This window comes from Capricornis sumatraensis, chromosome 9 (genome assembly GCF_032405125.1).
Source record: "Capricornis sumatraensis isolate serow.1 chromosome 9, serow.2, whole genome shotgun sequence".
Taxonomy (NCBI): domain Eukaryota; kingdom Metazoa; phylum Chordata; class Mammalia; order Artiodactyla; family Bovidae; genus Capricornis; species Capricornis sumatraensis.
Window position 1 is genome coordinate 17,437,571 of NC_091077.1, and position 260,175 is coordinate 17,697,745.

The 260,175-nt window shown below is 43.5% G+C and overlaps 3 protein-coding genes and 2 non-coding genes across 7 annotated transcripts; all 5 read right to left on the reverse strand.

Annotated features, from left to right (window-relative positions):
• Nucleotides 1–9,386: 9,386 nt before the first annotated feature.
• On the reverse strand, nt 9,387–44,313 carry LOC138086185 (putative adhesion G protein-coupled receptor E4P). The gene is made up of 16 exons (XM_068980995.1): nt 44,283–44,313; nt 40,806–40,856; nt 39,542–39,658; nt 34,751–34,903; nt 32,279–32,319; nt 29,325–29,460; nt 27,757–27,864; nt 22,308–22,492; nt 21,570–21,737; nt 19,329–19,523; nt 16,412–16,647; nt 14,747–14,813; nt 14,088–14,179; nt 13,064–13,244; nt 10,339–10,434; nt 9,387–9,419 (listed from the first exon to the last, which is right to left on the reverse strand). Exons 1-16 carry the CDS (start codon nt 44,311–44,313, stop codon nt 9,387–9,389), a joined length of 1,890 nt encoding a protein of 629 aa, XP_068837096.1.
• Nucleotides 43,161–43,225, reverse strand: LOC138086700 (U7 small nuclear RNA). The gene has a single exon (XR_011145409.1). It is a non-coding gene; the product is annotated as a U7 small nuclear RNA (small nuclear RNA).
• Nucleotides 44,314–65,848: 21,535 nt separating the features above from the next.
• Nucleotides 65,849–185,777, reverse strand: ADGRE1 (adhesion G protein-coupled receptor E1). Its single transcript, XM_068980996.1, has 21 exons — nt 185,690–185,777; nt 145,112–145,258; nt 131,479–131,634; nt 131,236–131,355; nt 105,546–105,692; nt 102,312–102,461; nt 100,687–100,827; nt 100,455–100,601; nt 96,600–96,688; nt 94,947–95,030; nt 88,628–88,805; nt 87,429–87,548; nt 83,303–83,502; nt 82,472–82,642; nt 79,661–79,855; nt 75,600–75,835; nt 73,103–73,169; nt 72,336–72,427; nt 71,107–71,275; nt 70,887–70,991; nt 65,849–65,976 (listed from the first exon to the last, which is right to left on the reverse strand). Exons 1-21 carry the CDS (start codon nt 185,775–185,777, stop codon nt 65,971–65,973), a joined length of 2,808 nt encoding a protein of 935 aa, XP_068837097.1. The 3' UTR covers nt 65,849–65,970.
• Nucleotides 185,778–188,928: 3,151 nt separating this feature from the next.
• VAV1 (vav guanine nucleotide exchange factor 1) lies at nt 188,929–254,102 on the reverse strand. Of its 3 annotated transcripts, XM_068979647.1 has the most exons (27): nt 253,899–254,102; nt 223,930–224,046; nt 223,371–223,429; nt 223,191–223,256; nt 222,925–223,033; nt 222,738–222,833; nt 221,141–221,209; nt 220,853–220,956; nt 219,850–219,949; nt 219,005–219,100; nt 218,721–218,789; nt 218,363–218,449; nt 218,178–218,263; nt 217,423–217,555; nt 216,510–216,619; nt 215,530–215,631; nt 215,185–215,282; nt 215,069–215,091; nt 214,685–214,730; nt 211,893–212,029; nt 211,493–211,558; nt 207,497–207,528; nt 200,943–201,059; nt 197,626–197,713; nt 192,909–193,023; nt 190,761–190,912; nt 188,929–189,082 (listed from the first exon to the last, which is right to left on the reverse strand). In XM_068979647.1, exons 1-27 carry the CDS (start codon nt 254,100–254,102, stop codon nt 189,029–189,031), a joined length of 2,535 nt encoding a protein of 844 aa, XP_068835748.1. In that variant the 3' UTR covers nt 188,929–189,028. The 3 variants fall into 3 exon arrangements, with proteins under 3 accessions (XP_068835748.1, XP_068835750.1, XP_068835749.1); XM_068979649.1 differs by lacking the exon at nt 222,738–222,833; XM_068979648.1 differs by lacking the exon at nt 211,493–211,558.
• On the reverse strand, nt 203,292–203,364 carry TRNAG-UCC (transfer RNA glycine (anticodon UCC)). Its single transcript has one exon. It is a non-coding gene; the product is annotated as a tRNA-Gly (tRNA).
• Nucleotides 254,103–260,175: the final 6,073 nt, after the last annotated feature.

Below are 260,175 nucleotides of genomic sequence, written 5' to 3' on the forward strand. Positions count from 1 at the left end.
CCACTGCAGACAACCTCTATGAGGAGACTCAGGATGAGAAAGCACAAATAAGCCGAGGTGCCTTTCAAAGGAATGATTTCAGTGAGTCCAGACTCTTGCAGCTTCCCATACATAGAAAAGTGCTTCATTTCTTAACTTGAGATATCTGGTTTTCTTTAATTAACAGTAACCTTTTGATTTTCCAAGGCTTCTCTGATAGCTCAGTTGGTTAAAAATCCCCCTGCAATGTAGGAGACCCCAGTTCGATTCCTGGGTCAGGAAAATCCGCTGGAGAAGGGATAGGCTATTCACTCCAGTATTCTTGGGTTTCCCTTGTGGCTCAGCTGGTAAAGAATCTGCCTGCAGTGTGGGAGACCTGGGTTTGATCCCTGGGTTGGGAAGATCCCTTGGAGAAGAGAAAAGCTACCCACTCCAGTATTCTGGCCTGGAGAATTCCATGGACTATATTGGACACGACTGAGTGACTTTCACTTTAAGTCACTTTTGATGTTCCAACTACCTGGTTTTTATTGCAAAAACTCCTGTGTTTCTTGGGTCCTGCCCTTGCCTCTTTGGAGCAGTCTCTCAAAGTTATTTGAGATTTTCCACCAAACAAAACTTAACTCTCAACTTTAATTTTTTAAAAAATTTGTATTTATTTTTGGTTGCACTGGGTCTTCATTCTTCATGAGTTTTCTCTAGTTGAAGCAAGCAGGGGCTACCCTCTAGTTGCCGTGCACAGGCTTCTCAAAGCAGTGGTTTCTTTTGCTGCAGAGCATAGGTTCTAGGCACCCATGCTCAGTAGTTGTGGTGCACAAGCTTAGTTGCCCTGAAATCTTCCTGGATCTGGGATCAAACCCATGTCCCCTGCACTGGCAGGCAGATTCTTAACCACCGGGCCACCAGGGAAGCCCGACTCTCAACTTTTAGGCTGGACATTTTGTTTAATTCAACATCATTGACCTGAATTTATATATCCTATGTCCCTGTATTTATAAATTACACTTATCGCAATATCCCCTGGATAGATTCCTATCAAGGAAGTTTTTAAATGAAAGGGTTATGAAATGATTAAATTTGGAGAGTTAATGCCAAATTGTCCTCCTGAAAAATATTTTGTTTTATGCAAGTTCCATCTATGTAAATTTGAAATTTCACAATATAAAAAAAATCACTCTATGTGTACACATTTTGAAACTATGTGAATTTCCCTAAATTTTAACTTTTCACGGAAGAGAAAGTGTGAAAGTGTTTAGTCTCTCAGTTGTGTCCAACTCTTTGTGACCCCATGGACTGTAGCCCACCAGGCTCCTCTATCCATGGGATTCTCCAGGCAACAATATTGGAGTGGCTTGCCGGCATGAGGAACTCCGCCCATGGCAAAAGTCGTGAGGAAGGAGGCTCGGCATTACCCAAAGGCGAGATCGAGCCTCAGGAGACCCCCTGTTCCCGAGCATCTACCCTCAAAACCAGAGTCTGTTTTATGCTCTCACCTACACCTCTGACTTTACGGGGGGCTCTCTTCCATCACCATTTCTCTCGGAGAAGGAGTTAACTTGCAGCTCCAGTTAATAAAAATTCCTGGGGGTGACAAATGTTTCAACTTACAAACTCCTCTGAAGGTTCTCTAGCCTGCCTGAGCAGGTTTGTCTGGCCACATGTGATTGTTTACAGCCTCCCAACCGTGAGAGGCACGAGATGCTTTAAACTTTCTATATACAGACTCTTCTGAAAAGTTAGAAAATTATTAGTATAGTACAGTGGGTTGGTTAGGAATTATATTGGTGAAGGGTTTGTCATTTGTTGTACCAATAATCACTGCTAATTTCCTGCCCTGGGTGTGACAAGGGTGTCTCAGGTCAAACTTCTCTGCTGGCAAACTAGCTTGTGTGACAGGATTATCCATACTCCTGCCAAGCACATGATTGTTTACTACCTCTCAACCATAAACAGCACAGAGAGTTTGGAGTATTTTGAAAGTCTTAATTAGCATAGGGCTTTTCTCATTGTTGAGTCAATGATTGCCGCCAGGCCTCCATATCCTTAGGCACCTGGGAATATATTAATCAATGTATTTGGAATATACAAAAGGAAATATAGTAGTTTTTGATGTTAGCAATACTAGACTTTTTGAGTTAATGAATTTTCTCTTTTGTTATAGATCACTGTACTTTGTTATAAATCACTGTGTCCTTGCTATGTAAAAATGTAACTTTATCTTAAGACTAAATAGATCTTAAGGGGAATACTGGGGAAGGGTTTTCATTTGTTGAGCCAACATTTGCTGCTAAATCTCCATATTCTTTGCCCTTATAACGAATATAACTAGCATATAGGAAAAATAAGTATTAACCTTTAAGATTAAACATGTTAAACTTTAGGCTAAGTAAATTCCTTCCTTGATTGTAACCCACTACACCCTCACCCTATAGGAATGCAACTTTATTTGGAGGGTGGTGCCTAGTTTAAGAAAAAATCACCCCTGGAAAAAAATAAGTTTTCTGGTTGACTGACTGTTATCAGAAAGGGCCATAAAATGTCAGCAGGCCTCATGGCCAGAAGATGATGTAAAACCCATAAGACCTTTGTATAATTTTATATGAAGCACCTGATTTTGACAAGGGTCAGGTCTGCTGACCCCCATGTGACTCTGTATTCATCCCTATGTATAACAAAAAGTATATAAGCAAACCTGAAAAATAAAGAAATCATATCAGTTTCTGGAAAGACTGATGCCCCCGTGTCGTTCTTTCCCCTTCTGGCTGAATTCCCATCTGGTACGTGGGTACTCACCAAGCCTGCTAATTTTGCCTGGGCTTCTAAGATCAGACTGGGGAGGCCTCAGTGCCTCCTCTCCTTCGGGAGAATGGAAAGACATCTGTGGCCTACGTAGGTGGTGATTGGTATTCCACGTAAACCAAGTTATTCAGCCTCTTTTTCTCGACTAATTTTCCTACTACACTATCCGTTTCTAATCTCTCTCTATCTGTAATTAAATAAGTTTTTTCCCAGGATGCCTACTCCGTCTCCCCTTCGAATTACCCTGGATCCACAGAGGCTGGACCCCGGCACCAGGGGATCTTCCTGACCCAGGGATCTAACCAGCATCTCTTATGTCTTCTGCTTTGTAGGCAGATTCTTTATCCACTGAGCCATAGGAGAAGCCAGCTTTTCAAGAGAAATCACATAATTTCAAAGCTGGGAGAGGAAGTGATTTGTACACTCTGGTTATATTGCTACCATATGGAGGAGATATTCGAGCCCCCTAAACAGAAAAGGGACACAGTCTTTTGTCTATGACCTGAAAAACGCACACAAAATCTCTTCAAATGAATTATGGTGACTCTTGGCTGCTATTTTAACATTTACTGTTATTACAATCTTTGTTTATTTTTTAAATTATTTTAAAATTGTGTTTATGTAAAAGTATTGTATTGTATTGTATTGTATTGTATTTCTCAGTAAAGCTTTAATTTTTTTTACCTTTTTATTTGGCATAGGAGTTTAACCAATTAACAACGTTGCAATAGTTTCAGGCGAACAGCAAAGGGACTCAGCCATACATGTACATGTATCCACTCTCTCCCAAACTTCCCTCCCATCCAAGCTGACACATAACACTGAGCAGAGTTCTGTGTGCTATACAGTAGGTCCTTATTGGTCATTCATTTAAAATATAGCAGTATGTACGGGCAACCATGGTCTTCCCTGGTGGCTCAGCAGTAAAGAATCTGCCTGCAATGCAGGAACCACAGGAGACACAGGTTCAATCCCTGGGTGGGGAAGATCCCTTGGAGGAGGGCATGGCAAACCACTCTGGTATTCTTGCCTGGAGAATTCCTATGGACAGAGGAGCTTGGTGGACTACAATTCATAGGGTAGCAAAGAGTTGGACACGACTGAGAAGACTTAGCACGCATGGGCAACCATAAGTTCAAGCTGGTTTTAGAAAAGGCAGAGGAATCAGAAATCAAATTACCAACATTTGCTGGATCATCAAAAAAGCAAGAGAGTTCCAGAAAAACATCTATTTTTGCTCTATTGACTGTGCCAAAGCCTTTGACTGTGTGGATCACAATAAACTGTGGAAAATTCTGAAAGAGATGGGAATATCAGACCACCTGACCTGCCTCTTGAGAAACCTATATGCAGGTCAGGAAGCAACAGTGAGAATTGGGCATGGAACAACAGACTGGTTCCAAATAGGAAAAGGAGTATGTCAAGGCTGTATATTGTCACCCTGCTTATTTAACTTCTATGCAGAGTACATCATGAGAAACGCTGGGTTGGAAGAAGCACAAGCTGGAATCAATATTACCAGGAGAAATATCAATAACCTCAGATATGCAGATGACAACACCCTTATGGCAGAAAGTGAAGAGGAACTAAAAAGCTTCTTGATGAAAGTGAAAGAGGAGAGTGAAAAAGTTGGCTTAAAGCTCAACATTCAGAAAACGAAGATCATGGCATCTGGTCCCATCACTTCATGGGAAATAGATGGGGAAACAGTGGAAATAGTGTTAGACTTTATTTTGGGGGGCTCCAAAATCACTGCAGATGGTGATTGCAGCCATGAAATTAAAAGACACTTACTCCTTGGAAGTAAAGTTATGACCAGCCTAGATAGCATATTGAAAAGCAGAGATATTACTTTGCCAACAAAGGTCCATCTAGCCAAGGCTATGGTTTTTCCAGTGGTCATGTGTGGATGTGAGTTGGACCATGAAGAAAGCTGAGCACCGTAGAATTGATGCTTTTGAACTGTGGTGTTGGAGAAGACTCTTGAGAGTCCCTTGGACTGCAAGGAGATCCAACCAGTCCATTCTGAGGGAGATCAACCCTGGGATTTCTTTGGAAGGAATGATGCTGAAGCTGAAACTCCAGTACTTTGGCTACCTCAACTTTACAGTATGTCCCACACTTTCTTCTTTAATGAATCATAATTGTACTGTCATTACAATTTAAAATTGTTTTGGAAACATTGTCTGGTCACAAAGTTATCCATGCACTTAATAATTCTAATGCTGAAACACACACCTAAAACCCAACATGTTTGGAAACGAATTTAGAAACGGTAGAACAAAATAAATCAAACCAAATTACTGATGTGATATGCCACACTGTTTTAGTTTGGGAGCAGTTATACCAGGACATGGAGACTGTAGAGAAAAGGAGGTATAGAAGGTGAGGCTCAGAAAAGGAACGAGACCGGCACTTTACAGGAACAGATCACCTTTGATGAGGTGAGAAGGGGCAGCAGTCAGGTTAGTGAGCTGCTGCACTAACCCAAGAAAAGAGTCAGTATGTATAAGCATGTATGTGGAAATCTACTGTCTTAAAGGGGCCTGTCTTCTCCAAGGTTGTTCAGAGTAGTTATCTCTTAAACAGCTGGGGCGAGGAATTTTGGAGATTGGCCAGAGGCTGCACCGGGTGGGAGCTGGGCGTAATCAACCTTAATGTCCATTTTGTCTTGGGGTGAGAGAGTTCTTTGTTTTGCATAGAATAGTGGGGAGGACCTGGAGGGGAATTTTAACTCCAGGCTATTTTGAGCCCTGTAACTTTCCTTCAGAGATGAAACTAAGAAAACAAAATTATATTTAATGAGAGAATAGGGTCAGTTCAAAAAAGTCTTTGGGCGAAGAAAACGGAAAAGTGCTGGTGTTCTGACTGCAAAATTCTTCCCGAAGACAATTCACCCCTAAGTGGGACTGGTGGTGGTGTCCCATTTTTGCACTGCCAAGCATGCAACCCTCTTTTCATACTAATTCATATGAGAAGTATTGAATTATGCAGGTGTCCCGAGATGCAAAATCTTGGGGAGCGTAAAATGCAACGGAGAAGCCAGAGGAGAATCTGTAAGCTGGATCCAGATGTTAGTCAGTCATAGGCAAGTTGGTAATGTCTAGCAGAGGAAAATCCACATATTTCTCTCATCATTAAAAAGGATTTCTTAACCATTTGATTGCACCTGACACACAATACTGGATTCTGGATCTAAGAATTCTCCCAGGTGTCCCTTTCTTTCTATGGAGAGAGAAACCAAGATGAGGAAATCAGTCCGGACTCATTTTCACAGGAAAGGTCAACAGTGGCATTGGTCCCATCCATACATGACCACGAGGGGACGCAGTCCACACGCAGCTCAGTTGTCTGTTTTGAACCAAGAAACACTAACAAGGTGAGGCCCAGGCGGTGGCTGGATAGACGCAGAGTCTGTTTTGCAAAAGAATTCCGATGACTTCTCCAGTTTCTCCTATTTGGGGGAAACAATGTGAAGAAAAAGCTGAAGGGAAATGAACACCTCAGAAATTAACTAAAACTTCTAAGCGTGCTTGGAACTGATAAACTAGAACTGCCCCACGGTTCAAAGCTCAGTAAATCCAAAGCTGCTGCTGTTGCTGCTGCTGCTGCTGCTAAGTCGCTTCAGTCGTGTCCGACTCTGTGCGACCCCATAGAGGGCAACCCACCAGGCTCCCCCGTCCCTGGGATTCTCCAGGCAAGAACACTGGAGTGGGTTGCCATTTCCTTCTCCAAGGCATGAAAGTGAAAAGTGAAAGTGAAGTCCCTCAGTCGTGTCCGACTCTTAGCGACCCCAAGGACTGCAGCCTACCAGGCTCTTCCGACCATGGGATTTTCCAGTCAAGAGTACTGGAATGAGGTGCCATTAATGTTGCCTGATGTATCAGTAAACAAAGGATGGTACAGCCACCCACAAAGGTGCACCCTGAGGGGACTCAGGATGAGAAAGAATGGGATACGGAGGTAAATAGCTAAGATGCTTATCAAAGGAATTATTTCAAAGAGCCTAGGCTCTTGTGGGTTTCCCAGGTGGTACTAGTGGGAAAGAACCCATCTGCAAAGCAGGAGACTTAAGAGACTTGAGTTCCATCCCTGGGTCGGGAAGATCCTCTGTTCCTGGGTCGGGAAGATTCTCTATTCCTGGGTCGGGAAGATCCAGGAGGTCATGGCAACCCACTCCAGTAGTCTTGCCTGGAGGGCTACAGTCCATAGGGTCGCATAGAGTGGGAAATGACTGAGGGCTTAGAGCACACACGCAGACTCGCATTTTCCTGTACATAGGAAAGCACTAAATTCCTTAACTTAAGATGTCCCTTAAGTTAATTTCCCTTAATTAACAGTAATCTTTTGCTGTTCTGACTACCTGATCTTTGTTGTAAACTCTTATATAACCTGACTCCTCCCTTGCCTCTTTGGAGCAGTCCCTCAGAGCTCTTCTTGAAGTCCTCGGAAAGTCTGACAAACAAAACATAATTCCCAACTTTTAGGTTGTGTGGTTTTTTTTTTTACTCAACATCCCATAACACCATCTATGATGGGGTTTAAAAAATTAATTTCTTCACAAACATTAAGTGTTTGGGGCTCAGATGTAAAGAATCTGCCTGCAATGCAGGAAACTTGGGCTTAGCCCCTTGGTCAGAAAGTTCCACTGGAGAAGAGAATGGCAACCACTCAGGTATTCTTGCATGAAGAATTCCATGGACAGAGGAGCTTGGTGGACTACAGTCCATGGGGTCACAAGTAGTCAGACATGACTGAACAACTAACACACACTGTGTGCCAGGTAGCATTTGAAGCACCTAACCTACAAGATATCATTTAATTCTCATGATGAGACAGATATTATTATCATTCCCATTTTACAGATGAAGAAACTGAGGTTCAGAGATATCAAGTGGCTTGTGCAAGGTCACACAGCCTGGAGATGGTAGAATCTGGATCTGAATCCAGACACTTGGGCCCTATGTAAACCCAATAGTGATGGATCACTTAAACGCTACAGAGGATTAATGGAGGTTGCAAGCTTGGTTAGGTTGATTAGGTACTAATTTATTTATTGTTGGCTCCACCACACAGCATGCAGGATCTTAGTTCCAGACCAGGTATCTAATCCATGCCCCCTGCAGTGGAAGTGCAGAGTCCTAACCACTGGACAACCAGGAATGTCTGATTATGTGCTTTTTAGAATGTAACAAAGATAGGGATTATGAGACTCTCCTAGGGGTCCAGTGGTTAAGACTTTGCCTTTCAATGCAGAGGGTGTGGGTTCGATCCTTGGCTGGGGAGTTAAGATCCCATATACTTCGGGGCCAAAAAACCAAAACATAAAACAAACAATATTGTAACACATTCAGGAAAGACTTTAAAAATGTTGTTGTTGTTTAGTCGCTAAATTGCATCTGACTCTTTGAGACTCCATGGATTGTAGCACGTCAGCCTCCTCTATCCATGGGATTTCCCGGGCAAGAATGTGGACTTTAAAAATAATCCACGTTAAAAAAAATAAGGGATTATGATTATTATTCTGGACTCATATATAGTTAGTTGAAATGTCACCTCCTCATTTCTTCCCTAACCATTCATTCCATAATAGTCTTTCCCTCACTACTTATCACTATATTCTAATTCTCTGCATACTCTGTCTCATTGTATGATATTTGTCTTGCCCCTAAAGGTATTTTGGTCAATCTCTACTCTCTATAGATTTCATTGTTTTGGTCACTATTGTTTCCCTTCTGCCTAGGGCAATGCCCGGCCAGTGGAAATTGCTCACTGGATTTGAGAGTCTTAATTTCTTGTTTTGTTGCTATTGTCCAGTTGCTAAATTGTGTCTGACTCTTTGCAATCCCATGGATTGCAGCATGCCAGGCTCCCCTGTCCTTCACTATCTCCCAGAGTTTGCTCAAACTCGTATCCATTGAGTCGGTGATACCATCTAACCATCTCATCTTCTGCTGCTCCCTTCTCCTCCTGCCTTCAGTCTTTCCCGGCATTAGGGTCTTAGCATTAGGAAATTTTAATTCCCTAATCACAGACTGACTCCATGCCCTCAGCAGTGAAAGCAGAGAGCCCTAATCACTGGACCACCAGAAGATTCCCCCAGGGGTCATTTTTAAAAAATTAGATATATTCATCAAGTTTTTGCTTCCCTAGTGGCTCAGACAGTAAAGAATCTGCCTGCAATGAGGGAGACCCAGGTTGATCCCTGGGTCTGGAAGATTCCCTGGAGAAGGAAATGGTAACCCACTCCAGTATTCTTGCCTGGAGAATTCCAGGGACAGAGGATCTTGCTGGGCTACAGTCCATGGGGTCACGAATAGTCGGACAGGACTGAGGACTCAAGTGCCAGAGTCTTAGGGAGGTTCATTGTGCTGTGTGCTAAGTCACTTCAGTTGTATTCGACTTTGTGGGACTCTGTGAAGTGTACCCACCAGGCTCCTCCAGCCATGGGGTTCTCTAGGCAAGAATACTGGAGTGGGTTGCCACCTCCTCCTACAGGAGATCTTCCCGACCCAAGGATTAAACCTGCATCTCTTACGTCTTCTGTATTGGCAGGCAGGTTCTTTACCACTAGTGCCACTTGGGAAGGGAGGTTCATTACGGCCACATTATTTAAAAATAAGCTCTTCCACAGAGCTTCCCTAGCTGCAGTGTAGGTTTAATCACTGTATTGGGAAGATCGCCTGGAGGAGGACACGGCAACCCACTCCAGTATTCTTGCCTGAAAAATTCCACAGATGGAGGAGCCTGGCAGGCTATAGTCCACTGGGTCACAAAGAACTGGACACAACTGAGCCACTAGAGAACAACAAGACTCTTTCAGCCTGGTGCATTCCTGATTGCTTTCTAAATTTTTCTCCTTTTAATTTTCTTTTTAAACTTTTAATATAATTTTTAAAGGTTAATTTCCATTTGAAGTTATTACAAAATATTGGCTATATTCCCTGTGTTGTACAATAGATCTCTGAGCCCATCTTATACCCAATCGTTAATACCTCCCATGTCCCCACTCCTATACAGGGCCTCTCTTCAAGTCCAACCATGAGTTTGTCCTCTATATCTGTGAGTCCTTTGCTCTATATTTTTCCTATAGCATATATCATTTTGTAGCACGCTGTATAATCGACTTTTGGTATTTACTGTCTGACTATTCCCTATTGAAATATCAGGTCTGTGAAGGTGAGGATTTCCCCCCAATATCTAAAACAGTGACTGCACAAACTAGGAACTCAGTTAATTTTTGTTAAAAGAGTGTTGTTGAATACATGTAATATTTCTGTTAAATATCATTGGGTATTTGTTAACGGACTGAAGAGAAAGAAAGAAAGGAAAGAAGGAAGAAAGATAGGAAAAGGGAAGAAAGGAAAAAAGAGGGAGAGGAAGAAAAAGGGAAAAAAGAGATTTTCTGGGTGTGGTCTCAAAATCCAGAAACTTCCACAGCTTAATACAGGAATCTAATGTAATCTCTCTTTTTTTCAGATCAAACAACCAGGAAGTTCTTAGTAGCAGGAGATACTGAGTTCAGACAAGTACATGGCATTGCAGAAGAGCCCATCTTACCATTTTGGTCTGAGTAGCAGAGCGAAATACCTCAGAGCTTTCAGTTTCAACCCCTTTCCGCACCCCACTAAACCATTTCTTGAATTCCATCTGCACCTAAGGAATATAGAGGCTTGTGTTACATCCAAAGCTTGGTTTGGGAGAAAAGACCCTAAAACAGGAAATTATAGGTATAGAGACATATTCTCTGCCACCCTTATACTGATTCTTGGTATAATATTGCCGTGTTCATGCTGATTCATTTAATTTAGATTGGATTTGCTTGGTTAAAGAGGCATTTATTAAATGAAAGCCACCATAAGGGTTCTATATGGGATAATGATAATGATGATGTTGATGGTGGTGAGGTGATGGTGAAAATGCTGATGATGTTGGTATGATGGTGACCATATGGAGGTGGTGGTGATCTGATAGTAATAATGATGGAAAGGATTATGGTTGTGACGGTGACGATGACAAAGAAGGTAATGGTGATGTGATGATTACCATGATGAAGGCCATTATTTATTGAACACTAGCAACGTTTAATGTACTTTATAGGCAATGTATCAGTTAATACGTTAACCAATGCAATGTAACATTCAGAAGAACCAAGAGAAGAAAGATACTTCTCTTACCCCCAATTAAATGTGAAGAGAGTGAGACTCTTGGAAGTAAATTTACTTGCCTAAGACCACATAGCCAGCGTGCAAAACCTTGTCACTTTTACTCAGAGCTCTGACACTAGGCCACCCATGGTGATTCCATGAATTGCCTTCCTTTAACCACATTATCATATTTTTAAAAAGACATCTAAATTCTTGATACTGAACATTAGTTTGCATTAAGTTCTATTTTGCTTCTTCTGTGTGTGACGAGCACCAAGCATCAGGGCACTAGAAGGTGAAAGAGAAATTTGTAAAGTGTTAAGATGGTCTTTTCACCACCAGCATCTTAACTGCTGGTAGTTCTACTCAACAGCAAAGGGGGAAAAGCCAGGAAAGTTGTTTTCAGTCTTTACCCTAAAAAGAGTGAAATTATAATGACCCTCACTGAGAACATGTGTGCCACAAACTGCTAAGACATTTGTTTTATGTTATCTCATTTAATTCTCAATCCAGCGAGGCAGGTATTGCCATATTTGCAGATGAGAAAAACCAAGGCTCGGAGAGAGTAAGCAACCCTTCCAGAGTCACACAGCAACCCAATTAGTGGAAATACCAGGATTAGAGCTGGTCTTTCTGGGTTTGTGGTAATATAAAATTATGCCAATAAACCAGCACTTTTCCATGCAGTGCACCTGGCTAGGAGGATTATTCATCCTCTCTCTGACAAATTCAGGTACAGCCATGGGGTTTGCTTTGGCCGATGAAAGAGAGTTGAACTGTGCTTTGCCATAATCTCCTTTCCCTTTGCCATGAACACACCAATGTTCTACTAATAAATAAGGGCTGCCCCTTCAGCCTCCATCACAGAGTGAAGACGATACATATCAAACCACAGCTATGTAGCATGAGCAAGATATAAGCCTTTGTCATTATAAGCCACTGAAATCAGAGGGGGATGAGCTAACTATTACTACAGCAGAATCTCCCATATCCAGACTGATATGTGTTCTGCTATGAATTAAAGTGTGTCCCCTGAAAATTCGTATATGAAAGGCCTAACTTTCCCCAATGTAATTGTATCTGGAGGTATGACCTTGATGGAAGTGATTAAGGTTAAATGTGGTCATAAGCTCCCAGGTGGTGCTAGCGGTATAGAACCTGCTTGCCAATGCAGGAGTCACAAGAGACACAGGTTCAATCCCTGGGTCAGGAAGATCCCCTGGGGGCAGGGCATGGCAACCCACTCCAATATTTTTGCCTGGAGAATCCCATGGACAGAGGAGCCTGGTGGGCTACAGTCCATGAGGTCGCGGAGAGTTGGATACGACTGAACCAACTTAGCATGCATGAGGTCATAAGCACTGAGTCCCTGTTCGATAGGATTAACAACATCCTTATAAGAAGAGACCTGTAAACTCTCATTCTCACTCCCATGTGAAGACACTTTCAGAAAATGACCATCTACCAAGAAGAGTCCTGTTCAGAACCCAAACACACTGGCATCCTGATATTAGGCAACTGGTCTCCTGAGTTGTGAGAAGATAAATTTCTATTGACCAGATCACGCTGTCTATGGTATTTTTTATGGCAGTCACCAGCAGACAAATGCATGCAACTTTCTTATACTTTTAAAATTATTCCAAAATAAAAAGTTTACTTAAAAAGAAGTTATTAATAACTAGACTAACAGTCTTTTTTTCCATATGGCAGGTCCAGATTGGAATGATGAATGGATGAGACTCAGAGCACATGGTTTACCCAAGAAGCACCTAAACCCTCTTCCTAGAATCAAGGCAACTCAAAAATAATAAATATACAAGGTCAGAGCAAAGATCCCCTGGAGAAGGGAACAGCTACCCATTCCAGGGCTTCCCTGGTGGCTCAGATCGTAAAGAATCCGCCTGCAATGTGGGAGACCTGAGTTTGATTCCTGGGTTGGGATGATCCCCTGGAGAAGGGAATGGCTACCCGCTCCAGTATTCTGGCCTGGAGAATCCCATAGACTACCGTCCATGGGGTTGCGAAGAGTCAGTCACGACTAAGCGACTTTCATAAGGTCAGAGAAGGGCAAGGATATGAACAACAATTCAACAAGACTTTCAGATTAAGCTGGTGAGACACAAAATGATTTGCCTTACCTGGCGATTAAGAAGACAGTGTACCACAAAAAGCAAAGTCCCCTGCAGGACATTGATGATGGTGAACATGTAGGCAATGATCGATCCAATGGTCTCCCCAACTTCTTCAACCAAGAAAAAACCAAGACCCCAAGAACATCCCAGGATAAACAGCTGAGAGATGGCTTTAAATGTCATGACTCTGAAAAAGGAAAAAACAGTAATACCTCTCATTTATCACTACATGGTGTGCATGGCACTAAAGGCTTTAAGCAGGTTCTTTACCACTAGTACCACCTCGGAAGCCCGCTCATGTATTACCTTAGTTAAACCTCATGAATAGCTCATGTGGCGAAGTGTCTTCCTTGAAGTCATGCAACTTGAAGAAGGTAGAACCTAATTCATTTTTTCTTTTGAAATTAAATGTAGTTTTTAAAATTTATTTTTAATTGGAGGATAAGTGCTTTACAACATTGTATTGGTTTCTGCCATACATCAACGTGAATCAGCCATAGGGATGCCCCCTCCCTCTTCAACTTTCCTCAGACCTCGCACCCCATCCTACCCCTCTAGGTTGTCACAGGGTACCAGATTTGAGCTCCTTCCATCATATAGCAAATTCCCACTGGCTGTCTATTTTACATATGGTAATGTATCTGTTTCAATGCTACTTTCTCTATTCATCCCACTCTCTCCTTCCTCTGCTGAGTCCACAAGTCTGTTCTCTGTGTCTGCATCTCCATGAACCTAGACCCTTTTGTACAGAGTGAAGTAAGTCAGAAAGAGAAAAACAAATATCTCGTATTAATGCATGCATGCAATCTAAGAAGATGGTACTGATGAACCTTTCTGCACAGCAGCAATGGAAAACCTAATGTTTATGACCTCTGAGAATAATGCTTTTTTCTCACTCTTGAAAATTATTCCTCTGCAAAGTCTTTTACCTGGAAGTTTTGTACCCTATTTTTGTATGGGTGGTCCCAGAAAATGTGGTCTTATAGGAAAAAAATCGATGGGTACCACTAATTCTGGTGTGCATTCTTACCTGGTGTTCTGAATGGTGGAAACTTCTTTATTAAGGGAGGCAAGTTTGCTTCTCAAAATCCACAGAACTTGGAAGTAGAACACCAAGTTTATCTGTTGAAACAGAATGGAGAATTGACTTGGAACTGTCTTTTGAAGCTATGTCATGCAACCCAACTTGAGGTAGACCTAAGAATCTGTTCCCAAAAGATATAGACTTTATAAGGGTGGTGATGTGCACATAGGCTCTGGTCTTTTATACAACACAGACTATAGAACCCATAACATCTGATGGTTGATTAGCATGACTATATAATTTATCATTCAAGCCAGGACACTTTAAAAATGAAAGAATGCTATTCACATCTCTACCAGGATGACGGACGTAATCAGGAATTTCTTGGCAAACAGAAAAATGTTCTATGCAGAGTGAATATTTTCTAAAGGTGTGTCAAATGAACAAATAATGGATTTTTAAAAGACTTCCCAGCAGAGGGTTATGTTATATCAGAGGAACCAGGGAGCTGGGGGAAGCTGAGGAAAGACATCTGAAGACAATATTTCCAGCAAGAAGCGTTGATCACATTAGGCTGTATTTCCTTATCGCATCTCATTTCCACTTTAACAGATAAGAAACACACTCTGTGTTTGGCCAGTAAATATCACTGGTCAGTCACTTACCAAGACAATGAGTGCTACTGGCCCCATGAAGCTCCAGATGAACCCTTTATCAAGTTTGAGCCAGCAGCTGTTGAGAGAAAGATAAGCATTAGCTGCTGATTTCTTAGGAGAAAGAAAAGGACTTGAATTCGGGCTGCTGTAGCAATATCTGAGCAGTGTCCATACCTGTTTGGTTCAGATCTGAATCTTAGGTGGAATTAAACATGGGTCCTCATCTCTTGCAAACTGCATGCTTTGAACCTCAGTTTCCCAAGTGTAAAGTGGGGCCAACTGAAGTGTTGAAAAGATTAAGTAATTACTGTGACTATATACCAAGTCTTGAAGTCAGATAGTATTATCAGTCCTCTGACTTTGCTTTTCTCCTTCAATATTGTGTTAGTTATTCTGGGTCATTTGCCACTCCCTATAAACATCAGAACTGGATTGTCAATATCCACAAAATAATTTTTAGTTGGGAATACATTTAATCTATAGATCAAGTTGGAAAAAACTGACTTCTTGACAATATTGGGTCTTCCTGTCCATGAACATGGACTATCACTTAATTTATTTGAATTTTCTTTGATTTCTTTTATCAAGGTTTTCATCATATAGATCTCATAGTAAAGATTAAATGAGATAATGTGCATACATTTTTAAATTTTAATTTCCTGACAGAATTAAAGATCAATGAATGTAGCTAATAATGTGTTCTAATACCATGTGAAAGTGAAAAGTGAAAGTCTTATCTGCATCTTTGCAAGCCCATGGACTATAGAGTCCATGGAATTCTTCAGGCCAGAATACTGGCGTGGGTAGCCATTCCCTTGTCCAGCAAATCTTTCTGGCCCAGGAATCGAACCAGGGTCTCCTGCATTGCAGGTAGATTCTTTACAAGCTGAGCTACCAGGGAATTCCAATAAATGTATTCTAATAATGTGCTGTGCTTAGTTGCTCAGTCATGATTGACTCTTTGCAACCCCATGGACTGTAGCCCACCAGACTCCTTTGTCCATGAAATTCTCCAAGTAAGAATACTGCAGTGGGTTGCCATGTCCTCCTCCAGGGGATCTTCCCAACCCAGGGACTGAACCCAGGTCTCCCACATTGAAGGTAGATTCTAATAATAATTATTGCTAAAATAAGAGAGTAAAAGTAGTAATTTTCAGCTACAAAAACTATCAACATGAATAATCAAGCAGATTTCATGTACCTAGCACTCTAATGCCCAATACTTTGTATTCTGTCATAGCTTATATTTGCAAAGATACTATAATTTATCAATATAATTTATTCTGAAAGAGGACATGGCAATATGAAACTGGTAAAAGTAAGCAATTACCAATACTAAGTAGGCAGAAAATCTCCCATACTTGATTCTATTCCAAGGGTTACAACTATGGCCCACAGGCCAAATCTGGTCCACTCTTTGTTATTGTAAATAAAGTTTTATTTAAACACAATTACATCCATTAATTTACAAATTGTCTATAACACTACAGGGGCAATGTTGAATAATTTCCAAAAAGACCATATGGCTTGCAAAACAATAATAGTTACCATCTGTTTTTTCTCTCTCTTTTTTTTTTAAATAGAAAGTTTGCTAGCCCCTCTCTACCCCACTGTTTCAGATTTTGTATTGGTAATGGACACCACTTCCACCATGAATGCACTCATCATGCTTACTGAGTATACGTTCCATAATTCTTGTGTCCTACTGTTGCTGATACAGCCACAATCAGAGCTGGGACCCCATAGCCTACAGGGTACATGAACCTCTTCTTGAATCTGCCTGCAGTGGTGTAGTTGGCCACCTTGAGGTTCCTGACAGTGAGGAAGAGGTGCAGCCCTTCGAGGAACATCCAGGTGAAGGCGGCCAAGTAGAGGTAATGCAGTACACCGGCGACGACCTTGCACAGCACCTGGAAGGGAGAGTAGAGTTAGGAACATGGAGCTGATGTGGTCTGTACATGATTATATCCTTGTCTGTGTGCATGCCAAGTTGCTTCAGTCATGTCCAACTCTTTGCGACCCCACGGACTGTAGCCCATCAGGCTCCTCTGTCCATGGGATTCTCTGGGCAAGAATACTGGAGTGGGTTGCCATGCCCTCCTCCAGGGGGTCTTCCTCACCCAGGGATCGAACCTGCGTCTCTTATGTCTCTTGCATTGGCAGGCAGGTTCTTTACCACTAGCACCACCTGGGAAGTCAAATTATATCCTTAACACTTATTATTTCCTGCATGCTAGCCTGGAATTTCAATTCTTAATTTTGCTTAGGGGCAACACATCTTCTAGGGACCCTCACCCACCATTGAAATCTGCCTATCTTGTGCATGGGGCAAGCCAGAAGTGCCAAGAAATGAATGTCATGTCATGGGTGAAAAGTGAAAGTGTTAGTCACTCAGTCATGTCCAGCTCTTTGTGACCTCATTGACTGTAGTCTGCAAGGCTCCTCAGTCCATGGAATTCTCCAGGCAAGAATACTGGGTTGGTAGCCATGCTCTTCTCCAGGAGATCTTTCCAACCCAAGGATTGAACCTGGGTCTGCTCTATTGCAGGCAGATTCTTTACAATCTGAGCCACTGTGGGAGCAGCACTCAAATCCATAATAGACAAGAGTTAGCAAATTAATACTCCATCAACCTTGCCCTTTGGGGGGATGGGATGGTTAATTTTATGTTTCAGCCTGACTGGGCTAGGGCATGTCTAGATAACTGATAAGACATTATTTCTGGGCATGTCTGTGAGGATGTTTCTGGAAGAGATTAGCATCGGAATCAATAGACTAAGTAACAAAGATGGCCCTCACCAATGAGGATTGGCATCATCCAATTTGTCAAGGTTATGAATAGAACAGAAGGTTGGAGAAAGGGAGAACTTGCTCTCTCTGCTTGAACTGGGACATCCATCTTCCCTAGCTCTCAGATATCAAAGGTCATGGTTCCAGTAAATTTTATTTATGAACTGTATGGCAGAAACCAGCAAAGTCATATTCAACAAAATGTGAAGCCTCCATCCACCCTCAGTTTGTCACTAGGAAGTGACTTACCAAGCAGAGACTACATTTCCCAGCACTCCTTGCAGTTAGTTTGACCATGTGACTGGATTCTAGCCAATGGGATTTGAGAGGTCCATATAAACCCCTCTCCTAGGACTCCACCACACTCTTTCTCTTTCCACTTGGTCAAAATGGAAAGAATCTTGGGATGACCTTGGAAGCTGTGTATGGAAGATGAGAGAGCCTCCCATGGCCTGAGGTTGAAGAAGAGATACCCTTTACACCTGTTCCACTCACCCTCTACTGACTTACAGGGGAAAATGAACTACTGTTGTGATAAACCACTGCTATTTTATAGTTTCTTTGTTGCAGTAGCTATTGTAACCCTAACTAACACCATCAGTCTGACACTCAAAACATTTTGTTAAATAACCCCTCAGAAATTATGGTCATTGGCACAGCACCGAGTGCTGTTTGAGTGTCAGACTGATGGTGTTAGTTGGGGTTACAATAGCTACTGCAACAAATAAACTATAAAATAGCAGTGGTTTATCACAAGAGTAGTTCATTTTCTCCTGTGGGTCAGTAGAGCTATCCAAAAGTCTACAAGCAATAAATGCTGGAGAGGGTGTGGAGAAAGGGAACCCTCTTACACTGTTGGTGGGAATGCAAACTAGTACGGCCGCTATGGAGAACAGTGTGGAGATTCCTTTAAAAACTGGAAATAGAACTGCCTTATGACCCAGCAATCCCACTGCTGGGCATACACACCAAGGAAACCAGAACTGAAAGAGACACGTGTACCCCAATGTTCACTGCAGCACTGTTTATAATAGCCAGGACATGGAAGCAACCTAGATGTCCATCAGCAGATGAATGGATAAGAACGCTGTGGTACGAATACACAATGGAGTATTACTCAGCCATTAAAAAGAATACATTTGAATCAGTTCTAATGGGGCGGATTAAGCTGGAGCCTATTATACAGAGTGAAGTAAGCCAGAAAGAAAAACACCAATACAGTATACTAATGCATATATACGGAATTTAGAAAGATGGTAATGATAACCCTGTATGTGAGACAGCAAAAAGAGACACAGAAGTATAGAACAGTCTTCTGGACTCTGTGGGAGAAGGCGAGGGTGGGATGATTTGGGAGAACGGCATCGAAACATGTATAATATCATATGTGAAACAGATCGCCAGTCCAGGTTCGATGCATGATACAGGGTGCTCAGGGCTGGTGCACTGGGATGACCCAGAGGGATGGTATAGGGACGGAAGTGGGAGGGGGGTTCAGGATGGGGAACACGTGTACACCCATGGCGGATTCACATCAATGTATGGCAAAACCAATACAATATTGTAAAGTAATTAGCCTCCAATTAAAATAAATAAATTTATATTTTAAAAAAGAAGAATAAAAATTTTAAAAAGAAATTATGGGTGATGTTCAAAATTACACAGAGAGATGAAATGGGAGCTCTTGCTTTTTACCCTACACAATCATTGGTGTTTATTGTCATTCATCCCATCTTTCCTTCAAACTAAGTGGCTAGATTGGATTAGGACCATGAAATAAATAATATGTTAATTCACCTACCTCAGGTTCCGTTTGATCAATCCCCACGAGGAAGAGGAGGTGGGCCAGGAAGAGGCAGATGGAGAGCTGCAGGTGGAGGGAGGTGCTGGTGTTCTGGATGGATCGACACAGGAGGAAGGTGAGGGCCGCCAGGAAGAGGCAGAGCAGAGAGAGGCTCAGCCCCACATAGGTGATCATGGTCAGCACAGGATCCTCCTAGAAGACACCAAAGGAGGAATCTATTATTCCAGCTCTACTGGTATGTTCCTGATGGAGCATCAGGTGGGCTTTCCAGTTCAGCTCCCAAAGAAATGACTTAATCTCTCTGAGACTTGGTGATTCCCTCTTCAAAATACAGGCAGTTATAGCATTTATCACACAGAGCTAGCCCAGCATTGAAAAATAGAAACAGATGAACCATGTATTAAAATTTTCTAGTACCCATAGTTTTGAAAATGTCAAAAGAAACAAGTCAAATTGATTTAACAGTACATGTTCAAAATATTGGGCTTCCCTGGTTGTGTTAGTCGTAAAGAACCTGCCTGCCAATTCAGGAGATGTAACAGGCAGGTTCAATCGCTGGGTCAGGAAGATCCCCTGGAGACAGGCATGGCAACCCACTCAAGTATTCTTGCCTGGAGAATCTCATGGTCAGAGGAGCCTGGTGGACTATAGTTCACAGGCTACACTCACAAAGAATCGGATACGACTGAAGCAATTTAGCACTCATGTACACATTTTCAAAATACTATCATTTCAATGTGTTGAATGTCGTATAATTAATATAATGATATAACAAAAATATAACCAGTTCAAATTACATTCAGTGTAAAAATTATTAATGAATTAGTTGGTACTCTTTTTCCTCCATATTCAGTCTTTGAAATCCAGTGTGTACTTAACACTTACTGAGAATCTCAATCAAATGCTATATTTTAAAGAGTGAAAGTAAAGCATGGTCCTACCCAAAAGCAAAGTTGTATTTAGTGGGAAAATATTTTATACTATTTCTTAATTTAAATACATTCAAATGGAATAGAATTTGTTTCTTCAGTCACACTAGTCACATTTTACGTGTTCGATAACCACGTGTTGTGATCCTATTGGACAAGACGGCAATCAAATATAATCTCATGAAGGCTGTTTTGTTCTCTGTAATATCCACAATGCCTGGAATGGCATCAGACACATAGTAGTTTACTCAAATTCATGCCCATTGAGTTGGTTAGATAGCATCACTGATTATAAATGGACATAAATTTGAGCAAACTCCAGGAGATAGTGGAGGACAGAGGAATCTGATGTGCTGTAGTCCATAGGGTCTCAAAGAGTCAGACACAACTTAGTGACTCAACAACAACAACAAAGATACTTATATATAAGTTTGTTAAATTAACAAAATGAGGTTATGCATTTACATAAGAAATATGGTGTTATCTTCCAGTCAATGCTCAATAAATGGGAGTTTAAAATAAATGGGGAAACAAGTTAGGTAAATTTCTTTAAATCTGAGTTATCTGAGATATGGTTGGGACCTGGGAAGTTTAGAGGGCTATGCTTTTACATGGGTGATGGTCAGTTGCCTTTGTTCTGGTGTGCTTTGGTGATGGGGGTTAGCTCTACTCCTCCAGAGTAACAAGTCTCCATGGATCTTTCCACCATAGGGGCTGACAACTGACTTTTCAATGATTGAGGGCTTTCTCTGCTAGCTTGAGCACACTCTGCCCATGCCCATGGACATGTCAAGAGGATGAATACACCCTGGATGTTGTTGTTGTTGTTGTTCAGTCACTAAGTCTTGTCTGACTCTTTGCAACCCCATAGACTGCAGCACGCCAAGCTCTTCTGTCCTCTGCTATCTCCTGGAATTTGCTCAAATTCATATCCATTGAGTCGATGATGTAGCTTTCAAGAAATGACTGAAGGGAGGTGGTGCATAAATAACCCAGCTTTCTCGCCATTCAGTTAGGATGACTCTGAGGTGTGTCTTCTACCCTGACTCCAAAAATCTCCCAGAGGGAAGTAAGCCCAGTTACTCATAGTGGTACCTGGCATCTGGCTTCTCTAATTGGCTTCTGTCTCTTTCCCATTTCATTTCCCAGTCCCTTACTGGTGCTTCCTGGAATTACCTCTCAAGTAATCTACTTCTGCTTGACTCCTTATCTCAGAGTTTTTGTTTTTGTTTTTGTTTTTTTCCCTGAGACTCCGAGAGTATTCCTGGACACAATCAAGTTCACTGTAAGGGACCATAAATCATTGTACCTTGGGAGCAAGAGCCACGAGGACAGCAAAGCTGGAAAGGTGGGAGCACTTGCATTGGGTGTGAGAATCGTTGCTGCCCAAATGAGAGCAGCCCTCCGTCGACCAGCCACCCCCATCCTTTGATCCTTTCCAGTAGACACAGAAATATTTTCTCCTCCCACCACCTGGCTGGAAAGAGAAGAGCATGAAAGTGGATCTTCTGGTTTTTATCATTTCAGCTTTATAGGTTAATTGAGGTGCACTGGGTTGGAAACTGGATTGGAAAAATTCTGAAACCCTTGTGGGGAAGTGTTGCATACCCCGCTTTCACTGTGGGTGAAAAATAAATGCTCTTCATTTATTCTGCCCTTCTCTGGTTATCTCTGGGACTGACTGTTATGCACTGTTTTCCCCAGGTTGTTTGTCATTGATAAGACCAATGAGAGAAACGGATGAGAGGGAGAAGAGGCAGCTCTGGTATTTCTTCTGTACTGCTTTTCTGCTGCAAATTGCCTCCATCTCCAATGGGCAATCTTCCTGTGTACCTGCAACCTTCACTGAGCAATGCTCATCCTTCCAGTGCTTTTTTCCCCCATTGCCTTTTTATGCTTAAGTGTGATACTAGCTGTCCCACATTTGTCATTTCTGAGTGCCTCAACATTTGTTAGTTCTCTTAACTCTGAGTGATCAGAGTTGAATTCAGTTTCCTGCCTGGACTGATAATTCACCTGTTCAAGGTAAAGCCGAGATTTTGCTCACCTGAGTATGTTGGAAGGTCAGGAACACAGGTTTAGATAGATGAACTTTTTCCTTCACACCAATGGAGCCACTTATCACTTGAGAGTTCAGGTTGACTTCTTTTATCCCTCTTCTATCACTGAAAAAGGATCCATTTATAACACTCCCAAGAGATCGATAAGTGATAAGCGCCACTGCACTCCTATCTGAGAAAATGGAAGAAAAGTCACGTTTTCTAGGGTATCTAGAGGTTGGGGAATTGGTACATTAGTGTTCTGTGTGAGGGTTGTAAGGGTTATATAAAGTCAAAATTGCACTTGGAAGTCTTTTCCATTGCCCAATCAATACATTACATGTGGCTTAGGGATTATTATTCTGTATATGTAATATATAGTCTAGTGTATCACACATTATAAGGGATATATGTGCAAAATATTCTATTGATGTGTTGTAAAATATTTATGTATGAACATTAGGCATCAAAAGGAGAATCATAAGGCAAGATGTTTGTCTCCAGAAGGTGAAACTCAGGTGTGCATGTGTGTGTGTGTGTGCTCACACAAGTGCCTGTGTGCGTTCAGTCACGTCCAACTCTCTGTGACCCCATGGACTGTAACCTGCCAGGCTCCTCTGTCCATGGGATTCTCCAGGCAAGAATACTGGAGTGAGTTACCATTTTCTTCTCCAGGGGATCTTTCCAACCCAGGGATCAAACCCCCATCTCTTACATCTCCTGCATTGGCAGGCAGGTTCTTCACCACTAGCACCACCTGGGAAGCCTGGAACTCATGTGGGATGAAGAAATCAAATGTTTCTGAATAGATGATGACTCCCTCATATGCATTCCTGTACTCTGTTGATGGTGGCCAAGGGATGGAGGCAACCTAGATGTCCATCAACAAAGGAATGGATGGAGAAGATGTGGTGTGTATGTACAGTGGAATACTACTCAACTTTAAAATGAAATGAAGTTGGGACATGGATGGACCTAGAGACTGTCATACAAAGTGAAGTGAGCCAGAAAGAGAAAACAAATATTGTATATTAACACACATATGTGGAATCCAGAAAAAATGGTACAGATGACAGAGACAGAGACAGAGACACAGACCTAGACAACAAATGTATAGACACCAAATGGGGAAGTGGGGCGCTGGATGAACAGGAGATTGGGATTGACATATATCGCTGTTGTGTGTGTGCTCAGTTGCTCAGTCTTGTCCAACTCTTTGCAGCCCTATGAACTGTAGCCCACCAGGCTCCTCTGTCCATGGAATTTTCCTAGCAAGAACACTGGAGGGGGTTGCCATTTCCTACTCCAGGGTATCTTCCCAACCCAGGGACTGAACCACACCTCTTGCATCTCCTGCACTGGTGGGTGAATTCTTAACCACTGCAGCACCTGGGAAGCCCCATACACTATCAACACTATAAAATGCATAACTAATGGTGCCAGGAGCCAGCACGAGGAGTCCCGCCCATGGCAAAGGTCATGAGGTTAAGGGGCCCGACAGGCAAAGGTGAGTCGGGCCTTAAGCGAGCCTCCCTGGATCTGCTCGTGCATCTGCCCCAAAACCAGAGTCTGCCTGCCTTACTGCATTATGCTTTCACCTACTCTTCTGACATTAACAGAGGCTATCCCCAACCACCTTTCTCTGGAAAATTAACTTAGAGCTCCAGATAATAGTCTCCTGCATATAAAAGGAGTGTCTCAGGTCAAACCTCTCTGCTGGCAGACTAGCTTGTGTGACAGGATTATCCACACTCTTGCTACTACGTACATGATTGTTTACAACCTCTCAACCATAAACAGCACAGAGAGTTTGGAGTATTTTCAAAGTCTTAGTTAGCATAGGGTTTTTCTAAAGACAAAAATCATGTTGGTGAAGGGTTTCATTGTGGAGTTAATGATTGCCTCCAGGCCTCCATATCCTTAGGCACCTGGGAGTATGTTAATCAATGTAACTGGAATGTAGAAAAAGAAATATAGTAGTTTTGATGTTAGCAATACTAGGCTTTTGAGTTAATGAATTTTCTCTTTTGTTATAGATCACTGTACTCCTCTTTCTTTGTTATAAATCATTGTGTCCTTGCTATGTAAAAATGTAACTTTGTCACTGTCTTAAGACTAAATAGATCTTAAGGGAAAACAAGTTTTCTGATCGATTAACCTTTATCAATAGAAAGAAAGGTGGAGCCATAAAATGTTAATTGGTCTCCAGACCAGAAGATATTGTGAACAAAGGTAAGACCCTTGTAAGAACAAAGATATGCTGAGGACACTGTCTTTAGATAAGGGTCGGAGGAGCTGACCCTGTGTGACTCTGTTTCTTGCATTTATCTCTATGTATAACTAAAAGTATAAAAGTGGACCTGGAAAATAAAGAAACGGACCAGTTCCTGGAAAGACTGGTTTCCCCCGTGTGGTCTTTTCTCATTCTCTTCTTTTCTGGCTGAATTCCCATCTGGAGTGTGGAGGCTTGTCAAGCCTACTAATTTTGCCCTGGCTTATAAGACCCATGTGAGAGGGAGCCCAAGGCGGGGCACCCTCTGCTATTTAAGCGGGCACCAGTGGCCTACATAGGTGGTGCAAACTCCTTGTCTCGGAGTTTTATTGGTTTTCCATGTAAACCAAGTTATTCAGCCTCTTTTCTCCACTAATACTTCCTACTACACTATCCTTTTCTAATCTCTCTTTATATCTGTAATTAAATAAGTTCTTTCCTAGGACGCCGACTCTGTCCCCGCTTCCAATTCCCTGGATCCACCGGGACTGGACCCTGGCAAATGGGAACCTATTGTATAACTAGGGAACTCTGCTCAATGCTATGTGCTGACCTAAATGGGGAGGAAATCCAAAAAAGAGGGGATATGTGTATACACATGTCGGAGTCACTCTGCTGTATGGTAGAAACTAACACAACATTATAAAGCAACTATACTCCAACAAAAATTAATTTTAAAAATATTCCAAATAATTCCCATCTTCCATCTCAAGCTGACTTTTGGGTATCAAATTTAATGGAAAGGTAGACAGGATGGCCCATTCTATTTAATTCATTCTCTCATCCTTCCTTCACTCCCTCCTCCTACCTCTCTTTCTCAGCCTCTCTCTCTCTCTTTTTCTCTTTCTCTCTCTCTGTCTCCCTCCCACCCTCTTCCCTTTCCATTTTCATGCTAGAAGAATTTAAGTCATAGAAGTTAAATGCATAGTATGACACAGTTTCCTAAACTGCAATCATTCTCTGGTGGTCCAGTGGATAAGAATCACCTGCTAATGCAGAGGAAATGGGTTTAATCCCTAGTCCTGGAAGATCCTACATGCCGCAGAGCAACTAAGTCACAACTACTGAGCCTGTGCTCTAGAGCCTGTGAATCACAACTACTGAAGCCCATGCATCCCGTGGAAGCTGGATGCATGAGAAAGTCACCACAATGAGAAACACTGAGCACTGCAACTAGAGAAAGCCCACAAGCAGTAACCAAGACCCAGCACAACCGAAAATAAATAAAAAATAAAATTTTTAAAAGGAGTGGATGGTTGAAAAAAATAATAAAAATCAACTCATTTTTAGATGTTTTCCCCCTCTCCCTTCTCTCTTCTGTAGCTCACAGTAAACAGTGAAGATTAACCAGTAGCCAGGAATTTTATGGAAGAATCATAGGAACAAGTACTTCACTCTCTCCAGGTAACTGGGTCTTTCTCTTTGAAATACTTTTCATGCATGCATTCATTCATTCACTTGTCACATGTTTACTGAGCATCTACTGTGTACTGGACAGTGTTCCAGGCATTGCAACACAGCAAGGAACAAAATGGGCAGAGTCCCTGCCATCAGGGAGATGATGTCGTGGGAGAGATAGACAACAAACAAAAAAATAAATTAGAAAGGGTTTAGTGTGGATGTGATGCAGAGACTTAAATAAAATGATAGAATAAAGCAGGGGTGTCAAATTATGGCCTGGGGGTCAAATCCAGCCTACCATCTGTTTTTGTAAATAAAGTTTTATTGGCACACAGCCATGTCCCTTCATTTACATATCACCTATGGCTCCTTTCATACTACAATGTCAAGAGCTGAGTAGATAAAACAAAAATCATCTGGCCCCCAAACCAGAAATATTTGTCCTCTTGTGTTCTTACAGAAAAAGTTTGCCAACTTGTAGGCTAGCAGAATAGAGAGAGTATAAAATGCTTCTCAAGGGAAAGAGTGTTTGAGACAACTCATGGGCCACCATCAAGAGTGAGCTTCTCTGAGGAAACACTTCTACACTACATTAGGTGGGAATGTAAATTGGTGCATCCACTATGGAAAATGGTGTGGCAGTTCCTCAAAAAACCAATATACAATCCAACAGTCCCACTCTTGGGCATATTTCTTGCTAAAGCTATAATTCAAAAAGGTACATGTACCCCTGTGTTCATAGCAGCAGTGTTCACAATAATCAAAGCATGGAAACAGCCAAAATGTCCTTCAACAGAGGAACAGGTAAAGAAGATGTGGTATGTATATACAATGGAATATTACTCGGCCAAAAAAAGAATGAAATGATGCCATATGCAGTAACAAGGATGGACCTAGAGATTATCATACTAAGTGAAGTGAATGAGAAAGAGAGACAGATATGCCATATGATATCACTTACATGTGGAATCTAAAATATGGCACAAACTAACCTATCAACAAAATGGAAACAGACTCACAGACAGGGAGAACAGGCTTGAGCTTGCCATGGGGAGTCAGATGGGGGAGGGAAGGACTGGGAGTGTGGGATGAGCGAGGAGACATAAACTGTTATATAGAGGACAGGCAAACGACAAGGTTCTACTGTTATAACACAGGGAGCTATAGTCTATATCCTGCGATAAACCATAATGGAAAAGAATATTTTAAAAAGAAAGAGAAATGTATTATCTGAGTCACTTCACTAGATAGCAGAGACTGGCATGACATTGTAAATCAACTACAAAAGTGAAACTCACTCAGTTGTGTCTGACTCTTTGCAACCCCATGGACTATATAGTCCATGGAATTCTCCAGGCCAGACTACTGGAGTGGATAGCCTTTCCCTTCTCCAGGGGATCTTCCCAACCCAGGGATCGAACCCAGGTCTCCCACATTGCAGGTAGATTCTTTACAGCTGAGCCACCAGGGACTTCACTTAAAAAATAAAGTTTTTTTTTAAAGAGTAAGCTTTTTGGATCAGCACATGAAACTGAGCGTGCACAAGCCCATCCCTTTTAAGGAGCTAAGTCAAGGAATCCCTGTTTGAACCTCCGTGTGTATCACAAAGTCCATACAAACTGTGTCCTCAAAATTGCCTGGTTAGTGGTCAAGGCACTAACTAATTCTACCAGAAGAGTCTTCTTACCTTGAATGCTTTGGAAGCTTGGCTCCATCACCTAGAAATGAGATAACAGTGCCTAGAAGTTATAGGTCAAGAGTATAGGTCATCTTAGACACAGTACCTCTTGTGGTTCCTTTGAAAGCATTTGGGCAGTCGATATCCATCGTGTTGTTTCCAGCTTCTAGAACAGTCTTCTCACTTGTCTCATTGCACTTCTTGGTTTCATAAACTGGAAACATTAGGAAAGTGAGTCCTGCTTTGCTCAGTTCTCATGCCTAAAAAACTTGCTAACAACTCCCTTCTTTGACAGATCTGTTACTAGTCATTTTATTTACTGCATGCAAGGTAGACCATTTGGTCCTCCCCTAACATTTCTGCCTGGTGGAGATGAAGTGTCGAAAGTATAGGCAACACCTATAGGTCACACAACTCAAGGGAAGAGAGAAGACTGTTATGCTTCCCAGAGCTGGCACTAAACTAGGCAAGCTCAGCCTTTACCACAGAATATTTAAAGGGAAAAGTTTTCTTTAAACAATGTGTAATGGGGCGCCTGGGGAAAGGAGAACTAATATTTTTAAGCAAGGGAAGCTAAGCATTTAAAAGTTTTCCAAGAAATAGAGTTTTCATTTAAAAAAACAAACTAGAAATAGAGCTACTATATGATCCAGGAATTCTACTCCTGGGCGTTGATCCAGAAAAAACAAACACTCTAATTTGAAAAGATTCATTCACCCCAGTGTTCACAGCAGGACTATGCACAATAGCCAAGACATGGTAGCAACCTAAGTGCCCATCAACAGATGATTGACTTAGGAAAATATGGTACATATTGAAATATTACTCAGCCATTAAAAAGAATGAAATATTGCCATTTGCTGCAACATGGATGGACCTAGAGAATATAATATTTAATAATGTCATAGAAAGACAAATACAATAGATAACACTTACATGTGGAATCTAAAAAAATAATACAAATGAGTGTAAGTACAGAATAGAAACAGATTCACAGACACAGAAAACAAATGTATGGTTACCAAAGGGGAGAGGCAGTGGGGAGGGATAAAATAGGACTATGGGATTAACAGGTACAAACTACAATTATATAAAATAGATAAGCAACAGAGATTTACTGAATAGCACATGAAATTATACCCAATATCTCATTATAATCTACAATGGAATGTAATCTGCAAAAGTACTGAATCACTATGCTATATATGCATGTGGGCATGCTGTCAATTCAGTCATGTCTGACTCTTTGCAATCCCATTGACTGAAGCCAGCCTCCTCTGTTCATGGGATTCTCCAGGCAGTAATACTGGAGTGGGTTGCCATGCCCTCCTCGAGGGAATCTACCTGACTCAGGAGTTGAGCCCACATCTGTTATGTCGCCCGCATTGGCAGGTGGGTTCTTTACCACTAGTGCCACCTGGGAAGCTCTCCTATGCTATACACCTGAAACTAACACAATAATATAAATCAACTATAATTCAATTTTTAAATTTTTAACAGGAAAAAATAAAACTTTTCCAAAGGAATACTTACCTGGGAGCGATCTTCTGCATTTGGGAAAAATCACTTAAGAGAACTCTGTTCATGATATGTGAACATATTAACACAAGGTCTGATGAAAGATGACTTTCATAAAATTTTCTGGTCTTAAAACTAATGCTTAATGTTTCTTACCTATGTCAAGTACAGAATCTTCATGTTTTCCTGGAGAAACAAAACTCTGATTCCATATGGTCAATTCTACATGTTGAAGTAGTTGGGTCACCTGTTTTGCAATGTAGTTTTTGCTTCCATTGTTCCTCAGAGTTTCCTTTCAAAGAAATAAAAGTAATTAGGTAGATGGTTATTGAAATTTTGAAAAGCAGGAATATACATAAGTATGGTTGACAGTATGGTACTGGCACAAAGACAGAAATATAGATCAATGGAACAAAATAGAAAGCCCAGAGATAAATCCACACACCTATGGACACCTTATCTTTGACAAAGGAGGCAAGAATATACAATAAATTAAAGACAATCTCTTTAACAAGTGGTGCTGGGAAAACTGGTCAACCACTTGTAAAAGAATGAAACTAGAACACTTTCTAACACCATACACAAAAATAAACTCAAAATGGATTAAAGATCTAAATGTAAGACCAGAAACTATAAAACTCCTAGAGGAGAACATAGGCAAAACACTCTCCGACATAAATCACAACAGGATCCTCTATGACCCACCTCCCAGAATACTGGAAATAAAAGCAAAAATAAACAAATGGAATCTAATTAAAATTAAAAGCTTCTGCACAACAAAGGAAACCATAAGCAAGGTGAAAAGACAGCCTTCAGAATGGGAGAAAATAATAGCAAATGAAGCAACTGACAAACAACTAATCTCAAAAATATACAAGCAACTCTTGCAGCTCAATACCAGAAAAATAAATGACCCAATCAAAAAATGGGCCAAAGAACTAAATAGACATTTCTCCAAAGAAGACATACAGATGGCGAACAAACACATGAAAAGATGCTCAACATCAGTCATTAACAGAGAAATGCAAATCAAAACCACAATGAAGTACCATTTCATGCCAGTCAGAATGGCTGTGATCCAAAAGTCTACAAGCAATAAATGCTGGAGAGGCTGTGGCGAAAAGGGAACTCTCTTACACTGTTGGTGGGAATGCAAACTAGTACAGCCACTTTGGAGAACAGTGTGGAGATTCCTTACAAAAACTGGAAATAGAACTGCCTTCAGTTCAGTTCAGTTCAGTCACTCAGTCGTGTCCGACTCTTTGCAACCCCATGAATCGCAGCATGCCAGGCCTCCCTGTCCATCACCATCTCCCGGAGTTCACTCAGACTCACGTCCATCGAGTCTGTGATGCCATCCAGCCATCTCATCCTCTGTCATCCCCTTCTCCTCCTGCCCGCAATCCCTCCCAGCATCAGGGTCTTTTCCAATGAGTCAACTCTTCCCATGAGGTGGCCAAAGTACTGGAGCTTCAGCTTTAGTTAGCATCATTCCTTCCAAAGAAATCCCAGTACTGATCTCCTTCAGAATGGACTGGTTGGATCTCCTTGCAGTCCAAGGGACTCTCAAGAGTCTTCTCCAACACCACACTTCAAAAGCATCAATTCTTTGGTGCTCAGCCTTCTTCACAGTCCAACTCTCACGACCCAGCAATCCCACTGCTGGGCATACACACCAAGGAAACCAGAACTGAAAGAGACACGTGTACCCCAATGTTCATTGCAGCACTGTTTATAATAGCCAGGACATGGAAGCAACCTAGATGTCCATCAGCAGATGAATGGATAAGAAAGCTGTGGTACATATACGCAATGGAGTATTACTCAGCCATTAAAAAGAATACATTTGAATCAGTTCTAATGAGGTAGATGAATCTGGAGCTGATTATACAGAGTGAAGTAAGCCAGAAAGAAAAACACCAATACAGTATACTAATGCATATATATGGAATTTAGAAAGATGGTAACGATAACCCTGTATGTGAGACAGCAAAAGAGACACAGATGTATAGAACAGTCTTTTGGACTCTGTGGGAGAGGGAGAGGGTGGGATGATTTGGGAGAATGGCATTGAAACATGTATAATATCATATAAGAAATGAATTGCCGGTCTAGGTTGGATGCAGGATACAGGATGCTTGGGGCTGGTGCACTGGGATGACCCAGAGGGGTGGTATGGGGAGGGAGGTGGGAGGGGGGTTCAGGATTGGGAACACATATACACTCGTGGCAGATTCATGTCTATGTATGGTAAAACCAATGCAATATTGTAAAGTAATTACAATAAATAAATTTAAATTTAAAAAAGTGTGGTTGAGTGAGCCAGCCTCTTGATGAGAGTGAAGGAGAAGAGTGAAAAAGCTGGCTTAAAACTCATCATTAAAACAAACTAAGATCATGTCCTCCTGTCCCATCACTTAATGTCAAACAGAAGGGCAAGTGACAGATTTCCTCTTCTTGTGCTCTACAATCACCGCTGATGGTCACTGCAGCCATGAAATTAGAAGACGATTGCATCTTGGCAGGAAAGCTATGACAAACCTAGGCAGTATGTTAAAAAGCAAAGACATCACTTTGCTGACAAATATCCATGTAGTCAAGACTACGTATGGTCTTTCCAGTAGTCATGCACAGATGTGAAAGCTGGACCATAAAGAAGGCATAGCACCAAAGATTTGATATCTTCGAACCGTGTTACTGGAGAAAATTCTTGAGAGTCCTTTGGACAGCAAGGAGATCAAACCAGTCAATCTTAAAGGAAGTCAACCCTGAATATTCATTGGAAGACCACCTGATGCAAAGAGCCAACTCATTGGAAAAGACTCTGATACTGGGGAAGATTGAAGGCAAAAGAAGAAGAGGCAACAGAGTATGAGATGGTTAGATAACATCACTGACTCAACAAACATGAATTTGAGAGAACTCCAGGAGTTAGTGAAGGACAGGAGAGCCTGGCATGCTGCAGTCCACGGAGCTGCAAAGAGTCAGACATGACCTGGCGACTGAACAATAACAACAACTAAAGTCACAGAGAGCCATGGTAGTATTTGAGCAGGAGGAAGGTATGGTAAGACTGATTGTTTTTCAAACCTAGGCTGCACCTTACTTACCCAAATGTCCCCTGGTACTTGTGTCTCATTATTGGCATCCTCTGAGAAAGAAAAGTAACAGTCAAATGAAATATGGGGAATAACACACTCTAACATAGATCTTTCTTCCAATCACATTCAAGTTGAGTGTTTCCTTCTGCACTCAAATAGCATCCTAATTTCATTCTAAGAATTCCCAAATCTCTTCCAAGGTAGAATTTTCAAAGGGAATTAGGATGGGGTTTCTCATTCAAAAATTCAGTCAGTGGTGTTTATGGAGCATCTACTAAAAGTAATTAGCCTCCAATTAAAATAAATGAATTTAAATTAAAAGAAAAAGAAGGAGGCTAAATCTTATAAACTTAGGTGAATAAAGAGACAGATGCTAAGATCTTTCACTGTTAATGGGAATGTGAATTGATATAGCCACTATGGAGAACAGTATGGGAGGTTCTTTAAAAAGCTAAAAATAAAACTACCATATGACCCACCAATCCCACCCTTGAGCACAGATCCTAAGAAAACCATAATTCAAAAAGACACAAGTACCCCAATGTTCACTGCAGCTGTATTTATAATAGCTAGAACATAGAAGCAACCTAGATGTCCATTGACAGATGAATGGATAAAAAAAGTTGTGGTACATATACACAATGGAATATTACTCAGCCGTAAAAAGGAATGCCTTTGAGTCAGTTCTGATGAGGTGGATGAACCTAGAACCTATTATACAGAGTGAAGTGAGTCAGAAAGAGAAAGATAATATTGTATTCTAATGCATACATATGGAATCTAGAAAAATGGTACTGAAGAATTTATTTACAAGACAATGATGGAGAAACAGACATAGAGAACAGACATGGGGAACGGGGAGGAGAGGGTGAGATGGATGGGAAGGGTAACATGGGAACTTACATTACCATATGTAAAATAGATAGCCAACAGGAATTTAATGTATGGCTCAGGAAAGTCAAACAGGGGCTTTGTATCAACCTAGAGGGGTAGGATGGGGAGGAAGATGGGAGGGAGGTTCAAAAGGGAGGGGATATATATATACCTATGGCTGATTTATGTTGAGATTTGACAGAAAACAACACAATTCTATAAAGCAATTATCCTTCAATTAAAACAAAATAAATTTTTTAAAAACCTCAAATAAAAATCTGCTAAAAATCAAAGACAAAGAGAAAAAGAGATTATATTCAAATGAAAACCAATTAGACTGATAGCTAACATCTCATCAGAAACAGTGGAATCTAGAAAACAATAATTTCTTTAAAGTGAACAAAAATAAGAATTAAGATAAAATCCATTTTCAGATTAAATATAAAATTTAAATATTAAATAATAATAAATAAGTAGAAGAAACAAAACAAACCAACAAAAAGAATGAAATTGGGTCATTGGTAGAGACATGGGTGGACCTAGAGTCTGTCATACAGAGTAAGGTAAGTCAGAAAGAGAAAAACAAATACTGTATATTAACACATTTAGGCGGAATCTAGAAAAATTTATGGATGAGTCTGTTTTCACGGCAGAAATAGAGAACAGACATGTGAACACTGAAGGGGTAGAGGGAGTGAGATGAACTGGGAGACTGGGGCTGACCTAAATACACTATCGTGTGTAAAACCAATAGCCGGTGGGAACATGCAGTACAGTGTAGGGAGCTCAGCTCAGTGCTCTGCGATAACCTGGATTGGTGGAATGGAGGTGGGTGTGAGGAAGGAGATATGTGTATAGACAGAGCTGAGTCACTTCATTGTACAGCAGATACTAACACACCATTGTAAAGCAACTATACTCCAGTTTTTTAAAAAGAGAGACAAAATATGTTCCCTTGTGGAGTCCGAAGCCTATGGCAAAGTTGCCAAGCAAATAATTGAGTGATTATGAGTCCAGCATATTAATACATAGGATGAGACACTTTGGCAGTATACAGAAAAAGACCATGTTTGGGGTGTGGGAAACCCTTCCCAAAGAAACACGTGTTAACTGAGATAATAACAATCAGTTGTTGTCTACCTAGCATTGTATTTTAAGGGACACTGACCACCTGATGTGAAATGCTGACTCATTGGAAAAGACCCTTATGCCGGGAAAGATTGAAGGCAGGAGGAGAAGGGGATGACAGAGGAGGAGATGGTTGGATGGCATCACTGACTCAATGGACATAAGTTTGAGCAAACTCAGGGATATAGTGAAGGACAGGGAAGTCTGGTGTTCTGCAGTCCATGGGGTCGCAAAGAGTCGGACATGACTGAACAACAACAACAAAGGTATCTACTTGGAGATGGTGACTGTTGCCATGGGCTTGAGTGAAATCTCCCAGGAAATGGTTACCAAGGATAACAACGGATTGAAGGGTGAGGGCCAGGACAGATCTCTACCCTGTTACCCTAGCCTGAAATTGGTGAAACTCTCAAGGGATCTTCTCCTGTCTCCTTTTTCATGGTGGAGTATTTGATTACTGGAGTACTTGGAGATTCTCACCATAACATTCTGCATAATTAATTGTAAATATACTAGCCACCCAGTTGAAGAGAGGATAATGTGGGACACAGCTGCAGTAGTAATTTCCAATTCCATTTCTGCAATATGCTTTCTGCTTGCACTTTGCCAGCCCTCTTGCACACTCATCAATATCTGTGAATCAAGAGAAAATATCATTAGAAAATATCACTTTTTATTCTCATAAAACCATATTGTTTTCCCTTGCCCATGAGATCTCTACTACCCAACATCACTTATAAATATACCCAGAACATCCGTCCTTGGTTAAGATGATTCAGTATAGAGATGACAATTCTCCTGAAGTTACTTTATAAAGCTAAAGTAATTTCTAGGATGCACTGTTGAGTGGAATAAAGTTCAGAAGGCCTTCTCTGATGTCCTATCAAAAGGATCAAGATCACAGAAGACAAGGAAGGATTAAGAATCTGCCACAGATTAGATGAGGCAGGACTGAGATGACTAAATGCAATGTGAGACCCTGAAATGGCTCTTAGAACAGAAAAAAAAGGGGGTGGATTTTAGGGGGAGAACTGGTAAAACTTGTATAAAGTCTCTCGTCTAGTTGATATTATTGTACTATTATTCACCCTCTGATTTTGCTCACTGTATGATGGTTGTCATATCATTAGCTGACCTTAGCGAACTGAGTAAAAGCTCTACAGAATTCATTGAACTGTTTTGCAGTTTTTCTTTAAGTCTCAAACTGTTTCAAAATAAAACATCTAAAAAAAACACATCCAATATTTTATGATTCCAAGATAGAATGTAGAATGGTGGGTACCAGGGGCGAGGGGAAGAGAAGAGGGAAGTTAATGTTTAACTGGGAAATAGTTTCAGTTCTGCAAGATGAAAAACGTTCTGGAGATGAAAGGCAGCAATGGTTGCACAACAGTGTGAATTTACTAAGTAACAGTGAAGTACAATAACAAAATAGTCAATGAATAACAGTGAATAACAGTAACTGATTAAAATGGTAAATTGCGTTATACATATTTTACTATAATTGAAAAAAACAATTTAAACAAATAAATAAATACATTATCATATGATTCCACTTATAGGAGGGCCCTAAAGGAGTCAATAAATGTCGGTATAGTAAGGCTATGGTTTTTCCAGTAGTCATGTATGGATGTGCAAGTTGGACTGGGTGAAGAAAGCTGAGCGCCGAAGAATTGATGCTTTTGAACTGTGGTGTTGGAGAACACTCCTGAGAGTCCCTTGGACTGCAAGCAGATCCAACCAGTCCATTCTAAAGATCAGTCCTGGGTGTTCTTTGGAAGGAACGATGCTAAAGATGAAACTCCAGTACTTTGGCCACCTCATGCAAAGAGTTGACTCATTGGAAAAGACTCTGATGCTGGGAGGGATTGGGGGCAGGAGGAGAAGGGGACGACAGAGGATGAGATGGCTGAATGGCATCACGGACTCAATGGACGTGAGTTTGAGTGAACTCCAGGAGATGGTGATGAACAAGGAGCCTGGCATGCTGCAATTCATGGGATCGCAAAGAGTCGGACACGACTGAGCGACTGAACTGAACTGAACTGAAAGGAGTCAAATTAACAGAGATAGAAGGTAGGATGGTGGTTGCCAAGGGCTGGGGAGGAGTAGGAATGGGAATTTAGCATTTAATGGGTACAAAGTTTCCATTTGAGATGATGTAAAAGTTCTGTGGTTGGATGGTAGAGATGGTAGAGCTGGTAGAGCTTCCCAAGAGGCTCAGTGGTAAAGAATCTGCCTGCCTATGCAGGAGACAGGAGACGTGGGTTTGATCCCTGGATCAGGAAGATCCCCTGGAGGAAGAAATGGCAACACACTCTAATACTCTTGCCTGGGAAATCCCATGAACAGAAGAGCCTGGTGGGCTACAGTCCATGGGGTCTCAAAGAGTTGGACACAACTGAGCAACACGGTAAACTGTAATTTATACATTTGCCACAGTAAAATGAAGTTAAAAAGGAATAAATACATCTTAAATAGTCTACTATTTTCTGTTTCACCTCATGAATTGACATGACAGTGCCATCAAACAGTTAACCAGTTCCAGCAATTAGGATTCAGGAGTGGTATTTCCCTTGGCATTTAGATTGACCTTTAGAATTTGTAGAAATGAAAAAGAGATTTGGCCAGAGCTGATGAGAGCAGTGAAAAGTGAAACTGAAAAGCTAAGTTGGAACCACATCACGAAAGATGCTGAGTGATGAGAGAGTTTATTCATTTGTTCCTTTGGGGAACACTTATTTGTTGGGCATCTGCCATGTGATATTGTTCTTTTTCCTATGTATTGAGTGATAAACAAAAGAAATTCTCCCTGCCCTTGTGAAATCCTCAGAAACTGCCCCCCGCCCAAAAAAAAATCACCAGTGCTTGAGACTTTAAGAGTCCAGGGTCCTGAGAACTCCACTTTTCTCTGAAGAAAAACCAAGCCAATATCAGGGCTCACTAAGCCAGCATTGGAGAATTTTGAGCATTACTTTCATGTGAGATGAGTGCAATTGTGCAGGAATTTGAGCATTCTTTGGCATTGACTTTCTTTGGGATTGGAATGAAAACTGACCTTTTCCAATCCTGTGGCCACTGCTGAGTTTTCCAAATTTGCTGGCATATTGAGTGCAGCACTTTCACAGCATCATCTTTCAGGATTTGAAACAGCTCAACTGGAGTTCCATCACCTCCACTAGCTTTGTTCATAGTGATGCTTTCCAAGGCCCATCTGACTTCACTTTCCAAGATGTCTGGCTCTAGATTAGTGATCACATCATCATGATTATCTGGGTCATGAAGATCTTTATGTACAGTTCTTCCGTGTATTCTTGCCACCTCTTCTTAATATCTTCTGCTTCTGTTAGGTCCACACCATTTCTGTCCTTTATCGAGCCCATCTTTGCATGAAATGTTCCCTTGGTATCTCTAATTTTCCTGGAGAGATCTCTGGTCTTTCCCATTCTGTTGATTTCCTCTATTTCTTTGCATTGATCGCTGAAGAAGGCTTTCTTATCTCTTCTTGCTATTCTTTGGAACTCTGCATTCAGATGCTTATATCTTTGCTTTCCTCCTTTGCTTTTTGCTTCTCTTCTTTTCACAGCTATTTGGAAGTCCTCCCCAGACAGCCATTTTGCTTTTTTGCATTTCTTTTCATGGGGAAGGTCTTGATCCCTGTCTCCTGTACAATGTCACGAACCTCATTCCATAGTTCATCAGGCACTCTATCTATCAGATCTAGTCCCTTAAATCTATTTCTCACTTCCACTGTATAATCATAAGGGATTTGAACTACCACACAATTGCACTCATCCCACATGCTAGTAAAGTAATGCTCAAAATTCTCCAAGCCAGACTTCAGCAATATGTGAACCGTGAACTCCCTGATGTTCAAGCTGGTTTTAGAAAAGGTAGAGGAACCAGAGATCAAATTGCCAACATCCGCTGGATCATCGAAAAAGCAAGAGAGTTCCAGAAAAACATCTATTTCTGCTTTATTGACTATGCCAAAGCCTTTGACTGTGTGGATCACAATAAACTGTGGAAAATTCTGAAAGAGATGGGGATACCAGACCACCTGACCTGCCTCTTGAGAAATCTGTATGCAGGTCAGGAAGCAACAGTTAGAACTGGACATGGAGCAACAGACTGGTTCCAAATAGGAAAAGCAGTACGTCAAGGCTGTATATTGTCACCCTGCTTATTTAACTTATATGCCGAGTACATCATGAGAAACGCTGGACTGGAAGAAACACAAGCTGGAATCAAGATTGCCGGGAGAAATATCAATAACCTCAGATATGCAGATGACACCACCCTTATGGCAGAAAGTGAAGAGGAGCTAAAAAGCCTCTTGATGAAAGTGAAAGAGGAGAGTGAAAAAGTTGGCTTAAAGCTCAACATTCAGAAAATGAAGATCATGGCATCTGGTCCCAAAACTTCATGGGAAATAGATGGGGAAACAGTGGAAACAGTGTCAGACTTTATTTTCTGGGGCTCCAAAATCACTGCAGATGGTGACTGCAGCCATGAAATTAAAGGACGCTTATTCCTTGAAAGAAAAGTTCTGACCAACCTAGATAGTATATTCAAAAGCAGAGACATAACTTTGCCGACTAAGGTCCGTCTAGTCAAGGCTATGGTTTTTCCTGTGGTCATGTATGGATGTGAGAGTTGGACTGTGAAGAAGGCTGAGCACCGAAAATTTGATGCTTTTGAACTGTGGTGTTGGAGAAGACTCTTGAGAGTCCCTTAGACTGCAAGGAGATCCAACCAGTCCATTCTGAAGGAGATCAGTCCTGGGATTTCTTTGGAAGGAATGATGCTAAAGCTGAAACTCCAGTACTTTGGCCATCTCATGAGAAGAGTTGACTCATTGAAAAGACCCTGATGCTGGGAGGGATTGGGGGCAGGAGGAGAAGGGGATGACCGAGGATGAGATGGCTGGATGGCATCATGGACTCAATGGACGTGAGTCTGAGTGAACTCTGGGAGATGGTGATGAACAAGGAGGCCTGGCATGCTGTGATTCACGGAGTCGCGAAGAGTCAGACACAACTGAGCGACTGAACTGAACTGAACTGTACTGAAGCCAGCATTAGGATGCACGTGAAAAGAAGGCAAGGACTGGGGACTTCTATAGGGATATTGAGGCAGTGCTGATATTTTCTATTTTGTAATATCATTGTACCATTGCAGTACCAGCACCAGTAGGTTACACAGTATTTGAGACTAAGAGGGTTGCTCCTGGTCCCTTTCAAACGCCAAGATGAATGCGGGCTTCTTTACCTTCACATTTCTGAACGGACTTCAAGAACCACCTCTGAGACACAGACTGAAATCCATCTTTGCAAACACAGGTGCCACGGAGGCAGTTAGCATTTTCTGGGCACGGAGGACAGGAAACTGCAAGGAACATAGAATCCATTCATTTGCTTGCTCATTCATTTCATTCAAGAAATATTCATTGAGCACCTATGAAGTACCACATGCTGCAGTCTCAAGAACCTCCTCTTGGGAATAGCTTACTGTCATCCTTTTGGAAGCCATCCTACTGCTGAGCATAGATGCTCAGCACGCCCCACCCACTCCCCACCTCTGCCACCAATACCACTTTTGCTCGTCAGTAGAACTTCCATGTTTCAGCACCTGTGTTTCCTTACTGAGGGCTCTCTCTGGCCACTAGCATCCTTTTTGCACAGCACATGCTGGTTTTCAAGGTCTTCTTCCCCAAGGACTAGTTTCCTCAAACAGTGATGGACTGACTGAGTCAGTGGATTAAAAATAAACCAGCTTCTCATTCTAGATATGAATCAGCTAACCAGAATAGTTAACACCAACAACAAAAAAACTGTAACAATAAAGCTGTTTTTGGCTACATGTTTTGGGGGCTAGTCAGAGGAGCCTGATAGGCTACAGTCCACGGGGTCGCAAAGAGTCAGACACGACTGAGCAACTTCACTATTGGGGGCTGGTGGTGCTGGAGAAGACTCTTGAGATTCTCTTGAGGAGATCAAACAAGTTGATCCTTAAGGAAATCCACCCTGAATATTGAGTGGAAGAGCTGATGCTGAAGCTGAAGCTCCAATCCGGTGGCCACCTGATGTGAAGAGCTGAGTTATTAGAAACGATCTTGATGCTGGGAAAGATTGAGGGCAGGAGGAGAAGGTGTTGAGAGAGGATGAGATGGTTGTATGGCATCACTGACTCAATGCACATGAGTTTGAGCAACTTCTGGGAGATGGTGAAGGACAGGGAGGCCTGGTGTGCTGCAGTCCATGGGGTTGCAGAGTCAAACATGATTTAGTGACTGAAAAACAACAACTGAGGGCTGGAAAAAGGAAACACAAGGAGGATAACCAACAAGCAAATAGTGTAGAAAAGTGAGGTTCATGTATGCAACTACAAGAACAAATCAAGGTGTCTCTTTTCTCATTGAAGTATGAAGTATTTGCAATGATAGTGAAGGACAAAGAAGCCTGGTGCTCTGCGGTCCATAGGATCTCCAAGAGTAGGATATGACTGAGCAACTGAACAGTAGCAACACACTCACCTCCAGCCTCCTTTGCTTCCAATCCTGACGGAGCCAGGAGGATGCTGAGACCTAGAAGAAGGAGGGCAGAGATAAAGCAGATGGGAGATGCCCTGAGGCTCTGCTTGGCTGAAGCCTGAGTGAGTCGGCATCTTTGTCTCCTCTTGTCAAGTCATACTTGTGCTAGCTTCACTGTAGATTCTTCTAGATTGGCTGTAAACACTAATGTCACAGAAGGGCATCATACAGTACTGATTACAGCTATCAGAGACTCTACACCCAAGTCCAGTGTGTGTGGGGGACGACGGGAGTTCCCACAACAATAAGCAATCCTCTGACACCAGCTGGGTATCCTATAATTAAACTCAGTTCTTTCTTTTTCTCTCCCCCCACCTCTTTTTTAGATTTTTTCCCTCATATAGATCATTACAGAGTATTGAGAAGAGTTTCCTGTGCTATAAAATAGGTCCTTGTGCTATGCTAAGTTGCTTCAGTTGTGTCCAACTCTTTGTGACCCTATGGACCCACCCTGCTTCTCTGTCCATGGGACTCTCCAGGCAAGAATACTGGAGTGGGTTGCCATGGCCTTCTCCAAGGATTTTCCCCACCCAGGGATCAAACCCACATCGCTTATGTCTCCTGCATTGCCAGGTGGATTCTTTACCTCTAATGCTACCTGGGAAGCCTAAAATAGGTCCTTATTAGTTATCTACTTTTTATTTTTGTAATGCAGCATGGCACCTGGGATCCCAAAGATCAGACCTGTGCTCCCTGCAGTGGAAATGCAGAGCCCTAACCACTGGAATGGGGAATTCCTCTATCTATTTTATATAGAGTAGTGTGTATATGTCAATCCCAACCTCTGAATTTGTCCCTCTCAACTCAATTCTGGCACTAACTCCCCAGAAAGAGTACCAGGTATCCCAGGTTAAGGGCTCAGTCCCAAAGACTTCAGATGCCCATCACAATTCCAAGTTGTCCCCTGGGCTTCTGACCAACTGGCTATGGATTGGATATTCCAATAACTCCCTCTTTGGATTCAATTAATTTGCTAGAGCAGCTCACAGAACTCAGAGAAACCATTTGCTTACTGGATTACCAGTTTATTGTAGAAGGATATTGGGCATCCCAGGTGGCACTAGTGGTAAAGAACCTGCCTGCCAATGCAGGAGACATAAGAGACACGGGTTTCCCTGGGGTGGAAAGATTCCTGGAAGGGCAAGGAAACCCACTCCAGTATTCTTGCCTGGAGAATCCCGTGGACCGAAGTGTCTGGTGGGTTACGGTCCATGGGGTCACAGTCGGACATGACTGAAATGACTTGGCATGCACACATAGAAGAATATATCTCAGAAAGAGCCAAATGGAAGATATACACTGGGCAAGGTATGAAGAAGGGAGTGGGGATTCCGTGCCCTCTCGGCACCACTTTCCTCAAATCTCCATGTGTTCACCAACCCAGAAGCTCTCAGAATCCCATCATTTTGGGGCTTTTGTAGACACTTCATTGAGCATCCCAGGTGGCTCAGTGGTCAAGAATCTACCTGCCAATGCACAGGACATAGGGTCGATCTCTGGCCCAGGAAGATCCCGCATGCCATGGGGCAACTAAGCCAGTTCGCCACAACTACTGAAGCCCGTGCACCCTAGAGCCAGTACTCTACAACAAGAGAAGCCCCTGCAATGAGAAGCCTGTGCACCATAACTAGAAAGTAGTCTGCAAGCAGTAATGAAGATCCAGCATAGCCAAAAAAAACACAAAAAACAAACAAAAAAAACCCCTCAAGCCTCTGCATTTTCCTTGTGAATGCATTTTTGACACATAAAGAAGAAATATGACCATAGGACAGGGGTCAGCCAACTATGGCCTTGGGCCAAATGCAGACCTCTGCCTGGTTTTGTGCAGCCCATGAGCTAAGAATTGTTTTTGCTGCTACTGCTAAGTCACTTCAGTCGTGTCTGACTCTGTGCGACCCCATAGATGGCAGCCCACCAGGCTCTCCCGTCCCTGGGATTCTCCAGGCAAGAATACTGAAGTGGGTTGCCATTTTCTTCTCCAATGCATGAAAGTGAAAATTGAATGTGAAGTCGCTCAGTTGTGTCCGACTCCTAGTGACCCCATGGACTGCCGCCTACTAGGCTCCTCCATCCATGGGATTTTCCAGGCAAGAGTACTGGAGTGGGTTGCCAAGTTTTTAGTTGTTTTTAAATTTTTTTTTTAATCAAGGAGAATATATTGCATGCATGGAATGCGAACATTACCTGAAATTCACATTCCTATGTCTATAAATCAAGCTTTATTGGAACACGACAGTGCCCATCAGTTCACAAAAGGTCGGTGGCTGCTCTTATTTATTTATTTACTTTTTTTTTGTAGGGGGATTTCCAGTGCAGTTTTATGAAAACCCCACTAGACAAATTCCAAAAGACCTGTCCCACTCTGTGGCTGCTTTTATAAAGCAACAAGGAGTTGAGGCATTAAGACAGAGATCAAAATGGCCCCCAAAGCTGGGAATAGTGATTACCTGGATCTTTACAGGAAGAAAAAATATGTTCACTTCTGGCATAAAGTAATGGCCATCACGTGCTTGCCTCTAAGAACTGCTTACAAACTGCCTAGCCTTAAACTGTGTCTGATTCCTCCAATGGTATTTTTTATTATCTTGAAGTCCCTAAATCTCAGAGCAGACAGGGGGGTAGGTTCCAGTTACTACAATATGCTAAGCAATGATCCTCCAAGTTCGGACCCACATAGTGGTCAGTCGGCATGTCAGATGCTTGCCATGCCCCCTACGCCTACCCAGGGAGGGGTTGCACAGTAAGCAGATAACTTACTGTATCCTTCTGTAAAAGGATGTTTTTCTGCAGCCCGTGAAGGGCGTCAAGAAGCACGGGAGGAGGACTGGAGGACACATAATCCAGCTTCCTTGCCCTTCTAAGGCACATTACATACTGAAAGGATACCCAGCAGGACTGGAGTGCCAGTTACCCACAGTGCTAACCCCTCACCGCCACTCTTCTCTCTTCCCTCTTTGGCTTCCCTTCCCAAAGGCTCCTAAAGCGTTCCTGGGATTCCTTCCCAAACGTGTGTTTGTGCTCAGTCACTTCAGTTGTGTCCGACTCTTTGGGACCCTATGGACCATAGCCCACCAGGATCCTCTGTCCATGAGATTCTTCAGGCAAGAATACTAGAGTGGGTTGCCATGCCCTTCTCCAGGGGATCTTCCCCACTGAGGGATCGAACCCACATCTCTTATGTCTCCTGCATTGGCAGGCATGTTCTTTACCACTAGCCCCATCTGGGAAGCCTAAATTAACTGAACCCAAGTTTTTGTCCCAGTTCTGCTTTGGAGGAGAGCAATTAAGAGACTTGGTATCAGAGTTTGGAGTAGGACACACACACAGGAATTTCTGGAGAAAGTGCCAAATTCTGGAAAGCAACCAAAGCTGGGGTATGCAGGGTACTGGAGGGTGGGGAGAATTCTTTTTTCTACTCACCAGAGAGTAGCAACAGGCACCTGCTTCCCATAGAAGTTGAGGTTCCAGGAATGACAACCTTAGAAGCACTCCCAAGCAGGATCTGACAAGGATTCCTGGGATAAAGAAGCCCCATGAGGATTTATTTTGGATGGCCACAAAATTTAGAAGGTAGGTGGTTGATGTTTATCAAAACCCCTTCATTTCTACCTATCTTTTGACTCAACAACTCCAATTCTGGGAAATAAGCAAGGTTCTGCACAGATGATTATAGCATAATGCCTCCTAGGAGCAAGGTTAGTAGTAGCTGTAGTCATCACTCAGTACTGTTTGACTCTTTGCCACCCTATGGACTGTAGCCCTCCAGGCTTCTCTGTCCATGGGATTCTCCAAGCAAGAACACTGGAGTGGGTTGCCATGCCTTCCTTCAGAAGATCTTCCCAACCCAGGGGTCAAATCTGCATTTCTTAAGTCTCTTGCACTAGCAGGGAGGTTCTTTACCACTAATGCCACTTGCGAAGCCCAAACCCCCTTGTCGCCTAGGTCTAAACTTGGAATACAAATGAATAAGGCCACTTGGGGATCTGGAGGGAGTAATTAGAACTCTGGAGATCTGGAGACCATGGACTTTACCTCAAGACATGCTGTATGTTGGCATCTGCCAGGAGTTATACTTTGTTACTTCCTGATCCTTTCTCTTCTCTCAACATTCATTTCCCTTTTTGATTTATATTTCTCTTCCCTTCCAAAAGCCTACTGTAAGATTAACTATAGAAACTCTCAATGTAGAGAAATCCAGTCTCAGTTCAGTTCAGTCGCTCAGTCGTGTCCGACTCTTTGTGACCCCATGAATTGCAGCACGCCAGGCCTCCCTGTCCATCACCAACTCCCGGAGCTCACTCAGAGTCGCATCCGTTGAGTCAATGATGCCATCCGAAACCCAGTCTAGTTAGTGGTTATTCTTTTTTTTTTTTTTTAAAGACTCTTTTGAAACCAGTTTAACTGAAGTGAATATCTTGTGTGAAAAGGGTGATAATATTTTTCAGAAAAGCTGAGATGTCTAGCGATGTTGATTTTTTTTTTAACCACTTTACTGAGGGATGGTCATCATGTAAAAAGCATGCAAAAATACATATTTTATGTATATAACTTGATAAGTTTAAAAATAAACATATACATATGAAATTATCACTACCATCAAGGACATAAACGTATCCATCATATCTGAAAATATCCTCCTGCCCTCTTTATGATTTGAGTGTGTGTGTGTGTGTGTGTGAATAACACTTAACATAAGATCTACCCTCTTAGAAAAATTAAGTTTAGAAAATTTTAAGTATAAAACACAGTATCATTAGCTATAGACACTAAGCTGTATAACACATCACTGGAGTTTTTCATCTTGTGTAACTAAAACTTTATACCCTATGAACTTCCCCTCCCATCTTCCTCCCTCCCCAGCCCCTAGAAAACATCATTCTAGTCTCTGCTTCTATGCATTTGACTACCGTAGTTCCTACATCTAAGTGAGATCATATTGTATTTGTTCTTTGGGTCTGATATATTTTGCATATCTAGCAACACTGATTTAGAGAGCATTTTTTTGTTTGTTTTTAAACAAGACCCATTATAAAAAATACATTTTACTTCACAGAGATAGAGAGAAAAATGAACCAAGTTTCACAAAGAGTATTTGCTTCAGACTCTGTTCATTGAAACTTTTTCATTTTAGTTCTCCTTAAGCCCCTCAACACACAATTCATGATTTCTTTTGACTATTTGAAAACATTTTAGTATGTTCTATACATACTAAACTGAAATGGGAAAATAAATATGAAACAATGTCTCTAGAGCATCTTTCAAGAGATAAAGCATGGCAGAAACCAATACAATATTGTAAAGCAATTATTCTCCAATTAAAAATAAATAAATTTTAAAATAAATTCAAATTAAAAAATAAAACAACAGGATATATAACGAGCTACCCTTTAACATCTTTCCAGAGCCAGTGTATTTTTTTAAGACCCAAGATCACAAACAAAGCACTTTGTATTTTCCGTGGAAAAACACAAAACCAGTTCCTCCTTACCCACAAGATGAAAATCCTCGCTGGTCTCCCAGTCTGGCAGCTTCTCCGAGCTAACAACAACCAAAACAGGAAGTACATCTCTTCTTATCTTGAGCTTTAGTTTCTCAAGAAGTCTTGTGGCTGGATGAGATGGCTGCAGGCATTGGTAGTGAGATGGTAACATGCAAGAAGGGTAGAGCCCCCACAAATGGAGGAAATAGGCTGCAAAAGTCAGACATTTTTTATTTCTCTTAAGCAGCTGAAATGCAAAAAGGCAAAATGATTGTCTGAGGAGGCCTTACAAATAGCTGAGAAAAGAAAAGAAGCTAAAGGCAAAGGAGAAAGGAAAGATATACCCATTTAAATGCAGAGTTCCAAAGAATAGCAAGGAGAGATAAGAAAACCTTCCTCAGTGATCAGTGCAAAGAAATAGAGGAAAATAATATAATGGAAAAGACTAGAGATCTCTTCAAGAAAATTAGAGATATCAAGGGAACATTTCTTGCAAAGATGGGCACAATAAAGGACCGCAATGGTATGGACCTAACAGAAGCAGAAGATATTAAGAGGAGGTGGCAATAATACACAAAAGAACAATACAAAAAAGATCCTCATGACCTAGATAACCACAATGGTGTGGTTACTCACGTAGAGCCAGACATCCTATAATGCGAAGTCAAGTGGACCTTAGGAAGCATCACTATGGACAAAGATAGTGGAGGTAATGGAATTCCAGTTGAGCTATTTCAAATCCTAAAAGATGATGCTATGAAAGTGCTGCACTCAATATGCCAGCAAATCTGGAAAACTCAGCAGTAGCCACAGGACTGGAAAAGGTCAGTTTTCATTCCAATCCCAAAGAAAGGCAATGCCAAAGAATGTTCAACTACCACACAATTGTGCTCATCTCACACACTAGCAAACTAATGCTCAAAATTCTTCAAGCCAGGCTTCAACAGTACATAAGCTGTGAATTTCCAGATGTTCAAGCTGGATTTAGAAAAGGCAGAGGAACCAGAGATCAAATTGCCAACATCTACTGGATCATCAAAAAAGCAAGAGAATACCAGAAACACATCTACTTCTGCTTTATTGATTACTTCAAAGCCTTTGACTGTGTAGATCACAACAAACTGTGGAAAATTCTTCAAGAGATGGGAATACCAGACCACCTAACTTGCCTATTGAGAAATACTGGACATGGAATAACAGACTGGTTCCAAATTGGAAAAGGAGTACGTCAAGGCTATATATTGTCACCCTGCTTATTTAACTTATATGCAGAGTACATCAAGCAAAATAATAGGCTGGGTGAAGCACAAGCTGGAATCAAGATTGCCAGGAGAAATATCAATAACCTCAGATACACAGATGACACTATCTTGATGGCAGAAAGTGAAAAAGAACTAGAGAGCCTCTTGATCTAAGTGAAAGAGGAGAGTGAAAAAGCTGGTTTAAAAATTAACATTCAAAAAATGAAGATCATGGCATCTGGTCCCATCCCTTCATGGCATATAGATGGGGAAACAATGGAAACAGTGACAGACTTTATTTTCTTGATCTCCAAAATCACTGCAGATGGTGACTACAGCCATAAAATTAAAAGACACTTGCTCCTTGGAAGAAAATCTATGACAGACCTAGACAGCATATTAAAAAGCAGAGACATTACTTTGCTGACAAAGGTCCATCTAGCCAAAGCTATGGTTTTTCCAGTAGTCATGTATGGACGTTTGAGTTGGACTATAAGGAAAGCTGAGCACTAAAGAATTGATGCTTTTGAACTGTGGTATTGGACAAAACTCTTGAGAGTCCCTTGGATTGCAAGGAGATCAAACCAGTCCATCCTAAAGGAAATCAGTCCTGAATATTCACTGGAAGGACTGATGCTAAAGCTGAAACTCTAATACTTTGGCCAGCTGATGTGAAGAACTGACTCCTTGAAAAAGACCCTGATGCTGGGAAAGATTGAAGGCAGAGAAGGGGACAACAGAGGATAAGATAGTTGGATGGCATCACCGACTTGATGGACATGAGTTTGAGCAAGCTCCAGGAGTTGATGATGGACAAGGAGGCCTGGCATGCTGCAGGCTATTGGGTCTCAAAGAGTCAGACATGACTGAGTGACTGAACTGAATTGAACTAAGCAGCAGGAGGACAAGTATCAGATTTTTTCCCCTTCTCTATACAAAATTGAAAGGTTTCTTTTAAAATTCTGTGTTGCCATGACAACACCTGGTTACACCTAAGCTTAACTTTTCTCAAACCTTGAGCTAACCAATGCATTTTTCTTATGGAAATGTTTTTCTTAAGCTATGTAGATGAATTACGTATTTACCTTAGACTGTCTTTCTTCAAGTTGGTTCTGCCTAAGACTCAGAACTGACTTGACAAATCAGTATGTTTTATTCAACAAACCAGTATGTTTTACTCATGTAAATGTTCTCTTAAGCTATATTAATGAGACTATGTATATGCTTGGAAATCTGCCTTTCTTCAAGATTCATGTCAATCATTTTATCACCCGAGATGCCTCACCTTGTGCCAATGTTATCTCAAAATGCATGTTGTGTGTGAGGGGTCTGGTGCCCCTCTCTGAGTTATGAGACATTTCCTTTCTCTAATTAGCAGCCTGCTTGTAGGTATATAGCTTCCTGCTAAAGACTAGCAGGGGGGCACTCATGCCCCATTCTGATGTCTATGTCAGGAGCTTTCTCTATCTCTTTTATACTTTAATAAAACTTTATTACACCAAAGCTCCAAGTGATCAAGCCTCGTCACTGGCCCTGAATTGAATTTCTTTCCTCCGGAGGCCAAGAATCCCAACATTTTTCACAGCTCCATAACAGCCTTTCAGTAAGAACACTTGGCTAATGGGTCCATTAGTTCTCTTTTCATCCAAGTAATTTAAATAGTACATTACCAGGATGGACCATACTTCAGAAAATGAATTTAGAAACAATGATGGTGGCCAAGGGGGAAAACCAGGTAATGGCAAGTGGTCCCAATCTCCGTCTATGCCCAGAAAATGGGTGCAACTTTGAGAAGGCACCTTTAATGAGAGGGTTGAAGTCCAGAGTGTGGAAGAGTGTGATAAACTTTATGTTACCCAGTTCCCTATTATCCTTTCATTTCTCAGCTTACCACTTCTGCAAAGTGACTACCCATAACTCTGGTCTTAAAGATAGGGTCACCCAACACGTTATTGTTGTTGTTTAGTCACTAGGTTGTGACACCATGGACTGTAGACACCAGGCTCCTCTGTCCATAGGATTCTCCAGGCATGAATACTGGAGTGAGTTGCCATTTTCTCCTCCAGGGCATCTTCCTGACCCAGGAATCAAACCTATGGCTCCTGCTGCATGTCCTGCATTGCAGGTGGATTCTTCTACCGTTGAGCCACTGGGGAAGCCCCTTCACCCAGTGTAATTAAGTTCAGCCACTTGACTAGTAAAATTCATGACCGGTCCCGTTAATATGGTGTCCTGAAATTGTCTTCTCATTCATATTTAAAGAGTCTTGGTATGATCCACCACAAACATTGCAAATATCTCCTAGTTTGACAAGTTCAAATATACATTTAGTGATTGATGTCTTGCCTTGGTTTTATTATAGTTTTGAAACATATCCCTGTTGACCTTGAAAATAAAACAGCCAATTAACGTCACATTGTAAATGTGTCAATAAAAATTTTTCTTAAATAAAGAAAAAAATAAAACAGCCGGTTATTTTACCAGAAAAATTAGTTTATTTGGAAATAGCAGAGAATTGCAATATGGGACAAGAATGCTATTGCAAAAACTCTATGTCAGTCCAGAGAAACAAAGGAGAGGACCTGCTGTTTTAGAGGGGAAAAGCAGTTGGGAAGGGTTATTGTAAACAAAGTGTCCACTGGAGGAATCTGGGAGTTGAAAGTGTAATGGCTTTTCATTGGCTGACCTGTGACAATCTCTCATTGGCTGGGCTGTCACCAAGCAAGACGAAAACCTTTCTTTCTCCCATTGGCTAATAAAGCAGTAGTCTTCGTGTTGAAAATGCAAAGTAGCTCTCTTTCTGTTTGAGGTCTGCAAATGGCAGTGAATGATAAGGCATGACAGCGCCCCTTTCCGGCTTTCCCAACTCCATCTTAAATAAGGTTTGCTTTATTCAGCTTCACATCCTTGTAGTGAGTATCTTTCAGTTTCCCGTTTCTTGTTATAAATCATTTAGAGTCAATGCAGTAAAATATTCAAATAATACCTAGATATGGCTGCATAGGTAGGCTGGCAGTCAACCCTCCTGGTAGTATTCAAAATATTTGCTTCATGTGATACTCAAAAAATGTTTCTTTTGAAATAATACAGCCTTGTAAATCAACCATACTTCAATAAAAATTTTAAAATTACAGTTATTAAAACTTGGAAAAAAGTGTATTTTGCATGGCAACTTAAAGAAGGTTTAGATCTATCTTTGTCAGCTGAGGTGAAGTGGAAAGTGCCTAATATTAAAGTGAAATGCCTGAATCCAAGAGAAGTCCATGAAATTCTGAGCATTCTGTGTGCTCGAAGTTCAGTTTGCAAGTGAGAGATTATTTGCATGAATAGATGCAAGAATTACCCATCTTTGTGTGTAGTCCAACCATGCTGGCTCCACATTTAGCCATGTAACTGACTTTGGCCAGTGGAATAGCAAGTTAACAGGACGCAAGCAGAGATTTGAAAAATGCTCACATATTGGGGCTTTCCCTCTCCTGATGCACTTGAAACCCTAAGATCACCATGTAAATGAGCTCAAGTTAACCTGCTAGAGAATGAGAGGCCATATGGAAGAGAACCAAGGCTGTCTAGTCAATAATTCCTCACCCTGATTGCCAACTTGCCAGATGTAGCAGTGGGCTGTTTGATCATCCAGCAAACAGCTGACCCACCAACTGACCAAAACTGTACGACAGAACCAGCCAGGACCAGCCAGGTAGACTCAGTTCAGTTCAGTCGCTCAGTCGTGTCTGACTCTTTGCGACCCCATGAATCGCAGCATGCCAGCCACCCTGTCCATCACCAACTCCCAGAGTTCACTCAGACTCACGTCCATTGAGTCCGTGAGGCCAACCAGCCATCTCATCCTCGGTCGTCCCCTTCTCCTCCTGCCCCCAATCCCTCCCAGCATCAGAGTCTTTTCCAATGAGTCAACTCTTCGCATGAGGTAGCCAAAGTACTGGAGCTTCAGCTTTAGCATCATCCCTTTCAAAGAAATCCCAGGGCTGATTTCCTTCAGAATGGACTGGTTGGATCTCCTTGCAGTCCAAGGGACCCTCAAGAGTCTTCTCCAACACCACAGTTCAAAAGCATCAATTCTTCGGCGCTCAGCCTTCTTCATAGTCCAACTCTCACATCCATACATGACCACAGGAAAAACCACAGCCTTGACTAGACAGACCTTAGTCGGCAAAGTAATGTCTCTGCTTTTTAATATACTATCTAGGTTGGTCAGAACTTTTCTTCCAAGGAGTAAGCGTCTTTTAATTTCATGGCTGCAATCACCATCCCCAGTGATTTTGGAGCCCCCCAAAATAAAGTCTGACACTGTTTCTACTGTTTCCCCATCTATTTCCCATGAAAATCTTCCCATGAAGAACTTCATTTTCTGAATGTTGAGCTTTAAGCCAACTTTTTCACTCTCCTCTTTCACTTTCATCAAGAGGCTTTTTAGTTCCTCTTCACTTTCTGCCATAAGGGTGGTGTCATCTGCATATTTGAGGTTATTGATATTTCTCCCAGCAATCTCAATTCCAGCTTGTGCTTCTTCCAGTCCAGCGTTTCTCATGATGTACTCAGCATATAAGTTAAATAAGCAGGGTGACAATATACAGCCTTGACGTACTCCTTTTCCTATTTGGAACCAGTCTGTTGTTCCATGTCCAGTTCTAACTGTTGCTTCCTGACCTGCATACAGATTTCTCAAGAGGCAGGTTAGGTGGTCTGGTATTCCCATCTCTTTCAGAATTTTCCACAGTTTATTGTGATCCACACAGTCAAAGGCTTTGGCATAGTCAATAAAGCAGAAATAGATGTTTTTCTGGAACTCTCTTGCTTTTTCCATGATCCAGCAGATGTTGGCAATTTGATCTCTGGTTCCTCTGCCTTTTCTAAAACCAGCTTGAACATCAGGGAGTTCACGGTTCACGTATTGCTGAAGTCTGGCTTGGAGAATTTTGAGTATTACTTTACTAGCATGTGAGATGAGTGCAATTGTGTGGTAGTTTGAGCATTCTTTTGCATTGCCTTTCTTTGAAATTGGAATGAAAACTGACCTTTTCCAATCCTGTGGCCACTGCTGAGTTTTCCAAATTTGCTGGCATATTGAGTGCAGCACTTTCACAGCATCATCTTTCAGGATTTGAAACAGCTCAACTGGAATTTCATCACCTCCACTAGCTTTGTTCGTAGTGATGCTTTCTAAGGCCCACTTGACTTCACATTCCAAGATGTCTGGCTCTAGATTAGTGATCACATCATCATGATTATCTGGGTCATGAAGATCTTTTTTGTGCCGTTCTTCCATGTATTCTTGCCACTTCTTCTTAATATCTTCTGCTTCTGTTAGGTCCATACCATTTCTGTCCTTTATCGAGCCCATCTTTGCATGAAATGTTCCCTTTGTGTCTCTAACTTTCTTGAAGAGATCTCTAGTCTTTCCCATTCTGTTGATTTCCTCTATTTCTTTGCATTGATCGCTGAAGAAGGCTTTCTTATCTCTTCTTGCTATTCTTTGGAACTCTGCATTCAGATGCTTATATCTTCGCTTTCCTCCTTTGCTTTTCGCCTCTCTTCTTTTCACAGCTATTTGTAAGGCCTCCCAAGACAGCCATTTTGCCAGGTAGACTAGACCAGAAGAAATCACTTGCCAACCCACAAAATCATGAACAGAATAATACAGTTGTTATTTTAAGGAAATGAAATTTGGGGACTGTTTGCTGCACAGTGAAGTCTAACTGATACACTTCACAAAGTGGACTGGAAGGAGTTCTTTCCACACATGTTGCCAGGCATCATACCATGTGACTTCATCTCCCATCCTTTAGAATTGGACCATGGTTTGGTCCATGGGCATCAATCACCTGTGATGTATCCCAAGCAGAGAAGTCTATCTTAAAGCAGTTCTCTCTATTGGATGTTGATTGATCAATCTATCCAAGTTGTGTCTCTCTTGGAGAGTTTGAATCCAAAGCCCCCTAGAGAGAGATCCAGGCAGACAATGCAGTGTCCCATAAACCAATGAACAAATTGAAAAACAACAAAAGCAGAGATCATCAGACAGGAGAATCTGCTAATGACCTCCTTCTTTAATCTCTCCTTCAGATATCTCACCCTTCCTTGGTCAAGCAGTAGCCTGTCACACATCACAGGATTCCAGTTCTTTCCTTCACCAACCGAGGGAGCAAATGTTCCATCTAAGGAACAGTTCAATATGGTATGGCCAACCCCTCAAGCTTTAATAAACATGAGACCACTCAATTTGAATGATTGTGAAAGAATCTGCTCTCCATCCTACCATCCTTTTAGATGCTGCTCTGTGTACTTGGAGTTGCCCTGTATGGATCATATAATCAGGCTCTTCTTGTGCTCTCTCTTCCAGTTGGGTTTGTAAGAGAAAGAACAAGATAAATATCAGTGGTAACCACTTGAAAAATTCCGACAAATGGTCATATAGTCAAAGCTATGTTTTTTCCAGTAGTCGTGTACAAATATGAGAGTCGGACCGTAAAGAAGGCTAGGTGCCAAAGAATTGATGCTTTCTAACTGCGGTGCTAGAAAAGACTCTTGAAGTCCCTGGGACAGCAAGATCAAACCAGTCAGTCCTAAAGGAAATCAACTCTGAATATTCATTGGAAGGACTGATGCTGAAGCTGGAGCTCCAATCCTTTGGCCACCTGATGTGAAGAGTCAACACATTGGAAAAGACCCTGATGCTGGGAAAGATTGAAGGCAGGAGGAGGAGGGGTGACAGAGGATGAGATGATTAGATGGCATCACCGACTCGATGGACATGAGTTTGAGCAAACTCCAGGAGATAGTGAAGGATAGGGAAGCTTGGTGTGCTACAGTCCATGGGGTTGCAAAGAGTCAGACACAACTGAGCGACTGAACAACAACAAAGCCACTTGAAGGAGGGAAGAAGGATTTAAAAAAGAGAGATGGGGATATTTACTTTCCCAACTCCTTCTTCCTGGCAGGGACTGCACATCTGGACAGTGGTTGGATTCTTCTGTCTCAGGCTAGAGCCCTTTCCAGTTTGCTACACGTGCCCCATCCAGACGCTCGCTTAAGCCAAGAAGTTATAAGAACTGCACCTCCCCCCTGCTATTGTACTTCTGGGTGCCCCACTCTCCTTTGATTCTTTTAAACCTGTTGTAGTATTGTGGGTTTTTAAAAATCATTTAATTAAGTTATTTCTTTTCTCTTTTTGGCTGCACTTGATCCTTGTTGCTATGCACAAGCTTTCTCTGGTTGCAGTGTGCAGGCTTCTCATTGAGGTGGCTTCTCTTATTGCAGAGCACAGGCCCTAGAGCACAGGCTCAGTAGCTGCGGTGCCTGGGGTTAATTGCCCCCTGGCACGTGAAATCTTCCCAGACCAGGGATAAAACCCGTGTCCCCTGCATTGGCAGGAGGATTCTTAACCACTGGATCACCAGGGAAGTCTGATATTGTGTTTTTCAATAAGAAATATGTATTTGGTCTTCATCCTATTTCTGGGACAGAGCTTCTGAAAACCTTGGAACTTCTTGAGTGATGAGGGCAATGGGAACTTCTTTTATTACCATATCTTGTCTTTGATTCCTAAAACCACATTACAGCCATAGAGGTGAATATTATTGTTGTTGTTCAGTCACTCAGTCATGTCTGACTCTTTGCGACCCCATGGACTATAGCACACCAAGCTTCCCTATCCTTCACTATCTCCTGGAGTTTACTCAAACTCATGTCCATCGAGTCGGTGATGCCATCTAACCATCTCATCCTCTGTCACCCCCTCCTCCTCCTGCCTTCAATCTTTCCCAGCATCAGGGTCTTTTCCAATGTGTTGACTCTTCACATCAGGTGGCCAAAGGATTGGAGCTTCAGCTTGAGCATGTCTATCCAATGAATATTCAGGGTTGATTTACTTTAGGATTGACTGCTTTGATCTCCTTGCTGTTCGAGGAGCTCTCAAGAGTTTTCTTCTACACCACAGGTCAGAAGCATCAGTTCTTCAGTGCTCAGCTTTCTTTATGGTCCAACTCTCACATCCATACATGACTACTGGAAAAACCATAGCTTTCACTAGATGGACCTTTGTTGGCAAAGTAATGTCTCTGCTTTTTAATATACTGTCTAGAGGTGAATATGAATTATTCATAACAAGCTCCTTTCTACCACAACTGCGTTTATGTTTATGAGGTGACTTTGGGAAAGTACCTAATGGTTGGGGCTGGTTACCAGTGGAACCAACCACATGATGAAAGGTAGGAACTTTCAGTCCCATCCTCCTGATTTCCAGGGAAGGGAAAGGGGCTCAAGGTCAAAGCAGTCACCAATGGCAATAATTTAATCAGTCACTCCAATGTAATGTCCCATGCTCATGCTCAGTCATGTCTGACTCTTTGCCACTCCATTGGACTGTGGTTCAACAGGCTCCTCTGTCCTTGGAATTTCCCAGGCAAGAATACTGGAGTGGGTTGCCATTTCCTCCTCCAAGAGATCTTCTTGACCCAAGGATTGAACCCGCGTCTCCTGTGTCTCCTGCATTGCAGGCAGGTTTTTTACCTGCTGAGCCATCAGGGAATCCTGTCTAATGAGCCTCTAATAAAAACTCAAAAGGTTGGGATTCAGAGAGCTTCTGGGTTGGCGAACATGGAGATTTGGGAAGAGGGAACAGAAATAATGTGTGCTTCCCTAGCACCTTGTCCTGTGCATCTCTTCCATTTGACAGATCTTGAGCTATACCTTTGATAATAAATCAGTAATCTAGTAAGTAAAATGTTTGCTGAATTTTGTGAGCCATTCTAGCAAACTCATGGAACTCATGGAGGGGGTCGTGGGAACCTCTGATCTATAATCACTTGGACAGAAGCACAGGTGACAACCTGGACTTGTGCTGGCATCTGAAATTGGGAGTTGCAGGAGGGGGCAGTCTTGTGGGACCAAGCCCTGAACTTATAATGCTACCTCTGGGTAGACAGTAACACAATTGGGTTGAATTGTTGGACTACCAGCTGGTGTCAGAGAATGGTTTTGTGAAAACCACACACATTGGAACTAGGTTCAGAACTGCTTTTATCTGCCCACACTATGAAGTCTCTTCATTAAGTCTTCATTAAGTCTCTGTTTAATTCACTTGACTGGTCCAGCTGCTTCTCACCAGGTCACTAACTAATACACACCCTGGCACTCTAGCATGTCTACCATTCTACCAAGAAGCTAAACTTTTCATTTTTTAAGATAGTCTTTTAAAAATCTTGGGCTCTGCTGGGTCTGTGTTGCTGACTTTCTCTAGTTGTGGCAAGTAGGGACTATTCTCCAGTTGCAGTACCTAAGCTTCTCATCGTGGTGGCTTCGTTTGTTGTGGAGAATGGGCTCTGGAACCTGGGCTCAGTAATTGTGGCACATGGGCTTAGTTGTCCCATGGCATGTGGGATCTTAGTTCCTGCACCAGGGATCCAACCTGAGTCCCGCTGCATTGGCAGGCAGATTCTTAGCCACTGGACTACCAGGGAAGTCCTGAAGCTAAACCTTTCTAATCCATGTCATGAAAGAGGAAGCTACATTTCAAGAAAAGAAGGAAACATTCTCCTTTGACCAACACATGAACCTAAAGCACAAAACATAAATGCCACTTCCTCCATTGCCCATCATCTACAAACAAGTGTTTCTCACCAAACTACACACACTTTGAAATGGTGGGTTTTGGTGCAGGAATTGGTTGAAAATATGATGAAAGTGCAGGACACAAGAATAAAGTAAAGCCCAGTATCTCTGCCCTATTAGAATGAATAGTCAGGGTTGATCCTTTAGGATTGACTGGTTTGTTCTCCTTGCCGTCCAAGGGACTCTCAAAAGTCTTCTCCAACCCCACAGTTCGAAAGCATCGATTCTTCAGTGCTCAGCCTTCTTGATGGTCCAACTCTCACATCTATGCATGACTACTGGAAAAACCATAGCTTTGACTATATGGTCCTTTGTCGGCAAAGTGATGTCTCTGTTTTTTAATATGCTCTCTAAGTTTGTAATTGCTTTCCTTTCAAGGATCCAGCATCTTTTAATTTTAAGCTTGGAACATAAGATGGTTAAAATCGTTATACCATGTGATTTGCCCATTTTGGTTAAAATCATATGATGATTTGCACATGACCCCACATGGTTGCACATTTTGACTCTTTTATAAGACACTGAATTATATACATTATAGAATGGGTTAAATGGTAAATTTTATGTTATGTGACTTTTATCTCTTAAAAATTTAAGACTAAATTAATTTCTGGTCCCATACAGATTTAAACAAGGAATCTGGTTGACCTGTTTGGATTTTGGCAAAATCATATCCCTTATTCATGAATTTTGATGGGTGTTATTTTTCATAAATTCCAGAATGAATTTTATGAAAACATTGGCTTTTGTTTTCTGTGGTATTCGTGTAGTTATTTGGGATTCCCTTGTAGCTCAGCTGGTAAAGAATTCGCCTGCAATGCAGGGGACCCCAGTTTGATTCCTGGGTCATGAAGATCCACTGGAAAAGGGATATGCAACCCACTCCAGTATTCTTGGGCTTCCCTGGTGGCTCAGCTGGTAGATAATCCACTTGCAACATGGGAGACCTGGGTTTGATCCCTGGGTTGGAAAGATGCCCTGGAGAAGGGAAAGGCTACTTACTCTGGTATTCTGCCCTGGAAAATTCCATGGACTGTATTGTCTATGGGTCGCAAAGAGTCTGACATGACTGAGCAACTTTCACTTTGTGTAGTTGTTAAAACGTGCAAAATGCTGGTGGGGAGAACAAATTATTGTAGTTTGTGCCCTTAAAATGTGAATATTAATTCCAAAAATTGCATAACTGAAGCCTTCTACATCTTTTTGACTGCACCTCATGGCTTGTGGGATCTTAATTCCCCCTCCAGGGATTAAACCTAGGCCCACAGCAGTGGAAGCACTGAGTCCTGACTTCTGCACCACCAGGCAATTCCTTTCTACATTTTCTTTTTAAAGACATTTAGAAATTGCATGTTGAGCTAATGAGAAAATATCAGAACAGACGAGAGGTAAGAAATTGTCATTGAAAAGCCTCGGTATACCAGATCATGGAGCTCTGATCTCCACTCAAGGGACAGAAACCCTTGCACGGTGATCTGTAGGGAAGGAGCTAAGAAAACAAATACCCTGACCTCACTCTCCTCTGTTTTTATGATATTCTGTTGGTGTTTCCCATCGGCCAAAATCAGCTGAAAGCCAGAGGCCAAGAAAGTCCACAGTTATACTCCAGATGTGTTGTCCTTCCAGGCAGAGCACTGAATGGCTTTGGAGGGGTCAACAGGCAACATCCAGCCCACTTAGATATTCATTCACATATTTATTGGGTCTCCTTTGCCATTAGAAATTATGTTCTTGGGAAAAAAAGTCAATGTACTTCTTGCTTATTATCATATCTAGGGAATAGATACTTAGTAAATATTTATAGGATGAATAAATGACACTGCAAATTTCTAAAACTTAATTTTTTTTTTGCAACACTGCACTGCATGGGTGAGACCTTAGTTCCCCTACCAGAGATCCAACCTCACCCCCTGCAATGGAAGCTTGGAGTCATAATCACTAGACCACCAGGGAAGTTTCCTATTTTTTTTTTAAACTGAACTATATATGTCCATCGACCTAGATGTCCATCGAAAGATGAGTGGATAAAGAAGTTGTGGTATATATATACAATGGAATATCACTCAACCATAAAGAAGAATGCATTTCAGTCCGTTTTAATGAGGTGGATGAACCTAAAGACTATTATACAGAGTGAAGTAAGTTGGGAAGTGAAAAACAAATATCATATATTAATATATATATATATGGAATCTGGAAGAAAGTGCTGATGAACCCATTTACAAACAAATAGAAATGCAGACATAGAGGACGGACTTATGGACACAGCAGGGGAAGGAGAGGTCAGGAGAAATTGAGAAAGTAGCATTGACATACATACACTATCACGTGTAACATAGGTCACTAGTGGGAAGCTGCTGTGTAATACAGGGAGCCCAGCCTTGCACTCTGTGATGACCTAGAGGGGTGGAAATGGGGGGTGGGGGCAGAGAGCGCTCAAGAGAGAGGGGATGTGTGTGTGTATATATATATATATATATATATATATATAATTTTTTTATTTTAAAATTTTTATTGGAGTATAATTGATTTACATTGTGTTAGCAAAGAGCATCAGTTATACATACACATATGTCCAGTCTTTTTTAGATTCTTTTCCCATATAGGTCATCACAGAGAATCAAGTAGAGCTCCCTGTGCTGTACAGAAGGTCCTACTGAGTTAGTTATTTCACTTGTTGTAGTGTCTATATGTCAATCCGATCTCCCAGTTTAGCCCTCTCACCCTCTTACCCCCTAGTAACCATATGTTTGTTTGCTATGTCTGTAACTCTATTTTTATTTTATAGATAAATTCATTTGTACCCTTTTTTAAGATTCCACATAGAAGTGATATCATATGATATTTGTCTTTCTGTGCCTGAATTACTTCACTCGGTATGACAGTCTCTAGATCCATCCATATTGCTTCAAGTAATATTCCATTGTATGTGTATATAAAATTATGACTGATTTGCATTGAGGTAAGGCAGAGACCACACAACACTGCAAAACAATTATCCTCCAACTAAAACAATAAAATATAGTTGATTTGCAGTGTTTCCTTGGAGAAGGCAATGGCACCCCACTCCAGTACTCTTGCCTGGGAAATCCCATGGACGGAGGAGCCTGGTAGGCTGCAGTCCATGGGGTCGCCAAGAGTTGAACACGACTGAGCGACTTCACTTTCACTTTTCAGTTTCATGCATTGGAGAAGGAAATGGCAACCCACTCCAGTGTTCTTGCCTGGAGAATCCCAGGGACGGGGGAGCCTGGTGGGCTGCCGTCTATGGGGTCGCACAGAGTCAGACACGACTGAAGTGACTTAGCAGCAACTTAGCAGCACAGTATTTCCTTAGTTTCAGAGGGCTTCCCTGGTGGCTGAGATGGTTAAGAATCTGCCTGCAATGCAGGAGACCCAGGTTTGATCCCAGGATGGGAAGATCCCCTGGAGGAGGGCATGCCAACCCACTCCAGTATTCTTGCCTGGAGAATCCCCATGGACAGAGGAGCCTGGAGGGCTACAGTCCATAGGGTCGCAAAGCGTCAGACACAACTGAAGTGACTTCGCATGCACACATGTTAGTTTCCGATATACAGCAAAGTATGAAATTTTTAAACATCTCCAAGCCTCCTGTTTTCCCAGCTATCTAAAAGATCTTCTTGCCTTTTTTCCTGGTATATGGTCTGAACCAGAAATGGAATTTCCATACTCCTATATAATGGTTAAGATACACCCTTCTAAAGCTTCCAAAACACCTACCTGAGTGAACTGATAGATATGGAGCTTTGGAGAAGTTGCCACTGAAAAGACAAGAGAGACGTCAGAAGGGTAGAGAGTATGTGTGTCCAGAAGAACTCGGACACGACTGAACTGAACTGAAAAGACCTATGTGGCCCCTTAAGTTAAGGATAGGCTGGAGATGGTGCTGCGGTGCTCATGAGTGTAGGTAACTCTGTGCCTACGTGCAGCAGCTCTGGAGCCCAGGAGACAATGGAGGCCCCCGCAATGGGTACAGAACTGCTTCTTACAGCCCAGGTCAAGCTGCATCTCAGTGTTCTGTTGACTTGACCTGGCCGTGGGTAGAGATTGCTGTGCTGAGCAGGGAAAGATACCCTGGAGAGGCGTATGAAGGATTTTCAAGATCAAAGCAGAGAAAAGAATGGGAGAAACACACCCTGCTGCTGCTGCTAAGTCAAGTCAGTCGTGTCTGTCTCTGTACGACCCCATAGACAGCAGCCCACCAGGCTCCTCTGTCCCTGGGATTCTCCGGGCAAGAATACTGGAGTGGGTTGTCATTGCCTTCTCTGGAAAATCGCCCTGAGCAGATATCAAATAATATTTCAGCAACACCCTCAAACTCCTGAGGAGGAATTTTTTCTGAGAACTAAGAAAGAGGAAGGAAGACAGTCTGAGATCCTGTGGTTCAAACCTAGATATGGAAACTGAGCCAACCCATATTTGTAACCAAGGCAGGTGAAGCTTGAGAGTTTCAAATTACGTGAAAACTGGGTGATTTTTATCAATGTTGGGCATGATTCACTAAGTAAGTTTTCAGAAGATGGAATATTGATTATAAAGAAGTGAGATGCATGTGTGCTAAGTCACTTCAGTCGTGTGCAACTCTTTGTGACCTTATGGACTGTAGCTCACCAGGCTCTTCGGTCCATGGGATTCTCCAGGCAAGAATACTGGAGTGGGTTTCCGTTCCCTCCTCCAGGAGATCTTCCCGACCCAAAGATGGAACTCACGTCTCTTCTGTCTCCTGCATTGGCAAGTAGTTTCCTTACCACTAGCGCCGCCTGGGGGTAAAAATAGCAAATAGCATTGGATGCTGTACCTTCAGTTCAGTTCCGTTCCGTTCAGTCGCTCAGCCATGTCCGACTCTTTGCGACCCCAAGATCGCAGCACGCCAGGCCTCCCTGTCCATCACCATCTCCCAGAGTTCACTCAAACTCACGTCCACTGAGTCGGCGATGCCATCCAGCCATCTCATTCTCTGTCGTCCCCTTTTCCTCCTGCCCCCAATCCCTCCCAGCATCAGAGTCTTTTCCAATGAGTCAACTCTTCTCATGAGGTGGCCAAAGTACTGGAGTTTCAGCTTTAGCATCATTCCTTCCAAAGTACACCCAGGGCTGATCTCAGAAGTGCAAAAGAGAAGACATGCACCCTCCCAAGAAAAGCACTAGAAATGTCTCCTTCTGCTGCTTTTCCTATTTTTTAAAAGATGAAAACTCTTTATCAAAAATGTATTTGGAAGTATAAAAGCCCTGCAGTCTAAGCACATATTTAATATCTTGTAGCAACCTTTAAACTGGTAGTTGTTCAGTCATGTCTGAATCTTTGCATGTCCAACTCTTTGAGTCACCAGGGACTGTAACCCGCCAGGCTCCTCCCTCCATGGGATTCTCCAGGCAAGAACACTGGAGCGGGTAGCCATTCCCTTCTCCAGGGGATCTTCCCAACCCAGGAATCAAACCTAGGTCTCCTGCATTGGCAGGTGGATTCTTTACTGTCTGAATCAAGTATAGTCAAAGCTATGGTTTTTCCAGTAGTCATGGATGGATGTGAGAGTTGGACCATAAAGAAGGTTGAGCACCAAAGAATTGATGCTTTTGAACTATGGCACTGGAGAAGACTTTTGAGAGCCCCTGGTACACAAGGAAATAAATACAGTCAATCCTAAGGGAAATCAACTTTGAATATTCATTGGAAAGACTGATGCTGAAGCTACAGCTCCAAGACTTTGGCCAGCCATCACATTGGGAAGGACCTTGATGCTGGGAAAAATTGAGGGCAGGAGGAGAAGGAGGCGATGGAGGATGAGATGGCTGGACAGCATCATTGACTCAATGGACAAGAATTTGAGCAAACTCTGGGAAATAGTGAAGGACAGGGAAGCCTGGAGTGCCGCAGTCCATGGGGTTGCAGAGTTAGACATGACTGAGTGACTGAACAACAATAAAATAACCTATAATGGAAAATAATCTGAAAAAGAATATATATATATATATTTGAATTAATTTGATGTATACCTGAAATTAACACATTTTTAAAACTTTTTATTTTGTATTGGGATATAGCCAATTAATAATGTTCTGATAGTTTCAGGTGAATAGTGAAGGGGCTCAGCCATACATTTATTTACAAGTATACATCCCCCAAATTGTCCTCCCACCTAGGTGGCCACATACCATTGAGCAGAGTTCCATGTAACACATTTTAAATCAACTATGCTTCAAGTAAAAAAAAAACACACACATTGCATTCTAGTCTCAATAAAGCCAAATGGAAAATGGTACTGATGAACCTGTTTGCAGGGCAGGAATGAAGACACCCTCGTAGAGAACAGGCTTGTGGGCACAGGTGGGGAGGAGACGGTGAGATGAACTGAGAGAGGAGCACTGACATATATACGCTGCCATGTGTAAAATAGATAGCTAGGGGGAAGCTACTGAAGAGCACAGGGAGCTCCGCTCAGAGCTCTGTGATGACCTAGAAGGGCCGGATGGGGGGAGGTGGGAGGGTGGCTCAAGAGGGAGGCGATATACATCGAGCTGATTCACAATGTTGTACAGCAGAAATCAACACAACATTGTAAAGAAGTTATACTCCAATTAAAAATTAATGTAGAAGATCATTTAAAAAGTCAAATGGTATGGTAAACAATCTCTAAGATCTTTTATTTTTTATTGTTTTTTTAATTGCTAATTTTTAATTTTTTTAATTTTTATTTTTACTTTATTTTGCTTTACAATACTGTATTGGTTTTGCCATACATTGACATGAATCAGCCACGGGTGTACATGAGTTCCCAATCCTGGAAAGGTTTTATCAGAATGTCTGAGAAGTTTGGAACATCATTTGAAATAAACATCTTTTTAGTGCAGTTCAGAATCTCATTAGAATGAGCTCCAAACACATATCTAAATGCTCATACAAGTTCTTCTGTTTGCTGGTCATGAGGATGGGCAGAGTCGTTATTATTGTTGGTGTGTCTCCCTGACCCCCTTTTGGGTCAGTTGTCTGCCTCCTTCTCCTGAAAATGCTGTCGTGTCTGACTCTTTGAGATCCCATGGACTGTAGCCCAGGCTCCTCTGTCCGTGGGATTCTCCAAGCAAGGATACTGGAGTGGGTTGCCATTCCCTTCTCCCGGGGATTTCCCGACCAGGGATCAAAAATGTCTCCAGCATTGCAGGCATTCCCATTCTAGCTATGGGATTCTTTACCGTCTGAGCCACCAGCCCTGCAACGCTCTGCTAGAAATTGGTCCCCATGAAGCAGGAGCTGTTAAACATCGTCCCATCACAGTGGGGGCAGCACACAGCCAGTAACTGACTGACAGAGATTTTTTTTAAAATGGCTGGTTCCCTTGTGTCGAAATGGGATGAGGCTGAGATACAATTCATGGATCAGGCTGAAAGTAAGTTCCAGTCAAGACTGTAAGCTTGCCTGGCTCCTTCTATTCCTCATCTTGTTTCCTTCACTTTTTCTTTCTTTTCAGACCATTCTGTCGATAAATCATGAGCACCAAAATCACCCCTCCCACGTTCTGCTTTTAGGGAACCTGATTTAAGTCAATTGTTATTTTATAAATAGTAGTGTTCAGTGGAAAACAGTGTGGAGAGTCCTTAAAAAAAAATTAAAAACGGAGTGATCGTATGATCCAGCAATCCTACTCCCAGACATATATATATCTGAGAAAGATGAAAAGTCTAATTTGAAAAGGTACATGCCCTAATGTTCATAGCAGCACTGTTCACAAAATAGCCAAGATATGGAAACAATCTAAATGTCCATGGACAGAGAAATGGATAAAGAAGATGTGGTAAGTATATACAATGGAATATTATTGGCCATTAAAAAGAATGAAATAATGCCATTTGCAGCAACATGGATGGACCTAGAAGTTGCGCTACTAAGTGAAGTAAGTCAGACAGAGAAGGAGAAATATCATATGACATCCCTTATATATGGAATCTAAAAAGCAATGATACAAATTGACTTACGTTCAAAACAGAAAGGGAGTCACAGACTTAGAGAATGAACTAATGGTTACCAGGGGGAAGTATGTGATGGACATGTACACACTGCTATATTTAAAATGGATAACCAACAAGGACCTACTGTGTAGCACAGAGAACTCTGCTCACTGTTATGTTGCAGCCTGGATGGGAGGGGAGTCTGGGGGAGAATGGTTACATAAATGTGTATGGCTGAGTCCCTTTGCTGTTCACCTGAAACTACCACAACATTGTTTGTTAATCGGCTATACCCCAGTACCGGGGTGGGGGGGGGCGGCGGACGTTTAAAAAAGAGCTGCAGGTTTCTTCGTTGAAAAGCAAGCCAGCCAGTCAGAAACCAAATCATTTATTGAGGGCTACTCTGTGTGTGAAGCATGTGATAGAAGCTGGAGAGGCATGCTTAAAGCCACACATCAATGGACTGAGGACAAATCAAAGTGGTAGCCAGAAGTTCTTGGTCCTGCCATCGCACTGCGATCTGTTGTCTCCACAAAACTCTGAAAAGTCAGAGTTGCAGAACATGGAAGGTAAAATGGTAAGCTGGAACAGAAGCTCTTCTTTTCTCACCAGGACAGGAAGCCATGGGAAGACCACCCCACCCAATCATCCATAATCCAAATTGTCCAGAGAGTTCTAGGGCTGGCGAGATACTGCATTTCCACATTAAGCTGAGAAGAGATTTCAGAGAAGGCTTCTGCAGGCACCTGCTTTCCTGAGATGTTATTCCATTGTGTATTTGAAAGCAAGAAGGGACTTCAACCCTGTGAGAGAAATCAGAATTAGAATCAATGGCAGGATTAGTACAGTTTGAACTCAGGGATCATATGTGTGTGGGCACACGTCTTAGAAATACAGGCAGAGATAAATACGGCAACAAAGACTAGAAGGATAAACATTAAAAATTTAACAATATTACCTCCAGGCACTGTTGACAAACTCAAAAGCTATTCTCAGCCTCTTGACTATTGATATTCCCATTCTAGAAGCTAGAAAGCAGAATACTTGCTTTGTCAAATTCCTCTGTAACTATGAGTGTTCATGTGATACAGTTCTGACCAATTAGGTGAAAGGGAAATCCACTAAGGGGCTTCTGGAAAAACTTTTGTTTCTTGTTAAAGTGGGTTGAAAGGTGAGTTTGCCACTCTGTCCCATCATTCTTCTTCCTGCCTTGAACATGCTCATGATGACTAGAGCTATGGCAGCCACCTTGCAACCATGAAAATAACTGATGAAAAGTCAGTATGTTATTGGTGAGATGGAAAACTAGGAAGAGCTTAGATCCTTAGCAACCTTCTAAGCAACAGAAGCAATACCAGCAACACCTAATTCTGAGCTTCTATTCTTGCAATAAAAAGAATTTCCTATTTATTTAAGCCACTGGATCTTAGTTACTTGTTCTTGGAATATGTCACAGGGGGGAAAATTAATAAGACATTCTGGTAGGAGATGAAAGACCACAAAAGATAAATGCAATAAATAAGGAAATTGTAGTGTTAGAAAGTAGAAAGTACAAAAAAGAAAATCAAGATAAGGGGGTGGGAGAAGCATGAATACCTGGGTGGGTGAATAGGAAGCTGCACAAAATAGAGTTATCAGAGGAAAGTCTATTGAAAAGAAGTGACTGGAACAAAGATTTGAAGGAAGTGAGAGAGTTGTCTATGTGGGTGTTGGGACAAAAACATTCATGGCATTCAAGAACATTCAGTTCAAGACTCCAAAGTAGGAAGTGAGCCTGGCATGTCTGAAGAATCTTGAGCAGGCCAGTGTGGGTGGAGCAAAGTGAAATGAGGGGTCTATTAATAGATGACAAGGACAGGAAGGAAAAGAGAATCAGATCAGACAAGGCCGTGTGGGCCACAGGGAGGACTTTGGCTTTGACTCTGAATGAGGTGGGAGCCATGGAGTGTTGTAGGTAGAGACGGGAAGATATCTGACTTGGGTGTTCACAAGCACCCTCCGGTTGCTACAAGGAGAACTGACCAAAGATAGTGAAGTTGCTCAGCTGTGTCCGACTCTTTGTGACCCCGTGGACTATAGCCCACCAGGCTCCTCCGTCCATGGGATTCTCCAGACAAGAATACTGGAGTGGGTTGCCATTTCCTTCTCCAGGGGATCTTCCCGACCCAGGGATCGAACTCAGGTCTCCCGCATCGCAGGCAGACGCTTTAACCTCTGAGCCACCAGGGAAGACCAAAGATAAGGCAGGGAAAAGATTAGAGAGGCAGCGAGGCAGACCTCTTTTGAGTTTATTTCCATCATCCTGGATAGAGACAACAAGACTTGGACCACAGTAGAAGGAACGAAGGGAAAGAGAAGCATGCAGATTCTAGTTCTATTTTGAGGAAGAGTCATCAGGATTTCTGATGGAGCAGAGATGAGGGAAGGGGAGAGGAAAAGAAGAGTCAAGCAGAGTCAACGTTAATTTCACAACTTCACTCTTGAACAATAGAAAAATAGAGGACCCTCTGTGGAAATGAGAGGTAGGGGAATCTGATGATGTAACATATTCCAAATGAGATGCTCATTTGGGACAGGTTACCTCTGAAACATCTATTAGATATCTAAGTAGGCATTTGGTAGGTGGTAGGTTATATGAGTGTAGAATTCAGGAGACAAGGGTGGACTGCACATTATTTAAATTTGGGGCGTCGTTGCTAATAGATGGTGGCATAGCCATGAGACTGGATGAGATCCATTGTGTAGAAGACAACGTGCACTTCGACGGAAAATGATGTGCTGTCAGGGGATACGTTCTCTGGGTTATCTGGCCCGGATCTATAGTGGAACTACTTTACAGTTTTATCAGTTTTAAACAACTGACAGTGATGGGAAATAATTTCATGGAAAAAATAGTTTGCCTCTACTTGTGTGTTCATTAGATATTATTGAGATTCTATATGTATTATAATTAATATATTAAAACAAATACATTTATGAATTTTATGTGTTATGTAATATAAATGATTCTATATAACTTCTGAATATTTACATTATATGTACATTATATATATTAAAGAATATGAATAATTACATATAATGTCTATATATTTAAATTTTTATGTACAATTTATATATAAATTTATATTTATATAGTACATAATTTGAAATGCATATATTATGCAACATGAATAATTACATATATAAAGTCTGTGTATACAATTATATGCATAATTTATATATTACACATAAAATTTTTATATACTATATGTATTTATTGGAGAAGTAAATGGCAACCCACTCCAGTACTCTTACCTGGAAACTGTATATTTGTACTTATATGTATATGTATGCTTATATGTATTTATACTTATGCATTTATACTTATATATGTATACTTATATGTATATTTATACATATATATGTTTATATTTATTAATATATAGTTGGGCTTCCCTTGTGGCTCAGTGGTAAAGAATCTGCATGCCAGTGGAGGAGACATGGCTTCAATGCCTGGGTTGGGAAGATCCCCTGGAGCAGAAAATGGCAACCTACTCCAGTATTCCTACCTGGGAAACCCCATGGACAGAGGAGCTTGGCAGACTATAGTCCATGGAGTCACAAAGAGTGGGACATGTCTTAGCGACTAAACAACAATAACAAATATAAAATTTATATATTATAATATGAATGATTAGATATAGTGTTTATTTATTTACAATTATGTGTATAGTTACATGATATAAAATTATGTTATATTATATATAGTACATTTATTTACCAGTGAGGAAACCAGGCAGATGTTATAACTGGTTCAAAAGACAACACAAAGAGCATACATATATATACATTAAAAGTATAGTAATATTATGCATTATGTATACATTGTGAACATTGTATACATTATATGAGTGCTATGCATTATGTATCAGAGAAGGCAATGGCACCCCACTCCAGTACTCTTGCCTGGAAAACCCCATGGACGGAGAAGCCTGGTAGGCTCCAGTCCATGGGGTCGCTAAGAGTTGGGCACGACTGAGTGATTTCACTTTCACTTTTCACTTTCACGCATTGGAGAAGGAAATGCAACCCACTCCAGTGTTCTTGCCTGGAGCATCCCAGGGACAGAGGAGCCTAGTGGGCTGCTGTCTATGGGGTCGCACAGAGTCGGACACGACTGAAGTGACTTAGCAGCAGCAGCAGCAGCATGCATTATGTATACATTGTATACATTATATGTATGATGTAATACACAGACATGTCTGTTCTTTACATTCTCTTGTCAGCCAGTTACAACATCTGCTCATTCCTTCAATGATTAATAAGCAGAATAAAATCCTTAACATATGCTTATTTCATATCCATGAGTCATGATTTTATCTTTTTTAGTTTGCACAGCTACTGAAGTGCAGAGCTGGGATTTATTTATTTATTTATTTAAAAATATAAATTTATTTATTTTAATTGGAGGCTAATTACTTTACAATATTGTATTGGTTTTGCCATACATCAACATGAATCTGCCACGGGTGTACACATGTTCCCCATCCTGAACCCCCCTCCCTCCTCCCTCCCCGTACCATCCCTCTGGGTCATCCCAATGCACCAGCCCCAAGTATCCTGTATCATGCATCAAACCTGCACTGGTGATTTGTTTCATATATGATATTATACATGTTTCAGTGTCATTCTCCCAAATCATCCCACCCTCTCCCTCTCCCATAGAGTCCAAAAGACTGTTCTATACATCTGTGTCTCTTTTGCTGTCTCGCATACAGGGTTATCATTACCATCTTTCTAAATTCTATATATATGAGTTAGTATACTGTATTGGTGTTTTTCTTTCTGGCTTACTTCACTCTGTATAATAGGCTCCAGTTTCATCCACCTCATTAGAACCGATTCAAATGTATACTCCATTGTGTATATGTACCACAGCTTTCTTATCCATTCATCTGCTGATGGACATCTAGGTTGCTTCCATGTCCTGGCTATTATAAACAGTGCAGAGCTAGGACTTAAACCCAGGCAGCCTAGCTCCCCAACCCCCACCTTTAAATACCACAGTTTATCAAATGAGTTAATACACATGAACATCAAAGCAATGGTTTTTCCAGTAGTCATGTACAGATACAAGAGTTGGACCATAAAGAAGGCTGAGCACCAAAAAATTGATGCTTTTGAATTGTGGTGGTGATGGTTTAGTTGCTCAGTCATATGTGACTCTTGCAACCCCATGGACTGCAACCAGGCTTCTCTGTCCATGGAACCCTTGAGGCAAAAACACCGGAGTGGGTTGCCATTTCCTTCTCTGCCTTTGAACTGTACTGCTGGAGAAAACTCTTAACAGTCCCTTGGACAGCAAGGAGATTAAACCAGTTAATCCTAAAGGAAACCAATCCTGACTATTCATTGGAAGGACTGATGCTGAAGCTGAAGCACCAGTACTTTGGCCAGCTGATGGGAAGAGTCAACTCACTCCCTGATGCTAGGAAAGATTGAGGGCAGGAGAAGGGGACAACAGAAGATGAGATGGTTGGATGGTTATCACCAACTCAATGAACATGAGTTTGAGCAAACTCTGGGAGACAGTGAAGGACAGGAAAGTCTGGTGTGTTGCAGTCCATGGGGTCACAAAGAGCTGGACACAACTGAATGACCAAACAACAAATGCTTAGCTTATAGCACATAACACTCAGTCTGACCAGAACATGCAGACAACACACAGTCTCACTGTTTTGGAAGTGGAGGGAACTGATGACAGTACGATCCCTGAGGTCTGGGTCTCAGAGCTGGGTTTGGTCTTCCTGGCCATGCATCTTCTATATTCTTCCCGTACCTGAAGGTGGATACACACCATGGGGAGATGAATCACGCTTAGATACAGGGGGAGTGTCCGTGGCAGGGATAAGCTCCCTGGAAGGAGCGGGGCTGGGAGGGCAGCAGGTACGCACCTGGCGGCTGAGCAGACAATGAATGAGGAAGATGAAGGCCCCCTGCAAGCTGTTGATGATGGTGAACAGATAAGCCATGATATTGGCCACGGGTCCAATTTGGAAAATGCCCAACACCCAGGAGCACCCCAAGATGAAGATTTGGGCAAAGGCTTTGAAGGTCAGTAACCTGGAGGGGAAGATTTGCAGAGGATATAGTTCTGGCTGTCACCCTCATGGGCCACCCTGCTCCCAGGTATAGTCTGAGGCTGCCACCACATGACCCGTGACCTGGGTGAGAATCAGTGTGGAACACAGGTTCTAAGCCTAGAGGTAGGGAAGTCTAATCCTACAGCCACTGAAAAGGCAACTGGCCTACAGGTACACATGGTCACAAAGATGTGTGGACACATGTATTTAATGCAATATTGTCTATGGTAATAAAAGGCTAGACATAAAGTAGCCAAGCCATGGAAGCAACCTGAACGGTCATCAGCAGTGGATGCATAAGGAAGATGCGGTGCATATAGACAGTGGAATATTACACAGCCATAAAGAAGGATGAGATAATGCCATTTGCAGCAACATGGATGGACCTAGAGAAGATCACACCAAGTGAAGTAAGTCAGACAGGGAGAGACAGATACCATATGATATCACTTATGTGGGGAATTTGAAATATGGCACGAATGAAGCTATCTACAAAACAAACAGACTCACAGACACGGAGAACAGACTTGTGGTTACCAAGCAGGAGGGGGTATGGAGCGGGGTGAAATGAGAGTTTGGAGTTGGTGTGTGTGTTCAGTCACTCAGTGGGCTCCGACTCTGTGATCCCATGGACTGTAGCCTGCCAGGCTCCTCTGTCTATGGAATTCTCCAGGCAAGAATATTGGAGTGCTCTTCTCTGGGGGATCTTCCCAACCCAGGGATCAAATTCAGGTCTTCCACATTGCAGGTGGATTCTTTATCATCTGAGCCACCAGATCATTTAAATAAACTGTGTTCCATCCTTACACTGAAACACTCTATCTTTAAAAAAAGGTATTGTCAACAGATTTTGGTATTGGAAACACTCGTTCCTCCTAGCAATGGTGCTAAGGCATGCTTCACATGCCTTCCTGATCTAGACACTATGCTATATTCCATTTGGAGTGCAGGACCAGGCTTACAAAAGGTACTCAAGTGAATATTTGGGGAAAGAAGGAAAGGGGACTAGAAGATGAGGGGAAAGGAAGGCTGGACTGTACCTGGTGTCTTTGAGTGTGGAGACTTCCGAATTGACGCTAGAAAGCTTCTGCCTCAGGATACATAGTGTCCAAGTCAGGAGGATGGAATTGACCTACAGAGCCAAGCAGAAGGGATGGAAAGGCTGGATATATAAATGGATGATGGCCAGACCATTTATGAAAAGGGAACTTTGACCTATAGTCTGCAGTAACCACTCCAGGAAGCCAAACAATAACTCCTTCAGCAACCCACCCCAGATGATCAGGACTTGATTGATACTTGACAGCCTCCCTCATGTCTGCCTCTGCTTCCAACTTAGGACCAAAAAGAAAAAGCCAGTATATAACCCTAACCGATCCCCTAGGATGCCCTGCATTTAGTCAGCCTACCTGTAGAGTCCTTGTGTCAAGAAGCCTTCCCTTTTTCCCTCTATAGAGCTTTCCCACTCATCTGCCTGTTTTTGAGTCTCTGACAAAAGCAAGTGACTTGACAAATGAAAGTGGCTGACTCCCTTACCATAAGTGTTCGTGTTCAGCCGCGTCCAACTCTTTGCAACCCCATGGACTGTAGCTTGCCAGGCTTCTCTGTCCATAGGATTCTCCAGGCAAGAATGCTGGAGTGGGTTGCCATGCCCTCCTCCATGGGATCTTCCCAACCCAGGGATTGAACCCGCTTTCCTTACATCTCCTGCACTGGTAGGCGGGTTCTTTACCACGAAGTGCACCTGGGAAGCCCTGGGTCTCTTTGATCCTCCTCCAAAAAACACCAAACCAAGCAATCAGCTTACCACTATAATTGTGCACACTGGCCCCAGGAAGCTCCAGATGAACCCTGTTTCTGTATTCAGCCAGCAGCTATGAAGAAAAACAGGAGTCAGTCATTGTATCAAAGTCCTACTGCTAAAACGACTCACACCCTGCCAGATATATGCTTATGGAAGAGTATTGGAGAATGAGGTTGAAGTGAAAATTTTCGTGATGGACCAGGTCACATTTCAGTTTTCTTCTTTCAGACCTTCTTCCTCAGTGAACATTCCTGAAATGTTCTCTTCACACCTGGGATAGAGATCATTTCTCAGTTCATAACCTTTGTATTCCCTCTCTCCAGAACTCTCCACGGTACACTTTGTCATTCAATTCTCAGCTCGAATATCACCTCCTCTGAAAAGTCACACTGTGTCTGGTCCTTCCCTAGCAGAATTAGCTGCTTTTTTTTTTCCATAACATCTATCAGTATCAGAAATTATCTTGCTCAGTTGTTTGTTTAAATTGTCTATCTTTCCCTACTAGACTATGAGCTGCAGGAGAATTTGGACTTTGAATTTTTTGTTTATCTCTGAATACCCAGCACTCAGTGCAAAGCCTGGCATGGATGAGGCATTCTGTAATTATTTGTTAATAGAAAAGAAGTGAGAAATGGAGTGTTTCCTGACATATCAGTAAACAAGGATGTCATAGCCATCAGCGATTCCAGCCCTCCAAAAGTGAATTTCTGAGCCTGGAGGGCGATCAGGAAAAACAATACCTGCTATCAGGCAGCCATAAACCACTCCCCTCGGTGAGCACTGAGGACCTAGGGGTGGGGATGTGAAAAACCAGGATACTGGCCCCAGATAGCTGGGATGCAAATGAAAAGAATGATTTTAGTGAGCCCAGACTTTGTTGACAAATGTCCATTAGTCAGTTATGGTTTTTCCAGTAGTCACATATGATCTAAGAGTTGGACCATAAAGAAGGCTGAGCACTGAAGAATTAATGATTTTGTACTGTGGTACTGGAGAGTGAGAGTCCCTTGGACTGCAAGGAGATCAAACCAGTCAATCCTAAAGGAAATCAATCCTGAATAACCATCGGAAGGACTGATGTTGAAGCTGAAGCACCAATACTTTGGCCACCTGATAAGAAGAGCTGACTTATTGGAAAAGACCCTGATGCTGGGAAAGATTGAGGGCAGGAGGAGAAGGGGGCAACAGAGGAGGAGATGGTTGGCTGGCATCACTGATTTAATGGACATGAGTTTGAGTAAATTCCAGGAAATAGTGAAGAACAGGGAAACCTGGCATGCTGCAGTCCATGGGGTCACAAAGAGCTGGACACGACTGAGCGACTAAACAACTATAACTACTATCTTTTCACATAGAATCTTTGATAAACCTACCTCACTTTAAAACAGACCCATGGCAGAATATTTCTAAGCCATAAAAAGGGACGAATTTGGGTCAGTTGTAGTGAGGTGGATGTACCTAGAGCCTGTTATACAGAGCAAAGTAAGTCAGAAAGAGAAAAACAAATATCATATATTAATGCATAGAAAATGGTACTGATGAAAGTATTTGCAGAGAAGGAATGAAGATGCAGGTGTAGAGAACGGATTTATGAACACAGAGGAGGAAGGAGAGGGTGGGATGAATTGAGAAAGTAGCATTGAGATATACACACTATCATGTGTGACATAGATAGCGAGTGCATGCACACCCAGTTGCTTCAGTCATGTCTCACTCTTTGCAACACTATGGACTGTAGTCTTCCAGGCTCCTATTGTCCATGGGGTTGTTAGTGAGAAGCCACTGGGTAATACAGGGAGCCCAGCTTGGTGCTCTGTGACAACCTAGAGAGACTGGGGTGGTAGAGGGGAGGGAAGCTCACAAGGGAGGGGACATATACATAATTATGATTGATTCACATTGTTGTATGGCAGAAACCAACACAACATTGTAAAGCAATTTTCCTCCCATTAAAAACTAAATGAAAAAAAAGAGACCATGGCAAAAGAATAGTGGCAACAATAACATGTATAATGCTTTACACTGTGCCAGGCACTATCTAAATATTTTGCAGATACTAACTCATTTAACACTCACAATTACACTATAATATAGGCATTGTCATCAGCTTGCATATAATAGATGAGGAAATGAGAGCATACAGAATTTAAGTAACTTGCCCAAGGCAGCATAGCTAGACAGTGGTGTGGCCAGGATCCAGACCCAAGCAAGTTGGCTCTAGAGTCCAGAAACTGAAAACTTCACAGTCAAGTTTACTGTTTACATTGCCACTACCTACTGATACTATAGTGCAAACAATGGCTTCCGGATTTGTGCAGTGCACAACCTGTGCTATTGCCCATGGCAGCCCTGAGACCTACAGCCCATAAAGTAAGAGCTCAATAAATGGTAGCCATGACTACTGCTCCTGTTATTGCTCTTTTGTGTGTTCATTTAATTATCACCATGGAATAGTTAATAATAGCAATAATTTTCAGGGAAAGAGAAGAATGTCACTTACCGATTATACATCCCATAACCATGCGGTTGTAAGCCAGCAGAGACAGCCACCACCAGCCCTGGGAGCCCATAGCCAAAGGCACAGAGATACAGCATCTTGATGTTTCGAGAACTGAAGTAATTCACCACTTTCAGGTTCCTGACCATAAGGAAGAGCACCACAGCCTCCACCAGCATCCAGAAGAAGCACGCAAGGAAAAGGTAATGCAGAAAGCCTGCGATGAGGGCGCAGCCCATCTGCAGAGGAGAATCAGGCACCTTCAGTCTCCCTTACTCCAGGGAGTATGTTCAGAGGAAGAGGGCAGAGAAGTGGCTCCTCTGTCACTGTTGTTCTTGCTTAGAGTATGCATTATTTATTTAGAATGTGTATCTATACATTCCATATGGCTTCCCAAGTGGCTCAGTGATAAAGAATCTGCAGACCCGTGGGTTCGATCCCTGGGTTGGGAAGATCCCCTGGAGGAGGGGATGGCAACACACTCTTGTATTCTTGCCTTGAGAATCCCATGGACAGAGGAACCTGGTGGGCTACAGTCCATGGGGTTACAAAAAGTCAGACATGACTGAGCATGCACACCACACACCACATACACACACAAACACACATACACATTCCATGACAGAATTCTGTCCATCTCAAAAGGCAAAAGCAGCTGTGGTTAGTTTTCATGGGCTGGGTAATTTCATAGGCTAACAAGTAGGAAGATTATTTCAACTATATATTTGGGGGAAGGAGCAGGGTTTTCCAGGAATTGGGCCACTGCCCACTTTTTGGTCTTTGATGGTGGGCCTGGGTGCCCATGGGTGGTCATTTAGCATCTTAATGTATTGCAGTAGTGTATAATGAGGCTCAAGGTCTACTGCAAGTTGAATCTTCTGCCATCTTGGACCTAGTTGGCTCTAATCAGTTTACATTGTATCCTCAACAGCTATGTCATTCTTTCAGGGTTGTGTCCAGCCTCCTTCCCTGATTCATGTTGATGTATGGCAGAAGCCAGCACAGAATCTTAAAGCAATTATCTTCCGATAAAATTAAAAAAAAAACATAAAGGGGCTACTTTGACTGGACTTCCCCAAATACAGCCTCTTCATTCAGTCCACAAATATTTATAGATATATTCTTCACTACAGGTAGTTCCATCCCTTTAGTAGGGACACCAATCATTCTGGTTTCCCTAGAAATGAGTTTTCTCAGGATGTACAACTTCCAGCGCTAAAACTGGGAGAGTCTGAGAGAAAAACAGATAGATGACCACCCTACTTTAGGGAATGTTTGAAGATACAGGGATGGGGGGAGGAGAAGGGAGCCACAAACTACAGCCATGGATGGGTTGCAGGTTTTGTCATTAACATTTCATTGACACACATCCTTCCCCATTTATGTATTCTCTATGGCTGCTTTCAGCGGGTAAAGAACCCGTGTGCCAGTGCCAGGAGATGGGTGGGGAGAGGTTCAGTCTCTGGGTCAGAGAGAGCCCCTGGAGAAGGAAATGGCAACCCACTCCAGTATTCTTGCCCCATAGATAGAGGAGCCTAACGGGGTACAGTCCAAGGGGTTGCAAAGAGTCAGACACGACTGAGTGACTAAACAAAAACATGGCTGTTTTCATGTTAAAATGGCAGAGTTTCCTGCATTGAACCTGGGCTGGTGACTCGATTCATATATGATATTATACATGATTCAATGACATTCTCCCAAATCATCCCACCCTCTCCCTCTCCCTCTGAGTCCAAAAGACCATTCTATACGTCTGTGTCTCTTTTGCTGTCTCGCATACAGGGTTATCGTTACCATCTTTCTAAATTCCATATATATGCGTTAGTATACTGTATTGGTGTTTTTCTTTCTGGCTTACTTCACTCTGTATAATCGGCTCCAGTTTCATCCACCTATTAGAACTGATTCAAATGTATTCTTTTTAATGGCTGAGTAATACTCCATTGTGTATATGTACCATAGCTTTCTTATCCATTCATCTGCTGATGGACATCTAGGTTGCTTCCATGTCCTGGCTATTGTAAACAGTGCTGTGATGAACATTGGGGTACACGTGTCTCTTTCAATTCTGGTTTCCTTGCTGTGTATGCCCAGCAGCACTGGATGCTTGGGGCTGGTGCACTGGGACAACCCAGAGGGATGGTACGGGGAGGGAGGAGGGAGGGGGGTTCAGGATGGGGAACACGTGTATATCTGTGGCAGATACATGTTGATGTATGGCAAAACCAATACAATATTGTAAAGTAATTAAGTCCAATTAAAAAAATAAATTTATATTAAATAAAATAAAAGCAGAGTTGAGTAGTTGCCAACGGAGACCACGGTATCTGAAAAATTAAAAATATTTTTATCTGCTTCTTTACAGGAAAATTTTGTTCACCCTTGGTCCCATGATGAGAGGTGGGGAGTGCTACTAGCCTTTGGTTCCCAAGGGGTCTAGGAAGTGAAACATCCCATAGTGAGAGGGTAGTTCTGCTTCAAGAATGATCATCGTACCTGAAATGTCAGTAGTGTTTCCTTTGGAAATACCCCAAAAACCTACTGTTTCGGACACGGTTATTGGAGCTTAATTGGCCAAAAGTTCTTGTTCTCATGGGGCACGCAATCTTGTGGAAGAGGTAATACACAATAAGTTAAACAACAACAACAAAAAATCAGTATGGTTTCAAATATTAATAGGTGCTGGGGAAAGATGCAGAATAGAGTGATTAAAAAGTAAAATTTCTCACCTATGGATGCAACTAGAGATGATCACACTAAGTGAAGTAAGTCAGAAAGAGAAAACAATTACCATATGACATCATTTATATGTGGAATCTAAACTATGATACAAACGAACACAGACATAGAGAACAGACTCATTGTTGCCAAGCCGCGGGGAGGGAGAGGGATGGACTGGGAGTCTGGGGTTGTTAGATGCAAACTATTAAATTTAGAATGGATAGACACAAGGTCCTACCGTACAGCACAGAGAACTACGCTGAACATCCTGTGATAAACCATAATGGAAAAGAATGTTAAGAAAGAATGTACATATGTATATAAATGAGTCACTTTGTTGTATAGCAGAGATTGCCACAACACTGTAAATCAACTATATTTCAGTTTTTAAACAAAGAATTTCTCAACTGTAGAAGGCAATGGCACCCCACTCCAGTACTCTTGCCTGGAAAATCCCATGGATGGAGGAGCCTGGTAGGCTATAGTCCATGGGGTCACGAAGAGTCAGACATGACTGAGCGACTTCACTTTCTCATTTCACCTTCATTCACTGGAGAAGGAAATGGCAACCCACTCCAGTGTTCTTGGCTGGAGAATCCCAGGGACAGGGGAGCCTGGTGGGCTGCCGTCTGTGGGGTTGCACAGAGTCGGACACGACTGAAGCGCCTTAGCAGCAGCAGCAGCAGCAGCAGCATTACTAATATTTATAACACTGCTACTGCTGTGCTGTGTACGGTTATGTCTGACTCTCTGTAACCTCAGAGGAGCCCACCAGGCTCCTCTGTCCATGGGATTCTCCAGGCAGGAATGAAATGGGTAACCATTTCTCCCTCCAGGGATCTTCCTAATCCAGGGATTGAACCTGGGTCTCCTGTGACTCCTGTACTGGCAGGGGGATTCTTTACTAACTGAGCCACCTGGGAAGTCCCTATTTGTAACACTATTGCCTCGTTATTTTCTGCAATGGGTAGATGAGGGAGACTGTCTTGTGCACTGTAAGATGTTTAGCAGCATCCCCTCCCAAAGGTGACTACTAACAGCATCTCCATATATTGCCAAGTGTCCCCTGAGGGCACAGAATCAGCCCGGGTAAGAACCAAAGGCTTAAAGAGTAGGAAGAGAGACCACCCCCATACACAACATGATCAGGAAAATCATTCAAAACTGAGACCTATCATAAGAAGGCATCAACTAGAAGCTGGCGGATGAGTACGGGAAGAGGGGAAAGCACGTGCAAAGGTCCTGAGGTGGAAACTAGCTTTGAGGGAGTTAGGTGAGGATGAGCAGAAGCAGATGGGGAGATGATGGGGATGGATGGGGACAAAGCCGGAGGGATACGAGACCTGGTTGTCGGTCTTGTCTGCACCAGTGAGAAACAGTATCTTGGCCAAGAAGAGGCATATGCAGAGGTGCAGGTGGATGTAGGTGTTCTGGTTTCGGAGGGTACGACACAGAAGGAAGGTGATGATGGCCACGGCAAGACACACCAGTGAGATGATCGTGCCCACATGACTAATGAGGTACAGGGTGAACTCCATCTGTCAGAAAAGAGATACACTGTTGGCCTCAGAGAATGACCAGTTATAACCCCCAGGCAGGAAAAAGAACTCTCCAGACTCTTGGCTTGGGTATATAGAGCTTGGAAGCTTTTTCTCCCTCGGGCGCTCGGTGGTGTGAACTAGATATTGCTCATCATCACCCTTCGGCGTCCATCAGCACCCATTCTCATCCCTCTCCTATGTCTTATTCCTATAGGGTAAGACATCTGCAAACTGCATTTCCCATAACCTCTTGGGGCTAAGGTCCTGAACATCATTTAGGTTCTCCAGTGAGATGCACACATGAAGGTTTTAAAAGGCAGGATGGAGGCAGATACCAGTTTTCTGCAGACAGGAGTGAGCTATGGCTGGACTCCACATTCCGACTATCCGATCTTTAATTTCATGGATGTGGGGTGAAATGCCAAAGGTAATTTATGACCTCTGGGTTTCAGCTGCAGAGGGGGTGATCTTGAAGCCAAATTCAAGTGGCAGAACCCCTTACTTCAAGTCCTCCATCCCTTCCAAGATTTCTGTGAGCATCTAAGCCCCTGTATTAAATACTTTCCTGCTTGACATACCTTGAGAGGTTCCTGTTACCTGCACTGAAACAAGACTGATAATAGGTGTTCCAAGATGCTCCAACTTCCAGGAGTGGAGGTGACAAGTTGAGTCCTTCCCTATGCCATTATTTGTAATTAATTTTATTGGGGTGCTTTCTGTGTGTTAAAGATATGCCAGGCACCAGCTTCTCTATGATGTTGTGATGTAGTGGTTAAGGCTACAATTCTGCCAGTTTCTGGCTGTTTAAGCTTGGGCAAGATACTTAACTGCTCCGTGCCCATTTCCTCCTCTGTTAAAATGAGGATACTAACAGTAATGATCATGTGGAATAATTCCAAGAGGATTCAATGAAAATGCTTAAAGTACTTACAACAGTGCAGAAAACATGCATAAATGTTCATTTTCATCATCATTTTTCTCTTTTTCCCTAATTAAATGCTGATGCTTTTAATTTTTTGTTTTTGTCTTTTGGCCACACCTTGTGGTATCTCAGTTCCTAGGCCAGAGATGGAACCCAGGACATGGAAGTGAAAGTGGTGAGTCCTAATCACTGGACTGCCAGGGAACTCCTGAGTCATCATTTTTCTCTTGTTCTCATTTTTAAGATGAAAAAATTTGGCTTAGCTCAGAGAGGCTGAGTGATATGCCAATGGAAACACAGCTCTGAAGTGATTGAGATGGGACCTGAAACTAAGCTATTCTTGCTCTGGATCGAATTTTCTTAAGTCTTAAGCCTAACATTCCTCTAAGTAGCAATTTAGGACCTGCTTGGCAGAGAACTGAACTTGGGATCCTGCTATAGGCAAGGATACCCATCACAGCACTAAGGAGCCTGTCTTTCCTCTCTACCAAATCTAACTTCTCACCAAGTCTTATTTCATGTTCCACCTCCTCCCGGACTTAACCCCAGTTCTCAGTGACACAACTCTCAGTTTCTGTAACACAAATTCTTGCACCATTTACAGGCAGACCTCAGAGACAGTGCAGGTTCAATTCCAGACCACCGTAATAAAGCAAATATTGGTAATAAAATGAGTCACATGAATTTTTATCTCCCAGTGCATATAAAAGTTATATTTACATGCCATCATACTCACCATACACATTTAAAGTGTATAGTAGCATATGTCTGGAAAATGTAGATACCTTTATTAAAAAATACTTTATTGCTAAAAGATGCTACCATCATCTGAGCCTTCAGTGAGTCATAATCTTTTCGCTGGTGGAAGGTTTGAGATATTGCGAGAATGACCAAAATGTGACACAAAGACATGAAGTGAGCAAATGCTGTTGGGAAAGCAGTGTTAACAGACTTGCTCAATGCACACAGGGTTGCCACAAACCTTCAATTTGTTTTCTCTTTTTTTTGAAAAAAAAAAAAAGTGATATCTACAAAGTGAAATAAAATGAAGTATGCCTATAGACGATTTTGTAGAAAAAGACCTCTGGACTGAGACCATCCTGGGTTTGAATCCCATCTCTACTAATTACTGGCTTCATGACTAAACAGACTATTGAAGTCCAGCCTCCTGTCCTGAAAAGTGCATCTAAAAACAGCTAAAGAGTCAGGCACATAGTGTGTGTTAAGGCGCTTCAGTCGTGTCTGACACTTTTCGACCCCATGGACTATATCCTGCCAGGCTCCTCTGTCCATGGGATTCTCCAGGCAAGAATACTGGAATGAGTTGCCATATCCTTCTCCAGGGGATCTTCCCAATCCAGGGGTCAAACCCACATCACTTTATATCTCCTGCATTGGCAGGTGGGTTCTTTACCACTAGTGCCACCTGGGAAGCCCAGGTGCTCTGTAAGTGGGGTTTCTGGTTATTATTGTGCCTGCACCTGTTTAGGGTCAGTTCTCACTTCATATATAAGTGTCATAGCTTCGCAACCAGACCATGAATTCTCTAAGGGCAGAGATACGGCACACACCCCTTCTGTCCCCATGACTCCCTCCCACAATGCCCAATTCCATGAGAGGCACACAATGAATGTTAATCAGTATTTTCCCATTGGATTTGAGGACCCAGACTACAGAGCGCCATTACTGACCGTGACCTCCCCAGAAGCCATGATGACGGCCAAGTTCACCATTCGATTACAGCCACAGACAGTATGTGTCTTGGAAGCTTCAAGGAGCACACAGCCTGATGGTGTCCATCTGCCTCCCTCCACATCCGGTCTCCAGGAAACGCAGATAGCACTCTCAAAATCCTGCTTTGGCTGAAAATTCAGAGCCTTTAGTTGCCTGAGAATCCATCTTGAATGGATTCAACCTGACCAGCCTCAAGAAGATGTGGGCACGTTCTCTACAGAATGGAGAAAAATGCTGATATTTCAACATGCAGTGATAAAAAGAAATGTCTTGGGTGCCAGACCTGTATCCATTATTAACTTGGTTATAATTAATATAAATAAAGTTCATGTAAATGTTCCTGCATCAGTGTTACTTAATCTAACCTCAACCTTTCCCATTGATGAATGGAAAAATGCCACATTGAAATAGAAGAGCTCATTTTTCTAGCAGTGGATTTTGGGAAGTGGTTGAGTTATCCGAAACTGTGGACACTTGCTGCTTAATGTTGTCACTAAGTCATGTCTGACTCTTTGCGAATCCATGGACTGTAGCCCACCAGGCTCCCCTGTCCATGGGATTTTTCCGGGAAAGAATACTGGAGTGGGTTGACATTTCCTTCTCCAGGGGAATGTTCCAACCCAGGGATCAAACCCACATCTCCTGCGTTAGCAGGTAGCTTCTTCATCACTGAGCCACCAGGGAAGCTCTGCTTAATGGGTCCCTGTCAAAAAATGAGAGTTTAGCCAATAGAGGATGTGGAGTTCCCAGTAGATAGCTGGGGGCCCAGTGAAAACCCTGTCACCAACCTTGATGTTCTCCAGAGTGTAGATGACTGGTTTAGAGAACCCGTCTTTCTTCCCTCCTGTTATGATGCCCCCAACAACGCGAGAATTCATCTTCAGCTTCTTCTTAGAGCTGGCCCAGGGGATCTGAAGATCTTGCAAGAAGCGCTCATCCAAAATAGACTCCATGCCCGCAAAGGAAACGAAAGCCACCGCGTTGATCCCTGAAATTTCCCCCAAATTAAAAAAAAGCCAATCATTTGCTTAGTAGCTATTACAGATGACCCAACTCATCCACACATACACACATACTTTAATATCTCACATATTTCTGCACCTTCACTGGCCTTCTCTGAGGACTGAAACACCAGTGGACTTCCAGATAGTTAACTCTCATCAGAAACTTTAAAAAAAATCTGAGACTTCCCTGGTGGTCCAATGGTTAAGAATCTACCTCGCAGTGTAGGGGACTCAGGTTTGATCCCTGGTCAAGGAACTAAGATCCCACAAGCCGCAGGAGTCCAAGCACCAGAAGTAGAGAGACCATGTGCCACAACAGAGCCTCAACACAGCCAAATAAATAAATTAACTTGAAAAAAAATCCTGAGGTGGTATTACCTAAAAAAAAAAAAAACCTTGGCTACATTTAAAAATTAATTTGAATTTGTGCTGTTTTTAAGGGACGATTCAACTCAGCAGTGGGAAATAAGTTTCCCTTCTCATATTTATGGTTATTGTTGTTCAGTCTCTTTCGTGGGCTTCCCCTTTCATTGTTGGTGGTCTGTGTCCTAGCCTGTTCCTGGGCCATCCAGACAGCATATAGATCATGGGAGTGATGAACAATGACCTACAAGCCAATCTGGCCATCATTGCTTTTTTTTTTTAATTAAAAAAATGTTTTAGGCTGTGCCGGTCTTTGTGGCTGCAAGCAGGCTTTATCTAGCTGCAGGGAGTAGGGATACTCTCCACTTGCAAGGCAAGGGCTTCTCATTGTGGTGGCTTCTCTTGTTGTAGAGCATGGGCTCTAGGGCATGCAGGCTGCAGTAGCCCCAGTGAATGGGCTCAGTAGTGGTGGCACACAGGCTTCATTTCCCTGTGGCATGTACGATCTTCTCTGACCTAGGATCAAACCCACGTCTCCTGCATTGGTAGGTGGATTCTTAACCAATGGACCTTAAGGGTAGTCCCCATTGCCTGTTTTTTGGTGTGTGTGTGTGAATAAAAATTTCACTGCAACACAGTCTCACCCATTAATTTACATATGGCCTAGGAATGCTTTTGCGCACCCTGAGGACACAGTTGCAAGAGTTGCAACAGATCCTATCGCGCTCAACGCCTTGAACATTTACTAACCACGGTTTACAGGAAGCATTTGCTAATTCCTGATACAGATTAGCACTGTATGTTAGAAATTTAGTATGAGTCACATGTGTAATTTGAAATTTTCCAGTAACCACATTTCAGAACAGTAAAAAAAAAAAGGTGGGGGGATTATTTAAGTTATATATTAACTCACTACCTGCAAAATATTTTCATTTCAACATGTAGTCATTCTAAAAATTATTAATAAGATATTTTAATTCCTTCATCTTTTGGCACCAAGACATTGAAATCCAGTTTGTATATTACACTCACAGTCTAACCACACTTAAAGCTCTCAATAACAAAATGTGACCAATGGCTGCTGACTAGACAGGAAACATCTTGTCACTCCCATATTGTAAGATTATTTTTAAATTAATTTTTTGTTGAGATATAGTTGATGTACAATGTTGTGTTAGTTTCTGCTGTGTACCAATGTAAATCAGCCATTGTCATTCAGTCTCTAAGCCGTGTCTGACTCTTTGCCACCCCATGGACTGTAGCACAACAAGCTTCCCTATCCCTCACTATCTCCTGGAGTTTGCTCAAACTCCTGTCCATTGAGTCAGTGATGCCATCCTACCATCTCATCCTTTGTCACCCCCTTCTCCTCCTACCCTCAGTCTTTCCCAGCATCAGGGTCTTTTGCATAGACCTGCCATACATATACAAATATCTACACTCTTCCAGACTCTACTCCCAGAGATTATTTAATGTCTGACTTCCCTAGAAGATGGTAAACTCCCTGAGGGCATGGGCTATTTCTGCCTCTATCACTATTTTATTTTCAATAAATACTTGCAACCCCGTGGACTGTAGTCCACCAGGCTCCTCCGTCCATGGGTCTCTCCAGGCAAGAATACTGGAGTGGGTTGCCATTTCCTTCTCCAGGGGATCTTCCCAACCCAGGGATCGAACCTAGGTCTCCCATATTAGAGGCAGACGCTTTAACCTCTGAGCCACGAGGGAATATAAATATTTGCTCAAAATAATAAAAAATTAAAGTTAAAAAATAAAGGCACCCCAATGTTCATTGCAGCAATATTTACAAGAGCCAAAGCATGGAAGCAATCTTTTTTTGTTGTTTGGGTTTTCTTTTTTTTTTTAACTTTTTAAAAAATTTATTTATTTTAATGGGAGGCTAATTACTTTACAATATTGTAGTGGTTTTGCCATACATTGACATGAATCAGCCATGGGTTTACATGTGCTCCCCATTCTGAACCCCCCTCCCCTTTCCCTCCCAATCCCATCCCATCCCTCTGGGTCATCCCAGTGCACCAGCCCTGAGCACCCTGTCTCATGCATCGAACCTGGACTGGTGATCTGTTTCACCTATGATAATGTACATGTTTCAATGTTATTCTCTCAGATCATCCCACCCTTGCCTCCTCCCACAGAGTCCAAAAGACTGTTCTATACATCTGTGTCTCTTTTGCTGTCTTGCATATAGGGTTATTGTTAACATCTTTCTGAATTCCATATATATGTGTTAGTATACTGTATTGGTGTTTTTCTTTCTTGCTTACTTCACTCTGTATAATTGGCTCCAGATTCATCCACCTCATTAGAACTGATTCAAATGTATTCTTTTTAATGGCTGAGTAATATTCCATTGTGTATATGTACCACAGCTTTCTTATCCATTCGTCTGCTGATGGATATCTAGGTTGCTTCCATGTCCTGGCTATTATAAACAGTGCTGTGATGAACACTGGGGTACACGTGTCTCTTTCAATTCTGGTTTCTTCAGTGTGTGGCATAGAAGTAATCTAAATATCCATGGACAGATGAATGGATAAAGAAGATATGGTACATATAAACAATGGAATACTACTCGGCCATAAAAAAGAATGAAATAATGCCATTTGCATTAACATGGATGGAGCTGGAGATTATCAAACAACGTAAGTCAGACAGAGGAAATAAACCATAGGATGTCACTTATATGCAGAATTTAAAAAAAACTGATCCAAATGAATTTATTTACAAAACTGAAACAGACTTGCAGACGTAGAGAATGAATTTATGGTAACTGCGTGGATCGGGATGGGGAGAGTCTGGGGAAAGGATACGAAGGGGGAGTCTGGGATTGATAGGAACACACTGCTCTATTTGAAACAGATAACCAACAAAATATTGTTTTTGTTGTGCTCAGTCGAGTCTGACCTGACTCTTTGCTACCCCGTGGACTATAGCCCACCAGGCTCCTCTGTCCATGGGATTTCCCAGGCAAGAATACTGGAGTGGGTCACCACTTTCTCTTCCAGAGTATCTTCCTGGCCCAGGGATTGAACCCACATCTCTTGCATCTCCTGCGCTAACAGGCAGAGTCTACCACTAGTGCCACCTGGGAAGCCCAACCAATAAGGGCTTGCTATAAAAATTTTGTTTAATTTTAAAAAGGTCTAAAAAGCAGTCAATCCATGGGGAGGGTGGGAGGGAGGCTCAGGAGGGAAGGGATATATGAATACATATTGCTGATTCTGGAGAAGAAAATGGCAATCCACTCCAGTATTCTTGCCTGGGAAATCCCACGGATAAAGGAACCTGGTGGACTATACAGTACATGACGTCGCCAAGGGTCGGACATGACTAAGTGACTGAGCACACATATAGCTGATTCACTTTGTTGTACAGCAGAAATGAACACAACGTTGTAAAGCAAGTACACTCCAATTAAAAAACATTAAAAATTAAATTTTTCTAAAAAGCAATCAATCCATTAGTATTTGTTGCTTGAATGCACCATTACCCTCCTCTTTGTTTCTCAGGAATGGGTTTGTACCTGTGGATTCCGATTCTTCGATTGTGGAACACCAAATCTTCATTTCATCCCCTTTTGCTTTCAACTTAAATGTCTCGTTCTCTTTAGTGCATTCTTTGTCAATCACTTTGCTCTCGATATCTAAAAGGGAGAAAGGGAGAAGTGGCAGGAGCTCACCCAGAAAGTGGGATCTGAATTTGGTTTCTGGCCAAGAAACGAATGCATCTCTAGTTGTAAGCGAGGGAAAGAACAGAAAGAATGATGGGTCATGGGAAAGACCTTGAGGCCCTTGATTGGCAGGCAGATGGAGGCACCAAACAAATTTGAAACCCAGTTGGAACTCTAGGAGTAAGGGTTCACATCTCAGGAGATGCTTCAGGGAAAAATGACCTTGAAGTGAATGAGGATGGAAGATAACAGAGTCATGAGCCTCTGACTATGTCAAAGTTAGACTGGTTTTCCAAAACCAAAGGAAATCGGGAGGGTCTGGAGCAAGCCCAGCAGGGTGGAAAAGGGCTCAGGTTCTGCAGTCACAAACTAGGGGCCCAGCTCTACCACCCACCTGCTGTGTAAACTTGACCAGTGACTTAACCTCTCTGAGCCTCAGATTTCTTACCTGTAACATGGCAATAATTACAGGGCTTTTCATGAAAACAAGATAGGTAATGGAACCAGAGGTGTCCTTTAAAAATATAAGCTAGATGACACTGTGTTTATTCTCAAACTTTTCAATCCCACTCCCTCCCATTATCTCAAGTAAAATTGTGACTCCCTACTATGTGTTCAGTCACCTCCAACTCTTTGGGACCTCTTGGACTGTAGCCTGCCAGGCTCCTCCAACCATGGGATTTCCCAGGCAAGAATACTGAAGTGGATTGCCATTTCCTCCTCCAGGGGTTCTTCCTGACCTGGGGATCGAACCCAGGTGTCCCGCATTTCCTGCATTGCAAGCAGATTCTTTACCACTAAGATATCAGGGAAGCCTCCATTTGTCTACAAAATCTGCCTCTCTCTTTTCTGATCCCTTCTCCTACAGATTTTCCTGTGTTCCACTCTTCTTTAGGGCTTCCCAAGTGGTTCAGTGGTAAAGAATCCACCTGCCAATGCAGGAGACACAAGTTGGATGTGGTATATGAGAAAGCCATGGGGAATCACAATGTCAAAGTCACTCACCTAAGTCAGCCCCCGGATGTGACCTTGACACCAAAGGTATATCCTACCTAAATGTTTCGTCTGAATAGTCTGACTGACATTTGCTGAGGGTTTCAGAAAAGCTGCCAACGTGGTGCTTTGCACGCTCTCCAGCAAGACTGTGGCCAGCGTAGAGGTCTCTTCTTTGGTGAAGTTGGACCACTTGGATGTGTTTTCAATCACAGAGGCAAATTTCTTAGCTGTATTCTGCAAGGAAAGGTATGTGTTTGCTCTTTCTCTCATCAGTGAAACAGCAGTTGTCCCCCGTCTCTCACCATGAGAATGGGTTGACAGTCTGGGATGATGAAGAATTTGAAAGGCCATTCACTAGGGACTTCCCTGGTGGCCAGTGGTTAAGACGCCTCCATACAGTGCAGGTGGCGTGGGTTCCATCCCTGGTTGGGAAGCTAAGATTCCACATGTCCCACATCCCACACATCCCTGGTTGAGGAGTTAAGATCCTACACATCATCCTACATTCTTTTTTGTTTTTTGGCCAAAAAAAAAAAAAAACAAAAAAAAACCCCCAAACATAAGCAATATTGTAACGGATTCAATAAAGACTTTAAAAAAAATCTTAAAAGAAAAAGAAAAGACATTTCCTCAGCCTCTTTTTCCTGATTCAGGAAGCCCTACTGGGGATGCAACTTGGCGTGCAGTAAGTCAGCACTTGTTGCCTTATAAATGACATGTACCCTTTTGACTCAGCAATTTCCCTTCCGGGAATTCCCTCCTTCAAGAAATACTTTAAAATTGTGCAAGAATCTTGTGTAATGATGTTCATCTCAGCATGGTTTTTGATAGCAAAAATCTGGAAAGCCTGAATGTCCAAGCAATTGGTTAAATAAAACATGCTAAAATCAAATCATGGTGATTTTGCAAAGCCCTGTCTGCCCAGCAGGTCCACTATCCTTTGGAGGCGCTAGGCTTGGGTAAACTGTAAGAGGGCCAACCTGGATCTGGGAATTGCGATCACAGCTAAGGGGACCAAGCTCTAAAATTCTATAAAGGAGTTCATGAGCTGGAATATTACCCTTAGGTACCTCAGTAACCCTATAAATCACCTAGTCTCCTCACCTCCTAGTGTTGGGGTACCCACTGCCAGCCTGCTTCCTTAGGCCAACTTACCTATGAACACCAGCACCCTCAACATAGCATTTTTGTACCGCTTGGGATTCCTCTGGCTTGGGGTGAGAAATAATTGGGAAGAGCTGAGATACGAGCCCTAGGTGTTTGTTCAGTTTTTAAACAATAAATAAAATAAAATAAAATCATGGGATAGTGTGAAAGTGTTAGTCACTCAGTCATATCTGATTCTTTGTGACCCCATGGACTGTAGCCCACCAGGCGTCTCTGTCCATGGGATTTTCCAGGCAAGAATACTGGAGTGGGTAGCCATGCCTTTCTCCAGGGGATCTTCCATATACAGGGGAAGCTCCATATGCAGTTGCTAATAAAAGAATGATATAGCATACCCATATATATTAACAAGCAGAAAGGTTCATGAGCTATTTTTAAGTAAAGCAAAGTACAGAATCACATTTCTTGTTTTTTATCTGGTTTTGACATTTTCTCATTATATGAGATGTTACCACCGGGGAAATTTGGAAGTTTGCAAAGGATTCTGTCTATTTTTGCAACTTCCTGTGAGTCTACAATTATATTTCCTCTTAAAAAATTTTTATTTTATATTGGAGTATCATTGAGATCAGCCCTGGGATTTCTTTGGAGGGAATGATGCTGAAGCTGAAACTCCAGTACTTTCACCATCTCAGGTGAAGAGTTGACTCATTGGAAAAGACTCTGATGCTGGGAGGGATTGGGGGCAGGAGGAGAAGGGGATGACAGAGGATGAGATGGCTGGATGGCATCACTGACTCGATGGACGTGAGTTTGAGCGAACTCCGGGAGTTGGTGATGGACAGGGAGGCCTGGCGTGCTGCAATTCATGGGGTCGCAAAGAGTCGGACATGACTGAGCGACTGAACTGAACTGAACTGATCATTGATGAATAATATTGTGTTAGTTTCAGATGTACAGTAAAGTGATTCAGTGATACATGTACAAGTATCTATTCTTTTTCAAATTCTTCTCCCATTTAGGTTATTACAGAATATTGAGCAGAGTTTCCTGTGTTCTACAGGGAAAAGCCAGAAACTCTGGCTGTCTATTTTAAGCATAGCATTATGTACATGTCAATTCCAAACCCCCAATCTATATCTCTCCCCACCTATCCCCCCATAACCATAAGTTAGTTCTCTAAGTCTATAAATCTGTTACAGAACCATGTGTTATATTATCTCATTTTGCTTTTAAAACAGCAAGCATTTTAATTTAAACTTTCATATTTATGGTATTTATGTTTCTGGCACTAACTGAGATTTTAAAATAAATATAATTAATACTTATTGTGAACCAAGTATTGGTTATATAAATATTATTTAATTATATATGTTATATATTATTTTTATTTTATAAAATAATACATATTTATTATATACATTATTTATTTAATAATATATTATTTAATAAATGTTATATATTATATAAAATATATATGAATATTCATATACAAATATATATTATTTTAATATTATTTAATTTCTAATTAAATTAATTATATTTAACTTATATTATATACAGTATATATTATATTATATATAGTATGAAGTGAAGTGAAGTGAAATTGCTCAGTCGTGTCCGACTCTTTGCGACCCCATGGACTGTAGCCTACTAGGCTCCTCCATCCGTGGGATTTTCTAGGCAAGAGTACTGGAGTGGATTGCCGTTTCCTTCTCCAGGAGATCTTCCCAACCCAGGAATTGAACCCAGGTCTCCCGCATTGCAGGCAGACACTTTACCATCTGAGCCATATATTGCATTATATCATAATTTATATATTATATTATATATTATTATATATTTATATAGTATATAAATTGTATATAATATATAATTATATATATAAATAATATATAGTTTTTATATAGCATATGTAAATATTATATAATAATATATAATATATTCTATATAATCATATATAATATATAATAAAATATAATATATAACACACATATAATATGTATTTTATATTTATATTTTATATTTATTATATTTATATATTATATATTATTATATATTTCATATTTATATTCTATATATTCTATATATTCTATTATATATAATATATTTTATATACAATTTATATATTATATATTATTATATAATTATATTTATATTTTATATATTTTATATATTATACATCTTATATAAGATATATATGATATATACTATAAGATATATATTTATATATAAGATATCTTATATATCTTATATAATATAACATAATTTTAATATACATTATAATATAATATTTAATGTATAATATTATACAATATATATTATATATCATATTATATATGATATATAAACATAATATATATAATTTATATGTAGCATATATATTAAATTATGTATTATTATATATGATATATTTTATATATAATCTTATGTATTACTTAATTTTATGATAATATTATATATTATTTAATTATTACATATATTATTTAAATATTATATATTGTTTGAATAATATTATATATTGTTTGAATAATATTATATATTATTTAATTTTATGATAACTATGAAATAGAGGCTACTGTTAATACCACTTTGGATAGGAAAACATGAGTACATATCTTATAGGTAGCAGGACAAAGATTTGAACCTTGGGGATCTGACATCAGAGTTTGGATTCTTAATCACTGTTATAAACCACTCAGTAGGTACTCAATAAATGCTTCAATGTGTGTGTGTGTGTGTGTCTGTGCGCGCGTGCGGTGTGGATCTGTTTTCCATGTATTCACAAAGTAAAAAAAGATATGGAAAGATACACATCTAAAGGTTAACATTTGGTTCTGTCTAAGGAACAGAGTTAAGGAAAGAATAGCAATAATTATATTAATATTAATGCTGATACTATTTCTTCAATTGTTGATTATCAATAAGTTGACTATAAAATGTGACCCCAACAAAAAAAAATCAGAAAATAATTCACAACCTAAGAAATGAAGGGAAGAAATTTATTGAATCCAGTCCAATGGTGAAGGAAATTAACAGAAATCTTAGCAGGGAAACCAATTTCTATCTACCCAAATTTGATGATGAGAAGATGAAAAACTTCAGTAAAAACTGAGTCAGAGTGAAACTTGAGAGATGTTTGTCTGGGAAAAATAGAATGTACTGAGTTTTGTAACCATATCCCAAATGAAAGGTATGAATTTGGGGGTCCCTCTCCACTGAGGCAGCAGAAGAATCTCAACTAGAATCATCCTGAAAAAGTGTGATTCTCAATTCTGTAGCAGATGAAATAACATCAAAACTCCTTTTGACATTAAATGTATTCATCTTAGCTAGGAAGTTTATTTTATATCTTCAGAAAAGAAAAAAATGGCAGGCAGGCTAAAACTCCATAATAGTGAAACATGTGTGTTAATTTTAGGACATCTTTTAATCTTTTGGTTTAATGTGGAAATCTGTTCCTTAATGGTTGGAACAATTTGGTGTATTAGAGAAGGAAACCAACCAGATGATTTCATGCCAAAAAGCAATTAGACTTGTGATTTTTATCTGAACAATTTAAGATAATAATTTTAAGATTGACATAATGCATTGCACATTTTAAAAACCTGAATTATTATACTCATATGTGTGGTTGATTGGATTTATAAATCCTTTAAGAGCATAGTGAGGGCTTCTCAGGTGGTGCTAGTGGTAAAGAACCCGCCTGCCAACGCAGAAGACGTAAGAGATGCGGGTTCGATCAGGAAGATCCCCTGGAGGAGGAGATGGTAACCCATTCCAGTATTCTTGCCTGGGGAATTCCATGGACAGGGGAATCTGGCGGGCTATACTCCAAATGGTTGCAAAGAGTTGGACATGACTGAAGCGACTTGGCACACATGGCATGTAAGGGTATAGTAACCTTGCCTTAGGTTTGTAAATCTTCACTCAGTACTTAAAATTTGGTGAGAAATGAGACTATATGTAAACATGGTAGAAAATGTTTGCAGGAATTTAAATAAGTTTGTTGAAAGGGCTCATTGTTTATACAAATTTAATCTAAAAACTCCATGAATGAATATATAATTCATGAATAAATGTTATACTAATTAATTTAAAATTCACCAGAATACAAATGAAAGTGTTATTCTTATTTTCATTTAGATTTATCAATGAAATAACAACAACCATTAGTTGCAACTTAAAGACTTAACAGAAATTAATGTTTAATATCTGCAAATGTAGAGAACTATATTCAGTATCCTATGATAACTCCATAATGGAAAAGAATATTTTTTAAAATGTATATATGTGTGTAACTGAATCACTTTGCTGTATGACAGAAATTAACACAACACTGTAAACCAACTGTATATCAACAAAAAGATCTAAATAAAATCTGCAACTACAATGATCTAGTCATTCCACTTCTAGGTATTTACCCTGGAGAAATGAAAATTCAGATTCACACAAACACACACACGCACACACACAAATGTTTATCGTAGCTCTATTGACAATCACCAAAAGTTGAAGTGGGGGTGGAGGAATGAAGAGATCTTGGTCAGGTGGAAACAATTAAAATATCCTTCAAAGACGAGTGGATAAACCTGCTGTGGTCCACCCAGAAAAAGGGATACTACTCAGCCACAAAAAGGAGTGAAGCATTAACACATGCTACAAAGTGGATGAAACTTGAAAACACAGTGCTTACTGAGAGAAGCTAGACTCTAAAGGCCACTTATTGTGTGATTCCGTTTACAAAACATTCTTGAAAAGGTAAAACTAAAATGACAGAGAACAGATCAGGAATTCACAGGAGCTAATGGTGAAGGGATTGAATACATGGCTATAAAGGGGAAACCCAAGGAACTTCTTCAGTGGTCCAGTGGTTAAGACTCTGCACTTCCACTGCCAGGGGTTGCAGGTTTGATCCTTGGTTGGGGAACTAGGATCCCACATGCCATGCAACCAAAAAAAATTTTTTTTTAATTTTTTAAGTAAAAAAAAAAAAGGAAAACCATGGAAGTTGTTGGGGGAGAGGGATGGAACAGTTCTATTGTCTAATTGTGGGTGGTAATTACACAAACCTACTCAGGTAATAAACCCCATAAAACTGTACAGAAAAAAGGCAATTTTTCTGCATGTTAATTTTTCAAACCTTACAGCTGGAGTAGATTAAATGTTGACTCACAACCCTTTTATGCTAAAGAGGATGTTCTACACCCAAGGTATCCCCCAAGATGTTCAAAACTCAAAACACAATTGCAAAGACTTCAGTGTTACCTTCAGAGAGACGACGGTGGTTTTGTTTTTACAGACATTGTCCAGAACGCTGAGGGTGTCATTCATCAGCGCACAAAAGGAAACCTGTATCCAAGCAGGAAGAGCATCTGTGAGCATTGAACAAGCATGAAATGCACAACCTGGGCCCTTGAGCCCTCCACATGGGGGTGGTCTTGAATTCCTGGGTGTTACAAGGCTATAGTATTCTCAGGAAAATAAAAACTCACCCTCAATCAGAATTGGAATCACAGCACCTTTCTCTCCCATAAGTAAGAAAAGAAACCATCAACCAACAGCAAAACTATTGAGTGGGGTAAAAAGACAGAAGTTCCAATATTTTAGCCACCTGATGTGAACAGCCGACTCATTGGAAAAGACCCTGATGATGGGAAAGATTGAAGGCAGGAGGTGAAGGGGGTGACAGAGGATGAGATGGTTGGATGTCATTATTGACTCAATGGACATGAGTTTGAACAAACTCCAGGAGATAGTAAAGAAGTGAAGAAGTGCAGAACCTGTGTGCTGCAGTTCATGGAGTCACAGAGTCTGACACGACTGAGTGACTGAACAACAAGAACAAAAACAGACAGAAAATGTGTGGAAAAAAACCAGTGGTCCAATTGAAATATAATTCAGCTATGAAAAGGACTGAAGCACTGATATTCCCTACAACGTGGTTGGGCCTTGAGAGCATGATGCAGTGAGAGAAGCCAGACACAGAAGACCACATAGTATGTGATTTCATTTATATGAAATATCCAGAATGAACAAGTCTATAGAGATAGAAATTAGATCACGGTTTTTGGGGGGTTGAGGACAGGAGGGAAGACAGAGTAACTGCTAATGGGCATATAGGGTTTATTTTGGTGGTGATGAAAAGCTTTGGAGATAGAAGTGGTGTTTCACACCACTGTGAGTGTACTAAATGCCTCTGAATTGTATGCTTTAAAATGATAAATTTTATGTGTATTTCACAATTAAAAAAAAAACAGCTGTGGTCTGAAGTACACCGGAATTCCAAAGCTAATTTATAAGTTTATATTTAATATAGTGATATCAATTTCTGAAAATGCTTCTGGAATCTTTGCTCACTAGAATGACTTCATTAGAAAATCAAGATATCCAGATTCCTCTTTGCCCGGCTTGGAGGCTGTGTATCATCCATTCCACATCAGACAGATGCAGCAATATACCTCACAAAAAGTGAGACTCCAACATTCTTACTTGTTTGAGTAAATGAATTCCCAAGTTTTAGAAAGGCAAATGTCCTTCCTTTCCAGCTTTACTTGAAGCTAGGTATAAGCAAAAGTGATACAGGTCATATGCTTAAATGGAAGGACTGTGCCTTTCACTTGCTCTTCTCCCCTGCCCACCAACTGGAATGCAGATTTGATGGCAGGAGCTGCAGCAGCCATTTTGGGCCACAATAAGGGAGTCTTGTGTTGATGATGGAAGAGCCATCATCCATGGTATTATGGAGCCATCATATCAGATCTCAGCAGCTTACATTCAGATTGCTACAAAGAGAGAAATACACATCTATCTGGTCTAGGCCATGATAATTTTTGTCTTAGTAAAAGCTGCAGGACAACATCCTACCTAAGTGCCTTCTGGGAAAAACCTCGAAAACTAGGAACCTTCAAAAATACTTACATATTTAGGCTCCACTGCTGCTCCCACATGGCATAACTGGTCCTGCATGTTGTTGCCTATCACATCATCTTTACACTTGAAGGGAATCCCTCCTAAGAAAACAAAAGCAACCAAATCAAACTTCACCCCAACAAGTCTGCGTTCATCATCCCCTGCATGAAATCCATCCATTGCCATGTTATACAATACAACCGTGAAAATGAACAAACTATAGCTACACACTACAGCAGTGATTCTGAGAAGCATGATAGCAAGTGAAGAAAGCAAGTCAGAAAAGACTATACATAATACACCATTTTTATAAAGCTCCAAAGCAAACCATACTAAACAAGGAATGTTTAGAGGGGGAATATTTTAAGTTCAGGAATTACAGAGTTCCAAGTGGGCCTCTCTTTAGAGGACTCAGGGATATGCATTGGCATTGATGATGTTCTAGTTCTTATGTTGCTAAGGACTTAAGATATACTCATTTTATTATTATATCCCTTTGCCTTCATATAAGTTATCTATACTTTTACAACATCAAATAGTCCATAACTTTAAAATTTTTAAACCTTTCAAAGTTCCCTGTGGTTCTCAGCAAAAAGACTACAAAATTCTTTACATGGCACACAAGTCCTGTAGAAGCTGACTTATGCCCACATCCTCAGATGAAGTAAATGCCATTTCCCATGCCCTCCTCACTTTGCATTAGGCTCAGGGCCTTTGCACATGCTATCATTTGGAGCACCATGATCTCTGCTCTTCATCTAAATAATCCACACTCTTCCTTCAAATTTCTGTTTAAATGGCACTTCACAGAGCATATTAAATATCCCACTACACAATGCACAACAAAGTGCACTGCAATTTTTCAATTATCACACTCATTGTGGTTATTAAATAATAATGCATGTGCTCCCTTCCCTAGACTATAAGCTCTATGAGGGTAGCTATCATGTCTGTCATCAGTTCAGTTCAGTCACTCAGTCGAGTCTGACTCTTTGCGACCCCATGAATTGTAGCACGCCAGGCCTCCCTGTCCATCACCAACTCCCAGAGTTCACTCAGACTCACATCCATTGAGTCAGTGATGCCATCCAGCCATCTCATCCTCTGTTGTCCCCTTCTCCTCCTTCCCCCAATCCCTCCCAGCATCAGGGTCTTTTCCAATGAGTCAACTCTTTGCATGAAGTGGCCAAAGTACTGGAGTTTCAGCTTTAGCATCATTCTTTCCAAAGAACACTTAGGACTGATCTCCTTTAGAATGGACTGGTTGGATCTCCTTGTAGTTCAAGGGACTCTCAAGAGTCTTCTCCAACACCACAGTTCAAAAGCATCAATCTTCAGTGCTCAGCTTTCTTCACAGTCCAACTCTCACATCCATACATGACCACTGGAAAAACCATAGCCTTGACTAGACGGACCTTTTTTGGCAAAGTAGTGCCTCTGCTTTTGAATATGCTATCTAGGTTGGTCAGAACTTTTCTTCCAAGGAGTAAGCATCTTTTAATTTCATGGCTGCAGTTACCATCTGCAGTGATTTTGGAGCCCCAAAAAATAAAGTCTGACACTGTTTCCACAGTTTCCCCATCTATTTCCCATGAAGTGATGGGACCAGATGCCATGATCTTCGTTTTCTGAATGTTGAGCTTTAAGCCAACATTTTCACTCTCCTCTTTCACTTTCATCAAAGGCTTTTTAGTTCCTCTTCACTTTCTGCCATAAGGGTGGTGTCATCTGCATATCTGAGGTTATTGATATTTCTCCCAGCAGTCTTGATTCCAGCTTGAGCTTCTTCCAGCCCAGCGTTTCTTGTGATGTACTCTGCATATAAGTTAAATAAGCAGGGTGACAATATACAGCCTTGACATAGTCCTTTTCCTATTTGGAACTTCCAAGTCCACTTCTAACTGTTGCTTCCTGACCTGCATACAGGTTTCTCAAGAGGCAGGTCAGGTGGTCTGGTATGCCTGTCTCTTTCAGAATTTACCACAGTTTATTGTGATCCACACAGTCAAAGGCTTTGGCATAGTCAATAAACCAGAAGTAGATGTTTTTCTGGAACTCTCTTGCTTTTTCAATGATTCAGCGGATGTTGGCAATTTGATCTCTGGTTCCTCTGCCTTTTCTAAATCCAGCTTGAACATCTGGAAGTTCACAGTTCACTATTGCTAAAGCCTGGCTTGGAGAATTTTGAGCATTACTTTACTAGCATGTGAGATGAGTGCAATTGTGCGCTAGTTTGAGCATTCTTTGTCATTGCCTTTCTTTGGGATTGGAATGAAAATTCACCTTTTCCAGTCCGGTGGCCACTGCTGAGTTTTCCAAACTTGCTGGCATATTGAGTGCAGCACTTTCACAGCATCATCTTTCAGGGTTTGAAATAGCTCCACTGGAATTTCATCACCTCCACTAGCTTTGTTTGTAGTAATGCTTTCTAAGGCCCACTTCACTTCACATTCCAGGATGTCTGGCTCTAGATTAGTGATCACACCATCATGATTATCTTGGTCTTGAAGATCTTTTTTGTACAGTTCTTCTGTGTATTCTTGCTACCTCTTCTTAATATCTTCTGCTTCTGTTAGGTCCAGACTATTTCTGTCCTTTATTGAGCCCATCTTTGCATGAAATGTTCCATGTTCCCTTGGTATCTCTAATTTTCTTGAAGAGATCTCTAGTCTTTCCCATTCTGTTGTTTTCCTCTATTTCTTTGCACTGATTGCTGAGGAAGACTTTCTTGTCTCTTCTTGCTATTCTTTGGAACTCTGCATTCAGTTGCTTATATATTTCCTTTTCTCCTTTGCTTTTCGCTTCTCTTCTTTTCACAGCTATTTGTAAGGCCTCCCCAGGCAGCCATTTTGCTTTTTTTGCATTTCTTTTCCATGGGGATGGTCTTGATCCCTGTCTCCTGTACAATGTCATGAACCTCATTCCATAGTTCATCAGGCACTCTGTCTCTCAGATCTAGGCCTTTAAATCTATTTCTCACTTCCACTGTATAATCATAAGGGATTTGATCTAGGTCATACCTGAATGGTCTAGTGGTTTTCCCTACTTTCTTCAATTTCAGCCTGAATTTGGCAATAAGGAGTTCATGATCTGAGCCACAGTCATCTCCTGGTCTTGTTTTTGTTGACTGTATAAAGCTTCTCCATCTTTGGCTGCAAAGAATATAATCAATCTGATTTCAGTGTTGACCATCTGGGGATATCCATGTGTAGAGTCTTCTCTTGTGTTGTTGGAAGAGGGTGTTTGCTATGACCAGTGCGTTCTCTTGGCAAAACTCTATTAGTCTTTGCCCTGCTTCATTCCGTATTCCAAGGTCAAATTTGCCTGTTACTCCAGGTGTTTCTTGACTTCCTACTTTTGCATTCCAGTCCCCTATACTGAAAAGGACATGTTTTTTTGGTGTTAGTTCTAAAAGGTCTTGTAGAGCTTCATAGAATTATTCAACTTCAGCTTCTTCAGCATTACTGGCTGGGGCATAGACTTGGATTACTGTGATATTGAATAGTTTGCCTTGGAAAAGAACAGAGATCATTCTGTCATTTTTGAGATTGCATCCAAGTACTGCATTTTGGACTCTTTTGTTGACCATGATGGCTACTCCACTTCTTCTAAAGGATTCTTTCCTGCAGTAGTAGATATTAAATCCTCAGGACCTAGTGCAGGGGACTGTTGAATTCATTAATTAGCAGTTGCTCCAAAAATACTTTATCAAATGAGTGATTAATGAATGAACAAGTGAACAGAAAATAAGAGAATATGTAGATAAAGTAAAAAAAATAGGAAAATCCAGAGAATGAGAAAAAGTGAAAATTCTACAAAGCAAGACACAGATTCCATTGCCAAGACATGTAAGGAGATTATTACTTTGGCAGCTGAAGTTGCCATGTTTCCAGGAGCCTTCTGGATTGGGATGAAAACCTACAATGCAGCCACAGCTGTAGGAGCCCAGGGTGTTGGTGCAGACAGAATTTGGGCCACATCGTGAGGGATCCTGAAGGCACTCGTCGATATCTGCAAAAAACTCAAAGATATCAAACAGTGCAGAGGAGTAAGGATATAGTTCTTTCCAAGGAGGTCCAGCAAACTCCCTACTCACCTATGCAGTCTGCCTTTTGATCTTTGGGGTTGAGTTGTCCATTGCTTGGTGCAAAGCCAGGGTGGCAGGCACAAAAATAGCTCCCAGGGGTGTTGGTGCATGTCCCATTGAAAAGGCACCTGTCAAGGCACTCGTCAACATCTGTGGAGTAGAGACCAGACATGATGCAGGATGGGTCACCAAGCCAATGAAAATCACGCTTCCCCTTTCAAAGCAGAGGGTGCACATGTGCTCTGTTGCTTCCGTCGTGTTCAACTCTTTGTGACCCTGTGGACTATAGCCCACCAGGCTCCTCTGTCCATGGGATTCTCTAGGGGAGAATGCTGGAGTGGGTTGCCATGTTTTCCTCCAGGGGATCTATCGCACCCAGGGATGGAATGCACATCGCCTGCACCTCCTGCACTGCAGGCAGATTCTTTATCACTGAGCCACCAGGGAAGCCCCTCAAAGCAAAGAGTTCTTGCTAAAACATAACAGCCCAACCAGGGACTACATTTCCCAGAATCCTCTGCAGCTAGATGGGATCAAGTGACTAGCTTTCACTTATAGAATGTGAAGGAGTATGATGTGTAACTTCTGAGCCAAGGGGTTAAGAAGTTGCTGTACCTTTTCTCTTTTTCCCCACTACTGACTGTAACCAGAAATTTCTTTTTAAAATCTTCTGGCCACGCCCACATGGCTTAAGTGGTACCTTAGTCCCCTGACCAAGGATGGAACTTGCACCCCTTACATTGAGAGCACAGAGTCTTAACCACTGGGCCACCAGGGAAGTTCCTGGAACCAGGAATTCTAATGTCTTAAGGGATAGACGAACCAAGAGATACAAAGAGACTGGTTCCCTATATCACTCCATGGAGGAAAGTTGCCCCTCGGCCAAGTATATCTGTATTGGATTGGTGTGAGAGTAAGAAATCTCTATTTTGTTGATCTAGTGGTTCTCAACTGAGGGACCTTGGGCAATGTCTGGAGAAATTTTTAGTGGTCACTTGGATCCAATGGGTAGAGACCAAAAACCCTGCCAAATATCCTATAATGCACAGGTTAGCAGCCCCGACACACAACAAAGAGCTATCCAGCTCCTAAAGTCAATAGTACCAAAGTTGAGGAACCCTGGCCATATAACCAATGTCCCTCTGAGAGTTTCTGAGCCAGCTGCAGTGCTCTGAGGAAGCCCAAGGAGCCATGAGGAAAAGTCCATAAGGAAAACTGAAGGGCCAGCTGAACTCCCAGCCAGAGGCCATTGCCAACTACCAGGCATGTAAGCAAGGTTATTTTGGACCTGCCAACCATGGTAGGGCCCCCCAAAAACCGTATGGTCAACCCACAGAATCATGGGCAAAGACAAGTGACTGGACACTTCCCTAGTGGTCCAGTAGTTAAGAATCTATCTTCCAAAACAGGGGACATGGGTTCAATCCTTGGTTGGGGAACTAAGTTTTCAAATGCCACGGAGCAACTAAGCCTGCAAGCCCCAACAAAAGATCCCATGTACCACGACAAGACCCAAAGTACCCAAATAAATAAATACTTTTTTAAAAAGAACAAATGACTGTTTTGATAAGTCACCATGTTTCAGGGTAGTTTGACACCCACTGAGAAGTCCCCAAAATGGCTGGAAGAGTTACCTGCACACTTGAAAGCCTCAGGCTTTTCAGGGCTCCACACTCCAGGTGAAAAGAACCCTGGCAAGCAGGAGCAACTGTATTTTCCTGGGATGTTGGTGCAGACAGAATTGGGACCACAAAGAGTTGAGTTCCTGGAACATTCGTCCACATCTAAGCGGAAAATCAAAATGCAGAAGAATGATGAGAGTACAGTAGCAGTTCACAGCCCCATCACTGGCTAAAGCCAATGGGTTTCCCTGACTCCTTCAGGCTCACCTTCTTAAATTCTTTTGTGTCACTATGAAAAGAAAGCATTTAGAGACGTGTGTGTGACCCATGCAAATCTTCTGATAAGGATCCCCCACAGCTCAGGACAAAATCCACACTCCTCATTAGAACATGTAAGACCCTGAGAGTCTGTTCTCATCTGAGCTCATCTTTTCCTTTCTTTTTTTTTTCCTGTTTTTTTTTTTTTTTTTATGTGGACCAAGTCTTCCCTAGTGAGTCAGTGGTAAAGAATCTGCCTGCCAAAGCAGGACACATGAGTTCGATCCTTCGATCCAGAAGATTCCCTGGAGAAGGAAATGGCAACCCAGTCCTGTATTCTTGCCTGCATAATCCCATGGACAGGGAAGTCTACAGTCCATGGGGTCGCAAAAGAATCAGACATGACTTAGCGACCAAACATTATTTTAAAGTTTTTACTGAATTTGTTACAATTTTGCTTCTGTTTTATGTTTTGGGATTTTGGCTGTGAGGCAAGTGGTATCTTAACTCCCCAGCCAGGGGCCAAACCTTTTCTCACTGCATTGGAAGGTGAAGTCTTAGCCACTGGACTGCCAGGGACGTCTCTCATATTTTGCTTCTAATGCCTTCATAATTCATGATTCAAATTCGTCAATTACCTGTCGGTTCAGGAGGCTCATTCTCTCTCACCTGTGTTCCCTCAGCCTCAAATTCATCATTCCCCTCTTTTGTTAATGAATTTCAATTCCTTTCCAAGGAATCACTATATCCAAGTGGAGGGGTAGAGAGCATGGATGTCATGAGTTCAAAGCCTGGCTCTGATCCTTATAATCTGTGTGTTACTGGATATTATGGAGTGAATTATGTCTCTCCAAAATTCACAAGTTGAAGCCCTCCCCTCCCCCAGTGGGATGGCATTTGGATGTGGAAAACAATTAGCTTTAGATAAGATCTTGAGTGTGGAGCTCTCGTGATGGGATTAATGCCCTAAAAAGAAGAGGAAGAGGAACTTTCCTGATGGTCCAGTGGTTAAGAATCTGCCCTGCAATGCAGGGGATGGAGGTTCAATGCCTGGTCAGGGAGTTAATATCCAACGTGCCATGGAGCAACTGAGCCCTCACACCACAACTACTGAGCATGTGTACCACAACTAATGACTCCATGCACCACAAGGAAGACTATGAGTGCCACAATTAAGACACAACACAGCCAAATAAATATGATGCAACCATGTGTAAAAAAGAAATACATGTTATGCTTTTGAAAAAAAGAGGTAAAACACAAGAGCTCTTTCTCTCTCTCTGCTGTGTGGGGACACAGCAAGAATGCAGCTGTGTACAAGACAGGAAGAGAGCTCTCTCCAGAACCCTACCATGTTGATACTTAATCTTGGACCTCCAGCATCCAAAACTATGGGATAATAAATCTCTGTTGGTGAAGCCCCCACCCTCGATCTATGGTACCTTGTTATGGCAGTCTGAGCTAATACACTGGATAAGAAAATTCATCTCTCTTTGTCTCTGTTTCCTCATCTTTGAAATGAAAGCAATAATAGAATCCACCCAATTTAGTTCAGAGGAAATAAGATGATGAGATCAAACCAGTCAATCTTAAAGGAAATCAACCCTCAATATTCATTGGAAGGACTGATGCTGAAACTGAAGCTCCAACACTTTGGCCACCTGATGTGAAGGGCCACCTAATCAGAAAAGATCCTGATGCTAGGAAAGATTGAGGGCAGAAGAAGGGGACAATAGAGGACGAGATGGTTGGATGGCATCACCGACTCAATGGACATGAGTTTGAGCAAACTATGGGACATAGTGAAAAACAGGGAAGTCTGGCATGCTGCAGTCCTCGAAGAGACAGACATGACTTAGTGACTGAACAACAATAAGTATCTTTAAATACTCAGAATGGAATCTGGGACAGAGTAAATATTATAGATGTATTCACTAGCTAACATAAAAAATGCACTGCAAACGTGTTGCGCTTTCTTTATGGCAGGCAATGAGGAAAATCTTTATAGGCATCCACTTCATGAAAGCTCACAGCAGCCCTATGAATTGCAAACTAATATTCCCATTTTTCAGAGGAGAAAACTGAGGCTTCAAAACTGTGAAAAATCACATATCTTGTGAAAAGCACAACTGTGATTTAAACCCACGTTCTGTCTGGCTCTGGTGTTTTTACATGACAGCTTTCCAAGCTGTCTTGAGTCTCAGAGACTGGGAATTTGAGGATTAAGTTGATATCTGTCCTGCACAAGCCCATCCTGACATGCTAGTGTTTGCAACCTGATTCAGAGGCAAAAGGGCATGGTGGTTGGGTATGAAGTCACACTGGGAAGAGCTGAATCTTAACTCTCTTATTTCCTTTCTATTTGACCTTGGTGATTCCATCACAATGGAGGCTGTTCCTCATCTGTAAGATGGGTATAAAATACCATTGTACCATCAGTTTGTTGGGAGGACTGAACGAACACATGTTTGGAAGAGCTTAGTGTCTTGGCTGGGATCCTGCCTCCAGACCACTGCACCTACTGTTTCCTCTTCCTAGAACACCCTTCCCCAGACACCCAGGATCTCACTCCCTCGGGTCTTATATCAAAAATCAACTTCTCAGCATGACCTCTCCCTACCACTCTATTAAAACTACAGCATCACCCTCATGTATTCCCCATTCACCTTTCCTTGAACTATTCCTGACACACAAGATTTTCCTGCATGCATTTTGTTGTTACCTTCCTCTCCCCACATTTTAAGATAAGTTCCAGGAGAACAAGTAATTTTTACCTGTGTTACTCACTGCTGTATCCTTCATCGCTAGAATTATGCTTGGCATATACTAGGTGCTCAAGAAGTATTTGTAGAATGAATGCATGAATGAATGATTGACTATTGGCTTCAGCTCTACAGACAAGGGCTTTGGACTCAGCTGAGACCCACTTCAACTTCTTCCCCACCACTTCTGTCTTTGCAAACAGATTGGACTTGATTCTTCACTTACCTTCACATGTCTCTCTTGGTCCCTGGAAATTCTTCTTTCCACTTCTGGATTCATATCCTGTGTTGCAGACACAAGAGTAGCTTCCAAGACTGTTGTGGCAAGTCGAATGCTCTGGGCAGCTTCTGGGATTGGCACATTCATCCACATCTGGTGAGTAGAAATCAAAGCCATGTCAAAGAAGAAGAAATGGTAAAGATGGGACACTACAAACAGGAGATTATCTCCACTTGACCTTCCCCAATATCCAGACTTTCCCCTTCTTCCTAACCTCACTTTAAGTTAGGCACGGCCATGAGAATACATTCTGACCAATTGTATGCACACAAAAGGTAACAAATAGTTTCAAACCATAATGATCATAGATTGTAGAAATGGCTGTCATGTTCTACTCCTCCCTATGTCCAACCTTGGCATGAGGCTTGTGCCATACAATGTGACATTGCCACTCATCTCTCTAACGTGTGGAGTTTGATTCTGCAGCCCTTCACTCTACCTGGCTCTATGACTAGCACTAGCCAATAGATACAGCAGAAGCAACGTGGTGGCACTTCCAAACAGACCTCAAGAAACCTATTTCTGCTCATTCTTTGGGTCCCTTGCCTTTGTCACATGAACAAACTCCAGGATAGTAAGAAAAAGACAAAGTGAAAGAGACACAGATCATCCTAGATGAGCTGCAGATATATGAGGCCGCCCAGCCAAGATCATCAAAGCTGACACACAGCTGACCACAAACACATGAACTAGCCCAGTGGAGACCTAAAGAACTGACCAGAGCAGAGCTCAACCTAAACTTCCAACATGTGGAGTTAAGAAATGAACAAATGGTGGTAGTTTTAGCCACTAACTTCTGGGGTCATTTGTTACTCAGCAATAGCTAACTGCTACAAACAGATCAGAAGTGTCAGAGATTATTTCAAAATATCTCTAACTCCAAGCCAAGGGAATATGTTGAGGGCTTGATCATTCTATGCCTTACTTATGGACTCACCCTCCCTTCAGATAATTAATAATGCTGCAGCAAGCAGACTCAGGAATTGAAGCCCATATCTCTTGGTGACAGTATTCTGGTTGCAGTGTGCAGAATAGATTTGAGAAAGCAACACTAGAAAAATGGAGAGACTAGTGAGGAGGCCACTGTAATAACGATGGAACTTAAACCAAGGATGGAAAAGAGTGGAGAGATTCAAGACATATTTAGCAGGTAGATTGCCCAAAACACAATGACTGATTTAATATGGAAGGGAAAGGAATATCAAGAATAACTCTCAGATCTTCATTCAAATACCTTTCAAGAAAAAATTCTGAATTTTGGATCTGAGCTTTCCCCAGGACAGAATTTATCTCAGTGCTAATGACACATGGGACCAGATTATTTTTGGTTGTGGGGAGGCTGTGATGTGCATTGGAGGATGCTTAACAGGATCTCTGGTCTCTACCCAGAGACTGACCAGTTGATTAACACAAACTACCCACCAACATCACCAGAACGGAAAACCAAAACTATCTACAGATACTGTCATATCTCCCACCAGTTAAGTGTAAATCAGGCTAGAGCTTGAGCCATGAAGTATTCTCAAGTATTGCCTGAGCCACAGCTTAACTCATAGATGGCACTCAACAGGAGTTCAAATTCAGCTTCTTCCACTTCATAGCTGTGTATCCTTGGATAAATGACTTTACCTCTCTGAGCCTCAAGTGGATCATTAGGAGCATAATCTTTACCTCACAGGAACATCAAATAAAATTCTTAATTAACTGAGTAGCTAAAAAAGAAGATCAAGTTCTCTATACTTTCACAGATGGGGTTTTTAGAGGTGAATCCAAAATGACAGCTGTAGCGGTAGCTTCCCAAAGAGTTGGTGCACTCAGAATGCTCTGGGCAGACCCCATGTGAGAGGCATTCATTAATGTCTGAGAAACAGTGGAGGAGAGTGAGCACACCAAAGATTAGGTGTCTAAGTTTAGCACACCATGTACTCAACTCAATAGGAGTTGTCTACCAAAGACCCAAGCCTGAGTCTGAGTGCATTACCTGTGCAGGTAAAATGACCTGACTTTCCAGGGATCCAATTATTTCCAGTGGGAGAAGAGAAACCAGTCAAACAGCTGCACTCATACCTTCCTGGCAGGTTTCTACAGATTGAGTTAGGACCACAAGTTGGGGCCCTTTGAGAACATTCGTCTATATCTGAAGAGAAAGAGAGACAGAGTTACAAATTTTCTTCATCTTGGGAAATAGTTTGTATTTTCCAAAGATAGTTGAAACAGTGTCTTTCATTCCTAATGCCATTAATTCAATGTCCTTTCTTTGATACTCCTTCCATCAACCAATGAGACTTATATTTCTTACCCTTGAATCTGAGCATGCGTGTGACTGTGGTGGTGGTGACACTAGGTCATAAAAATACCATGCCAAGTCATCACAATATCACACACTTCCACCTGGTTCTCTTGAGATGCCCATGCTTGACTCAGCTGCCATACTGTGAGGAAGCTCAACTAGCCATGCTCTCATGGAGAAGAACTTAGACCTCCAGCTTACAACTCTGGCAGAGCTGCCAACCAACAGCCAGCACCACCTTCACCTTGTGAATGAGCCCCTTTCAACGTGGATCCTCTAGCCCTCAGTTGAGCCAACACAACTGTCACTGCATGGAAGAATGTCAAGCCATCAGCAGCAAACTCAGCCCAAATACATGATTGTATTTTGTTTCTTGTCTGATTCTCTCACCATAATAAGAAGTTCCAGTAGAATAAATGTTTTTTTTTTTCTGTATTGTCACAGTTTCCTCCATCCCTAGAATAATGCTTGGCATACAGTAGGTGCTGAACAAGTGTTTGTTGAATGAATGCATGAATGGATGAATTGGCTTCAGTTCTGTAGACAAGACTGTGAACTCAGCTGAGAGCTACCTCAACTTTTAACTCTTCATCCAACACTACTGTCTTTCCAAACAAATTGGATTAGATTCCCCAGAAACCCCTGTACTTACCTTGACATGACTCCCCTGGTCCCTGGAAATTCTTCTTTCCACTTCTGGATATATATCCTGAGTTGCAGACACAAGAGTAGTTTCCAAGACTGTTGTGGCAAGTCGAATGCTCTGGGCAACTTCTGGGATTGGCACATTCGTCCACATCTGGTGAGTAGAAATGAAAACCCAGATCAAGGCAGAGGAAGAAGCAAGGATAGGGGACTGCAAACAGGAGATTCACTCCACCTGTGTGCCACCTGATGCTCCCAAATACCCAGACTTTCCCTTCTCGGAAACTTCCCTTGCAGTGAGGCATGACGTGAGAATAAACTGTGGACAACTGTATGCACACACAAAACGGTGGCAAATACTTTCAAGCCATAATGATCATTGATTGCAGAAATGGGTGTCATCATTTTCTCCTCCCTGTGTCCACACCTTGGGATGAGGTTCGTGCTACACAATGCAACCTTGTCACTCTTCTCTTTAAGATGTGGGGTTTGGTTCACCACCTCTTCACTCCCTCTGGTTCTGTGACTTGCTTTGAACCAATAAGTACAGCAGAAGTAAAGTGGTGCCACTTCCAAACTTACACCTCAAGGAGTCTATTTGCTTCTGCTTCTACACTGGGCCCCTTGCCTCTACATTATGAACAAAGCCCAGGCTAACAACAAAAGAGACAAAGTAGAAGAGAGATGGGACATCCCAGATGAGTCCCAGACATGTGAGAGCCCAGCCAAGATCAGCAAAGCTGACACACAACTGACCACAAACACAGGAACAAGCCCAGTCGACACTTAAAGAAGTGACCAGCGGAGCCCAACTCAAACTGCCAACACATGGTCAAGACACAAAGAAATGGTGCTTGTTTCAGCCACTAACCTCTGGGATGATTTATTACTCAGCAATAGCTAACTGCTACAAATAGACCAGAAACATCAGAGATGACATCACATATCTCCATCAAAATCAGGTAGAAAATCAAAATCTCTACCTCATAGCATCATCAAATGAAGTTCTTAATTAATTGAATAGCTAAAGAAGATCAGATTCTCCACACATTCACTGACTGAGGATGTTAGAGCTGAATTCAACTTGGCAGCTGCAATGGTAGCTTAACAGTTGGTGTACTCAGAATGCTCTGGGACGACCCCACTGGAAAGGCACTCATTAACCTCTGAGGAGCAGTGGAGAAGAGTGAGCATATAAAGATTAGGTGTCTAAGGTAAGAACACATATGTATGCATGCGTGTTAAGTCACTTCAGTCGTGTCTGAATCCCTGTGACCGTATGGGCTGTAGCCCACCAGGCTACTCTGTCCGTGGGATTCTCCAGGCAAGAATACTGGAGTGGGTCGCCATGCCTTTCTCAAGGGGATCTTCCTGACCCAGGGATCAAACATGTGTCTCCTGCATTTGTAGGCCAGTTCTTTAGCACCTGGGAAGACCCCAGGAAACGTAAGCACCCAACACAATTGCAGCTGTATACAAAAGACCCATGTCTGAGAGCCTGAGCACATTACCTGTACAGGTGAAATGACCTGGCTTTCCAGGGATCCAATTATTTCCAGAGACAGAGTTACAAATTTTCTTCATCTTGGGAAATAGTTTGTATTTTCCGAAGATAGTTGAAACAATGTCTTTCATTCCTAATGTCATTCATTCAATGTCCTTTCTTTGATACTCCTCCATCAGCCAATGAGATTTATATTTCCTCCCCTTGAATCTGAGCATGCATGTGACTGTGGTGGTGGTGACACTAGGTCATAAAAATACCATGCCAAGTCATCACAATATCACACACTTCCACCTGGTTCTCTTGAGATGCCCATGCTTGACTCAGCTGCCATAGTGTTTGGAAGCTCAACTAGCCATGAAAATAAACAGCTCTCATTGAGAAGGCAATGGAAACCCACTCTAGTACTCTTTCTTGGAAAATGCCATGGACAGAGGAACCTGGGTGGTGCAGTCCATGGGGTCACACAGAGTCAGACATGACTGAAGTGACTTAGCAGCATGGAGAAGAACTTAGACCTCCAGCTTACAACTCTGGCAGAGCTCCCAGCCAACAGCCAGCACCTCCTTCAACTTGTGAGTGAGCCCCTTTCAACGTGGATCCTCTAGCCCTCAGTTGAGCCAAAACAACTGTCACTGCATGGAAGAACGTCAAGCCATCAGCAGCAAACTCAGCCCAAATACATGATTGTATTTTGTTTGTTGTCTGATTCTCTCACCATGATAAGAAGTTCCAGTAGGATAAATATTTTTTTCTGTGTTATCACAGTATCCTCCATCCCTAGAATAATGCTTGGCATACAGTAGGTGCTGAAGATGTGTTTGTTGAATCATTGGGGTACACGTGTCTCTTTCAATTCTGGTTTCCTCGGTGTGTATGCCTAGCAGTGGGATTGCTGGGTCATAAGGCAGCTCTATTTGCAATTTTTAAAGGAATCTCCACACGTTCTCCATAGTGGCTGTACTAGTTTGCATTCCCACCAACAGTGTAAGAGGTTTCCCTTTTCTCCACACCCTTTCCAGCATTTATTGCTTGCAGACTTTTGGATCGCAGACATTCTGACTGGTGTGAAGTGGTACCTCATTATGGTTTGGATTTGTTTTTCTCTAGTAATGAGTGATGTTGAGCATCTTTTCATGTGCTTGTTAGCCATCCGTATGTCTTCTTTGGAGAAATGTCTATTAGGTTCTTTGGCCCATTTTTTGATTGGGTCGTTTATTTTTCTGGAATTGAGCTGCATATGTTGCTTGTATATTTTTGAGATTAGTTGTTTGTCAGTTGCTTCATTTGCTATTATTTTCTCCCATTCAGAAGGCTGTCTTTTCACCTTGCTTATATTTTCCTTTGTTGTGCAGAAGCTTTTAATTTTAATTAGATCCCATTTGTTTATTTTTGCTTTTATTTCCAGAATTCTGGGGGATGGATCATAGAGGATCCTGCTGTGATTTATGTCGGAGAGTGTTTTGCCTATGTTCTCCTCCAGGAGTTTTATAGTTTCTGGTCTTACATTTAGATCTTTAATCCATTTTGAGTTTATTTTTGTGTGTGGTATTAAAAAGTGATCTAGTTTCATTCTTTTACAAGTTGTTGACCAGTTTTCCCAGCACCACTTGTTAAAGAGATTGTCTTTACTCCATTGTATATTCTTGCCTCCTTTGTCGAAGATAAGGTGTCCATGGGTGTGTGGATATATCTCTGGGCTTTCTATTTTGTTCCATTGATCTATATTTCTGTCTTTGTGCCAGTTCCATACAGTCCTGATGACTGTGGCTTTGCAGTAGAGACTGAAGTCAGGCAAGTTGATTCCTCCAGTTCCGTTCTTCTTTCTCGAGATTGCTTTGGCTATTCGAGGTTTTTGTATTTCCATAGAAATTGTGAAATTATTTGTTCTAGCTCTGTGAAAAATACCGCTGGTAGCTTGATAGGGATTGCATTGAATCTGTAGATTGCTTTACATAGTATACTCATTTTCACTATATTGATTCTTCCAATCCATGAACACGGTATATTTCTCCATCTATTAGTGTCCTCTTTGATTTCTTTCAGCACTGTTTTATAGTTTTCGATATATAGGTCTTTAGTTTCTTTAGGTAGATATATTCCTAAGTATTTTATTCTTTTCGTTGCAATGGTGAATGGAATTGTTTCTTTAATTTCTTTTTCTACTTTCTCATTATTAGTGTATAGGAATGCAAGGGATTTCTGTGTGTTGATTTTATATCCTGCAACTTTAGCTCTAGTAATAGTAATTTTCGGGTGGAGTCTTTAGGGTTTTCTATGTAGAGGATCATGTCATCTGCAAACAGTGAGAGTTTGACTTCTTCTTTTCCAATTTGGATTCCTTTTATTTCTTTTTCTGCTCTGATTGCTGTGGCCAAAACTTCCAGAACTATGTTGAATAGTAGCGGTGAAAGTGGACACCCTTGTCTTGTTCCTGACTTTAGGGGAAATGCTTTCAAGTTTTCACCATTGAGGATAATGTTTGCTGTGGGTTTGTCATATATGGCTTTTATTATGTTGAGGTATGTTCCCTCTATTCCTGCTTTCTGAAGAGTTTTTATCATAAATGGATGTTGAATTTTGTCAAAGACCTTCTCTGCATCTATTGAGATAATCATATGGCTTTTATTTTTCAGTTTGTTAATGTGGTGAATTACATTGATTGATTTGCAGATATTGAAGAATCCTTGCATCCCTGGGATAAAGCCCACTTGGTCATGGTGTATGAGCTTTTTAATGTGTTGTTGGATCCTGATTGCTAGAATTTTGTTGAGGATTTTTGCATCTATGTTCATCAGTGATATTGGCCTGTAGTTTTCTTTTTTTGTGGCGTCTTTGTCAGGTTTTGGTATTAGGGTGATGGTGGCCTCATAGAATGAGTTTGGAAGTTTACCTTCCTCTGCAATTTTCTGGAAGAGTTTGAGTAGGATAGGTATTAGCTCTTCACTACATTTTTGGTAGAATTCAGCTGTGAAGCCATCTGGACCTGGGCTTTTGTTTGCTGGAAGATTACTGATTACAGTTTCAATTTCCGTGCTTGTTATGGGTCTGTTAAGATTTTCTATTTCTTCCTGGTTCAGTTTTGGAAAGTTGTAATTTTCTAAGAATTTGTCCATTTCTTCCACGTTGTCCATTTTATTGGCATATAATTGCTGATAGTAGTCTCTTATGATCCTTTGTATTTCTGTGTTGTCTGTTGTGATCTCTCCATTTTCATTTCTAATTTTATTGATTTGATTTTTCTCTGTTTCTTGATGAGTCTGGCTAATGATTTGTCAATTTATTTATTCTTTCAAAGAACCAGCTTTTGGCTTTGTTGACTTTTGCTATGGTCTCTGTTGTTTCTTTTGCATTTATTTCTGCCCTAATTTTTAAGATTTCTTTCCTTCTACTAACTCTGGGGTTCTTCATTTCTTCTTTTTCTAGTTGCTTTAGGTATAGACTTAGGTTATTTATTTGACTTTCTCTTGTTTCTTGAGGTATGCTTGTATTGCTATGAACTTTCCTCTTAGCACTGCTTTTATAGTGTCCCATAGGTTTGGGGTTGTTGTGTTTTCATTTTCATTAGTTTCTAGGCATCTTTTGATTTCTTTCTTGATTTCTTCTGAGATTTGTTGGTTATTCAGAAGTGTGTTGTTTAGCCTCCATATGTTGGAATTTTTAATAGCTTTTCTCCGGTAATTGAGATCTAATCTTAATGCATTATGGTCAGAAAAGATGCTTGGAATGATTTCGGTTTTTTTGAATTTATCAAGGTTAGATTTATGGCCCAGGATGTGATCTATTGTGGAGAAGTTTCCGTGAGCACTTGAGAAAAAGGTGAACTTCTCAATAGTTCTTTTCTATATAGTAGGTGCTCAAGAAGTGTTTGCTGAATGAATGCATGAATGGATGAATTGGCTTCAGCTCTGCAAACAAGACTTTGAACTTAGCTGAGACCTACCTCAACGTCTAACTCTTCCTCCACCACTGCTGTCTTTCCAAAAAGGATGGACTTGATTCTCCAGAAGACCCCTGCACCTACCTTGACATATCTCCTCGGGTCCCTGGAAATTCTTCTTTCCACTTCTGGATATATATCCTGAGTTGCAGACACAAGAGTAGTTTCCAAGACTGTTGTGGCAAGTTGAATGCTCTGGGCAACTTCTGGGATTGGCACATTCGTCCACATCTGGTGAGTAGAAATGAAAATCCAGATCAAGACAGAGGAAGAAGCTAGGACAGGGGACTGCAAACAGGAGATTCACTCCACCTGTTTGCCACCTGATGTTCCCAAATACCTAGACTTTCCCTTCTTCAAAACTTCCCTTGCAGTGAGACATGACGTAAGAATAAATTCTAGCGACTGTATGCACACACAAAACGGTGGCAAATACTTTCAAGACATAATGATCATTGATTGCAGAAATGGCTGTCATCGTTTACTCCTCATTCTGTCGACACCTTGGGATGAGGTTCGTGCTACACCATGAGACCTTGTCACTCTTCTCTTTAAGATGTGGTGTTTGGCTCACCACCTCTTCACTCTCTCTGGTTCTGTGACTTGCTTTGAACCAATGAGTACAGCAGAAGTAAAGTGGTGCCACTTCCAAACTTACACCTCAAGAAGCCTATTTGCTTCTGCTTCTACACTGGGCCCCTTGCCTCTACCACATGAACAAACCCCAGGCTGACAACAAAAAAAGACAAAGCAGAAGAGAGATGGAACATCCCAAAGGAGTCCCAGATATGTGAGAGAGCCCAGCCAAGATCAGCAAAGCTGACACACAACTGACCACAAACACAGGAACAAGCCCACTCGACACTTAAAGAAGTGACCAGCGGAGCCCAACTCAAAGTGCCAACACATGGTCAAGACACAAAGAAATGGTGCTTGTTTCAGCCACTAACCTCTGGGATGATTTATTACTCAGCAATAGCTAACTGCTACAAATAGACCAGAAACATCAGAGATGATGTCACATATCTCCATCAAAATCAGGTAGAAAATCAAAATCTCTACCTCATAGCATCACCAAATGAAGTTCTTAATTAATTGAATAGCTAAAGAAGATCAGATTCTTCACACATTCACTGACTGAGGATGTTAGAGCTGAATTCAACTTGGCAGCTGCAATGGTAGCTTAACAGCTGGTTCACTCAGAATGCTCTGGGAAGACCCCACTGGAAAGGCATTCATTAACCTCTGAGGAGCAGTGGAGAAGAGTGAGCAGATAGAGATTAGGTGTCTAAGGTACGAACACATATGTGTGCTGCATGCTAAGTCACTTCAGTCGTGTCTGAGTATCTGAGACCCTATGCCCTGTAGCCCACCAGACTCCTCTGTCCATGGGATTCTCCAGGCAAGAATACTGGAGTGGGTTGCCATGCCCTCCTCAAGGGGATCTTTCTGACCCAGGGATCAAACCTGTGTCTCCTGCATTTGTAGACCGGTTCTTTCGCACCTGGGAAACCCCAGAAAACGTATGCACCCAAAATAATCGGAGCTATCCACAAAAGCCCCATGTCTGAGAGCCTGATCACATTACCTGTACAGGTGAAATGACCTGGCTTTCCAGGGATCCAATTATTTCCAGAAAACAGAGTTACAAATTTTCTTCGTCTTGGGAAATAGTTTGTATTTTCCGAAGATAGTTGAAACAATGTCTTTCATTCCTAATGCCCTTAATTCAATGTCCTTTCTTTGATACTCGTTCCTTCAACCAATGAAGTTTATATTTCCTCCCCTTGAATCTGAGCATGCATGTGACTGTGGTGGTGGTGACACTAGGTCATAAAAATACCATGCCAGGTCATCACAGTATCACACACTTCCACCTGGTTCTCTTGAGATGCCCATGCTTGACTCAGCTGCCATACTGTGAAGAAGCTCAACTAGCCATGCAAAAAAACAGCTGTCATGGAGAAGATCTTAGACCAGCAGCTTACAACTCTGGCAGAGCTCCCAGCCAACAGCCAGCATCACTTTCACCTTGTGAGTGAGCCCCTTACAAAGTGGATCCTGAGCCAACACAACTGTCACTGCTTGGAAGAACGTCAAGCCATCAGCAGTAAACTCAGCCCAAATACATGATTGCATTTTGTTTGTTGTCTGATTCTCTCACCATGATAAGAAGTTCTAGTAGAATAAATTTTTTTGTGTGTTATTAAAGTATCCTCCATCCCTAGAATAATGCTTGGCATACAGTAGGTGCTCAACAAGTGTTTGTTGAATGAATGCATGAATGGATGAATTGGCTTCAGTTCTGTAGACAAGATATTGAACTCAGCTGATATCTACCTCAACTTCTAGCTCTTTGTCCAGCACTGCTGTCTTTCCAAACAGATTGGACTTGATTCCACAGAAGACCCATGCACCTACCTTGACATGTCTCCCCTGGTCCCTGGAAATTCTTCTTTCCACTTCTGGATATATATCCTGAGTTGCAGACACAAGAGTAGTTTCCAAGACTGTTGTGGCAAGTCGAATGCTCTGGGCAACTTCTGGGATTGGCACATTCGTCCACATCTGGTGAGTAGAAATGAAAACCCAGATCAAGGCAGAGGAAGAAGCAAGGACAGGGGACTGCAAACAGGAGATTCACTCCACCTGTGTGCCACCTGATGCTCCCAAATACCTAGACTTTCCCCGTCTCCAAAACTTCCCTTGCAGTGAGGCATGACGTGAGAATTCACTGTGGACAACTGTATGCACACACAAAACGGTGGCAAATAGTTTCCAGCCATAATGATCATTGATTGCAGCAATGGCTGTCATCGTCTTCTCCTCCCTGTGTACATCTGGGGATGAGGTTTGTGCTACACAATGCGACCTTGTCACTCTTCTCTTTAAGATGTGGGCTTTGAAGCCGTGGTACATATACACAATGGAGTATTAATCAGCCGTTAAAAAGAATACATTTGAATCAGTTTTGATGAGATGGATGAAGCTGGAGCCAATTATACAGAGTGAACTAAGCCAGAAAAAAAAAAAAAACACCAATACAGTATACTAACCTATATGTATGGAATTTAGAAAGATGGCAATGATGACCCTGTATGCAAGACAGCAAAAAAGACACAGATGTGTATAGTGGACTTTTGGACTCAGAGAGAGAGAGAGAGGGTGAGATGATTTGGGAGAATGGCATTGAAACATGTATAATATCATGTAAGAATCGAATCGCCAGTCTATGTCCGATGCAGGATACAGCATGCTTGGGGCTGGTACACGGGGATGACCCAGAGAGATGTTATGGGGAGGGAGGTGGGAGGGGGGTTCATGTTTGGGAACGCATGTACACCCATGGTGGATTCATGTCAATGTATGGCAAAACCAATACAGAATTGTAAAGTAAAATAAAGTAAAAATAAAAATTAAAAATAAAAAGATGTGGGGTTTGGTTGACCACCTCTTCACTCTCTCTGGTTCTGTGACTTGCTTTGAACCAATAAGTACAGCAGAAGTAAAGTGGTGCCACTTCCAAACTTACACCTCAAGAAGCCTATTTGCTTCTGCTTCTACACTGGGCCCCTTGCCTCTACCACATGAACAAACTCCAGGCTAACAACAAAAAAGACAAAGCAGAAGAGAGATGGAACATCCCAAAGGAGTCCCAGATATGTGAGAGAGCCCAGCCAAGATCAGCAAAGCTGACACACAACTGACCACAAACACAGGAACAAGCCCAGTGGACACTTAAAGAAGTGACCAGCGGAGCCCAACTCAAACTGCCAACACATGGTCAAGACACAAAGAAATGGTGTTTGTTTCAGCCACTAACCTCTGGGATGATTTATTACTCAGCAATAGCTAACTGCTACAAATAGACCAGAAACATCAGAGATGACGTCACATATCTCCATCAAAATCAGGTAGAAAATCAAAATCTCTACCTCATAGCATCATCAAATGAAGTTCTTAATTAATTGAATAGCTAAAGAAGATCAGATTCTCCACACATTCACTGACTGAGGATGTTAGAGCTGAATTCAACTTGGCAGCTGCAATGGTAGCTAACAGGTGGTGCACTCAGAATGCTCTGGGAAGACCCCACTGGAAAGGCATTCATTAACCTCTGAGGAGCAGTGGAGAAGAGTGAGCAGATAGAGATTAGGTGTCTAAGGTAAGAACACATATGTGTGCATGCATGCTAAGTCACTTCGGTTGTGTCTGAATCTCTGTGACCCTAGGGGCTGTAGCTCACCAGGCTCCTCTGTCCATGGGATTCTCCAGGCAAGAACACTGGAGTGGGTTACCATGCCCTCCCCAAAGGGATCTTCCTGACCCAGGGATCAAACCTGTGTCTCCCGCATTTGTAGGCCCGTTCTTTAGCACCTGGGAAACCCCCTGAAACGTATGCACCCAACATAATTGGAGCTGTCTACAAAAGACCCATGTCTGAGAGCCTGAGCACATTACCTATACAGGTGAAATGACCTGGCTTTCCAGGGATCCAATTATTTCCAGACAGAGTTGCAAATTTTCTTCATCTTGGGAAATAATTTGTATTTTCCAAAGATGGTTTAAACAATGTTTTTCATTCCTAGTGCGTTTAATTCAATGTCCTTTCTTTGATACTCCTTCCATCAACCAATGAGACTTATATTTCCTCCCGTTGAATCTGAGCATGCATGTGACTGTGGTGATGGTGACACTAGGTCATAAAAATACCATGCCAAGTCATCACAATATCACACACTTCCACCTGGTTCTCTTGAGATGCCCACGCTTGACTCAGCTGCCATAGTGTTTGGACGCTCAACTAACCATGAAAATAAACAGCTCTCATTGAGAATGCAATGGAAACCCACTCTAGTACTCTTGCTTGGAAAATGCCATGGACAGAGAAACTTGGGTGGCTGCAGTCATGGGGTCGCACAAAGTCGGTCATGACTGAAGTGAACTAGCAGCATGCAGAAGAACATAGACCTCCAGCTTACAACTCTGGCAGAGCTGCCAGCCAACAGCCAGCACCACTTTCACCTTTTGAGTGAGCCCCTTTCAATGTGGATCCAGTACCCTCAGTTGAGCCAACACAACTGTCACTGCATGGAAGAATGTCAAGCCATCAGCAGCAAACTCAGTCAGATAGCACACAGCCCAAATACATGACTGTATTTTGTTTGTTGTCTGATTCTCTCACCATGATAAGAAGTTCCAGTAGAATAAATGTTTTTTTCTGTGTTATCACAGTATCCTCCATCCCTAGAATAATGCTTGGCATACAGTAGGTGCTCAAGAAGTGTTTGTTGAATCAATTGCTATTGGCTTCAGCTTTGTATATGAGGGCTTTGAACTCACCTAAGACCCACCTCAACTTCTCCCCACCATTTCTGTCTTTTCAAACACCTTGGACTGGATTCCCCAGAAGACCCCTGCAAATACCTTCACACATCTCTCCTCGCCCCTGGAAACTTTTCCTTCCACTTCTGGATTGAAAACCCGGGTTGCAGACACAAGAGTAGCTTCCAAGGCTGTTGTGGCAAGTCGAATGCTCTGGGCAACTTCTGGGATTGGCACATTCATCCACATCTGGTTAGTAGAAATGAAAACCCGGGTCAAGGTAGAAGAAGCAGTGAGAACAGAACACTGCAAACAGGAGATTCATCCCACCTGTTCTCCACCAGATGCCCCCTGCACCCCACAATATCCAGATTTTCTCATCCTTTTCAGGTTCCATTGGAATTAGGCATGACATGAGAATAAATTCTGGCCAATTGTATGCAAGCAAAAGGCTGGCATTTGTTTCAAACTGTAATGATTATAGATTGCAGAAATGGGTGTCATCTTTTACTCCTCCCTGTGTCCGCACTTTGGGATAAAGTCTGTGCTACACAGTGTGACCTTGTCACTCCTCTCTTTAAGATGTGCAGTTTGGTTGACCAGTCCTTGACTCTAGCTGGCTCTATAACTTGCACTGTCCAATTGAAATGGCAGAAGCAATGCGGTGCCACTTCCAGACTTAGACCTCAAGAAACCTATTTGCTTCTGCTCATACATTGGGCCCCTTGCCTCTGCCATTTGAACAAACCTCAGGCTAATAAGAAAAAGACAAAGGGAAAGAGAAATGGATCATCCCAGATGAGTCCCAGATATGTGAGACGGCCCAGCCATGATTGGCAAAGCTGACACACAGCTGACCACAAACACATGAAAAGCCCAGGGGAGATCAGAAGAACTGAGCAGCAGAGTCTAACCTAAGGTGCCAACACATGGAATCAAGAGATTAAAAATTGCAGTTGTTTCAGCCAGTAACTTTTGGGGTGATTTGTTACTTAGCGATAGCTAACTGCTTCAAATAGATCAGAAATGTCAGAGATGACTTCAAATATCTCTAACTTCAAGATGAGGTACCCAAGAGCCATCCTCACTATAAATAAATAATAGTGTTGCTTAGATTCAGGAAACTGGAGGCCTTAACTCCTGGTGAGAGTGTTACATACTGGCTGCAGTGTAAATGATAGATTTGAGGGAGCACCATTAGAAACAGTGAGAAGACTGCTGCAATTATGTTGGAACTTAAACCAAGGATGGAAAAGACTGGAGAGATTTGAGACACATTTAGCAGGTAGATTTCCCAATGACCTGATGAGTCAATAAATATGGACTGGGGGCAAGGATCAAGAATAACTCTCAGGTCTTCGTGCAAATACCTTTCAGGGAAAAGTTCTAACATTTGGGTCTGAGATCTCCCTGGGAAGGAGTGTCTCTATCTCAGTACTATTTACATTTGGGATCAAGCATTCTTGCTTGCGGGAAGGTTATTCTGTGCATTGGAGGAGGTTTAGCAGGATCTCTGGTCTCTACCCACCAGTTGACTGTTACACATCCAATCCAGCGCCACCATCAGTTTGGACAAAAGTGTCTCCAGACATTGTCAATACCACCCTCGCCCCCAGCAGGGCACAAATATTTTTGCCTGTGTTACTCACTGCAGTATCCTCCATCCCTCCAATAGTTCATTTCTTTCTTTTTTTTTTTTTAGGGTCTCATTTTTTTTTTAACTTTATTTTACTTTACAATACTGTATTGGTTTTGCCATACATTGACATGAATGCACCACGGGTGTACATGCGTTCCCAACATGAACCCCCCTCCCACCTCCCTCCCCATAACATCTCTCTGGGTCATCTCCGTGCACCAGCCCCAATTATGCTGTATCCTGCATCGGACATAGACTGGCGATTCATTTCTTACATGATAGTATACATGTTTAAATGCCATTCTCCCAAATCATCCCACCCTCTCCCTCTCCCTCTGAGTCCAAAGTCTGCTCTACACCTCTGTGTCTCTTTTGCGGTCTTGCATACAGGGTCATCATTGCCATCTTTCCAAATTCCATATATATGTGTTAGTATGCTGTATTGGTGTTTTTCTTTCTGGCTTACTTCACTCTGGATAATCGGCTCCAGTTTCATCCATCTCATTAGAACTGATTCAAATGAATTCTTTTTAATGACTGAGTAATACTCCATTGTGTATATATACCACAGCTTTCTTATCCATTCATCTGCTGATGGACATCTAGGTTATTTCCACGTACCTGGCTATTATAAACGTGCTGCGATGAACATTGGGGTACATGTGTCTCTTTCAATTCTGGTTTCCTCGGTGTGTATGCCCAGCAGTGGGGTTGCTGGGTCATAAGGCAGTTGTATTTGCAATTTTTTAAGGAATCTCCACACTGTTCTCCATAGTGGCTGTACTAGTTTGCATTCCCACCAACAGTGTAGGAAGGTTCCCTTTTCTCCACACCCTCTCCAGCATTTATTGCTTGCAGACTTTTGGATCGCAGCCATTCTGATTGGTGTGAAGTGGTACCTCATTGTGGTTTGGATTTGTTTTTCTCTAATAATGAGTGATGTTGAGCATCTTTTCATGTGTTTGTTAGCCATCTGTATGTCTTCTTTGGAGAAATGTCTATTTAGTTCTTTGGCCCATTTTTTGATTGGGTCGTTTATTTTTCTGGAGTTGAGCTGCATATGTTGCTTGTATATTTTTGAGATTAGTTGTTTGTCAGTTGCTTCACTTGCTATTATTTTCTCCCATTCAGAAGGCTGTCTTTTCACCTTGCTTATATTTTCCTTTGTTGTGCAGAAGCTTTTAATTTTAATTAGATCCCATTTGTTTATTTTTGCTTTTATTTCCAGAATTCTGGGAGGTGGATCATAGAGGATCCTGCTGTGATTTATGTCAGAGAGTGTTTTGCCTATGTTCTCCTCTAGGAGTTTTACAGTTTCTGGTCTTCTGTTTAGATCTTTAATCCATTTTGAGTTTATTTTGGTTTGTGGTTTAGAAAGTGATCTAGTTTCATTCTTTTACAAGTGGTTCACCAGTTTTCCCAGCACCACTTGTTAAAGAGCTTGTCTTTACTCCATTGTATATTCTTGCCTCCTTTGTCAAAGATAAGGTGTCCATAGGTGTCTCTGGGCTTTCTATTTTGTTCCATTGATCTATATGTCTGTCTTTTTGCCAGTACCATACTGTCTTGATGACTGTGGCTTTGCAGAAGAGCCTGAAGTCAGGCAAGTAGATTTCTCCAGGTCCAATCTTTTTTCTCAGGATTGCTTTGGCTATTCGAGGTTTTTTGTATTTCCATACAAATTGTGAAATTTTTTGTTCTAGCTCTGTGAAAAATACCGCTGGTAGCTTGATAGGGATTGCATTGAATCTGTAGATTGCTTTACGTAGTATACTCATGTTCATCTTATTGATTCTTCTGATCCATGAATACGATATATTTCTCCATCTATTAGTGTCCTCTTTGATTTCTTTCAGCACTGTTTTATAGTTTTCGATATATAGGTCTTTAGATTCTTTAGGTAGATATATTCCTAAGTATTTTATTCTTTTCGTTGCAATGATGAGTGGAATTGTTTCCTTAATTTCTTTTTCTACTTTCTCATTTTTAGTGTATAGGAATGCAAGGGATTTCTGTGTGTTGATTTTATATCCTGCAACTTTACTATATTCATTGATTAGCTCTAATAATTTTCTGGTGGAGTCTTTAGGGTTTTCTGTGTAGAGGATCTTGTCATCTGCAAACAGTGAGAGTTTTACTTCTTCTTTTCCAATTTGGATGCCGTTTATTCCTTTTTCTGCTCTGATTGCTGTGGCCAAAACTTACAGAACTATGTTGAATAGTAGTGGTGAAAGTGGGCACCCTTGTCTTGTTCCTGACTTTAGGGGAAATGCTTTCAAGTTTTCACCATTGAGGATAATGTTTGCTGTGGGTTTGTCACATATAGATTTTATTATGTTGAGGTATGTTCCTTCTATTCCTGCTTTCTGGAGAGTTTTTATCATAAATGGATGTTAAATTTTGTCAAAGGCCTTCTCTGCATCTATTGAGATAATCATATGGCTTTTATTTTTCAGTTTGTTAATGTGGTGAATTACATTGATTGATTTGTGGATATTAAAGAATCCTTGCATCCCTGGGATAAAGCCCACTTGGTCATGGTGTATGAGCTTTTTAATGTGCTGTTGGATTCTGTTTGCTAGAATTTTGTTGAGGATTTTTGCATCTATGTTCATCAGTGATATTGGCCTGTAGTTTTCTTTTTTTGTAGTATCTTTGTCAGGTTTTGGTATTAGGGTGATGGTGGCCTCATAGAATGAGTTTGGAAGTTTACCTTCCTCTGCAATTTTCTGGAAGAGTTTGAGTAGGATAGGTGTTAGCTCTTCTCTACATTTTTGGTAGAATTCAGCTGTGAAGCCGTCTGGACCTGGGCTTTTGTTTGCTGGAAGATTTCTGATTACAGTTTCAATTTCCGTGTTTGTGATGGGTCTGTTAAGATTTTCTATTTCTTCCTGGTTCAGTTTTGGAAAGTTGTAATTTTCTAAGAATTTGTCCATTTCTTCCACGTTGTCCATTTATTGGCATATAATTGCTGATAGTAGTCTCTTATGATCCTTTGTATTTCTGTGTCGTCTGTTGTGATCTCTCCATTTTCATTTCTAATTTTATTGATTTGATTTTTCTCCCTTTGTTTCCTAATGAGTCTGGCTAATGGTTTGTCAATTTTATTTATCCTTTCAAAGAACCAGCTTTTGGCTTTGTTGATTTTTGCTATGGTCTCTGTTGTTTCTTTTGCATTTATTTCTGCCCTAATTTTTAAGATCTCTTTCCTTCTCCTAACTCGAGTTCTCCATTTCTTTCTTTTCTAGTTGCTTTAGGTGTAGAGTTAGGTTATTTATTTGACTTTTTTCTTGTTTCTTGAGGTATGCCTGTATTGCTACGAACTTTCCTCTAAGCACTGCTTTTATAGTGTCCCACAGGTTTTGGGTTGCTGTGTTTTCATTTTCATTAGTTTCTATGCATATTTTGATTTCGTCTGTGATTTGTTGGTTATTCAGAAGTATGTTGTTTAGCCTCCATATGTTGGGATTTTTAATAGTTTTTCTCCTGTAATTGAGATCTAATCTTAATGCATTATGGTCAGAAAAGATGCCTGCAATGATTTCGGTTTTTTAAAATTTATCAAGGTTAGATTTATGGCCCAGGATGTGATCTATCCTGGAGAAGGTTCCGTGAGCACTTGAGAAAAAGGTGAAATTCTCAATAGTTCTTTTCTATATAGCAGGGGCTCAAGAAGTGTTTGCTGAATGAATGCATGAATGGATGAATTGGCTTCAGCTCTGCAAACAAGACTTTGAACTCAGCTGAGACCTACCTCAACTTCAAACTTTTTGTCCAGCACTGCTGTCTTTCCAAAAAGAATGGACTTGATTCTCCAGAAGACCCCTGCACCTACCTTGACATATCTCCTCGGGTCGCTGGAAACTCTTCTTTCCACTTCTGGATATATATCCTGAGTTGCAGACACAAGAGTAGTTTCCAAGACTGTTGTGGCAAGTCGAATGCTCTGGGCAACTTCTGGGATTGGCACATTCGTCCACATCTGGTGATTAGACATGAAAACCCAGATCAAGGCAGAGGAAAAAGCAAGGACAGGGGACTGCAAACAGGAGATTCACTCCACCTGTTTGCCACCTGATGCTCCCAAATACCTAGACTTTCCCCTTCTCCAAAACTTCCCTTGCAGTGAGGCAAACATGAGAATAAATTCTGGCAAACTGTATGCACACACAAAATGATGGCAAATACTTTCAAGCCATAATGATCATTGATTGCTGAAATGGCTGTCATCATTTACTCCTCTCTGTGTCCACACCTTGGGATGAGGTTCGTGCTACATAATGCGACCTTGTCACTCTTCTCTTTAAGATGTGGTGTTTGGTTCACAACTTCTTCACTCTCTCTGGTTCTGTGACTTGCTTTGAACCAATAAGTACAGCAGAAGTAAAGTGGTGCCACTTCCAAACTTAGACCTCAAGGAGTCTATTTGTTTCTGCTTATACACTGGGTCCCTTTCCTCTACCACATGAACAAACCCCAGGGCAACAACAAGAAAGGCAAAGTAGAAGAGAGATGGATCATCCCAGATGAGTCCCAGATATGTGAGAGAGCCCAGCCAAGACCAGCAAAGCTGACACAAAACTGACCACAAACACAGGAACAAGCCCAGTCGACACTTAAAGAACTGACCAGCGGAGCCCAACTCAAAGTGCCAACTCATGGTCAAGACACAAGGAAATGGTGTTAGTTTTAGCCACTAACCTCTTGGATGATTTATTACTCAGCAATAGCTAACTGCTACAAATAGACCAGAAACATCAGAGATGACGTCACATAATTCCATCAAAATAAGGTAGAAAATCAAAATCTATACCTCATAGCATCATCAAATGAAGTTCTTAATTAACTGAATAGCTAAAGAAGATCACATTCTCCACAATTCACTGACTGAGGATGTTAGAGCTGAATTTAACTTGGCAGCTGCAATGGTAGCTTAACAGTTGGTGCACTCAGAATGCTTTGGGAAGACCCCACTGAAGAGGCATTCATTAACATCTGAGGAGCAGTGGAGAAGAGTGAGCAGATAAAGATTAGGTGTCTAAGGTGAGAACACATATGTATGCATGCGTGCTAAGTCACTTCAGTCGTGTCTGAATCTCTGTGACCCTATGGGCTGTAGCTCACCAGGCTCCTCTGTCCGTGGGATTTTCCAGGCAAGAATACTGGAGTCGGTTGCCATGCCCTCCTCAAGGGGATCTTTCTGACCCAGGGATCAAACCTGTGTCTCCTGCATTTGTAGGCTGGTTCTTTAGCACCTGGGACACCCCCAGAAAACGTATGCACCCAACATAATTGGAGCTGTCCACAAAAGCCCCATGCCTGAGAGCCTGAGCACATTACCTGTACAGGTGAAATGACCTGGCTTTCCAGGGATCCAATTATTTCCAGAAAACAGAGTTACAAATTTTCTTCATCTTGGGAAATAGTTTGTATTTTCCAAAGATAGTTGAAGCAATATTTTTCATTCCTAATGCCCTTAATTCAATGTCCTTTCTTTGATACTCCTTCCATCAACCAATGAGGTTTATATTTCCTCCCCTTGAATCTAAGCATGTGTGTGACTGTGGTGGTGGTGACACTAGGTCATAAAAATACCATGCCACATCATCACAATATCACACACTTCCACCTGGTTCTCTTGAGATGCCCATGCTTGACTCAGCTGCCATAGTGTTTGGAAGCTCAACTAGCCATGCAAAAAAACAGCTCTCATGGAGAAGATCTTAGACCACCAGCTTACAACTCTGGCAGAGCTGCCAGCCAACAGCCAGTACCACCTTCACCTTGTGAGTGAGCCCCTTTCAAAGTGGATCCTGTAGCTTCAGTTGAGCCAACACAACTGTCACTGCTTGGAAGAATGTCAAGCCATTAGCAGCAAACTCAGCCCAAATACATGATTGCATTTTGTTTGTTGTCTAATTCTCTCACCATGATAAGAAGTTCTAGTAGAATAAATGTTTTTTTGTGTTATCACAGTATTCTCCATCCCTAGAATAATGCTTGGCGTACAGTAGGTGCTCAACAAGTGTTTGTTGAATGAATGCATGAGTGGATGAATTGGCTTCAGTTCTGTAGACAAGATATTGAACTCAGCTGAGATCTACTTCAACTTCTAACTCTTCATCCAGCACTGCTGTCTTTCCAAACAGATTGGACTTGATTCCCCAGAAGTCCCATGCACCTACCTTGACATGTCTCCCCTGATCCCTGGAAATTCTTCTTTCCACTTCTGGATATATATCCTGAGTTGCAAGCACAAGAGTAGTTTCCAAGACTGTTGTGGCAAGTCGAATGCTCTGGGCAACTTCTGGGATTGGCACATTCATCCACATCTGGTGAGTAGAAATGAAAACCCAGATCAATGCAGAGGAAGAAGCAAGGACAGGGGACTGCAAACAGGAGATTCACTCCACCTGTTTGCCAACTGATGCTCCCAAATACCCAGACTTTCCCCTTCTCCAAACTTCCCTTGCAGTGAGGCATGACTTGAGAATAAACTGTGGACAACTGTATGCACACACAAAACGGTGGCAAATGGTTTCTAGCCATAATGATCACTGATTGCTGAAATGGCTGTCATCATTTACTCCTCTCTGTGTCCACACCTTGGGATGAGGTTCGTGCTACACAATGTGACTTTGTCACTCTTCTCTTTAAGATGTGGGGTTTGGTTCACCACCTCTTCACTCTCTCTGGTTCTGTGACTTGCTTTGAACCAATAAGTACAGCAGAAGTAAAGTGGTGCCACTTCCAAACTTAGACCTCAAGAAGTCTATTTATTTCTGCTTCTACACTGGGCCCCTTGCCTCTACCACACGAACAAACTAAACCCCAGGCTAACAAAAAAAAGACAAAGCAGAACAGAGATGATCATTCAGATGAGTCCCAGATATGTGAGACAGCTCAGCCAAGACCAGTAAAGCTGACACAAAACTGACCACAAACACAGGAACAATCCCAGTGGACACTTAAAGAACTGACCAGCAGAGCCTCACTCAAGTGCCAACACATGATCAAGACACAAAGAAATGGTGTTTGTTTCAGCCACTAACTTCTGGGATGATGTATTACTCAGCAATAGCTAACTGCTACAAATAGACCAGAAACATCAGAGATGACGTCACAAATCTCCAATCAAAATCAGGTAGAAAATCAAAATCTCTACCTCATAGCATCATCAAATGAAGTTCTTAATTAACTGAATAGCTAAGGAAGATCAGATTCTCCACACATTCACTGACTGAGGATGTTAGAGCTGAATTTAACTTGGCAGCTGCAATGGTAGCTTAACAGTTGGTGCACTCAGAATGCTATGGGAAGACCCCACTGGAGAGGCGTTCATTAACATCTGAGGAGTAGTGGAGAAGAGTGAGCAGATAGAGATTAGGTGTCTAAGGTAAGAACACATATGTGTGCATGCGTGCTAAGTCACTTCAGTTGTGTCTGAATCTCTTTGACCCTATGGGCTGTAGCGCACCAGGCTCCTCTGTCCGTGGGATTCTCCAGGCAAGAATACTGGAATGGGTTGCCATGCCCTTCTCAAGGGGATCTTTCTGACCCAGGGATCAAACCTGTGTCTCCTGCATTTGTATGCTGGTTCTTTAGCACCTGGGAAGCCCCCAGGAAACGTATGCACCCAACACAATCAGAGCTGTCCACAAAAGCCCCATGCCTGAAAGCCTGAGCACATTACCTGCACAGGTGAAATGACCAAGCTTTCCAGGGATCCAATTATTTCCAGGCTGAGTTACAAATGTTCTTTATCTTGGGAAATAGTTTGTATTTTCCAAAGATAGTTGAAACAATGTCTTTCATTCCTAATGCCCTTAATTCAATGTCCTTTCTTTGATACTCCTTCCATCAACCAATGAGGTTTATATTTCCTCCCCTTGAATCTGAGCATGCTTGTGACTGTGGTGGTGGTGACACTAGGTCATAAAAATACCATGCCACATCATCACAATATCACACACTTCCACCTGGTTCTCTTGAGATGCCCATGCTTGACTCAGCTGCCATACTGTGAGGAAGCTCAACTAGCCATGCTCTCATGGAGAAGAACTTAGACCTCCAGCTTACAACTCTGGCAGAGCTGCCAGCCAACAGAAGCACCACCTTCACCTTGTGAATGAGCCCCTTTCAACGTGGATCCTATAACCTCTGTTGAGCCAACACAACTGTCACTGCATGGTAGAATGTCAAGCCATCATCACCAAACTCAGCCCAAATACATTACTGTATTTTGTTTGTTGTCTGATTCACTCACCATGATAAGAAGTTCCAGTAGAATAAATGTTTTTTTCTGTGTTATCACAGTATCCTCCATCCCTAGAATAATGCTTGGCATACAGTAGGTGCTCAAGAAGTGTTTGTTGAATGAATGCATGAATGAATCAATTGCTATTGGCTTCAGCTTTGAATAGAGGGCTTTGTACTCAGCTAAGACCCACCTCAACTTCTCCTCACCACTTCTTACTTTTCAAACACATTGGACTTGATTCCCTGAAGACCCCTGCAAATACCTTCACACATCTCTCCTTGCCCAGGGAAACTTTTCCTTCCACTTCTGGATTGAAAACCCAGGTTGCAGACACAAGAGTAGCTTCCAAGACTGTTGTGGCAAGTCGAATGCTCTGGGCAGCTTCTGGGATTGGCACATTCATCCACATCTGGTGAGTAGAAATGAAAGCCCGGGTCAAGGTAGAAGAAGCAGTGAGAACAGAACACTGCAAACAAGAGATTCATCCCACCTGTTCTACACCAGATGTTCCCCCCACCAATATCCAGAGTTTCTCAATCTTTCTAAGTTCCCTTGCCCTTAGGCATGACATGAGAATAAATTCTGGCCAATTGTATGCAAGCAAAAGGCTGGCATTTGTTTCAAACTGTAATGATTATAGATTGCAGAAATGGGTGTCATCTTTTACTCCTCCCTGTGTCCGCACTTTGGGATAAAGTCTGTGCTACACAGTGTGACCTTGTCACTCCTCTCCTTAAGACGTGCAGTTTGGTTGACCAGTCCTTGACTCTAGCTGGCTCTATAACTTGCACTGTCCAATTGAAATGGCAGAAGCAATGCGGTGCCACTTCCAGACTTAGACCTCAAGAAACCTATTTGCTTCTGCTCATACATTGGGCCCCTTGCCTCTGCCATTTGAACAAACCTCAGGCTAATAAGAAAAAGACAAAGGGAAAGAGAAATGGATCATCCCAGATGAGTCCCAGATATGTGAGACGGCCCAGCCATGATTGGCAAAGCTGTCACACAGCTGACCACAAACACATGAAAAGCCCAGGGGAGACCAGAAGAACTGAGCAGCATAGTCTAACCTAAGGTGCCAAAACATGGAAAAAAGAGATTAAAAATTGTGGTTGTTTCAGCCAGTAACTTTGGGGGTGATTTGTTACTCAGTGATAGCTAACTGCTTCAAATAGATCAGAAATGTCAGAGATGACTTCAAATGTCTCTAACTTCAAGATGAGGTACCCAAGATCCATCCTCACTATAAATAAATAATAGTGTTGTGCAGACTCAGGAAATTGGAGGCCTTAACTCCTGGTGAGAGTGTTATATACTGGCTGCAGTGTAAATGATAGATTTGAAGGAGCACCATTAGGAACAATGAGAAGACTGCTGCAATAATGTTGGACCTAAACCAAGGATGGAAAAGAGTGGAAAGATTCAAGACACATTTAGCAGGTAGATTGCCCAATGACATGATGAATCATTTAATATGGAAACGGAGCAAGGATCAAGAATAACTCACAGGTTCATGCAAATACCTTTCAGGGAAAAGTTCTAACATTTGGGTCTGAGATCTCCCTGGGAAGGAGTGTCTCTATCTCAGTACTATTTACACTTGGGATCAAGCATTCTTGCTTGCGGGAAGGTTATTCTGTGCATTGGAGGATGTTTAGCAGGATCTCTGGTCTCTACCCACCAGTTGACAGTTACACATCCAACACAGCACCACCACCAGTTTGGACAAAAGTGTCTCCAGACATTGTCAATACCACCCTCGCCCCCAGCAGGGCAAAAATCAGGCTAGGGACTGAGTCCTCCAGTGCTCTCTAATACTGCTTGACCCACTGCTAAACTCATAGTACACCCTCAACAAGAGTTCAAACCCATGTTTTTCTACTTACTAGCTGTGTATCCTTGAGCTAGTCACTTACCTTTCTGGGCCTTATTTGGATCATTCCTAAAGTGGAGATCAAAGTCTCTAGCTCATAGGATCATCAACTAAAGTGCTTAATTAAGGGAGTAGCAAAAAGAAATCAGGTTCTCTGTACATTCACAGGTGTAGTTTCCAGAGCTGAATCCAACTTTGCAGCTGCAACGGTAGCTTCCCAAAGAGTTGGTGCACTCAGAATGCTCTGGGCAGACCCCATGGGAGAGGCATTCATTAATGTCTGAGGAGTAGTGGAGGAGAGTGAGCAGACCAAAGATTAGGTGTCCAAGTTTAGCACACTATGTACTCAACTCAATAGGAGTAGTCTACAAAAGACCCAAGCCTGAGAATCTGAGCTCATTACCTGTACAGGCGAAATGACCTGGCTTTCCAGAGGTCCAGTTATTTCCAGTGGGAGAAGAGAAACCAGTCAAACAGCTGCACTCATACCTTCCTGGAAGGTTTCTGCAGATTGAGTTAGGACCACAAAGTGGGGGCCTTTGAGAACATTCATTTATATCTGGAGAGAAAGAGTCAAAGTTACAAATTTTTTCAAATACAACTAGGATGTTCCAAAGATGGTTGAAACAATGTCTTCTCTTCCATATGCCCTTCATTCAATGTTTCTTCTTGGGTACGTCTTCCCAAGATATTGAGCAGGCTCTATATCTCCTCCTCTTCAATCTGAGCATCTCTGTGACTATGCAGTGGTGACACTAGCTCATAAAAGTATTGTGCTAAGTCATAAAACTATCACACATCTTCACTTTGTTCTTTTGGCATGCTCGTGTTTGACTCAGCCACCATACTGTGAGGAAGCTCAAAGAGCCATGATAAAACAGCTCATGTGGTGGCCTTCTTTGTCTCTTTCCACAGCCTTTGTTTTAAAGTCTATTTTATCGGAGATGAGTATTGCTATTCCTTCTTTCTTTTGGTCTCTATTTGCGTGGAATATCTTTTTCCAGCCCTTCACTTTCAGTCTGTATGTGTCCGTTGTTTTGAGGTGGGTCTCTTGTAGGCAGCATACATAATGATCAAAGGATCAATCCAAGAAGAAGATATAACAATTATAAATATATATGCACCCAACATAGGAGCACCACAATATGTAAGACAAATGCTAACAAGCATGAAAGGGGAAATTAACAATAACACAATAATAGTGGGAGACTTTAATACCCCACTCACACCTATGGACAGATCAATTAAACAGAAAATTAACAAAGAAACGCAAACTTTAAGTGATACAATAGACCAGTTAGACCTAATTGATATCTATAGGACATTTCACCCCAAAACAATGATTTTCACTTTTTCTCAAGTGCTCACGGAACCTTTTCCAGGATAGATCACATCCTGGGCCATAAATTTAACCTTGATGAATTCAAAAAAACCGAAATCATTCCAAGCATCTTTTCTGACCATAATGCATTAAGATTAGATCTCAATTACAGGAGAAAAACTATTTAAAATCCCAACATATGGAGGCTAAACAACACACATCTGAATAACCAACAAATCACAGACGAAATCAAAATATGCATAGAAACGAATGAAAATGAAAACACAACAACCGAAAACCTATGGGACACTATAAAAGCAGTGCTTAGAGGAAAGTTCGTAGCAATACAGGCATACCTCAAGAAACAAGAAAAAAGTCAAATAAATAACCTAACTCTACACCTAAAGCAACTAGAAAAGGAAGAAATGAAGAACCCCAGAGTTAGTAGAAGGAAAGAAATCTTAAAAATTAGGGCAGAAATAAATGCAAAAGAAACAACAGAGACCATAGCAAAAATCAACAAAGCCAAAAGCTGGTTCTTTGAAAGGATAAATAAAATTGACAAACCATTAGCCAGACTCATCAAGAAGCAAAGAGAGAAAAATCAAATCAATAAAATTAGAAATGAAAATGGAGAGATCACAACAGACGACACAGAAATACAAAGGATCATAAGAGACTACTACCAGCAATTATATGCCAATAAATGGACAACGTGGAAGAAATGGACAAATTCTTAGAAAAGTACAACTTTCCAAAACTGAACCAGGAAGAAATAGAAAATCTTAACAGACCCATCACAAGCATAGAAATTGAAACTGTAATCAGAAATCTTCCAGCAAACAAAAGCCCAGGTCCAGACGGCTTCACAGCTGAATTCTACCAAAAATGTAGAGAAGAGCTAACACCTATCCTACTCAAACTCTTCCAGAAAATTGCAGAGGAAGGTAAACTTCCAAACTCATTCTATGAGGCCACCATCACCCTAATACCAAAACCTGACAAAGATACTACAAAAAAAAAAAAAAACTACAGGCCAATCTCACTGATGAACATAGATGCAAAAATCCTCAACAAAATTCTAGCAATCAGGATCCAACAACACATTAAAAAGCTCATACACCATGACCAAGTGGGCATTATCCCAGGGATGCAAGGATTCTTCAATATCCACAAATCAATCAATGTAATTCACCACATTAACAAATTGAAAAATAAAAGCCATATGATTATCTCAATAGATGCAGAGAAGGCCTTTGACAAAATTCAACATCCATTTATGATAAAAACTCTCCAGAAACTAGGAATAGAAGGAACATACCTCAACATAATAAAAGCTATATATGACAAACCCACAGCAAACATTATCCTCAATGGTGAAAAATTGAAAGCATTTCCCCTAAAGTCAGGAACAAGACAAGGGTGTCCACTTTCACCGCTACTATTCAACATAGTTCTGGAAGTTTTGGCCACAGCAATCAGAGCAGAAAAAGGAATAAACGGCATCCAAATTGGAAAAGAAGAAGTAAAACTCTCACTGTTTGCAGATGATATGATCCTCTAAATAGAAAATCCTAAAGACTCCACCAGAAAATTACTAGATCTAATCAATGAATATAGTAAAGTTGCAGGATACAAAATCAACACACAGAAATCCCTTGCATTCCTATACTCTAATAATGAGAAAGTAGAAAAAGAAATTAAACAAACAATTCATTCACCATTGCAACGAAAAGAATAAAATACTTAGGAATATACCTACCTAAAGAAACTAAAGACCTATATATCAAAAACTATAAAACACTGATGAAAGAAATCAAAGAGGACACTAATAGATGGAAAAATATACCATGTTCATGGATCGGATGAATCAATATAGTGAAAATTAGTATACTACCCAAAGTAATCTACAGATTCAGTGCAACCCCTATCAAGGTACCAGCGGTATTTTTCACAGAACTTGAACAAATAATTTCAAGATTTGTATGGAAATACAAAAAACCTCGAATAGCCAAAGCAATCTTGAGAAAGAAGAATGGAACTGGAGGAATCAACTTGCCTGACTTCAGGCTCTACTGCAAAGCCACAGTCATCAAGACAGTATGATACTGGCACAAAGACAGAAATATAGATCAATGGAACAAAATAGAAAGCCCAGAGATAAATCCACACACCTATGGACACCTTATCTTTGACAAAGGAGGCAAGAATATACAATGCAGTAAAGACAAGCTCTTTAACAAGTGGTGCTGGTAAAACTGGTCAACCACTTGTAAAAGAATGAAACTAGATCACTTTCTAAACCACAAACCAAAATAAACTCAAAATGGATTAAAGATCTAAACAGAAGACCAGAAACTGTAAAACTCCTAGAGGAGAACATAGGCAAAACACTCTCTGACATAAATCACAGCAGGATCCTCTATGATCCACCTCCCAGAATACTGGAAATAAAAGCAAAAATAAACAAATGGGATCTAATTAAAATTAAAAGCTTCTGCACAACAAAGGAAACTATAAGCAAGGTGAAAAGACAGCCTTCTGAATGGGAGAAAACAATAGCAAATGAAGCAACTGACAAACAACTAATCTCAAAAATATACAAGCAACTTATGCAGCTCAACTCCAGAAAAATAAACGACCCAATCAAAAAATGGCCAAAGAACTAAATACGCATTTCTCCAAGGAAGAGATACGGATGGCTAACAAACACATGAAAAGATGCTCAACATCACTCATTATCAGAGAAATGCAAATCAAAACCACAATGAGGTGCCATTTCACACCAGTCAGAATGTCTGCGATCCAAAAGTCTGCAAGCAATAAATGCTGGAGAGGGTGTGGAGAAAAGGGAACCCTCTTACACTGTTGGTGGGAATGCAGACTAGTACAGCCACTATGGAGAACAGTGTGGAGATTCCTTTAAAAATTGCAAATAGAGCTGCCTTATGACCCAGCAATACCACTGCTGGGCATACACACCGAGGAAACCAGAATTGAAAGAGACACAAGTACCCCAATGTTCATTGCAACACTGTTTATAATAGCCAGGACATGGAAACAACCTAGATGTCCCCCAGCAGATGAATGGATAAGAAAGCTGTGGTACATATACACAATGGAGTATTACTCAGCCATTAAAAAGAATACATTTGAAATAGTTCTAATGAGATGGATGAAACTGGAGCCAATTATACAGAGTGAAGTAAGCCAGAAAGAAAAACACCAATACAGTACACTGACACATATATACAGAATTTAGAAAGATGGTAATGATGACCCTGTATGCGAGACAGCAAAAGAGACACAGATGTATAGAACGGACTTTTGGACTCTGAGGGAGAGGGAGAGGGTGGGATGATTTGGGAGAATGGCATTGAAACACGTATACTATCATGTAAGAAATGAAGTGCCAGTCTATGTTCGATACAGGATACAGGGTGCTTGGTGCTGGTGCATGGGGATGATCCAGAGAGATGATATGGGGTGGGAGGTGGGAGGGGGATTCAGGATTGGGAGCTTGTATAAACCTGTGGTGGATTCATGTCAATATATGGCAAAACCAATACAGTATTGTAAAGTAAAATAAATAAATAAATAAATAAAATTAATTCTCCATGAAAGAAAAAAAAAAAACAGCTCATGTGGAGAAGAACTAAGACCTCAAGCCCACAGCTTCATTCTGCACCAGCTTCACCTTGTGAGTGAGCAACCCTTTAAAGTGGATCTTCTACCCCAAGATGAACCAGCTCAACTGACACTTTGTGGAACAAAGTCAAGTCATCCTCACCAAAGTCAGCCCAAATAGCGGATGTATGCACGTATGTTGCTTATCATCTGGTTCTCCCCACCCTCAAAAAGGAGTTTCAGGAGAACAAATATTTTTGCCTGTGTTACTCACTACAGTATCCTCTATTCCTCGAATAGTTCTTTTCTATATAGCAGGTGCTCAAGAAGTGTTTGTTGAATGAATGCATGAGGGATGAATTGGGCTTCAGCTCTGCAAACAAGACTTTGAACTTAGCTGAGACCTACCTCAACTTCTAACTCTTCCTCCAGCACTGCTGTCTTTCCAAACAGATTGGACTTGACTCCCCAGAAGACCCCTGCACCTACCTTGACATATCTCCCCTGGTCCCTGGAAACTCGTCTTTCCACTTCTGGTTATATATCCTGAGTTGCAGACACAAGAGTAGTTTCCAAGACTGTTGTGGCAAGTCGAATGCTCTGGGCAACTTCTGGGATTGATGCACTCGTCCACATCTGGTGAGTAGAAATGAAAACCCAGATCAAGGCAGAGGAAGAAGCAAGGACAGGGGACTGCAAACAGGAGATTCACTCCACCTGTTTGCCACCTGATGCTCCCAAATACCTAGACTTTTCCCTTCTCCAAAACTTCCCTTGGAGTGAGACATGACTTGAGAATAAACTGTGGACAACTGTATGCACACACAAAACGGTGGCAAATAGTTTCAAGCCATAATGATCACTGATTGCAGAAATGGTTGTCATCGTTTACTCCTCCCTCTGTCCACATCTTGGGATGAGGCTCATGCTACACAATGCAACCTTGTCACTCTTCTCTTTAAGATGTGGGGTTTGGTTCACCACCTTTTCACACTGTTTGGTTCTGTGACTTGCTTTGAACCACTAAGTACAGCAGAAGTAAAGTGGTGCCACTTCCAATCTTAGACCTCAAGAAGCCTATTTGTTTCTGCTTATACACTGGGCCCCTTGCCTCTATCATATGAACAAACCGCAGGCTAACAACAAAAAAGACAAAGCAGAAGAGAGATGGATCATCCCAGATGAGTCCCAGACATGTGAGAGAGCCCAGCCAAGATCAGCAAAGCTGACACACAACTGACCACAAACACAGGAACAAGCCCAGTCGACACTTAAAGAACTGACCAGCGGAGCCCAACTCAAAGTGCCAACACATGGTGAAGAGACAACGAAATGGTGTTTGTCTCAGCCCCTAACCTCTTGGATGATTTATTACTCAGCAATAGCTAACTGCTACAAATAGACCAGAAACATCAGAGATGACTTCAAATATCTCCAATCAAAATCAGGTAGGAAATCATCATCTCTACCTCATAGCATCATCAAATGAAGTTCTTAATTAACTGAATAGCTAAAGAAGACCAGATTCTCCACACATTCACTGACTGAGGATGTTAGAGCTGAATTGAACTTGGCAGCTGCAATGGTAGCTTAGCAGTTGGTGCACTCAGAATGTTCTGGGAAGACCCCACAGGAAAGGTGTTCATTAACACCTGAGGAGCAGCAGAGAAGAGTGAGCAGATAAAGATTAGGTGTCTAAGGTGAGAACACATATGTGTACATGCATGCTAAGTCACATCAGTCTTGTCTGAGTCTCTGTGACCCTATGCGCTGTAGCCCACCAGGCTCCTCTGTCCATGGGATTCTCCAGGCAAGAATACTGGAGTGGGTTGCCATGCCCCTCCTCAAGGGGATCTTCCTGACCAAGGGATCAAACCTGTGTCTCCTGCATTTGTATGCTGGCTCTTTAGCACCTGGGAAGCCCCCAGGAAACATATGTACCCAACACAATTGGAGCTGTTCACAAAAGATCCATGCCTGAGAGCCTGAGCACATTACCTGTACAGGTGAAATGACCTGGCTTTCCAGGAATCCAATTATTTCCAGAGTCACAGTTACAAATTTTCTTATCTTGGGAAATAGTTTGTATTTTCCAAAGATAGTTGAAACAATGTCTTTCGTTCCTAATGCCCTTAATTTAGTGTCCTTTCTTTGATACTCCTTCCATCAACCAATGAGGTTTATATTTCCTCCCCTTGAATCTGAGCATGTGTGTGACTGTGGTGGTGGTGACACTAGGTCATAAAAATACCATGCCAAGTCATCACAATATCACACACTTCCACCTGGTTCTCTTGAGATGCCCATGCTTGACTCAGCTGCCATACTGTGCGGAAGCTCAACTAGCCATTAAAAAAAAAAAAAACAGCTCTCATGTGGAAGAACTTAGACCTCCAGATTACAACTCTGGCAGAGCTGACAGCCAACAGCAGCACCACCTTCACCTTGTGAATGAGCCCCTTTCAACGTGGATCCTCTAGCCCCCAGTTGAGCCAACACAACTGTCACTGCATGGAAGAATGTCAAGCCATCAGCAGCAAACTCAGCCCAAATACATGATTATATTTTGTTTGTTGTCTAATTCTGTCACCATGATAAGATGTTCCAGTAGAATAAATGATTTTGTCTGTGTTATCACAGTATCCTCCATCCCTAGAATAATGCTTGGCATATAGTAGGTGCTCAAGAAGTGTTTGTTGAATGAATGCATGAATGAATCAATTGCTATTGGCTTCAGTTTTGCATATGAGGGCTTTGAACTCACCTAAGACCCACCTCAACTTCTCCCCACCACTCCTGTCTTTTCAAATACACTGGACTTGATTCCCCAGAAGACCCCTGTAAATACCTTCACACATCTCTCCTGGACCCTGGAAACTTTTCCTTCCACTTCTGGATTGAAAACCTGGGTTGCAGACACAAGAGTAGCTTCCAACACTGTTGTGGCAAGTCGAATGCTCTGGGCAACTTCTGGGATTGGCACATTCGTCCACATCTGGTGAGTAGAAATTAAAACCCATGTCAAAGAAGGAGAAGCAGCAAAGATGGGACACTACAATCACGAGATTGTCTCCACCTGACCTGCCCCAATATCCAGACTTTCCCCTTCTCCCTAACCTCCCTTGATGTTAGGCATGGCCATGAGAATACATTCAGGCCAACTTTATGCACACAAAAGAGTGACAAATAGTTTCAAATAATAATGATCATTGATAGCAGATCATTGTCATCCTTTAATTCTCCCTGTGTCCACTATTTTGGATGAGGTTTGTGCTACACAGTGTTACCTTGCTACTCTGCTCTTTCAGATGTGGGGTTTGGGTCCCCAGCCCTTGACTCTATGACTTGCATTGAGCCAGTCAATACAGGGCAAGCAACATGGTGCTACTTCAGAACTTAGATATGGAGAAATCTATGTCCTTCTACTCCTACATTGGGCCCCTTGCCTGTGCCATATGAACAACTCCAGGCTAATAAAAAAAAAAAGACAAGATGGAAGAGAGATGAATCATCCCAGATGAGCTCCAGGTATGTGAGACAGCCCAGCCAAGATAAGAGAAGCTGACACACAGCTGCCCAGAAACACATATAGACCAGCCCAGTGGAAACCGAAAGAACTGACCAGCAGAGCCGAACCTAAACTGCCAACACATGGAATCCAGAGAGCTAAATAAATGGTTGTTGTTTTAGTCACTAACTTTCAGGGTGATTTTGTTACTCAGCAATAGCTAACTGCTACAAATAGATTGCAAAAGTCATAGATGACTGTAAATATCTCCAACTCCAAGCAAAGAGGATATGATAAGAGCTTAGCCACTCCATGCATTGCTTGATGGAGTCACCCTCCCTTTAAATATATAATAGTGCTGCAGCAGACTCGGGAATATGGAGCCCTTATCTCTTCATGAGAATATTCTGGCTGCAGTGTGGAGGATAAATTTGATGGAGTAACACTAGAAAAATGGAGAGACTAGTGAGGTGGTTACAGTACTAATGATGGTACATAAACCAAGGAGAGAGAAAAGTGGAGAGATTTAAGACACATTTAGCAGGTAGAATGCAGAGAAGGCAACAGCAACCCACTCCAGTACTCTTGCCTGGAAAACCCCATGAATGGAGGAGGCTGGTAGGCTGCAGTCCATGGGGTCGCAAAGTCGGACACGACTGAGCGACTTCACTTTCACTTTTCCCTTTCATGCATTGGAGAAGGAAATGGCAACCCACTCCAGTGTTCTTGCCTGGAGAATCCCAGGGACAGGGGAGCCTGGTGGGCTGCTGTCTATGGGGTCGCACAGAGTCAGACACGACTGAAGTGACTTAGCAGTAGCAGCAATTGCCCAATGACATAATGACAGATTTAATATGAAAGGGAAAGGAGAATCAAGAATAATTCTCAGTTGAGACTTCCATGCTGATCCAGTTGTTAAGACTCAGCACTTCCAATGCAAGGGGCACGGGTTCAGTCCCTGGTGTGGAAACTAGGACCCTCCATGCCATGTGGAGCAGCCAAAAAGTATTTTTAAAAAAAGAAAGAAAGAAAGAAAGAAAGAAAAAGAACTTTCAGGTCTTCATTTAAATATCTTTTAGGAAAAAGTTTTGATGTTTGGTTCTGAGCTTTCCCCAGGACTACTGATATTTAGGACCAGATTATTATTGGTTGTAGGGAGGCTGCTCTGTGCATTGGAGGATGTTTAGCAGGATCTCTGTTCTCTACCCACCAGATGACAGTAACACCAACCACCCCATCACCACCACCAGTTTGAACAACCAAAAATATCTCCAGATGTTGTTAATATCTCCCCTCAGGAGTGGAAAGGTGTGAATCATGCTAATGATAGAGCTCCCTGTTACTCTCAAGTCCTGCCTGATTCACTGCTTAACTCATTGTAGACACTCAAGAGTGAAGAGTGAAGTGAAAGTTGCTCAGTCATGCCTGACTCTTTGTGACCCCATAGACTGTCCATGGAATTCTCCAGGCCGGAATACTGGAGTGGGTAGCCTTTCTCTTCTCTGGGGTATCTTCCCAATCCAGGGATCAAATCCAGGTCTCCCGCATTGCAGGCAGATTCTTTACCAACTGAGCCATCAAGAAAGACCAGGAGACACTCAATGGGAGTTCAGATCCACATTCTTCTACTTAATAGCTGTGTATCTCTGGGCAAGGGACTTTACCTCTCTGAGCCTCAGTTGGATCATTCCTAAAATGAGGATCATAACCCTTACTTCATAGGATCATCAAACAAAGCTCTCCGTTAATTGAGAAGGTAAAAAAGATCAGATTCTCTATACTTTCACAGATGGAGTTTTTAAAGGTGAATCCAACTTTGCAGCTGCAACAGTAGCTTCCCAAAGAGTTGATGCACTCAGAATACTCTTGGCAGACCCCAAGGGAGAGGCATTCATTAAAGTCTGAAGAGCAGTGGAGGAGAGTGAGCAGACAAAACGTTAGTTGTCTAAAGTTAGAATACACGTTCCTAACAGTAGGAGCTGTCCACCAAAGACCCATGTCTGAGCCCTTTACCTCTACAGGTGAAACGGCCTCGCTTTCCTGAGATCCAGTTATTTCCAGTGGGAGAAGAGAAACCAGTCATACAGCTGCACCTATATCTCCCAGGCAGATTTCTGCAGATTGAGTTAGGGCCACATGGTGTGGGCCTTTGAGAGCATTCATCTATATCTGGAGAGAAAAAGAGTCAGAGTTACAAATCTTCTTCAAATACAGTTTGTATTTTCCAAAGATGGTTGAAACAATGCTTTCTATTTCGTATACCCTTAATTTAATACCCTTTTTTGGTACTCCTTCTGTCAAGCAGTGGGGTCTATATCTCCTCTACTTGAATCTGAGCATACTTGTGACTATGGTGGTAGTGACACTGTCATTAAAATTACCACGATAAGTCATCAAAATATCACACACTTCCACACCTTCTCTTGAGATGCTCATGCTTGACTCAATTGCCGTACTGTGAGGAAGCTCAATAAGCCATGAAAAAAACAGCTCTCATGGAGAAGAGCTAAGACCTCCAGCTCACAGCCCTGGCAGAGCAACCAGCCAACAGCCATCACCAGCTTGCCAGCCTTGTGGGTGAGCCTCTTTCAAAATGAATCCTCTAGCTCCCAGTTGAGCCACTTCAACTGACACTATGTGGAACAAAGTCAAGCCATTGTCAGTGAACTCAGCCCGAGTAGAAGATTCATTCAGGAGCAAAATAAATGATCATTGGTGTTTTAATGCACAAAGTTTGCTGCTACCCAGAAGTAGATAACCAGAACATTTTGCAAACGCATTATACACATTTACTCATTAAAGTGCCAATAGAATTCTGCAGTCTTGGTACCATGGGGTGAAAAGGAAAAAAAAAAAAGAAAGTGAAAGTCACTCAGCCATCTCCAACTCTTTGTGACCCCCTGGAGCCTGCCAGACTCCTCTGTCCATGGAATTCTCCAGGCACTTCTACTGGAGTGGGTCGCTGTTCTCTTCTCCAGAGGATCTTCCTGACCCTGGGATTGAACCCAGGTCTCCCACATTGCAGGCAGATTCCTCACCATCTGAGGGGTGGTCCTCCCCTAATTTCCTTCACCCTTGCTCTGCCAGATCACCCTAAATAAATACTTTCTATGTATTTATCAAGCAGATAGTAACATTTATTCCAGCCTTAAGTAATGAAACACTAGAACCACCTAATTGTCTATCAACTGCAGGGTGAGTAAGTCTAGAGCTGACATAAGGAATAAGGTAGCACATTCCTTCATTTGACAAGGAACTATAAAATATTCACAATGTATTAGGTACCACAGGTCAAAGACAGAGTATATAAGATTCTTATGGAGTATCCACCATTTTCTAGATGGGAAATGTTGCTTCCATCCTTTATCTAAAAACAAGAGCCCAACAAGTCTACTATGTTTACTGAATAACCCATAAACTGTAGCCCAAAGATTTTTTTAAAAAACATTTGTGCAGATGACCAATACACATGAAAAAATACTCAACATTGCTAATTATTTGAGACATGCAAACCAAAACTACAATGAGGTACCACCTCACACTGGTCAGAATGTCCATCATTAAAAATTCTACAAATAATAAATGCTGGAGAGAGTGTGGATAAAGGGGACACTTACACACTGTTGATGGGAGAGTAAATTGGTGCAGCCACTATGGAGAACAGTATGGCAGTTCCCTAAAAAACTAAGAACAGAATTGCTTATGATCCAGCAATTCCACTCCTGGGCGTATACCAGGACAAAAATATAATTCAAAAAGACACATATACCTCAATATTCATAGCAGCAGTATTTATGATAGCCAAGACATGGAAGTAACCTAAATTTTCATTGACAAAGGAATGGATAAAGAAAGTGTGGTATGTATATACAATGGAATATTACTCAGCCATAAAAAAGAATAAATAATACCATTTGTAGCAACATGGATGAACCTAGAGATTATTATACCATGTGAAGTAAGTCAGACAGAAAAAGGCAAATACCATATGACATCACTTATATGTGGAATCTAAAATATGACACAAATGAATTTATTTACAAAACAGAAATAGGCTCACAGATATACAGAACAGACTTGTGGTTGCCAAGGGTGGGGATGGGTAGATTGGGAGTTTGGGATTAGCAGATGCAAAGTATTATATATAGGATGGATAAACAAGGTCCTACTGAATAACACAGGGAATGATATTCAATATCCTATAGTAAACCATAGTGGAAAAGAATACATATCTATCTATATATATATAATGCCTGAAACTAACATAATATTTTAAATCAACTATATTTCAATAATAACTAATTTTTTAAGAAAAGGATGTTTGGAGCTCCCTGAGAACTATAATAATGGAAATAAATTATTAAATGGAAATCTTGTTCAGAGCTCAATAAACTATAGCCCATGAATCAAATCTGGACTGTCACTTGTTTGTATAAATAAAGTTTTATTAGAACACACTTCCACTCATTCATTTATGTATCATTGATGGCTGCTTTTGCATTAAACTGGAGTATTGAGTACTTAAGAGAGAGATCATACAAACTGCAGTCTCCAAAACATTTACTATCTGGCCCCTTACAGAAATAGATTGCAGACCCTTGCAAATTATGTCAGAGGCATAGTCAGACCTTTACTGTCAAGAGGAGAGTTTGGGTCTAAATATAAGGAATATAGACCAAAAATTTAGCTCATTCTAGAAATTATTTTAGTTTCTATTATTTCTATTAATAGTAGCTCTTGGGACTGTACATGTGCCTAGCACACTGCATACATTACTGCATTTAATCTTCTCAAATATCCTTTAAGGTAGGTACTCTTATACATTCATTTTACAGATGGAAAGATTGAAGCTTAGAGAGATTAAATACATTTCCCAACATCTCACATCTGGAGTGTGACAAATAGGTAAGTGGTTGAGAGACTGCCATTAGACTCAAAAAGACCTGGCTTTGAATTCCAGTTCAATTGTTCAATGACCCTAAACAAATCATTTTAGCTCCCCAAGCCTCAGTTTTCTCATCTGTACAATGGAGATCATCACAGTGCCTATACTATGTGAAAATGCACATAAAGACCTTCACACAGGGCCTGGTATTCAATACATATTAAAAATTATTTGCATGGAGAGGTGACAGGAAGAAAATCAGTGTTTATTTTTGTATATTGACATACAGCATAATTTTCTTTTTGTTTTTATGAGAATTTTTTTGCCAGGTCTTAGTTGCAGCATGCGGAATCTAGTTCCCTGACCACGGATCGAACCCCAGTCCCCCTGCATTGGGAGCATGGTGTCTTGGCTGGACCACCAGGAAGTTCCTTTTTTTATATTCTAACACTTGTCTCTAAAATCATTAGAGTTTTTAGTGACCAGGAATTATTTTTATAATAGAAAGAAATTAAGAAAGAAAGAGAAAGAGATGGGGAAGGAAGGAAGAAGGAGAGGCAGAGGAAGGAAGGAAGGAAGGAAGGAAGAAAACAATGCTTTTACCTACCTACATCTGCTGCCCAGCCAGCTTCTATCTGATTTTACTACCAAATTCTGGGGAGGAGGGGGTGGGGTTTGATGGGGCATGAACTCACCTTTGCATTCCACTCCTGGGCCCTTAAATGTCTTCAATCCATTGCTGGACAGGAAACCTCTTTTGCAAGCACAGTAGTAACTTGTTGAAGTGTTGGTGCAGGTTGCATACGCCGGACACAAGGTGGTATCTATACACCCATTCACATCTAGGCAACGGAGAAGAAGGACTTTGGGTTAGAGCCCCGAGTGGAGCTGCAAGGGAGAGGAGGAAGGTTGATCCCTGGCTTGGAAAAATCTCCTGGAGAGGGGAATGGCTACCCACTCCAGTATTCTTGCCTGGAGAATCCCGTGGACAGAGGTGCCTGGCGGGCTACAGTCCATGGGGTCACAAAGAGTCAGACATAACGGAGCGACTAACACAAACACACACACAGAGAACAGTACGGAGATTTTTTTAAATTAATGTATCTATTTTAATTGGAGGCTAATTACTTTACAATATTGTGGTGGTTTTTTGCCATACATTGACATTTGTGTACATGTGTCCCCCATCCCAAACCCCCCTGCCACCTCCCTGCCCTTCCCATCCCTCTGGGTTGTCCCAGTGCACTGACTTTGAGTGCCCCGTTTCATGCATCGAACTTGGAGTAGTCATCTGTTTCACATATGGTAATATACATGTTTCAGTGCTATCCTTTCAAATCATCTCACCCTCACCTTCTCCCACAGAGTCCAAAAGTCTGTTCTTTACATCTGTGTCTCTTTTGCTGTCTCACATATAGGGTCGTTGTTACCATCTTTCTAAATTCCATATATATATGTTAATATACTGTATTGGTGTTTTTCTTTCTGACTTACTTCACTCTGTACAATAGGTTCCAGTTTCATCCACCTCATTAGAACTGATTCAAATGCATTCTTTTTAATGGCTGAGTAATAGTCTGTTGTGTATATGTCCCACAACTTCCTTATCCATTCATCTGCCAATGGATATCTAGGTTGCTTCCATGTCCCAGCTACTGTAAACAGTGCTGTGATGAACATTGGGGTACACGAGTCTCTTTTAGTTCTGGTTTCCTCAGTGTGTATGCCCAGCAGTGGGATTGCTGGGTTGTATGGTAGTTATATTTCCAGTTTTTTAAGGAATCTCCACACTGTTCTCCATAGTGGCTGTACTAGTCTGCATTCCCACCAACAGTGTGAGGGTTCCCTTTTCTCCACCCCCTCTCCAGCATTTATTGCTTGTAGACTTTTGGATCACAGCCGTTCTGACCAGTGTGAGATGGTACCTCACTGTGATTTTGATTTGTGTTTCTCTGATAATGAGTGATGTTGAGCATCCTTTCATGTGTTTGTTAACCATCTGTATGTCTTCTTTGGAGAAATGTCTGTTTAGTTCTTTGGCCCATTTTTTGATTGGCTCATTTATTTTTCTGGAATTGAGCTGCATGAGCTGTTTGTACATTTTTGACATTAATTCTTTGTCAATTGTTTCATTTGCTATTTTTTTCTCCCATTCTAAAGGCTGTCTTTTCACCTTGCTTATAGTTTTCTTCATTGTGCAAAAGCTTTTAAGTTTAATTAGGTCCTATTTGTTTATTTTTGCTTTTATTTCCATTACTCTGGGAGGTGGGTCATAGAGGATCCTGCTGTGATTTATGTCAGAGAGTGTTTTGCCTATCTTTTCCTCTAGGAGTTTTATAGTTTCTGGTCTTGCCTTTAGATCTTTAATCCATTTTGAGTTTATTTTTGTGTATGGTGTTAGAAAGTGTTCTAGTTTCATTCTTTTACACGTGGTTGACCAGTTTTCCCAGCACCACTTGTGAAAGAAATTGTCTTTTCTCCATTGTATATTTTTGTCTCCTTTGTCAAAGATAAGGTGTCCATAGATGCATAGATTTATCTCTGGGCTTTCTATTTTGTTCCACTGATCTATATTTCTGTCTTTGTGCCAGTACCATACTATCTTGATGACTATAGCTTTGTAGTAGAGCCTGAAGAAACTAGGAATAAAATGACCATATGACCCAGTAATCCCACTACTGAGCATATACCCTGAGAAAACCATAATTCAAATAGACACATGTATCCCAGTGTTCATTGCAGCACTATTTACAATAGCCAGGACATGGAAGCAACCTGAATGTCCAATTGACAGATGAATGGATAAAGAAGTTGTGGTACATTTATATGATGGAATACAACTCAGCCATAAAAAGGAACAAATTTGAGTCTGTTGTAGTAAAGTGGATGAAACTAGAGCCTGTTTTACAGAGTGAAGTAAGTATGAAAGAGAAAAACAATATCATATATTAAAGCTTGTGTATGGAATCTAGAAAAATGGTACTGATGAACCTATTTATGGGCAGGAATGGAGACGCAAACACAGAGAACAGACTTGTGGACCCAGCAGGGGAAGGAGAGGGCGGGACAAACTGAGACGGTAGCATTGACATAGGTATTATCATGTGTAAAATAGACAGCCAGTGGGAAACTGCTGTCTAGCACAGGGGGCTCAGCTCAGTGCTCTGTGGTGTCCTAGATGGGTGGGACAGGGGGCGGGGGCCCCAAGAGGGAGGGGATACATGTATACTTACAGCTGATTCACTTCACTGTCCAGCAGAAATCACCATTGTAAAGTCATTAGTCATTGATTTTAAAAACTATGAAAATTATGGCTTTTCATTACTAAGGTCTTGACAGCCAGACTCTCTGACACCTACAACATGCTTTGTCTATTTCCCTTCCCTGCATAATGCCTCGGGTTCTCTCTTTCTACTCAATTCCAGCTTCCTCTTTCATCTGCAGAGGCAAAACTTCTCTTTGCAGATTTCCGGTGTATTACCACTTGTGATCTCTCAACTCTGAGTTTCCTATTACTTTCCTCTAGCTCTACCTCTCATAACTCAAATCCATCCCAAACCAGAGTAGCAACACAGTCAGTCCTGTGTGACCGGGCACCTGTCAGCCTTCTTGGCTCATCTTTGACCTGGTCCCACTAGCCACGTTCACCTTTGCTCTGTTCTCCAAATTTTCTCTGGTCTGCAGGTCTTGCCAGAATCATGTGAGCCAATTCCTTACAATAAATCTTTACACATATTTATATGTGGGCTTCCCAGGTGGCTCAGACGGTAAAGAATCTACCTGCCAATGCAAGAGACCTGGGTTCAATCCCTGGTTGGGAAGATCCCATAGAGGAGCGCATGGCAACCTACTCCAGTATTCTTGCCTGGAGAATCCCATGGACAGAGAAGCCTGGTGGGCTACAGTCCATGGGGTCTCAAAGAATCAGACATGATTGAGTGACTTTCACTTTCACTTTTATTATCTCTGCTCCTTGCTGTTAAAAAACATACTCCCTTCTGAAATGCTCTGTATCTGGAAATTCTTTTCCAACATGCGCTCGGACTGCCGTGACAGTTGCCACGGGCGTGAGCCCTAGAACCAAGATTCAGACCCAGGAAAGGCGATTCCACAGCCCATCTCGTGACAACTCCACATAGAGTTGAGTCCTCACTTTGGTGGTAGTAGTGGTAAAGAACCCATCTGCCAATTCAGGAGAGGTGAAAGATGCAGGTTGAATCCCTGGGTGGGGAAGATCTCATGGAGGAAGGCCTGGCAACCCACTCCAGTATTCTTGCCTGAGAATCCCATGGACAGAAGAGCCTGGTGGGCATGAAGAGTCAGACATGCCTAAAGCGACTTAACACACACACATTACACTATACATATTAATCAGGTAACAAAACCAAGAGACAGAGGCACTTGCCCAAGGTCTAATTGCCTTCAAGCTGGGGGAGTCTCTTACCAACATTCGACGACGACCGCCTTGGCCGCTCATCTGCAAGAAAAGAGAAGTCAGTAGATTTTTTGAGAGCTGGCCATGCCCCATTGTCTCAAAGCAAGCTCCTTGTTTTCCTGGACACCAGTGATCACGGTGGTGAGTTGCGAAAGTGGGAGTGGAGAGGTAAAGAGGAAAACCCAGGCTCTTCCTGAGGATTTACCTTCATCAGGGAGGTGGAAGGAACTCCTCATGAATTCTTCACCCCTTGCCAGGTAACAAAGGGTGGATACCAGTGTTCATGGCAGCACTATTCATAATAGCCAGACATGGAAGTAACCCCCGTCCATCCACAGATGAATGGATAAAGATGTGGTGCATATGTGCCATGGAATATCACTCAGCCAAAAACAAGAATGAAACAGTGCCATCTACAGCAACGGAGATTATCATACTAAGTGAAGTAAATCAGAGAAAGACAACTATCATATGACATGGCTTATATGTGGAATCTTTAAGTATATGATACAGACAAACTTATTTACAAAACAGAAATCGACCCACAGACACAGAAAACAAATTTATGGTTGCCAAGGTGGAAAGGGGGTTGGGTAGGGATAAACGAGGACTTTGGGATTAGCTAATGCACACCATTGTATATAAAATAGACAACAAAGACCTATTATGCAGCACAGGGGACTATATTCAATGGCTTGTAATAACCTATAATGGAAAAGAATATGAAAAGGTATATATATATATATATATATATATATAGATATATATATATATATATATATCTCACTTTGCTGGACACCTGAAACTAACACAACATTGTAAATTAACTATACTTCGATTTTAAATCAGTTTTTAAAAAAGGGTACATGTGTGCTAAGTCACTTCAGTCATGTCCAACTCCGTGCGACCCTATGGACTGTAGCCCTCCAGGCTCATCTGTCTATGACGTTGTCCAGGTAAGAATACTGGAGTGGGTTGACATGCCCTCCTCCAGGGCATCTTCCCCACCCAGGGATCCAACCTGTGTCTGTTATGTCTCCTTACTATTCTGGATTGGCAGGCAGGTTCTTTACCACTAGCACTACCTGGGAAGCACTTAAAAAGGGGGTGGGGGAATTCACTGGTGTCCAGTGGTTAAAACTCTGCTTCCATCGCAGGAGCCACAGGTTTAACCCCTGGTGGGGGAACTAAGATCAAACATGCTGTGCAGTGCAGTTAAAAAAAAAAAAAGCTTAAAAAAATGGGTAGGGGGGCTAACAGCCATTCTTGATACCGCCCCCTTTCACTTGACCTAATTGGCGTCCCATCTCACACTGTCTCTCTGGCCTAGAAGAACTGCTTGACACACGTGGGAGTGTAACAGCCTCTGGTGTAATTTATACTCCAGAGCTCCTGGCAGGATCAGGCTGTGACTGAAACTTTCCTGAAACACCTTCTGAATGACTTGTTCCTGCCCCTGCTCCAATCCCTGCTCCTCTTCCTCCCCTACAAGTGTCTCCTGGGAGTCCTCCCTTAGTAAGTTACTCACAAGCATCCTCATCTCTTACTCTGTTTCTTTGGAAACTAACCAAAAGCAGGTGCTGGTCCTGAAAGGGACGACAGAGGATGAGATGGTTGGACGGCATCACCAACTCATTGGACATGAGTTTGAGCAAGCTCCTGGAGATGGTGACGGACAGGGAAGCCTGGCGTGCTGCCGTCCACAGGGGTCACAAAGAGTCGGACACGACTGAGCAACTCAGCTGAACTTTGTTTCCTTTTTTATTGTAGTTGATTTGCAATGTTGTATTAGCTTCTGGGATATAGCAAAATGATTCGTATCTATACAGATATGTATGTATATATATTCTTTTTCATTATATATTATTTCAAGATACTGAATAATATACTTCCTTGTGCCATACAATAGGACCTTGTTGCTTATTTGTTTTATATATAGTGCTGTGTATCTGTTGTTTCATTTGCTTTCATCTTTTGCTAAGAAGATAATAATTACTTATGGTAAAAAAAACTCAAACAGTGCAGAAATATACAAAATTAAAAGTGAAGATCTCCCTGTGCTCCGTTTTATACCAAGGGATCACCACTGTCAAAAAGAGGGACTACTTCTAGGTTAGGTCCTGTTCACAAACTCAGTCATGTAAATATGTTAAATATAAATAAATGTATACATTCACACAATTTTCTTCATGTGAATGGTGTCATGCAGTATACGGTCCAATACAGTAGATGGTTGTTTATACTGAAATCTGTTAAAATTAAGTAAAATGGAGCATTAATTCTTCAGTTACACTAGCCACACCCCAAGTTCTCAGGAGCCCCACTGACTAGTGACTACTGTAGATCTAGAACGTGTTCATTGAAAGTTCTTTTCCACCACTCTGTTTTGCTTATAACTTTTTTTTCCATGTTACAGTAAGTCTTGCAAGCCAAGAGCAGCAAAATTTGCCAAGTGTTGAAGGTGGGCAATATGTACATGAGAGTTTGTTATACTATTTTTCCTACCTTTGAATGTTTATTTCTATAATTTAAAAAAAAAAATTAAGAAAATAATGTTTGGAGCAACTTGCCAAGTCAGTTCACATGACTGAACTCATGCTTTCCAACAGCTGCATAGTATTGCATTAAAATGGGCTCTAACTGTGCCAGAGATAGCTCAGTAGCCCAAGATCAAACAAAAACTCCACATTTTCCTTTCTGTGGTATAAAATTGACAGTAGAAGGCAACTACCCAGCCATGGATTGTGTTTCCCAGCTCACCTTGCATCCAGGCATGGTCATGTGACCCCGGGTGGAAGTGACAAGTGTCACTGCCAAGCCTGAGTTTTAATAATGTGCCTTCTCCACTATCTGCAGAGACTCCAAGGCACTAGTGTGGCTGAGTCACAAACAGAAAGCATCTGGGTTCCTGAATCACTTCATGTAAGAAAACCACCCACTAGCAAGAGATATCCTCACTGCACTCTTGAACAAACAAGAATTAAATTTCTTTTTCTTGAGCCACTGACTGGAGTGTATTTGTTGCATTAGCTTGGGGTACTCTAACAAATGCAACAAGTTTTCTAGCCAGGTCTCAGGGGTAAATATACATTAGTTTACTCCAGTGTTGTTACCATGCTTTACCAATGGACAAAACAACTCATTCAGAGTCCATACTTCACAGCTGCAAGATCCCACAGGCTTCCTCTGGGACAACACCCACACATCATCTTGGTAGGACCAAGAGTAGGGTGAGGAAATTTGAAAGATTAACTCTTCCTACGATATAGACTGAGTTTCCCAAACAATGCTGAACCAGAAAACTGAGACACTGACAACATTAAGAAATGACAATGTTTCTCTTCCTAAATACAGCAGGAGCTTGTGTGGAAGATGAGAATACTTAACAAAACATCCAGAAATGCATTTCTTTTCACATTGAGTTGTAGTTTGATTAAACTCCATACCCATGCCCATGGCACCACCATTTATGAAGCCAGATGATTGACAAAGTTACCCCTTTGGGTTTAAGCTTCACAACATTCCTGTGGGATAGGAACCCTTGTTACCTGTATTTTGCAGCTGAGGAAACTGAAGATCAGAGAGGTTGTGTGACTTGCCTGAGGTCACACAGCAATTTTAAGGTACAAGGGAAAGAGCTCAGGTGGGAACTGGGAGACGGGATGTTATCCCTTTCTTAGTGACTAACTAGCTCGTGGCAAGTGTCCAGCGGTGGTGCAGCCTCCTGGGACAGAAGCATCTCCTCCCCACCACATTGGGCATATGGAGTCTGTTTGTCCAACTTACGCCTTGTCATTGATCCCAGTGAGGGTAGTGTGAGCATTCCCCAGGTGTATATACCACAACACCCTGTGAAGAAAGAAAAACACCATGATGCATCAAGAAGTTCTTTGGACTCAACCTGAAAAATTACTCCTGGAGTGGTCTTATAGAAGCAGGGCTTTTTAAAATATTTATTAATTTATTTGGCTACGCCAGGTCTTAGCTGCATTACAGGGGTTCTTTGATCTTCACTGTGGCTGGCAAACTCTTTAGTTGTGCCAGGATCTAGTTCACTGATCAGGGATCCAACCTAGGTCCCCTGCATTGGTAGCTCAAAGTCTTAGCCACTGGACCACCAGGGAAGTTCCTACAAACAGATCTGATGAGCCTCAGTGAAAGCCCCAGCTGAGTGACAAGCATGAGTTATTATCTAGTCTTCACAGCAACCATTCCTGCTTTTCGGCACTTCATCTTTGTTTCTCACTTTGTTTGTATTATCTTCACTTCCTTTTCAATTAAGGAGAGTTCCAGCTGATTTTCAAAAACATACTTTTTTTTTTTCTGGGCTTTGAAATGGAGCAAGACCTTACAGTTCTTGTGCCTCCCCCCAACCTCCATGTCCTCTGCCTGCCTTTTATCTGCGGAAAATTTGAGTTAAAGAATCAGTTTAATCCGAGAAACGAGAACAGGCAGAAACAAAGGAGAGCAAATAATGATTAATGCAGTCATTAAGCATAGTCAGGGACTTTCAGTTCCTTCTCAAGGGCTACAGACAATTTTCTGAGCCACAGCTTGTGAGCTGTCTTATTCTGAAAGCCCCACCAGGTGGAGAAGTTAACAGCATGAAGGCCAGACAGTACCCACGGCATAAGCTGCCACAATTCTGAGAACTGGCCTCAAAGAGATGGCAATAAACCCATCCTGGAACTGAAGATTGGCTGTACCTAAAACAACCAAGGTGACACTGGTTAGACCACTGATGACCAAATTGAAGATGACTGTCAACGACGACCGCGCTGTTTCTGCGTGTAGCCTCCTCCTTCTGTCCATGAAAACTCTTGTCCCACTGGCTGCCAGTGTAGGGGAGCTGGCCTTTGGGCAGATATCTGCCCTCCCTCCTCAGCTGCCAACATTGAAATAAAGCAAATTTTCCGCCAACCTGGCCTTTTTGCTGGCTTTTGAGCAGTGAGCAGCTGGGCTCACCACCTTTCAGTAACAGGCTGTAAAACTCAAGTTTATGAACCAATGAAATCAGAGTTATAAGGCAAAATAGAAAACCGAGACCAACACAATGAAAGTCCACCTTCTAAGTTCTCAGGTTCCAGCCTGTATCTGCCTCAGGGAGATTTATCCTTACACTTCCAGTTTATTTCATGCTGGAGAAGGAGCCTCTACAACTTGTTCGCAAAGAAATTTCAATGCTTTAAAACTATAATCACATGTTTCAGTGGTTGTAATTACTTAAACACAATTACTAACTTATAGCTTGGGTTTCTCTCCGTTCAAGTTTTTTTTCTGTTTCTAAAACATACATGTAAACAAGCATTCTCAAAGAAAATAACCTCTCCCTTAAAAAGGCAAACCTTGGCTCTTGTGAAGAGATGAAAAGAATCTTGCTCTTTTACATATAGAACACATACAGTTATGCATATAATATATAAATAAGTATATAGTATATCCATAGAGCTGCCATGTGTTAAGTGTTAGTTGCTCAGTCATGTCTGACTCTTTGTGACCCCATGGACTATAGCCCACTAGGCTCCTCTGTCCATGGGATTCTCCAGGGAAGAATACTGGAGTGAGTAGCCATTCCCTTCTCCAGGGGATCTTCCCTACCCAGGCATCAAACCCAGGTCTCCTGCATTGCAGGCAGACTATTCACGATTTGAGCCACCAGGGAAGTTCATAGTATATCCATAGTATTAAATTGGATGGGAGGGTAAGACGATTCTTAATTTTATTTTGGCCAAGCCGCTCGACACAGGGGAATCATAGTTCCCCAACGAGAGATAACACCAGGGCCCTCTGCAGTGGAAGCACAGAGTCTTAACCACTGGACCATCAGGGAAGTCCACAATTCTTGTTTTTTTTTTTAATGTCTAAAAGTCAGTTCAGCTACTCCAGCATTAAGCTCTTCTCTGTCACCATCATGACCACCACCATAATCGCATCATCTTCATCGTCACCACCGCCACCACCATAGCTTTGCCATCATCATCATCTTCAGCATCGTCATTGTCACCACCACCACCATCACGATCACCACCGTCATTGTCACCACTCTTTGCATATTAAGGGCAGAACTGGAGTGCTAATGGCCAGCACTAATGCTGACACGTCAAAGAAGCAAGTCTGCATTTTAGCACTTGAGGTCCACGAGTGACCTGCTCCTTCTAATGCAGCCTGCCAGTCAGCAAGTCCCAAGGAACCTAACTCCTACCTTTCTTTTGTTTTTTTTTTTGAAAGTCACTCAGTCGTGTCCTACTCTTTGCGTCGCCATGGACTATAAAGTCTGTGGAATTCTCCAGGCCAGAATACTGGAATGGGTAGCCTTTCCCTTCCTCAGGGGATCTTCCCAACCCAGGAATTGAACCCAGGTCTTCTGCATTGCAGGTGGATTCTTTACCAACCTAGCTATCAGGAAGCCTTATCTCTAACTGAAATTCTCTTGCTTTTTAATTATTTTAGAGGCAACAAAGCATCATGTTTAAGCATATCAGCTCTAGAGTCAAAATGCTTGGGTTTAAAAATTTGTTGTAAGAGTACTTCCCTGGTCATCCAGCGATTAGGACACCGAGTTTCCAATATAGGGGACTCAGATTCAATCAGGGAAGTAGATCCCATGTGCTGAAACCAAAAAAGATTCTACATGCCACAACTGAGACATGGCGTAGCCTAATACATAAATAAATATTTCTGTAAAAAAAAATCAAACCCAGAAAAAGCTGACATCTAAAGAAAAATAACAAGGTTGACTCCATCTCGCTGTTCTTCAGAAATAGCTTCCCTGACGTCCCCCATCATATAATCCCTAGTCACACTCTATGGCAATTCTTCCCTAGCAATTGTCACTCCCTGAAATGCTTTTGTTTATTTGTTATTTGGAGCAGCAGAGTTTAGAAAAAAAATTGCAGACTCCGCAACCAGGTTGTTAGTGTTAGTTGCTGGGTTGTGTCTAACTCTTTGCATCCCCATAGACTGTAGCCAACCAGGCTCTTCTGTCCAAGGAATTCTCCAGGCAAGAATACTGGAGGGGGTAGCCATTCCCTTCTCCAGGGGGTTGTCCCAGCCCAGGGACTGAACTCGCATCTCTCACATTGCAGGCAGATTCTTTACCATCTGAGTCACCAGGCTGCCCAGTTTTAAATCCTGGCTGTAACCCCTTACAAGCTAAGTGGGCTTGAGCAAGTTATTTCATCTCCTTTGCCTCATTTTTCTCCTTTGTAAAATGGGATTTTTCAAGATCTGATATCAGAGGAATTTAGTGAAGGTTGAATGCAGTCCATTTGAGGAACTTAGAAGGTTGCTATTACCATCAGAGGTTTCCTTTCTTCCTGCCTCCTCTCACCGGTACGTCAGCTTCTCAAGGGCAGGAACCTTGTCTGTTCATTCACGGCTCTATCTCTGGTGCCTAAAACAGCACCTGGCACATAGTAGGTGCTTAGGAAATACATGCCAAATGAAGGACTGTAACAAAACTCTTCCTTGATGGCTGAATTCCCTGGGCTGACTTTTTAGTCAAAGTTTCCCCAATGAAGTTGTACAGCATCCGGCCTAGAATCATGATGTCCTGGCTGGACAGTCGAGGTCCCCCCTCCTCCTCACAGTCTGTTTCCCCCAGGCCTCCTATTCCACCTCACACTCACCCCAAAAGAGGAGAAAACTGAGGCTCCACATCGTGCAGGTCCTGCCATTCAAAGAAGAGTACTTTTCCTCTGTTCCCAGGCTTTTCAACAACTGAGGGCGTGGAGAGAAGGGGAGGGCAGAGCGAGAATTGCTCAAGGCAGCCGGAGCATCACGCCCTTTTCTGCTGAGTTGCCTCTACTCAGAAAGGACACTCTGACAAGCCTCGAAGTCTCCTTTCTCCACAATGAAGATAAGATCATCTGGCTAGTGTGTCACCGTGTGGGTCTGTCTCCCCCTCTCTCTTTTCTTCCCACTCACTGTTTCCTTACCCCTACCAAGCTCTATCTCCCATCTCTCATCACCTCATTTTATTGCATGCCTGCTAAGTTGCTTCAGTCCTGTCCAGCTCTTTGTGACCCCATGGACTGTAGCCCTACAGGCTCCTCTTACTGTGGGATTCTCCACGCAAGAATACCAGAGTGGGTTGCTGTGCCCTCAACCAGGGGATCTTCCTGACCCAGGGATTGAACCCGCATCTCTCATGTCTCCTGCATTGGCAGGCAGGTTCTTTAGCCACTGAGGAAAGCCCATTTATTTTATTGTACCCAGTAATAAATAAGCTACCACTACCTAACCTCAAGGAAGCAAGCCCCAAACTCAAGGGTCCCCTCTCAACCTGCCCCATACAAACATCATAGCCATCGATCATCAGACACTGTGTGAAACATGTTTCCAATAAAATTTAATTTCATCATCATTCAATGTCATATAGTAAGGATTCTTACCCCTGCCTATTTCACCAAAAAAAAAAAAAAAGTACAATTAGAATGGAGACCAAGGGCTTCCCTGGTGGCTCAATGATTAAGAATCCACCTGCCAATGCAGGAAACATGGGTTCCACCTTTAGTCTGGGAAGATCCCATGTGCCGAGAAGCAACTAAGTCCGTCCACCGTAACTACTGAGCCGGTGCCCTAGAGTCCAGAAGCTGCAGCTACTGTAGTCCAAGCGCCTTACAGCCCTTGCTCCACAACAAGAGAAGCCAGCACAATGAGAAGCCTGTGCACCACAACTAGAGATCAGCCCCTGCCTTCCACAACTAGGGGAAAGCCTGTTCAGCAGCAAAGAGGCAGCACAGCCCCAAATAAATAAATGAAATTACTTTTAAAAAATGGAAACCAAGGCTTGGAGAGGAGACATGACTTGTCCAAGATTACCTGGACCCAAGATTTGAATCCAGGATCCTCTGACTCCAAGGTCTAGAGTTTTCACCATTTTACTTGCTTTCATTTCCCTGCAATATCTGGTCACTGGACAGTGATACTCATATCCCATTCCTAGCACCATCCCCAACCCAGCACACACACACACACACACACACACTCGCTGTCTCATAAATATGGTGATCTAGGAATGTCTTAGTTAGGGTCCCCCAGATTTAGACACTGAGACAAGGATTCTAGTGAAAACATTGGGTTGGCCAAAAAGTTCTTTTGGGGTTTTCCATATATTATAGTTCATCAGAGAGGTGACCCCAGAAAACTCCAGCTGGGGATGGGGGAAGTGAGAGAGGGAAGGGAAAGAACACACAGTGGATGTTCTCAAGCAAGTTATCTAGTAGAAACTAAAATTTAAGGTGGCTGGGGACGTCTGGAAGGCAGCTTAGAGCACACTTCAGAGTTATCCCAACCGAGGGGTGAAGGAGTTGGGGTATTTCTCCACCAGCTACTGCAAGTCACTGATTAAGGCTGTGTCAGCCCCAGACTTGGGCTTCCCAGGTGGCTGAGCAATTAAGAATCCACCTGCCAATGCATGAGATGCAGGAGACTCCGGTTCAATCCCTGGATTGGGAAGATCCCCAGGAGGAGGAAATGGCAACTCCACTCCAGTATTCTTGCCTGAGGAATCCCATGGAGCGAGGAGCCTGGTAGGCTATAGTCCATGGGGTCACAAAGAGTCAGACACAACCAAGCAGATGAGCGCACACACGCACACACACAGAACCCAAGACCTGGCCTCCAAGCAGATAGAATGGGCTCCAGTTCATAACATACCAACCCTACTGGTAACAAAATGCAGTGACTGGCGGATGTTAGTCTAGCATGACTTGAAGATCGTCACAGGTGTGGGCAGGCTCCCAAAACATCTGCTCTAAGCTAAAACTTAGGTGCAAAGACCACACCTGTGTTTTTGGAATGAAAGTTCCACTTTTTTTTAAATATAAATTTATTTATTATAATTGGAGGCTAATTACTTTACAATATTGTATTGGTTTTGCCATACATCAACATGAATCCACCACAGGTGTACGCGTGTTCCCCATCCTGAACCCCTCTCCCACCTCCCTCCCTGTACCATCCCTCTGGGTCATCCCAGTGCACCAGCCCCAAGCATCCTGTATCATGCATCGACCCTGATCTGGCGATTCATTTCACATATGATAATATACATGTTTCAGTGCCATTCTCCCAAATCATCCCACCCTCGCCCTCTCCCACAGGGTCCAAAAGACTGTTCTATACATCTGTGTCTCACTGTCTCGCATACAGGGTTATCATTACCGTCTTTCTAAATTCCATATATATGCGTTAGTATACTGTATTGGTGTTCTTCTTTCTGGCTTACTTCACTCTGTATAATAGGGTCCAGTTTCATCCACCTCGTTAGAACTGATTCAAATGTATTCTTTTTAATGGCTGAGTAACATTCTATTGTGTATATCTCAAAAATATACAAGCCACTCCTGCAGCTCAATTCCAGAAAAATAAACGACCCAATCAAAAAATGGGCCAAAGAACTAAACAGACATTTCTCCAAAGAAGACATACAGATGGCTAACAAACACATGAAAAGATGCTCAACATCACTCATTATCAGAGAAATGCAAATCAAAACCACAATGAGGTACCATTTCACACCAGTCAGAATGGATGCTATCCAAAAGTCTACAAGCAATAAATGCTGGAGAAGGTGTGGAGAAAAGGGAACCCTCTTACACTGTTGGTGGGAATGCAAACTAGTACAGCCGCTATGGAGAACAGTGTGGAGATTCCTTAAAAACTGGAAATAGACCTGTCTTATGGCTGGATCATCGAAAAAGCAGGAGAGTTCCAGAAAAATATCTATTTCTGCTTTATTGACTATGCCAAAGCCTTTGACTGTGTGGATCACAATAAACTGTGGAAAATTCTGAAAGAGATGGGAATACCAGACCACCTGACCTGCTTCTTGAGAAACCTATATGCAGGTCAGAAACCAACAGTTAGAACTGGACATGGAACAACAGACTGGTTCCAAATAGGAAAAGGAGTACGTCAAGGCTGTATATTGTCATCCTGCTTATTTAACTTCTATGCAGAGTACATCATGAGAAACACTGGGCTGGAAGAAGCACAAGCTGGAATCAAGATTGCCGGGAGAAAGATCAATAACCTCAGATATGCAGATGACACCACCCTTATGGCAGAAAGTGAAGAGGAACTAAAAAGCCTCTTGATGACAGTGAAAGAGGAGAGTTGGCTTAAAGCTCAACATTCAGAAAATGAAGATCATGGCATCTGGTCCCATCACTTCATGAGAAATAGATGGGGAAACAGTGGAAACAGTGTCAGACTTTATTTTGGGGGGCTCCAAAATCACTGCAGATGGTGACTGCAGCCATGAAATTAAAAGACGCTTACTTCTTGGAAGGAAAGTTATGACCAACCGAGATAGCATATTCAAAAGCAGAGACATTACTTTGCCAACAAAGGTCCGTCTAGTCAAGGCTATGGTTTTTCCAGTGATCATGCATGGATGTGAGAGTTGGACTATGAAGAAGGCTGAGCGCTGAAGAACTGATGCTTTTGAACTGTGGTGTTGGAGAAGACTCTTGAGAGTCCCTTGGACTGAAAGGAGATCCAACCAGTCCATTCTGAAGGAGATCAGCCCTGGGATTTCTTTGGCAGGACTAATGCTAAAGCTGAAACTCCAGTACTTTGGCCACCTCATGAGAAGAGTTGACTCATTGGAAAAGACTCTGATGCTGGGAGGGATTGGGGGCAGGAGGAGAAGGGGACAACAGAGGATGAGATGGCTGGATGGCATCACTGACTCGATGGATGTGAGTCTGAGTGAACTCCGGGAGTTGGTGATGGACAGGGAGGCCTGGCATGCTGTGATTCATGGGGTCGCAAAGAGTCGGACCCGACTGAGTGACTGAACTGAACTGACGACCCAGCAATCCCACTGCTGGGCATACACACTGAGGAAACCAGAATTGAAAGAGACACATGTGCCCCAATGTTCACCACAGCATTGTTTATAATAGCCACTTTTATTTTTTAAACAGTTTTAATCCCATGGATGGAGGAACCTGGTAGGCTGCAGTCCCTGGGGTCGCTAAGAGTCAGACACGGCTGAGCAACTTCACTTTCACTGTTCACTTTCACACATTGAAGAAGGAAATGGCAACCCACTCCAGTGTTCTTGCCTGGAGAATCCCAGGGACAGGGGAGCCTGGTGGGCTGCCGTCTATGGGGTCCCACAGAGTTGGACACGACTGAAGCAACTTAGCAGCAGCAGCAGTCCTAGATTTATTTGTAGAACCAATGGTTTCTAAAAAATGTTACTTTATTGCTTTTTTTTCTTTCATATTTTGGCAACATCATGAGAAATATGGGATTTTAGCTCACCCACCAGTAAACCTCTGCACCCTGCATTGAAAGTGTGGTCTTTTTTTTGTCCTACTTTTTTGTTTATTTTTTTCTCTCATTCATTTTTCTAAAACTTTTTTATTTTGTATTGGAGTGGTGGTTCAGACAGTAAAGAATCTGCCTGCAATGCAGGATACCTGGGTTCGATCCCTGATTTGGGAAGAGCCCATGGAGGAGGGCATGGCAGCCCATTCCACTATTCTTGCATGGAGAATCCCCATGGACAGAGGAGCCTGGTGGGCTATAGTCCATGGGGTCACAAACAGTCAGACATGACTGAGCGATTAAGCATAGCACATAGCCAATTAACAAACTATGCTGTAATAGTTTCAGGTGAATGGCAAAGGTACTCAGCCATACATATACATGTACCCATTCTCCCCCAAGCTCCCCTCCCATCCAGGCTGCCACATAACATTGAACAGAGTTGCCTGTGCTCAGTACGTCCTTATCAGTTATCGATTTTAAATACAACAGTGTGTGGAAATGCAGTCTTTACCACTGGCCCACCTGGAAAGTCCCCCTGCTTGTTTTTATATTCTCATTTCTGCTCTGTGCAACCAAAATATCCACCTTGGAGTTACAATGACTGAAGCAGATTCATCAGTGGTTCTGACCATTCATCAAGAGACCCTACATGGTGAGGCTGCAGTTACAAGCCTGCAAAGCCCACTGAGAAGAAGGGTAAGCAGAGCTGTGTCATGTTTAAGAGAAGCGCCACAGGGTCGCAAAGAGTTGGACACGACTGAAGCGACTTAGCATGCATGCATGCATTGGAGAAGGAAATGGCAACCCACTCCAGTATTCTTGCCTGGAGAATCTCAGGGATGGAGGAGCCTGGTGGACTGCCGTCAATGGGGTTGCACAGAGTCAGACATGACTGATGTGACTTAGCAGCAGCAGCAGCAGAAGAAGATAAACACAAGATTCTGGCATCAAATTGTTGGAGGTTCAGATATTGTCTGCACGACTTTCTGGTTATGTGTGATCCTGGGCAAGTTCTTCTTTTTTATTATTTTTATTGAAAAATAGTTGATTTACAATTTGTTTTATTTCAGGTGTGTAGTAAAATGATTCATAAATACATATATTCCTTTTCAACATTCTCTTCCATTTTAGGTTATTACAAGATATTGAGCATAGTTCCCTGTGCTATAGAGTAGGTCCTTGTTGGTTACCTATTTTATATATAGTAGTGTGTATATTTTGACCCTGAACTCCTAATTTAACCCTTTTCCCTTCTCCCCTTTGGTGACCATAACTTTGCTGTTTATGTTGATGAGTCTGTTGCTGTTTTGTAAATATATTCATCTGTATGATCTTTTAGATTCTACCTATGAGTGACATCATATAACATTTGTCTTTCTCTGATTTATTGTATTAAATATTTCACTTAGTATGATAATCTAAGGCGCCAAGACCAGCTCGACAAGCAGGGTTTCTGAAAGCGTGATATGGCAAGAGAATGAGAAACGAGACACAGAATTCAGAGAAAAGCAAGGATCAGGGGACGAAGGTGCCGAAACTGAATCCAAGCCAGCTTTCTTATACTTTCAGCCATGAATGAAAGAATAAGCGGTGAATTAAACTCTAACTCGTGTGGCCTTCAGGGCCAAAGAACAAAATGATCATTAGCCACTGAGTAATTAGGAAACAGTAATCAATAACTAATCAGTAACTAAGACTAATATTCATATCTATAGATTTTACACCAGATACGTAAAACACGTGACTCTGAGACGCCAGTTGAGAAACAGTCTGGGGTCAGTTTTCTGACCCCAGAACCATATCTTGTTTTCAAGATTATGAACTGCTTCCTCTGGACTTGTCCCAAGAGTCTCATGCCTGATAGCATCCAGTTTATCATTATAAATTTCTCTTGCTGCCCTTGCCAAGGGCTGCTTTTCTTTTACTCTTCCTGTCTCCTATACTAAGTTCCATCCATGTTGCTGCACAAGGCATTTCATCCTTTTATGGCTGAGTGATATTCCACTGTGGGCTTCTCAGGTGGGGCTAGTGGTAAAGAACCCACCTGCCTATGCAGGAGATGCAAGAGACGTGGATTTGATTCCTGGGTGGGGAAGAGCCCCTTGAGAAGACTGACCACCCTCTCCTGTATTCACAGGCTTCCCTAGCGGTTCATCCGGTAAACAGTCTGCCTGTAATGTGGAAGACCTGGGTTCGATCCCTTGGTTGGGAAGATTCCCTGGAGGAGGGCATGGCAACCCACTCCAATATTCTTGCCTGGAGAATCCCATGGACAGAGGAGTCTGGTGGGCTACAGTCCATGGCGTTGCAAAGAGCTGGCCACAACTAAAGTGACTTAGCATACACACACACAATAGTCCAGTGTATAAACATATCACATCTTCTCTATCTATTCACCCATTAATGGACATTTAGGTTGCTTCCATGACTTGGCTACTGTAAATAGTGCTGCTATGAACATTGGGGTGCGTGTATCTTTTGAATTGTGCTTTTCTCAGATAAATGCCCAGGGATGGCATTGCAGGATCATAGGCTAACTCTATTTTTTTTTCATTTTTTTAAGGAAACTTTCTACTGTTCTCCATAGTAGCTATATCATTTACATTCCCACCAACAATGTAGGAGGGGTTCCCTTTTCTCCATGCCCTCTCCAGCATTTAATTTCTCTCTGCCTCAACATTACCATCTATAAAATGGGCTTGATAATAGTAGGCTCTATCTCTTGGGGTTGAAGTGAGCATCAGAAGAGTGGCTGTGACATTCTTAGAAGAGAGCCTGGCACACAGGGAAAGCTCCAAGGCTTGGCTGTTAGTCAAATTCTTTGATGTTCTTCCCTTCAAGAGAGGGAACCTAATCCTTCCCTTCTTGGGTATGAGCTGGACAGAGTGACTTGCTTCTAAAGATCAGAAAAAGGAAAGATGTGACGTTGTGTGGTGTCTGAGGCATCTGAGATTGTAAGAGTCGTGGTGGTTTCTCCTCTTTCTTTCCAGGATAATTCACTGGGTGGGGTTGAGGGGAAGCTAGTTTATCATGTTGTGGGGACACTCAAGTAGCACTTCAGGGGGGAGCTAAGCCCGCAAGAGGGGGAGCTAAGATTCAAACCAATAACTTGACAATGATCTCCTGAGAAGACCTGATCCAACTCTATCCAGTTAAGGCACCTTTAGACTCCCAACCCTCAGAAACTGCAAAGAAAATAAAAATGTGTTGTTTTAAGGCTGTTACATTTGGAGAGCAACTTGTTACATAGCAAAAGCTAACTGATACACTTAGAAGCAATAGTCCTTGTCAGTTTTTTTTTTTAAAGAATAATCATTACATCACAGGGTTTAAAGTGTAATGTGATAAAACCCTAAATCCTTCCGAACCAAAAAAGAAAAAAAATGCTCAACACTATCCGTTATCATTGACATTATTATTATCCCGCTGTGCTATGTGGTCTCAGTTACTCATCAAAGGTGTGGTACCCGTAATGACTGAATTGGAAGAGTCAGCAATTTCATTTCAGGCAGGACTTTCCAGTACGTGTGAGCTAGTTTAGACCTTCCCTGTAGGGCAATAGAAGACATTTCAGCAAGAGAGTAACGGTCACGCTGGTATCTTACAACACTCACGCTGTGTAGCATGGGTGTCAGGCAGGATGTGGTCATGGGTGGGGAGATGGGGAGAAGAAAAGGGTAATGACCTGGACTAGGGCAAGGGCTGTGGAGACGGAGAGGAACAGCAGAATGAGGGGAATGTCTGGATGTGGGCAGGGAGTCTGGGACCAATGGAGGAATTGACCTTTGGAGATTGGACTAAAGAATCAGAAGGTTTTTCAATCAAGCACAGATTCCCCAGGGGTGATGGGGGTGGGATGAGGTGGTGTATGGGTTTCCTGCTGCACCAAAACAAATCGCCACAAACTTAGTGGCTTGGGACAACACAAATCTATTACATTACAGGTCTGGAGGTCAGAATCCCAAATGAGTCTTAGAGGGCCTGAAATCAAGGTGTCGGGGGGGCTGCGTTCCTTTCGGAGGTTCTAAGGAAGAGTCCATTCTCTGTCTTTTCCAGCTGCTGGAGGTGGTCCATATTCCTTGGTTCAAAGCCCCTTCCTCCACCTTCAAAGCCAGTAGTGCAGTATCTTCTAAATCTCTCTCTCTCTCCCGCTATTACACACATTCACTCCATGGCTGGATGGATTGATAGACAGCTAGATTAACAAACAATAGATAAATAGACAGACAATAGGTGATGGATAGATAAATGATAGATGGGCAATAAGTAGGTAGATTTCTCTGTCTTCATCCTCTCTCTCTTCATCTCCCTCTCTCTCTGACCTTCCTTCCTTCCCACTTAAAAGGACTTTGTGAGTATGTTAGACCTACTCAGATAATCCAGAATAACCTCCTGGTTTAGGATCCTTAACTTCATCACACCTGCAGAGTCCTTTTTGATGTATAAAGTCATATATTCACCATTTCTGGGGACTATGATCAACCTGTCTGAGGTTGGAAGGGAGGCTTATTATTCTACCAGCCACAGAGAGGGTCTGGGGTCCTGGTGAGTGATTGAAGATTGAAGGTGCCAGTCATCCTTCAAACACTAAAGAGGTGACCAAGGCTATGAAATCTGGATGACAGAGATCCTCTAGGGACGAGTGGGGGCGTAAGGAGAGAAGAAAGGGAAGGAAATGTCCAACTCTACTCAAGCGACTTGCGGAAGACTAACCTTTGTGACTTTCCTGGCAAAGAGGAAATTGAAAGGACATTCATGACTCAAGAAGTCAGTTTGGAGAGGCCCCAGAGACGTCACTCAACTGTACTCTTAAAGAGAGTGTGGGGTGAGGGGTGGCTCCAGGCAGCCCTGCCTGACTAAGCTATGTTCCTCCTGCACCCTAAATCCTCCCTGTTAACCTCAGGACGAAGTGCAGGCTCGTTAGTTCAGCACTCAAGACCCTGCCTAATACACCCAGTGAGAGTCTCAGTCACTCAGTTGTGTCTGACTATTTGCATGGACTATAGCCCACCAGGCTCCTCTGTCCACGGAATTTTCCAGGTAGGAATACTGGAGTGGGTAGCCTTTCCCTTCTCCAGGGGCTTTCCCAACCCGGGGACTGAACCCAGGTCTCCTGCACTGAAGGCAGATTCTTTACCATCTGAGCCACCATATATACCATCTGAGAAGCCATATATACCCAGAGCAAACCATAATTCAAAAAGATACATGCACCCCAGTGTTCACAGCAGCACTGTTCACAGCAGCCAAGACACAGAAGCAACCTGCATGTTCATCAACAGAGGACCGGAGAGAGAAGACGGGATACTTATACACAGTGAAATGTTACTCCACTAAAAAACAAGAACAAAATAATACCATTCGCAGCAACACGGATGGACCTAGAGATTGTCACACTGAGTGAGACAGAGAAGAGCAAATATCACCTGGTATCGCTTATATGTGGAATCTGAAAAAAAAAATGGTACAAATAAACTTATTTACAAAACAGAAACAGAGTCATAAGGGAAAAGGTAGGTGGGAGATAATTTGGAAGATTGGGAGTGACATACACACACGACTCCATATAAAATAGATAACTAATAAGCACCTACTGTATAGCACAGGGAATCCTGCTCAACACTCTGTAATGACCTATATGGGGAAAGAATTTTAAAGAGTGGATATGTGTATGTTTAACTGATTCACTTTGCTGTATAGCAGAAACTAATATAACTTTGTAAATTAACAATACTCCAATAAAATTATAACAAAAAAATAATATGCAAAAATAAACTCAAAATGGATTAAAGACCTAAATGTAAGACCAGAAACTATAAAACTCTTAGGGGAAAACAAGCACAACACTCTATGACATAAATCCTCTATGACCTCCTTCCTAGAGTAATGGAAATAAAAATGAAAATAAACAGGTGGGATCTAATTAAACTTAAAAGCTTTTGCACAGCAAAAGGAAACCATAAACAAGGCAAAAAGACAAACTTCAGAATGGGAGAAAATAACAGCAAATGAAATAACTTATAAAAGATTAATTTCCAAAATATACAAGCAGCTCATGCAACTGAATACCAGAAAAACAAACAACCCAATCAAAAAGTGGGCAGAAGACCTAAACAGACATTTCTACAAAGAAGACACACAAATGGCTAACAAACACATGAAAAAATGCCCAACATCGCTCAGTTCAGTTCAGTTCAGTCGCTCAGTCATGTCCAACTCTTTGCGACCCCATGAATCGCAGCATGCCAGGCCTCCCTGTCCATCACCAACTCCCGGAGTTCACTCAGACTCACATCCATCGAGTCAGTGATGCCATCCAGCCATCTCATCCTCTGTTGTCCCCTTCTCCTCCTGCCCTCAATCCCTCCCAGCATCAGAGTCTCTTCCAATGAGTCAACTCTTCTCATGAGGTGGCCAAAGTACTGGAGTTTCAGCTTTAGCATTAGTCCTTCCAAAGAAATCCCAGGGCTGATCTCCTTCAGAATGGACTGGTTGGATCGCTTTCAGTCCAAGGGACTCTCAAAAGTCTTCTCCAACACCACAGTTCAAAAGCATCAATTCTTCGGCGCTCAGCTTTCTTCACAGTCCAACTCTCACATCCATACATGACCACTGGAAAAACCATAGCCTTGACTAGACGGACCTTAGTCGGCAAAATAATGTCTCTGCTTTTGAATATGCTATCTAGGTTGGTCAGAACTTTTCTTCCAAGGAGTAAGCATCTTTTAATTTCATGGCTACAATCACCATCTGCAGTGATTTTCGAGCCCCCCAAAATAAAGTCTGACACTGTTTCCACTGTTTCCCCATCTATTTGCCATGAAGTGATGGGACTGGATGCCATGATCTTCGTGTTCTGAATGTTGAGCTTTAAGCCAACTTTTTCACTCTCCTCTTTTACTTTCATCAAGGGGCTTTTTAGTTCCTCTTCACTTTCTGCCATAAGGGTTGTGTCATCTACATATCTGAGGTTATTGATATTTCTCCCGGCAATCTCAATTCCAGCTTGTGGTTCTTCCAGTCCAGCATTTCTCATGATGTACTCTGCATAGAAGTTAAATAAGCAGGGTTACAACATCGCTCATTATTAGAGAAATGCAAATTAAGACTACAATGAGATATCATCTCATGCTGGTCAGAATGGCCATCATCAAAAACTCTACAAACAAGGCTGGAGAGGGTTTGGAGAAAACGGAACCCTCTTGCGCTGTTGCTGGGAATGTAAATGGATACAGCTGCTATGGAATATGGAGTATGGATATTCCTTAAGAAGCTAGGAATACAACTACCATATGACCCAACAGTCCCACTACTGAGCACATACCTTGAGGAAACCATAATTGAAAAAGACACATGGACCCCAGTGTTTACTGCAGCACTATTTATGATAACTGGAACATGGAACTAACCTGGATGTCAATCAACAGACAAATGGATAAAAAAGCTGTGGTACATATATACAATGGAATATTACTCAGCCATATAAAGGAACACATTTAAGTCAGTTCTGATGAGATAGATGAACCTAGAGCCTTTCGCACAGAGTGGAGTAAGTCAGAAAGAGAAAAACAAATATTGTATACTAGTGCATATACATGAAACCTAGAAAGATGGCACTGCTAGGGAACAGACTGTGCACACAGGGGCAGGAAGGAGAGGGTGTGACGAATGAACAGAGCAGCATGGAAACATATATACTAACATATGTAAAACAGATAGCCAGTGGGAATTTGGTGTATGACTCAGGGAACTCAAACCAGGACTCTGCAACAACCTCGAGGGGTGGGATGGGATGGAAGCGGGAGGGAGGAAGGGGGCATATGTATACCTCTGGCTGATTCATGTTGATGTATATCAGAAACCAACACAATATCATAGGCAATTATTCTTCAATTAAAAATAAGTAAATTTTTAAAAATTAAAAGAAGAACAATGCAAACACACACACACAAAAAGACCCTGACTAGCCTTATACTGGTCCGCCTCTGGCCTCATTGCTCCCTCATCCCTCTAAAGCTCCAGTCATCCTAAACTAACCCAAGTCTCCTGTAACAGACACTGTTGGTGGCCTTGTCCAGCCACCTTTAGCTGCTGGAGCACCCATCCCCCAGTTTCAGTTTCTGTGGGTGTTGCCTGCTAACAGCTCACAGCTTCCCCTTCTGCAGACAACTGCTCTTCAGTTCAATGCCTGCACAAACCCTCAGACCCAACCCATGGCCAATAACCGATGGTCATGAAGGTCGAAATCTCACCCCAAGGTGAAGTCAACTCAGGGGTGTTATTCAGGCTCCAGGGAGCCCTGTGGGATCAGGCTAAGCCTAGGCTCCAGGTAGGACCACCTCCTTGCTCAACTCTTTCTTCCATCTTACCCTCCTCCCCTGCTTATTGAATTTCTATGCACAATATCAGAGAAGGCAATGGCACCCCACTCCAGTACTCTTGCCTGGAAAATTCCATGGACAGAGGAGCCTGGTGGGCTGCAGTCCATGGGGTCACTAAGAGTCAGACACGACTGAGCTACTTCACTTTCACTTTTTACTTTCCTTCATTGGAGAAGGAAATGGCCACCCACTCCAGTGTTCTTTCCTGGAGAATCCCAGGGACGGGGCAGCCTGGTGCACTGCCGTCTCTGGGGTCACACAGAGTTGGACACGACTGAAGCGACTTAGCAGCAGCAGCATGCAGAATATATCATGTGAAATGCTGGGCTGGGTGAATCACAACCTGGAATCAAAATTGCTGGGAGAAATATCAACAACCTCAGATATGCAGATGATACCATTCTAATGGCAGAAAGTGAAGAACTAAAGAGCCTCTTCATGAGGATGAAAGAGGAGAGTGAAAAAGTTGGCTTGAAGCTCAACATTCAAAAAACTAAGATCATGGCCTCTGGTCCCATCACTCCATGGCAAATAGATGGGGGGAAAGTGGAAACAGTGACAGACTTTATTTTCTTGGGCTCCAAAATCACTGAGGACCATGACTGTAACCATGGAATTTAAAAGATGGTTGGTCCTTGGAAGGAAAACTATAACAAACCTAGAAAGGATGTTAAAAAACAAAGACATCACTTTGACGGCAAAGGTCCAGATAGTCAGAGCCATGGTTTTCCCAGTAATCACACATGGATGTGAAAGCTTAACCATAATGAAGGCTGAGCCCCAAAGATCTGATGCTTTCGAACTGGGGTACTTAAGAAGAATCTTGAGAGTCCCTTGGACATCAAGGAGATCAAACCAGTCAATCATAAAGGAAATCAAGCCTGAATAGTCATTGGAAGGACTGATGCTGAAGCTGAAGGTCCAATATTTTGGCCACCTGATGAGAAGAGCCAACTCATTGGAAAAGACCCTGATGCTATGAAAGATTGAAAGCAAAAGAAGGGGGCAATAGAGGATGAGACGGTTAGATGGTTTCACTGACTCAATGGACATGAGTCGAGCAACCTTCAGGAGATAGTGAAGGACAGAGAAGCCTGGCGCTGCAGTCCATGGGGTCACAAAGAGTTAGAAACAACTTAGAGGGTTTGCACACAAACCCTCTTCCCCTCACTCATCCTTTGCTATGCCCTCCATCAATCAACCCCAAAATAAGAACCCTCATGGCAGAGTCAGCTTTCAGGGGAGCCTAAGAACCCCCTCCCACCATTAGACACTAAGCTGTCTCCAACAACACAAGAGAAGACTCTACACATGGACATCACCAGATGGTCAATACCAAAATCAGATTGATTATATTCTTTTCAGCCAAAGATGGAGAAGCTCTATACAAGACCAGGAGCTGACTGTGGCTCAGATCATGAACTCTTTATTGCCAAATTCAGACTTAAATTGAAGAAAGTATGGGAAATCACTAGACCATTCAGATAGGACCTAAATCAACTCCCTTATGGTTATACAGGGGAAGTGACAAATATATTCAAAGGATTAGATCTGATAGACAGAGTGCCTGAAGAACTATGGACGGAGGTTCATGACATTGTACAGGAGGCAGTGATCAAGACCATCCCCAAGAAAAAGAAATGCAAAAAGGCAAAATGGTTGTCTGAGGAGGCCTCACAAATAGCTGAGAAAAGAAAAGAAGCTAAAGGCATAGGAGAAAGGAAAGATATGCCCATTTGAATGCAGAGTTCCAAAGAATAGCAAGGAGGGATAAGAAAGCCTTCCTTGGTGATCAGTGCAAAGAAACAGAGGAAAACAATAGGATGGGAAAGACTAGAGATCTGTGCAAGAAAATTAGAGATACCAAGGGAACATTTCATGTAAACATGGCCTCAATAAAGGACAGAAATGGTATGGACCTAAAAAAAAGCAGAAGATATTAAGAAAAGACAGCAAGAAAACACAGAAGAACTATACAAAAAAGATCATTATGACCCAGATAATCAACATGGTGTGATCACTCACCTTGAGCCAGACATCCTGAAATGCAAAGTCAAGTGGGCCTTAGGAAGCATCACTATGGACAAAGCTAGTGGAAGTGATGGAATTCCAGTTGAGCTATTTCAAATCTTAAAAGATGATGTTGTGAAAGTGCTGCACTCAATATGCCAGCACATTTGGAAAACTCAGCAGCGGCCACAGGACTGGAAAATATCAGTTTTCATTTCAATCCCAAAGAAAGGCAATGCCAAAGAATCTTCAACTACCACACAATTGCACTCATCTCACACACTAGTAAAGTAATGCTCAAAATTCTTCAAGCCAGGCTTCAACCGTACATGAACTGTGAACTTCCAGATGTTCAAGCTGGATTTAGAAAAGGCAGAGGAACCAGAGATCAAATTGCCAACATCCACTGGGTCATTGAAAAAGCAAGAGAGTTCCAGAAAAACATCTGCTTCTGCTCTATTGACTATGCCTAAGCCTTTGTGTGGATCACAACAAACTGTGGAAAATTCTTAAAGAGATTGGAATACCAGACCACCTGACCTGCCTCCTGAGAAATCTGTATGCAGGTCAAGAAATAACAGTTAGAACTGGACATGGAACAACAGACTGGCTCATATTGGGAAAGGAGTATGTCAAGGCTGTGTATTGTCACCCTGCTTATTTAACTTATATGCAGAGTACATCAGGAGAAATGCTGGGTTGGATGAATCACAAGCTGGAATCAAGATTGCCAGGAAAATTATCAATAACCTCAGATATGCAGATGACATCACCCTTATGGCAGAAAGTGAAGAAGAACTAAAGAGCCTCTTGATGAAAGTAAAGGAGGAGAGTGAAAAAGTTGGCTTAAAACTCAACATTCAGAAAAACTAAGATCATGGCATCTGGTTCCATCAATTCATGGCAAATAGATGCAGAAACAATGGAAACAGTGAGAAACTTTATTTTGGGGGGCTCCAAAATCACTGAAGATGATGACTGCAGCCATGAAATTAAAAGACACTTACTCCTTGGAAGAAAAGTTATGATAGCATATTAAAAAGCAGAGACATTATTTTGCCAACAAAGGTCCTTCTAGTCAAAGCTATGTTTTTTCTAGAAGTCATGAATGGATGTGAAAGTTGGACTATAAAGAAAGCTGAGTGCCAAAGAACTGATGCTTTTGAACTGTGGTGTTGGAGAAGACTCTTGAGAGTCCCTTGGATGGCAAGGAAATCCAACCAGTCAATCCTAAAGGAAATCAGTCCCGAATATTCATTGGAAGGACTGATGCTGAAGCTGAAATTCCAATATTTTGGCCACCTTATGTGAAGAACAGACTCATTGGAAAAGAGTTGGGAAAGATTGAAGGCGAGAGGAGAAGGGGATGACAGAGGATGAGATGGTTGGATGGCATCACCAACTCAGTGGAACTGAGTTTGAGTAGGTTCTGGGCATTGGTGATGGACAGGGAAGCCTGGCATGCTGCAGTCCATGGGATCACAGTCAGACACGACTAAGCAAGTGAACTGAACTGAACTGTCTTAAGAACTGAGATCTGTCATGGATACTTACGAGTCCCATATCCTATGTATGTTTCCTATGTAAATATCACCTCTTGAGAGGGCAGCAGAGCTTTCCCGTGTAAATATCACCTCTTCCAGGGACTTCCCATGTAACTATCACCTCCACCAGGGAGCCTTCCATTGTATTTATCATCTCCCCCAAAAAGCTTTTCCATATAAATATCATCTCTTACAGGAAACCCTCCCTGCCCTCCACTTCAAGATTAGGGATTTCTCCTGTGCTTCCCCAAATCCCAACATTCAGCATGACCTATGCTTACTGGAAAGAATGAAAGTGAAGTGTTAGTTGCTCCACCGTGTCTAACTCTTTGCAACCCAGTGGACTATAGCCCACCAGGCTCCTCTGTCCGTGGAATTCTGCAGGCAAGAATACTGGAGTGGGTTGCCATTTCCTTCTTAAGGATAACTTCCCAACCCAGGGATAGAATCTGGGCTTCCTGCATTACAGGCAGACTCTTTACTGTCTGAGCCACCAAGTCTGCTTCCTTCAAAGACTGGGAGCATCACAGGGCCTGGAAAGGGATTCTGTGGGACACCGTATCCTAGAAAATGAAGAAACAAAAGAAGAAGAAAAAAAGGGGAACTAGTGAATGTCCTGATCCTCCCCTGACCCCAGAGAGATGGCCAGAGATTTGACACATCTGGGGATGAGCAGCAGTAGCCTTTCTCCTGGACTAAAGGAAAAGGAGCCCTGAGAGGGAAACAGGAGATAAAGGCCAGAGCCACTGCTTTCTCTGAATGATTCCTAGTTATCCTGGGCTCCTCAGACCCCTGCCAAGTAGGGGTGATTTACTGACAATCCCTCAGAACTATACCCAGTTCAACGACTCCCTAGGATGACTCTTAGAACTTGACATATAGCCATCCTCTCAGTGAGATACAAGGCAAATCAACAAGAGGAAAGTACTGGGACTTCCCTTGTTGTCCAGTGGCTCGGACTCCATGCTTCCAAGGCAGGGGGCCTGGGCTTGATCCCTGGTTGGGGAACTAAGATCCAAATGCCAGCAAAAAAAAAAAAATTAACAAACAAACAAACAACAACAAGAAGAAGAGGAACAGGTTGAAGTCCAGGTGAAATTACATTCAATCGCCCAGGATTGCCTAGGGCCAGGAGTGGAGGGAGGGAAGGATGATCAAAAGGGTGAAGAAAATTTAGGAGGAATGACATAAATGTTCTCTATCTTGATTGCAACAGAGTTTGTCAAATGCACCAGATCTTACACTGTGAAAAGAAACAGTTTGTTGTATGTAAATCACTCTCTTGATAAAACTGCTAAGAGTAACTCCAAAATGAAGAGTACCCAGCATTCTGTCAAATTATTTTATTGTGCATGCCACATGAAGAGACCAAATTGTTAGATTTTGTATACTATGTATAAAGGGACCAAATTATTTTCGTATTATTTATATTATATAAATGGATATTTATATTTATATATTTACATTATATAAACAGATCAGAAGACGTGTGCTTAGAGGATCACTAGCGAATTGTGTCCTCTTTTTCACTGAAGCATTCGTTTGAATAGATAGCTAATCTTGGGACTTTCCTGGTGGTCCAGTGGCTAAGACTCTGAGCTCTCAATGCAGGGGATGGGGACTTGATCCCTGGTCAAGTCATTAGATCCCTCATGTTGCGATTAAAGATCTGGCATGCTGCAACATAGTTCAGAGATCTTGCAATGCCCCAATTTAAGCCAGGCATAGCTAAAGAAATACGTTTTTAAATAGATAGCTGATCTTATTTCACAACTATAAAGACCTCAGAAAGCTTAGAAACAATCTAAATGTACACTCCCTTTAAAACTGAAATGAAACCACAAACACTAATACAACGTGTGTTTCCTAACTGCGCCTAGACAGATAAGAAATGTTCCTTGGAAATCCTTCTTCATCCACAGTAACAACATGGTTACACCCCTGAGCCTACACAGTGAACATGTTTTAATCTGATGTAATCTAATGGAACATTCCTCTCTGAGTGCATTGCTGGTGTTTGCAGGCTTTGCTGCACACCTACTTTCCCTCTGCAAAATAACTGCAGAAACTTAGTTCTCCAAATGGTTTTCTGGTGATTATTCCATCTCACGGCTAGAGGAACTGTAAGTAGACCTCGTTTGGACAGAACCAAAAGTATCAACAGAAGAGGATGTGGACAGACAGAGCTGTGAGAGAAAAATAAGAAGTCTTCATATTTGCTCCCCAAACACAGGGTAATTAGGGGCCAGAATTTGAAGAAGCAATTCTCCAACAGCGTAAGAGGAAGGTGGGCCTCCAGGTCTGAGCCTCTGCAACTGTCAAAGATTCTGGAACGAGTGGAACATCAGAAGGAGACAACCCTTGAGGACTTCCCTGGAGGTCCAGTGGTTAAGACTCTGTGCTTCCAACACAGGGGGCAAAGGTTCAGTCCCTGGTCAAGAAACTAGATCCCACGCAGCATGGCCAAGAAAGAACAAGACAGCCCAAACAAGGGATAATTCTGTCCATGAGCTTAGAATACACTGGCAGATAGAACTAGTATCAGTGCTTCCCTTTGCTGGGGCTTTCCATAACAAAATCCTGCAGGTGGTGCTAGAGGCAAAGAAACAGCCTGCCAAAGAGGCGACACAGAGATGTGGGTTTCATCCCCGGGTCGGGAAGACCCCCAGGAAGAGGAAATGACAACCCACTCCAGTATTCTTGCCTGGAGAATCCCATGGACGGAGGAGCCTGGCGGGCTACATGGAGTTGCAAAAGAGTCAGACGCAATTGAGTACTCGCGTGTGCTCACACACACACCACACACATGTAGGTGGCCTAAGCAACAGATAGACGTCCTCGCGTGGTCTGGAGGCCGGTTGCCCACAGTCAAGGTGTCAGCAGGGCTGGGTCTCCCTGCGGCCTCTCTCCTCATCTTGTAGACAGCCGTCTTCTCCCTCTGTCCTCACAGAGTCGTCCCTCTACTCAGGTATCCGTGTTCTGACCTCCTCCTCTCTTGAGGACACAGTCCTTGCGGGTCAGAGCCCGCCCTAACGATCTCCTTTAACTTCCTCACCTCTGTGAAGACTGCCATCTCCGAGAACACTCACATTCTGAGGGCCTGGAGTTGAAAACTTTAACAAACATGTTTTGTTCAGGGACGGTGACACATTTCACTCACATTCCAGCTCCAACCGCTTAGCATGTGACCTCAAAATGTGACACCTTCTTTGATCTTCAGTTTTCTCATCTACTGAAAAATATGTCTACTTCTGGAAGGAACCTAAATGTCCATTGACGGACGAGTGGGTAAAGAAGATGTGGCCTACATATACAATGGAATACTACTCGGCCATGAAAAAGAAGGAAATCCTGTCATTTACAGCAACATACACGGGCCTAGAGATTCTCATGCTAAGTGAAGTAAATCAGACAAAGGCAAATATCATATGCGCAATCTAAAACAGGATACAAATGATCTTATTTACATAATGGAAATAGACTCACAGACATAGAAAACAAACTTATGGTCACCAAAGGGGAAGAGGGAGGGGAAAAATTCAGAGTTTAACAGATACACACTACTATATATAAAATAAGCAAAGGTCTTACTGAAGAGCACAGGAAACTATATTCAATATCTTGTAATAATCTATAAAGGAAAACAATCTGAAAATGATTATGATGTAGAGATAGATGGAGGAATAACTGAATCACTTTGCTGTATGCCTGAAACATTATAAATCAACTATCCTCCAATTAAAAATTAATTTAAAAAAATACACATGTCTACTTCAAATAGTAATCATAGGGACTAAATGAAGTAACATAGCACTTAGCCAAAGCACTTAGAGTAACAAAATACACAGTAAACACGCATCAGCTGTATTATCACTATTACAATACGCTACATACATCTACATCCATGCACGTATATATTATCAGGCTTCCCTAGTGTGATCACTCACCCAGAGCCAGACATCCTGGAATGTGAAGTCAAGTGGGCCTTAGAAAACAACACTACGGACGAAGCTAGTGGAGGTGATGGAATTCCAGCTGAGCTATTTCAAATCCTGAAAGATGATGCTGTGAAAGTGCCGCGCTCAATATGCCAGCAAATTTGGAAAACTCAGCAGTGGCCACAGGACTGGAAAAGGTCAGTTTTCATTCCAATCCCAAAGAAAGGAAATGCCAAAGAATGCTCAAACTACTGCACGATTGCACTCATCTCACATGCTAGTAAAGTAATGCTCAAAATTCTCCAAGCCAGGCTTCAGCAATACGTGAACCCCAAACTTGCAGATGTTCAAGCTGGATTTAGAAAAGGCAGAGGAACCAGAGATCAAATTGCAAACATCCACTGGATCATGGAAAAAGCAAGAGAGTCCCAGAAAAACATCTATTTCTGCTTTATTGACTATGCCAAAGCCTTTGACTGTGTGGATCACAATAAACTGCGGAAAATTCTGAAAGAGATGGGAATACCAGACCACCTGACCTGCCTCTTGAGAAACCTGTATGCAGGTCAGGAAGCAACAGTTAGAACTGGACATGGAACAACAGACTGGTTCCAAATAGGAAAAGGAGTATTCCAAGGCTGTATATTGTCACCCTGCTTATTTAACTTCTATGCAGAGTACATCATGAGAAACGCTGGGCTGGAAGAACCACAAGCTGGAATTGAGATTACTGGGAGAAATATCAATAACCTCAGATATGCAGATGACACCACCCTTATGGCAGAAAGTGAAGAGGAACTAAAAAGCCTCTTGATGAAAGTGAAAGAGGAGAGTGAAAAAGTTGGCCTAAAGCTCAACATTCAGAAAACGAAGATCATGGCATCTGGTCCCATCACTTCATGGGAAATAGATGAGGAAATAGTAGAAACAGTGTCAGACTTTATTTTTGGGGGCTCCAAAATCACTGCAGATGGTAATTGCAGCCATGAAATTAAAAGACGCTTACTCCTTGGAAGAAAAGTTCTGACCAACCTAGATAGCATATTCAAAAGCAGGGACATTACTTTGCCAACAAAGGTCCATCTAGTCAAGGCTATGGTTTTTCCAGTGGTCATGTATGGATGTGAGAGTTGGACTGTGAAGAAAGCTGAGCAACGAAGAATTGATGCTTTTGAACTGTGGTGTTGGAGAAGACTCTTGAGGGTCCCTTGGACTGCAAGGAGATCCAACCAGTCCATTCTGAAGGAGATCAGCCCTGGGATTTCTTCGGAGGGAATGATTCTAAAGCTGAAACTCCAATACTTTGGCCACCTCATGTGAAGAGTTGACTTATTGGAAAAGACTTTGATGCTTGGAGGGATTGGGGGCAGGAGGAGAAGGGGACAACAGAGTTTGAGATGGCTGGATAGCATCACTGACTCGATGGACGTGAGTCTGAGTGAACTCTGGGAGATGGTGATGGACAGGGAGGCCTGGCGTGCTGCAGTTCATGGGGTCGCAAAGAGTCGGACACGACTGAGCGTCTGAACTGAACTGAACTGAGTGGCCCAGTTGGTAAAGAATCTGCCTGCAATGCAGGAGTTACAGGTTCGATCCCTGGGTCGGGAAGATCCCCTGGAGAAGGAAATGGCAACCCATTCTAGTATTCTTGCCTGGGAAATCTCATGGGCAGAGATTTTCACATGTCATGAAATATTGTTCTTGTTTTGATTTTCTTCAACCATTTTTTTACTTTTTGGCTGAACCATGCGACTTGTGGGATCTTAGTTCCCCTCTCAGGCATCGACTCCATGCCTCGTGCAGTGAAAGTGCTGAGTACTAACTGCTGGACTGCCAGGGAATTCCCTCTTCATCCACTTAAATGTAAAAAACACTCATAGAAGCACTATTCCCAGAAGCCAAAAAGTAGAAACAGCCCAAATATCTGTCAACAGATGAGTGGATATGCAAAATATGCTATATCTATCTGTTACATAATTAACAGATCAGCTCTTCACATTGAGTGGCCAAAGTATTACAGCTTCAGCATCAAACCCTGGTGCTGGGAAAGACTGAAGGCAAAAGGGGAAGGGGGTGATAGAAAATGAGAAGGTTGGATGGCATCACCGACTCAAAGGACATGAGTCTGAGAAAACTCTGGGGGATAGTGAAGGACAGGAAAGCCTGGGATGATGCAGTTCATGGAGCAGCAGAGTCAGACCCAACTTAGTGACCAAACAACCACCACCACAGTCTGTTACCCAACCAAACTTGGATCCAATATATTATGTATATTTACCACAATAAAATATTATAACTTTTTACAAATCTTCAAACTTGTAGCTTAACTCAGGATGAGTTTTGATCTCCCCTTGTCCCCCCTAACAAAGCACTTTTGTGCAGAACACAAGTATATATAGAAACACCAGCTTCCCATCAGGGTTAGAAAAAAATCCCGTTTCCATCATGGTTTGTCTCTGCCAACCTCTTACTTCTCTCTTTTCTCTATTTCAGCCACTTTGGCCTTATTACTAGTTCTTGATTTCACCAAACTCATTCTTCATACCTCCATAAAGTGGATTAAAAAAAAAAAAAAGAAGCAGCAGCTCTGTCCGATATCTGACTTCCTTGCCTGAAATTCCACTGTTAGAGAGTCATTCCTTTGGCTAAACGCCTTTCTCTTCCAGGAAATACAGGGTACTGACTCAACAGTCTCCTCAGAGCCTTTTCATTTTTCATTTCCTCTGTTTAAAACACACATTTTTCCTCCTCTCTTTTCCACGGTGCACTCTCTCCATTCATTTGAAGTCTCAGTTCAAAAGTCAGAGATGACTTCCCTGCTGTCTGATCAATAATAACCACCCACCACCATCAAGACACTCTCTACCCTGCTACTCTACCTCTTTTTCCTCCATGAAGATACTTTCCAAATAAACTCAAACTGAGGTCACATCTTTACTCAGCCTTATCTCCTGCCCCTTCCTGTTTACATAGGTCAGTGTGGCCAGAACAAGAAGAATAATGCAATTTACATAAGGTCCTATGGGTCATTCTAAGGATTCAGTTTGGTGCCTGAATTATGTGATATTGATTGTGCTTTTGCAGAATGGGTAGGAAATTGGGGAGACCTTTACAAAAGTCAATGAACATGATGATACTAATGACTAGAAATAAACTGTGACAAGTGTAAAGTGCCATGCCAGCATCCACTGAATAAACCCCCTTACCCCATGGCTCCATCCTCCTGCTGCTTAAAACTCAAACTTTTTTACAACTTTTTTTGGCTGAGCTGGGTCTTTTTTTTTTTTTTTTTTTTTAACGTGCTCCACCGGCTCTGCATTGCTGTGGGCGCACTCTTGTGGTGAGCAGGGTCTACTCTCTAGTTGTAATGGATGGGCTTCTCATTGCAGCGGCTTCTCTTACCGCAGTTCAGGGACCCCAGCGTGCCGGCTTCAGGAGTTGCTACGTGCAGGTTCAGTAGTTGTAGCTTCCAGGCTTAGTTGCTCCACAGCATGTGGAATTTTCCTGGACTAAGGATCGAAACTGTGTCCCTTGCAGTGGCTAGAAGATTCCTATGCACTGTGTGTTAGTGCCTCAGTAGTGTCCGACTCTTTGTGACCCCATGGACTGTAGCCTGCCAGGTTCCTCTGTCCATGGAATTCTCCAGGCAAGAATACTGGAGTGGGTTGCCATTCCCTTCTCCAGGGGACCTTCTCAACCCAGGGATCGAACTCGGGTCTCCCGCATTGCAGGCAGATTCTTTGCCGTCTGCGCCCGCAGGGAAGCATGTATCCACCAGGTAAGTCCCAAAGCTCAAACTTGTAAGCCTGATGTAGACCCCGCCCTCCAGCCTGGTCACAGAAGTAGAAAGTTTAGAATCCGCCATGGCCACTAGAGGGCAGCACACAGCTTCAAATCGGTGAAGCGGGAACACAGTGCAAAAACATTTCATCTGACCCCAGCCGGTCCTGTCTCCTCTCAAACGTTGTCCTGAGTCTCCGAGGACAGGCTTTCATCAAGCCAACAGTCCCCATGAAATGTGATAGGAACCCAACGTGGAAATCTACCGCAGAAGTCAATTTTGGGAGGTGATGAAGATGTTTATGGCCTAGACAGTGGTGATGCTTTTGTAGGAGGATGAGAGTTTGTTAGTCACTCAGTCGGTGTCTGACCCCTTGCGACCCCGATGGACTGTAGCCCGCCAGGCTCCTCTGTCCATGGGATTTTCCAGACAAGAATACTGGAGTGGGTTGTCATTTACTTCTCGAGGGCATCTTCCCTACCCAGGGATCAAACTCAGGTCTCCTGCATTACAGGCAGATTCTTTACCATCTGAGCTACCAGTGTGGATAGAAAGTGAAAGTGAAAGAAAGTGAAGTCGTTCAGTCGTGTCCGACTCTTTGCGACCCCATGGACACTAGGCTTCTCCATCCATGGGATTTTTCTAGGCAAGAGTACTGGAGAGGGTTGCCATTTCCTTCTCCGGGGAACTTCCCAACCCAGGGATCGAACCCAGGTCTCCCACATTGTAGACAAACACTTTACCGTCTGAGCCACCAGGGAAATACCAGCGTGGATAGGTATCCCCAAACTCATTGCTGTGTATACACTCAATGTGTACAATTTTTATATTAATATGTCAATGATACCTCAATAAACTAGGTTCAAAAAGAAAGAAAAAAATGCCCTGTGCCTGACTTTATTGGCATTCCACCATTAGAGAGTCATTTCTTTGGATTTAATATTTCTCTTCCAAGAGATACAGGGTACTAACTCAACAGCACAAGCTGAGCCCTGGAAGGGATTAAAGAATTAGGAAGAGCCTTTGTGTCACAGTAAAAGGTTCTGGGCAGAGCCCACTGTACATACAGCAGGGGTCTTTTCAAGAGTATAATTAGTAAGAGTTAGTGGCTCAGTTGTATCCAACTCTTTGCAACCCCTTGGACTGTAGCCTGCCAGTCTTCTCTGTCCATGGGATTCTCCAGGCAAGAATACTGGAGTGGGTTGCCATTTCCTTCTCCTGGGGATCTTCCCCACCCTGGGATCATACCCGGGTCTTCTGCATTGCAGGCAGATGCTTTACCATCTGAGCCACTTAGGAAGCCCTTAAACACACGCTTATCCTCCAAAGGCCTAGATCCAATCTCCCCTTCGAGGAAACTCATTCCTCTTGGCTCCTCCAACTCTGTGTTTCTCCCTCTTGCCCCAACCTGGCCACATGAAGCTGTGAGTGTTTGTATCCAATGACTCTGACATGAGACCTCTATGGATCCCGTCCCTTTACTTTTGGGTGAATGAATCGAGGGTGGGATTGGGGGTACCTCTGGGCAGGGTAATGATGCTGCAGGGCCAAAAGTATCAAGGGCTCTTTCTGTTGTTCAAACCTGGGCTCATATAAGCAGGCTTGTGAACAATCACATGCACACGCACACCCACACAAACACACACCCTGCTCTCCACTTCCCCAAGCCAAGTTATCTGCCAAGGAGGTGGGTGCACTATTCCCAATATCCACCAGAGGGCAGGCGTGGCTTAATTTGGGGCTATCTGCGAGCGCGCGCGCGCGCGTGTGTGTGTGTGTGTGTGTGTGTGCGCGCGCGCGCGTGAGAGAGAGAGAGAGAGAGATTTACAGGTTTGGTTTTGTTTTTCCCTTTGAATGATGGCCATTCTGACCGGATGGCTTTGGGTTTCCCAAGTGGCGCTAGTGGTAAAGAACCCACCTGCCGCTGCAGGAGACAAGAGACAAAGGCTGGATCCTTGGATCTGATCAGGAAGAGCCCCTGGAGAAGGAAATGGCAACCCACTCCAGTATTCTTGCCTGGGAAATCCCATGGACAGAGGAGCCTGGAGGGCTACGGTCCATAGGGTTGCAAAGAGTTGGACCCGATTGAAGCTACTTAGCACACACGCATTCTGATCAGTGTGAGGTGATGCCTCATTGTAGTTTTGATTTGCGTTTCTCTAATAATTAGTGCCAACGAAGGTCCGTCTAGTCAAGGCTATGGTTTTTCCACTGGTCATGTATGGATGCGAGAGTTGGACTGTGAAGAAAGCTGAGGGCCGAAGAATTGATGCATTTGAACTGTAGTATTGGAGAAGACTCTTGAGAGTCCCTTGGACTGCAAGGAGGTCCAACCAGTCCATCCTAAAGGATATCAGTCCTGGGTGTTCATTGGAAGGACTGATGCTGAAGCTGAAACTCCAATACTTTGACCACCTCATGTGAAGAGTTGACTCATTGGAAAAGACCCTGATGCTGGGAGGGATTGGGGGCAGGAGGAAAAGGGGACGACAGAGGATGAGATGGCTGGATGGCATCACCAACTCAGTGGACGTGAGTCTGAGTGAACTCCGGGAGTTGGTGATGGACAGGGAGGCCTGGCGTGCTGCGGTTCATGGGGTCACAAAGAGTCAGACATGACTAAGCGAGTGAACTGAACTGAATAATTAGTGGTGGCGAACATCTTTTCATGTGCTTGTTGGCCATCTTCTGATGTTTATAAATGTACTTGTTTGATCCAATGGATATACGTCTGATTGTGTTTGAAGTCTGTCCACCAGTTTCACCTGTGGATGTCTTCATCTGAGTAAGATCCCAGGGCAGGGTGTATTGTTTGAGGATGTTGTATCTGTCAAGCTGTCTGCTTGTTTCGGGTACCATATGGTGTGTGCTTGAGGGTGTGTTTCTGCACCTGGCTGAGTAGACACATGTCTCCGTACCTATCTTTATAAATCAGTTTGACAGGTGCACCTCTGAATTGCCAGTTGAAAGCGGATGTCAGTATTTTTGTACCTCTGTGTAGGCGTTTCTACTCTTATTTCAGTCAGTTTCGGTATTCGGGGAGGGGAGTGTCTGGGGTCTGGGATCTGTCGGCCTGGAGTAATGAATGAGGGGAGGAAATCTGTGTGCATCCCTAGAGATGTCAGCTTGCCATCAGATGTGGGCAGAGTCCTTCTGTGTCCACCTGCACGCCTGCTTTCCAGTCTATTTGCTGTATTTGCCTGTCTGTGTATTTGGGGGGCTGTGTTTCTTCCTGACAGTCAGTGCACCTGCTTGGCCTGTTATGTGTCTGTTTCATCACAAGGGCCTTTATATTCATCACGTATGTTATGGGTTAAATTGCATTGACCCCCCCACACACAAATAGAGACCTAACACCCAGGACCTCAGAATGTGACCTTATCTAGAAATAGGATCTTGGCAGATACGATGAGTTAATTTGAGGCCACACTGGAGTAAGGGGGCCCTTAATCCAGTTAGATTGGTGTCCTTATGGTGGTTTAGTTGCTAAGTCATGCCTGACTCTTTTGTGACCCCATGGACTGTAGCCTGCCTGTCGGAGGGCAGGGTCCTCTGTCCATGGGATTTCCCAGGCAAGAATACTGGAGTGGGTTGCCATTTCCTTCTCCACGGTCTCTTCCAGACCCAGGAATAGAACCCATGTTTCTTGCATTGCAGGTGGATTCTTTACCAACTGAGCCATTGGGACGCCAGTGTCCTTATAGAAAGGAGAAATGTCTTTGTTTTTTGTTTTTGTTTTCGCCTCATGGCTTGGAGAATCTTACTGTCCAAACTGAGGATCAAGCTCTGGTCCTTGGCAATGAACACACGGAGTCCTAACCACTGGACCATGAGGGAATTCCCCAGGGGGGAGAGATTGGACACATGCGCACAAGTAGGATGCTGTGTGAACTCTGGAGTTGTGCTCCCACAAGGCAAGCTCCCAAGAGGTGTGAGAGAGAGATGCCTGAAACAGATTTCTCTCCACCATCTTCAGAGGGAGAACAGCCCCCCACTGACACCTTGATCTTGAACTTCTGGTCCCCAGAACTGTGAGACAATCAATTTGTTTGGTTTAATTAAGCCATTCATGGCAGGAAAGCAATGACAAACCTAGACAGTGTGTTCGAAAGCAAAAACATCAGTTTGCTGACAAAGGTCCATACAGTCAAGGCTATAGTTTTTCCAGTAGTCATGTACAGATGTGAGAGTTGGACCATAAAGAAGGTTGAGCACCAAAGATGCTTTTGAACTGTGGTGTTGGAGAAAACTCTTGAGAGTCCCTTGGACTGCAAGAAGATCCAACCAGTCCATTCTAAAGATCAGGACTGAATATTCATTGGAAGGACTGATGCTGAAGCTGGAGCTCCAATACTTTGGGCACCTGATGCAAAGAGTTGATTCATTGGAAAAGACGCTGATGCTGGGAAAAATTGAAGGCAAGAGGAGAAGGGGACGACAGAGGATGAGATGGCTGGATGGCATCACTGACTCGATGGACACGAACTTGGGCAAACTCTGGGAGATGGTGAGGGACAGGGAAGCCTGGAGTGCTGTAGTCCATGGGGTTGCAAACAGTCAGACATGACTTGGCGACCGATCGACAATGGCAACAATTAGGCCACTCAGTTTGTGGTACTCAGTTGTGGCAAACTAATACAGTGTGTTTGTGTGCGTGCATCCCCAGGCTGCTGCTGCTGCTGCTAAGTCGTTTCAGTCGTGTCAGACTCTGTGCGACCCCATAGACGCCAGAGCCCACCAGGCTCCCCCGTCCCTGGGATTCTCCAGGCAAGAACACAGGCAGCTGGATGTAACTGACAGCCAGAGCCAGGGAAGTTCCTGGTTAGGGCAACGTGGGGCTGCCCTGTGTTCTACTTGTTTGTTCATTGGTCGCGCTGGGTCTTTGTTGCTGCGCACGGACTTTCTCTAGCTGCAGCGAGCAGGGCTGCTCTTTGTTGCGGCGCGTGGGCTTCTCACCGCAGGGGCTTCTCTCGTTGCGGCTCATGCGCTCCAGAGCGCTGGCTTCAGGAGCTGTGGCACAGGGGCTTACTTGCTCCCCGGTATTTGGGATTCTCGCAGAACAGGATTGAACCTTGTCCCTTGCATTGGCAGGCAGATTCCTAACCTCTGGACCCCTTGCCCTGTGTTCCTTTGAACCTCTCTATGCCAATGCATTTCGGTGACAGCTGTTCCCGGGAACCCAACTCTACAGGCCCACGCCAGGACACACCTGAGGCCGCCCCTCACCTCTGCCAGCCGGTAAGAAGAGGCCGCCTTCAGCAGCTGTCTGCCTGGTCCCTCGTGGGGGGTGTGACAAGGCAGCTCCAACCACTTCTCCAGCCCCTTACTCTCTCCCTCCCCCTCTGAGCACAGTAACCTCCTGGTAATTTTCAGAACCTACAAGGCTCACATTCATTTCTCTTTCCCCTAGACCCACCCCATTTTTCTTTTTTTCAAATTGAAGTATAGCTGATTTACAGTATTGTGTTCGTTCCAGGGGTACAGCAAACTGATTCAGTTATACATACTTTTTGTCGGATTTCTTCCCATATAGATTGTTACAAGATACTGAGCATAGTTCCCTATACTATAGAGTAGGTCCTTATTGTTCGCCTATTTTATACAGTCTGTAGATGTTGATCTCATACACCTGATTTATCTCTCTCACCCCTCTTTGCCCTTTGGTAACCACAGGTTTTTTAAATCTATGAGTCTGTTTCTATTTTGTAAATAAATAATTGTGGGGTTTTTTTTTTTTAGTTTCCATGGATAAGTGATATCATACAGTATTTTATTTTTCTGATTCACTTTGCTTAGTATGGTAATCTTTAGGTCCATCCATGTGGCTGTAGATGACAAGATTCCATTTGTATTATGGTTGAGTAGTATTCCACTGTGTGTGTGTGTGTGTGTACACGTCTTTAGCCATTCATCTGTTGATGGTGTTGATGTTGCGTCCCAATCCTTAGAAGGACACTAGCCCCATTGACTTAGGGTCCACCCTAATGACGTCACTTTAACTTAATTAGCTCTTTAAAGAACCCATCTTCAAATACAGTCAGCATCACAGATTCCTTCTTATCACACAAGTGAGTGAATAAGTCAATGAATTAATGAAGGAACGATAGAAAGGGCTTCTGGCAGGTTCTGATTTTATTCCGTGTATTCACTGCTTCTCCCTGGTTGAGGAGTAAACCTTTGCCAACTGATGTTGCTCTGGCCAATGAGATGTCTTCTTTTCATTCCCAAGAATACGAGGAAACCGCTGAGTGGTCCAGTCATTTCTCTGTTACTCCTGCCACAAGCCTGGCACATCCAAAGGCTGTAGTGCCTTCTCCTTCCAGAAGCTTCTTCTTCAGCAGAGTTGAAGCCAGTGCATGAAAGAATTATGTGACGTTGAGATGAGAAATCATTTGTTACAGTAGCAACACTCAGCCCAAGGTGACAGATTTTTTTTCTCCTAAGAGTTATTTCTTCAGGAAATCTACCAAAGATGTGACTTCCGGGGTTTCAAAAGCCTAAGGAAAGATTCTGGTGCTCACTTCAGCAGCACAAATATTAAAATTGGAACAGCACCTGTGCAAGGATGACAGCAAATTTGTCAAGCGTCCCATATTTTTGACATGCATGGACCTGGAGCCTGTCATACAGAGTGAAGTCAGAGGAAAACAAATATTGTATATTAACACATGTATGTGGGATCCAGAAAAATGGTATAGATGATCATACTCACAAAACAGAAACAAAGATACAGATGCCGAGAAGAAACGAATGGACACCAAGGGGGAAAGGAGGGAGGGTGGGATGAACTGGGAGGTTAGGACTCACATATACACGCTATCAATACTGTGTGTAAAATAGGTAAATAATGAGAATCTTCTGTACAGCAGCCGGAACTCTACACAGTGCTCTGTGGTGACCTAAATGGGAAGGAAATCCAAAAAAGAGGGGACATATGCATACACATAGCTGATTCACGTTGCTGTACAGTAGAAACTAACATAACACTGTAAAGCAACCTTTGCCGACAAAGATCCACATAGCCAAAGCTACGGTTTTTCCAGTAGTCATGTACACATGTGAGAGTTGGACCATAAAGAAGGCTGAGCGTCGAGGAATTTTTGCTTTCAAATTATGGTGCTTGAGAAGATCCTTGAGCAAGAGTCTTGGACTCTGGATAGCAACGAGATCAAACCAGTCAGTCCTAAAGGAAATCAACCCTGAATATTCATTGGAAGGACTGATACTGAAGCTGAAGCTCCAATACTTTGGCCTTCTGTAACGAAGATCTGACTCATTGGAAAAGCCCCTGATGCTGTAAAGATTGAGGACAGGAGAAGAAGGGGACAACAGAGCATGAGATGGTTGGGCAGCATCACCGACTCGATGGATATGAATTTGAGCAAACTCTGGGAGATGGTGAAGGACAGGGAAGCCTGGCGTGCTGCAGTCCCTGGGGCTGCAAAGAATCAGACACGACTTAGTGGCTGAACAGCAGCAATCTGTGAGTGTAAAATTCTTTCCTGCCACATAGGAGTCCCATTTCCATATTTCAGGCCTTATTTGTTTTTATACTCTAAACTTTTTTGTTTTCTATTTAGGTATAGCCAATTAACAAACAATGTTGTGATAGTTTCAAGTGAATAGTGAAGGGACCCAGCCATATATATACACGTGTCCATTCTCCCCCAAACTCCCCTCCCATCCAGGCTGCCACCTAACCTTGAGCAGTGGAGTTCCATGTACTACACCCAGCAGGTCCCTATTGGTTATCCATTTTAAATACAGCAGTGTGTAATATCCATCCCAAACTCCCTAACTATCCCTCCCTCCCATCCTCCCCCCACCACCCCACACCACCGGCAACCAGAAGTTCACTCTCTAAGTCTTCGAGGGCTTATTTTAAATGACAGAGAAAGGTGACAGAGCTGGAAAGCAGGCATGGGGGCTTGTGCCCGTCCCAACTCCCTCTCCCACCATTCCCCTTGCAGGTCTGACACGGTCCATGCATTCATCATTTTATTGGAAGTAGTTGCCTGGAGCCCCACCTTCTCAAGGGGACCCAAGAGGAAATGCATGTGTTATAAATTAACCATGGCAGGGCATCATCCCTGGAGCCCTGCCAGCTGGACGCTAGCCCTCCACAGTCCGCGGACTCTCAGCCCACCAGGATCTGTCCCAGCTCCTGGCCCCACTGCCTGTTCATCCTGGGCTTGGAGCCTGGAATCTCTTGTCTCTCTGCCAATGTGCCAAGGCTCAGCAGTACTCAGAATAGTCCTCTTCCACATAGTTGGAGGGGAACCAGCCAACCTGGAAAGAGACGGGGAAGCAGTCAGGGCGGCCTCTCTGCACATTCTCCTGCTGTTCCTTGACAGGAACAGCCAGGTTTCCTCCTACCTCGGGCCTTTGTACCACACCTTCTACCCCAGAAAGTACCTCCCCGGATACACCCTCAGCTGACCACCATCCTCCTGTCCTTTACTCACGCGTCACCTTACCCATAAGGACTTCTAACCATCCTATTTAAGCACTGTAAACCTCACCCACCCCGACACTCTTCACCTCCACTTACGACTTTTCCGTAACACTTTTCACCATCTAATTGATTATATATGTTACTTATTTATGGACTTGTTCTCTGTTCTCCCTCCTTTCACTACAACAGGGCAGGGATTTTTGTCTGTCATCACTGAGTTCCAAAAACCTAGAATAGTTCCTGGAACACAGTAAATACGTAACAAATATTTGTTGAAAAGATAGATGGATGGATGATGGATGGATGGATGGATGAACAATGGATGGATGAATGGAACGATGGATGGATGTTGGAAAGATGAATGGATGGATGAGCAAAGGATGGATGGATGGAATGATGGATGAATGATAGAATGATGAGTGGATGGATGAATGGATGGAATGATGGATGGATGGGTGAACAATGTATGGATGGACAAAATGACGGATGGATAGAACAATAGATGGATGGACGGGTGGGTGGATGGATGGGTGGATGGGTGGATGAATTCTTTGTAGCCCAGACCTTCCTAAACACCCCAGAAGGCTCCCTCACACTCTGTTTGTCCTCCATCGCACAATAAATTTACCTTCTATGGCTCCTAAAACTGTTCTCCTAAGCAATTATCCAGAGGTCACTTTTCATGTTTCCCTCTGGTAGAATTTAGGCTCCTAACCTCTGTCCTTATCTTCATTCAACAAGTATTTTTTGAGAAACTGATACAAGCAAGGCAATATGCTGGAGACTAGAAATTCATCAGCAGATGAAATAAAGAAGACTCTCTGCCTTTGTGAGACAAAAATAAGAAGCAAAGAGAAGCAAAGCTTTCTGAGAAAATTTGAGTTCCCTCCTGAGAGTCCAAATTCAGGCAAAGAACACAGAAGGCAAAAGCAGCTGGTCTGCCTCTGCATGCATTCAATAAATACTGAGCAACTATGTGACAGTCACTGTTCTAGGCACTGGTGACACTGACGTGAATAAGACAAATTCCTCCCTTCAGGTTCCCCCAAACATGCCATTCACTCTCTCGCCCCAGGGCCTTTGCACATGATGGTTTGTTTGCAAAACACACTGGTCCCCCTCCCCGCTCCCGACTGTGACTTTTTACCTGGCTAACTTTACTCATCCCTCAGTGATCAGCTTGCCTCTCAGGTGTCCTGACCTCATCCAGGGTGAGTCAGGGGTTCCCCATCTCAGTCTTGACCACTCAGTCTTACGAGGGTGTGTTCACAGTTCCACACTTCCCACTAAACTATGAGTTTCGTAGGGCAGTGATGGCGCTGTGCTTTTCTGTGCCTCCTCGGCACCCAGCAGAATGGTACATAGTAGGTGCTCAATAAATAAATGCAAGATGCATACATGAAATCTCTCTCCCTTCCTCCTTTCCAACCAGGGACACCCCCCCTGCCCACCCTCCCCAGTCCACCATCCAGGACAGCCCCACTGTAACTGCCGAGCCCCGCCCCAACTCACCCGGCCGTAGATCTCCCCTCGCCACCAGCCCTGCTGCCCCTTCTTGTTAAGGATCTTGATAATGTCGCCCTCTTTGAGGGACAGCTCTGATCGGTCCCGGGCGCAGAAGTCATAGCGGGCTTTGGCCGTGCCAAAGTACTTGGTGCTCCCGGCTGTACGGCAGAGAGCAGACATGGGAAACAGCCCCGAGCAGTGCCCTTCCACCCGCCCACCACCTGCAGAGGACAGTGCTCTCAGGAGAATGCGCTGGGATAAATGACCCCTCAATGCTTCTTTCAACTGTGTGTTGGGCACCCTGTGTTCTGAGGGAAGACAGCTGTCTTCCCAGAATCATCCAGCCCAACCAGCGTGCAAATTTAGAGGATAATACCATATATGATCTTTAAAATGTTTTGTATCTATTCATGCTTTCCTGGTGGCTCAGATGGTAAAGAACAGCTTGCGATGCAGGAGACCCTTGGTCGGGAAGATCCCCTGGAGGAGGAAATGGCAACCCACTCCAGTATTCTTGCCTGGAAAATTCCATGGACAGAGGAGCCTGGTGGGCTACAGTCCATGGGGTCACAAAGAGTTGGACATGACTGAGCAACTAACAAACATACACATATATTCATAGTAAGAGAAACAGAAGAAAGATGTGGAAATTTCCACTTAGATAATATTAATTATATTAATAGGTCTAAGAGTTAAAAAAGAGAAGGAGAGGGGCTTCCTTTGGTGACCCAGTGGCTATGATTCTGTGCTCCCAATGCGGGGGGCCCAGGTTCAATCCTTGGGCAGGGAACTGGATCCCACATGTCACAACTAAGTGGTCACATGCCACACCTCAAGATCCCGCGTGTCACAACTAAAAAGATCCTGGAGATCACAATGAAAATGGAAGATCCTGGGTGCCGAACTAAGACCCAGCACAGCCAAATAAATAAACAAATAGTATTTTTTTTTTGAAACAGAAAAGAGAGAGAAAGATAAGCAAGGGGGGAAAAGGACACAGGAAAACTCAAAGTACGATATTAAGTGATATTGTAGACAATCAGTCTGTAGTATTTCTGCAGATAGGCTGATAGAATATATTTTCCAATAAGAAGTGTGCAGACAAAAACATTTGATTGAATGATGAGAACAAGGACAATTTTCATCTTAGAGTCCTGGTGTTGCGCTGGTGTTGCTTTCTCAAAAATATAGCTCTTTCAGTGGGGAACTGTTGTTTCATTGGCAAACATTTGAACAATCATTGATTTTTAAATCCATCTTAGAATTTTTTTCTGGACAGGTAAGAATTCAGAAACTCCACCACCCTTGTGACTTTTCCACTAAACGTACTCCAGAATGCACTCCAGCAAAATAAAATTTGAATCAGAATAAGGAATTTTAAAAATGAGGGAAAACATGGAAAATAAGAAATGTAGACAGTTTAGACAATGCTTGATAACAACTTTGCAAACTGAAATGCAATGGTGAAGAAAGAATTCCTAAAATGTAAGGCATGATTGTTTTCATTCACAGAAAACCACAGCCAACATTCCAGAGAATTTCAACAAACCAGGTTAGTAAGCTATACAAAGGAAAACAGAAGTAAGAGAGTGCTAAAGATCTTGCCTTTCTGTGGGAGAAAGTTTATCATTGTTTCAGTCACTCAGTCGTGTCCAACTCTCTATCTATGACCCCATGGATTGTAGCCCGCCAGGCTCCTCTATCCATGGGATTATCCCAACAAGAACACTGGAGTGGGTAGCCATTCCCTTCTCCAGGGGCTCTTCCTGACCCAGGGATAGAACCCGGGTCTCCTGCATTGCAGGCAGATTCTTTACCATCTGAGCCACCAGAGAAGCCCAGGAGAAGGTTATCGATACTGATTAATACCTGATCTAATACAAAATTAAAGGCTTAAAAGATACAGATGAGCACCCTCCTGGTTTCTTGTATCCTCATTTTCCCAAATATGAAAGTAACCCCTTTCATCCAAGCAAATGGATAGGCAGATCTCTCAGGAGCAAAGGGACAAACTGGAAGTGGGAAGGAGTTCAGGCTCTTTTACAGACAGGACTTCTCCATGCCCACTGGAAGCAATGTCCTCAGCATCCCCCAGTGTTCCCTCCACGACAGGAAGGAGCTGGCACTACAGGGCCCCATCTGGAGGCCTCCTACCTGGCGGTTTGCTAATGGCTCTCCTCTCAGGCTCCTTGAAGGGGAACTGCAGGGTGGTGTCCAGCGACTTGAAGCAATCCTTCAGAGAGTTCTGCTGGTAGAATTCCACCAGCTCCTAGAAAGAGAACGGGACAGATGCTCTTCCAGAGGGCCAGCCCACAAGGGAGGGAGGCAGAGCTGGAAGGAACCACGTCCAGCTCCTTGTGTGAAGCAGACCCCTTTTCTGCGCTCCCTGGCAACAGATTCCTTGAAAGCTCCCCATGACAGGGAGCTCACTCCCTTCCCAGAGGCCAGGACCATTTTATGGGGAACAAATCACACTGTCTCAAGACAGTTCTCCTAATATCCAGTTTGTTTCATGACAACCTTACCAAATAATCAACTTGTTTGATGAGCAGTTCACCAAAACCAAACCCCCCTCTACCCTCTGGGTGTCAAGAGCTCTATTTTTACAGATAATTGTAATAATAATAAATGTTATTTATGAAGCAACTACTGTGTGCTGGTCAGTGTGCAACCACACATCATCAAAATCTCTTAATAACCTAGAGGGGTGGAAGGGAGGCTCAAGGGGGAGGAGATCTATGCATATTTATGGCTGATTTACATTACTGTATGGCAGACACCAACACAACATTGTCAAGAAATTCTCCGCTAATTAAAAATAAATATTTAGGGGCTTCTCTGGTGGCTCAGATAGTTATTGAAAAGCAGAGATATTACTTTACCAACAAATGTCCATCTAGTCAAGGCTATGGTTTTTCCTGTGGTCATGTATGGATGTGAGAGTTGGACTGTGAAGAAGGCTGAGCGCCAAAGAATTGATGCTTTTGAACTGTGGTGTTGGAGAAGACTCTTGAGAGTCCCTTGGACTGCAAGGAGGTCCAACCAATCCATCCTAAAGGAGGTCAGTCCTTGGGTGTTCATTGGAAAGACTGATGCTGAAGCTGAAACTCCAATACTTTGGCCACCTCGTGCGAAGAGTTGACTCATTGGAAAAGACCCTGATGCTGGGAGGGATTGAGGGCAGGAGGAGAAGGGGACGACAGAGGATGAGATGGCTGGATGGCATCACCGACTCGATGGACATGAGTCTGAGTGAACTCCGGGAGTTGGTGATTGACAGGGAGGTCTGGTGTGCTGCAATTCATGGGGTCGCAATGAGTCAGACACGACTGAGTGACTGAACTGAACTGAACTGAACTGGTGGCTCAGTGGTAAAGAGTCTGCCTGACAGTGCGGGAGACGTGGGTTCAATCCCTGATCCAAGAGGACCCCACATGCCACGGAGCAACTAAACCCCTGCACCACAACTACTGAGCCTGTGCTCTAGAGTCCAGGAGCTGCAAGTGCTGAGCCCATGTGCCACAACTACTGAAGCACATGAGCCTTCTAAGGCTCTGCAACAAGAAAAGCCACCACAATGAGAAGCTTGAGCACCTCAACTAGAGTCTAGCCCCTGCCTGCTGCAAGTAGAGAAAAGTGCGCACAGAAATGAAGACCCAGCCCCAATTTTTTTTAGTTTTAAAAAATAAATATGTTTTTAAATCTCTTAATAATCATGGGAGGTAAATAGATTGATGAGTCCCCTATTTTATAGATGGAGAAACTGAGTCACAAAGAAGGCTCATCCAGGGTCATATAGCTAGAAAAGGACAGATCCAGAATTCAGTCCTAGGACAAGTGATAGAGTGTAATAGCCAAAAGCTGGTCTCTATGTGAATGTGTGAAAGTCACTCAGTCATGTCTGACTTTTTGCAACCCGATGGACTGTACAGTTCACGGAATTCTCCAGGCCAGAATACTGGAGTGGGTAGCCTTTCCCTTCTCCCAGGGATCTTCCCAACCCAGGAACTGAACCCAGGTCTCCCAAATTGCAGCTGGATTCTTTACCAGTTGAGTCACAAGAGAAGGCCAGTCTCTATAATAAGACTCATCTGAATTCAAGAGTCAGATGTGTGTCATTTATGACTATTTCTCCCAGAAATGTTCAAGCTCATCCTAAAAGTGGGGGAAAAGGCAAGTCAAAATTAAGGACATTTTGCAAAACAAAATATTTTATATGTTTAGGAGTTCTAGACTTCAAAAATGCCAGTGTCTTGATTCGTGTTCATGTTTGGCAGTGAAAGTTGCTTAGTCATGTCCGACTCTTTGCAACCCCATGGACTATAGAGTCCATGAAATTCTCTAGGCCAGAATACTGGAGTGAATAGCCTTCCCCTTCTCCACGGGATCTTCCCAACCCAGGGATCAAACCCAGGTCCCCTACATTCCAGGTGGATTCTCTACCAGCTGAGGCACTAGAGAAGCCCAAGAATACTGGAGTGGGTAGCCTACCCCTTCTCCAACAGATCTTCCCAAGCCAGGAATCGAACCAGGGCCTTCTGCATTACAGGCAGATTCTTTATCAACTGAGCTATCAGGGAAGCCCGATGTTTGGCAGAAACCAATACAATACTATAAAGCAATTATCCTTTCTAAATACATTCAATTATTTTTAAAACGACAATGTCATAGGTGATGGGAGTGGCTTTTTTTAACAGAATATGGTTGTTTTATGTAATTGAAATATTTTTCCAGTTCATTACAAGTGTGAAAAAACACTCAAAACGCTGGTTGTTTATTTCATTTTAGTTGGATTAACACATTCTCTCACTTGGAAAACAAGCAGACAAAAAACGCCAATGTCATGAAAGACCAAAGAAATAAATAAAAGACTGGGGAGCTCCCGCAAAGTAAGAGAGACACTAAGGACATGAATGCAATGCGTGAGTCCCCTGATAACATCCTGGGGATGAAAAGGCTGTAGTAAACGTAATTGGGGCCATCAGGGAGCTTGGAAAACGCACTGTATTAGGTAATAATTTTGTATCAATGTTCAACTCCCTGACTGTGATAATGATACAGTGGTGAGGGAAAAAAAAGTGTCTTGGCTCTTCCGATATGCATGCTAAAGTACTTATAGGAAGAATTTTTAAAATTTATTTTTAATTGGAGGATAATTGTTTACAATGTTGTGCTGGTTTCTGCCATACAACAATGTGAATCTGCTCTAAGTGTACTTATGTCCCCTCCCTCTTGAATCTCCCTGCCACCTTCTACCCCTTCTCGCCTCTCTAGGCCATCAGAGTACCAGGGTGATCTCTCTGTGTTATACAGCAACTTCCCATTAGCTATCTATTCTGCACATGGTTCTGGAAGAGGGCAGGCAACACACTCCAGTATTCTTGACTGGGGAATCCCATGGACAGAGGAGCCTGGCGGGCTACAGTCCATGGGGTTGTAAAGAGTTGGACACGACTGAAGCAACTTAGCATAGCATTACACATGGCAGTGTGTATGTTTCCACGCTACCCTCTCAGTTTGTCCCGCCTTCTCCTTCCCACACTGTGCCCACAAGTCTGTTCTCTATGTCTTCGTCTCTAATATCCTGCAAATAGGTTCATTGGTACCACTTTTCTAAATTATAGGAAAGATCTTGATATCTGTGAATTACTCCTAAATAGTGCAAAATAAATGTGTGTGTGTGTGTGTGTGTGCGCGCGCGCGTGCAGAGAGGGAGAGAAAGAAAGCAAAAGAGGAAAAATATTAACAACCAATCAGTAAAACCAGGTGAAAGGCCCACAGATATTCATGACACTATTTCAGTAACATCTCAGTAATTTTTCAGAAATAAAAAAAACGGAGGGAGGAAAAATTTTCAGAATAAAAAGTTTGGGGGAGAAAAAGATATGTGGAATGAGTGAACAGTCCCTAACCTTTGGGGGAGTTAAGGATCTGTTTGAAGCTCAAATGAAATTTGAGACACCTTCCTCAAAAAAAAAAAACGCAGATATATGCAAAATTCTAGATTTTTTTCCAGAGAATTCAAAGCTCCTCAAGGATCCACAAACCACAGGTAGGATCCATGAGCCTTATCAATGGGCTTAAGAGGTCTAAAAGATAGCCCCAAATTGCACGGCAACAAATAGAACACTTGAAAAGCCTCTGGATTCTCCATGAAATGGTCATTAAACAGGTTAAGAAGAGCTAAGTCTTTTTAAATGGGGGTATAGTTGCTTTACAATGTGGTGCTCATTTCTGCCATACAGCAAGGTGAATCAGCTCTATGTGTATATATGTGTATATACATATCTCCCCTCTTGTTTGGGTTTCTTTCCCATTTAGGTCACCGCAGAGCATTAAGCAGAGCTCCCTGCGCTATACGGCAGGCTCTCACTAGGCTTCTGTCTCACACATGTTAGTGGATACACGCCAGCCCCAATCTCCCAGTCCATCCCACACTCCCTCTTTCCCACCTTGGTGTCTCTCCACACTGGTTCTCTATGTCTGTGTCTCTATGTCTGCCTTACAAAAAGAACTAACTCTTGATGTCTGACAAAAACAGAGACTCTGCCATTCTATGATACCAGATGAGAACTAAACCTCAGTTTCTCCCATCTGTGAAATGGGAACTCAGAGCTGAGCGAATGACCTACAGTCCTAGTGATAATATGTCTGGCACTTAACAAGCGCTTTGCAAGTGATCACTGAAGCTACTGTTGTTAATATTATTCTCATTGTTGGCGATAAGAAAAACAAGTTTAAAGCCAGTTGCTCCATAGTGCCTCTTGGAGCGGTTATTCTGGATGGAGGAAAAGGGGTCCTAAGGTGGAGCTTCAGAGAGGGTCCAAGTTAGACTCTGAAAGACTGGGGTTAGGGGTACGTTGACCCTTACCGTAAGCCCCCTGAAAGCTTTCTTTTCTGTAATCCGGTACAGTCCTTCTGCTGTCATGATTTTAATATGCTTGACTTCAACATTATACCTGCAAGCAGGGAAACAGAGCAAGATGTCACTGAGACCTGAGTCAGGGAATTCAGGCCCATTTCCTGTCGCATCTCAGCCCATCCCCCGCCTCCCGCCCCAACCAAGGAAGAAGGGTACTTGGCTATTGGAGGGAACAGGCAACCACTGGCAACCAACAGAATCCCTTCCCTGGAGACTTTGCTGTTCTAAGCCTTCATTTCTTCCTCTGTGTAATAGGAATCATCTTCTTTAACTCGGGGTTGTTGAGAAGTCAAATAGACTCTGTAAGCAAGGCATCCTTCTAGAATAGATTGAATGAAATCTCCACTTCGACCAATATAAAGGACCATAGAATCTAAAGGGCGTAGAAGAGAATCCATTCCCACCAATAGGGCGGGAAAAGACATGAATTGGCAGGAGTGGTTCTGTTTACATGAAGAACTAGATAACCAAAAAAAATCTCCTACTTCAAAAAACCCCTAGAAATGCTGAGAGAAGAATGCTGAACTCTTAAAAACGAAAAAAAAAGTAAGGGAAATCCCCCAAAGGACAAAATGAGGATGAAACTTAAAAGTCTGTGTCAATTCAATTTTGGCTGGGCAATGCAGCTTGCAGGGTCTCCAACCAGGGATCCAACGAGGGCCCTCAGCAGTCCTGACACTGGAAAGTAAAAGTGTTAGTTGCTTAATCGTGTGCAACTCTTTGTGACCCCGTGGACTGTAGCCCACCAGGCTCCTCTGTCCATGGAATTCTCCAGGCAAGAATACTGGGGTGAGTTGCCATTTCCTTCTCCAGGGGATCTTTCTGACCAAGGGATTAAACCTGGGTCTCCCACATTGCAAGCAGGGCAGCCCCCAACTGACCACCAGGGAATTCCCTAGAGCGTACATCTGGATCACATAGAAATATGAGATGAGTTATTGTGTCCTTGTTGGGTAGAGAGTTGGCACTGAGACACACCTTCATTCCCAAAAGCTGGACTATCATGTCAAAAACCCAGGGGGGAGAAGGTGTTCTAGAAAAACTCCACCCATCAGCACAGCAGGGGCCATGTGAAAGCTTGTTTGTCTCAGACTCAAAATAGAGAAGTCACACTTAAGAATTCATCACCTTAACTTCACCTTCTTATGGGTTTAGCGTTTATACTTAAACCACCTGTACAGACTGGGAAACTAAGGAATGAAACAGAGCTATTTTAATCTGATAAAGAAGTAAACTTGTTGGTGATTCCCAACGGAAGCAAATGCAAAATCTCTGGAGACCCAAGCAGCAAAGATACCCATGGGGAAAGCCCCACTTATCATCACAAGACAAAATGAAAAAACCAACAAGGAAACGAGTCACCACAAGAAAGAAGCTGCACCCAAAACAAACAGAAAGGCAGCACAGCCAGGGTCTGCAAGACTTGGATCCAGACTGCATTTCTGCCTCTTATGGCATGACCGATCAATGGACATGAGTTGGAGCAAACTCCGGGAGATGGTGAAGGACAGGGAAGCCTGGTGTGTTGCAGTCCATGGGGCCACAAAGAGGCGGACACTGCATAGCCACTGAACAACACAAAGAGTATGCTTAATGTCCCCTTAGAGCCTTGCTTAAGAAGCATATCTTTTTTCTGTGGGTTACCAATCAATGAAAAGAAATAAAAAACAAAAATTAAAAACACACAAGACCCTATAGGAGTTCAATAAAAGTGACTGTTGTTAACGTACAATAGTCAATCATCTTGACAGGGACAGAGTAAAGGGGCAAAATAGGTGATTAAACAGTCAATCCCACTAGGGGATTGTACATAGAAAAATATGGGAGACCCCTGTAAGTTAATGATTACTCAAGAAAGCAGATTTGCTTAACCACAAAACCAAGCAGGCTTGCTTAGCCACACAGCCATGTAACAGAGGCTCGGGACATGACCCAAAACAATAAAACAATGGTGGCATGAGCCCCACCTCCTGCCCAGTGAGCGCAGGAAGTTAATGAATCCTAGGACATGCTCTCTGCTCACAAGAAGAACAATAATTTGCAGACCACACAGGGACAAGAAAACTCCCCTGCTCAACCTGGGGGAGGAGGAGCTGACGCTGGAAGCATGACAGCTATCTACTCAGGAAAGTCAAAGAAGTTCTCTTCCCCCTCCCCACCGGTCCTTTGTTTATGAAATTGTAGCCCAGTGAGTTCTTCACTTCAGTTCAGTTCAGTCACTCAGTCGTGTCCAACTCTTCGCGATCCCGTGAATTGCAGCACGCCAGGCCTCCCTGTCCATCACCATCTCCCGGAGTTCACTCAGACTCACGTCCATCGAGTCAGTGATGCCATCCAGCCATCTCATCCTCTGTCGTCCCCTTCTCCTCCTGCCCCCAATCCCTCCCAGCATCAGAGTCTCTTCCAATGAGTCAACTCTTCGCATGAAGTGGCCAAAGTACTGGAGTTTCAGCTTTAGCATCAGTCCTTCCAAAGAACACCCAGGGCTGATCTCCTTCAGAATGGACTGGTTGGATCTCCTTGCAGTCCAAGGGACTCTCAAGAGTCTTCTCCAACACCACAGTTCAAACACATCAATTCTTTGGCGCTCAGCTTTTTTCACAGTCCAACTCTCACATCCATACATGACCACAGGAAAAACCATAGCCTTGACTAGATGGACCTCAGTCGGCAAAGTAATGTCTCTGCTTTTTAATATGCTATGTAGGTTGGTCATAACTTTCCTTCCAAGGGGTAAGTGTCTTTTAATTTCATGGCTGCAGTCACCATCTGCAGTGATTCTGGAGCCCAAAAAAATAAAGTCTGACACTGTTTCCACTGTTTCCCCATCTATTTGCCATGAAGTGATGGGACCAGATGCCATGATCTTCGTTTTCTGAATGTTGAGCTTTAAGCCAACTTTTTCACTCTCTTCTTTCACTGTCATCAAGAGGCTTTTTAGTTCTTCTTCACTTTCTGCCATAAGTGTGGTGTCATCTGCATATCTGAGGTTATTGATCTTTCTCCTGCCAATCTTGATTCCAGCTTGTGCGGCAGAGCATTTCTGGCCCACCCTTTTGTAAACCTCACAAGCATCCCATCCTAATAAGTCACCTCATATCTATCACTTTGCCTCTCGCTGAATTCTTTTCCTGTGCTGAGACATAAAGGACTGGTACTGGCGCTCCTCAGAGCCCTCGGAAACAATACCCAAATTGTTTCATCCTTCCCAAGCACCTGAAGTGCTCAGCTCACAAGGGGAAACAGGCCAGGAAAAAAGAAATTACTTAATGCTGATGGCAAATTCTGCAGCATCCTTCACCCTCTGCCGCACCAAGAACGTCCCATCCGAGCGGTTGGTAAGAATGCTTTCCGCCCCGGCTCGCTCCATGGGGCCAGCGTACCTGTCAAAACATACCAAGAAGAGAGGTTCACATAACTCTGATAGGTAAACCTGGGGGAGGCAGTGGCCATTAGACACCGTAAGTCACGCCCAAGCTTTCACAGTTGGATTGCAGGAGACAACACAAGCCTTTGGGTGTAGCTATGTCTCAGTGCAATACAGGAAGAAATATATTTGCTCTCTGTGCTCTCCACCCTTTCCTGGCATGCTGCTGCTGCTGCTGCTGCTGCTGCTGCTGCTGCTAAGTCACTTCAGTCGTGTCCGACTCTGTGCGACCCCATAGACACCAGAGCCCACCAGGCTCCCCCGTCCCTGGGATTCTCCAGGCAAGAACACTGGAGTGGGTTGCCATTTCCTTCTCCAGTGCATGAAAGTGAAAAATGAAAGTGAAGTCGCTCAGTCGTGTCCGACTTTTCACAACGCCATGGACTGCAGCCCACCAGGTTCCTCTGCCCATGGGATTTTCCAGGCAAGAGTACTGGAGTGGGTTGCTATTGCCTTCTCCATATAACTCCTAAAACCTTTGGCATCTCCAAAGTAATATATCTTTTTAAAATTTTTATTTATTTTTATTTTTGTCTGTGTTGGGTCTTTGTTGTCTGTGTAGGTTTTTCTCTAGTTGTGGCACATGAGCTCAGTCGTTGCGGCTCCCGGCCTCTGGAGCACAGGCTCAATAGTTGGGGCACATGGGTTTAGTTGCTCCACAGCATGTGGGATATTCCCGGATCAGAGATAGAACCTGTTTCTCCTTCATTGACAGGCAGATTCTTTACCTCTGAGCCACCAGGGAAGCCCAAGCTGACTGGGGCTCTTCTCTTTTTAATATTTACCTTTTTTTACTTGGCTGCCCTGGGTCTTAGTTGAGGCATGTAGGATCATCAGTCTTTGGCGCAGCTTGCAAACTATTAGCTGCATGTGGGATCTAGTTCCCTGACCAGGGATCAAATTCAGGCCCCCTGCATGGGGAGTTTGGAGTCTTAGCCACTAGACCAGGGAAGCCCCTGGGGGCTCTTTAATAGCCTCAGGATGAGGCTTAGTAGTCAGAAGAGCCATGTGATTAGAGGCTTGAAATTTTCAGCCCTGCCCCACCTCCACACCTGCGGAGATGGAGGTTGAGTCCATCACTAACGACCCATAATTTAATCAATCTTGCCTATATAAAGATGCCTCAACCGAACTCCAACCAAATCATTTTTTTTTTGTGGGGGTGTGGGGGTGGGGGTGGGGGTGGGGATTCCCAACCACCACCACTCGTCTTGTGGAATCCTACTTCCTTGACAGTTAGAACTGGACATGGAACAACAGACTGGTTCCAAATAGGAAAAGGAGTACGTCAAGGCTGTATATTGTCATCCTGCTTATTTAACTTATATGCGAGGTACATCATGAGAAACACTGGACTGGAAGAAACACAAGCTGGAATCAAGATTGCCGGGAGAAATATCAATAACCTCAGATATGCAGATGACACCACCCTTATGGCAGAAAGTGAAGAGGAACTAAAAAGCCTCTTGATGACAGTGAAAGAGGAGAGTGAAAAAGTTGGCCTAAAGCTCAACATTCAGAAAACGAAGATCATGGCATCTGGTCCCATCACTTCATGGCAAATAGATGGGGAAACAGTGGAAACAGTGTCAGACTTTATTTTTTGGGGCTCCAAAATCACTGCAGTTGGTGACTGCAGCCATGAAATTAAAAGATGCTTACTCCTTGGAGGAAAAGTTATGACCAACTTAGATAGTATATTCAAAAGCAGAGACATTACTTGGCCGACTGAGGTCTGTCTAGTCAAGGCTATGGTTTTTCCTGTGGTCATGTATGGATGTGAGAGTTGGACTGTGAAGAAGGCTGAGCGCCAAAGAATTGATGCTTTTGAACTGTGGTGTTGGAGAAGACTCTTGACAGTTCCTTGGACTGAAAGGAGATCCAACTAGTCCATTCTGAAGGAGATCAACCCTGGGATTTCTTTGGAAGGACTGATCCTAAAGCTGAAACTCCAGTACTTTGGCCACCTCATGAGAAGAGTTGACTCATTGGAAAAAACTCTGATGCTGGGAGGGATTGGGGGCAGGAGGAGAAGGGGACGACCGAGGATGAGATGGATGGATGGCATCATGGACTCGATGGACGTGAGTGAACTCACGAGATGGTGATGAACAGGGAGGCCTGGCATGCTGCAATTCATGGGGTCGCAAAGAATTGGACACGACTGAGCGACTGAACTGAACTGAACTTCCTTGACCAGGGATCGAACCTGTGCCCTCTGCATGGGAAGTGCAAAGTCTTAACCACTGGACTACCAGGGAAGTGCAAAGTCTTAACCACTGGACTACCAGGGAAGTCCCAACCAAAGTGTTTGGAGAGATTCCAGGTTGGTGAACACTGAGAGATACCAGAGGTGGGGTGGGTGGGTGCAAGCCCAGAAAGGGTGTGGAAGCCCAGTCCTATTTCCCCATACCTTGCCCCAAGCAACTCTTCCATCTGACTGATCCGGATTTGAATCCTTTGATAATAAACAGTCTAGTAAGGAAACTGTTTCTACAAATTCTGGGAGTTTGTGTTAGCAAATTATCAAACCCAAGGAGGGGGCTATGGGAAGCTCCCATTTGTAGCTGGTGGGTCAGAAGTCTGGGTGACCCAGGCTTGTGACTGTCATCTGAAGTGGAGGGCTGTCTTTTGAAGTGTGTTAGTCACTCAGTTGTGTCCAGCTCTTTGCAACTCTATGGGTTGCAGCCCACCAGGCTCCTCTGTCCATAGGATTCTCTAGGCAAGAATACTGGAGTGGGTTGCCATTTCCTTCTCCAGGGAATCTTCCCAACACAAAGATTGAACCCAGGTCTCCTGCACTGCACGTGGATTTTTTTTTACCATGTGAGCTAGGTAAACCAAGCTAGAAACCAAGCCCTTAATCTATGGGATTTGTCGCTAACTCCAGACAAATCGTGTCCGAATCGAATAGAATCGTAGCACACCCAAGCTGGTGTCTGTAGAATTAGAGAATTGTCAGGTGCGGAGAATTAAAACACACACACACACACACACACACACATTTGGTTTCAGAACTATTGAGAGTATGAGTATAGAAAAACAGGTGTGGGGTTTTTTTTCCCTTTTACTCTGAAATTTGGCATTTCTGGAAAAGTATTACTGAGTGTCCACTGTCTGCCCATCTTTGTGGTCACCAGGATGGAAACAGGATAAGGAGAGTGAGACATAGCCTCAGGTACAAAAATTAAAGGGCAAGCCAAAAAAGTCAGTCAACAGGATAAATAACAACAAAGAAAATAAGTAGCACTTTAATGCAATATTTTCTAAATCGCGAAAGCAGCCATACAAAGGAATGAAATACTGATTAAATGCTATAAGATGAATGAACCCTGAAAACATGGTGCTGAGTGAGAGAAGCCAGTCACAAAGGGCACACAGTGCAGAATTCCATTTATATGAAGCACCCAGAACTGGCAAATTCATAGACACAGAAAGTGTGTTCATGGTTGTCAGGGCTTGGGGAGGGAGAGGAAGGGTCACTGCTAACAAGGGGGGCATTTCTTTTGGGGGTAATGAAAATGTTTCGGAGCTAGAGAGAGGTGCTGGTTGCATACCATTGTAAATGTACATTTAATATAAATGTGAAAAATAAATAAAGATGTGACTATGAATATAATTATGCTGTAAGTGCAAATATACAGTGGAAATAATATATATTAATTATAGATAATATATAATTATATATGATGTATAGGCAAGAACATGAATATATTAATAGCATACATTTAAGTATATAACAAAAATATATATTAACTATAGATAACACATAATTATAAGTGATATATAAATATGAAGTCAATGTGTTAATGTTATAAATATAAACAATATATAACAAGTAATATATATTAATTATATACTATATAATTATAGATAGATGTATGGAATTAGTATGAAATGAATGTGTATGTAAATATATAACAATTTATATTATTACCATATAATTACAGATAATATATGTGTGAATATGCCTATATGCTCTAAGTGTGAATATAACATAAATAATGTATGTTAATCATACATTTTTGTTGTTAAATCGCTAAATAATGTCTGACTCTTTGCAATCCCATGCAGTATAGCTGGCCAGGCTTCTTTGTCCATGGGATTTCCCAGGCAAGAATACTGAAGTGGGTTGCCATTTCCTTCTCCAGGGGACCTTCCTGACTCAGGGATCAAACCCGCATCTCCTGCATTGTCAAATATTGGCAGGTAGATTCTTTACTGCTGAGCCACCAGGGCTTCCCATAATATAAACATATAACCTAATATGTATTAATTATATATATAATTACATTATATATTTTAATATATAGCTAACTATATTATTCAATATATAATTATATTGATAAATGTGAAAATGTAATATAGGTGTAAATAATAACATAAATGCCACTTTAACTGGTTAGTTTTATGTCATGTGAATTTTACCTCAATTTTAAAACTAAATTGAAAAAAAATCTGTGATGAATAAAATGTCAAAACTTTAAGTAAGGACAAGATCTGACTCTGCACGTGCCTGGCTGACCACAATTCACCTTTCCCTACTCCCAGCCCTGTCATATCCTGCCTTGATTTACAGTTTTGATAGTTTGCCCATCATAGCTGTTTTTTTCCCCATTGCTTTTGTTTTTTTTAAGTGAAAGTGAAGTCGCTCAGTCGTGTCGGACTCTTTGCGACACCATGGACTGGAGCCCATCAGGCTCCTCCGTCCATGGGATTTTCCAGGCAAGAGTGCTAGAGCGGATTGCCATCGCATTAAAAGAGTATGGCTCGCACAAAAAAAAAAAAAAAAAGTGTGGCTCTCAAAGTCTGAGTTTCCGGCACCCCCTTAAACCCTCGTTGCACCCAAAGTCAGGGTCTCGCTCTCTCCTCGCCCCAGCTCTGGCCGTAGTGGCCTCATTTTACCGCATCTGGCCGGGCAGGGATAGAGTGAGCACCCTGCCTCAGGTGAGCACAGTTCAAACCCTGGATCCGCCACCCAGTTGCCCTGTGACCTCGGGACCCGAGTGTGCTTCTCTCAGTCTTAATGTCCTTCTCTGAAAAGAGGAGATAAAACTGCCCATCACAGAGGAACATTTTCGACAAAAGGCAAAGACGCAGTTGAAGCACCTCATACGTGGTGAGTGTTCACCACACGGTGGCGTTATTAGACCCTTTGTGTAATAAAGTTGGGCTTCGAAGTCCGGCAGTCTTGGGTTCGAATCCCACCTCTTTCACTTCCTTGCTTTGCGACACTGAAGAAGTTACTTGCTGCTCTCTGAGTCCTGGTTTCCTCCATTGCAGAAAGAGATTAAGAAGAGTATGCACTCAAAGCATTATTCAAGAATTGCCCTCAAAATGCTGACCCAGTGGTCATAAAAACAGCATCACAGTGCATCAAGTCTAAGATACCAATCATTGTAAAATACACCATGCTTTCACGGGCAATTATGAAATAAAAATTACTGGTTTCCCTAGTGGCTCAGATGGTAAAGAATCTGCCCAGAGAAGGGAATGGCTACCCACTCCAGTATTCTTGCTTGGACAGAGGAACCTGGCAGATTGCAGTCCAAGAGGTCACAGAGTCTGACACGACTGAGTGACTTGGCACACACACGCACCCATAAAATTAGGCAGAAGAACTGAGACACCACTAATTGTAAGAGCCATTCCAATGCCAGAGGCATTAAATAATGAGAGGGAAAAATATGCATTTTAGAATGGGTGAAATGTGGTCATAACAGCTAATGCTAATAGGAATAGCTCATTCTTATTAAGCTTTTAATAAGCTTAAAAGCTTATTATCTATCTATCTATCTATCTATTTTTTGGATAGATAATAAAGTGCTTTTTGCATGTCAGGAATAGAGCTAAGCACTTTACAGGCTCATGGAAACTTTTTAACAGCCCTATGAATCAGATATTGTTACCAATCTGTTTTCCAGGGAGGAAAGCTGAAGCGCAGAGAAGCTGAGTTACTGGCTAAAGGTCACACAGCTGGATAATGTTAGAGTCAGGATTGGAACCGAAGTCAGTGGGCTCCAAAGCAACAGTATAAACCTCCATCCCTCACTGTACTCTAAGCAGTAGGTTCTCAGAAAAAGGCAGGTGGAGAAGGAGAAGAAGCTCCCATTATATTATCACCATCATTTTCTTTCCATGAGAACCTAATATCCCAAAGTCAAGGACCCTCTTTGGTCTGTGCTCTCTCCTCAGCAGCCCCCGGTGTAGGGCTGGACCCAGCAGTTAAGGCTGAAGAATGAATAACTGACTTGTTATTCATTCATTAAGGCTGAAAGTTTGAAGAATGAATAACTGACTTGTTTGCAGCCCCTTGTGGCACCCCAATGTCCAGCCCAAACATCCACCCCAATACACCCCAAGTTAAAAATAAGAAAGATGGTTCTTACTCACCAGAGATGAACGGACAGGTCCTGGGGGGGACCCTGGGGACACAGACAAAGACCGAGAGTTAGGGGAAGGGGTCAGCATGGCAACAGACTTCAGGACACTGCATTCACTCATTCCACCATCATGTATTGGGTGTCTATTATGTGCCAGGCACTGTGCTCTTCTCTGGAAATACAGCCCCAGAATCCAGTGGGAGAGATCAGCCCACCCCTCCCAAATGAATCAGCTTTAAAGAGGCAGCTACGAGTGTAGGCAGTAACTGGAAAGACATTCAGATCTTGACGTGTGAATTCTTGGCTCCTTGGGAAAATGGTCGATTCCAAGATTGGGGCAGAAAGAGTACAAGAGCAGTCTGCTCTTGTGCTAAAAAGTAAGGAAGAGCTCAGAGAACAATGAGGTTATGTCAGAAGGACAGAGGAGCCAGCCTGAAGGGGCTCCCACTGGTCCAGTGAACCAGTGAAGTTGCCCAATCATGTCCAGCTCTTTGCGACCCCCATGGACTATAGCCTCCCAGGCTCCTCCATCCACGGAATTTTCCAGGCAAGCGTACTGGAGTGGGTTGCCATTTCCTTCTCCAGGGGATCTTCCACACCCAGGGATCAAACCCAGGTCTCCTGCATTACAGGCAGATGCTTTACTTTCTGAGCCACCAGGGAAGACCTAAGCCCACTGGTCCAGGCCGGGACAATATTAAAATAAAAATCCAGGAACATTTCCTGAGATAGATAACAAACAGATACACAGATAGATGCATAGATGATTGATAGATACAGAGATGGCTATATAGATAGATACACAGATAATGGATGCATACACAAGGACATAGATGCACAGATGATTGACTGGTACATACATAGATACACAGATGAATACATAGATGATTACTAGATCCATAGATAATTGATACATAGATGCAAATCGATACATGGATAGACACACAGATACACAGATATGCAGGTGAGTAATAGATTCATAGATACAAAGATGATTGATTGATTGATACATACATAATACACAGATACATAGAAAAGACAGTTCTTTATAATAGAATATCAGCTAATAACTTAGGAGGAATGATGGAGTTAGAAATTCATAATGCAACTCCACAATGGAGAAAGGACCCCAAGCCAAAAAAAAAAAAGCAAAAGATATTTTTTGGAAAATTGGTAAAGTGTAAATACATACTGAATTATGTAATATATAATTTATATATTATAATTTCTAATATGTGATAATTTATAATAGTAGAATGCCCATGCTGAATTTCATGTTTTCAAAAATCATGCTACGTATATACAAGAGAAAGTTACTCTTCTTGGCAGGTATTCAGATTAAAGGGGAAATGTGTCTGTAAACTTACCTTGAAGAGTCTCAAGAAAAAATAAATAATAGATATTTTCTAAATAAATAAAATGTTCAGAGAAAGATGACAGAGCCAATGAGACAAAATGTTAACAATTGGTGATCTGACTAACATATACATGAGCGTTCTTTGCATGATTCTCGACTTTTCTGGAAGTCTGAAATAACATAAAATGAAAGGAAAAAAATGGGAGGGACTGTCTCTCTGCAGGCTCCTACGAGGGCTACAAAGCAGGCAGTGGGGTAGTGAGGAAGCGTGAGGTTTGGGAGAGTGGGGAAGATTTGAAGTCATTATCAAGATGAGGAAATCAAGAGAGTGGGAAACAGGTGAAGAAAGACAAGCGCCGGGCAGACCGGGGGGCAGGTCTGCTCCCTGCGCAAGGAGGCACAGGGGACGTGACCCCATAGAGGACTCTGTTTGGTGCCTCTGAAGGAATGTAGGCGTTGGCCAGCCTTCTGAACCCCTGCTCCTTCCCCAGGTGATGGAGAAGATTCAAGGATGGAGGTTCTTTAAAAAGCTAAAAATAGAGCTACCATATGACTCTGAAATCCCACTCTTAGGCACATATACAGAGAAAAACATGGTCCAAAAGGATACAGTTCAGTTCAGTTCAGTTCAGTCGCTCAGTCGTGTCCGACTCTTTGTGACCCCATGAATAGCAGCACGCCAGGCCTCCCTGTCCATCACCAACTCCCAGAGCTCACTCAGACTCACGTCCATCGAGTCAGTGATGCCATCCAGCCATCTCATCCTCTGTCGTCCCCTTCTCCTCCTGCCCCCAATCCCTCCCAATATCAAAGTCTTTTCCAGTGAGTCAACTCTTCGCATGAGGTGGCCAAAGTACTGGAGATTCAGCTTTAGCATCATTCCTTCCAAAGAAATCCCACTGTTAATCTCCTTCAGAATGGACTGGTTGGATCTCCTTGCAGTCCAAGGGACTCTCAAGAGTCTTCTCCAACACCACAGTTCAAACGCATCAATTCTTCTGCGCTCAGCCTTCTTCACAGTCCAACTCTCACATCCATACATGACTACTGGAAAAACCATAGCCTTGACTGGACGGACCTTAGTTGGCAAAGTAACATCTCTGCTTTTGAATATACTATCTAGGTTGGTCATAACTTTTCTGCCAAGAAGTAAGCGTCTTTTAATTTCATGGCTGCAATCACCATCTGCAGTGATTCTGGAGCGCAAGAAAATAAAGTCTGACACTGTTTCCACTGTTTCTCCATCTATTTCCCATGGAGTGATGGCACCGGATGCCATGATCTTTGTTTTCTGAATGTTGAGCTTTAGGCCAACTTTTTCTCTCTCCTCTTTTTACTTTCATCAAGAGGCTTTTTAGCTCCTCTTCACTTTCTGCCATAAGGGTAGTGTCATCTGCATATCTGAGGTTATTGATATTTCTCCTGGCAATCTTGATTCCAGCTTGTGTTTCTTCCAGTCCAGCGTTTCTCATGACGTACCTTGCATAGAAGTTAAATAAGCAGGGTGACAATATACAGCCTTGACGTACTCCTTTTCCTATTTGGAACCAGTCTGTTGTTCCAAGTCCAGTTCTAACTGTTGCTTCCTGGCCTGCATACAGACCCCAATATTCATTGCTGTGCTGTTTACAATAGCCAAGACATGGAAGCAGCCTAAATGTCCATTGTCAGAGGAATGGACAAAGAAGATGTGGTACGTATATAAAATGAAATATTACCCAGCCATTAAAAAGAACAAAATAATGTCATTTGCAGCAATATAGACGGAACTAGAGATTGGCTTCTCTGGTGGCTTAGATGGTAAAGAATCCGCCTGTAATGTGGGAGACCTGGGTTCGAGTCCTGGATTGGGAAGATCCCCTGGAGGAGGGCATGGCAACCCACTCCAGTATTCTCGCCTGGAGAATCCCCATGGACAGAGGAGCCTGAGGGCTACAGTCCATGGGGTCACAAAGAGTCAGACATGACTGAGCAACTAAGCACAGAGATTGTCATACTGAGTGAAATAAGTCAGACAGAGAAGCAGAGGCATTGTATGACATCCATTTTATGCTAAATCTAAAAAGACATGATACAAATGAACTTATTTAGAAAACAGAAACAGACTCACAGGCACTTAGAGAATAGACTTATGGTTGCTGAGGAAAGGATGGGAGGAAGGGAGGGTTGGGAAGTTTGGTAAGGACATGTATACCCTGCTATATTTAAAATAGATAACCAACAAGGATCTGCTGTATAGCACAGGGAACTCTGCTCAGTGTTATGTGGCAGCCTGGTTGGGAGCAGGGTTTGGGGGAGAATGGATACATGTATGTATGACTGAGTCCCTTTTCTGTCCACCTGAAACGATCACAACATTGTTCACTGGCTATACTCCAAAACAAAATTAAAGGTTAATTTTAAAAAGTCATATGTTCATGTGTATGTAATAAAAACTGAAATGTTAAAAATAAAAAGAACCAGGAGAAAAAGACTGGTCATCCTTACCAGGGTGAACCCCTCTCTGGGCTCAGTCAGCAAGGTAGGGAGTGACATGCCATGATGGGCAGCCCCTCCTGATCTCAGGAGCATTCCCCTCGATGCTTCCCACCCTCACAGGACCCTCTCTGCACCCCCGTGCCCTCACTCCAACCAGACTGAGGCACTCACATGCACGTAGGGCTTGACCCTATTGCAGGGAAACCAGCCGACTTCATTGGTAGACGTATTCCTTCCCTAAAAAGATGGAAGGGAGAGATGGACAGAGAGGTTACAGGCAGCCACAATGCTTGTGTGTATCCATCTCTCACCCAACAGCCACTCTGCTTGGCCATCTATCTCTCCATGACCTGGAATGACCCAGAGAGGGACCAACCAGTATCAACTTCTGGGAATACCACCAGCCCAGAAGGGCCAGGTCAGCCCCAGAAATCCCCATAGACATCACCCTGCCTGGAGCAAACTTCCATTGCCAGAGTCCAGTGGGAGCATGATCCCATTCCCAAGGCCACCTACACCCTAACCCCACGTTCAGGTCCTTCCCAGTCATTCCCATGGCCCCAGCCTGTACCTCCCACCAGTTCTGTTCGGCTTCAGCCTTAGTGAGCTCCACAATGTCTCCCATGCTGAGGCGTAGAAAAGGTCCAATGGCTCCAGGGGGTGGAGGCAGCCCATAGTATTCCTGGCACACCTCCATCTTGGGCAGGCCTGGAGGGGAGGGGAGGGGATGATACAGTGAAAGTCCAGGACTTTCAAACCCAAGTCTCGCCACCCAACAGGATGGCAAAAGTTTAAAAGACAGACAATACCAAGTGGCAGCAAAGATGTGGAGCAACTGGAAGCCACGTGGATTCCTGGATTCTTTTCTTTTTTTTTTAATTTGAAGAAGTTTTTAATATGAAAACATCTAAAATAATTTTTTTTTTGCATAAATGGGAAGGGTGGCCAGGACTCCACAGCTCATTCTTGCATGCGTAGTAGGAACCCACTTTGGAAAACTGCTGGGCAGTATTCACTGAAGCTAATTCCACTCATGAATATATCACCCAGAGAAATGAAACACAGGTCCCCAGATAGTCATAGATGAAGAATGTTCACAGCAGCTCTATTCACAAGAGCCAAAAAATTGGCAACATACCCAATGTCTTTAAGAAGATGAATAAACACAGCATGAAATAACCATATCGTGGAATACAATACAGCAATGAAAAAGAACAAGTGACTGCTTCGAGCAGATACACTAATATGCTGTGAGAGTCCATGCTATACAACTGCATTTGTATGAAATTAAAGGGCAGGCAAAACTAATCTATGCTGACAGAGGTCAGAAAGTGATTCCCTCTGAGAGACAGGACAGACTAGCACTGAGTATGACCAGCACCATCCACTAAAACTTTCTGTGATGATGAAAGTGTTCTATACATTGATCTGAGTGGTGGTTACATGGGTAGAGATTCAGTGAGCCATACGCCTAAGATTTATTCATCTTACACACCTTATGGTATGTATTTCCTGTCTCAGTAGAAATATTTCTGTCTGTCTCATAGAAAATTATATATATATTATGTATATTTCAATAGGAAATTATAGAAAATTATATATTTCTGTCTCAATAGAAAATAATAATTATATATTCATATAAAAAGGATATGAGCAAGAGTATGTGTGTATATATATATGTAAACATATATGTGAACATATACATATTGTTTAAGTATCTATATAGTGGATATATACACACATACACACATTCATGTATATTTTCTCCTGCTGAGAACATCTGGGTTGTTTCTGGATTTTGACCAGTAAAGCTAATATATACATTTATTTATAAAGCTGATTTTATACATATATATTATTACATTATATACATATAGAGTATATACATATATGTATTCCCACTGTTGACCATATTTGAGTTGTTTCTAATTTTTAACTATTACAAACAAAGCTGAAGTACCTATAGCTATAGATATAGAAGTGTAGCTATCTATAGATATCTATCTATCAAGATAGATAGATGGAATGACAGATATGAAACTGAATCGTTACATCGATTCTGAGCGAAGAGCTTATTTTTCTTGGCCACACCAAGTTCTTTTTTTCACTTTGCGGCCGCACTGTGCAGCATGCAGGATCTTTGTTCCCCGGGAATCAAATCCACACCTCCTTCATTGCAAGGCAAATTCTTAACCACTGCACCACCTGGGAGGTCCCCCCTAGTTCTTGAATAAAGTCTTGCCCTACTCACCTCCTGCTTCCTAGGCTTTGCACATGCTGTTTCCTCGGCCTGGACCACTTCTGCCTCCTCATCCATCTAACTCCACCTCATCTTTCAAGTGTCCACTTTAATGCCTCCTCCTCGGAGCAGCCTTCCCTGATGGCTCAGACCCATCAGGTCTCCTACTGTGATGCTCCGGAAAACCCTCTACTCCTTCCACCTCAACTAGAATAACTTAGCCAAAACCTGTCTCCCGCTACCCACCTGGGAGCTCTGGAAGGACAGGAAGTATTCTGTTTTTAGTCACCAGTTTACTTCAGAGGATATATACAATAGATGTTGAATAAAAATTACTCATCATGACTGTGATCCCCCAGACACTATTAACATATACATGAATCCAGCCTTTCCACCACCACCCCCACCCCTGGCTAAAAAGAATTCTGCCTTGGTCAAACTGCATCTCCTGCTCTCTACCTTGCAGGTGGACTATGCTTTGCTGAAACCACCCTATTACGATAAGATTCTGTGACACGGAATCAACGGGAGAGGGCATGAGGTGTGCCCAGCCAGCTAAGACTACAGATGGAGTTTGTCAGCAAACAAAAAAAAGGGAGGGGGGTCAGTGAATAATAAAGGTGAATGGGAGGGGGTGGAGGAATAAACTGGGAATTTGAGATGGACAGATGGACACTACTATATATAAAGAGATAAAGAACAAGGACCTACTTATAATACAGGGAACTATATTCAATACCTTATAATAACCTACAACAGAAAAGAATCTGAAAAATATCTGTATAACTAAATCACTTTGCTGTATACCTGAATCACTGTAAATCAACTAAACTTCAATTTTAAAAAACACCTGTATACATAAAAAAGTGAATGGGAGGAAAGTGCATGGTAACAAGGATTGCCATGTTCCAAGCACCCCCTTCACAGTGTTTAAGCAAAGCTAATAAGAAACTGACTTTGCTATTTAAAACTTCCTTTCAAGTTTCTGGGACTAGAACAGATGTTTTATAAATAGGATGTTATGTGGTCATTAACATAATTGTTGAGATCTCTCCCTGGGTCAGCATCACTGAGGTAAAGACTAGATTTCTTTCTGCCCTGCACAGCATCCCCTGCTGACTCACCTAGCTCATTCCTCTTTTTGTCTTGAGCCCGCCGATGTGGCTTATCCTGGAGAGAGAGACCAAAGAGCAAGCATGACTATCTGTACCCAGTCTGGGGGCCCTTCAACCCTTATCTGCCTGCGGGTGTGCCTGCTCAGTCACTCAGTTGTGTCAGACTCTTTGCAGCCCCAGGGACTGTAGCCTGCCAGGCTCCTCTGTCCATGGGATTTCCCAGGCAAAAATAGTGGAGTGGGTTGCCATTTCCTACTCCAGGGTATCTTCCCAAACCAGGGATCAACTGGGCATCCAGCCAAGAGCCACAACCATTGATAGAGTCTCCCAGGTCCTTCCTTCCCAACTCCTGCCCCAATTTCCATGCACAGAAAGGAACATGGGGGGTCTCACCTTCTTCATAGTTCCTGAATAATCTATGAGAGGGTAAATATACAGATACACTGGTTAGAATGGGGTGGGGGGAACCCTCATGCAGAAACCCACCTCCCACCTCAGTGCCCTAGTACCTTGTCCATGTCGACCACATGGAGGGACCCTCCCAAGACACTCCTTGTGTGCAGGTGCTCGGCACCGTTGACAGCGGTACCCCTGATAGAAAGTGCCTCTGAGATGCAAGGAGGAGATAAAGGAAGGAGTCAGTGATGCTGAACAAACACAGCCAATCATTTTGCCAACAACATAAAGGGCCCCTTTGGGTTTTCTTTAGAGCAGAAGAGAGACAGAGAAGCTGCAGATCAAAGGAGAGCCTCCCCACTCCCAACTCAGGGGCATGATGGCCAGGGGAGCCCCCCATCCCAAAGAGGAAGGGACAACCCACCCCAGCTACCAGGTCTATCCTCCCAGACTCCCACCTCAGCAGCATCTGGCAAGCCTTGCAGGATGCGGTCTCCTCAAATGAAAACATCTGGAAGTCATGACCATTGGCAGTGGCGTTCTCAGGGTAGATGTTGGAGCTGGCGAGGGAAGAGAATTCCATGCAGTGGAACAGGATTCAGCCATTAAAGGCAATGAGGTACCAGTACACGCTGCAACCTGGATGGATCAAGACCTCTTTCCTTTTTTTATGGCTAAATACTGTTCCATTGCATGGATATGCCCTGTTGTGTTTCTCCATCCACCCACTAATGGACATTCGGATTGTGACCACCATTTTGCTGTTGTGAACAGCGCTTCAGTGAACACAGGTGGAGACAGAAAGTGGGTGAGTGGGTGCCAGGGGCTGGCCGTAGGGAAAACAGGAAGTGATCACTGCTTGAGTGCAGGGTCTCCTCTTGGGGTCTGAAGATGTTTTGGAACTAGACAGAGGTGATGGTCGCACAGTGTGAATTTACGAAATACCACTGAACTATGCACTTTTTTTTAAAGATTCTTTTTTAATGTGGACCATTTTAAAAGTCTTTATTGAATGTGTTACAATGTTGCTTCTATTTTTTATGTTTTGGTTTTTTGGCCGCAAGGCATGTAGGATCTTAGTTTCCTGACCAGGGACTGAACTCACACCCCCCTGCACTGAAAGGGGGAGTTTCAACCACTGAACTGCCAGGGGAGTCCCAGAATTGTGCACTTCAAAATGGCTACGTTTTTGTTAAGTGAATTTCATCTCAAGAAAGAGAAGGAGGAGGAAGACAAGGAGGAATGATTTCCAGGCTGGTGATGGAAAATCGTGAACACTTGGCATTCTGGGGATGCAGACTGTCTTGAAAGCCTGTCCCTCCCATTTCCCAGAGCAAGAAACTGAGGTTCTGAGTGACCCCACGGCAGGGTGAGACTGAAGCCCAAAACTGCCGAAAGTCCTCTGAGGATGGAAAGATGGAGGAGGAGGGGGTCTCACATGGCCATCTCGAACTGCTCCATCCACTTCTTCTTTAGTTCTCGTGTCTTGAAGAACAGCTCATAGCCCTGAGCACCTTGGTCCTCAATCAGGAGGAACATGTGAGTCCACTGCAGAGAAGCAGGGTTTAAAATGAAGGCACCTGCCCTGCAGAGGGTGGGACCACGAGCCCATTGACCCTGCTGCTCTGGGGAGGAAGGGGTCAAGCCAACTACAGCCTGTCTGCCCCCAGGAGGGCCCTGTAAAGGGCTTCCCAGGAGAAGCAAATACATACCCACAAATCTAGATTCATACGCACGCATACTTATACCTATGGCTGATTCACACTGATGTACGGCAGAAACCAACACAATATTATAAAGCAATTATCCTCCAATTAAAAACAAATTTAAATAAAAAATTTTTTTAATTACAAAACAAAATAACACTCAGGACTTCCGTGGCTGTCTGGGGGTTAAGACTCTGCACTTCCACTGCAGGGGGTGTGAGTCTGATCCTTGATGGAGGAACTAAGATCCCACATGCCATGTGGGCCAAAATAAATAAATTAAAATTTTTAATTAATTTCTCTTGACTGGAGGCTAATTACAACATTGTAGTGATTTTTGCCGTACATTGACATGAATCAGCCATGGGTGTACATGTGTCCCTGAACCTCCCTTCCTCCAACCTCCCTCCCCATCCCATCCCTCAAAGTTGTCCCAGTGTACCGGCTTTGAATGCCCTGTTTCATGCATCAAACTTGGACTGGTGATCTATTTCACATATGGTAATATATATGTTTCAATGCTAAATCACACACACACACACACACACACACACACACTGGCATTCCAAGGGCCAAGCAGAGAGTTCAAGTGGCATTGAGGGTCCCCAGCATTGGGGTCTCCCAGTTACCACCTCCGAGACTTACCTTCTTGTTGTCCCTCTCTCCGGAGGAGTCATCTCGAATCTGGAAGCTGTGCAGGTTCACAAAGTCCTTGAGGTCATAGGAGTCCCCTCGGCGCTTACAGATGAGCAGAGCTTTGTCAAGCAGGAAGGCATACCTGAAAGCAATCAAGTGTCCCCGTCTGGCTCCTCCCTAAGTTCCCACAAGCTCTCCACCTGATCCCCTCCCACTTTCCGGGCTCACTCTGCTGTCAATCTAGGATTCTGGCTCTTCTTCTCCTGAGTGGTCAACTTGGCCACGCCTACCTGTCTATCTTGACCACACCCATTTGATTCTTGCTCTTCCTGCCACCTGTCCTCCTTGGCTCCACCCACACAACCATGCTGACTCTGCCTCTCCTCTCAGTCTAGGCTCCACCCACTGGTCCATATGGCCCCACCTACCTCAGATGGTAAAGAATCTGCCTGCAATGCGGGAAAACCAGGTTCGATCCCTAGGCTGGGAAGATCCTCTGGAGAAGGGAATGGCAACCCACTCCAGTATTCTTGTCTGGAGATTCCCATGAAGAGAGGAGCCTGGCGGGCTACAGTCTATGGGATCGCAAAGAGTCGGACACACCTAGGGGACTTTTTTAAAAAAACCTGTCTATCTAGAAATAGCACCAAGCCCTTGCCCAGATTCCATCCTAGATCTGTGTTGGCTCCACCCACCTGCCTAACCAGTAGCCTGGTCCCACCCTTGTCCAGGCTCCGCCCCAGATCCGTATTGGCTCCGCCCACCTGTCCATCTTGGAGCGCCTCTCCACCGAAGTTATCTTCAGCTCACCATCGATCTTGGGTCGGCCGTAGTGGGCTAGAGACTGGTCCTACACAGCAGACAAGACGTCTGGCAAGGGGCCCCCAGGAAGAGATGACACCCCCTCTCCACATGGCCACACCCCGGCCCTCCCTGCCCACCCGCTCACCAGGTTCTCGATGGACAGTTGGAAGTTGGTAATCTGCCGCAGCGTCTCATTGTCCCGCTTGACCTCGTTTACGCACTGTGCCAGGTCCTGGGGGTAGAGCAAGGGTGAGCCCAGGCCTCCTTCCCAGAACCCTATCCCCTACCTGGCAGGGGATAGAGGGTCAACCTCCAGCAGAGGGCAGAAGGAGAATGTCACTGTCCCCAAGGGGATGCTGGGAATGAGTCATTCGAGGTACAGGTGTGTCCCCTGCTGTGGAGGGAGGGGGCGGCCCATGGGTGTGGCCGTGCCTGGGTGGTACTCCCTGACTTAAACCCATGGTGTCTGTGTGGCACCGCCATCCCTGTGTGTGACCACTCACCCTCATGGCATCTAGGGCCAGCCGCAAGTTGTCCTTCTCCATCGCATCCTGTGTGTGTTTCACCAGCTCCTGTGTGACGCACAGAGATGCATATTGCCTGGGCCTGCCCCCTCCTGCTGGAGGGCCTTCCAAACAAGTCTGGCCCACCAGCTCCTTCTTCCTCCCTCTGCTGTCCCTAGAGGCTGGGGCACAGCTCCAGTGATCCCCTCCCAGAAAGGGAAGCCCAGTCCCCAGGAGCCCTTGCAGGGAGATCTATGTGCCCATGCCTTCCCCGCTTTGTGCACCTGGAGCAGGAGGTGATATTTGAGCACTCGCTGCATGGGGACCATCAACAGGTCCCTTAAGGTGAACCTCCCGTTGTTGGCGCGCTGAGAACATTCCTAGGAGGTTGGAGAAAGGGGTGAGTGAGAAGAGGTGGAGGCAGGTAGGGATTGTTCTAGAACCTGAAGCCTCTTCTCCCGACTCCCCAAGGAAATAAAGAAGAAAGCTACGGGGTGAGGGTGACCAGCTGGAGGCTGCCTGGGGTAGATGTCCAGGATTCCTCAGCTGAAGGGGGCTCCAGAGAAGGAGGTGCACAGGCCTGGAGGGTCCCCATGATGGAGACCAAAGATATTGAATGGACAGCAGAGACTGGCCATCCCTCATCATCCCTGCTCTGTCTATGCTTCCACTAGACAAACGGATCCAGGTTTCGGTTCAGTCCAGGATCCATGCTCTCTCCAGGATCAGGGCTTGGCTGGGATCGGGGCTCTGTGTGAAGTTGGAACTCAGCCCAGAACTGAGGTTTGGCCCAGACTTGGTGCACAGCCAGGGCTGGGCCTCTCGCTGGGGTTCAGTGTGCCCTCGGAGTTCAGGTCAGTGTCAGGATCTCAGGCTGGTACCAGGGCTCCATCCAGAGTGCAGGGTTCAGCTGGGGTCAAGGCTCAGTGCTCTGGTCTATCTCCTCCTGCTCAGTTTCTCCCACTTGGCTGATCAGTACCTCCCTCCCCAAACCTTCAGCGGGCAGACCCCTGGCTGGGCTGCAGCAGGAAGGAATGCTCCCTCCAGCTCAGTCTCCCCACTACTGCCCCCCAGAGAGTGGAAAGGAGTGAGAGAGCTTCCCCCCGCAAAGATGAAGCCCATCCCCTACTTCCAGCTTCATTTGTACATCCTCCCGGGCTGTGGCCACGCGGTCCAGGTGCTTGCTGGCCGACTCCACCTGGCTGCAGTAGCGGCCGTAGATGAGGAACCTGCGGGAAGAGGGCAGGCGGCCGGGGAATGACACTGGCACCAAGGTCAGGCAGATCTGGGTGTCAGTCCCGGACCTGCCTCTTCCCAGCTGGATGGTGCTGAGCCTCAGTCTCCCTGTCTGTAAAATGGGCATAACAATAGCACCTCCCACATATGGGTTATTGTAGCATTAAATGAGATAATGCACAAGAAGCTCTTAGTGGAACACCTGGCATAACATATCTGCTTGATGTTCATTTATTTAATAAGAATTTATTGAACACGTACTGTGTGCCAAGTTCCACATTAAGCTCTGTAGAATTCCCTGGTAGCCCAGCTGGTAAAGAATCTGCCTGCAGTGCAGGAGACCCCTGTTTGACTCCTGGGTCGGAAATATCCTCTGGAAAAGGGATAGACTACCCACTCCAGTATTCTTGGGCTTCCCTAGTGGCTCAGCTGGTAAAGAATCCGCCTGCAATGCGGGAGGCCTGGGTTTGATCCCTCGGTTGGAAAGATCCCCTGGAGAAGGGAATGACTACACACTTCAGTATTCGGGCCTGGAGAATTCCATGGACTGTACAGTCCATGGGGTCACAAAGAGTTGGACATGACTGAGAGACTTTAAAAAAAGGCATCAATTTATTTGATCCTCACCACAACCCCAAAGAGGAACATTCTGGGGTCACACTGATTTTAGAGATGCAGAAGTAGAAGCACAGAGAGGTTAAGTGACTTTCTAGTGCCATACAGCTCACAAGAGGAAGAGCTGGGAGTTTAACCAGAGATGAGCAGCCCTGTGCCCACAGGCAAAGAAAGAAAAGCCTTCTTTGTTTGGTGGTCTATGAGGGCAGTGTCTCCCGAATGCCCAGCCTGGGCAGGGCAGGGTGACCTCCAGAGGTCTGGGCTGGCTGCCTGGGTCTCACCTCTCCTTGTATTTGATGAAGACCTGGTAGAGGGTGGCTGCACTGGGGTTGGCCAGGGCTTCCTTCATCTCCTTTAGGAAATGGGTGTGCACACGAAGCAGGTCCTACTTGGAGGGAAGGGGTGAGGCTTGGGGTGGGAGCCTGGAGCTGGGGATGCTGGGTGGGAGAAGGGTCATCTGCCCACCTTATGAGCTTCATCTCCCAACCCCCAAACCCCAGGGACAGGTGAAGCCAGCAAACCATCCCCTCTGGACAGAAGCCCGGGAAGGCAGTAATCAGTCAGCTCACCTCGATGTTGATGAAGATAATCTCGATGTCTTGGGGTTTAAGGAACCGCTGCAAGGGCTTCATAAAATGCTGTGGGGGAGTGGGGAGAGAAGGATGGAGAAGGGGAAGACTCCTCCTTCCAGGCGAGCCCCAGAGACACAGAGAGGAGGAGACAGAGATGGAAAGGGACAAATGGAAACATGAGAGACTGGGAGAGATAGAGAGAGATGTGTAGAAAGAAAGAGACAGAGGCAAGGAAACAGAAAATGAGAGAAAAGAGAAATGGAGAAAGTCCACACTAAAAACCTGTACAGGACTGTTCCACGCAGAATTCATCATCATAAATTCCCAAAGCAGAAACAACCCACATGTCCATCGACAGATGAATGAATAACAAAATGCGGTCCATCCAGGAAAAGGAGTGAAGCACTGACACTCACCACAGTGTGGATGAGCCTTGAAACACGATATTCAGCGAGAGAAGCCAGGCACAGAAGGCCACACATGAATGAGTTCATTTAGATGAAATGTCAAGAATAAGTAACGCCACAAAGACAGAAAGTAGGTTAGTGGTTGCCAGGGAGGGGCTGCAGGGAAATCGGAGTTTAAGGGGTGATGGTTAAGGGGTATGGGATTTCTTTGAGGGCTGATGAAAATGTTCTAAAATTGGGAATTTCCTGGTTGTCCAGTGGTTTAGGAGAGCCTGGGTTCAATTCCTGGCCCAGGAACTAAGATCTCACAAGCTGCAAGCCCAAAACAACAGAAAAAGAAAGAAAATGTTCTAAAATTAAACAGTGGTACACAACTTTGTGGGGTTCCCAGGCGGCGCTAGTAGCAAAGAACCTGCCTGCCAATGCAGGAGACACAGGTTCAATCCCAGGGTCAGGTAGATCCCCTGGAGGAGGGCATGGCAACCCGCTCCAGTATTCTTGCCTGGAGAATCCTATGGACAGAGGAGCCTGGCAGGCTGCAGTCCATGGGGTCACAAAGAGCTGGACATGATTGAGCACACATACAACACTGTAAATCAACTATACTCCAATAAATTTTTTAAAAAAATAAAGTCATGATGGTAGCAAACCCTTGAGAATATACCAGAAAATATTAAATTGTAGATGCTCAATGGCTGAATTGTATGGCATTTTTATTAAATCTCAATAAAATGGTTAAAAAAGAGATGGCCAGGGACTTCCCTGGTGGTCCAGTGCTTAAGACTCCATGCTTCCACTGCAGGGGGCATGGGTTAGATCCCTGGTCCAGGGAACTGAGATCTCACATGCCACATAGTGCAGAAAAAAAAAAAATAAAAAGACAGAGAGAGAGAGAGAGAGAGAGAGAGAGAGGGCCAAAGGAAAAAGAGGAAGTAGAAAGTGAAAGTAATAGAGATAGATGGGCAAATGAGGATACAGGAAAAGAGGGAGACAGGAATAAAGAGACACAGAAGGGGAGAAATTCAAACAGAGGGGGAAGTAGGGAGCAACACCAACGGGACCAGAAACTATGAGAGACGAAGAAATACGGAGCAGTGAGATCAGGAAACATCCCCAAGCCCGTGTCGGGTGGACGCTGCCTCTCCGCTCTGCGCATGCGTCTGGCAAGGACCGGCTCGGAGCGTCACCTGTTGGATGGAGCCCAGCGTGTCCGTATACTTCTCTTCCGTCTGCTGGATCTCCCGCAGACAGCAGCACCGCTTGTCATACTCTGTCATCTTGGGCTGAGAGTGGGGAGGATAGGCTGATGTTGGGGTGTCCGGGGATGCGCCCCACCCATGAGCCTGCCCAACCGGGTCCTGCGTCCCCACACACCGGCATGGGTACAGGCTCCGAGCGCATGAGGTCCTCGTAGACCTCATCGCCCTCTGCCTCCTCGTTCTCCACGCAGTCGTACAGGTCCTCATCCTCCTCCACCGTGTCGCTGCAAGACGTGGAGTCAGGAGGAGCTAGGGAAGCCCCCAGACCAGGGACCCTCCGACACCCCAGGGAGAGGCCATGTCCCCTCAGACCCGCACCCCCCTTGGCGGGGTCTTGCCTCCTCAGACCACCAGGGCAGGATCATGGTCTCAGACACTCACTCGATCTGGTCGGACAGCCCACTGTAGATGTCTTCATCACCCACACTCTCCTCAGTGGGGAAGGGCCTGGGGGAGAGATGGTATGAGCAGAGACCCAGGGGGGCCAGGTGGGCAGGGGGCTTCAAGGAGGAGGAATAGGGCCGAACTGGGTCCAGAGCATCGGCTCATGTAGTTACTCACATGATCCCCTTGTTCTGGGCAATCGGGGTCCAGGACAGAGCGGACAGGGTGTAGATGACCTGTGACGGGGGCCAAGGCTGCTCAGCAAGCCCCTTCCCCACCCGCATGCCAGAACACAGCCTCCAAGCACTTGACCTTGAGGTTAGACTTCATGTCCCTGGGAGCCCAATTCAGAATTTTCCCACCTTCCTATGTCCCACGTCAGCATGTCCACATTCCCTTAACTGAGCACCCACCACTTGAACCCTTTGTTCTAGTCAGTCGTCATAAACGCTCAGACAGAATGGGATGATCTTATTTCCAAGTTACAAAGGACCTAGGGCTCAGGAGGCACGGCCACATATCCGAGGTCACACAGCAAGTGATGAGACAGGGACTCACACTGGGTTCCACGTGTTCCAAGCAAGGCTTTCTGCACCTGCTGTACGACTTGTTCTAGCCCAGCAGTCCTTCCCTGACAACACTTGGTTTGTCCAGTGTAGACATTCATGGAAATGAATTGAAATCCAGTCTTTGGGCTCTAGGTGTCCAGCTCACAGGCAGCTCAGTCCCATCTTACCTTCCCAAAATCCTGCACATCGAAGAGGTCGAAGGCCTCAAAGAGTTCACTCCTCTTGAGGCCAAACTTCTCATAGCAGGTAGACAGGAAAGTGCGGATATTCTTAAGGCAGAGGAACTGTGGGAAGAGAAATGAGGTTGGAGGAAACAAAACGGGACAGGGGAGAAGTTGACTCCTGGCCACTGGGCTTGAGGTCTGGCCCAGGAAGAGGGAAAAGAAGGCACAGCCCCCTCAGGAAAGATCAAGCTATACCTGAAGCCACATCTACCCCTGCATTTTTTTTACTGAAGTACAACTCATAAGATACAAAGCTAACCATTAACAGATAACAATCTGGTGTATATAAACAATGGGATGATACTCAGCCATTGAAAAGGAATGAAATTTTGATTTATGCTGCATCACAGATAAACCTTGAAAATATTATGCTAAGTGAAATAAGCCAAATACAGAAAGATGAAAGCTGTATGATACCACCTATATAAGTCCCTAGAAAAGGCACATCCATAAAGACAGAAATTAGGATGGGGGGCATACCAGAGGCTGGGCGAGGGGATGGGGAGTCTGTGTTTAATGGGCACAGAGTTTCTGTTGGGGATGATGAAAAAGTTTTGGATATAGTGGTGATGGTGACACTACATGATGAATGTATTAAATGCCACTGAATTGTATACTTGCATGTGGTTAAAATGGCAAGTATTATTGTTTTAGTTTATATATATGTTATTTGTATATTTTCACATAAAATTTTACTTATATTTATAAAATATACTTATTTTATTTATATATAATGATAAATATGTATAGTTTACCACAATAAAAAATTTAACCATTAGCCACTTTATTCATTGTTCAATTAATTTTTATTGGGTTATAGTTGATTTACAATGTTGTGTTAGTTTCTGCTCTCCAACAAAGTCTTTCAGTTATACATATACGTGTATCCACTCTTTTTAAGATTCTTTTCCCATGTAGGTCATTACAGAGTCTTTTTTTAGAGCAATGTAAAAGTATTTTTATTTTCAAAAATAGTAGATGTAAGCATTTAAAGTTGTCTAATACTATTGTACAATTGATCTTCAGGTTGTATGCAAAATATCTGACACAGGGATACCCTAATTTTTAAATTGGAGGATAACTGCTTTACACAGAGAAGGCAATGGCACCCCACTCCAGTACTCTTGCCTGGAAAATCCCATGGGTGGAGGAGCCTAGTAGGCTGCAGTCCATGGGGTCGCTAAGAATCGGACACGACTGAGTGACTTCACTTTCACTTTTCACTTTCATGCATTGGAGAAGGAAATGGCAACCCACTCCAGCGTTCTTGCCTGGAGAATCCCAGGGACGGGGGAGCCTGGTGGGCTGCCGTCTATGGGGTCACACGGAGTTGGACACGACTGAAGCGACTTAGCAGCAGCAGCAGCGCTTGCTTTACAATGTTGTGGTCCTCTCTGCCATTACAGAGTACTGAGCAGAGTCCCCTGTGCTATACAGTAGGTTCTTATTAGTTATCTATTTTATAACCATTGAGTGGTGGTGGTTTAATTGCTAAGTCATGTGAAACTCTTCCCAACACCATGGACTGTAGCCCTCCAGGCTCCTCTGTCCATGGAATTTCCCAGACAAAAATACAGGAGTGGGTTGCCATTTCCTTCTCCAGGGGGTCTTCCCGACGCAGGGATCAAACCTGTGTCTCCTACATTGCAGGTGGATTCTTTACTGCTGAGCCACCAGGGAATCCCATTATAGCCATTAACCATTTTTAAATGTCCACTTCAGCGGCATTTAAAGGGTTCACAGTATTGTGCCATCATCACCCCACCTAGTTCCAAGACAATCTGTCACCCAAAAGGAAATCCTGCACCCACGAAGCACGCACTTTGCATTTCTCTCTCCCCTCCCTTCTCCCAGGCAACCGTTAGTGTGCCTTCTGTCTCTATGCTTTTATCTATCTATGTCCATCAGCTGATACTGGGTACACAAAATGAGGCATAGCTAAGCAGTAGAACACAACTCAGCCACAAAAAGGGGTGAAGGACTAACGATGCATGCTACAAATAACCAAAACCATGTTCTGTGAAAACTGCCAGACAGAAGGTCACATATTTTGTGGTTCCATTTATATGAAACATCCCTGATAATATTTATATGAAATAGCCTTGACATTCCACTTATATGAAATATCCCTGCTACTGTATAGCACTGGAAATTATATTTAATACTTTATAATAACCTATAATGGGCTTCCCTGGTGGTTCAGTGGTAAAGAATCTGCCTGCAATGCAGGAGACCTGGGTTCGATCCCTGGGTCGGGAAGATCCTCTGGAGAAGGAAATGGCAACACGCTCCAGCATTCTTGCCTGGGAAAATCCCAGGGACAGAGGAGCCTGGGAGGCTACAGTCCATGGGGTCACAAAAGAGTCAGACATGACTTAGCAACTAAACAACAAGAGCAACAACTCTGTGATTCTCCAACATCTGTATCTGGGGATGCCTACTCTATGTGGTTGGGCACTCAGACTTGTTCCATTCTCTTGATCACCCTGTGGGGTTTTAATGCCCATTTTACCTAAAAGGACAGAGGCTCAAAGAGGGAAGGAAAGTTGCCCAAGATTATTAACTGCAAGAGTGACTCTGTGGCTGGGAATTCCCTGGTGGTTAAGACTCTGTGCTTCCAGTGCAGGGGGCACAGGTTTGATCCCTGGTCAAAAAATGAAGATCCCACAAGTCACAGAGGTGTGGCAAAAAAAAAAAAAAATTCTATGCACAGGGAACTCTGCTCAATATTATGTAACAACCTAAGTGGGACAAGAATTTGAAAAAGAAGAGATACATGTAGATGTATCCTGAATCACCCGACTGTACATCTGAAACTCACACAACATTGTTAATCAACTATATTCCAATATAAAATAAGAAGTTCAAAAAGGAAAAAGAGTAAGCATGTGGCATAGAAAACACACTTCGGGTCATCAAAGGGGAAAGGCCGAGAGGGTGACAAATTAGGAGAGGGGGATTTATAGATACACAATATTGACTATAAAATAAATAAACAGCAGGGACCTACTGTATAGCACAGGCAAATATAGTCGATACTCTTGAAATAACTTACAGTGGAAAAGAATCTCAAAAAGGATATATGGCAACTCCAGCATTCCTCCCTGGAGAATCCCCATGGACAGAGGAGCCTGGCAGGCTACAGTCCGTGGGTGCGCAAAGAGTCAGACACGACTGAGCAACTAAGCACAGCACTTACATATATATAACTGTATCATATTTGCTATGTACTTGAAACTAACAATACCGTAAAATTCTTGCCTGGAGAATCCCCATAGACAGAGAAGCCTGCTGGGCTACAGTCCATTGGGTCACAAAGAGTTGGATATGACTTAAGCGACTTAGCACGCACAAATCAACTATACTTCATTTTTTTTCTAACCCAAATAAAAACAAACAAACAAAAGTAAGACCATGGAAGAGCTGAAATTTAAGTCCAAGATGATATGAATCTGGAGTCAATTTTCTTGACTATAACTTCATTGCTTTGTATGCAGCGGAAGTCACCGTGAAAGCACCTGCGACATGTTCCATTCTCAGCACTTTCTCTATATTGTTTTAAATCTATGTATCTTCAAATTTAAAAAAAAAATATATATATATATAAGGTAAGCAACAGGACGGTTTGATGTACTTATTCATAGTGAAAGCATTACTACAGTCAAACTAATTAAGACTTCTCGTAGTCACCATGTTTTCATGTGTAATGAATGCACTTGAAATCTACTCTCATAGAGTAGTTATGTTGTTCAATACAGTGTTACCAAGTACAGTCATACAGTACCCTAGAGCTCCAGACTGACTCATCCTATGTAACTTCAACTTAATACCCTTTAACCAATATCTGCCCATTAATTTCCCCACCCCTACCCCCAGCTCCTTGTACCCATGGTTCTATTCTGCTTCTGTTAAGTTTTACTCTCTCTGTGTAGAGAGGTCAGCTCATCAAAATGAATTTAAAAATTAGACAGGAATGCTTCTACTCTGTGTGGCCCCATTAATTATAATGTTTGCTGTTGGTTCCTAACAGAAATTCTGTTTTCCTTTTTCTTTTTTGTTAAATTGAAGTATTAGTTGATTTACAGTGTTGTCTTAGTTTCAAGTGTACAACAAAGTGATTCAGATATAGATAGATAATTCTTTTTCAGATTGTTTTCCATTATAAGTTTTTGCAAGGTCTTCCCTGGTGGCCCAGTGGTGAAGCATCTGCCTGCCCATGTAGGCGACACAGGTTCAGTCCCTGATCAGGGAAGATCAGGCATGCTGTGGAGCAACAAAGCCCCTGCACCAAACTATCGAGCCCACACGCTGTAACTGCTGAAGCCCACGCGCGTAGACCCTGTGCTCCATGACAAGAGAAGCACCGCAGTGCAAAGCCCGCATGCAACTACAGCAGTCCCCGTGGGATGCAGCTGGAGAAAGCCAGCGCAGCGATGAGGACCCAGGGCAGCCAAAAAAAAAACAATAGTAATAATAAATCAGTTGTCATAAGAGAATGAATATAGTTCCCTGTGCAATATAGCAGGTCTTTGTTGGACATCTATTTTATATATAGCAGGGTACATATGTTAATCCCAAACTTCTAACTTATAGAAACATTTTTATCCATTTAAATAAATTTCTTTGTATTCCTAGATTCTTGGAAAGTCTTTGTATTTGCTTATTTCATTGAATCAAGAATGGATGTTGACTTTGATTAAGTGATTTCAAAGACTTGTACAAGACAAGCAAGTGTATTTTGTCCTTGATTCTATTAGCATAGGGAGTTATATTAATCGAACCCCCGATACTGAATCTTTGGTTCTTTTGAAGTGACTCTCAATTTTCCTCTGCATTTGAAAAAGGTGAAAATGAGTCACACAACATCTATGGGCTCTAAAATGTCAGTGTAAAACCCTGATTATAATTTTAGTGTCGTTAATTCCTATGTATCTAAAAATTGTAGATGTTTGGAGGCTATCCGGCTCAATATTTGTGAATATTTTTGCTCGCATGCATGTGGCCACATTTAAGTCAGATCAGAAATGATTAAAATAATGAAAAGAGGAATTTATTTTAAATTTTTAAAATATATGTAATCATATTTATATGAGAGATACCGTGGAATCCTTGCAATAATCTTACAAAATAATTACAACTATTATATTCATTTTATAGATAAAAAACTCAAGCAGGGACAGACACTGCTGGAGTACAAACTTAGCTGCATTTATGAATCAATTCAATACACCCTGTTCTCTGTATCTTTGTATCTCACACTTTCATCTTCAGATTGTATCTTCTTCTGAATTATTTCCACATCCACAGCCTACTTAAGCCATTCTACGTGGAACATGAACTTTAACATAAATGAATGTATTAAAGGCGAGAACATCCTACTCTCAAAGAAAACCAGGATCAAGTGCTATAGACAGAAGTCAGTGTAAAACAAATGTGATGTAAATAGTGTTATAAAATTTTAGCTTGGCGGTCCAGTGGTTAGGACTCCGCACTCCCAAAGCAGAGGGCCGGAGTTTAACCCCTGGTCAGGGAACTAAATCCCACATGCCACAACTAAAGATCCTGTATGTCACAACTAAGATCTGGTGCTGCCAAATAAATACTTTTTAAAAAATTTAAACCTTTGTCTTTGGTACAAAGCAAAACATTACACTTAAGAGTGAAATGCTGCAGAAGTTTTCTTTGACATCAGAACTAAGGCAAGAGTGCCCACAGTTTATTCTTATTCATACTGCACCAAAGATCTTAGCCTGCATTGTAAAGCAAGACAAAGAAAGAAAAGGAAATTAGAAAAGAAAGACATTAATGCTCAGTTTCGCAGATGATATGACTGTCAACACAGAAAGCCCCAGAGAACACACACATAATAACTGGACTCAACAAAATAGCAATGTCACTGAAGACAAAATCAACTTAGTGCATCACATATCGGCACATCAACAACAAACAATCAGAAAATGTGTTTTTTTTTTAAAGATAACATTTGTGAAATATTAGAATAAGCCAAACTAAACTATGGTGATAGAAATCAAATCAGTGGTTGCTTCTGGGGTGAGGAGGGTAGAAGAGATTGACTCAGAAAGGCTGCCAGTGATGAAAAAGTTCTGTGTCTTGATAAGGGTGTGCGTTGCACAAGGGTACATGTTTGCTAGAACTGATTGAACAATAAGTTGAAGAACCAAGCATTTCCCTGTATGAAAACTGGATTCGATTTTAAAAGGATAGCATTTCCCATCACCTAAAAGTACCCTTGCCTGGAAAATTCCATGGATGGAGGAGCCTGGTGGGCTGCAGTCCATGGGGTCACTAAGAGTCGGACACGACTGAGCGACTTCACTTTCACTTTTCACTTTCATGCATTGGAGAAGGAAATGGCACCCCACTCCAGTGTTCTTGCCTGGAGAATCCCAGGGACGGGGGAGCCTGGTGGGCTCTGGCGTCTATAGGGTCATACAGAGTTGGACACGACTGAAGCGACTCAGCAGTAGCAAAAAATGTAAAAGCTCACTGCCTGCCAATTCAGGGACACAGGTCTAACCCCTGGGTGAGGAATATCCCCTGGAGTAGGTAATATATTCTCCAGTATTCTTGCCTGGGAAATCCTCGGACAGAGGAGCCTGATGGGCTAGAGTTCATAGGGTCGCAAAAGAATCAGATACAACTTTGTGACTAAACAACAACAAAATGTAAAACAAACAACAAAGTTGGTTAATATTAACACGCCTAACAAAAGAAGTAAAAATCCTTTATGAAGTAAATTATAAAATTTTCTGGGAAGGTATGAAGGAGCATCTAAATAACTAGAGTGAAATATGTACTAATTCTTACCTAGAGCTACTCAATATTTTAAAATTTTCAGCCTTCACCAAAACTGAGCTATAGATTTAAGGCAATTACTATTAAAATCCCAGAATGACTTTTCATTGAACATCGTTTATGTGACCATCACTGAACTCCAGGGCTCTCTTTAAACCTTATAAGCTTTAATCCCTGGAGCCAGGACAGAGATCCTGGGATGGTAAGGTAGGGAACAGGATGGAGAATAAACTCCCACAGTGCCCCTAATCCAAAAGGATACACGAAGGAAATTCTGTGGCAGACCAGTGATTAGAACTCCATGTTCTCACTGCCAAGGGCCCAGGCTCAATTCCTGGTTGGAGAACTGTTGCTGCTGCTGCTGCTGCTGCTGCTGCTGCTGCTGCTGCTAAGTCGCTTCAGTCATGTCTGACTCTGTGAGACCCCAGAAACGGCAGCCCACCAGGCTCCCCCATCCCTGGGATTCTCCAAGCAAGAACACTGGAGTGGGTTGCCATTTCCTTCTCCAATGCATGAAAGCGAAAAGGGAAAGTGAAGTCGCTCAGTCGTGTCCGACTGTTAGCGACCCCATGGACTGCAGCCCACCAGGCTCCTCCGTCCATGGGATTTCCCAGGCAAGAGTACTGGAGTGGGGTGCCTTCGCTTTCTCCGGGTTGGAGAACTAAGATCTCACAAAACTCAAGGTGTGTCCAAAAGAAGGATAAGAGAAGATTCTCCTATTTGCTGCGTGTCTTTGGAAAAAATCACCTCCCCTCTCTGAACTTGTTTCCTCGCCTATAAAATGGACCATCGCAATACCTACTGTGGCACGTTATTGCAATTCTATAGAATAATCCATGTAAAGGGTTCAGCATGGTGTGAAACCTCAATATCTGGAAGTAATCATTATCATCCTTACTATCATCCTTGTTATCACCATAGTGATTATCACATCATCAGTAGTATGATTACCACCACCATAATCATCTTTATCATCATCACATCAATATCATCAGCATCTTCATCATCATGACCAATGTCACCATTATCACCATCACCACCATCATCATAATCATTACCATCACCATCATTACCATCTTCATCATCATGATCAATGTCCCCATCATGATCACTATTACCACCACCACCATCATCTTCATCTTCATCACCATCACCACCAGCAGCAGCAATATCACCATCATAATCACCACTGTCACCACCACCACAGTCACCAGATCACCACCATCACTGTCACTGCCATCATCATCACCACCATCATCATCACTATAATTGTATTCACCATCATCTTCTTAGCTCCAGCTGGAAAGCCCAAGAGCATTCACCGACCCATCAGGTCTCAGAACTGGAAAAGACCTCAGGTAGCCACTGGTCTCGGAGAAGGCAATGGCATCCCACTCCAGTGCTCTTGCCTGAAGGATCCCGTGGACGGAGGAGCCTGGAAGGCTGCAGTCCATGGGGTCACTGAGCGATTGAGCGACTTCACTTTCACTTTTCACTTTCATGTGTTGGAGAAGGAAATGGCAACCCACTCCAGTGTTCTTGCCTGGAGAATCCCGGGGACGGGGGAACCTGGTGGGCTGCTGTCTATGGGGTTGCACAGAGTCGGACACGACAGAAGTGACTTAGCAGCAGCAGCAGCAGCCACTAGTCTCCAATGTTCATCACCCAGAGAGAGGAAAAAATATCCAGACAGGAAGAACTTATTCAAGGTCACAAAGCAAGCTGGGTATCTCATAGCACCTCCCAGGCCTTAGTTCTATTTCTGCTGCCTACCTGTGCAGAGGCCACTGGAAGTCCACGAGAATTCGTGCTTTCTCTTCTATAATATGGAATTGCTGCTGGAAAGCTGACTGCCCAGCCAAAGACTATATTTCCATCCCCTCTTGGAAGTGGGTGTGGCCATATGCCTAGTTCCAGCCAATGGAATATGAGTATTCATTATATGCATCATTCTCAGGGCAATGCATTTAAGAAGTGAAATTGCATTCTGCATACTTTCTTTTCTCCCGTTGTCTACAGACAGAAATGATGCTGAGACTTTGAGGGATAGCAAAGCCACAAATGAAAATAGTCTCTGAATCACACCATCAGAAAAAAACCTCCCTCCTGACACCAGGAGGAACATTGGACTACTAGGTGAACAGGAGATAGATTTCTTTTGAATTAAGTCACTGCAAAGGCTTATTTGTTACAGCAGCTAGTGTTATCCGAATACAGTAGCCTTAAGGGCCAGAGCCAGCTGTGGTCTGAATGATCCTCAGAGGCCCCGTAACTACCCACTCTAGCTCTTCTTGTAATTGTTCCACTAATTACACACAATAATTACACACAATGGCAAGAAACGAACAGCTGGAACCTGAGCTAAGAGCTCCTGTCACATCTGCTTAGTGGACTTCTGCTCATCCTTCAAGGCTCATCTCCAATATCTCTTCTTCCAGGAAGCCTCCCCCAATTTCTTCACCCAAGCAGAGTCCTCAGCCTCATTCCCCTACCCTGGGATCCCTTAGTATGATGTCCCTCCCCACCCCTAAATGTTACGTATTTTACGTTTTACACCTTGTTCCTATTTTCCCTCTGCCTGAATGCCCCTTGTGATCATCAACAAATATTTTTCAGCTCCTACCATCTAGAAGGGTTTTCCAGGTGGTACTAGTGGTAAAGAACCTGCCTGCCAATGCAGGAGATGCAAGAGATGCAGGTTCGATCCCTGAGTCAGGAAGATCCCCTAGAGGGGGGTATGGCAACCCACTCCAGTACTCTTGCCTGGAGAATCCCCATGGACAGAGGAGCCTGGCGGGCTACGGTCCATAGGATCGCAAAGAGTCAGACACAGCTGAAGCAACTTAGCACACACGCACCTAAAGCAACGGAGCCCTCCAAGACAATACGCCTGGATGCAAGCCCAAGTCCTCTCTGCAGCTCACCCGTGCACCCTTCCACCATCACCTCCCTCCACTCAGCTCCTCCCCATCCTCTCCTCACCCACTTGGCCCTCCTCCCTATTCCTAGAACAGTCAGGCAAGATTCAGCCCTAGGACCTTTGCGCCGGGTTACTTTCTTCCTAGAAGACTGTCCATCCCCCCAGTTAATTTGGTGCCTCCCTTCCTTGTCACTTTTGGACCTTTGATGAAATGTCATTTCTCAGGAGACTCCACCCAACCACTTGATTTAAGCTTGTAGGGAATTCCCTGGTGGTCCAATGGTTAGGACTTGGTGCTTTCACTGCCCTGGGTCCTGATTTGATCCCTAGTCGAGGAACTAAGACCCCACAAGCTGAGAAGCATGGCTGAAAAATAAAATAAAATTGTAACATACATGTATTTCAATTTTGCAATTTTTAAAAAATTGTATTTATTTATTTTTGGTTGCACTGGGTCTCTGTTGCTGCTCGTGGGCTTTCTCTAGTTGTGGCAAGTGAGGGCTAGACTCCAGTGGCAGTGTGCGGGCCTCCCATCGCAGTAGCTTCTCTTGTTGCACAGCACAGGCTCTAGGGCTCAACAGCTTCAGTAGTTGCAACTTTCAGGCTTAGTTGCACTGCAGCATGTGGCATCTTCCTGGACCTGGGATCAAACTTGTGTCCCCTGCATTGGCAGGCAGATTCTTAACCACTGGACCACCAGGAAGTTCTCACTTATTTATTTTGTGATTGTCTGTATTCCCCGCACGCAAGCCCCCCTAACACTATAGGACATCAGCACCATGAAGGCAGGATTCTCTGTGTATTTAGTTCACTGCTGTGGCCTCAACAGCTAGTACAAGGCCCAGCACACAGTCAGTGCTCAAAAAAAAGTTGATGAAGAAGTGGATCTCCATTTGACAGATGGGACAACTGAGGCTCAGAAAGGAGATAGCCCCTTCCCGAGGCCACACAGGTAGAAGTGGGGAGCCAGACACCAGCTCTGCAGGTCCAGAGGCGGCGCTCGTCGCCCAGCCTCTTCAAACTACACCAGGTTGCCTTGCGTTTCATGGTGCTGCAGTGCAGGTGGGAACTATCTGGAAACCAGGGTGTAATGGCACCTGGGAAACGTAGTTCCCTTTGATACAGAGCAAAGCAAAGAAGTGCAGGTAGGATCTGAGAGCAAGCAGGCTAATGACCCTCATAGAGCCTGAGCAAGTGACTGCCTTTTTGTGTTCAGTGTGTTATCTCAGCTCCAATCCTTTGGCCACCTGATGCGAAGAGCCGACTCACTGGAAAAGACCCTGATGCTGGGAAAGACCACTGAGCAGTTTGAGGGGCTCAGCCTGTGACAGGAAACACATGTACCACTCTGCAGCCTGGCAGCCTCTGTGGGATGAATCCAGACAGGACCTACAACAAAACAGATGGCCCCATCTGGCCTGAGGGAGGAAGTTCTCTGCTGACCTCAGGAAGATCAGCTGAGCCTTAAGCCTCCCCCCAACCACCCAGTCATGTGACATCTTGAAAGGGGAAAGAGGGTATGACTCATCAGCCCTTTGGGCTGGAGTAGGGCCAGGTGAAGAAAGGGGCTCCCTCCGACAGCAGGAGTGACTGAGGTTAGACCACTAGAAGGACTTCCTGGTAGGCGGAAGTGTGGGCGAAGGTAGCAAAGGACAGGAGGCCCTTTGACTAAATGGAGAAGGGGCCTGGGAGACTTTTTTCCTCCCTGCCGGGGGAGTGGGGGGGCAACCCCCTCAGTTCCCCTCATCCCTCCACCAGAACCTCAGAGCTGGGCTGGCATCTCGCCCATATGCAAATCAGCACCCAGACACTTCCCCTTGCTTGCAGGTCCCCCACCATCACAGCCCTGCACCAGGCAAAGAAAGCTGGAAAGGTCGACCAGTTCATCACCCTCTTTCGGGGAACTGGTGTGCAGTGATAGAGGTCCCTTGGGGTGCTGGAGATGGGGGCGACGGGATGTAGCGTACGTGGGGCAGGAGAGTCAGAAGCCAGAGCTGAGCCCACAAACAAGCAGAAACCAGCTCCCCCACCCCCACCCCAGCCCCAGGGAGCCGACCGGAAACAGGAAATGCCTGTTACCAGGGCTTGCTCGGGGGAGACCGAGAAAGGGCGGCCCCGCCGCATTCAGCCCGTGCAGCCCCTTAATCTTGAGCTCGCAAGACTTCTTCCTGCAGACCAGAGAGGGTGGGCGTGCTGTGCATCCTTTTCGAAGCCTGCAAGCAGAGGTGCTGAGTATAAACGCCTCTTCCTGGCATTCAAAACCCTCCCTACTCCAGCCCATCTCTCCCCATCCCCTCCCCTCCCACTCGAGCACGCACTCAACATCTCACTACCAGTACAGGGGATCAGACAAACAGGGTTTGACTCTCAGCCAAGTCAACTGCAACCTGATGGACCTTGGATGGGTCACTGCACCTCCCCGGTACCTCTGTTTCCTCATCCTCACCATGGAAATAAAAATACCAGTCGAATCTCCACTCTATCCCCTACCCAACAGTCAGGGCCACACTTTCATTCAGCAAGCATGTGTTGAATGCCTACTGTATCCTGGGACTGGGCGGTGGCTAAAACAGAAGCTTGTCCCTACAGAGCTTACAGTCTAGTAGCGAGGCAGATACCAAGCAGTTGTCATTGTTTAGCCGCTCAGTCTTGACCGACTCTTTGCGACCCCCGTGGACTGTAGCCTGCCAGGCTCCTCTGTCCATGGTATTTCCAGGCAAGAATACTGGAGTGGTTTGCCATTCCCTTCTTCAGGGTCTCTTCCCCGACTCAGGGATCGAATCCGCATCTCCTGTGGTTCCCACATTGGCAAGCAGATTCTTTAGCACTGCGCCACCTGGGAAGCCCCACTACTTGTGTAAAAAGTATTATAAACCTATTACAGTACAGCACTGTATAACAAATTGTGTTAGTTTGGGGTACCTGGTCTAACTTTGTTGGACTTATGAAAAAATTAGACTTACAGGGAATGGAGCTTGTTCGTATGTAGGGGACTTACTGTAAATATTATTTTAGAGTGTGAGGTGGGGGAAGAGTGTTCCAGGCAACGGGAATAGCATGAAAGGGGTCTCTGATCACTTAGCCACTCATTCACTGATTAGGGAAATATTTATTGAGCAACTATTATGTTCCAAACACTGGTTTAAATGCTAGGGATACAGTTGTGAAAAAAATAGATTTACATCCCTGCCTCCACGAGGCTGACATTCTGGCAGGAGACAGACAACAAATGTGTTACATGACTGTGTATATAGCTTGTGTGTGTGTGTGCGTGTGTGCGTGCGTGCGTGCTCAGTCATGTCCTACTCTTTGCAACCCCATGGACTGTAGCCCGCCAGGCTCCTCTGTCCATGGGGATTTTCCAGGCAAGAATACTATAGTGGGTTGCCATTCCTTTCTCCAGGGGATAGTCCCAACCCAGGGATCAAACCCATGTCTCTTGTGTCTCTAGCATTGGCAGGTGGATTCTTTACCACTGCACAACCTGGAAAGTTCATATAGCTTATTGCTGCTGCTGCTGCTAAGTCGCTTCAGTCGTGTCCTACTCTGTGCAACCCCATAGACAGCAGCCCACCAGGCTCCCCCATCCCTGGGATTCTCCAGGCAAGAACACTGGAGTGAGTTGCCATTTCCTTCTCCAATGCATGAAAGTAAAAAGTGAAAGTGAAGTCGCTCAGTCATGTCTGACTCTTAGTGACCCCATGGACTGTAGCCCACCAGGCTCCTCCATCCATGGGATTTTCCAGGCAAGAGTACTGGAGTGGGGTGACATGCTTATTCAGTTCAGTTCAGTTCAGTCGCTCAGTCGTGTCTGATTCTTCGCGACCCCATGAATCACAGCACACCAGGCCTCCCTGTCCATCACCAACTCCCGGAGTTCACTCAGACTCATGTCCATCGAGTCAGTGATGCCATCCAGCCATCTCATCCTCTGTCGTCTGTCCCCTTCTCCTCCTACCCCCAATCCTTCCCAGCATCAGAGTCTTTTCCAATGAGTTAGCTCTTCGCATGAGGTGGCCAAAGTACTGGACTTTCAGCCATGCTTATTAGGAGGTGGTAAATATTAAACGAGAAAAATAAGCAGGATAACGGGATGGGGCAGGCCAGGAAGGAGTGCCATTCTAAATGAAGGGGCCAGAGAAGGCTCACTGAGAGAGTGACATTTGAATAAAGACTTGTAGGAGGACTTCCCCTGGTGGTCCAGCGTTTAAGAATACACTTGCCAATGTAGGGGACATGGGTTTGATCCCTGGTCCAGGAGATTCCCACATGCCTCGGGGCAACCACAACTACTGAGCCTGTGTGCCTAAAGCCCGTGCTCTGCAACAAGAGAAGCCACCGCAGTGAGAAAGCCACGTACCACAACGAAGAGTAGCCCCTGCTTGCTGCAGCTAGAGAATGCCAGCGCACAGCAACAAAGACCCAGAGCGGCCAAAACCTAAGAAGTGTTTAAAAAAAAAAAAAAAAAAAAGACTTGAAGGAGGGAATAATCTGGTTAGGTGTCTGGAAGAAAACCCTTCCAGGCAGAGGGAACAGCTAGTGCAAAGACCCTGAGACTGGACCCTGCCTGGTGCTTTAAAGGAAGAGGCTGGAGACCGGAGTGAGAAAGGGGGAGTGGGAGGGACTGAGCCACGGGTGGTATCCGATGCTGATTTACCAAAACTGGGGCCATGTGAGGGAAATGGGGCAAGTGTCGCCGTGGGAGCATCCCACCATCCTGCCGTTATCTCCCAGAGTCCCTGTGAGGGAAGCACAAATTATATTTTTTAACATTTTAAAAAGGATTTTTTTGATATAGACCATTTTTAAGTCTTTACTGAATCTGTTACAACACTGCTTTGGTTTTATGTCTTGATTTCTCGGCCATGAGGCATGTGGGATCTTAGTTCCCTGACCAGGGATCAAACCCACACCCCCTGCATTGGAAGGTGAAGCCCTAACCACTGGACCACCAGGGAAGTCCCAAGTACACATGATTGGTGTCTTTCGAAGCATTTTCTCCAACTCTCCCCTGGTCCCCCGCTCAGTCACAGCTAAGATCGACGGCAACAGCCCCACCTCTCTTGGGATGCTCAGATGCTGCACACATCTGGGGGTCACTCTGGGTCCCCCAAGCAAATAACCACAAGACAGCCAACCCCCAGGGAGAAGTTCTGGAAACCCCATCCTTTGAGGGGTCATGAAAGCACTGTGGGTGTTCTTCCTCGGTGAGAGGGAACTTGGAGGAAGCTGAAGACGTAATCATAGAGGCAGATCTCTGATGGGTTATCTGGAGGAGGACGATTAGCTGGGGACATGTGATAAGGAGAGTCCTAAGAAACGAGATCTGGGTTTGATCTAAGAGTGAGCAAGAGTCCAAAAGCAGCAGAGCCATTGAAGCTTAGGAGGGCCCTGCCACTGGAAAGGAAACCATTGCTTATCATTGATTCTTAGGCAAAGAGCAAGAAGAGCTTTCTTTTTTAACTAAGACATTTCATTGCTGTTCAGTAGCTAAATCATGTCTCTTTTGTGACCCCCATGGACTGTAGTAAACCAGGTGCCTCTGCCCTCTACTATCTCCCAGAGTTTGCTCAAATTCATGTCCATTCAATTGGAGATGTTATCTAACCATCTCATCCTCTGCCACCCCTTTCTCCTTTTGCCTTCAACCTTCCCCAGCATCAGCGTCTTTTCCAGTGAGTCAGTTCTTTGCATCAGGTGGCCAAAGATGGGAGCTGAGATAACAAAGAGGCAGTCACTTGCTCAGGGTCTATGAGGGTAATTAGCCTGCTTGCTCTCAGATCCTACCTGTCCTTCCTTTGCTTGGCTTTGTGTCACAGGGAACTGCATTTCCCAGGTGCCTTTGCACCCTTCCTTCCAGCTAGTTCTAGCCAATGGGAGGCCCAGGCAGGAGACCAGAGGGTGGAAGGAAGAGAGAAGCCAGGGTGTTTCTCCTTCTCTTGTTCTGCCTCTCCAGCAGCAAATATACCTCCTCCGTGGTCTCAGCTCCCTGAAGGCAGCTTTAGCCTGAAGGTCTAGCTCCTGTTCAGTGGTTCTGACCCCAGGGTCCTGGTCCTACTACCCCCTTCTATTTTTTTCTTCAATCTATGCCTACGCTCTGGCTTACCTTAGTAGCAGGCATCCCTGGTGGTTCAGACGGTAAAAGAAGCTGCCTGTAGTGCAGGAAACCTGGGTCGGGAAGATCCCCCAGAGAAAGGAACGTCTACCTACTCCAGTATTTCCGCCTGGAGAATCCTATGGAAAGAGGAGCCAGGCGGGCTACAGTCCATGGGGTCACAAGAGTCGGATACAACTCAGCGAAATTATTAATAACTGTGCTTTCCAAAGATGGCAACAAAAACACCACCATCCAGCATGCTCTTCTGCAGTATGACTTGTCAAATCCCCCTCAAGAGGTGGAGTTTGTTTCTCCACCCCTTGCCTCTAGGCTGGTCTCAGCTACTTGCTTGTCACTGAGAACACAACCAAGGGGCACCATATGATTCCTAATTAGGTCAGAAGAAACCTTTCAGTTTCTGCCTTGGTTTCTTAAGAAACACTTGCTGTCTCTCCACACTCCTTCTTGAAAGCCCAGTCACCATGTTGTGAGGAAACGCAAGTCACATGGAGAGACCTCATGCCAGTTTTCCAGGCAAGAGCTCCAGCTAAGCAGAGCTTCAAGTCATCCTAGCCTAGGCACTCCCACAAGAGAGTGAAGAAAGCTCCAGGTGCTTCCAGCCCCCAAATATTCAAGGCTTCTCCTCACAGAGCTGAAACCAGCGTCACCACGCCCCATCTGAACCCCAGACTCACTAAATCTGTGAGAAAGATAACATAGTTATACATCACTTAGTTTGGGCTGGTCTGTTTCACAGTAACAGATCACTGAAACACAGAGGTACTTAAGTCATAAGTACTTGGAACAACACTTGCAGGTAAGTAAGTGCTCAGTTAGTAAGACCTGTTTCTGTTGTTACTCATTATACTTTCTGAATCTAGTCCCATCCATTTCATTAAAATTATTGTTTTCAAAGTACCCAAACCTGGGGAGTTCCCTGGTGGTCCAGCGGTTAGGATTCCACGCTCTCACTGCTCGTGGCCTGGGTTCAATCCTTGGTCAGGGAACTAAGATCCCACAAGCCACATGGTGCTGCCAAAATAAATCATTAATTAATTCATTTACAACAGGGTTTATTGATTAGCAACAATTTCAGCTATTAGCTATTGATCAGTTGCTAATCAATAAACAATAAACCCTGTTGTAAATCAATAAATCCAATAAACCCCAAAATCGGTTTCCAAGGAAGATGGAAGGTTCTCCTGGAAAGAGGAATTTATGACTACCAGTTATTCACACTTTAGTGAGAATTAGCAAACTATCAAAGTGACAGGTGATGGAGATTTACCAAAAAAAAATCCAAGTACCAAGACCTGGATGTGGATACACTTTCTTCTTTAGGTCTCTTGACGTTACATCCTTCTGGCCCCTGACACTACAACCTTATAGGGTAGGTACTATCCTTACCCCCAATCCAAAGGGGGGAAACCAAGTCACGGAGAGGTTCAGCAGCTCATCCAAGATCACAAAGTCAGGACTGGCACCCAGACACCCAGGCAACCAGAGTCCATGGCCCTCAAACAGGGTTTCTAGGTCCTAGCACGACTGATAACGGGGCAGCTATCTTGGGCATTCTTGCTATTGATCAGTTGCTAAGTTGCGTCTGATTCTTTGTGACCTCATGGATTGCAGCACGCCAGGCTTTCCTGTCCTTCACTATCTCCCAGAGTTTCCTCAAATTCATGTCCACTGAGTCAGTGATGCCATCTAACCATCTCATCCTCTGCCACTGCCTTCTCCTTTTGCCTCAATCTTTTCCAGCATCAGTGTCTTTCCAAGTGAGGCTGCTCTTCACATCAGATGGCCAAAGTTTTAGAGCTTCAGCTTCAGCATCAGTCCTTCCAATGACTATTCAGGGTTGATTTGCTTTAGGATTGACTGGCTTGATCTCTTTGCAATCCAAGGGCCTCTCAAGAGTCTTCTCCAGCACCACAATGCAAGAGCATCAATTCTTCAGCACTCAGCCTTCTTCATGGTCCAGCTCTCATGTCTGTATATGACCACTAGAAAAACCATAGTATTGACTACATTGACCTTTGCCTTGGGCACAAGAGGACAAATAGCTACACCTCTGTTCTCTACCCACTCAACACAGAACCACACCACTCCCTCCAGCAGGGACAGCCCAAAACATCTCCCCTGGTAGGGGAGCCACATGTCCCCTGGTAGGACAGAGCTGCTTCCCCCCTACCCCCAGTTAAGAACAACTGCACTGTGACCCAGGTTCAATCCCTAGTCAGGACTGAAAAAAAAGAAAGGAACCACTGCACTAACCAGCACGCTGGGCTGCCGCCCAACTCCAGGGTCAGATGGCCCAATCAGAACTCCCCAAAAGCTCTATCTCCCCCAGCCTTCCCATCTCAGCAAATGATACCGCCATTTGTGTGGGTCCCTAAGCTACAACCCTTGCCTGGCATCATCTGGCCTCCTCCTTTCATTTATTTCCAGCCCTCCTCCGTCCAATCTGTCAGCAAGTCTGATCAGCCCAACCGCCCCAAAATGGGAGGCAGAGGCATTGTCCCCAGCTCCTTGTCCAAGCCCCCGTCACTTCTCCCCGGAACCCCTCCATTGACTCCCTCCTCCCAGGTTCCCTTGCTGCCACCTCTGTTGCCTTTAGAGTCTGGTCACCGTAGAGCAGCTTAAAACCCTCCAAAGATTTCCAGTCCCATTTAAATTCCATACACAGTCCCAAAGCATTTTCCACTGAAGTGCCTTCCTCCCAAACATCATTTCCCTCCACTCACCCTTCAGTGGCTCACCTTCTTCAGCCAGCAGATTCTTCATTCTCACCTGCCTGCCACAGGGCCATTGCACAGGCTTTCTCGTCCCTGCCCCCATGCTTCCTCGAGCTGGCTCCTCATTCTTCAGCTCTCAGCTTTCCTTGACCACCCTGTTCTATTTGCTCTTCAGCATCCTGAACCTTGATTTATTCCATCTGCAACACTTACTACTGTGTTTTACTGATTTGCAGGGGGTTGACAGGAAGCCCCCAGATACATCCACATCAGGTCCTTGGCACCAGTGAATGTGATGTTATTTGGAAAAGAGGGCCCGGGACGGAGGGTGGTCTTTCCCTGTGGCTCAGTGGTAAAGAATCAGCCTGCCAGTGCAGGAGACACAAGTTCGAGCCCTGACCTGGACAGATCCTACATGCCACGGAGCAATTAAGCCCGTGCCCCACAGCTTCTTAAGCCTGTGCTCTAGAGCCTGGAAGCCGCAACTGCTGAGCCCACACGCTGCAACTACTGAAGCCCATGCACCCTAGAGGCCCTGCTCCACAACAAGAGAAGCCATTGCAATGAGGAGACCGTGTACCACAGCCAGAGAGCAGCCTCTGCTAGCCAGCGACAAAGATCCAGCACAGCCCAAAGAAGCCCCTGTGCTTCCAATGCAGAGGGGGTGCGCTCCATTTTTCTAAAAATGACTTTGCAAAAACATCATAAAGGATATCAAGGTGAGGAGATTATTCCAGACTATGAGATGCACAGACAGACAGACATGAAGGACACAGTCATGTGAAAATGGAGGCAGAGGCTGGAATAACACAGCCGCAAGCCTAGGAATGCCTGGAGCCAGTCGAAGCTGGAAGATGCAAATAAGGGATTCTCCCCTATAGCCTGGAGTTGGAGCAAGATGCTGCTGAAGCCTTGATTTCCAACCACTGCCCTCCAGAACTCTGAGACAATATAGCTGTTGTTTCAAGCCACCCAGTTTTTGCGACTTTGTTACAGCGGCCACAGAAAGCAGAACACAGGCAGCCTTCTCTCCCAGGAGGCCACCAACTCAGGAGAGCAGAGAGCAAATCTGTGGTGTTTTTTCCCATCACCCCAGTCATCAGCACAGTGCTGCTGCTGCTGCTGCTGCTGGCTGCCCAATAATAAAATAAAGAGATATCTAACTTGAAGAAGCTCTCAATCTCATCTTTACCCCAGCCAGTAATTAATTGTTCATTTCTCTTTAAATTCTGCGCCACCCACCTCCCCTTACTCACCTCCCTCCCCCATCCACCTCCCACCTCTCGGACACAAGAAGCTCACTCCCTCCAAAACAGTGGTTCTCCCAGGGGCAATTCTGCCCCCCAGGGTATATTTCGCAATGCCCAGGGACATTTTTTTGATCCCACCTTCCTACAACGCACAGGCAGCTCCCAGGACAGAGAATGAAATGCCAATTTCAGCACTACTGGTACTGAGAAACTCTGGACTCAGTTCAGCACTTGATACCAAGATAAACATCGGTGGATCAACTGCCTCTTGACTTCTCCCTGCTTTTCTGGCAACCATCCCTCAATTTCCCCGGATGAAACAGCCCTTCCCCCCGTCTAGTTCCTTTGGGTAGAGTTGACTCCCTCACCAGTGCCAGGAATGTGCGTGTGATCTGGCCTGATCAACCAGACCATGCATTCTCCCAGCAATGGGTTCAGGATTGGACATGTCACCTCCTCCCTCAAATGATCGTGTCCAATGAAAGAGAGATCTGGGGTTTAGGGGCCATTAAATCGACCCTCTCATTTTCCACTGGACACGGAATTGTGGGAATAAAAATTTGGAACATTTGGACACTCATATCTACCTCTATGAGGGCCAAGAACGACTAAGATGGAGGAAAACACTTCAAAGAAAACAGTGTTAAGAGATGGAGGGCAATGTGTAGAGAGAGGAGGGTTCCTCAGATATTGTCAAGACCCTGGATCCAGCTGAACCTAAAGGCCTTGTCTCCCAAGCTTTTCAGTTATGTAAGGTAATAAACATTATTTTTGACTAAGCCAGTTTCAGTTGGGTTTTCTGTCACAAGATCTAAGACTCTTGCTCGAAACTTCTGCAGATTAAGCTCAGAATTTCCTCAAACCTTAAACTTCTCCAACTGAACATCCCTTATTTCTTCAAGAACACTGTTCCCACAAGGGACCTGACTTTCATGTTCCTCTTAAAGTCCAGGTCTCAGAACACCATCCTTGATATCAAAGGAGGACAGTCCATCTCGGCAAGGTAGTCAGATCGTTTGAACGTAATATAGTGAGACTGTTAGAAACCCAAATATGCCCATCCAACATATCCTCGGGTCCTGCCCACTTCCTTGCACCATTAGTTTTTGCAAGAGCGAAACAAAACTCCTTTTGGCCCCTGAAATATACCCTGACTTCCCACAGTCAGTTGGCATGTCATCTCCTCCAGAAAGCCTACCCTGATTGTTTCTGGGACTTCCCTTCTCTCTGTTCCCACAATGCCCTGGGTGCCACCCACCCATCACTGAGTGTGTTACTCTGTCATAACTGCCTACTTCCTCATCTGTTTCCATGAGCTGCAATATGGTCTGTGTCTCATTCATGGTGGGACTCTCCATCACCCAGTGAGTGGAACTAGTACAAAGAAATGTCTCTGAGGTGGGTGGCAGCCTCACCACCATTATTATTTTTGTTATTATTGCTATCATCACCAGCTTCATTTGCCCCATTTTACGGATGAGAAAACCGAACATGAGAAAGCTGAGGCAACTGCTTGAAGTCATGTAGCCTGGAACTAGTAAAGTCAGGATGATCTCAGGTAATTCATTCTCAATCACCGATTACCAGCTACCACTACCTAGTCATAAGCACTCAACAAATAACTACTAAATCAGAGATGGATCAGCAAACTCTGTAAAGAGGCAGACAGTCATTTGGGTTTTTTTTGCTCTGCAGGTCATAGAGTTTTTGCCGTAGGTCACAGAGAGAGAGCAGCCACAATGTGATGACAAGTGGGCAAGACTTTGTATCAGTTAAACTCTGCTTACAAAAAGAGGCAGACCGCTGACGGTTTATAGGGTGCTGACCCCTGTACTGAATGACTGAATGAATGGATATCTGATCAATGTTTTATTGAGTGGGGCTTCCCCGGTGGCTCAGAATCTGCCTGAGCAATGGTAAAGAATCCACCTGCCAATGTGGGAGATGAGAATTCAATCCCTGGATCAGGAAGATCCCCCAGAGAAGAAAATGGCAATCCACTCCAGTATTCTTTGCTTGGGAAATCCCATGGACAGAGGAGCCTGGCAGGTTATATCATCCATGGGGTCATAAGTCAGTCGGACACGACTCAGCAACTAAACACCAACAACAATTTTATTAAGCACCTACTATGCACTGAGTGCTGCCCTAAGAACTAAGGACACAATTGTGAACCAAACAGACAAAAAGCTTTTCCCTGATATTCCAATGGGGGAAGCAGATAATAACCAAATAAGCCAAAAAACTATGGTAAGTCTGGGGCTTCCCTGGTGGTCCAATGGTTAAGAATCTGCCTTCTAATACAAGGGTCACAAGTGTGATCCCTCGTCCAGGAAGATCCTACATGCCGCAGGGCGACTAATCCCCTGCCCCACAACTACTGAGCCCACGGTGCCCTGGGTTAGCTCATGCACCACAACGCATGCCACAACCAAGACTCAACACAGCCAAATAAGTAAATAATTTTTTTAGTTAAAAAAAAAATCAATGGTAAGTCAGCAAGTGCTAAGTACTACTTTGTTGTTCTTTAGTCACTAAGTCGTGTCCAACTCTTTTGTAACCACAAGGACCATAGCCTTCCAGGCTCGTCTGTCCATAGGATTTTCCAGGCAAGAATACTGGAGTGGATTGCCATTTCCTCCCCCAGGGGATTTTCCCAACCCAGGGACAGAGCTTGCATCTGCTGCTTTGGCAGGCAGATTCTTTGAGCCACTTGGGAAGACCCACTAAGAATTACAGAGGAAAATTTAAAAAGGGAAGAGAATAGAAGGTGTTGTCGGGGGGCGGGCATGGCAGACAGGGCAGGGGATATAATTTCATGTAAAGATACCAGCAGAAATCTCCCTGATAAAAAATCTTCAGGAGATAAGAGAACAACCAGAGTATATATCTGAGGAGAAGAGTGATTTGTGGAGAAAGACAGCAAGTACAAAGGCCCTGGGGCTGAATTGTACCTGGTGAGTTCTAAGAACAGTGAGGGGACCCATGTGGCTACAGTAGGGTGAAGGAGAAGATGAGAGCTGAGAGGCAGGCAGAGACCAAATGCATAGGCTCTTATGGATCATGCTGAAGATTTTGCCTTTTGCTCCAAGGGGAACCATGCATGGGAGAGCTGAGAGCAAGGGAAGGGCTAGGGGTTTCCAGCATCCTCCATGAAGTCCTGAAGGGTGACGTTTCCCGGTACTAGGCCCAGAGAGGAAGTCAGTGAACAGAACAGAATGGAATGGAAAGAAGGCACGGCACCAAATATTGACTTTGTCAAGCTTCCATCCCCATCAGCCCTCATGAGCCTGTTTAGATGAGGTCTTCCACCAACACAAGCCAACCCACTGGGCTGAGATTTCCTTGTACCCAGGCCCCACTCTGTCTCCAGCTGAATCCTTCCCCATGGCTCTGGTCCATGTCCTCCTCCTACTTCATCTCACAGAGGTTTCCTCAAATCCACCCCGCTCCAAAGCTACATGGCTGAAGTCAGCTAGGCATCACCCAGTGACAGACTGCCTTCTCTATATCCACCCAACCCATTTCCTTGTCCTTCCTGGCACAGAGCTAAACTACATTCCCAGCCTGCCTTGCAGTTGGATGGGACCACATAACCAAGTTCTGGCCAACAGAACAAGGATGGAGGTGATGGTGTCACTTCTGGGTCTGGTCCATGAAAACCTCCCAGAGTTTCCCTCCTTGAGGGTTTCCCTCAAGGGCTCCAGGGAGGGTGGGGCCATGAGGCAGAAGGAGCCCAGGTCCTGTAGGGACTTTGTAAAGAGCAGCTGGGCTTCCCTGGTAGCTCAGTGGTAAAGAATCCACCTGCCAATACAGAAGACGTGGGTTCGATCTCTAGCCCGGGAAGATCCCACATGCCTCGAAGCAGCTAAGCTGGTGCAGCGCGACTGCTGAGCCGTGTTCTAGAGCCTGAGAACCACAACTACAGACCATGCGAGCCCCGGAGCTTGAGTTCTGCAGCAACAGAGGCCACAGCAGTGAGGAGCCCTCGCGCCACAACTAGAGAGTAGCCCCTGCTCACCAAAACCAGAGAAAAAGCCTGCGCAGAAACTAAGACCCAGTACAGCCAAAAAATAAATAAATCAATAAAAGATATATATATATATAAAGGAATATTTCCTTAATCCCCCAGTTGACCCAAACCAGGTTGTGATATAAGCCAGAAGGAAATTCTTTAAATTCACTGAAGAAATACCGTTCACTACAGCAACTAACATTTTGCACCCTGACCTATCCTACAGGCAAGCTCAGACCCACTGAAATCAAATTAGCAAAAAGAATGACTCCCATTAATTTACATGCTGTCTATCAAACATATGTCAATCACTGTGATAAAAATTTAGCCTACATTATCTTGCTGAACCTTCACACAACCCTGAGATAACAATGCTGTCCACACCCCCATTTTGTAGATAAGGCTCAGATAGAATAAGTCATTTTTTTCTCCAAGATCACAAGGCTACTAAGTACCTGACTTGAAATTCAGAACAGCTCAGTATATAAAGAGTTCCTAAAAATCAATTTTTAAAAAGGGGGCAATAGTCCTAGAAGGGAAAAACATGGGCAAATGATATGAACAAATATTAGTTTGCAGAAAGAAAATGAAAATAACTCTTATAAGAAAGGATGCTCAGTCTCAGACTAAGAGAAATGTAAACTGAGTCATAATGAGCTTCATTTATCACCCAAGCTGGCAAGACTCCAAAAGCTTAACAACTGTTGGCAAGGCAATGAAGAAACCAGCATTCTCATTGTCAGAGGTAATGTAATTGAACAATGCATATGGGAACAATCCCATACAGGGGACAATTTGGCAAGATCTACCAAAAACACAGACTCACCTGCTTTGAGCCAAGAAACCCTTCTGAGAATTCATCCCATGGATATACTTGCTCATGTATCTGGCTGCAATAACAGCATTTATGCATAACTAGATACTTTTCTATGTTCTTTATAGTAACTCATTTATCCTTCGCAACAGTACTTTCACATAAGGACTTATTATCTCCATTTTAGAGATGAGGAGACGGAAGCACAGAGAGGTTAAGTAACATGCCCAAGGTCACACAGTAGAGGAGCTGAAAAACAGTTCATGAACAAGGTTACTGATCACAGAAAGTGTGTCAGAACAAAAGCCTGGTTCAATACAAGTGCCCAGCAATAGAAGTAATGGTAAAATAAACCATTGCCCAGCTGGGGCCATGGAATTGAGTTTAGAGTAAGTTAACCGTAAAGATTCTAAGGAGAGAGTAGGGATTCTGAGGGACTTCCCTGGTGGGCCAGTGGTTAAGAGTCCATGCAGGGGGCATGGATTCAATCCCTGATTGGGGAAGGTCCACATGCCAACACAGGGCAGCCAAAAAGGAAAGAAAAAAAAAAAAAAAGAGTAAGGATCCTGGGGCCAGGCTGCATAGGTTCAAATCTCTGCCTTTGTCACGTTCAAGCTGGTTACCCTGGGGCTAGTGACTTAACTTCTGGGTCTCAGTTTTCCCAGACGCAGTGTGCAAATTAAGTCACTGTGTAAAAAGTGTTTAAACCAAGGATGAGCTCGCTTTTTCTACAAACATCTAGATAATAAATGTTTTCAGCACCATAGGCCAGATACTGTCTTCGTCAGTTACCCAAATTTAGAATTGTAACTGGAAATTGGCCATAGATAAAACATAAACAAATGGGCATGGGTGTGTGCCAATAAAACTTTATTTATAAAACAAGCTGTGGTCCAGATTCAGCCCTCTTGTAGTTTGCCAAGCCCTAGTTTGGAAGAATGCCTGGCATGTGGTTAGCCCAATAGAAGTAGTTTGTTTGGTAAATGGACAATCTAGAATATCCTGCAGTCAATTTTTTATACATGATCTTAGCCAAAAGGCCGAGAAGTGATGCTGCAGTCATTTTTTTAAAAGAATGGGAACACTGTATGAATTGATTTGGAAAGACGACCAAGGTGATGATTAAAGTAACGAAAGCAGGGTATACAGATAATATGTTCTGTCTCTCACAGAAAGAGAGGAGTGTAGTTAATAAGAACCTAAATTTCTATGTGCATAAGAAAATTCTGTAAGGATATATAGTCAGCTTAAAAAAAGTAGTCACTTACGGGGGAAAGCAGGACTTGGGTATCTGAGGAAGATGGCCAGAGGTTATATTTTTCTCTGCACACCTTTTACATGTTTTGAACTTTGAACGATACACACATATTATTTAACTAAAGAATCAAATATTTTAAAGATTCTACCAGGCTCTCTGTCCCCCAGCACAGGGTTTCTCAAAGTCAGCCCTGTTGACATTGGGTGCGTGCGTGTTCAGGCTTGTCCGACTCTTTGAGACCCCATGGGCTGTAGCCTGCCAGGCTCCTATGTCCATGGAGTTTTCCAGGCAAGAATTCTGGAGTAGGTTGCCATTTCCTCCTCCAGGGGATCTTCCCTACCCAGGGATGGAACCCACATCTCCTGTACTGGCAGGCGGATTCTTTACCACTGCACCACCTAGGAATCCCACTGTTGACACTGGGGCTGGGTAATTCTCTGTTGTATGTGAAATTGTCAGATGTTGCACAGCATCCCCTGTCTCTATCCACTGGATAACAGTAGCAGCTCCCAGAAGTGACAACCCAGGCTGACATTGCCGAAGGTCCCCTGCTGGGGGAGCAAAACCACCCCAGCTGAGAACCACTGCCCTAACCCAAACTCCTACATGCTACCAAGCTATGCTGCCAACCCTCCCATTTTCCCTCATCTTTCCTAAGAAGACTTTTTAGCGAGAGTTTATCGCAGATTTGATCCCTGGGTGGGGAAGATCCCCTGGAGGAGGGCATGGCAACCCACTCCAGTACTTTTTCCTGGAGAATCCCATGGACAGAGGAGCCTGGCGGGCTACAGTCCATGGGGTCACACAGAGTCGGACCCCACTGAAGCGACTGAGCACAGCACAGCACATCTGGTGTTGACACTATGCCGAGTGGTATTGAAATGTTACAACAGTCCTCCCCTCAAAGGTGCCATTTTTAGCCACAGTTCACAGATGGGGAAACTGAGGTTCAGAGAGGTGAAACCAGGAAGTGGTGCAGCCGGGATCTGAGCCCAGATCTGGCGCCTTCGAGCCACCACCACCACCACCACCTCTAGCATCAGCCCACTCCTCCTGTTCTAACCCTCCCACCCTCTCCCTTCCCTGCCTCTACTGATGGTGCCAGGATTTATTGGCTGGGGACGGAAGCACAGAGAGGTTAAGTAACATGCCTAAGGTCACACAGTGGAGGAACTGTGGGCTCCCAGAGACAGCAAAGAGTGTCCAGTCACCCTTGTGGCCATCTGTAATGACATCGTCCTCTCTCTGGGTCTCAGATCTCATCCAGCATGGAGACCCACTTCAATCTGACCTCACCCATGAACTATGCCCACACAGCCCGCCCATTCACTGCCCCGCAGCACGACTATGTGGCCACTGACCTGCTCCTACCTTGGGGCCTTTGCCAGGAGCTGTTTCCTTCGATTCACCCAGCTCTTCCCTCACTTTGCCCAGGTCTCTGCTCAAATGTCACCTCATCAGGGAAGCTTCTCAGACCTCATATGCGAAAGTGCAGCCTCACCCTCCCAAGCCCCCCTTTCTCCAGACCACCTACCATTCCAGACAACATATATGTTGCCTTATTTGCCCACTGTCAGTGTCTCCCATTAGAATGTCAGCTCTTTGACAATGGAGTTTTTTTTTTTTTTTTCGGAGGGGCAGGGAGTACTTTACTTATTTATTTTTGATCGTGCTGCGTGGCATGTGGGATCTTAGTTCCCTGACCAGGGATCAAACTCGTGTCCCCTGCAGTAGAAATATGGAGTTTTAACCACTGGACCACCAGGGAAGTCCTGACAACAGAGGTTTGTGTGTGTCCTTGTCCCACTGTCTCAGCACCACGGATGAATGAATGAACGAATATGCTCTTCCCGCTCTACCCAGGAAAGAGTGGAGCAAAAGCAGAGGAGCTCTCAGGAGGAAATGAGAGAAATTGAGACGCCTTCTAATTCCAGACTCCACACCTTTATTTACGGCATTGTGTGTCCCCCACCCCATCCCACCCCCACCAGGAGCCCTCCCTTTTCTCTCTTTGCCCTTCCACACCTCACTGGGAGTTCATAGCCCTGGCTTAAATCTGTTGACAGGGACTTGCAAACTTAAAGAGGCTGTTCCTGGGGCACCTCCCTTTGGTTTAAAATGACTATCTTTTAGCTTCCCGCGCATGGCCCCACTGTGAACAGCGCACTGGATTGCACTTCGAAAGGAGATAAAATGCACAGGGCAGGAAGGCCCAGAGCTCCCAGATAGGGGGGATCATGGAACACCCTTGCCCAGTGCAGGGTCTGACACAGCTAGGCACCAAAGTCAGAGCAATAAGAAAACTCCTACTCACTCTTCAAAGCCCAGCACAAATGTCCCCTCTTGCATTAAGCCCAACTCCCCCAGGCAATCTTTTGCCTTTGCTCCAGGGCCCTCAGCCTAGAATTTTTTTCCCTCTGTCTCAGTCCTGACAACACAGGGCTAGGGAATGTCTGTCTTCCCCAGTCTGGGAACTCCTTGAGGGCCAGACTGAGACCTGGGTCCTTGGCATTGACCAGCACAGAAAATCAGGATTCATTAGTCCCTGCAGCTGCTCTCTTAGAGGTTAATGGCACACCCCACTGCCCTTTATCAGAAACCAGCTGTAGGGAAGATGCAGGCAAGGATGGAAGTTCATCCTTAGGTCTAACCACTTTCCCATTAGCGGCTGTTGAAGCCACACTGGGTCTCGACTGCCCACAGGTCAGAGGCCTGACTGATCCTAGGGCTACTTCCTTCTGTGTGCAAACACATGTAGGCATAATTGTGTCCTGTGGCCACAACAGCTGGCCGGGGTGGGGGGATCTCTGGGATTCCCTCATTCTTTCAGGAAACCTGCCTGTGCTCAGGGAGGGTGAGCCACCCATCTCTCCCATGCGTGGGCCTGTCACCAGGAAACATCCCCAGGGACCCCTCCCTGATGACTTACTGCTCCTCCCCCCATCTGCACGTGGCATCTCAACCCAGAAAAGAGGCAGTGCCCCCAGGCCGCCCCCCCATCCATCCCCAAAAAGGGCCCCCCCCACCAGTCCACTGCACCTCCAGACAAGGCTTTCATCCTGGGGTGGGACCTGAGGGCTGGATGGCTAGTGTCCCCTCAGATCCCAGGGCAGGCAGGGTGCCCCCAACCACTGGCCATCAGCAGACATTACTTTTCATCCAGTGCTCAAAAAGCCAGAGGGAACCAGAGAAGGTACAACAGAGAGAGAATCCAGTCCAGTGACCTCCCCCACCCAACCGCATTCAAATAGGGATTTGAATATATTTCCTGAGCCGGGGAGGTTGAAGTCAAATCCACCACCCCATGAACCCTGGGGCCCTTGCAGAAATCCCTACAGAGAAAAAAGCAGCTATTTCTAGGTTCCCCCAAACCCCAAGAACCCAGTCTCAGGGCTCTTTGGGACTGCCTCCTGCCTCAATGTACCTCTTGGGATGGACAGAGCTAGGAAGACCAGAGTCCCAGACCCACAGTCCCTCCAGCCCTCCCCATGCTGCCCCAGGCCCCGGCAGGAAGCCAAGGGGAAGATGTGAGGGGAAGGAAGGGGCCCAGGGCCCAGGAGGAGGCGACGCATGTGGGGGAAGGAATAGGAGGAGGCCCTTCCCCCATAGCCAGAATCTTAGGGGGTGGCGGGGTCAAGGGAGTCCAAAATCTCAGGTGCCCTATCGACCACCCAGGAGATTCCTAGGGCCCCCTCCGGACCCCTAGCATGTCCCTTTCAGGGTCTAAATCTCCAGCGGAGTCAGCCTGAGGTTTTGGACTTGGGTTAACCCCAAGTTTGCCAGTTTTCAGCCTAGACGTGGGAACCCATTCCTGTTAACCTTGGGGGGCCACCACTGAATCTTCAGTGTTAGGACCCTCACATATCCCCCATGCCAGGCCCAGAGTGGGGGCCAGCCTCCTCTCTTCACTGCTGGCCCAGAGGTGCAATGCATCAACCTCCTGGGTACCAGCCTGGGGTGCCTCCTGCCACCCACCCTCCGGCAGGCCTGCCTGTGGCCAGTCTCACCTGGGACATCTGGGGACGCAGGTTGACTTCCCGCAGGTTGATAGCGTGGGGCAGCAGGTTGTTGAGCAGCTGGCACAGAAGGACGCCATCCCGGAGGGCCTGCGCCAGCTCGCACACCTGGGCTCCATCCCAGGTCACACGGTGGCTGGGCGGTAGCACCCGGCACTGGATGAGCCAGTGGGTGCACTGGCGCCACAGCTCCATGGCCGCTGCCTTCCCAGGCCGGTCCGCACACCCTCGCGGCCTCCTCCACCCGCCCGCCGCCCGCCTGCCTGCCTGCCTCTGCTAGCTAGCTACCACTTCCTCTTTTTTGCCTGTAACTGTCGCCCTGAGAGGGGGTGGAGGAGGAGGAGCCGTGGGGTGGGGGTGGGGGGGGAGCACCTGGCCAGACCCAGCCCAGCCCCTTTTCAAGCAGGACCTGGCCTCTCTTTTGCCCACCAGCTAACACCAGGGCATCTGGGCATGGGGACAGGGTAATTAGGCGGAGACCCACTGCCTTCCTCTGCACGCAACCCAAGAGCGGTACCACCTCAGGAACATACTCAAAATCCATCCTCTTCTCACCCCTCCCTTCTTCACCTCCTTGCTTGGCCAGCCCTGCTTCTTGCTAACCTGGACCAGTCTCCTCCACCTCATCCCCAGGCTCCCGTTCTCACCCACCACAGTCTGTAACCCCCCCATCAGAGGGTGCCTATGAACACCCCAGTCAAGCCACTGAGTCCCACAGCCTCCCTCATTGGGAGTAAAAGTCTTGCCTGTACACCACAAGGCTCTTCCCTTATCTCTTCCACTCTCTCCTTCATTTGCTCTCTTCCAGTCAAAAAGGGCCTCCTCAATGTTCCCTGAACCCACGAGGTCACCCCAAAATCTAGAGTCCTAGGACTCACCCTAGAGTCCTGCCACAGGGCCTTTGCACATGCTGGTCCTCTGCCTTAGACAGCTCCATGGCCAGCTCCCTCATCTTCTGCAAATCTTAGCTCCAGGCCACCTTCTCATGAAGTCTTCCCAAACCTTTCCATTTCAAATCACAGTCTTTATTCCCCACCCCATCACACCCTGTCCCACTCCCTCCCCCCACATTAAGCCCTGATTACCAGTATTCTTGCCTGGAGAATTCGTTGGTGGGCTACAGTCCATGGATTACAAAGAGCTGGACACGACTGAGTGACTTTCACTTTTCACAACACTACTGTCCCTGAAACCTGATATTTTATTATGCTTACTTTTTTCATTGAGTATTTGGAAATTTGTGTCTCTATTGGCTCTGTCTTCGACATTTATCCCATGGCTCTGGCCACCATCATCTTATAGACTTCCATAATGTTGTTCATTCATTTAGCAAATATTTGCAATCCCAAAGAAAGGCCATGCCAAAGAATGCTCAAACTACCACACAATTGCACTCATCTCACATGCTAGTAAAGTAATGCTCAAAATTCTCCAAGCCAGGCTTCAACAGTATGTGAACCATGAACTTCCAGATGTTCAAGCTGGATTTAGAAAAGGCAGAGGAACCAGAGATCAAATTGCCAACATCTGTTGGATCATTGAAAAAGCAAGAGAGTTCCAGAAAAACATCTACTTCGGTTTTATTGACTACGCCAAAGCCTTTGACTGTGTGGATCACAACAAACTGGAAAGATCTTAAAGAGATGGGAATATCAGACCACCTGATCTGCCTCCTGAGAAATCTGTATGCAGGTCAAGAAGCAACAGTTAGAACTGGACATGGAACAGACTGGTTCCAGATAGGAAAAGGAATACAAATGCTGGAATAGATGAAGCACAAGCTGGAATCAAGACTGCCAGGAGAATTATCAATAACCTCAGATATGCAGATGACACCACCCTTAAGGCAGAAAGTGAAGAACTAAAGAGCCTCTTGATGAAAGTGAAAGAGGAGAGTGAAAAAGTTGGCTTAAAACTCAACATTCAGAAAACTAAGATCATGGCACCCAGTCCCATCACTTCATGGGAAATAGATGGGGAAACAATGAGAACAATGAGAGACTTTATTTGGGGGGCTCCAAAATCACTGCAGAGGGTGACTGTGGCCATGAAATTAAAAGACGCTTGCTCCTTGGAAGAAAAGTTGTGATAAACCTAGACAGCATATTAAAAAGGAAAGACATTACTTTGTCCGTCTAGTCATAGCTATGCTTTTTCCAGTAGTTATGTATGGATGCGAGAGTTGGACTAGGAAGAAAGCTGAGCACAGAAGAATTGATGCTTTTGAACTGTGGTGTTGGAGGAGACTCTTGAGAGTCCTTTGGACTGCAAGGAGATCCAACCAGCCCATCCTAAAGGAAATCAGTCCCGAATATTCATTGGAAGGACTGATGCTGAAGCTGAAGCTCCAATGCTTTGGCCACCTGATGCGAAGAACTGACTCATTTGAAAAGACCCTGATGCTGGGAAAGATTGAAGGTGGGAGGAGAAGGGGACGACAGAGGATGAGATGGTTGGATGGCATCACTGACTCTAAGGACATGAATTTGAGTAAGCCCAGTAGTTGGTGAGTGACAGGAAGGCCTGGCGTGCTGCAGTCCATGGGGTAGCTAAGAGTAGGACAAGACTGAGCAACTGAATTGAACTGCTGTCTTGAAGCTCTTATCATTACCTGAAATCATGTGGTCTACAAGGTCTCTCTCCCCACCTCCACCCCACTAGACTGGGAGTGTTCTCCTCAGCCCCCCTCTATCTCACAAGCCCCCACCCCACCCCACCACTCCTGGGATTTTAAAATTATTGTAACCACCAGGGGGCGCTAGAAACCTTCATTGGCTATAAACGAGCTGTGCACCAAAAGCAGGCTGGCCGAGGAAGACACTTCCTCAGCCTGAGACTGAAGTCTCTTCCATATTGGCAGGTGGGAAAGCCCAGCCTGGAAATTCCCAAATTTATGATTCTACAGACACCAAAACTTTCGTCCCCAGGCATCCGTGACTCTTTGCTTCAATTTCCTCATCTGTAAAATGAGTGACAGCAAACTTCACTGTTTAGAAATACAGTAGGGATCAGAGATGGTGGGGCTGCAAAAATCAGAGGAAGACAGGATTGAGCTCCCAGGGCTCCAGGCTTGAATTCCACCTCGGCCAATCACAAGCTGAGTCAACCTTGGGCAAACTTGGGCTTAGTTGCCCCATGCCTCAGTTTCTGCATCTAGAAAATGGGGTGATGAAAATAGGACCCATCTTATTGAGAGGTCTATGTAAAAATAGAATTGTGGAGGCAGGGCAAACAAGTATACAGTAAGCACTTAATGAATGTTAGCTGCAGCTACTGCTTTCAGTTCTGTTGCTATTACTATGCACCCTCAAAAAACTTGGCCAGAGGGTCCTTATTTCTGGTTCCAGATCCCCCCCATACACCTTCCTCACGCTTGTCTCCAGGCAACAGGATGGTTCCTCTCCTTCCCTCCACCTAGGAAACCACCTGAATGTTTGCCCCCTATGTCCCGCCAGAGTCTAGATCAAGTCCAGCTGTCTGTTACTGGGAAAGCCTGTCGTGTTTTCCCGCATCTCTCTCCACAAACCCGACACCCAATGTGGGGTTCCTTCCGAGAAACCCAGGGGGGCAGTCTGGAGGAAGCGCACTCTGCCACGTCACAGCCGCCACCACTCCCGGTCGTGTGAGACAGCCCGTAAGGGCCGCCCCGCCCCTGCCCGGAACAGAGGAGCTAGGAGACATCCCTTGCCCCGTCGCAAAGGGTCAGGGGCTCTTAGGACCAGCCTGTGGCCTTAAGCGGAAACAAGGGGCAGAGCTCTAAGGGCGGGACTAAAAGAGTGACTAGATGAGTGGGCGTGGTCAGCCTGAAGGGGCGGGGCAAGTTTAAGGGGGCGGGTCCACTAGTAGGAACGAAAGGAGTTCCCCGGGGAGCGTGACCTACCGGAAGACGGTTCATCCAAGGGGGCGTGGTTAGCGAAAAGAAAGTTTATAAGGGGCGGGGCGATAATAAGGGGCGGGGCGATGAGTTACAGTAGGAGAAAGGGCGGGGCCTGGAGGGGAGGGGTTTAAAGTGGGCGGCACCAGGTGATGGCGCTAGGTTCCCTTTGGGAGCGCCAGGGGAAGGCTGGACCTGGTTGGGGCGGGGAGGGAGGGGTCGGGAGACGCAGAGCCTCAGGCTTCCGCCTGGCCCCAAGTTCTTGCGAGCTCCGCGGGTCCCGGCCCAGGTGAGTGAGGGGCCCCAAGCAGAGCCAGGACCGGGAGATTTGGTGGGGGTAGGGAGTTCTCTTTTCCAGGTGAGGACACCTGCTCTCTGGAAGAATCTCTGTCCACGCGCGTCCGCGAACGTAAAAGGGGTCACCTGATTGGGTCACTGTGCATCATGCGTGTCTGTGTACCTGGGCGTCCTCCTCCAAGCGTATTTTCTCTGCAACATGGACAGCCTCCCTGCTTCCATGCCTGAGCAATGTTTTTAAACCACAAACCAGATCGTGCCCCTCTCACTTCATACCTTTCCGTAGCTCCTCTTCCATCCCACCGAGACGAAAATTCGAGGTTCACCAGTTTCCTGCATCGTCTCTGCCTAACCTCACTGCTCTCCACTTTGCTTGTGGCTCACAGCATTGTCACACCTGCCTCCTTGACCACGTAAAACAAGAAGCAAGCTCTGCACCTTTGCCCTCCCTGTATATCCCTCACCCGTACTGCTCTTTCTTCACATCGTTGCTTAACTGTTTCCCCCGCTTACTGAGATCTCAGCTCCCAAGTCACTTCGTGGGAGACAGCCTTCTGACTACCTATTCATATTTAAGGTAGCCTCCCCCGGCCAGCCTCTCTTTACATCTCCCTGTCTTATCACCTTCGTTGTTCACCCTTAGACATTATCTTCTTCATTCCTCGTGCACTTATCTGTTTTGTGTGTCTCCTCCACCGGAGGGGCCTTGGTCTCATTCATCACTGTTTCTCCTTGGCACACAGTAACCATTCAACCAGTCAGTACTTTGCTCACTTTTGAGTCTCCGTGTCCACCTGGGCCCCTGTCTGGTGCAAGTGGCTGCCCCCTGCAGGAGTATATGGTCAACAGAAAATGAATGATCCCCTCCCTTCTTTCCCCAAACTTGCCTCTCACCCACCTCCTCTCTTGATTTCTGCCCCCTTCCTCTCTCTCCTGCCCAGATACCCAGAAATTATTCCAAATGATGCAGGACAGGTGGATGACTTAATTGGCCTGTGGCCATCCTGTGACTACTCTGAGCTCCCCCTGAACAAACCAGAGTCAGTGATGCATCTTCATATCCACTAAAGGGCACGCAAGACAGAGGATGCTGGAGTCAGGGGACTCTTAAAACCGAGGCCTGGCCAGGCCCAGCTGACAAACAGGAAGTGCACAGGTATCCAGGAGACACACCTGGTATTCAGGTATGTGGCGCCTGGAGCCAAAGCTCTACTCAGCTCTCCCGCCCGTTTAGCCACCTCAGACCAGTCTGGGAACTTCCTGGCCCTTTCAGGCCATCAGCCCAGCTGACTCAGGTCCTAAAAATCTTCGTGCTTTTTCTCTGCAGACCTGGCCAGGCCCAGAAGGCCCTGGGGGTAGGGGAAGCAAGACACTTTCCCCACCACCACCTCCTGCTCCCTCTCCCCCTCTTCCCTCTCTTCCAGAGCAGTTTTTTCACCAGATGCTTGAGAGACCTGGGGCCTGAGTCACGTGCAATGATCAAGGGGTCCTAGAGCATCCATGTCCTAAGTTTGATCACAGTAATAAGGAAGTGGATCGGCTCCAAACTATGAAAACCTGTAGATGTCTATTTGCTGTTTGCTGACTTGTCTACAAAAATGTGACCTTTTAATGGGCTTCCCTGGTGGCTCAGAGGTTAAAGCATCTGCCTCTAATGTGGGAGACCTGGGATTGATCCCTAGGTCAGGAAGATCCCCTGGAGAAGGAAATAGCAACCCACTCCAGTGTTCTTGCCTGGAGAATCCCATGGACGGAGGAGCCTGGTGGGCTACAGTCCACAGGGTCACAAAGAGTCGGACACAACTGAGCGACTTAACTTTAACTTTAACTTTAATGGTCTTTTAAAATGGGTTTCCCCCCTGGCTCAGTGGTAAATCACTTGCAACCCAGGATTTGGCTGAAGATACAGTTGATCCCTGGGTTGCGAAGATCCCCTGAAGGAGAAAATGGCAACCCATTCCAGTATTCTTGCCTGGAGAATCCCATAGACAAAGAAGCCTGCCAGACTACAGTCCATGGGATCACAAAGAGTAAGACACCACTGAGCGACTGAGCATATAAAATGACCTTATTGGAAAGCCACACATGGGTTAGATT

Bases quoted from the DNA above. Each gene is read 5' to 3' on its own strand.
- ADGRE1 (XM_068980996.1), bottom strand. From the start codon at position 185,777: ATGAGCCGCAACGAGAGAAGCCCCTGCGGTGAGAAGCCCACGCGCCGC. The intron at 75,836-79,660 runs GTCTCGTATCCC...TCTCCTCTGCAG, and splicing joins CAGACAAGACCGACAACCAG to ATGGGCTGCGCCCTCATCGC. The intron at 73,170-75,599 runs GTAAGTGACATT...TTTTCTTCATAG, and splicing joins GGTTATGGGATGTATAATCG to CTGCTGGCTGAATACAGAAA.
- VAV1 (XM_068979647.1), bottom strand. From the start codon at position 254,102: ATGGAGCTGTGGCGCCAGTGCACCCACTGGCTCATCCAGTGCCGGGTG. The intron at 218,264-218,362 runs GTGAGCGGGTGG...TCTGCTGTGTAG, and splicing joins AACTGTCCATCGAGAACCTG to GACCAGTCTCTAGCCCACTA. The intron at 211,559-211,892 runs GTACAGGCTGGG...CCATCTTTTTAG, and splicing joins CCGAACAGAACTGGTGGGAG to GGAAGGAATACGTCTACCAA.
- LOC138086185 (XM_068980995.1), bottom strand. From the start codon at position 44,313: ATGGGAAGCAGGTGCCTGTTGCTACTCTCTG. The intron at 14,814-16,411 runs GTAAGCATGATG...TTCTCTCAACAG, and splicing joins AATTATGGAACGTATACTCA to CTGCTGGCTCAAACTTGATA. The intron at 14,180-14,746 runs GTAAGTGACTGA...CTGTTTCAACAG, and splicing joins CAGTAGCACTCATTGTCTTG to ATAAACTTGGTGTTCTACTT.